General features: G+C 44.5%; 4 protein-coding genes across 10 annotated transcripts; 1 reads left to right on the top strand and 3 right to left on the bottom strand.

Annotated features, from left to right (window-relative positions):
- Positions 1 to 5791: 5791 nt before the first annotated feature.
- lhx2a (LIM homeobox 2a) lies at positions 5792 to 18441 on the bottom strand. 3 transcript variants are annotated; one of them, XM_029710255.1, is made up of 6 exons: positions 18177 to 18441; positions 15870 to 16032; positions 14683 to 14885; positions 13696 to 14081; positions 10304 to 10509; positions 5792 to 8112 (listed from the first exon to the last, which is right to left on the bottom strand). In XM_029710255.1, exons 1-6 carry the CDS (start codon positions 18257 to 18259, stop codon positions 7816 to 7818), a joined length of 1338 nt encoding a protein of 445 aa, XP_029566115.1. In that variant the 5' UTR covers positions 18260 to 18441; the 3' UTR covers positions 5792 to 7815. The 3 variants fall into 3 exon arrangements, with proteins under 3 accessions (XP_029566115.1, XP_029566116.1, XP_029566117.1); XM_029710256.1 differs by having other exon boundaries at positions 13696 to 14078; XM_029710257.1 differs by lacking the exon at positions 18177 to 18441 and adding an exon at positions 16368 to 16949.
- Positions 18442 to 27795: 9354 nt separating this feature from the next.
- Positions 27796 to 173513, top strand: dennd1a (DENN/MADD domain containing 1A). 5 transcript variants are annotated; one of them, XM_029710249.1, is made up of 24 exons: positions 27797 to 28056; positions 30333 to 30397; positions 59899 to 59942; positions 90113 to 90162; positions 93990 to 94109; positions 123290 to 123359; positions 124662 to 124742; positions 130530 to 130583; positions 135038 to 135148; positions 138423 to 138523; positions 142202 to 142247; positions 142393 to 142494; positions 150415 to 150540; positions 156157 to 156258; positions 156365 to 156452; positions 158222 to 158262; positions 158455 to 158526; positions 160529 to 160585; positions 161233 to 161397; positions 164422 to 164493; positions 166507 to 166577; positions 169492 to 169629; positions 170472 to 170706; positions 170924 to 173513. In XM_029710249.1, the coding sequence occupies exons 1-24, from the start codon at positions 28040 to 28042 to the stop codon at positions 172031 to 172033; spliced, it is 3138 nt and encodes a 1045-aa protein (XP_029566109.1). In that variant the 5' UTR covers positions 27797 to 28039; the 3' UTR covers positions 172034 to 173513. The 5 variants fall into 5 exon arrangements, with proteins under 5 accessions (XP_029566112.1, XP_029566109.1, XP_029566111.1 ...); XM_029710252.1 differs by lacking the exon at positions 135038 to 135148 and having other exon boundaries at positions 27796 to 28056; XM_029710251.1 differs by lacking the exon at positions 164422 to 164493.
- Positions 173514 to 177950: 4437 nt separating this feature from the next.
- On the bottom strand, positions 177951 to 205778 carry crb2a (crumbs cell polarity complex component 2a). The gene is made up of 13 exons (XM_029710248.1): positions 205558 to 205778; positions 189808 to 190503; positions 188438 to 188633; positions 187452 to 187591; positions 186683 to 186853; positions 186445 to 186558; positions 184804 to 185772; positions 183741 to 184330; positions 183181 to 183346; positions 182068 to 182938; positions 181604 to 181717; positions 178857 to 178983; positions 177951 to 178529 (listed from the first exon to the last, which is right to left on the bottom strand). The coding sequence occupies exons 1-13, from the start codon at positions 205622 to 205624 to the stop codon at positions 178308 to 178310; spliced, it is 4443 nt and encodes a 1480-aa protein (XP_029566108.1). The 5' UTR covers positions 205625 to 205778; the 3' UTR covers positions 177951 to 178307.
- A 20529-nt stretch (positions 205779 to 226307) lies between these two features.
- On the bottom strand, positions 226308 to 230281 carry cdk9 (cyclin-dependent kinase 9 (CDC2-related kinase)). Its single transcript, XM_029710247.1, has 8 exons — positions 230184 to 230281; positions 229915 to 230028; positions 229463 to 229544; positions 229185 to 229275; positions 228843 to 229009; positions 228406 to 228577; positions 227844 to 227992; positions 226308 to 227449 (listed from the first exon to the last, which is right to left on the bottom strand). Exons 1-8 carry the CDS (start codon positions 230222 to 230224, stop codon positions 227084 to 227086), a joined length of 1182 nt encoding a protein of 393 aa, XP_029566107.1. The 5' UTR covers positions 230225 to 230281; the 3' UTR covers positions 226308 to 227083.
- Positions 230282 to 240094: the final 9813 nt, after the last annotated feature.

Raw genomic sequence — 240094 nt, 5'->3', positions numbered from 1 at the left:
TCCCCCCCCACCCCCCCCACCACCACTCCGTCCATGCCCAAAGGAAACCTGCCTGGAGAGAAACGCAATAGGGGGGCCAGTGTTAAACTACATACTGAATTAAAACATCCTGCCTCGAGAAGACAAGTACGAATGACAATAAGCAGTAATTCAGTATAACGCAGGACATTGGGGTAGGGTAAAACATGAATTTACAGGTTGTATACGATGTGTGATGTCACATTTCACAGCGGGTCGAGGCACAGAAATGACTATTTCCATTCAATTTGGCTTTGCGCATATTTGAGTGCTGACAGCGAAAAGAGTAATGCCCAAACATTTTAGCCTGTTGAAGACTTCAATGGAAGAGAAGAGGTTATAATCTTGAGTATTAAAGTTTATAGGGCCCACTATTTCATCATTATCCTGTCGTGCACTTTTAGGATCGCATGCTCACTGTTAAAGCTCTCATCGCCTGTCTTTATTTGAACACAAGAAAAGGCTCTGCATGTGTGCAGCACATTTGGTCTCTCTCAAAGACTAGTTTTAGCACCAGACTTAACTGTGGCTGGTTTCTGTGAGGCTGGGGGGTGAACTCGATTCAGCTTGACCTGAGAGCCGGCCTATGATCCAGGTCATCCCCCCCCAACCCATGCCCTCAGCCCCCCCCCCAACCCATGCCCTCAGCACCACACCGCCTCCATCCTATTGCCCCAGATTAATCGTCCAGAAAATCAAGCATAGTTGTTGACCTGATATGTGAATTGCTTCAGGCTCTGTCTGCTATTGCCGAAGGCCAGTGGAAAGGGGGGGGATATTGGGGGTGGGGTATGAGGCTAGTAATTAACCTTTTCTCAGTTCTTATACAGTTTACAGTCAATACACTTTGTACATCTAGAGGTTAAGGACATCAACTCCCCAATTCATGGACTCTGTATGCCTCAAATGCAAGTGCCCTACTTAAGACACTGTCGATAACAATGGCATCTGAACAGGACAGGATTTTCTCAGAATGTCTAGAGGTGGTTTAGATTGTGGCTTAGATTGTTCAAATAGTTTAATAGCCAAATCTGTGCCTGTAAAGATATTGGTTTCTGTTGGTGTCCCCCAGGGCTTTATTCAGGCCCTCTTTCTATTGGGAATACGTTCTGATTTACTCTTCTGACATCATTCCACTGGGAGATACATGTTTGTCTGCCCTTTTAAGATCCATATGGAGGATTTCTCCCTTAAGACCGTACCATTCGTCTATTCATTTCTTTTTTAACAGACCATAGGCTTCCATTAACACACCATATAATGATCTGATTACTGAGTTGTTTTGTAAATTCAGAGAAGTCCCTCACTGCCAAATCTCATAGCGACTCGTCAGCCTCATATTTTCCCATGTAATTGTTTACACAGGATAAACCAAAGAAATGACTAGAAAGCCAGGCTGAAACAGACACATCTTCTTAATATCCACTGCCACCTCGTAAAACCAAGCAATGCGACCGCATTTATTTTGGTGTTGATTGGAGATAACTAGAACAAAATAAACAAAGTTTATCCCTCAATTATAAAGGCGGTATGGTGCTTGGTTTTTGGGCCAGCTGCTCTACACTGTGTTACTATGACACATATATTTAGTAATCAAAGTGACTCTAAAGTGTAGTGGCTTCAAACATCCCTGCATGGAAATCCATGATTGAGTGTCTGTTATTTGGTCTACACCCAGGAATTGACCAAAGTAATAGGTGTTGGGGACAATATCGACAGTGAAGTGCCCACAAACGAAACAAACCATTTGCCGGTTGGAATTACACCACAGTCTAAATAAGGAATGTCAACATGGGGTTGAGTGAACTAACATTTTGGTTGCTCCAAGAGGAAGGTAGCAAAAAGTTTCCTGCCATTTTATGAAACCTGGAAACTTCAAACATTTGAATATCCCCCATGTTTTTTCTAGACACACTGACTGCCATATTTCGTACAAAATGTTAGCTTACTGGGGAGGAGGATGAGGAGTTGATGAAGAGTAGGAGAGAGGGAAAGACGCCACCACCCTGCCAACCCCCCCCCAGACACACACACTATCACCCAACCCCCCCCTTCTCTCAAAGTAATTGCCGGTTGACGAGACATTGAGCCTCATCCAAGGTTCACGTCACTTGCCTCGGTCCCTGATTCTTAGTGAAAGGGCAATGGGGTGGAGGAGGCGCCCATCAAATCCCATGTGACAGATATTTTCATAATATGCCTGTCCCGGGCGGTGTGGGTGATGGGGGGAGGCGGGGGCGGTGTGGGTGATGGGGGGAGGCGGGGGCGGTGTGGGTGATGGAGGGAGGCGGGGGCGGTGTGGGTGATGGGGGGAGCATAGTGATAAGCACCACTCAGATCCCTGCGTCGCTCCCGGGCACCAGACAGTGATCCAACTTCAAGGCCCCGAGGGGACGATCGGAGCGACGGGGCCCATCGAGCAAATGTGCTGTGATCCCTGCTCCATACACACACACACACACACACACACACACACACACACACACACACGCACACAAACAATCTCAAAAACACGCACTTACACACACACACACGGTTGACTTTAAACTGTAATAAATAGGTGAATGTGAGGATCGGGATCTACAGGTTTATTTGAACCCTGAGGGCCACAGGGTCTGCAGGTTTATTTGAACCCTGAGGGCCACAGGGTCTGCAGGTTTATTTGAACCCTGAGGGCCACAGGGTCTGCAGGTTTATTTGTCAGCCACTGTCCTCCGTCAGCCTCATTTCAAAGTGATCATACAGACAGGAAGTTCTATCCAACCTGGATTTGGCTCATTAGAATGACATGTGTTTAGCCTCTTTCTATCCAGGGCAGGCTTCATATCTAGCTATTAGACAGTATCTTCTGATCCCTGGTCAGATTGTCTTCTATCCAGGGCAGGCTTCATATCTAGCTATTAGACAGTATCTTCTGATCCCTGGTCAGATTGTCTTCTATCCAGGGCAGGCTTCATATCTAGCTATTAGACAGTATCTTCTGATCCCTGGTCAGATTGTCTTCTATCCAGGGCAGGCTTCATATCTAGCTATTAGACAGTAACTTCTGATCCCTGGTCAGATTGTCTTCTTCCTCAGCAATTTTATAGAATTCCAGTCTTCATGCCCATATTTGAGCAAATGGGAATATAACATTTTAATTGGCCAGGGTACCATTAGTAGTAATTATGAAGCTCCACAGAAGAAGTGAAGCGAAATGCTGAACAAAACAACACTTTTTACATACTGCAGCTATTCAACTAATGTGTATAGTTACCTGATATGTCAAGGTCTAAGGTGTGGGATCTAGTCGTTTCAGCAGCGTTAAGATGGCTCCCTGCTTCTGTAGAATGTAGACAGGTGTTAGTCGGCTACTATTACCATTGTTTTGCACTCGACATTGCAATCCCCCAGCTGTGGCTAAGCCAATAGCTGACTCACCAGGGTTGTGTTCATTAGGTCAAATTGTGTGTTTCTTATTGGACAAGTCCAGGTAGTCCTTCTATGTTTTAATCAGTTTTCTTCCGTTTGGTGCCTAATGGACACGACCTGGGTCTATATACCGTACTACTTCCTTGATATCCATAACATGAGGTACATTTCTAATATTCGTGGACCCAAATTCTTGGTGAGGGCGTTCTTCAACACCCATCCTACCAAATACAGCATTGCTACAAAGCAGCCTCTAATTCTGCTGTACTTGGGTCTTGTAACTTGGTAACGTTGGGACTGGTGCAGTGTTGAAAGCTGGCCTTACACACTGTTGCCAGCGGTCCTTCATTTCTGAAACATACATGATAACAAACACCTTGCACAGCGCTCCTACTGACAGGCATAACCATGTGCTTACCAACTGAAAAAGGCATCAAAGTGGTAATTGTTTGATAAGTGCGGGTGCTATTTTCATGAATGGTATTGCTTTGGTAGCACTGTACTTTAGAACACTACATACCTGATGTTGATATTTCTCTCTCATACAGATGTAGGATCCTAATTTGATCACTTTTGTTGCTGAATATGTTCATGCTCACCAGGAAATGCAAACTAGTGGTGTATTTGAGTTTTAAAAAGGCTTCTGAAGTTTATAATTTCCACTTGGAACTTTCAGACTTGATTTGCCCTAATAAAAAATTGATCAACCCCTACAAAAATGTCTGTTAATTATATTCCACATAATAATTAGCGTTTCCTGTTGCTGCAGGATTATTTTCCTGCTGTAACAAACTGGCTAAATTAAGATTCTACCCCAGTAGTTTTTGCTTGGTGACAATTAAAATGTACCAGACCATGGTCAAATACTTTCAAATAGTTCAATCTGCTATTGCTACATCCATTTTTTTGACTTTTAAATGAATTAATTGTACCCAATTATTCTTGAAGAATATAACTTAGAAATGCCTCATGAGTTTAGTTCAATTGTAGGTTCCCATCAGAATAGAACCCAACATATAAGCTTGTTTTATCTTTTGTTTGTAAACAAAGTCATTATAAACAAACACTTTATAGCCTTTAAACATGGTTGAAACTATATTTCTGATCTCATGGATGGTCATTTCTTGCATTTATAGCTCTGTCTATGAATTTGAGATTGGTTACATTTCTTCAGCTCCATCCCTCAGCTATTTACCAAATCAGTGGCGGGGCGCCCGCTTTGTTATTGTTTGAACTGCAGATTGCCCCTTTAAAGTATTTAATGTGCATTTGATTTAGCTTGCCAGGTATAATGAAACCAATGGAATAGTCCCAAAAATGGGACTATTAGAAATGTAAGAGTACATTTCCTCTCGTGACATTGTAATGTCTTAGTAGATCCCAGGTACATGGTGAATAATATAGCCAACTTTTTTTTAAAGTCAAACCATTTTTATTATGATCAACTTGTGGACACATTAACAATTACCTGTACTATTGACCTTTTGCTGTTGACAATACCTTAAAACTTCAAAATTGCAGACTTCCTGTGTTCTCACTCTTCCTTTTCGATCAATACCCCTCTTTCTGTACAGGATCACTTAAGGCCAAAAACCGAGCAAGAGGGCCATTAAAGAGAAAAAAACATATGACCGTTAAAGCTTCAGTTTATATTTATTTTACCAAAGTTATTTGAATACGTTTTTAAGAGAACATTCTTCAGACCTCAGTAATTTGATTCAGCTGGTCTGGATGACGCTGGTGCCATGTGAAAATTGAACACATATTGCTCAAACTCATAAGAGAAAGGCTCCCTCTACGAAACGTCTATTTTATGGTGAGATTTTTCTGGCGAGCTGCCAGCCACAGCAAGCTGATTTCCTAGTGTGGGTGGAAGCACTGTATTTAAAAAACTCTATGGACAGAAAAGATAGATGCATTCAGTAATTGTACTGTCATTCAGCGTCCTTGTAATGTTCATGCCGAAGGTAGCTCTGGATAAGAGTTTCTGCTAAACGACACAAATTACATTATAATCCAAATGGGATGAATTCTTTTTAAATGTCATTGGAAAAAGGCATGCCACAATGTTGAGACAATGTGGTCTCTCACAGCAACAAAACAGCTGAGGCATTCAATAGTGTGCGGATATCAATCTCTCTTTCAAAACAAGGTGGCCCTCCAACCGGATTCCAACGAACCAAAAATAGAACCCTGTGGAACACCACAAGTAATCCTTACTTTTATCCACAGCAAATACAATAAAAACATATAGGTTCACATCTGTGCACATGCATCGTGTGTGTGAGTGCGTGTGCACGTGTGGGTGTGCATGTGATATCCTATAGGTAGTAACTTCAGAAAAACAACAGACTAGGTCAAGTTTTGTCCACCATTTTATGTTTTGAAAGAACTGAAGGCTTAAGTACATCAAAAGGGGGCAACTGTACAAGAATGGAAGGACAAACAAACAAACTAAAGACTGTGTGGTTAAAGGGATGTTGAATCCCAACAGCAGCTCTCCATGCATACAAGGATAAAGATAAGGTAAGAGCACCATCCTCATCCATAAGTAAAGGTAGTTACAGTCAAAAGGAAGGCAGCTTGATTCTCCATATCAGAAACACTCCTAGTCCTACCAGCTTCTAGTAGGCACCAAACAGGAAAACAACAGTCCAAAACGAGGAGGTACTACATGAATTTGTCCAATAAGAAACGCTCATTTCCGTTTTCCATTAAAAAACATTTTGCTACTGTGTGTCTGAATGAACACGACCCAGTTAAAGTTGGTTTATTTGCCAACTACACAAATCCCTGATTAGTTTCTCTGTACCAACACCAATATTCAGAAAGGTCCCCACAAGGAACAATTTTGTGGGGACAATTTCAATCATGTTTTGTGCGGACAATTCCAAATAAGTATATAGAAGTGGTCTTTAAGATTTTTTTAGATTAGGGGTGCCATTGTTGGATGTACCCATAAAGCATCTCAGTTCTAAGCACATTTCTTATATGTTATAATCCTACATTGTGGGGACTTTAAGAATCAAAATCAGAGTGCTGGGTTTCAGCAGTAAGAACATAGAAAGACCTTCAGACTGAGGTAAGTACGGTGTGTGTGTGTGTGTGTGTGTGTGTGTGTGTGTGTGTGTGTGTGTGTGTGTGTGTGTGTGTGTGTGTGTGTGTGGGTGTGTGTGTGTGTGTGTGTGTGCATGACTCCCCTCTTCGACGTGTAGAAGTGCATTTGGTACAATATACTGTAGAAGTGTATCTGGTACACTATAGTGATATAAACTGATATAAACTCTTATGTAGTGACGAATGAGCCAATATTCAAATATGAAAACTTCATCCATATGTTACAGCTATCAATTCATAATCCAAACAGTGTGATGCTGGAAAATCGTTAGATATGTTGTAGCTACTTGTGTTGTGTATTTAAATGGTGACTGTAAATGGTATCATTGCAATTCCATCAAGCAACGAGTCAGATAGCAATATACATTATATCTAATTTCCGCATACGACAGTTTATTGTTACAAAATATCGAAGTTGTAACCAACTATTACTGGTGTGTACTGCAAGCAATGACTGAGTCTAAAAGATAATGACCATGATATCTTTATATTAACTTTATCAATGTAATTCTAATTCTCATCAATGCTATTTCATCGATCAGTCCCCACTGTGTGCAGAGTGAATTGTAAAGTAGATCGGCTTTCATTGCCATGTTGTAAGCAAATGCGGTTTGTCAGTGGGTCACCCATCCTTCAACAAACTCTTTCAAGAAATATGCCACCTAGATCAGACATCTATCCGATCAGGGATTCCTCAGTGTGATAAAATATATAAGGCACGCTAGAGTCTTCCGGATAACCTTGCTACAGTACTTTGTATCTGCATTTTACACTCTCCAATGTTTTTTCTAAATACATTTTCAGTTTCACAGTCCTTTTCCATTGTCTTTTGAATTGTTTAATATTTGTTTATCTCTACCTAGAAACAGAGTGGTCGGGGTGGTGGAGTGAGAATCTACATCTCGGGTGAGGGTCAGTCAGCCAACATGGAAAGGAAACAAAGATGAAAACAGAAAAAGTATCTTCAGCTCTTGATGAAATCAAGCCGACTGCTCTGTAAGGCTTTAGTTGCTACTCATACAAAGACTAGAAATAGACGGGGCAGTAATCTAAGGTCCACGGGGAATATCATGTATTTAAGTGTCTCTCTCTTCAGTCTCTTAGTCTTTGAGTGACCTGGTGTGGTGTTGGATGGGTTTAGGGAGGGGTGGGGTGGTGTGGTGTGGGATCGGTGACCTCAGAAGAGGTTGGTAAGTGTGGCTGGGATGGGGTAGGTAATATCAGAAAAGGCTGGTAAGGGCGGTCTGTGATGGGGTGGTGTTGGTGACATCAGAAGAGGCTGGTAAGGGTGGTCTGGGAAGGACTCATACTCATGGAGTCGTGGGGGTCCATGCCCCCCGGCACGGCGGTCAGTAGAGGGTTAACCGACGGAATAGAGGGGCTTGTCAGGTCCGTGAGGGTGGTGTGGGTGCTGGAAGGACTCATTGAGGCATTGGAGAGCTCGGAGTGGGGGCCCGAAGGCGACCCCCCTGGTAGAGTGGACCCGTCCGACACCTTGTCCATCCCTGTGCTCTCCTGACGTAGTAGGTTCCGTCTAAACTTGGCCCTGGCGTTTTGGAACCAAACCTTCAAAGAACCAAAAACATATTTAAATGTTTGCTCATTAGAAAAGTGTTAGTGTGGTGAACAGAAGCTGCAGGGCTGCGGGGAGGGGGGGGGGGGGGTAGAGAGCAAGAGAGACAGAAAGAGAGAGGGGGGAGGGGGGAGAGTGTTTCAAATCAAAACGACAAACATGAAAAATGGAATTCATCAAAGCCAAACGCTGGCTTTGTTGTCCTCGTTTTGTTCATTAGATCTGTGTTTTGCAGCATGTCAGTTTTTTCTCATTTGCAGTTATTTATACTTGTGCAAACGGTCCGTTGTGTGTTTTTGAATTCCCCTATCGAATGCTAAACAGCTGGTATGATAACTCGCTGACACTTTTTTCTCACATAAAAAAAAATATTTAAAAAGCTTTGGGTCCTCTCTTGATAGGCTATGACTTATACCAAGAGATATCTCTACTGATTGTGTGAGGACTAAATGTTTTTACTCTTGTGTAATTGTACGGATTATGTTGAATGGGATGGAAATACCTTGGCCGGTATGTTTGGGATAATCGTATTACTTGAGCGATTACATAAATCAAAAACTTCCCTGATAGATTTGTCTTGCATTTTGCACCATTATTATTTTCATTATTACCACAGTACAGATTCAGGGAGCGCAATTTCTAATATTATGTTGTGTCAATGTTTACTACTACTACATGTAAAACAAGTACACATATAGTGGTGGAAAAAGTACTCAATGTACTCAATTGTCATACTTGAGTAAAAGTAAAGATACCTTAACAGAAATTGACAAGTAAAAGTAAAAGTAACCCGGTAAAATACAGCTTGAGTAAAAGTCTAAAAGTATTTGGTTTAAATGTGCTTAAGTACTATGGTGGAAAAAGTACTCAACTGTCATACTTGAGTAAAAGTAAAAAGTTAAGTAAATGCTTACATCAAATTCCTTATATTAAGCAAACCAGACGGCACAATTTAGTATTTTTTTAAAAATGTATTTACGGACAGCTAGGGGCACACCAACACTCAGACATCACTTACAAACACAGTATTTGTGTTTAGTGAGTCCGCCAGATCAGAGGCAGTAGGGATGACAACACGTTATATTGATAGGTGCATGAATTAGACCATGTTGGTGTCCTGCTAAGCATTCTAAATGTAACGAGCACTTTTGGGTGTCAGGGAAAATGTATGGAGTAAAAAGTACATATTTTCATTAGGAATGTAGTGGAGTAAAAGTAAAAGTTGCCCAAAATATAAACAGTAAAGTACAAATAAACCCACAAAACTACTTAAGTAGTACTTTAAAGTATTTTTTTACCATCCAATGTGGCCCAGGTTGTTATCAACATTTTCATGTGGTTCATTACCACATTATCACAGCACAGATAGTACATTATCTTACCACTGAACACCACTAAACAATAATTTTGCAGTAGCATAATAGCATTATCATGATGTAAGTCAACATCAGCCCATCTCACAGTTAATACATTATCATACTCCTAAATACTACATTTCCACAAAGGAAAGAGATACTGTATATACATGTTCAACTTAATTATGTGGGATTGGGACTGTGGTGCACTAAACCGAAGCATGCAGATATCCAGAACAAATTAGAATGATGTACATACAGTATTTGTGACTGGTTAAATGCAATGCAGCTCACACTTATCCAATGAGCATCAAGGCAGTTTGCACTTATCCAATGAGCATCAAGGCAGTTTGCACTTATCCAATGAGCATCAAGGCAGTTTGCACTTATCCAATGAGCATCAATGCAGTTTGCACTTATCCAATGAGCATCAAGGCAGTTTGCACTTATCCAATGAGCATCAAGGCAGTTTGCACTTATCCAATGAGCATCAAGGCAGTTTGCACTTATCCAATGAGCATCAAGGCAGTTTGCACTTATCCAATGAGCATCAAGGCAGTTTGCACTTATCCAATGAGCATCAAGGCAGTTTGCGCTTATCCAATGAGCATCAATGCCCGTATTCGTCTCATAGTAGAAGTGCTGCTCTAGGATCTGGACCCCCTGTCCTTATCATCTGTATTATTAATATTATCTCAAATGCAAAACTGATCCTAGATCAGCACTCATAGTCAGACTCTTTTTCAATATGGGCCTAGAAGTGGACTATATACAATAACATACATGTGTGTAAATAATGATCCTTTATAAAAGGAATCCTCTTTCTCACCTGCAGCACCCGTTTGGTGAGACCTGTCTTCTGGGCCAACTGTTTCAGGTCCTTGGCATCCGGATTGTGGTTGATGGCAAAGTAGGACTTCATGGTCCTCAGTTGGTGGTGTTTGAAGGAGGTGCGCATGCGCTTGGACTTGGAGCTGGAGGAGTAGTGGGAGTCTCGGTCCAGGTGGTCTCCATCGTTCTCGTTACAACTTAACGCTGAAGGGGGCGGGACAACACACACAGTTTAGTTTATGGTTATGATAGGATACAATATGATTCTATACGATACAATAAGATATGTACGATACTTTGTTGACCATTTTCATGGAATTACATTTATTGTAATCTCCCGTGGGCAGATTCTCGGGTCGAGATTCACCGGAACTCTAAATGTATCTCAAGTATAGATACAGTAATGTATCACGCAGCAGACCAAATTATTCGAGATTTTACTTCTGTGTTGACTGAGATGACATTTATTGTTAGGATCATTGGGATTACATAATCAGAGTTTTCTAATGTGTTGTTGTTGAGAATTCTACGGCAGACAGACAGTGTGTGTGTCTTGTTTGTTGACAGGAAAGATCATTACTCCTTAATACCCACAACTCTGAGAGAAAATGAAACAAATAATAAATAATATAAATAAATAATATGTTGCCATGAAAACGCACGAGATTGACTGGGTAGCAACACATATCTTTAGTGTTCTCATCACTGTGTAATTAGTACGGTGTAAAAAAAAGTATTGCAATTGATCATTATTAGACTGGGGTTACAGCATGTTCCCTTTTTGCTTCTGTAAGTAATAACACAATAATTGTTGTATTTACTGGAAAAATCACTGTAAAGTGTTACTAATCATTCCTTTTAAAACGGGGACAACAAATCCATTTGCCAAAGTAGTCAAGAGATAATACAACGAGAAATGCCTAGCGCATATTAATGACTTTTTCCAAAAGAACACCTTCAGGAGTAACACAGAGTTATGGCTGCTGCCATGTATTTTCACAGTGAAGGGACAGCGTGATGCAGTGCAGTCAGGGTTTGATAGAATCTGGACCTCTAGATGATTGTGAAAGGTATGTCAACAAACGCCCTCAGGTGGCAGCAAAACTCCAAAACAGAAAGAAAGAACGAAAGAATGAAAGAACGAAAGACAGAAAGAAAGTAAATAAGAAAGAAAAAGGGAAAGAAAGACAAATAAAGGCCTTATTCTATATTGTATAACACTGCAGGCTAGAATGTCATTAGATTTGAGATGTAGGGTCAGAGAAGTGGGACAGAGAAAAGGAAGATAGCCCTAGGCCTATGTTAGTTGATTTTAGGTTGAAAACCTGTATTTCATTCAAATGTAATTAGACTTTATTTTATATATCGTTTATTTATGTATTTATATATCAGATTTGGAGGAAATTCTGCAAATAATAGTACCCATTTATATATCAATTTTATATCACAATCCTGACTAAAAAATATATTTGTTTATGAAATAGGTCTTTAAAATGATGTATAAATATTATGTAATTACATTTTCATGCTCATGTTTAGTGAAGCACACTCAGAACTATACAAAATGTTATGCAAAGAAAATCCACAATCTCTTTCCCAAAACAGAATGCCAGAGAATGGATCCAATCTTTTAACTATTGGCGCTACCATTCATGTTTAACTCGAGTGCTTACTGCGGCTATCGACTTTTCGCCTTTCTTATTCAAATCACCTTATGCCGCCGCATTATAGAGCTACACAAATTTAGATTGTAGATCGTATCCTATTCTCGAAAAACAGATATACGTTCATTGGGGAGGACAGGCTCGTGATAATGGCTGGAGCGGAATTGGTGGAATGATGGTGTCATTCCTTTCCATTTGCTCCGTTCCAGCCATTATTCTGAGCCGTCCTCCCCCTCTGCAGCCTCCTGTGATATACATATCTAGGCCTATCCTTATTAGGCCAATCCTTATTGTCCGGATCCTACACATGTAACTAAATATATGAATGATAAGTAGACATACTGAATACCAAGTATCGCTTTTCAAAATGTCAGTCGTGTGTTTTTTTTCCCCAAAAGTATTCCAGAACAAGAGCTACGTGGTGGTGCGCAAGTCGGCTGTTTATTTATGAAGGGGTAACATATTACTGGATGTGGGAGACTTGCTCTCCAGCCTAACTGGGGTAGTTTAAATCAGGATTCTACACAGCTGCTCCCATGTTCTACAAGCAATCCGACATTGATTTACCGACCCAAAAACCCAACAAACAGCGAGACTCAACAAGTGAACGTGGGGCTGGGAATTTGGTCGTCTGTCTCTCTCTGTCTCTCTCTGTCTCTCTCTGTCTCTCTCTCTCTCTCTCATCTTTTTTGAAGTCCTACTCCCCATCTGAGCTATTTTCCACTTGTCTGCTTCTATTGTCGTCTAAAAATCTTTCACATCGAACCACTCTCTGTTTTTAACGAGGTTTGAGAGAGGTTCCAAGTTTTGAGAGGTTTTAGAAGACTAAATCGACTGTGTATGAGAAAATGTTCAATGGAAATTAGTGTAACATTTTTTATAATAATCTAATGGAGTGTTTCAAGACATGATTTCATTATTCACACGTCACTCTATAGCATATTGAAATGGAACATACAGAATATTTGGGTAGGACATTGAGTAGGCATTCAGAAGCAGTTTCTCTTTGAATGCATTAACGCCGTTTAGTTAGTGGGCTATGCGAGTTCATCTCGTATATTTTCTTTATTATAGATCGTTTATCTTAATCTGTTAGATTGGAAGTGGGCGTATCAGTGGGCCCAAGCGCGCTCCCATTCCACAAATCAACAGAGGCTTCCATTGAACTTCACATTTTTCCCTCACATCTTTGACCAAATAATACATCTTGTTAGAATAATGCTATCTAATAAAGGTGAGTTATTCAATAAATCAACATAGATATCCGCCAGATGAAAAATACGGCAGGCTTAGTCTCTGCGTAAAAACATCCAAAGCACAACATTGTGTAATATTTCGTACAATTTGATGGAAGCATTTAGTTCATGCATAAGCCTACTGATTAACTGCTCATTGTTTTCCAATGTTTCAAAGTTTGTATAGACATTTGTATTTCCCAAAACGGTTCAGACAAAATGTGATATTTCTCACTGAAAGTAGGTAACCCAGTCCATCGAAATAAGCGACAGATCTTTTTCAGAAGAGTGTATTTCCATCAAACTAAAATAGTTGAAATGAGTCCATCAGTAGTCTTTAGCTGTTAATACACTATGAAATAGAGTAGTCCTTTTTTCTTTCATTTCAGCATTACTCAACCACATTACAACTGTGTGTTACTGCTTCGTAGCACTTTGTAGATGACCATAATACCATTCATGGGTAACCGGTATATACAAACTCGTCCTACCTGCGTTGTAAGCAGCCAGATCTGCTCCAGGCCCGGGACTTTTCCTTTTCCTCGGCCTTCCTTTCTGCCCCGTACCGACGCCGTTGTAATACTGCATCCCCAGCGAGTTGCCCGTGCCACTCTCGCCAAGTCCTTTGCCCGAGGCTACATCTCCCGCGTGATTGAAATGCGCTTGATATTCCCCTTGTATGAGTGTCTCAAAGTGGAGCCGGCAGTACACAAGACTGTCCCGCATTCCGAAGTGATCTCCGGTCGTGAGCATTTTGTTGCAGCTAGTACAGGTGAAACAGTTCAAGTGGTAGACCAAATCCCTCGCCCGCATGACCATCTCCGACGCCGAGATCCCGAGATGGCACCGGGCGCACCTCTGGACGGAAAACCTCCTGCTTGGGAGAAGAGAGCGGATGACACAAACACGTACAGAATTTAGATTCACAACATGGTCAGCAAACTTTAGTTTGTGGACATTACGATGAAGAACATTGATGTAAAGTTGTTATTAAGCAATACAGGCATATTAATTATCATGCGTAAAAGCTGTCATGCCTTCAGGCCTTCATATTTGATTGTGTATTCTTGCTAACGTTTAAGTTCCCTGCTCAGAACATTTACATTTTAGTAATTTAGCAGACGCTCTTATCCAGAGCGACTTACAGTAGTGATGTGTATTCTTGCCATTTTGCCACTTCAAATATGACTAGCAAAGCATCCAAAGCAAGCACAGGCCTGCCAGAATCGTAATAGCATAGGCTATTTTGTTGTCATTTGTATATAATAAATGGATAACAAGCTACCATGCTTTGGGAACATTAGCCTATACCATCACTAACTCTCTGAAAGGGGTTACAGGCTTGTCATTGGAGTAGCAGCAGCTGGTGCCTAAGTATGCTAGTTGTAGGCGTAATTGGATATCGCTCTTGTTTTCATGCTTGGCCTGTTGTTGTTGTTGTTGTTGTTGTCATAGCCGTAGCCTTGTGTCTTGGTTACCTGTAGTAATCTTCTTTGCAATAGATGCTGCCGTCTTTACTGAAACAGGTAAGCTCGGACTCGAGGTTTAGTTTGCACTCGCAGCACTTGAGACAGCGCATGTGCCACTGTTTGTCCACCGCGAGCAAGTAGTAGCGGTCAGATATCTTTCCCCCGCAGCCCGCGCACAAGGCCACACGGTCGCTGTTGATGGACGTCATACTCTGAACAGGGAATGGGAAATCAGTTTTATGTTTACAATAAGATTACTACATTATTGATAGTATATCACCAATGGATGTCAAGGCCAATACCGTACAATAGTCAACATTTTACGCACACATATTTAATATGTGTTCATATACTTTTTAGGGATACAGCCATGAAAGCAATATATAAAATGGTAACACTAGATATACCCTAAATGTGGGATGATGTAACACGTAGGCCTAACACGTAGGCCTAAAAGGTAGGCCTAACACGTAATCCTAGCCCGGAATATTTGAATGCAGCAGAAACCTTATTTGTTTGTTGAGGCATGTACATCATATATTATGAAAGACAAATATATATGTAATTTCGCATCCTTATCAACATTTCTTTCACATGAAACACTCAATATTATCACAAATGAACGGATCGTGGTAACCTATTGCAAAAAATATTCGATTGGGCCAAATGTAAAAAAATAATAAAAGATCAAACATTATAATTGTGTTTAGAGCAATGAAGGTTTCTGGAAGATAACCTTATTTTACATATTTTGGACAATTCTTATAATATCCCACCTAAATAGGCTATCAAAGTGGTGAAGATTATTATCTGTTAGATGTAATTATTGGATTGTGAATGAACATGCATGGCCTTAATTAAAATGGGTAGAGATAGGACCATGGTTAGTGTAAATGTTTTTACCATCATTCTAACTGGGACTATTACATGCATCTGAAAAAAAACTCCGTGAATCAAATGATACCGTTATTGTAGGCTAACATGTTTTTCCAGAGTTATACGAAATACTAACCAATAAATCATCAATAATATACTTTACGCACATAGGGTTTGCAAATGTGAACGGCTAACGGCTAAGTGCTGCTTGCTATCTTATAAAGAATGATATTTTAATCGCAGTTCACTTTCTAAGCATATATTCCGTCGAAATGAAATCTTTACGTGTGCTTTCACATGCCTGAACAGCATTCACCCACCGTCTCAGTTTCCCCCATGTCTATAGCCGAACTGATGGCGGTAGATTCGCCCTTCACCCTCCGGTCCATCTCGTCGATGACCCCCTGCATCTCGCCTCCGGGTAGCCCGTGGAAGAGCATCGTGGAGACTGGAGGGCTACACTTGCAAGCGTCTCCCTCAGATCTGCAGGCCAAAACTTCCATGAGACGCACATTTAGCCCATGCATTTAAAGTGAATGGCTCCAATCTATTGTTTTAGAAAGTCAAAAAATCCAAGCCAAGAATGATGGTAGGCTACAAAAAAATAGAAGGATATTGAGAAAACATTTTCGTTTACAGCACTTTGTAATTGCTTTGTAATTGCTTTGTAATTGCTTTGTAATTGCAGGCATTATTATAGTAAATATTCAGTTTTCTATATAGGCTATAGTTTACACCATCTTTGAACACGTTATGAAAATCATACAAAATATCCTACTATTTACAAACAATAGGTCAGAAGTGTTATAGAAACATACCAGCAAACCACAATGTCAATTCTGGGTCCAGTAACAGCGCTCAACTTGCAGATTTCAAGATGCACAAAAATGCACCAATTTCAGTCTGTCATCGGATTAAAGTAATCAAGGACTACTGCAAACGTTCAACTTGCATTACGACCAAAATGGACAAGGCAAAAATTATTCCAAGAGACAATACAGAAAGAAAAAACAACTAAAAACACGGCAGAATTGTAGTGGTGAGTATCCTGGCCTCCACTCTTGAATTCACAACAGCGAATTTCAATACTGCTTGTGGATGCTGGCGCAAAACATTTCAAAACCGACGAATATCGATCGAATATAACAGAATAACAAACGCAAGGAAGGAATGCGTAAAAACGCACAATTGTTCGTGTCCAGCACTGGTTATTACAAAACAGACGTTTTCTTACAGGTATCCAGCTCTTCGGCAAAGCGATCACTGAGCTCTATGTGTGTGCAGTTTAGGAGGAGGAGTTGACTATTCGTTCGATGAGTACAAATCTCTTATCAAGACTCTCCGCACCGGCCTCACAGCCTCGTTTCGCTTCCCACCTTCTCCGTACCTATAGCTACACTCCGCGCCTTTTTTACTGGGACTCGTACGTCACGCAGCTATTTCACTCGTTCATTGGTTTGCAAACGTCACCAAAATGATCCTTATTACAATATTGCTCGAGTTTTAAATGTAAAAGCCTAAATGAAGACCGTTATGTCTATTGGTGTTGTTCAGCGTCATTGTTTCCTTGTGGTCTTCGAGTTTTAATCATTTCTATAAAAGACAAAAGGATTATTATTATATTTTCACTTTTCATGTAATTTAATCTCAGGACAGTTAGTGTTTACATAACAACGCATAAACATTAGCAAACACGAATAACCTATTAAAAAAACGTATTTGCACGTAAAAAGTTATGTTAAAGTCTCCAGTTTTTGGAAATTGTGTGATGTCAGAACCATGGTATCCACGTTACAGTAGAAACATTTCTTTATTTAATTATTTATTTAGGTATGGACTGTACACTGCAATTCAGCTCTTAGCTGCCAATTATGTGTACACCATTCAATAAACTAAACTAAAACTAAGCTAAAGTCTAAGAAATGTTAGTAACTTATAGATGCTGGAATTCAATCACTCTCCCATTTGTGTCAAGCTACACTAGGACTATGTGAGGGATCTACCTAGTCTGGAAATAGAAATGCTCATGCATTAACAATTATATTTCACTGAAACGAATAGCATACTGTTTACAATCCTATTGATTGAATTTGAAAACAGAATACTCGGATTTGGCCATATATAACTGAACCTTATTATGCTTTCTGAGTTTATCACATTGGACGGTGAATGGGGACGCACTATGGCATGGTTGGCACAGTGCCGCGCGCGTGTGTGTGTGTGTGTGTGTGTGTGTGTGTGTGTGTGTGTGTGTGTGTGTGTGTGTGTGTGTGTGTGTGTGTGTGTGTGTGTGTGTGTGTGTGTGTGTGTGTTAATATGCGTGCCCGCGGCGTCTTTAGTCCATCTCAGAAAAGTTACAGAAAATCATTGTTTGTTTTTCTCTTGTTTTGTTATATAACTGTAATCACTATTAACATAACAACACCATTGTTGTTTTTATTAATTGTAATAATTTGTAGTTTAGCCTTGCCAACTGATTGTGTAAAAGAAGAATGAGAAAATCCGAAAATGAACTATTGGGCAAACTACACCCCAGACAGACGGTCAATGTCTGACTCCGCGGTGGAGTGCCATCCATCTCAACAAAGGGAAAGTGACAGGTGAACAAATCACAGGTCCTTCTTTACCTTACTGCACCTCTTAGCGACGTCATCCTTTCGCTGCCGCCGCTGACTCCTGGACCATCTGTTCGCAACCCCAACAGGCACATTGGACAACACAATGCCCGGACCAGCTCTGTCGCAACAGCCGTGACTTAAACTCCAACAAAGAAGAACAACGCCTTCGGCCGCAGGGGACCGGGGCTCTCGGTCGCCCCGGACATCATACCACCAGCGCCGGGGCTGCAGCAGAATAGCTTGTGATTAATCCATGTAATTAACAGCCATTGAGCGTGTCCTTACACTGATTTTACCTCCATATTTCTTCATCTGGCTGTGGCTATATTGGCTAACTTTCTGGGACTCATTGATGGGTGGCCAAATGAGGCATCCGAAATGTACAAAAATTATTTCGTACATTTTATTGAAGGGATCATTGGTTATTTTAATTTAGCCACATAAAGCAATACGAATGCGCTTACTCTTGGGTTATGCCATACCCTTGACATAGATATTTACGCATTTTTATCCACTTTGAAAACATATTTTTCCTTTGCTATAAAAATAGCAAAATCTGACAAATAACAATAGGCTATACTAATAATAATTATGATTCATTCTGTGTTAATTGAATATCTATGTATTGTTATTTTTCTTAGGGTGGTAGGCTATTATTTACATAGGTAAATCAGTTGCTATGTACATTAACATGACCTATAGGCCGATTACACGTTTATGTCACCAACAATCCTCAATAAAGACAGCATGGATGTAAAGAGTGCTATCACTCAACCAAAAAGTGTTACTTTGCTTGTTATGTGAGGATTAGTTTCGTTTAGTCACGCGAAGCTGGGAGCCTATACTGTCGACACACAAATGCTCGCGTGCCAAATGAGACGTGTATTGCATCGTTTACGATTCGTAACGCACCCCGTCTGCCTTGGATAACTTGGGTCTTCTGAAACACACCGGGAGAAAACGTCGTATTCTCAGGGGTCTCGGTGCTGTATACATGGCCATAATTGATGACACAATAGTATTCTTCTGCCTAGAATGCTGCTGGACACAGCGTAGTGCCATTCAAACATATGCAGCGTCCCATAAAACAAATACATTAAATATTAGGCAACGTTTCACTTTATACAGTAGCGACCTAAGTCAACATACAATGAATGTGTCGTCAAGATAATCGTTTTACTAACTAATCAGAGATAATACACATAATTGTTCTACTAATCACAGATTTTGTTATGGAAATGTACTTAATGAAACATAGGCTTTCAAATAACCTATAGTTTTCCTATAGACGTATGTTATACATTAAATCAGTGAGTAAAGTTTATGCATTTCCATGTTGTATTTTTACATGGGGTTATGCTACAACCACAATGAACAACTCGTTTGCATTATTTTCTTACAGTTTTGTGGTAAAGAAATTCACAGTAACAAAAAGAAGTGCATATTTTGCTATAGGTCTACTTCATAATTCTCCAATGAATAATTTCTCTTGCCTTACATAATCTAGGTTCATTTAAAGGGAAATTTCATCTCCAGCACCACCCCAACATCAACATATGTGAAAATTGGCGTTTCTATGTTTTGTTGTAAAAAAAGTAGAGGAAGATAAGTGTTTCACATGACATAATCGGCGTGCATCATGTGATTTTAACCAATTATGAGTAGGCATTGCCGTACTAATTGTCTACTAATTGGTTGATGATGTCATTGGAAACACGTCTTTTTACTACATATTTGTTTTATACCATTTTCACATATGTTGATGTTGGGGTGGTGATGGAGATGAATATGAACTTGATAATTGTTGAAATTTCCCTTTAATGCCACATCAAATATAATGTTCTATCAAACAGCTGGGGAAAAACACGCAGGAGACATTTTTCCCTGTATCATCACTGCACAATGACTCCATTAGGCATTCAGGTATGTATCGTATCTATAGGCTATATCAGTTAAGTCCACCACATTGTTGATGTTTCGTCCACTCAGAGAAACTCACAAACATCACCTGGTTCTCTCATTGAATAAGAATGTCTCCCCAGTATATCCTTGAGTTTGAGCGAGCCTCGTTAGAATCTTTTTTTGGGCCGGGCGTGCTGCTTCGGTCCTTATTTCTCAGTGCGTGCGCTTCAAACAGCTCTTAATGAGATCTGTGATATCGTGGGGAAGTGGGGTATTAACTTCATGACTACTTACAGTGAACATCTACCTTGAGAAGATTTCCCGTGTCTAAAAAAGAAAGGGCAGGACAAGGCAAGACGAAGTTTTGCTAAATCACTGAGTAAAATTTAGCTGTACTATTTGTTTGTTTTTCAAAATTAATAAGACACATTTAATTGATAGGCCTATTCAAATAGGCGGGGTCTGTGTCAAACGAGAGAATGGGCCTGTGACGTGAATTCAGTGGTAGGTTGCATGTGTTTCTGATTCTGTGTTGGAGGCTTCAAGGATAACATTTAAGCATGTCCAACACTTTCACATTGACAGGCTTGGAGTCTTTGCGCTTGCCAAAGGCGCGAGCGCATGCTGCCAAGACTGGCGAAGCATATGGCACATTTTCGCTCATACATTCAAACGATATGTTATTGTGTATCACTTAGGCCTACTTAACCTCCCGAAGCGAAGAGCCTGAGCAAATAACGGATTGGAGAAGGATCGTGGAAAAGAAATAAAGTCCTTCGGATCTTTTGAGTGAGAAACAATGATGTTTGCAGCTTTTGTCCAAACATCCAACACCACACATTATTTGGGTTTTGATGTAGTTATTACGTTTTGGAGCTCATCCTGAAAACAAACACAAGAATATCCCAATGACTCGGCAAATAAGACATCTTTTTCCCTTTTAGGTGCTGTGTCTTGAGATTTCCCAATCGATGTGAACTGAGGTCTTTTGTAGCTTATCATTTCCCTCTTCATTGAATACTTCAACCACTCACTTCTGATTTATGTAATTAGTGCTTGTTTGTGCGCGCGCGCCCCTGAGCGTGTGTGTGTGTGTGGGTCTGTAGCGCCACCCGCTGAACATGCGCCAGCGGCTCTATTTCTCGCTCAGGAGTGATATGGCGTATTAGAAAAAGATGGTTTCTGCAGGTTGCCAAATGGCACAGCATGGATTATCTAACTTATTGGACATGTTTCAAAACACAATGCATGTTTGTTTACACGATTGAATGTTCATTTCATCCTACTCTACATGTTAATTTCAAAACATGAAACCTGTATATAGGCCTTTGGGTGTGAGAGATGTTAAAAGTGTCCTTTCAGGTATTAGTTAGTCTACTATAGCTCGAAAATGTAAAATAGGGGGAGATAATCGCATTTATGGGATAATGTCATTTCTTTGTTCTTATCATAGAAGTTCACTTTGGAAAGAAGTTGTAAAACAACAAACGAAAACGAACGAGTAAACTTAAATAACATTTCTAATCCTCTCCACTTGTTTGAGGTAAAAGGGATCCGAATATCACTTGCTGAGTAATAATTAACTCGATGTTGGGTCAACAATGTGTATTTTAGAATAGCCTATTACAACAGCTTATGCCGGTTTAACAAACAACATGATCAGAACACCAGTGAAATCCATTAAACTGCAACAATGAGATACCAACAGTTGAAAAGACCCCGTTACGAAAGGTCTAAATGATTTTACATTGAATACCTAAACTCAAATACCTCGGGATTTCGACGTGTATCAAGGTGTACCATGGTAGGATTTAGTTACACATACAGCCTATCTGTAATCTATTCAATTAAAACAACGTGGAGGCGCAGAAAAGCCCCCCTCGTAGCACAAACACGAAAGAGCCTTGGTACGTCCTAAATCCGTATGCAAATAAAAACTCATGTAATACCCTTAATTGAATAAATGCATATTTATCATTTACGTCCTCTGTCTGGAATAATGTTAGCTCATGCATTAAACATAAAGTTACCCACGTCTGCGCGCGTGGATAAAATGTGATATTGTGAGGATTTGTTGAACAGAGTTTAGTGGTATCTTGTATTCTCACTCTCTAACATTTGCTCTTATCTTCTTTAAAGGCCCAATGCAGTCAACACGTGCTTTCCTGTGTTTTATATATATTTCCACACTATGAGGTTGGAATAATACTGTGAAATTGTGAAAATTATGATAATGGCTTTTAGTGTGACGGCTGTTTGAAAAGACCACCTGAAAGGTCAGCCTGTTTTGGTGGGATGGAGTTTTCCCCTGCCTGGTGACACACCAGGCCGTCAATTAGTTAATAGACCAATAGAAAAAAAGAGTTCCAAACCTCTCTGCCAATAACAGGTCATTTTCAGTTTTCCCCTCCCCACTCAGACAACTCCCAGACAGTCATAGCAAATTTCTTGCTTGAGAAATTGCTCTTTGCTACGAAGCTATTTTTGTTTATTTCTGACCAGAAAACAATCACAGAAAAGTAATTAATTCTTACCCAGAAATGATTTGATATTGAGATCAAAATGGCTACATAGGAGCTTTAAATAAATTCACACCTCAAATCAAATCAAATCAAATCAAATCAAATTTATTTATATAGCCCTTCGTACATCAGCTGAAATCTCAAAGTGCTGTACAGAAACCCAGCCTAAAACCCCAAACAGCAAGCAATGCATGTGAAAGAAGCACGGTGGCTGGGAAAAACTCCCTAGGAAAAACTCCTGAGAAAGGCCAAAAACCTAGGAAGAAACCTAGAGAGGAACCAGGCTATGAGGGGTGGCCAGTCCTCTTCTGGCTGTGCCGGGTGGATATTATAACAGAACATGGTCAAGATGTTAAAATGTTCGTAAATGACCAGCATGGTCAAATAATAATAATCATAGTAATTGTCGAGGGTGCAACAAGCACGTCCGGTGAACAGGTCAGGGTTCCGTAGCTGCAGGCAGAACAGTTGAAACTGGAGCAGCAGCATGGCCAGGTGGACTGGGGACAGCAAGGAGTCATCATGCCAGGTAGTCCTAGGGCTCAGGTCCTCCGAGAGAAAGAAAGAAAGAGAGAATTAGAGAGAGCATATTTACATTCACACAGGACACCGGATAAGACAAGAGAATACTCCAGATGTAACAGACTGACCCTAGCCCCCCGACACATAAACTACTGCAGCATAAATACTGGAGGCTGAGACAGGAGGGATCAGAAGACACTGTGGCCCCATCCGATGATACCCCCGGACAGGGCCAAACAGGCAGGATATAACCCCACCCACTTTGCCAAAGCACAGCCCCCACACCACTAGAGGGATATCTACAACCACCAACTTACCGTCCGAAGACAAGGCCGAGTATAGCCCACAAAGATGTCCGCCACGGCACAACCCAAGGGGGGGGCGCCAACCCAGACAGGAAGACCACGTCAGTGGTTCAACCTACTCAAGTGACGCACCCCTCCCATGGACGGCATGGAAGAACACCAGTAAGTCAGTGACTCAGCCCCTGTAAAAGGGTTAGAGGCAGAGAATCCCAGTGGGAAGAGGGGAACCGACAAGGCAGAGACAGCAAGGGCGGTTCGTTGCTCCAGCCTTTCCGTTCACCTTCACACTCCTGGGCCAGACTATACTTAATCATAGGACCTACTGAAGAGATAAGTCTTCAGTAAAGACTTAAAGGTTGAGACTGAGTCTGCGTCTCTCACATGGGTAGGCAGACCATTCCATAAAAATGGAGCTCTATAGGAGAAAGCCCTACCTCCAGCCGTTTGCTTAGAAATTCTAGGGACAATTAGGAGGCCTGCGTCTTGTGACCGTAGCGTACGTGTAGGTATGTACGGCAGGACCAAATCGGAAAGATAGGTAGGAGCAAGCCCATGTAATGCTTTGTAGGTTAGCAGTAAAACCTTGAAATCAGCCCTTGCCTTAACAGGAAGCCAGTGTAGGGAAGCTAGCACTGGAGTAATATGATCAAATTTTTTGGTTCTAGTCAGGATTCTAGCAGCCGTATTTAGCACTAACTGAAGTTTGTTTAGTGCTTTATCCGGGTAGCCGGAAAGTAGAGCATTGCAGTAGTCGAGCCTAGAAGTAACAAAAGCATGGATTAATTTTTCTGCGTCATTTTTGGACAGAAAGTTTCTGATTTTTGCAATGTTACGTAGATGGAAAAAAGCTGTCCTTGAAGCAGTCTTGATATGTTCTTCAAAAGAGAGATCAGGGTCCAGAGTAACGCCGAGGTCCTTCACAGTTTTATTTGAGACGACTGTACAACCATCCAGATTAATTGTCAGATTCAACAGAAGATCTCTTTGTTTCTTGGGACCTAGGACAAGCATCTCTGTTTTGTCCGAGTTTGTGGATAAAGCAGATTACCTCGGTCTCCCTGTGCACAGGTCACCCCACTACCAGCACTAGCAGCAGCACCAGCAGCAGCACCACCGCCAACACCACCAGCACCACCACCACCACCAATAACACCAGCACCACCAATACCAACACCACCAGCACCACCAATACCAACACCACCGCCACCAGCAATACCAGCACCAACACACTAATACTTTTGTCTCCTGTCTGTCAGTTTATTTGTTTTTGGTAAAAGTATTAAGCTCTTTCAAAACCGTTATTTATGTATTCTATGTATTCATGTCGCTGGTAATCATTTGTTTAATCTCTCAATGTCTGCGTTCCTCTGGTCTCCTTTTGCGCTGGAAGTCTACATCCATTCTGATCCCCCTTCGCGCGTAATTTATGATGCACCTTGTCACCAAGATTCCTGCATTTTTGGGGCTCACTGGATTCAGGGACCATGATCAAACCGCGTGCGCGTTTCCACACTTGATATCGTGCGCATGGCACAGTGGCACAGCTCCCCATTGCTCGCTTTCACATGTCAGTTGTACATTTTCGATAATTATATATTATTTCTATTTCTTGATATGGAGAGTCTAATTAATAATAAGATACTCATAACATATGGAATAATCAACTAATTCAAATGGAGCAAAAATGCAGCAATCCAATGTATTATCAACTCAGAGGGCCACCATTTTTGCTATAAAGTAGCCTGGCTGGCATACAATTGGGAATCAACTCAACTGTTTTGGTTGTGGCTCTAGGCATTGGCTAGAAATCGTTATTCATATGTATGTTTTCTTTGATTGAATAGAAAACGTCAATATTGTATGCTCTCTAGTCTTTAAATTCCAGTGCATCTATAATTTAAAAAATGCGCTATGATTTTGATGTTTCAACACTGCGTCTTTACTCGCGCGCAAGGGGTTTACTTTGCGCGACTAGAATGAATTTAGTGATATATTATTATTTTTCTGTTTTTGGGCTGGAACCCTAACTTTACTCGCTAATAAGTTCAGGACTTTCCCTTTGCCTTCCCTTCCGATACACCGAACGAAGAAGCCCACTCCACATTTAAATCCCTCACCCTAATCCTCATTGTTCGTTTAAAATGAAGGGGAAATTGGATTTCTCTCTCTCTCTCTCTCTGTGTGTGTGTGTGTGTGAAAGAGAGAGAGAGGAAGCGAGAGAGAGCATTGCATTGAATTGAGAGCGAGAGAGTGGAGAGGGAAAGACGGTGTGAGAGAGAGGGAGGGATGGAAAGATGGAGAAGTAGAAAGAGAGCGGGAGGAATGGAGAGAGGGGGTCATCTTGGGGGTTTGGTGGGTGGTGGGTGGTGGGTGGTGGGTGGTGGATGGTTGTGAACGCATGCACAATGCATTAAATGTATACACATATGTTTAATTGTTTAATAACAAGCTAAAAGCCAATTAAGTATGATAAAATCATATTTCAAGATTTTCTCCTGAGTTGCACTGTATTATTATCTTTATTCATTATGTACATTAAAGAGTGGACCAATACACTGGCATTAGAAATAAGGTCCTCTATCTCATCATATGAAATATGCATCTTCAAGGCCTTTAACCAATTTATATTTCATTTCATATAGTCAGACAAGGACCACATACATTGTAAATAACAGAATATAAGGCCACTCAGGTGCTTTCGCAATAAGCCTTCATGTCACAAGAGTACCAAACCACAGCCGTGGATTATGGACTATGGACTAATGTGCATTTGAATGAGATGTTGACACCTAAAAACACCTGGAATTGAAAACATTGATGTGATCCACAGCTAAACACGTACAGTAAGAAAATAAGTCGTTCTGTTTGAATTCCTGTCCAACAGGAGAACATGACAGCTAAGAGAGTTAGAGAGACATCTCCAAAGTATTGTCGTCGTGACTCGTGGTAATGTCCTTATAAGGGTGAGAGTACACAACACGTAGCCTAATGGGGGTGTTTCTGAACACAGTGACCCAATTTCTCTTGACCGATGGGTTTTTGGACGTTTTTAATTGTGCATCTCAGGCCAACCGATATTTGGAACAATTTACTTACGAAAACACATTAAAGTTGTGTAAGAACATATCAATATTTTATGTTCTTCCGTTACTTTCAGATGCTTATCTCTTAGTAATATAATCATTCATCTTATGCTAATGTTGACAATACCAGGCTCATTTCTACATTAGAATACCGAGAGAGAGAGAGAGCTAATAAAAGTAATTGAATGTGAACAATGAAATCGTTAAATCATCATCATGGTAAGTGTAACTAATGTGTTTTGACTTGGAACACTTTAATGCAAATAATGACTTTGTCATTTTGATTAGGCTCATTAGTATCGCACAGCATCCTTAACGAAACGAGCAATTTGGGCATTCAAATTCGATGCAATCCATTGCATTAATTCAAGGGTCATCTCAAACGTCATGTTTTTTTTTGTATTACGAATTGACCTACTGTAGCCTATATCTTATTCATTTGTGCTTTGATTTCTTGTGATTTCTTAGTCAAATCACATTTGGTGTGTAGCCTATGCTATTTCTATCCTATCCTTTTCCAACCAAGGGCAACAACATCTCAATATCCTTGTCAACATGATCCACATTTTTTAAAACGCAACTATGATTTATTTTTCTTGCCAAAATGAAATAGCACTTTTATCCTAATAACTTGAGAAGCACACTTGAATTGAGCGCAATATGCGCAAAAGTTAGTTGTACATTACTTTTAATTATATTTTCTGAAACATAAGTTGCAAGGTCACTTACACGTGCAATTTCAAAATAATTTGCATCATTCTACAGTTCTAGCCTAACTGTAGAACAACTAGGCGGCTAATTAGGCTATCAAAATAAATAACTGCAAAAACAATTTTACTTTAGTATACATTGATATGAAAGAAGATACAGTATATATAAAGCAGCTATCAAATATCACATTGTGGACATTTGCAATTGTTTCCATCCCAGTCTCACTGTAGCAGGAGAAAGTGTCGAGACTCGAACTGTAGTTCCCCACCACTAGCCACCAGTGTAGTAGGAGTGAGTGGCAGCATAACGGAAACTCGAACTGCAGCATGTATGCTCTGGATTTGCTGGCAATGATAAAGGGATGACATTGCACAATGAACCAACCGGCACATTTTGTCCCGTGCGTCAATGGACAGAGAATTCCTAGAATGTAGAGTTCATCATACTGAGAAAAACAGTATGTGTGAACAGAACAAAATTGGATAGTGCATTGTCAAGCACATTTGTTAGGTTATCACTGTTTCATTCCACTGTGGCAATTTAAACGGTTCCTTTCGTCTGCATCATGCGACTCAAACGTAGCCGAAGATTGGCTTTGTGGTACATGTAGTTCATAGGAAGGCAGCGCGAGGTTGCAGATACATACATGTTTTGCTCCTACGGGACTACAAGTCCCACGGTTCAATGTGCGGTGGTAGCGTGATCCGCTCGAGGAGACCATGGCGATACCCAGGACGTTCTGACGGGCTATCAGAAAAATAGCCCTCGAAAAACGGGTCAACGCCCCATATAAACGACACTAGACTTGGACACTGTGAGAAATAAAAATGGGGTCCCGTATCAAGTAAGAGCTATTTCTTTTTTTCATTTCCCTTGCTTCCCAAATGCTAGTAGGCTACATTGTTTGCGCGAGTTAAGAGGGAGGGAGAGAGAGGCAGTGCAAGGCCCGGACTTGTTGCGACAGACTGAACGACTTGTTTACCGGACCATTGAGCATTTAGTGAAAAATAGTAATATTTGCTCATCAATGAGAGTATGTCACACATACTGTTTGCAGAGAACTCAACTATGGATATGCTTACATCTCTGTTTTTCTCAATATGTCCCGCTGTCTAGCCCTCGACAATGTATGGAAGAGAATGTAAACATTTGAGGCAGACAGGGTTGGTCTATTTATGTAACCGGTTTTACACCACATCCATGCCTACAGGGCATGTGTTCTGTGGATGGAATGAGTTCAACGTATTGGAACATGCCCATTGCGGAATGAATCGATGTGTTGGCGTATTGATACAATGTTATAAAGTCTAGCCTTTCCGCGCGTCATTAAAATGGTGCCAGCTACAATTGCTACATTGTATTGCTTGTCATGTATCACTGAAATGGACGAGGGTAACTTTACATTGTGCTTCCGGTACAATAGGCTACAGTAGCCTAGCCCTATGTGTGGCAACCATGCAGGTCACCTGTAAAGTTAATTATATGGACATTTCCGATGCAGTATGAATAGGCTACTCAATGACCTGTCCGTTGACTTACAGTAGCCTAGGTCTGCACCAAACTCAACCAATGGTAGTAAAACAATAACTGGTCATGTTACAACAGATGCCCTTATTTCTGTCAAAGATATCAGTGTCAAAACCCAAAAGGCATGATCTTTTTTTTAAATTTCAGATAACCAAAGTTACTTTGCCTCTTATTAGAACACCATGTTACAGTGGTAGTTTTATGGCCTTTGTGAAGTATTATGTTACTGAAAGTACACTTAATCTTAGGCTATTTTGCCCTATAGGCCTACTGTACTATATTTTCCATTAAAATGGCAAGTGTCCAACAAAACACTTCCCTTACCCTTCTTCCTTCACTGAGAAAGATAGTTCCCTGTAAAAGTGACACCATTGTGTCCTGTGTTAGTGTGTCCGCCCACTTTGCCCAGAGTGGGCGAAAATGCCCTTTGTTGATGACATTTCAATTCCTTATGTTATAAAATACATTTTAGCAGGACAAATCTGATTCTTTGTGTTCTGAATTGATCAGTAGGGTCTTTCTCTAACGTATCATTAACATTATATATAAAAAAGTTGATTTTGTAACCAAATACATCCGATAATAAGCACAAGGTCTTTTGACAGAGCGGTGCAGCTTTCTCACCAAAACATTTGAGGATTTTACATTTTTTGGTCATTGTCTTTCAAGTTGTTTCCCTGGGTTGCAAATAGCAAAAGCGGCATGACACGAGCTGAATTAAATGTAAAAAGCTTTGAAATTAAAAAGCTTGTGGTATGCTCAGTGCACCTTTGACATTTCACAGAGATATGCTTGTTTTTGTGAGAAGTCTTTGAAAAAGAACAGGAACTTTGCATACTAAAATATGTCATGTCTCAAAATCGATATCTATCTTACCTCTATATTGTTTTACTTCTTCCGGATTGGAGAAGAAAGATGACGAGTTCAATGGGGAGCCTGTCAGGTAGCTTTAATTCTCACTCAACAGCCTAGCTGACGCCATGCTATTTTCCACATCTGAGGTTTGGACCATTGATTTTCTTAGAGGACTATCTACACAATTAACATATTATATTACCCATTGGTCAAAATATGCATTTTTGGTTGGACCCTACCTATAGCCATATAATGTTACAATGTGAATGATGTAATGAATGAATGAAGTATGCCTAACCTGTTTTCTATTTACTTGGGTTATGGCTACTGTTAAAAGGTGGGGGAGAAGGAAATTAATAACCTGGGTTGCTGACGGTATTAGGCCTATAATGTCACTTCCTTACTGTTGTAGTATTTAGAGGAAGTAAAAAAAACAAAACAATGCTGACTGATCATACAATATATGCAACCAGGCTGTGTACTCAAATTGAGGTTGTGGTTGTTACATTATTAAGCAGACATTTGATAAGATTTGATAAGATTTCTATTTGATACTTTTCACCCACACAAAGACTGTACCTGTTTTGAAATGTTATAAAATCATATTGAAGGTCAGAGTTTTGTGTGGCGTCTGGACAAGCATTTGTCACTGAAGAGCATTTAGGTCTGGTTGCTGTGAAACACTTTTGACGTGCAGTTCTAGGGAGACTAGAGGCTGACCTTTGACCTCTATTTCAGGGACAACCCTGAGGCCACTTTCGAGGTGTACCTGGAGGTGACCCATCCTGGAACCACTGGCTCTGGTAAGTCCCCCCCCCCCCCCCCCCCCCCCAATGTGTCAGAGGAAACAGTTCAACTGACAACCAAAGTCAGCCTGCAGGCGCCCGGCCCTCCACAAGGAGTTGCTAGAGTGCGATGAGCCAAGTATAGCCCCCCCGGCCAAACCCTCCCCTAACCCGGGCGACGCTGGGCCAATAGGTGCCCCGCCCTATGGGACTCCCGGTCATGGCCGGGCTGTGACACAGCCTGGGATAGATCCCCAGGATGTCGTGATGCTGCAACTCTGCGATGCAGTGCCTTAGACCGCTGCGCCACTCGCGAGGCCCATAAACAATGACTTTTAACCCTTGCACATCCAACTGATGGTCGATGCCCCTGTTGGATATTATGAATGCAGCATCTTCCTCGGTGAGGTTGAATGGGGTTGGTGGGTGTTTTTGTTGTTATCACACCTTCTATGGCCGCTGTGTAACGATCACAGTCATATGCCATACATAACATGTTTATAAGGAATGCGTAAGCATATGTCAACAACTGCTAGTTTGTGTGTCACTGTGCTCATGGATGTTGACATTAAATTACATTTAGTTTATGAAGGTGTTATAGGAGTCCTTGTTGAATACTACATACGTGTCTTTATAACAAACACATACCCTAAACCTAACCCTATTACACAAACAAACAAACAAACAAACAAACAAACAATACAGTATGACATAGAAGTATATAACTCATAAAGGCCCTGCTGGTCAAAGGTCATCATAAACTGACCTGAAGTCAGATCTGAGGCCCATCCTTGGGAACCCTCTGTCAGGGGAGCCAGTTCACCCACTGACCACAGTAATATGATGGATGGTCTTACAGTCGATTCTCCCTTTGGAATAGGGCAGCCTTTTAAAAAAGTGCTGTCAAGACAACATTGTGGGTGTGGTCTGTCTTTGACCCCATAGATTACACGTCAGCAAAAATGTTGTGATTCAAAGACCAAAAGTATCCTTGAGGACAGATTTTTTTTCAGATGCTGCTCAAAGAGAAAGTGAACATGAGTTCAGAAGAATCTCTCTGCATAACTTCATCATGTATCAGACAGTGGCGGACACGCGGTGCATTTGACATGGCTGAATAAATGATTTGACACAGTTGTCAATTTCAGACTAGTCTATCAAATCAAATTTTATGTGTCACATGCTTTCTAAACAACAGATGTGGACTAACAGTGAAATGCTTACTCACGGGCCCTTCCCAACAATGCAGAGAGAAAGAAAATAGAGAAATAATAGCATAGTAAAACACTTAATTATAATAGTACATACACTGTGAGTAACGATAACTTGGCTATATACACAGGGTACCAGTACCGAGTCTATGTGCAAGGGTACGAGGTAATTGATGTAGATATGTATGTGTGTGTGTTTTTTGTGAGTGTATTGGATGTATAGTCTGTGTGTTTTGTGGGTTGGTGGATGTAGTGGGTGTTCAAGTGTGTGTGTGACTGAGAGGTAGGTGTGTGTGTCTGAGTGTCTGAGTGAGTGAGAGAGTGAGAGAGAGAGAGAGGGGTGTGTGTGTGTGTGTGACTTGAGAGGTAGGTGTGTGTGTGTGTGACTTGAGAGGTAGGTGTGTGTGTGTGTGTGTGACTTGAGAGGTAGGTGTGTGTGTGTGACTTGAGAGGCAGGTATATATGTGTGTGTGTGTGACTTGAGAGGTGTGTGTATGTGTGACTGAGAGATATATATGTGTGTGAGTGAGGGGTGTGTGACTGAGAGATATATGTGTGTGTGTGTGTGACTGAGAGATATGTGTGTGAGAGAGAGGTGTGTGAGTGAGAGAGAGAGGTGTGTGTGTGTGTGTGATTGAGATATGTGTGTGTGTGAGTGAGGTTTGTGTGACTGAGAGGTATGTGTGTGTGTGACTGAGAGGTATGTGTGTGTGTGACTGAGAGGTATGTGTATGTGTGACTGAGAGATATATGTGTGTGAGTGAGGGGTGTGTGTGTGTGACAGAGGTATGTGTGTGTGTGACAGAGGTATGTGTGACTGAAATATATATGTGTGTGTGTGTGTGTGTGTGTGTGAGTGAGGGGTGTGTGACTGAGAGATATGTGTGTGAGAGAGAGGTGTGTGAGTGAGTGAGTGAGAGAGAGAGGTGTGTGTGTGTGTGTGTGTGAGAGAGAGAGAGGTGTGTGTGACTGAGAGATATGTGTGTGTGTGTGTGTGTGTGTGTGTGACTGAGGTATGTGTATGTGTGACTGAGATATATATATATATATGTGTGTGTGTGTGTGTGTGTGTGAGTGAGGGGTGTGTGACTGAGAGATATGTGTGTGAGTGAGAGAGAGAGGTGTGTGTGTGTGTGACTGAGAGATAAATGTGTGTGTGAGTGAGATGTGTGTGACTGAGAGGTATGTGTGTGTGAGAGAGAGGTGAGTGAGTGAGTGAGTGAGTGAGTGAGTGAGTGAGTGAGAGAGAGAGAGAGAGAGAGAGAGGTGTGTGTGTGTGTGTGTGTGAGTGAGGGAGGGGTGTGTGACTGAGAGATATGTGTGTGAGAGAGAGAGAGGTGTGTGAGTGAGTGAGTGAGTGAGAGAGAGAGGTGTGTGTGTGTGTGTGTGACTGAGATATATGTGTGTGTGTGTGACTGAGAGATAAATGTGTGTGTGAGAGAGAGAGGTGAGTGAGTGAGTGAGTGAGAGGTGTGTGTGTGTGTGTGTGTGTGTGTGTGAGAGAGAGAGATTAGTGAGTGTTTGTATGTGTGTTTGCTTGTGGGAAATGGTGCAGGTGTGTGAGTGCATTGATTGTTTTTGCGACTGCATTTGTGTGCGTCAGTGTGAAAGAGAGAGGTGTAAATATTGAATTATGTAATCATATTGTAAGAATGTTCTGACTTGGGCTAGACCACCATGTCGTAATCAGGCCTCCTCAAGCCACAAGATCTGGAAGTAACTAATACTTCCTTCCCATCACACACACTTGAGCTAATTAGCATGCATTTTTGCATTGATTGCAATGATGCTAGCAAAGCAGCCTAATGTAGACTATGGTAGATGTTAGGGATTTACGCTAGTAACATAGACTTTCTTACTACCTTACTCTACTGTTGCTACAGTACAATGACAATTCCCCTATTCTTGTCAAACCTCAAACCACATACAAAACACTTCCTGTACCCTTTTGATTCTGCTATTTCTTTCTCTTTCTCTCTTGATTCTCTCTCTCTGTCACTTTCTTTCTACATTTTCTCTCTCTCTCTCTCTCTCTCTCTCTATCTATCTCAATTCAAGGGCTTTATTGGCATGTGAAACATGTTTACATTGCCAAAGCAAGTGAAATAGATTATAAACCCTTAGTGAAATAAACAAAACATTTGCAGTAAACATAACACTTACAAAAGTTCCAAAATAATAAAGACATTTCATGTCTCTCTCTGTCTCTCTGTCTCTCTGTCTCTCTGTCTCTCTCTCTCTCTCTCTCTCTCTCTCTGTGTGTGTCTGTCTCTCTGTCTTTCACTCTCTGTCTCTCTATCTCTCTCTCTCTCTCTCTCTCTCTCTCTCTCTCTCTCTCTCTCTCTCTGTGTGTCTGTCTCTCTCTCTCTCTCTCTCTCTCTGTGTGTGTCTGTCTCTCTGTCTTTCACTCTCTGTCTCTCTATCTCTCTCTGGCTCTGTCTCTCTCTCTCTCCCTGTCTCTGTTTCTCTCTATCTCTCTCTCTCTCTCGGTTGCTGTCTCTCTCAATTTAATTTAATTCAAGGGCTTTATTGGCATGGGAAACATGTTAACATTGCTAAAGCAAGTGAAGTAGATAATAAACAAAAGTTAAATAAACAATAACAATTAACAGTAAATATTACACTCACTGAAGTTCCAAAAGAATAAAGACATTTCAAATGTCATATTATGTGTATACACAGCGTTGTAACAATGTACAAAAGGGAAAATAAATAAACACATATGGGTTGTATTTACAATGGTGTTTGTTCTTCACTGGTTGACCTTTTCTTGTGGCAACAGGTCACAAATCTTGCTGCTGTGATGGTACACTGGTATTTCACCCAGTAGATATGGGAGTTTATCAAAATTCGTTTACTCTCTCTCTTTCTCTCCCTCCCTCTTTCTACATTCTCTGTCCCTCAAGAGGGGGAGTCCTCTTTGTTAACAGGGAAACTATTAACTGAGGGAGAGTTAATCAGAGTCATGGCGGAAGGAGGCAGCATTTACATGTCAATTGGCTGCTGCCGCCCGCTACATGGGCCTGCTTTATTCCCATTCACTTATAGGGGACGGGGGTCATGTTAGCTCAAGAGACTAATAAGGCTTGGTTCCAATATCTACACCAGCAAACCTCGTAAATTGCATGCCCAATGTATTGCCTGTTCTAATGCATTGGGCATGCTAGTATGTACACTACCATTCAAAAGTTTGGGGTCACTTAGACATTTCCTTGTTTTTGAAAGAAAAGCACACTTTTTTGTTCAATAAAATAACATCAAATTAATCAGAAATACAGTGTAGACATTGTTAATGTTGTAAATGACTATTGTAGCTGGAAACGGTAGATTTTTAATAGAATATCTACATAGGCGTACAGAGGCCCATTATCAGCAACCATCACTCCTGTGTTCCAATGGCACATTGTGTTAGCTAATCCAAGTTTATAATTTTAAAAGGCTATTTGATCATTAGAAAACCCTTTTGAAATTATGTTAGCACAGCTGAAAAGCGTTGTCCTGATTAAAGAAGCAATAAAACTGCCCTTCTTTAGACTAGTTGAGTATCTGGAGCATCAGCATTTGTGGGTTCGATTACAGGCTCAAAATGGCCAGAAACAAAGAACTTTCTTCTGAAACTCGTCAGTTTATTCTTGTTCTGAGAAATGAAGGCTATTCCATACGAGAAATTGCCAAGAAACTGAAGATCTTGTATAACGCTGTGCACTACTCCCTTCACAGAACAGCACAAACTGTTTCTAACCAGAATAGAAAGAGGAGTGGGAGGCCCTGGTGCACAACTGAGCAAGAGGACAAGTACATTAGTGTCTAGTGTCTAGTCTAGAAACAGACGCCTCACAAGTCCTCAACTGGCAGCCCGAAATACAATATTTTTGGTAATTTAACATATATTTCACAGTGGTTTAGATGGTACAGTGATTCTATACACCTGCTTGTTTTGTGACATGAACTGAAATTTTGGTGAACGATTCACATTTTTGCCACTAAGAAATGGCAGAGGGATTTCTGCATATTGCACCATTAGGATATTTTCTAGTTTCTCTACCTCATGAGGAGGGAGGATAATGACAGTTCACAGAAGTAACAAGTAAAGGTAGACCTACCAATTAATTATTGTGTTTTTACTGATATAAATTTGATTTATGATTTATTAAGTGATTAACCTCTCTAGGGTAGGGGGCAGTATTTGCACGGCCGGATAAAAAAACCTACCCGATTTAATCTGGTTATTACTACTGCCCAGAAACTAGAATATGCATATAATTATTGGCTTTGGATAGAAAACACCCTAAAGTTTCTAAAACTGTTTGAATGGTGTCTGTGAGTATAACAGAACTCATATGGCAGGCAAAAACCTGAGAAGATTCCTTACAGGAAGTGCCCTCTCTGACCATTTCTTGGGCTTCTACACTCTCTTTATTGAAAACAGAGGATCTCTGCTGTAACGTGACACTTCCTACGGCTCCCATAGGCTCTCAGAAGGCGGCAAAACGCTGAATGATGTCTTTGCAGGCCCTGGATGAAAAACAGTAGCGCATTTGGATAATGGTCGATCAGAGAACAATGAGACTGAGGCGCGTGCACGAGGCAACACCATGTTTTTATTTTTTCGTCTTTGAACGTAAACAGGGCTTCCCGGTCGGAATATTATCGCTTTTTTACGAGAAAAATCGCATAAAAATTGATTTTAAACAGCGGTTGACATGCTTCGAAGTACGGTAATGGAATATTTAGAATTCTTTTGTCACGAAACGCGTCGGGCGCGTCACCCTTCGGATAGTGTCTTGAACGCACGAACAAAACAGAGGATATTTGAACATAACTATGGATTATTTTGAACCAAACCAACATTTGTTATTGAAGTAGAAGTCTGCATTCTGACGAAGAACAGCAAAGGTAATACAATTTTTCTAATAGTAAATCGGAGTTTGGTGAGGGCCAAACTTGGTGGGTGTCAAATTAGCTAGCCCGTGATGGCTGGGCTATCTACTCAGAATATTGCAAAATGTGCTTTTGCCGAAAAGCTATTTTAAAATCGGACATAGCGATTGCATAAAGGCGTTCTCTATCTATAATTCTTAAAATAATTGTTATGTTTTTTGTGAACGTTTATCGTGAGTAGTTTAGTAAATTCACCGGAAGTTTGCGGTGGGTATGCTAGTTCTGAACGTCACATGCTAATGTAAAAAGCTGGTTTTTGATATAAATATGAACTTGATTGAACAAAACATGCATGTATTGTATAACATAATGTCCTAGAAGTGTCATCTGATGAAGATCATCAAAGGTTAGTGCTGCATTTAGCTGTGGTTTGGGTTTATGTGACATTATATGCTAGCTTGAAAAATGGGTGTCTGATTATTTCTGGCTGGGTACTCTGCTGACATAATCTAATGTTTTGCTTTCGTTGTAAAGCCTTTTTGAAATCGGACAGTGTGGTTAGATCAACGAGAGTCTTGTCTTTAAAATGGTGTAAAATAGTCATATGTTTGAGAAATTGAAGTAATAGCATTTCTAAGGTATTTGAATAACGCGCCATGGGATTCCACTGGCTGTTGAGTAGGTGGGACGATTTCGTCCCACATACCCTAGAGAGGTTAAAACATATTTAACGTAGTTCAATAACCAAAATAGTATCATAGCTGACACCCATTCTTTCTTTAATGTTAATTCAGAGTAGATATTTACGTTTTTGGAAGACATGTTCACATAAAAAAACGGAGGGAGATTTTACCGTCATTCTGTTACCAAACTTCACATCTGCCCTGTTCTTCCAGTAAATGTGTTTTCGTAAAATGTTCAGTGGAACTTGTTAAAAGTAGTCCTTGTGCGTACAGTTTTATGGTTTGTTTAACTTGGTAATCAGTGGTTTTTGTTTGGCATACTTTCAAAGTCTCAGCGTCATTCTGTTAAGGTGGAATTGCCCTCGGGTTATCTCTTCTTTCCAAGTATCTATTCCAGGTAGTTAATATTATCACTCCTATTCACTCATCTTCTATACTGTATCAGGTGTGCAGATATAGAACCTCTAGCCCTGTTCAGAACCAATCTTTATCCCTGTCCAGAACCAACCTCTAGCCCTGTCCAGAACCAACCTCTAGCCCTGTCCAGAACCAACCTCTAGCCCTGTCCAGAACCAACCTCTAGCCCTGTCAAGAACCAACCTCTAGCCCTGTCAAGAACCAACCTCTAGCCCTGTCAAGAACCAACCTCTAGCCCTGTCCAGAACCAACCTCTAGCCCTGTCCAGAACCAACCTCTAGCCCTGTCCAGAACCAACCTCTAGCCCTGTCCAGAACCAACCTCTAACCCCTAGTAGAGTATGTGAGCAGAGTTGAGCGGTCGGAAATCCACGTCCTTTACAACCGCTTCACCTAAATACGCTCCTCGCTCACAGGGACAAAAAACTACCGCTACAAATTCTCTCCATTCATTAAAATCACCATTTAATCAACACCAATCTATTTTTGTGACTACCTGGACCTACCATTTGGTTTGAAGTATTGAAACCATACCATATGATTTGAATGAAAAATATTTTTAGAAACAACATTGTAGGCCTTCCCTGTAGCTCAGTTGGTAAAGCATGGTGTTTGCAACGCCAGGGTTGTGGGTTCGATTCCCACGGGGGGCCAGCACAGAAAAAATAAAAATGTATGAAATGAAATGTATGCATTCACTACTGTAAGTCGCTCTGGATAAGAGCGTCTGCTAAATGACTAAAAAAATGTAATGTAAATGTAACATGAAAAGGTGACTGTAAGAAGCACTCATCATTTCAAATAGGCATATTAAACAGGATATAAACACTCTAAATAGGTCAGGAGCCAGACAGAAGGAACAAAAATGTATCATTTAGGCTATATTATTAGCAGTCATAGGATGACACCTTTCCAACAGGTCAGTCAAATTTCTGCCCTGCAAGAGCTGCCCCGGTGAACTATAAGTGCTGTTATTGTGAAGAGGAAACGTCTAGGAGCAACAACGGCTCAGCTGCAAAGTGGTAGGCCACGAAAGCTCACAGAACACGACCGCTGAGTGCTGAAGTGCATCACCACAAGAACTGGAAGCAACGTCCGCACAAGAAGTGTTCGTCGGGAGCTTCAGGAAATGGGTTTACATGGTCGTGCAGCCGCACGAAAGCCTAAGATCACCATGCGCAATGCCAAGCATCGGCTGGAGTGGTGTAAAGCTCACCGCCATTGGAGCACTGGAAAAGCGTTCTCTGGACTGATGAATCACGCTTCACCATCTGGCAGTCCGACGGACAAATCTGTCTTTGGTGGATGCCAGGAGAACGCTACCTGCGTCAATGCATAGGGCCAACTGTACAGCTTGGTGGAGGAGGAATAATGGTCTGGGGCTGTTTTTTATGGTTTGGGCTAGGCCCCTTAGTTCCAGTGAAGGGAAATCTTAACGCTACAGCATAAAATTATATTCTAGATGATTCTGTACTTCCAACTTTGTGGCAACAGTTTGGGGAAGGCCATTTCCTGTTTCAGCATGACAATGCCCCCATATACAAAGCAAGGTCCAAACAGAAATGGTTTGTCGAGATTGGTGTGGAAGAGATTGACTGGCCTGCACAGAGCCCCGACCTCAACCCCATCAAACACCTTTTGGATGAATTGAAACGCTAACTGCGAGTCAGGCCTAATCGCCCAACATCATTGCCCAAGCTCACTAATTCTCTTGTGGCTGTATGGAAGCAAGTCCCTGCAACAATGTTCCAACATGTAGTGTAAATCCTTTCCAGAAGAGTGGAGGCTGTTATAGCAGCAAAACGGGCCAACTCCATATTAATGCCCATGATTTTGGAATGAGATGTTTGACGAGCAGGTGTCCACATACCTTTGGTCATGTAGTGTATTTCAGGCCTATTGGGCCAAAATCAATGATAGCCTATTGTATAGATAATATAACAAAAATGAACTAAACTTTTAAGTTAAGATTTTTGGTTTATACATACTTGACACACTTAGCTAGCTAACCACCTCGTTCCTTTGTGTTAGCATGTGCATCTAGTACACCATCATGCTTTCGGGACCACACTCCCTCTGTTGCTTTTGGTCCTCCTCATCTTTGTAAGACACCTTGATTTTTGCACCTGTGTGTTTTATCAGTTCCTTTATGAAAAATATTTAGCAAACTCCATGACAGTAACTAAAGCAGGGGGCTATAGCAGCACACAAGTTGCCTACAAATGCATGCTGGGCCGGACATGCCCTGAACTCGTGAAGTGAGTGCTACTGGATCGGTACTGGAGCAAAATTGGAGCGGGCGAGAAGGACGATGCTCCAGCCTTTGGCAAACTTGCTCTGCGCTCCAGTGAAATTGGACACGCTCCGCTCCTCGCTCCGCTCCTCACTCCGCTCCTCGCTCCGCTCCTCACTCCGCTCCTCACTCCGCTCCAGCTCCGCTCCTCACTCTGCTCCTCACTCCGCTCCTCACTCCGCTCCAGCTCCGCTCCTCACTCCGCTCCAGCTCCACTCCTCACTCCGCTCCTCACTCCGCTCCTCACTCCGCTCCTCACTCCGCTCCAGCTCCGCTCCTCACATCGCTCCTCACTCCGCTCCTCACTCCGCTCCCTCACTCCGCTCCAGCTCCGCTCCTCACATCGCTCCTCACTCCGCTCCTCACTCCGCTCCAGCTCCGCTCCTCACTCCGCTCCAGCTCCGCTCCTCACTCCGCTCCCTCACTCCGCTCCAGCTCCGCTCCTCACATCGCTCCTCACTCCGCTCCTCACTCCGCTCCAGCTCCGCTCCTCACATCGCTCCTCACTCCGCTCCTCACTCCGCTCCCTCACTCCGCTCCAGCTCCACTCCTCACATCGCTCCTCACTCCGCTCCAGCTCCGCTCCTCACTCCGCTCCCTCACTCCGCTCCAGCTCCGCTCCTCACTCCGCTCCTCACTCCGCTCCAGCTCCGCTCCTCACTCTGCTCCTCACTCCGCTCCAGCTCCGCTCCTCACTCCGCTCCAGCTCCACTCCTCACTCCGCTCCTCACTCCGCTCCAGCTCCGCTCCTCACATCGCTCCTCACTCCGCTCCTCACTCCACTCCCTCACTCCGCTCCAGCTCCACTCCTCACATCGCTCCTCACTCCGCTCCTCACTCCGCTCCAGCTCCGCTCCTCACTCCGCTCCCTCACTCCGCTCCAGCTCCGCTCCTCACATCGCTCCTCACTCCGCTCCTCACTCCGCTCCAGCTCCGCTCCTCACATCGCTCCTCACTCCGCTCCTCACTCCGCTCCAGCTCCGCTCCTCACTCCGCTCCCTCACTCCGCTCCAGCTCCGCTCCTCACATCGCTCCTCACTCCGCTCCTCACTCCGCTCCCTCACTCCGCTCCACTCCTCACATCGCTCCTCACTCCGCTCCTCACTCCGCTCCTCACTCCGCTCCAGCTCCGCTCCTCACTCCGCTCCTCACTCCGCTCCAGCTCCGCTCCTCACTCCGCTCCCTCACTCCGCTCCAGCTCCGCTCCTCACATCGCTCCTCACTCCGCTCCTCACTCCACTCCAGCTCCGCTCCTCACATCGCTCCAGCTCCGCTCCCTCACTCCGCTCCCTCACTCCGCTCCAGCTCCGCTCCTCACTCCGCTCCACTCACATTCTCTGGCCCCTAGGCATTATGTGTAGATCAGAAAGGATTGGACCTGTGAAAGGCTTCTGAAGTGTTGGCCATATTGCAATACTTATACAATCTTGTAAGATCTGCACAAGTACCTAGGGGGTAAGGGCTAGGTATTGTGTCTGGACAAGCCCATGAGTCCTTATTGTAGTTTCACCTGCAATATCCAGATAGCTTTAGCTACATGACTCCACCGCAGTCCAAAAGAAACATGGGCAGAAACACTGGCAGGGAGGAAAAAAATAGGCTGTCGAAGTCTCGAAAGGTGAAAAAAAGTAGTCGTTTGAGATGTTTACCCACTAGCAGTTGTTAACGTGCTATTTTTCGGGGGCGGCGTGTCTTTGCTTCTTAAGCGCTATGATGTGTGACAGCGGCGTTCCAGAGCTCGCCTCAGAGAGTTCTCTCTCCGGCTGACCCCTGACCTCCTGCGGGAAATGGCTGAACCGCCGCTCGGAGACATGGTGCCCTGCGGACGAGGAGCCCACGCTAATTAAGTGTTTCTCTGGCGGCAGTACTCTTCAGAAGAAGCCGCGCACCACGGAGGCCGCGGTGAAACCCAGACGTGTGTTAGGGGGGAGTGGTGGTGCTTTTGTTTGTTTGTGTGTGTGTGTGTGTGTGTGTGTGTGTGTGTGTGCACATGCCAAGTGTGTGTTTGTCTGTGTTTGTGTAGGATATATTGATCTTTGTGGCTTTGTGTGTTAGCCAGCATGAAGGCTGTGTGTGTGCCGGTCTACGTCTATATATGGGTCACAAACAATAGGCTTGTCATTGTAGGCCTATTAGCCAATACGTCTGTTACATCTTGCTGCATTTGAATCTATCACAAGGCCTAGAAGCCCAAGTAGATACATCCGTTGTTCAGGCCTTGTTGCCCTGTTGTTTTTCCCAGAACTCTGTATGTATGTGTCTATATCTCTACTCTGCTAGGTCAACAGGCTGCCCCAATGCTGCGCCTACACTGCATCCCAATTTGTCCAATTTGCGCCGATACTATCAAACGGATCGTGAGCGGTAGTGACCTTGCGTGGCACATGGCCCCTACAGCTGACAATCAATGTGTTCTGCATGATTTAGGCCCATTTGCTTTCCTCTTGTCGCTCACGTTTAGCCCATGCCCTGACTGGCTATTTATGATACAAACGAACCCCTCCCCCCTAGAGCTCCCGGCTCCTTCAGCTGGAAGATTGTGTTTATTTGCTTTATTTGTTTATTTATTGAGCAGAAAAAGGAAGCCAAGAGAACGAGAGTAAAGCCATGCCAGGCAGGCTGGTGCGGAAGCGCCATAGACAGGAGTTGGATTTGCTCTACACACTTGAAAGCAAGAGTGGGGCGACCCTTCTCCTCTTGTTTTGATGGGTTCATCCCATGATGGGTTCACCTCCCACCCCCCTACACACACCCCCACTTCCTTGTCCCCCTTTTTAGCGAAAGCTTTTTGACATCTTCATACCCTCGCCGGTTTGTTAGTTCTCGTCTGAGACGTTGTCAAGGCTTGGACCCCTTGTACGGCTGCCTGGGGGAAGAACTTACCCCTAACCACAGATCTAGGATCAGATTATCCAACCCCCAAATCCTAACTTTCACTGTAAATTATCCATAACCACAGATCTAGGATCAGATTATCTAACCCCCAAATCCTAACTTTCACTGTAAATTATCCATAACCACAGATCTAGGATCAGATTACCCAACCCCCAAATCCTAACTTTCACTGTAAATTATCCATAACCACAGATCTAGGATCAGATTACCCAACCCCCAAATCCTAACTTTAAGTCTAAGTATGATACAAACATATTAATTTGAATATTGCAGAATTACAATAAATTCAATGGGGTTGCACATTTTTGTTAACTTTGAGAATCTGAGCTTATGATTGGCTTATTTGCTTCAGTGGCCATGTCGGAGCTATAATGTGGCATGTGAATCGCTGGGCAATGTCCCTGTGCCTCGATCCATTCCTAAGAGGTACAGTATGGACATTGTCCTCAGGGAAGGGAGGCTGATGGGAGCTGGCTAACCGTGTCCACTCTGGCGAGCAAGCCAGAGTCTGTATGGGGCTTTACAGCAAACCACCTCTTTTTTTCCCCTGTGAAAAGACCTTAATCCATGTAAATACAGGCCCACAACGACAGCTTTACAGCAGAGGGTAGCGAGTGAGAGTGAAAGAAGGGAGGGAGGAGGGCTTAGCAATTTAACCTTTAGCCCGGCAAATAAGAGGCATGAAAGTTTGTGAATGAGTTTACACAGAGGGGCAGGGAAGAGCACCAGGGTTCCCTTTTGTCTGGCCTTGTCAAAGCGTGAGTGACAGATGTCGTGCTATAAGTGACGAGGGCCTGACGAATCAGGTGGCTTACTGAAATCTGCCAAAACTTGAAATCCTTTCACTACATTTGTAGTTGAAATCTGGATTCAAATGAGACAGAAATTGTGTACGTTGACTACTTTCTGCAATTTCAACCAATTAACCACGTTGATATGCCTTGATTACGTTGATAAAGTAGAATAACCAAAATATTTCTAACAATCCAAAAATACCCAAAGCCATTTTTTGGCCAGATGGTCTCAATGCTGATTGGACTAGTGGAAATTAAACTTAATCATAATTGGATGTACAGTAAACCCACCAAGATATAACATAAACTCAGTTTTTCACAATTCCTGACATTTAATCCTAGTAAAAATGCCTTGTTTTAGGTCAGTTAGGATCACCACTTTATTTTAAGAATGTGAGATGTCATAATAATAGTAGAGAGAATGATTTATTTCAGCTTTTATTTCTTTCATCACATTCCCAGTGGGTCAGAAGTTTACATACACTCAATTAGCATTTGGTATCTTTGCCTTTAAATTGTTTAACTTGGGTTAAACGTTTCAGGTAGCCTTCCACAAGCTTCCCACAATAAGTTGGGTGAATTTTTCCCCATTCCTCCTAACAGAGCTGGTGTAACTGAGTCAGGTTTGTAGGCCTCCTTGGTCGCACATGCTTTTTCAGTTCTGCCCACAAATTTTCTATGGGATTGAGGTCAGGGCTTTGTGATGGCCACTCCAATACCTTGACTTTGTTGTTCTTAAGCCATTTTGCCACAACTTTGGAAGTATGCTTGGGTCATTGTCCATTTGGAAGACCCATTTGCGACCAAGCTTTAACTTCCTGACTGATGTCTTGAGATGTTGCTTCAATATATCCACATAAAATTCCTTCCTCATGATCTCATGATGCCATCTATTTTGTGAAGTGCACCAGTCCCTCCTGCAGCAAAGCACCCCCACAACATGATGTGCCACCCCCATGCTTTGAGCCTCCCCCTTTTTCCTCCAAACATAACGATGGTCATTATGGCCAAACAGTTCTATTTTTGTTTCATCAGACCAGAGAACATTTCTCCAAAAAGTATGATCTTTGTCCCCATGTGCAGTTGCAAACCGTAGTCTGGCTTTTTTTATGGCGGTTTTGGAGCAGTGGCTTCTTCCTTGCTGAGCGGCCTTCCAGGTTATATCGATATAAGACTCATTTTACTGTGGATATAGATACTTTTGTATCGGTTTCCTCCAGCATCTTCACAAGGTCCTTTGCTATTGTTCTGGGATTGATTTGCACTTTTCGCACCAAAGTACGTTCATCTCTAGGAGACAGAACGCGTCTCCTTCCTGAGTGGTATGACGGCTGCGTGGTCCCATGGGGCTTATGATTGCGTACTATTGTTTGTACAGATGAACGTGGTAACTTCAGGCGTTTGGATATTACTCCCAAGGATGAACCAGACTTGTGGAGGTCTACAATTTGTTTTCCTGAGGTTTTGGCTGATTTCATTTGATTTTCCCATGATGTCAAGCAAAGAGGCACTGAGTTTGAAGGTAGGCCCTGAAATACATCCACAGGTACACCTCCAATTGACTCATGATGTCAATTAGCCTATCAGAAGCATTTAAAGCCATGACATAATTTCCTGAAATTTCCAAGCTGTTTAAAGGCACAGTCAACTTAGTGTATGTAAACTTCTGACCCACTGGAATTGTGATACAGTGAATTATAAGTGAAATAATCTGTCTGTAAACAATTGTTGGAAAAATGACTTGTGTCATGCACAAAGTAGATGTCCTAACTGACTTGCCAAAACTATAGTTTGTAAACAAGAAATTTGTGGAGTGGTTGAAAAATGAGTTTTAATGACTCCAACCTAAGTGTTTTGTAAACTTCCGACGGTTTTGCTGTGGCCTTTGCCTGCTTCCCACTTCTCGTCAGCTTTTTCAAAGAAATAGTGTACACTGAGTGTACTAAACATTAGGCACCCTCTCCTAATATTGAGTTACACCCCCTTTTGCCTTCAGACCAGCCTCAATTTGTCAGGGCATGGACTCTAAAAGGTGTCGAAGCGTTCCACAGGGATGCTGTCCCAAGTTGACTCCAACGCTTCCCACAGTTATGGGAAGTTGGCTGGATGTCCTTTGGGTGGTGCGCCATTCTTGATACAATCAGGAAACTGTTGAGTGTGAAAAGCCCAGCAGCATTGCTGTTCTTGACACAAACCGGTGCGCCTGGCACCTACTACCATACCCCATTCAAAGGCAGTAAAATCTTTTGTCTTGCTCATTCACCCTCTGAATGGCACACATACACAATCCATGTCTCAATTGTCTCAAGGCTTAAAAATCCTCCTTTAACATGTCTCTTCCCCTTCATCTACACTGATTGAAGTGGATTTAACAAGTGACATCAATAAGGGATCATAGCTTTCACCTGGATTCACCTGGTCAGTTTATGTAATAGAAAGAGCAGGTGTTCTTAATGTTTTGTATACTCGGTGTATAGTTCCAGTCATCATGGGGAAAGCACCCCAAAAGCATCCCACACATCCACAGCCCAGCATCATATCAAGTGAGAATGTGGATGACGCTGCCAAGTAGCATGTGCTTTAGTGGGGTTCACAATGTATTTCTAGAAGCAGTGGAGCTCTGAACACCGTGTTGTGAGGTTCACTTAAAGGAATCACCAGCGTTGAAGGATTGCCAAGCAAATCTCCTGTCATGTTGAAATAGATATTAAATGAAAATGATGTCCCCTCTGAGCAGTTCTTATTCCCTCCCTCCACACTCTAATTAGGAGTGACCTATCTAGACCCCTAGTTGCGTGTAGTGCCCTTCCTAGACCCCTAGTCGTGTGTAGTGGCTTTCCTAGACCCCTAGTTTCCTGTAATGTCCTTCCTAGACCACTAGTTGTGTGTAGTACTCTTCCTAGACCACTAGTTGTGTGTAGTACTCTTCCTAGACCACCTGTTACACACACACACACCCTCTTATTTTGCTCCTTTGTTACCTGACAGCAGTTCATTATTCTTTCTGTCTTCACTGTCTTTCTCTCCTTTACTCTGTTCTTTTGTTTCGTCCGTCCTCCTGTTATTTCTTTATTCATTTCTTATTTTTTTCAACCCTTCCATCCATCTATCCATCATCCTCCTCCCTTCCCTGACCATCCTTCTCTCTGTGCTTTCTCTCCCACTGTCTGTCTAGGCTGTTGGTGTGATATTGTCTGGTGTATTTGAGCGTGATCCTACCTGCATGATAAATATTATGGAAATGTGTCCCTCGCCGCTGCCAAGGTCACCACCCATTGTGCGTCTCACAATAGCCAGTGAGCGGCACTGATGTCATCTTGTCGGAATTTTCAATGGAGGGATTTGTTTAGACAAAGATATCCCACTAGAAGTTGCCGAGCATTTCAACGGACAGTTTTCTCTGTGGCCCCTGTAAGAGAGAGCCATGCGCTACTGACTCGGGGACATGCTCTTTTAATGCCTCCGCTACTGTGAAGCGTCTCAGAGATCATACTGACTCAGGATTCATCTCTAATGACTGTTTGTGCAATGTAGATCAAATCAAATCAAATTGTATTAGTCACATGCGCCAAATACAACAGGTGTAGTAGACCTTACAGTGAAATGCTTACTTACGAGCCCCTAACAAACAATGCAGTAAAATAAACAAATAAAATATATAACAAATCAGAATAAGAAATAAAAGTAACAAGCAATTAAAGAGCAGCAGTAAAATAACAATAGCTTGTTACTATATTCAGGGTACCAGTACAGAGTCAATGTGTGGGGGCGCCGGTTAGTCGAGGTAATTGAGGTAATATGTATTAAAGTGACTATGCATAGATGATAACAAGAGAGTGGCAGCGGAATAAAAGGGGGGGGGCAATGCAAATATTCTGGGTAGCCATTTGATTAGATGTTCAGGAGCCTTATGGACCCAGACTTGGTGCTCCGGTACCGCTTGCCGCGCGGTAGCAGAGAGAACAGTCTATGACTAGGGTGGCTGGAGTCTTTGACAATTTTTAGGGCCTTCCTCTGACACCGCCTGGCATAGAGGTCCTGGTGCTTTGTCCCAGTGATATACTGGGCTGTACGCACTACCCTCTGTAGTGCCTTGCGACCATGTTAGTTTGTTGGTGATGTGGACACCAAGGAACTTGAAGCTCTCAACCTGCTCCACTACAGCCCCGTCGATGACAATGGGGGCGTGCTTGGTCCTCTTTTTCCTGTAGTCAACAATCATCTCCTTTGTCTTGATCACGTTGAGAGAGATGTTGTTGTCCTGGCACCACATGGCCAGGTCTCTACCCTCCTCCCTATAGGCTGTCTCGTCGTTGTCGGTGATCAGGCCTACCACAGTTGTGTCATCGGCAAATTGAATGATGGTGTTGGGGTCGTGCCTGGCCGTGCAGTCATAAGTGAACAGGAAGTACAGGAGGAGACTGAGCACGCACCCCTAAGGGGCCCATGTGTTGAGGATCAGCGTGGCGGATGTGTTGTTACCTACCCTTACCACCTGGGGGCGGCCCGTCAAGAAGTCCAGGATCCAGTTGCAGAGGGGGGTGTTTAGTTCCAGGGTCCTTAGCTTAGTGATGAGCTTTGAGGGCACTATGGTGTTGGAACGCTGAGCTGCAGTCAATAAATAGCATTCTCACATAGGTGTTCCTTTTGTCCAGGTGGGAAAGGGCAGTGTGGAGTGCAATAGAGGTTGCATCATCCTCTGTGGATCTGTTAGGGAGGTATGCAAATTGGAGTGGGTCTAGGGTTTCTGGGATAATGGTGTTGATGTGAGCCATGACCAGCTTTTCAAAACACTTCATGGCTACAGACGTGAGTGCTATGGGTCGGTAGCATTCCATCTGGCCCTGCGGCCTTGTGAATGTTGACCTGTTTAAAGGTCTTACTCACATCGGCTGCGGAGAGCGTGATCACACAGTCTTCCGGAACAGCTGGTGCTCTTATGCATGTTTCAGTGTTATTTGCCTCGAAGCGAGCATATAAGTAGTTTAGCTCGTCTGGTAGGCTTGTGTTACTGGGCAGCTCTCGGCTGTGCTTCCCTTTAGTCTGTAATGGTTTGCAATGGTTTAAGAAAATGATAATGGAAGGGTGCGTAACTTTACATTATAAATGGCAGCAGAGTATTTTTCTCTCTGTTTTTATGCTAGTGTGTTTTGCGGTCACGGCCAGCCGTTAGATCTCTTCCTCTCATATGCAGACGTGCACGATGATTTATGTTCACACTCTTTTGTCTGTGCACTTGTGTGTGACACGCATCTGCACACTGCATATTGCACACATCACGCACGGCCCCTTCGTTTGATTTTACACTTTCATGTGGATGTTTTCTCCCGTTTCTCAATCCCAAGCGCCGGCTTTCTCTCCTTAATTACCGCATTTGCAGTCCTTGGAGACCCCCGTCTGCAGTCGGCGGCAAAGACCCCCCCCCCCCCCCCCCCCGTTCCATTCCCTTCTACCTCTTCTCAGCCAGCAGAAGTCCTATTACAACACACAGACCAAGGCCGTGAGTTTGTTTCCCTTTACAAAGAGTACAATTAAACACAGGCAGATGAAAAAGGACCAGGGAGGTCTCGCTGCGCCCGGGATACCTTTTTAAAAATGCAGATGGTCTTATCGACGGCTGTCTGTGTTCTTCGCCACTTTCTTCATCCTTTATCCGCTATGATTGGTCTGGACAGGGCTAATGGCTGGAGCTGCCTCAGCAGTTTGTGTCCTTTCATCTTTTTTTCCCTTTTTTTCTCTTCTGGTCAGGTGTTTTTTTGAGGTGTGTGTGTGAATAGTGTCTGAAGGCATGTGTCTGAATTCACTTATCATCCTTAGTACATGGGTTTTAATATTCTCTGCTCCCACTACTCAGAAAAAGTTATCTCAGTCAGTAATGAAAACCATCTCTGGAGTTTGCTAAATGGAGGCTTCTTCGTTTGCCCACTAATGGGAGCACTCCAAGTATGGTTAATTGAACGATAATAGGTGCTTTTACATGACTACAAGGATGGCTCATGAAACCGATTGGAAAAAACCACAAACCCATTTGAAGGTTTAACGTTTAGCACCAGACTTCACTTTCACCAGAAAATGATTGCTGAAGGTTTCCCCTCAATGTGAACATATGCTGAGACAAAGAAGAACATGTCTGGTATCATGGTGAGGTGGGAAGAATCTGTATTTAGACCAATACACCAAAGAACAGACATCTAAGAATGTCAGAATGTCCATAGACTAGGGCCGAAGCCGTGCTCAGTAAACTACATAACATCCAGATTTAGTCCTGCGTATGTTTATAGGTCTATTGAATAGTCAATAGGCAACAAATAGGCAACATTGTCCAGGCCTCTGCAGGAGAAGGGGTTACTGTCTGCCAGTGTTGGTCACTACCCTTGTAGTTCTCATCTGTCATTGCTAAGAGCCAGCCTACTGACGTTGGGGAGGAGGGACGGCTCAAGGTAAAGCTGCCTTGTGAGTTAAAGCTGACCCTGAGGCTCAGTCCCTCAGGGAGGCCTTGTGCAATATCCTGTTAGAGCGCCATGCAAATCTGCTCTGCTCTCCCCCCTGAGCAGGCGGCTGGCACCGGTGGACTCTCTCACACTTTCTCTCTCTCTCTCTCACACACACACACACACACCACACACACACACACACACTCTGTAGAGCTGATAGACTAAGCTAATGCCCCCCCCTCTCCCCTACACTCATTGTGCACAGTCCAAACACAAGTCGCCATTCAAATTAAGCTAGAAAACTTTAACAATTTTCCTTGAAAGGCCTCAAAACTTTGTTCACATCCTTTTTGCTTTGATAGCTTGCTAAAGCCTCTTTGTAGGCTGGTTGCCCTGTTGGTAATCTCGTTCCCAGACACGAAGAGTCTGGTGGACCAACACGTCAAACTTGGCCTTCATTAGCCAATACAGAAAGATTGGGAGAAACTCCTGACACATAGACATCAGAGCCCTGCACTGGCATGAATGTTCAGGCCCTACCCATGATGTCCAGGCCCTACCCATGATGTCCAGGCCCTACCCATGATGTCCAGGCCCTACCCATGATGTCCAGGCCCTACCCATGATGTTCAGGCCCTACCCATGATGTCCAGGCCCTACCCATGATGTCCAGGTCCCTACCCATGATGTCCAGGCCCTACCCATGATGTCCAGGCCCTACCCATGATGTCCAGGCCCTACCCATGATGTTCAGCCCTACCCATGATGTCCAGGCCCTACCCATGATGTCCAGGCCCTACCCATGATGTCCAGGCCCTACCCATGATGTCCAGGCCCTACCCATGATGTCCAGGCCCTACCCATGATGTCCAGGCCCTACCCATGATGTTCAGGCCCTACCCATGATGTTCAGGCCCTACCCAGGCCCAATTGCTTCTGCAAAATTTAAGGCCCTGCCTGAACCCGAAATCAGAAATAACTTATTCTGTTAGTATCCATTAGCTGCTTGTCTGTCTGTCCTTCCCTGTGCTGCTCTCGCTCTGCTTGTCTGAGTATCCATAGTAACACCTCTGCTTGCTGTTCTGCTCAATGACGAGACAGAGAGCAGTTAGCTGTTAGCTAGTTTTCATCACTCTAAACTCCGACAAAACTCAAGGAACATGATTATTTTCTGTCATATAATCTCGCCTGTGGACTCAGACAATGTTCTGGTCTTCTATTTGACAAGGATTATTTACCTTTATTTCAACAGAGAAGTCATATTGAGACTAAAGTCTCTTTTACAAATGAGCCCTGCACAATACAAAATAAGCACATCAATAGACAAGCACAGACCAACATAAATATAAACAAATTGTACAAAAATAATACACATTAACATACAAAACACAGTCAACTTAAAAAAACACATTATTCATTATAAAAAATCCTCTGTCAGCTGTCTGAACCGCCCTAGGGACACCAAAGCATTATTTGAAAATCATTCCAAACATAGGGTGCAAGGAAACCAGAGGCTTATTCACCTAACTCTGTAGACAGCAAGAAGTCTCTAGAGTTAACCAACCCTGTTATTTACCTAACTCTGTAGACAGCAAGGAGTCTCTAGAGTTAACCAACCCTGTTATTTACCTAACTCTGTAGACAGCAAGGAGTCTCTAGAGTTAACCAACCCTGTTATTTACCTAACTCTGTAGACAGCAAGGAGTCTCTAGAGTTAACCAACCCTGTTATTTACCTAACTCTGTAGACAGCAAGGAGTCTCTAGAGTTAACCAACCCTGTTATTAACCTAACTCTGTAGACAGCAAGGAGTCTCTAGAGTTAACCAACCCTGTTATTTACCTAACTCTGTAGACAGCAAGGAGACTCTAGAGTTAACCAACACTGTGAACAGGTTTGATAACTTGACATTTTAAATCTTAACAGTAGATTTAGGTAAGTCGGAAGCTTGTGGATCAGGGCTTTGTATACAAAAATAGCGTAATTATGTGATCTACGTGAATTCAAGGAGGTCCAGCCAACCTTTTGTGAATAATGCAGTCATGGCAACATGACACCATGATATGTGCTGCACAGCAGAGCACGAGGAAATGGCTCAGCTTCAAAATGTTAATGATCAATTTAGTGATGCCCTACCCGTACCCTAGTTATTGAAGAAAAACAGTAGCCAACTGGAGGACCTGTTTTCCCCTGTTCTGCTCAAGTGCACATGAAGTAAAGAGATAAAGTAAGGAAGCAGCCAACTCCAATACATCACAAACCTATCAACCTACTTTGAGTGCTTTGTCCCAGGTCAAAGGCTCTTTATCAGTTGCTAAAGCTTCTGTCTGAAAGCTGTCACCCTTTACAACCATGTACTGCAACCATACCAGATACTGTACATATGTGCACACCAATGCACAACTCATCCACTGATGCTCATTGGCCAACTATCAACGTCTATGAAAGTTACTACCCCAAAGCCTTCTCAGTGTAAAGCCCTCCTTCACTCGAGTATCGAAACCCACAACTGGTTTTGCTCAGGGATTTCGTGCACCATTAAATCACTCTTGACTGGGCATCATCTGTTCTCGCTTGAAAGAAAAAAGGCGGTTTCATTAGAGGTGAGGGATCTTTAAATGTAATTCTCCTCTTTTCCAAATAATCCAAACAACCATGCCACCACCACTCGTGTTTTTCCAAAGGGCTTGGTGTTCTCAGCCGTGCCATTAAACATGATGCGTTATTAAACGTAGTCTCTGGGAGCGAACGCCCATGACATCAGTTTTAGGTAGAGGATCAGGATCAACTCAAGCGTGTCGGTGCTTCTCGCCTATTTCAGGCTCTCAGTTGTTGTTCCTTGGAAACTTTCCCAACGTGTGGATTTTTTTCTTTCTGTGTTTTTGGTCGTATTAAAGCCACAAGGTCTGTGTCATTGTTTTTAGAGGCTGGCCAAGTGTGGGGAAAACCACCGCGGGTGTCTGGTGTTCTCTGCAGAAGCAGACGTAGACACACACACACGCCCCGCTGTGATTTCTTGCACAGATGTATTTTGAGGAGTAATGACGGGGTGAGACGAGAGGGTATACCACCTCCTTCACTCCCAAGACCCCTCTTCTGGCTTCCCAGAGGCCCCCCTCACCCCTCCCCTCGTCAGGGGGCCAGACTGCCGTCCTCATGGCAGGGGAGAGAGAGCCAGGATGGACGTGGTCCTGCGTTTGTCTTCTCCCGCTGTGCCAGCCGAAAGATGAGCCTCACTCCCTCCCTCCATCCCTCCATCCCTCCCTCCCTCCAAGGGTGTGTTTGGGAGGTGGTAGGGGGTGTTATGTAGTACAGTCTCTACGGTCATTGAAACTATAGGGGAGTTCCTCTCCAACATCTCCCCCCACCTCACCCCCAACCCTACTCAAGGCTGCTCAGAGGCCATGCCAGCTGCTACCGCTCGCTGCTGCACCTCGTTGAGACCTGTCGCCTGGCAACAGTCGCCAGGGTTGGGCAGGCCACGGCGGAGCTAAGGAGCACTCTGGGGATCCGTCACCATTCACCCCCCCCCCCCCAACACCACCCTGCTGACCCCCCCTCCCCCCCAGAGGACCGCAAGAGGAAGCACTCAACGAGGGGCAGGAAGTTTTATGCCACTCGAAAAAATAAATGGGCCCATTATATGTTTTCGTTTAGTATTTTTTGGCCTCCTGTCGTTTGCGAGCCGCAGTGTGGAGAGAAAGATCATTCATTGAGTATTTGAAATACCTGCAAAAATGTGTTGAAGGAGAAATATTATTTGTTTCAAATGTTTGACTCAGTAAATAACATCAGTCTGTGATGTTTTGCACCTTAGCTTGTCCTCCAGTTAAATTTGTGTAAGCTTTGTTCTGGCATCCTTGGTCACTCTTGCCTGGTAAATTTCAGGCAAAGTCATGAAGACAGTTGGTGTCTCAGGTGAAGATGCATGCCTTGCTACCTGCAGTAATAGGAACTACCATTTAAACCCAGTTCAGTTCAAGTGGGTATTTTATATCTTGTTTAGTTTCTTTCAAAGAAGTACAAATGGTTTTAACTTCTACTAGTTAAGTGCAAGCGGTGTTAGCCTCGCTATTTTGTCTCTGGATTTATTTAGTATTTCGCCCTCCCCCATCTCATCCGACCTAACCTCCAAAAATACAGGTATAATACAGTAAAGTATAATATAGAAAAAAAGAGAATATAGAAAAGCCTATCTGTACTATACCTGCACTCTCCTCTATCCTCCTCTAGACAGACCTAGTGATTTAAGTGGAGCTGCAGCAGGAGGGTTTGGGGAATTGTTACCTGTGTGCGAGCAAGGTCAGCAGTTCTCTGTTGACTCAATTTGTGGAGTCAACACAGCCTGGCTGCCTCCGAGTGCCCCGCTCCCAGAGCCCTGTGGGACTAGGCCCGGATCATTGGACAGATCCTCCCCACCTACGCCCTCCCTCCTCCCAGCACAGGCTATAGCCCCAACCAACCCTAGACCTCTTTATTTTGAGTATTAGGAAAGGAGAGGTGGGAATGCACAGAAAGAGCCATAAATCATACTGAAAGAAAGAGAGGAGAGTTACATTTTTTGTGTGTTTTTGGGGGGAGGCCGTAGAGGTTTTGCCTTTCGCCAGATTCTGACGTTAGTATGGTGGTCCTCACAGCTTGTGGGACATAGGTAGAGAAGGTGCCCGTACAATGCTATTATGGAGTTGATTATGAGAAAAGTGCCTAAGCAAAGAAGATGCAGATTGAAACTTTAGATGTTTGTCAGTCCCTTGTCGCCTTTAGGCCAGAGTTTGTCGGTCCCTTGTCGCCTTTAGGCCAGAGTTTGTCGGTCCCTTGTAGCAAGCAAGGAAGGAAGGAATGGATGGATGGAAAAGGTAAGGATGCATTTGAAAGTATTAAAGTATTCAAATACGCCCACACTCTTGTTCTTGGCATTGCCTTAAGTCTCAGTCATAAATACAATAGGAGTCTTGCAGGAAAGCCTTTCTTGCCATTCATTGTAATTCGTCGCCGCTACATGTTCCCATCCTCTAAGCCGGAAAAAAGCTGAAAGGGGTCAGGGACTCGGATTAGTTCTTGAGACCCCTCCTCCCAAAAAAGAACTACTCTGATCAAACAGAACAGTTTGACTTTAAAATCCTGTGAAATCAGGTAATAAGATTATAGGCCTCTCATCCTAAAGAACAACTCTGTCTTTCATACACGCACACACGTTTTATCTACATCATTAAAGTCAGAATTATTGTGGTTGCACAACTGTTGTGTTATTGCCGTTTGCACCTGTTTCAGGTGGGAGACATGACAAAGCTAAACATATAAAGAAATATGTATAAACATTAAGTTAAACCCTTTAATGAGGCGTTGTAAAATCTTTGACCAGTAGTGTAGTTGCTGTCACAAACTCCAAACTACACACCGTTGTCACTGAATAGTTGGATATTCATTTCTCACTGAGCAAAACATTTCTATATAATAAAGAATTCTTATAAATTCATTTTTTATCTCTAACCTTCATTTGACTTATTTTTCCCACCACCTGTTCTTGGTTGATTTGACCTGTTGACCTCAAACTTTGTTTTCATGTGGTAAGTTGTTGCGTTCTAGTGTCACAGCAGGTATTGGTAAGAGACCTAACAGACTTTTGTGAAAGAGGAATTTAGTAAATCCTTACATCAATAAAGTGTGTGAGGAGGTCTGTGGCGTTCATTACATTTTGTCAGCCGGTTATTGCCATGCAAAAGACTGCCGGTCTCACGGTAATTGACCGTTAATTAACATAAACACGTTTAGCATCTCCAGGCCTCCAACATCTACATGTAAAAAAGTATAATGAATCAATTTAATGTACACCATCACAATAAATCCATTATTTATTTTAGGCAGGTCTAAAGAAAAATATATGAAGAAAATGTATTTCAGATGAACAGAATATGAGTTGGCCTACTGTATGTTATCTGGTTTTGCTCCATGCCATAGGCTGTAGGCTTGTTAATTTAGCAGACAACATATGCTCATAAGTCTCGTGCCATTATTTTATATTATATGATTTTATAGTAAGAAGAATATAATTAAACTTAGCGAGTGCGCATATGAAGTGGCTATGTTGAGTGCAAATGTGATCATTTGAAACAGGTCCTATATGCTAGATTTAGAGTTATTTGAAACTTTAGTAGTGAATGATACAAACCTTAGAATGTCTGCATGATAGGATATTGATGATTTGAGGAAGTTGCAAAAAAAGCTTGCGTTTCCTTGCCTCAGGTTGCACATGCAGTTCTCTCATCAAGGGATCATATTTTCACCCATCAGACTATTCTCAATTGAATGTTGTCTTTACTGATATGTAAATGAGTTTTGATTTAGAATGGCCCGTTATTAAATAGGCAGGAACAGGGGGAGGACCAGGGGCAGGAACGGGGGAGGGGAAGAAAGACATGTCATCAGTATGCACTCCAATAGCAAATGGAGGCTACTTTCCCACCGGTACATTTTTCAATCATGCCGGTTTTATAGCAGAGCATGTTCTTAATATGAACAGCTGAGAAATACATATAGTAGCAGCTGGGATCCTCCTCTTTTTAGTAGCTGGGCTTATAAAAATACTTATTTAACTTTCAATCCACGCATCAACCACTGTTAGAGGAGCATGCAGCCTCTCGCTGCCCGACGGGATATTCTGCCCAAACTCTGTATGCCCTGGGCCCTCCAGCCCTGTTCCTGCAGCCACCCACTGCTTCATTTTGGAGTTTAGGCTAGACCAATTATGTACCAAATACATCTTAAATCAGTTTTTTAAATGTTTTTCTGCCTTGCATAATATGCACTAGGCTATGTAATTATATAACGGCACAATCATTATTTTATGTCCATGATACTGTTTTGATAATAAGTATTTGATGTTGTTAGAGGGACAGTAGAGCCCTGAGTACCACACTATTAGCGACCTGATGGTCCTTGGTGAGTTGGGTACTACCAACGCATGACCAGAGTGCATGAAAGGAGATTACAGTGACTCAACAGTGGTGTAATTTTACTGCGGTCATGACTGCCGGTATGGCGGTAATACGGTCACCGCAACAGCCCTAAGTTTGAGTGTGTGTGTTGTAGATGAAGTCCACATGGAGTAGATTTGTGTGCAGAGCCCTTCAGGAGGTCCTCTCTCAGAAACTTTGGCCTCCATGGCCTGTGAAGTGACAGAGTGAGTCAATTTCTCTCTCCATCTCGCTCTTCTTTTTCTGTCTTTTTCTCTCACTTTTTCTTCTACTTCAGCTCAGCTCACCATGCCATCCCCTCCAGTTGATATCATCCATGGCCTTTTGTGTGTTGGTGTGTGTGTGCAAAAACCTGCCTTGCTAAGAAATTCAAAAATTACAACCAACTAAGCTGTCTTAGTTCAGCATCAGTGTTCACTGTTGTAGTGAATTCTATTCTACTGTATTAGGTTGTGCTTAATATTGTATAATCAAACAAATACAGTATCTCACGTTCATTGGCTTGGAGCTAACCTGGCTGGCAGCTTGTGGTGGACTAAAAGAAAACAACACATCTATTTTGGCACTGCAAAAGGTCAAAAGTTGTCATGGTCATTAGCCAAGCAAAAACTCCCACAGTCCTGTTTGATGCTCTGCCTCTGTCGGAGGTGAAGAGACGTGCTCAGTGAGCCGAGCAGAGAAACAGTACCTCAGTGTACTGTCTTATGAAGCCTTTTATTTCAATGGGGTTTTCACTGAATTGTTTGTCAAAGACCAAGTTTGTTGTATGTTTCACTTTGACAAGTATAACGCTATCTGGAGTAACTCTTGATTACAGGAAAGACAAATAATATTATACAGTGATGCTAATGTTGTGAGGATGAAAGCACCATTTGCTAGTGTTCAATTAATCATTTTGTATATTGAATTTGTCAACTGTCTGACAAACACTCACATTGGCCCTTACATTACCAGCGACATTATCTGCTCTTCACGACCTAAGACAATCCACCATTTAGAATTAGCATTAGCAACCACATCAGCCCTGTTGTTGGCCATCCCAGCTATAACCCTCTCATTAATCAACAACACAGTTAGCCTGGAGAGTGCCGCTCAGTCTTCATATCTGCCTGCTTATAAAGCTGCTACAGACAGTTAGCCTGGAGAGTGCCGCTCAGTCTTCCTATCTGCCTGCTTATAAAGCTGCTACAGACAGTTAGCCTGGAGAGTGCCGCTCAGTCTTCATATCTGCCTGCTTATAAAGCTGCTACAGACAGTTAGCCTGGAGAGTGCCGCTCAGTCTTCATATCTGCCTGCTTATAAAGCTGCTACAGACAGTTAGCCTGGAGAGTGCCGCTCAGTCTTCATATCTGCCTGCTTATAAAGCTGCTACAGACAGTTAGCCTGGAGAGTGCCGCTCAGTCTTCATATCTGCCTGCTTATAAAGCTGCTACAGACAGTTAGCCTGGAGAGTGCTGCTCAGTCTTCATATCTGCCTGCTTATAAAGCTGCTACAGACAGTTAGCCTGGAGAGTGCCGCTCAGTCTTCCTATCTGCCTGCTTATAAAGCTGCTACAGACCGGGGGGTGCCATGTCGTACCCATGCACAGGACTTACACCTGAGATGCAGCTATGCCCATGCAGCTGGCAGACTGACCGCCCCCCCCCCCCCCCCCCCCCCCCCCCCAGATGGGCAGACTGGCAGGCGGGTTAGACTGGTAGGGCGGGCAGGTAGCCAAGTGCACAGATGTACATCAGCATCCCGGCAGATATTGTAGACATCGGTCTGAGTTGGAATTACCTCTGACAGTCTGACTCTTCTGCTCTGTTGTAGCGACAGTCAAGCAGGGACACCATGGTAATGTCATTTAGAGCTGTGTCATAGGCTTGGGCCTTTCGTTGATGTGTCACCAAATACAAGGATAGTAGAGGCTTATTTTAGTTTGCCTACTGGTCTTTTCTTTAGAGGATGTCGTGACTGATTCTAGCGACATATTTTAGGATGACATACTTATCAAGTGTACCAAACAGTCAAACTCTCCATCTTTCAGAGAGTTTGGGAAGGCCGTTTCTTTGAATTAAGTGTCTCTGGATTGGAAGAATTAGTGGTGGTGTAAGGGATTTTTAGCTTTGGCAGATGCTGGGACCTCAATGTCCTAAGCAGATCCCTGATGTTTCCAGTAATGTAGCCTGGAAGTCTAGTGGCTGTGGTTAGTCCTGCAGACAGAGGTGGAACCCAGTCAGCCCCCTCAGGGGTGAGGGTTTTGGGTTGAGCCTTTAGGGAGACAGTTTTGCATTGTTGTCTTTGATTCAGTGAACTTGACAGATTTTCCGCTTGTGCAGCTGCCAAAACAAAACAAAAATCACAACCATCAATTGAAATACAAGAATTAGCAGTCATTTGATGGACAGCACCTTCCGCGGATCGGTAGAAAGCGGATGTTTACAGATTTCAGTGATACAGTATTTTCAACCTAACTTCCGTTTACCCTGAAAAACAAATATGGGACTCCGCTCAGGAGTCTTTTTACACCTGCTATGTTATTTTAGATGGACAAAATGACCCCCCCCATTCTCATCCCTTAGGCTAGACTTCAACATGCGCTCCAGTTGGAGGTTAAGCAAGACAGCTTAGTCCCCCCACACCCCCATCTCCCCCCAACTGAGAAAAGTGGATCATCAAATACACTCTTTTACTTCCTTTTTTTTTTCTTTTTCTCAGCTCTCCTTTTCCGGAGAAAGGGAGGAAAAGGGTGGATGGGTTGGTGGTGGTGGGGGGAAGGAGGGATAGGGGGTAGTAACACCTCCCTCTCTGGCCCCTAATCAGCCAGGCAGCCTCAGCTGCCCTCCTCCGATCCCCTGCCAGGGTCCCTATCATCCTCTGATCAAATATTAATGTGCTCTACTCGGCCTGCTCACTAATCCAAAGCCAATTAATATTATCTGTCAATTATTTACAGATCCGGAGGTGCGGAGGCGATTCCCCGAGGACTACATCGACCAGGTTTGGAATGCATAATTAACTTCCTCTTTTCTATCTCTCTCTCTCTCATTTTTCTCTCTTCTTCTCTCACCCTCCCCCCCTCTCTTTCTTCGCCACTATTTATTTATTCGTTTCTTTTGCTTTTTTCAGCCCCCTTTATCTTGATAGTTTTCTTTTTCCTGGTGTCGCCTATTTTGACTCTTGCTCTTTGATGTCGCCTGTCTCTCTCTTTTTGTGTGGGTGCGTATTGGCCCCTTTTATTTTAAACGCTTGCCATTTATGGGGTCTTTTTTTATGGGCGCAAGGGGGAGATGGGACCGGTTGGTGTGTTTGACCCCGTCTCGCTCGCTGTGTGTGTGTGCGTGCGTGCGTGTGTGCGTGCGACCAGAAGTCCCCACAGTAAAACAAGGAAAGTCGGACAAGTGTGGACATTTCGCCGATCCCAACAAGGAAAAAGGCAATTTTAGGTTTACAATTATGGTTGGGATTAAAAGATAGGGGTTAGTTTTATGATTAGGGGTTTGGGATTAGGGTTAAGGGAAATAGGAATTTGAATGGGAATAAATAGTTTGTTCCCCACAAGGATAGTAAAAGGTGTGTGTGTGTAAGTACAGTAGATGTGTCTGTCTTCGCTACTATAAAGGACACTACTATTGTCTGTGTACCGGGCAATGCAGACACATGCAGCTTCAGAAATTCATTGTAGCTCCCAAGATTTGAAAAAGGCTAAAGAAATAATATGAATGCAGAGTTGTTTATATATTTATTTTCCAGAAACTTGATACAAACTTGACAAACAAACTTTCTTTGTGTTTGAGAAATTGCAATTTCTTTTTGAAAGAGAAGAGAACTTTCTTGGTTTGTTGCTTTCTTGGTTTATTTGTTTGAGAGCAGTGAGAATCCCCCCGCTTTGTCTTTCTTCAGACAAAAAGACGTCTTTGTTGTTTGCGGCGTCTCTCCTGGCTCTGTGGATTCGTTTGCGACTTTGCAGAGCGACGAGAGAGTGGGTGTCGAGCTCTTCTCCGTTGACTAATTGCGCCGTCAGTCACCATAGCCATATGCTTCCTTGATATTGCTAGCATATCTCTGACACCTCTGCATACACAGTGTATATTCACACAAAAACACAAACCAAAACTATTCTGTAGACATTTTGTCGTTTGTTTATTACACAAAGGAGTACATGGCGTTGCCGTTGAAAAGGTACTTTTGATTAGAAGTAGGAGGGTGCATGTTTCCTCTAATTTTTCTTCCTCCTTTCATCTCTCGAGCATCCAGGGTCGTGTTAAATCAATGGCGTATTGACCTGGATCCTACGTGTGTTACCATAGAGCCGTGCCCATAGAATCCTCCGAGGTAGCAACTGGAACTCATTGTCCTGCATGCTCTTCAAAGAGACAGAATGCCAAACATGAATTCAGGTTGCCCCGTTAGTCGAAAAAACAACAACATTCTATTAACCATGCGGGACACACACACATGCACAAACGCACACTTGCACGCATGTACACTCACACACACACACACACACTAATCACGTAGCCTTGTTTATTCCAAGCGAAGCAACCTCCCCCCGCCCGTCTCTCTCTCTCTCTCGTTCTCTCGTTCTGTTTCCTTCTTGTGCAATTATTTGATGCAGAAGAAAAGCCACATCCTTTGTTGCTAATGGATGTTTCATCCCGGGCCACCTTTGTTCCATACAGTAAAGAATCTGTCTCGAATTACGGAGCCTACGTTGCTCTAGGAACGAGAATGGGAAAGAGAGACAGAGATGAAGAGAAAGAGCGAGGAAGAAAAATAGAACGAGAAGTAGAGTTTAAGAATATTGGATAGAGAGGAAAGATGATAGGTAGTGAAAAATTGATAATGATAGCCGACCCTTTGGCTTCCCTTGAGCCGCGATGCCACGCTCCTTCACCCATCCCCCTCTTTGTAGTTCACAGAATGATGGAGGAGCAAGGCCCAAGAGAGAAGAAGAGAGTGAAAAAGAGAGGGAGAAGATGAAAGATGGCTGGAAACAAAAGAGGGTAGCTGGTACCAGTCCCAGTCTCATTCTCATCTGTGGGTTCTTAATGATGTTCCCCCCCAAACACACCGCACCCTGCCCAATGGCCAACCCAGTAGCTCCCTTACATCTCTCTAGTCGGCAACAGTATGGCGTCAGTCAACTCTCAGCTGGAGCCTCTAGGACAACAGGGTAGATCTGAAACAGCACCCTATTCCCTTTATACTGTAGTGCAGCGTTTCCCAAACTCGGTTCCTTGGGTCCCCCTGGGTGCACGTTTAGTTTTTTGCTCTAGCACTACACATCTGATTCAAATAACCAACTCATCATCAAGCTTTGATGATTTGAATCAGCTGTGTAGTGCTAGGGCACCTCTTTTAGCCAGAACCCTATGTGGTATATCAGAGGCAGCCGTAGATAGTGGGTCGTGGGTTTTACTCATCAGGCATCATCTGAAGGCTTGTGTTTAATGTTAACCAAACGTTCATTTGATTTGATTTGTGTTCGGTTTGCGCACTTGGAAACTCCTATACAAGGTGTAGGAATAACTACCCTGGACTATTATTCAGACACACAAGCGTATTTGTTTCTGAAGAGGAGGAATAGTTGCTTGTCATTATCTTGTTCGTCCTTTCTCTCTGCCGCTGATAGATCTCGCCGTTTGCGCCGGGGAATGTAATCGGAAACGTAAATAAGCCGTTTGATAGAAAGTGACGGAATAACGAGCGGAATCTCCCTCGCTTCTATCTCCTCTCTCTCTCCAATCGCTCCCTCGCTCATAATTAAAACAAAGCTTTCGCCCCGAGTCTCTTCTCTCCTCTCTCTCACTCGTTTTCTCCATCTCCATCCTCTGACACAGCCACATCGCATTGACACATAAGCTTTGAATCCTTTAAATTAGGCAGCTGCTGCATGTTTTCCTTAACTTAATGCGACAAGGTACTTTTTTCCCCGTAATGGAGAGAAATCGTTTTTTGAAGTTGGGCTGGCTTTGATGTAGCGTGCCGCTAGAGCATTTTAACTTCTCCGGCATAGGGAGAAGAATCGAGGCGCTTTTAACAAGGGAATATTCAAATTTTGTGACCTTCTACCAAAAGAAGTAGAAAGGGAAACGGAGGGAGAGAAAGCGGGGGTGTTGAATATTCACATTTGCACACACACACTACATGTGTAGGATCTTCATTTGATCACTCTTTTGTTGCTGAAAATGTTCCTGCACAGCAGGAAATGCAAATGTGTAGTGCATTCAAGGCTTCTAAAGTTTGTAATTTCCACTTTAAAATGCCAGACTTAATTTGCCCTAAAGAAAAATGTTTCAACCCATACAAAAAATGCCCATTAATTATATTCCACATAATAATTCACATTTCCTGTTGCTGCAGGATTATTTTCCTGCTGTAGCAAACTGGCTCAAATTAAGATCCTACATCTGTAACACACAAACTGCGGGAAGTAACCAACCACCAATAATGACCTCTGATCTCCATGACAACCTCACCCGGAGACCTTGGTGACACTGGCACATAATCTATCAACAACCGGCGATAGTGATTAAAAGGTCTTATCTAGAGGCATTAGATGTCTACATTAGGCTAAGTCGTCTCTTTCAGAAGAAAAATGTGTGCGTAGATAAAATTAACTCACCACCATATCACCAACTCCGGCAAAGTGTCAAGCTCGTGAAATAGGCTAGATTTGTGGTGTAGGATTACATTTCCCAAAGACCTGACCTCAGGTCAGTGTTACATCTTATTCCCTACACATTAAGCCTTCAGGTAAGGTAACGTTAGCTGAACCTCTACCTGACGCCAGATTTGCAGAGTGCAGCTTAATCCCATCTACTAGTAAACCCATCATTACCCCGTGTGGGAAAAATATGGCTGCTTATTGTGTCTTCATCCTGAAGGGAGATAATTGTGATGTGGTTTTCCCAGTGCTTGTCTGACGGTCTGGGGTGTATCTCTTAATTGCGGCTCACCTTAGCGTGGCTTGGCGTCGGCTCCTGGGGACACCTGGCTGCACATATGGCATCAGTTACCGACGTAGGTGAAGGCAACCGTTAAGCATCTGGAGCAGGGGAGGGAGGTATTGGAGGGAGAGAGAGAGAGAGCGAGCGAGTAGATGAAAACATAGAAAACACGGCTGTCTGAGAAATGGAAGTGTTCCAAGAATTGGGTGGTGTTAAGGCAGGAGGTTCAAATGTGAAGATGTGCAAAGTGAGTTGGTGGACAAAATGCGAAACTCCCCTCAGTGGAAAGATGACACTGCATGCATAAAGAGAGAGACAGGGAGAGTGACAGGGAGGGAGACAGGGAGGGAGACAGGGAGGGAGACAGGGAGAGTGACAGGGAGAGCGACAGACGGAGACAGGGACAGCGACAGACGGAGACAGGGAGAGCGACAGACGGAGACAGGGAGAGCGACAGACGGAGACAGGGAGAGCGACAGACGGAGACAGGGAGAGCGACAGACGGAGACAGGGAGAGCGACAGACGGAGACAGGGAGAGCGACAGACGGAGACAGGGAGAGCGACAGACGGAGACGGAGAGCGACAGACGGAGACGGAGAGCGACAGACGGAGACAGGGAGAGCGACAGACGGAGACAGGGAGAGCGACAGACGGAGACAGGGAGAGCGACAGACGGAGACAGGGAGAGCGACAGACGGAGACAGGGAGAGCGACAGACGGAGACAGGGAGAGGGACAGACGGAGACAGGGAGAGGGACAGACGGAGACAGGGAGCGCGACAGACGGAGACAGGGAGCGCGACAGACGGAGACAGGGAGCGCGACAGACGGAGACAGGGAGCGCGACAGACGGAGACGGGGAGAGTGACGGAGAGCGACAGACGGAGACGGGGAGAGTGACAGGGAGAGCGACAGACGGAGACGGGGAGAGTGACAGGGAGAGCGACAGACGGAGACGGGGAGAGTGACAGGGAGAGCGACAGACGGAGACGGGGAGAGTGACAGGGAGAGCGACAGACGGAGACGGGGAGAGTGACAGGGAGAGCGACAGACGGAGACGGGGAGAGTGACAGGGAGAGCGACAGACGGAGACGGGGAGAGTGACAGGGAGAGCGACAGACGGAGACGGGGAGAGTGACAGGGAGAGCGACAGACGGAGACGGGGCGAGTGACAGGGAGAGCGACAGACGGAGACGGGGCGAGTGACAGGGAGAGCGACAGACGGAGACGGGGAGAGTGACAGGGAGAGCGACAGGCGGAGACGGGGAGAGTGACAGAGAGCGCGACAGACTGAGACGGGGAGAGCGACAGACGGAGACAGGGAGCGCGACAGACGGAGACAGGGAGCGCGACAGACGGAGACAGGGAGAGCGACAGACGGAGACAGGGAGAGCGACAGACGGAGACAGGGAGAGCGACAGACGGAGACAGGGAGAGCGACAGACGGAGAGATGGAGCGCGACAGACGGAGAGATGGAGCGCGACAGACGGAGACGGGGAGAACGACAGACGGAGACAGGGAGCGCGACAGACGGAGACAGGGAGAGTGACAGGGAGAGCGACAGACGGGGAGAGTGACAGGGAGAGCGACAGGCGGAGACAGGGAGAGTGACAGAGAGCGCGACAGACTGAGACAGGGAGAGCGACAGACGGAGACAGGGAGCGCGACAGACGGAGACAGGGAGCGCGACAGACGGAGACAGGGAGAGCAACAGACGGAGACAGGGAGAGCGACAGACGGAGACAGGGAGAGCGACAGACGGAGACAGGGAGAGCGACAGACGGAGAGATGGAGCGCGACAGACGGAGAGATGGAGCGCGACAGACGGAGACGGGGAGAACGACAGACGGAGACAGGGAGCGCGACAGACGGAGACAGGGAGAGTGACAGGGAGAGCGACAGACGGAGACGGGGAGAGTGACAGGGAGAGTGACAGACGGAGACGGGGAGAGTGACAGGAAGAGCGACAGACGGAGACAGGGAGAGTGACAGGGAGAGCGACAGACGGAGACGGGGAGAGTGACAGGGAGAGCGACAGACGGAGACGGGGAGAGTGACAGGGAGAGCGACAGACGGAGACGGGGAGAGTGACAGGGAGAGCGACAGGTGGAGACAGGGAGAGTGACAGAGAGCGCGACAGACTGAGACAGGGAGAGCGACAGACGGAGACAGGGAGCGCGACAGACGGAGACAGGGAGCGCGACAGACGGAGACAGGGAGAGCGACAGACGGAGACAGGGAGAGCGACAGACGGAGACAGGGAGAGCGACAGACGGAGACAGGGAGAGCGACAGACGGAGAGATGGAGCGCGACAGACGGAGAGATGGAGCGCGACAGACGGAGACGGGGAGAACGACAGACGGAGAAGGGGAGCGCGACAGACGGAGAAAGGGAGCGCGACAGACGGAGACAGGGAGAGTGACAGACGGAGACAGGGAGCGCGACAGACGGAGACAGGGAGCGCGACAGACGGAGACAGGGAGAGCGACAGACGGAGACAGGGAGCGCGACAGACGGAGACAGGGAGAGCGACAGACGGAGACAGGGAGCGCGACAGACGGAGACAGGGAGCGCGACAGACGGAGACAGGGAGCGCGACAGACGGAGACAGGGAGAGCGACAGACGGAGACAGGGAGCGCGACAGACGGAGACAGGGAGAGCGACAGACGGAGACAGGGAGCGCGACAGACGGAGACAGGGAGCGCGACAGACGGAGACAGGGAGCGCGACAGACGGAGACAGGGAGCGCGACAGACGGAGACAGGGAGCGCGACAGACGGAGACAGGGAGCGCGACAGACGGAGACAGGGAGCGCGACAGACGGAGACAGGGAGCGCGACAGACGGAGACAGGGAGCGCGACAGACGGAGACAGGGAGAGCGACAGACGGAGACAGGGAGCGCGACAGACGGAGACAGGGAGCGCGACAGACGGAGACAGGGAGCGCGACAGACGGAGACAGGGAGCGCGACAGACGGAGACAGGGAGCGCGACAGACGGAGACAAGGAGAGCGACAGACGGAGACAGGGAGAGCGACAGACGGAGAGATGGAACGCGACAGACGGGAGACAGGGAGCGCGACACGGAGAGCGACACCCAGTAACTGTTCTTCCTCATTTGACTTCCAACAGCAAACAAACAATGAAACAGAATGCTTCCTGCCCATTAACCCTCCGCCGCTACTTCTGAACCTGGCCTGTGAAAGTGGCTTTACTGGGGGACACTGACAACGATTTATCAACCTTCGCCCTGCCTCTGGAGGAAGGTGGGGCAAGTGGTTGTTTTCAGATACATTTGCCTAGCCTTCTGTGAGACTGAAATACAAATTAGGGCCTTAAAATGGAGTCTTACGAGATTTGCAAACTGGAGGCCAGTCACACTGCTATACCAGCATCTTTAAAATAGAGGCGCTGACATAGCTTCTTGAAGGCAAGAAAAGGCAATTTTATAAGAGTTCATCAAGTCTCAAGTGGTTTGGTTTGTTGACCCAGTGGATTTAACTCTGATAGACTCTTGGTAATTGACCGATCTAAAAGGCCATTGATTTTCACAGAAGTCAAGGGGAAGTTGAAATAGCGTATGTGAAACTTTACCCATGTATTAAATATGGCCTTGGCCTCAACCATGGGTCGACAGTGCAGATTGAATTATTGATACAAGCCTTATTTGTCTTTAACTATAGATTAAGCAGACACTAAGGAGCCGGTTTCTTGGATCCAGATGAAGTCTAGGCTAGGCATTCGGGAGATTCAGGAAACCAGCCCTTGAACATTGTAGTAGGGGTTAATGTTTCTCTGAAATAGATGATGACCTACTCATATGTTGGCTTGTTGTGTAGCTTGCTAAGGTGAGCTAACTATGGACGTGTTCAGTTCTAGTCTGCCACCCTTCCCATTCACCCTGCTGGGTTCTCCTCCGCTTGTGTCCCTAATCTCCACATGAGGACCAGGCATTTAGAGGTAGCCACACATGGCCCGATGCAAAATCCCCTCTTCTCTTCTTGAATCCTATCCTGTTGAATATGCATGCCCAAGGCCCATTGCCACCCCTCAGCTTCCCTTCTCTTCATCCCCTCCAGTCGTTCATCCCCCAACCCCTTTCTTCTTCCTCTCGCCTCTGTCAGGATGAATGGATTCAAAACAGACAATAAAAGAGAAAAAAAGAAACGCTCAATAATTGCTTGTTGTTTAACCCCTCTGGATTGGCTAAATGTGTACATATAGAGAGGTTGCAGTTGCGTCACATCACCTAGCAACCACACCAGGAGCCATGTTGGAAGACCAGAGTCAGTCTGTTGGACCTTTGTTGCCCTGTGTGTCCTCCTATTGTCCACATCGCTGGCTTCGTTTTGCTACCACCAAAAATGTTTTTTTTTCTTTTTCTAAGGACCTTAAAAATAGAGGCAGTAGGATAACCTATTCAAGTAAGTAAATATATTTAGAAAATTATATAAAAACGATGTATAATTAGCTAGCTAGCTTGCTACAGTAACATAGCATTAATGTGTAGGCTAACTCAAATGAGCTCCTAATGTATTGTTAGCTCGCTAGCTAACTTTACATACGGTATAGTATAGCTAAGTGAAATAGATATCTCCAGCTACAAACTTAATTTTAGCTTGCTAGCTCTTGATGTATGTATCATTATACATAAAAAAATACAAACTCTAAATGCATACAGTATGTAGCTAGCTAGCTAACAACCATGGCATGACATTTTCTATGAAATATATATATATATATATATATATATATATATATATATATTTATTTATTTATATATATTTTAAATGTAACTTTTATTTAACTAGGCAAGTCAGTTAATAACAAATTCTTATTTACAATGACGGCCTACCCCGGACAAACATGGATGACGCTGGGCCAGTTGTGCTCCGCCCTGTGGGACTCCCAATCATGGCCGGTTGTGATACAGCCTGGATTCGAACCAGGGTGTCTGTAATGACTTCTCAAGCACTGAGATGCAGTGCCTTAGACCGCTGCACCACTCAGGAGTCCGAGTGAAAGGATTAGCAGCTCCAGCTGTCAGAGAAGGGGAGAGAGTCGGCTACTCTGGATAAGACAGGTACCTTTGTGGGAGGCCATTATGAAAAGATTCTCCAGTCCCAAGCGAGGAAAACTATGAGGACAGAGAGATATAGCAACATGATATTCAGTGCTGTCTAATTTGAGTAGAATGCAGCCTGTTTCATTGTGATGTTTTCTGTCCTCAAATATAGAGAGCTGTGAAATACCCTGTCTGCAGATGAAGAGGTCCAAATTACTGTCCCAATAGAATAAGGGGTCATCCTTGTATACCATGGGTGTACCTATGTTAGCAAAATGTTGGGAACAAAATACAGTTTATAAGTCATACATAATGTATACACCTATTACAACTGGAGCAGGCCAACCCTGCTGGGTATGCAGGCTTCTGTTCCATCCCAGCACTAACACCTGATTCTAGTTTTTTTGTTTTGCTCATTCACCCTCTGACTGGCACACACAATCCATGTCTTACTTGTCTCAAGTCTTAAATACTTATTTAACCTGTCTCCTCCCCTTCATCTACACTGATTGAAGTTGATTTACCAAGTGACATCAATAATGTATCATAGCTTTCACCTGGATTCATCTGGTCAGTCAGTGTGTATGAGGCTAATCGTTTTACCAGATGTTGTACATGCCTTGCGCTGACATCAAATTGTTTAGTGCAAATCCAACCCTCATAATGTCTGGAAGCAGGAAATGATGGGGTCCTTAGCTTAAAACATACAACTACTACTGCCAAGTTCAATGCCAGATACTCTTCTCCCAAATGGTCTGAGTGGCACTTGGAGGTGCCACTGTGATAAGGAAGATGGTTTTCCAAAGACTACCGTAACAATTACATTTTCTATGCTAAATGTGTTTTAATTGTAAAATAAAATAAAAATAGTTAGATTATAAGAAATACATTTTATTCAATGGGGCAAGGGAAAGCAGAGATGAACACAAAATACTTTTAATTTTACCCATATAACAACAGCCTATTATTAAAGTATAATATGTTTACAATGTCATAAACAATAGTATTTTACATGTTGTTCCAAATTACATTTTATATATTCATACATTTGTAGATAAATATATTACTGTGAAACTTTCTTTCTGTTTAACCTCTACGGGATGGGTGTCCCTAAACCGGGACGGTTGTTGCTAATGTGACTAGTATGACATTGTATACAGCAGCCAATTTTCCAGGACATAGACATGTCTTATATGGGCAGAAAGCTTAAATTATTGTTAACCTAACTGCAGTGCCCAATTAACTCTAGCTATTACAGTGAATAAATACCATGCTATTGTTTGAGGAGAGTGCTCAACAACAACAAAAATGTTATCATGGCAACGGTTTGATACATTCACCTTTGAAGGTAAATAATGTACTTGCATTCAGTAATCTTGCTCTGATTTGTCATCCTGAGGGTCCGAGAGATAAAATGTAGCATAGATGTGTTTAATAAAATAAATGTATATGTTCAAATGTAGGAACTACAGTTTGACCTCTCTGCTATCTCTAGCCCCATACCCACCCAGCCCGGCCATCTAGATGTGTGAAAGTTAGTGTTTTAGCTAATGATCCATCATTTATGGGGTGGCAGGTAGCCTAGTGCTTAGAGCGTTGGACCAGTTACCAAAAGGTTGCTAGATCAAATCCCCGAGCTGACAAAGTGAGCATCTGTTATTCTGCCCCTGAACAAGGCCTTTAACCCACTGTTCCTAGGCCGTCATTGTAAATAAGAATTTGTTTCTAACTGACTTGCCTCGTTAAAAAAGCTATAAAAAAATGTATGACATTCCTGGGAGTGTGTAAACTTTCCTTTTTTATTACCATAGCATTTTTGTATGTTCTCTATAGTTATGTACTTGAAAATGTATCAATTGACCAATTCGGCATATTTGGGCAAACTCTTGGCAGACTTGATACAACATATTGTACAGTAATGTCATTCTTCACTGGATCAGTCTGAAACGTTACACACTGCTGCCATCCGGTGGCCAAAATCTAAATTACACCTAGACTCCTATCTGAATGTATGGCCTTTCTCTTGCATTTCAAAGATGGAACAAAAAAACACATGTATTTTGTTTGTATTATCTTTTACCAGATCTGTGTTATATTCTCCTACATTAATTTCAAATTTCCACAAACTTCAAAGTGTTTCCTTTCAAATGGTGTCAATAATATGCATATCCTTGCTTCAGGTCCTGAGCTACCGGCAGTTAGATTTGGGTGTGTCATTTAAGGCGAAAAAAAAAGGTTTTAATCAGAAGTTATTGCTACACGATTCAATTTAAGGGGGCACTTTCATGATGACGACAAGGTGGCGGGGCTCTCTACTCAAATGGCACAACAGAATCATTCAGATTGACCAAGGGAGAGTATATGACAACCATGTTGTCTAACTGAGCAATGTCTCCTTTTATATCTGGAAAAGGACAAAGTAGTAAAAGAGAAACTGATGATGCTGCAGCGTTGCTCATCTTCACAGTGTGAATCCAGTTGACATGGGTGTCTTGATAGAGGTCAACTGGTGGACCTACAGTAGAATAAAACTGAGGGGTATTTTACTGAAATTCTGTTACCAAACTTTGTATCTGCACAGTTTTTCCAGTAAATGTGTTTTTGTAGAATTATCAGTGGAAATTGTTAAAAGTAGTCCTTGTGCATGGATTTGCTTGCTAAACTTATATATCAATGGTCTTTGTATGGCACACATTTTAAAATAAAATAAAATCATGCATCGAATTGCCCCTATTCCATTGAAGCCTTTGTCCTATGCTGTAACGTCCATACATTTTCTCGACAAATTATCATTGGGTCAGTGCCAGTGGAAGGTGTTTTAGGGAAATAATATCCTCTTTTAAGCTATATGCGCATCATTTTGTGCAATTTGTTTCCCCTTTTCGTAAACCTAGATTATATGGTTGCATTCAAGACAAGGTCGTTTTTATTGATCTGTTTATAAAAGGCCACATTTTTCCCACGCAAAGAAAAGAGAAGAAGCGTGTCTGATATAGCATATCCACTATGCTATGTCCATATTTACTATGCCACTATGCAGTCAGCCATACACAGTGATTAAATCAAATCAAATCAAATTTATTTATATAGCCCTTCGTACATCAGCTGAAATCTCAAAGTGCTGTACAGAAACCCAGCCTAAAACCCCAAACAGCAAGCAATGCATGTGAAAGAAGCACGGTGGCTGGGAAAAACTCCCTAGGAAAAACTCCTGAGAAAGGCCAAAAACCTAGGAAGAAACCTAGAGAGGAACCAGGCTATGAGGGGTGGCCAGTCCTCTTCTGGCTGTGCCGGGTGGATATTATAACAGAACATGGTCAAGATGTTAAAATGTTCGTAAATGACCAGCATGGTCAAATAATAATAATCATAGTAATTGTCGAGGGTGCAACAAGCACGTCCGGTGAACAGGTCAGGGTTCCGTAGCCGCAGGCAGAACAGTTGAAACTGGAGCAGCAGCATGGCCAGGTGGACTGGGGACAGCAAGGAGTCATCATGCCAGGTAGTCCTAGGGCTCAGGTCCTCCGAGAGAGAGAAAGAAAGAAAGAAAGAAAGAAAGAAAGAAAGAGAGAGAGAATTAGAGAGAGCATATTTACATTCACACAGGACACCGGATAAGACAAGACTGATTAGACTGAGTTATATTTATAGCCTAAATTATCACTATCCAATCTACTCATCACATTAGAAATAAACGTCCTCTCACTGTCAACTGCGTTTATTTTCAGCAAACTTAACATGTGTAAATATTTGTGTGAACATAACAAGATTCAATAACTGAGACATATACTGAACAAGTTTCACAGACATGTGACTAACACAAATTGAATAATTTGTCCCTGAGCAAAGGGAGGGTCAAAATCAAAAATAACAGTCAGTATCTCGTGTGGCCACCAGCTGCATTAAGTACTGCAGTGTGTCTCCTCCTCAGGGACTGCACCAGATTTGCCAGTTCTTGCTATGAGATGTTACCCCACTCTTCCCCCAAGGCACCTGCAAGTTCCCAGACATTTCTGGGGGGAATGGCCCTAGCTCTCACCCTCCGATCCAACAGGTCCCAGACGTGCTCAATGGGATTGAGATCCGGGCTCTTCGCTGGCCATGGCAGAACACTGACATTCCTGTCTTGCAGGAAATCACGCACAGAACGAGGAGTATGGCATGGCTGGTGGCATTGTCATGCTGGAGGGTCATGTCAGGATGAGACTGCAGGAAGGGTACCACATGAGGGAGGAGGATGTTTTCCCTGTAACGCACAGCATTGAGATTGCCTTCAATGACAACAAGCTCAGTCCAATGATGCTGTGACACACCGCCCCAGACCATGATGTACCCTCCACCTACAAATCGATCCCGCTCCAGAGTACAGGCCTCGGTGTAACGCTCATTCCTTCGACGATAAACGCGAATCCGACCATCACCCCTGGTGAGACAAAACCGCGACTCATCAGTGAAGAGCACTTTTTGCCAGTCCTGTCTGGTCCAGCGACGGTGGGTTTGTGCCCATATTCGACGTTGTTGCCGGTGATGTCTGGTGAGGACCTGCCTTACAACAGGCCTACAAGCCCTCAGTCCAGCCTCTCTCAGCCTATTGGGGACAGTCTGAGCACTGATGGAAGGATTGTGCGTTCGGGTGTATCTCGGGTAGTTATTGTTGCCATCCTGTACCTGTCCCGCAGGTGTGATGTTCGGATGTACCGATCCTGTGCAGGTGTTGTTACAGTGGTCTGCCACTGAGAGGACGATCTCCCTGTAGTGCTGTCTTAGGCGTCTCACAGTATGGACATTGCAATATATTACCCTGGCACATCTGCAGTCCTCATGCCTCCTTGCAGCATGCCTAAGGCATGTTCACGCAGATGAGCAGGGACCCTGGGCATCTTTCTTTTGGTGTTTTTCAGAGTCAGTAGAAAGGCCTCTTTAGTGTCCTACGTTTTCATAACTGTGACCTTAATTGCCTACCGTCTGTAAGCTGTTAGTGTCTTAACTACCGTTCCACAGGTGCATGTTCATTAATTGTTTATGGTTCATTGAACAAGCATGGGAAACAGTGTTTAAACCCTTTACATTGAAGATCTGTGAAGTTATTTGGATTTTTACGAATGATCTTTGAAAGACAGGGTCCTGAAAAAGGGACGTTTCTTTTTTTGCTGAGTTTAATAGGCTTACATTAGTCTGCAAATGCGATAATAGATGTATGCATGTTTATTGTAAAGGTGCATTTTGATGGTGAAAAAAATACACTACATGACCAAAAGTATGTGGACACCTGCTCGTTGAATATCTCATTCCAAAATCATGGGCATTAATATGGAATTAGTTCCCCCTTTGCTGCTATAACATCCTCCACTCTTCTGGGAAGGCTTTCCACTCGATGTTGGAATATTGCTGTGGGGACTTGCTTCCATTCAGCCACGAGCATTAGTGAGGTCGGGCACTGATGTCGGGCGATTAGGCCTGGCTCGCAGTCTGCGTTTTAATTCATCCCAAAAGTGTTTGATGGGGTTGAGGTCAGGGCTCTGTGCAGACTAGTCATGTTCTTCCACACCGATCTCGACAATCAATTTCTGTATGGACCTTACTTTGCGCACAGGGCCATTGTCATGCTGAAACAGGAAAGGGCCTTCACCAAACTTTTGCCACAATGTTGGAAGCACAGAATCGTCTGGAATGTCATTGTATGCTGTAGCGTTAAGATTTCCCTTCACTACATCTAAGGGTCCTAGCCCGAACTATGAAAAACAGCCCCAGGCCATTATTCCTCCTCCACCAAACTTTGCAGTTGGTATTACGGATTCGGGCAGGTAGTGTTCTTTTGGCATCCGCCAAACCCAGATTAGTCCGTCAGACTGCCAGATAGTGAAGCGTGATTCATCACTCCAGAGAGCGTGTTTCCACTGCTCCAGAGTCCAATGGCGGCGAGCTCTACACCACTCCAGCCGACACTTGGCCTTGCGCATGGTGATCTTAGGCTTGTGTGCATCTGCTTGGCCATTCAATTGATTGTACATGATTTGGAAAGGCACACACCTGTCTATATAAGGTCCCACAGTTGACAGTGCTTGTCAGAGCAAAAACCAAGCCATGAGGTCGAAGGAATTGTCCGTAGAGCTCCGAGACAGGATTGTGTCGAGGCACAGATCTGGGGAAGGGTACCAAAACATTTCTGCAGCATTGATGGTCCCCAAGAACACAGTGGCCTCCATCATTCTTAAATGAATTAAGTTTGGAACCACCAAGACTTCCTAGAGCTGTCCTCCCGGCCAAACTGAGCAATCGGGGGAGAAGGGCCTTGATCCAAGAACCCGATGGTCACTCTGACAGAGCTCTAGAATTCTTCTGTGGAAATGGGAGAACCTTCCAGAAGGACTACCATCTCTGCAGCACTCTACCAATTAGGTCTTTATGGTAGCATGGCCAGATGGAAGCCACTCCTCAGTAAAAGGCACATGACAGCCCACTTGGAGTTTGCCAAAAGGCATCTAAAGGACTCTCAGACCATGAGAAACAGCATCATGCTGTGGGGATGTTTTTCAGCTGCAGGGACTGGGAGACTAGCTCAGACTGGGGCGAAGGTTCACCTTCCAACAGGATAACGACCCTAAGCACATAGCCAAGACCACACAGGAGTGGCTTTGGGACAAGTCTCTCAATGTCCTTGATTGGCCCAGCCAGAGCCTGGACGTGAACCTGATCGAACATCTCTGGAGGTTGATGAGAAAATAAAACAATTTAATACATTTTTTAATAAGGCTGTAACCTAAGAAAATGTGGAAAAAGTCTGAATACTGTCCGAAGGCACTGTATAGTGTAGCTTCCCCAAAACTTCAAACTCACTCGCCGCCTATGAGAGAGACGCATGTTGGCCAACTTAGACTTGTTAACATCTGGGTGGCATAACAGGTAACAGCTAAACTAAACTTGAAATTAGACTTACCATTGATGAAATGATTGGAGCAGACCCTGTACTGACAACTGTCTGGGTTCAGGTCTTGACGGGGAAAAAGGTTTATTTTTTGTCAGTTGTCTTTCCTGCCTTGTTGGAACATCCAAATACGGCACAGAAATTGACCATAGTAATTAATCAAGTAGTTTTAGGCATTGTTATCATGCAGCTTGGAGTAGCTGCTCGGCTGTTGTTGTCGGAAGAATTGATTTATTGGTCTTCCAACATGGCCGCTAGGAGGCATCGTAGGTCACCTGGCAACCCTCTATATTAAATCATATTTTAATCTAGTTATATCTAGTTGGGTATCTTCTAGTTAATATAACTGAATCTACTTTGAAGGCGACTGTGAAAGTGATGGGATAATTGGAGGAGTCAGGACTTCAGCTTCATGGCCGCCAAAAGCCTAGTTCACTTCAGGGCCCATTGCAATAAAACCTGAACAATTGCAATAGAAATTTTACTCAAGTCGATGTCTCCTTGTGACGTGCAATTCTCCAGAGTACACTGCTATTTTCCTATCTCTATCTTCTAAAGGCACTGACTTTTGGAGACATTTGGAGAACGCCAGAAAAATAACGACGAGGTTGCGCTTCATCCATCCGCGAACAGGGTGTCCCAGCTAATGACTTGTTGTTTTGTTTGTTGTCGTTGTTTGATTTCTGTCTTCCCTTTTCATCATTTTTTTCATTATTTTTCATGTCATCTGTCCACACTGGGGTGAAGTGCTGACAACGTGCCTTTTTGCAGAGTGGCTGCGCTGGTAGTAATTTAAAATCTATAACTGTATAAAAGGGGTCTCATTGAGACAAATGAGAGTGCTGCCTGTGCTATTACATCTAATGAGGGGCCTCGGCGCTCTGCTCTGTTTGCACAGCACCGTCCTCCTCCTAATGAAGTAGCAATATGGCTGCCTTTTATTAAAGCATTTCATGAGTCGACTGCGGATGTCTCATAGAAATGCTTTCTATCTCATTGAAATGTCCGCGCACGCACGCACGCACGCACTCACGCACTCACACACACTCTTTATAATTACTGGAATGGTCATAAATCCCCCCTTTTGTGATTATTTGTTTACTTTTACTACAGTGGCATGTTTTTTATCATTATTTGCTATTATATACACTCAGTGGCCAGTTTATTAGGAACACCACCCCGTTCACGAAATTGGTTCGCTCCTACAGACAGTGAGTCACTTGGCTGTGGCTTGCTATATAAAACAGGCAGACAGGCATCGAGGCATTCAGTTACCTAAGCGACTTTGAGCGTGGTATGATCGCCGGTTCCAGTATCTCAGAAATGTCCAGCCTCCTGGGCTTTTCACGCACGATAGTTGCGTCCTGCTGATGGTAGAGTCAGGATTTGGCGTAAGCAGCATGAGTCCATGGCCCCATCCTGCCTGGTGTCAATGGTACAGACTGGTGGCAGTGGTGCAATGGTGTAATGAATGTTTTCATGGCACACATTAGGTCCCTTGATCAAAATCAAATTGTATTGTTTGCATACACATATTTAGCAGATGTTATTGCGGGTGTAGCTAAATTATTGTGCTCCTAGCTCCAACAGGGCAGTAATATCTAGCAATACACAATACCAATTGAGCAACATTTACATCCCCTCGAAGAATTCAGTCTGTTCTGGAGGCAAAGCGGGGGTCCGACCCGGTACTAGATGGGTGTACTAAATAAACTGTGTGTGTACATTTGCTATTATCGCTTTTTAAAAAACAACAACAAGATCAACATTTCATACTGCAGCGTTTTCTCTTTTTGTGTGGTGGCCACGTTTTGTTGCTACTGAGGTTTTATTATTGTGGGAACTTGAATACGTGCATAAAGACCCTGTGAGGGCAGTGAGTGATTGGGAGGTGTGCAGTGGAAGGAGACCCTGTGAGGGCAGTGAGTGATTGGGAGGTGTGCAGTGGAAGGAGACCCTGTGAGGGCAGTGAGTGATTGGGAGGTGTGCAGTGGAAGGAGACCCTGTGAGGGCAGTGAGTGATTTGGAAGTGTGCAGTGGAAGGAGACCCTGTGAGGGCAGTGAGGGATTGGGAAGTGTGCAGTGGAAGGAGACCCTGTGAGGGCAGTGAGTGATTGGGAGGTGTGCAGTGGAAGGAGACCCTGTGAGGGCAGTGAGTGATTGGGAGGTGTGCAGTGGAAGGAGACCCTGTGAGGGCAGTGAGTGATTGGGAAGTGTGCCGTGGAAGGAGACCCTGTGAGGGCAGTGAGTGATTGGGAGGTGTGCAGTGGAAGGAGACCCTGTGAGGGCAGTGAGTGATTGGGAAGTGTGCAGTGGAAGGAGACCCTGTGAAGCGCTGAAGGGAATTGAGACTCGGAGACACAGGAGATTGTCCTGTTGATTGGCGTACTACACACACTGGTGTGTGTGTAGTGTCCGTCTTCCCTTCATCCATCCGGCCCCCTCCATCTCATTTAGTTTGGAGGAAGTGGAAATGTGTGGTCGAGTGTGTTTGTGAGTGTGTGCATGTGCGTGTGTGTGTGAACATTGTGGGTGTGTGTGTGCCCCTACATGCCTGTGTGAGAATGTGACCGTCTTGTCAGGGAACCGTTCCTAGGTCCAATTATCTGTGGCCAAACTGAGCCCATCGAGGCTGGAGGTAAGTCCACCAAGCCCCTGTGAGCTACCATCGCTTCACTCCCCACAACCCCTCTGGCCCCATTGATGTTAGCAGGCAGGGTCTGGAGAATAAGTGCTGCGAGGCAGTATGTCAGATGGGTTTGATGTACTGAGTGAAAAGGAGGGTTGGATGGTTAGAGCTCAGAGATGGAAGGGGGGTTGGGTTGCCAGGTTGGAGTTCAAAGATGGAGGGGGTTGGGTTGCCAGGTTGGAGTCTCTGGGAAGGGAAGGCCCCAGGTGTGGCGAGTCCCAGCCAGGGAGGCAGGAAGTGTCAGGGTAGCACAGAGCTCAGCTCCGACAACCAAACACACACACACACACACACACACACACACACACACACACACACACACACACACACACACACACACACACACACACACACACACACACACACACACGTATAGCTGTTATGAGGTTTGGCAAGAGAAGGAGAGGGCTGGGGGGTGGGGGAAGTTACAGCAATTAAAACTAAGGTGTAGTCCACAGGGGTTTAGTGGGGGGGGGGCAATAAGGCAAATCGCACGACAACTTGCACTCGGGGCAGGGCACACACACACACACACACACACTACATCCCTCCATCCACCTCCCCCCTTGGAAATCTGTTTCCTATTCCTGGGGCTGAATGGCTAAGCCGTCCCTGTGCCTAAATAATGATGGACGATTATTGCTCTCCGGACACATGACGACATATGTACTTGTTAAAACGAACAACCCCATCATTTCTGTGAAATAGCTTCTCTGCATCATTCTGAGTGACGAATTCTAATAGATGCTTTCCTATGCAAGTGCTTGGCTACTTCTGCTATTAATACTACTACTACATAATCTAGTGACTATTAGAATTGTGTATGATACCACTTAAAATTACAGAAGTTTTATGGTTTTAGAAGTTTCTCTCCTGTATGTTTTCATCTTTAGTTTGTTGTTTTGTCAGGGCTTAGATGTTTCATCTGCCTTTTTTAGTGTGCTGTTTGCAAGTGTTTTAAGTCCTTGTTGTTTTATTAGGAGGCCATGTAATGCACTACTTCATTTAATATACATACTGTATTTGCTTGTGTTTCTAGTTTTTACTGAATGTGTGTGTGTTTGTGTGTGTGTGTGTGTGTGTGTCTCAGTTTTATATGCATGTAACACACATTCAAAAAGTAAGTGGAGTGCTTAGCCTCACAGTGCCAACTCATCCTTCCATTCTGACTCCCCTCCCAGTCGCATCACTAATAAACACATCATTTATCCGTTTCAAATGTCGACAACAAAAACAACAACATTTCCTGCCACAGGCAGGTGTTTGTCATGTGCAGGGGAACTGCACTAAGACCAATCCTTAGACTTAGACTTAGTAAGATCAAGTCCATTTTGACATATTTCTTTAAATGCAATTAGTTTTATGGGAAAGGAAATAACTAAACCCCATTCTCTGGTGAGAACGAGTGATTGGCGCCTCCCCATCCCAGTAGATAGGAGGAGTGGAATGACAGACGATCTGAAGTAGAGGGGCGGTGATGGTGCATGTGAACACTCTTCCTTCTTCCCCCCCATAGCTCTCAGCTGTTGAATCATTACTACAATGATTCATTTGAAATGGTATTGACAGGGTAAAGCCCCTGGTGTTGAAAATGGTATTGACAGGGTAAAGCCCCTAGTGTTGGGAATGGTATTGACAGGGTAAAGCCCCTGGTGTTGGAAATGGTATTGACAGGGTAAAGCCCCTGGTGTTGGGAATGGTATTGACAGGGTAAAGCCCCTGGTGTTGGGAATGGTATTGACAGGGTAAAGCCCCTGGTGTTGGGAATGGTATTGACAGGGTAAAGCCCCTGGTGTTGGAAATGGTATTGACAGGGTAAAGCCCCTGGTGTTGGGAATGGTATTGACAGGGTAAAGCCCCTGGTGTTGGGAATGGTATTGACAGGGTAAAGCCCCTGGTGTTGGAAATGGTATTGACAGGGTAAAGCCCCTGGTGTTGGGAATGGTATTGACAGGGTAAAGCCCCTGGTGTTGGGAATGGTATTGACAGGGTAAAGCCCCAGGTGTTGGGAATGGTATTGACAAGGTAAAGCCCCTGGTGTTGGGAATGGTATTGACAGGGTAAAGCCCCTGGTGTTGGGAATGGTATTGACAGGGTAAAGCCCCTGGTGTTGGGAATGGTATTGACAGGGTAAAGCCCCTGGTGTTGGGAATGGTATTGACAGGGTAAAGCCCCTGGTGTTGGGAATGGTATTGACAGGGTAAAGCCCCGGGTGTTGGAAATGGTATTGACAGGGTAAAGCCCCTGGTGTTGGGAATGGTATTGACAGGGTAAAGCCCCTGGTGTTGGGAATGGTATTGACAGGGTAAAGCCCCAGGTGTTGGGAATGGTATTGACAGGGTAAAGCCCCTGGTGTTGGGAATGGTATTGACAGGGTAAAGCCCCTGGTGTTGGGAATGGTATTGACAGGGTAAAGCCCCTGTGTTGGGAATGGTATTGACAGGGTAAAGCCCCAGGTGTTGGGAATGGTATTGACAGGGTAAAGCCCCTGGTGTTGGGAATGGTATTGACAGGGTAAAGCCCCTGGTGTTGGGAATGGTATTGACAGGGTAAAGCCCCTGGTGTTGGGAATGGTATTGACAGGGTAAAGCCCCTGGTGTTGGAAATGGTATTGACAGGGTAAAGCCCCTGGTGTTGGGAATGGTATTGACAGGGTAAAGCCCCTGGTGTTGGGAATGGTATTGACAGGGTAAAGCCCCTGTGTTGGGAATGGTATTGACAGGGTAAAGCCCCAGGTGTTGGGAATGGTATTGACAGGGTAAAGCCCCTGGTGTTGGGAATGGTATTGACAAGGTAAAGCCCCTGGTGTTGGGAATGGTATTGACAGGGTAAAGCCCCTGGTGTTGGGAATGGTATTGACAGGGTAAAGCCCCTGTGTTGGGAATGGTATTGACAGGGTAAAGCCCCAGGTGTTGGGAATGGTATTGACAGGGTAAAGCCCCTGGTGTTGGGAATGGTATTGACAGGGTAAAGCCCCTGGTGTTGGGAATGGTATTGACAGGGTAAAGCCCCTGGTGTTGGGAATGGTATTGACAGGGTAAAGCCCCTGGTGTTGGGAATGGTATTGACAGGGTAAAGCCCCTGGTGTTGGGAATGGTATTGACAGGGTAAAGCCCCTGTGTTGGGAATGGTATTGACAGGGTAAAGCCCCTGGTGTTGGGAATGGTATTGACAGGGTAAAGCCCCTGGTGTTGGGAATGGTATTGACAGGGTAAAGCCCCTGGAGTTTTCAGTTTTCTGTATTGTGTTTCTGTTGGGAGTCTTGTATAAGCCAGGTTTGGGGAAATGAAAGGGAGTCAGAAGAGCCTAAATCAATTGAAATGAAGATGAGAATAGAACATGATGAACTTGTCGTTAGAAAGTCTTGAGGTCACAGAATTTGTGCACAATGTTACAGTAATTATAATTCAATTCCAGATTTGAAAGAATTATCTTAATATTTAGCCTACCACCACTTAGGCTAATAGACTATGTTGCCTTGCTATCCTGAAAGGCCCTGTGTGAATAGTTCATCATTCTGTGATTGTTTACAGCCAAACCTTCTAGGTTTGACCTGAACCATAATCTCCCAGAATTCGGCATTTTGAGAGATTTTTTTAATGATGGTAGGAGGAATTATACATGAAATCTTTGAGAATTTTTAGAATCTGGAAACCCTATGATTCGTGTTTCCTGAGGGGTGTGTGTGGATTCAGTCTCCTGTTTCCTGAGGGGTGTGTGTGGATTCAGTCTCCTGTTTCCTGAGAGGTGTGTGGGTTCAGTCTCCTGTTTCCTGAGAGGTGTGTGGTTTCAGTCTCCTGTTTCCTGAGGGGTGTGTGTGGATTCAGTCTCCTGTTTCCTGAGAGGTGTGTGGGTTCCGTCTCCTGTTTCCTGAGAGGTGTGTGGTTTCAGTTTCCTGAGGGGTGTGTGGGGATTCAGTCTCCTGTTTCCTGAGAGGTGTGTGGGTTCAGTCTCCTGTTTCCTGAGAGGTGTGTGGTTTCAGTCTCCTGTTTCCTGAGGGGTGTGTGGGGGTTCAGTCTCCTGTTTCCTGAGGGGTGTGTGGTTTCAGTCTCCTGTTTCCTGAGGGGTGTGTGTGGGTTCAGTCTCCTGTTTCCTGAGGGGTGTGTGGTTTCAGTGTCCTGTTTCCTGAGGGGTGTGTGTGGTTTCAGTCTCATGTTTCCTGAGGGGTGTGTGTGGATTCAGTCTCCTGTTTCCTGAGGGGTGTGTGGTTTCAGTCTCCTGTTTCCTGAGGGGTGTGTGTGGATTCAGTCTCCTGTTTCCTGAGGGGTGTGTGTGGATTCAGTCTCCTGTTTCCTGAGAGGTGTGTGGGTTCAGTCTCCTGTTTCCTGAGAGGTGTGTGGTTTCAGTCTCCTGTTTCCTGAGGGGTGTGTGTGGATTCAGTCTCCTGTTTCCTGAGAGGTGTGTGGGTTCAGTCTCCTGTTTCCTGAGAGGTGTGTGGTTTCAGTCTCCTGTTTCCTGAGGGGTGTGTGGGGATTCAGTCTCCTGTTTCCTGAGAGGTGTGTGGGTTCAGTCTCCTGTTTCCTGAGAGGTGTGTGGTTTCAGTCTCCTGTTTCCTGAGGGGTGTGTGGGGGTTCAGTCTCCTGTTTCCTGAGGGGTGTGTGGTTTCAGTCTCCTGTTTCCTGAGGGGTGTGTGTGGGTTCAGTCTCCTGTTTCCTGAGGGGTGTGTGGTTTCAGTGTCCTGTTTCCTGAGGGGTGTGTGTGGTTTCAGTCTCATGTTTCCTGAGGGGTGTGTGTGGATTCAGTCTCCTGTTTCCTGAGGGGTGTGTGGTTTCAGTCTCCTGTTTCCTGAGGGGTGTGTGTGGATTCAGTCTCCTGTTTCCTGAGGGGTGTGTGTGGATTCAGTCTCCTGTTTCCTGAGAGGTGTGTGATTTCAGTCTCATGTTTCCTGAGGGGTGTGTGTGGATTCAGTCTCCTGTTTCCTGAGGGGTGTGTGTGGATTCAGTCTCCTGTTTCCTGAGAGGTGTGTGGGTTCAGTCTCCTGTTTCCTGAGAGGTGTGTGGTTTCAGTCTCCTGTTTCCTGAGGGGTGTGTGTGGATTCAGTCTCCTGTTTCCTGAGAGGTGTGTGGGTTCAGTCTCCTGTTTCCTGAGAGGTGTGTGGTTTCAGTCTCCTGTTTCCTGAGGGGTGTGTGGGGATTCAGTCTCCTGTTTCCTGAGAGGTGTGTGGGTTCAGTCTCCTGTTTCCTGAGAGGTGTGTGGTTTCAGTCTCCTGTTTCCTGAGGGGTGTGTGGGGGTTCAGTCTCCTGTTTCCTGAGGGGTGTGTGGTTTCAGTCTCCTGTTTCCTGAGGGGTGTGTGTGGGTTCAGTCTCCTGTTTCCTGAGGGGTGTGTGGTTTCAGTGTCCTGTTTCCTGAGGGGTGTGTGTGGTTTCAGTCTCATGTTTCCCGAGGGGTGTGTGTGGATTCAGTCTCCTGTTTCCTGAGGGGTGTGTGGTTTCAGTCTCCTGTTTCCTGAGGGGTGTGTGTGGATTCAGTCTCCTGTTTCCTGAGGGGTGTGTGTGGATTCAGTCTCCTGTTTCCTGAGAGGTGTGTGGGTTCAGTCTCCTGTTTCCTGAGAGGTGTGTGGTTTCAGTCTCCTGTTTCCTGAGGGGTGTGTGTGGATTCAGTCTCCTGTTTCCTGAGAGGTGTGTGGGTTCAGTCTCCTGTTTCCTGAGAGGTGTGTGGTTTCAGTCTCCTGTTTCCTGAGGGGTGTGTGGGGATTCAGTCTCCTGTTTCCTGAGAGGTGTGTGGGTTCAGTCTCCTGTTTCCTGAGAGGTGTGTGGTTTCAGTCTCCTGTTTCCTGAGGGGTGTGTGGGGGTTCAGTCTCCTGTTTCCTGAGGGGTGTGTGGTTTCAGTCTCCTGTTTCCTGAGGGGTGTGTGTGGGTTCAGTCTCCTGTTTCCTGAGGGGTGTGTGGTTTCAGTGTCCTGTTTCCTGAGGGGTGTGTGTGGTTTCAGTGTCCTGTTTCCTGAGGGGTGTGTGTGGATTCAGTCTCCTGTTTCCTGAGGGGTGTGTGGTTTCAGTCTCCTGTTTCCTGAGGGGTGTGTGTGGATTCAGTCTCCTGTTTCCTGAGGGGTGTGTGTGGATTCAGTCTCCTGTTTCCTGAGAGGTGTGTGATTTCAGTCTCATGTTTCCTGAGGGGTGTGTGTGGATTCAGTCTCCTGTTTCCTGAGGGGTGTGTGTGGATTCAGTCTCCTGTTTCCTGAGAGGTGTGTGGGTTCAGTCTCCTGTTTAATGAGAGGTGTGTGGTTTCAGTCTCCTGTTTCCTGAGGGGTGTGTGTGGATTCAGTCTCCTGTTTCCTGAGAGGTGTGTGGGTTCAGTCTCCTGTTTCCTGAGAGGTGTGTGGTTTCAGTCTCCTGTTTCCTGAGGGGTGTGTGGGGGTTCGGTCTCCTGTTTCCTGAGGGGTGTGTGGGGGTTCAGTCTCCTGTTTCCTGAGGGGTGTGTGTGGGTTCAGTCTCATGTTTCCTGAGAGGTGTGTGTGTGGATTCAGTATCCTGTTTCCTGAGGGGTGTGTGGTTTCAGTCTCATGTTTCCTGAGGGGTGTGTGTGGGTTCAGTCTCCTGTTTCCTGAGGGGTGTGTGGTTTCAGTGTCCTGTTTCCTGAGGGGTGTGTGTGGTTTCAGTCTCATGTTTCCTGAGGGGTGTGTGTGGATTCAGTCTCCTGTTTCCTGAGGGGTGTGTGGTTTCAGTCTCCTTTTTCCTGAGGGATGTGTGTGGATTCAGTCTCCTGTTTCCTGAGGGGTGTGTGTGGATTCAGTCTCCTGTTTCCTGAGAGGTGTGTGATTTCAGTCTCATGTTTCCTGAGGGGTGTGTGTGGATTCAGTCTCCTGTTTCCTGAGGGGTGTGTGTGGATTCAGTCTCCTGTTTCCTGAGAGGTGTGTGGGTTCAGTCTCCTGTTTCCTGAGAGGTGTGTGGTTTCAGTCTCCTGTTTCCTGAGGGGTGTGTGTGGATTCAGTCTCCTGTTTCCTGAGAGGTGTGTGGGTTCAGTCTCCTGTTTCCTGAGAGGTGTGTGGTTTCAGTCTCCTGTTTCCTGAGGGGTGTGTGGGGGTTCGGTCTCCTGTTTCCTGAGGGGTGTGTGGGGGTTCAGTCTCCTGTTTCCTGAGGGGTGTGTGTGGGTTCAGTCTCATGTTTCCTGAGAGGTGTGTGTGTGGATTCAGTATCCTGTTTCCTGAGGGGTGTGTGGTTTCAGTCTCATGTTTCCTGAGGGGTGTGTGTGGGTTCAGTCTCCTGTTTCCTGAGGGGTGTGTGGTTTCAGTGTCCTGTTTCCTGAGGGGTGTGTGTGGATTCAGTCTCCTGTTTCCTGAGAGGTGTGTGGGTTCAGTCTCCTGTTTCCTGAGGGGTGTGTGGGGGTTCAGTCTCATGTTTCCTGAGGGGTGTGTGGTGGTTCAGTCTCCTGTTTCCTGAGGGGTGTGTGTGGGTTCAGTATCCTGTTTCCTGAGGGGTGTGTGTGGGTTCAGTATCCTGTTTCCTGAGGGGTGTGTGTGGTTTCAGTCTCATGTTTCCTGAGGGGTGTGTGTGGGTTCAGTCTCCTGTTTCCTGAGGGGTGTGTGTGGATTCAGTCTCCTGTTTCCTGAGAGGTGTGTGGGTTCAGTCTCCTGTTTCCTGAGGGGTGTGTGGGGGTTCAGTCTCATGTTTCCTGAGGGGTGTGTGGTGGTTCAGTCTCCTGTTTCCTGAGGGGTGTGTGTGGGTTCAGTATCCTGTTTCCTGAGGGGTGTGTGTGGGTTCAGTATCCTGTTTCCTGAGGGGTGTGTGTGGTTTCAGTCTCATGTTTCCTGAGGGGTGTGTGTGGGTTCAGTCTCCTGTTTCCTGAGGGGTGTGTGGTTTCAGTGTCCTGTTTCCTGAGGGGTGTGTGGTTTCAGTGTCCTGTTTCCTGAGGGGTGTGTGGTTTCAGTGTCCTGTTTCCTGAGGGGTGTGTGGTTTCAGTGTCCTTTTTCCTGAGTTGTGTGTGTGTGTGTGTGTGTGTGTGTGTGTGTGTGTGTTCAGTCTCATATTTCCTGAGTTGTGTGTGGGTTCAGTCTTGGGTGACTCAGGCCATGACTCAGGCCCTGACTGGAACTGTTTGTTGCTAAATGGAACCGGCCAGCTTCATAAGCCTATGTTAGTTATAGGAGTGAGTCAGTAACCATCAGACTAGCTTTGCCCTTTCAGACCGCAGGTTAGCGTTTCTTGTCACAAATCTTGTTTTGGAGGTAGCTCTGCAGTGGTCACTAGCTGGCAGTCACAAAGTCATGACATCTGATTTTAAACCTAACCTTAACCCTAACATTTAACCACACTGCTAACCCTAACCTTAAATTAAGACCAAAAAGCTATTTTTACAATGTAGCCAATTTTGACTTTGTAGCTGGCCTATCTAAGAGGAAAACGCTTAGTTCTGCCTACAGGACAAGACTCATGACAATAAACGTCAACCTGCTTTCAGAGCAGGGAATCCAAGCCAAGGGAAAACACTTGATTCAAACCCTTATAAACTGTCACAAAGCTGTCTCCTCAGCTAGCCTGTAGACTTGCGGTTTGTGTCAAGTCGTTTGGCCTAATCTTTTGAGAGGGATCGTGACAGTTTATGGCTTGGCTAATACCAGTAGAGAGGTCTAGTGAATAAGAGGTGGTCAGTTTTACTGACTAAAAAGGGTGTGCTATTATTTAACTTCCTCAGTTTCATAACAGATGTGTGTGTGTGTTTAATGCATGTGCGTGAATGTGCAAGCTATATGTGTGCTGTTGTCATGGTGACACAGTTACATCAGTGCCTGTGCCTCCCTCTCGTGAATTATTATTATTTTTTGTACTTTTTACCCCTTTTTCCTCCCCAATTTGGTGATATCCAATTGGTAGTTACAGTCTTGTCCCATCGCTGCAACTCCCCTACGGACTCGGGAGAGGCGAAGGTAGAGAGCCGTGCATCCTCCGAAACACGACCCTGCCAAGCTGCACTGCATCTTGACACACTGTTCGCTTAACCCGGAAGCCAGCCGCACCAATGTGAACTCCAGTCTTTTTTTTATTGTATCACACCTCGCTCCTCTCACCTTTCACTTGTTTTTCACCACACCTGAACCACCACCTGCCCACCGTGTCCCATGGTGGCCCCAAAGCATCATGGGAGCCAAGGCCTCACCCACCAGGTGCCACCGACTCAACCTCATCTGCTGCCATGGTGACCAGTGAGCTGAGTCAGTAATTGGTTGTCCACCCGGGGGTGGAGGTCTGGGGGGACTACAGGCTTGAAGCTCTCTGCTGCCTGGCACTCTTGTTTGTCCCTCCATCTGGTTCCGCCAGGGCCTCAACACGGCTGTGGGAGCGGTGTTAATTTTGTCAACAATAACTATGACGAGAAATACTCGTCAACAACCTATTTTTCCATGCTAAAACTATGACGATAACAAGATGACATGCCCCGGGAAAAAACGATCTTACAAATTACTTTAGATTTTAGTCGACGAAAATGTGACGAGACGAGAATTCCACATGAGACTAATGGACAGTTAATTTCACGTGAACCTTTTTATCCATGTTGTCCAATCAGAAGCATGCATGCAGAATATTTCATGCAATCCTCTCATTGGCAGAATGGACATCTTTCAGTTGCACGGTCTGATTGAGCTTTTCTGGGCAGCTCTCCCACACAGCTCCCAGGAGGTCACTTCAGTCACTCGTCAATCTTTTGTACTGATGCGAAGGCAGGACACTAGACCTCTAAATAACCTCAACTAGAAACAATGTTTACTCTCTCTCTTACTTTCATGTAGGCTATTTTTTATTTGATCACATCAGAAAGTCTATTTTCCAGTGCGCACTGTTATTCATTCGTCTGTTGCCGCTCTCGCTCCACAGTTGCTTTTTTCCTATGAGAAATTTTCACTATTATGAGTACAGTAATACTTCAGGCATTTTTGTAAAGCTCAAATTATCCCGTTTTCAAGGAAACCACTTATTTACCCCCTTGAGGGTTATGATGGGGAGAAAATCTGAGCTGTAAATTGTTTAATCTGTAGCCAATGCTTTATAGCCTATATGCTTATTTACGGCTGACATTGGTTACAATCTGCCACAATGTTGCCAGCTAAGGTATACCAGGAGATAGTAGGCCTAGTTGGACAACGCTATCTGAATGTGCACATGATGGAAGTTAGAGGTAGCCTAAATATTCATTATTTAATAGAAAAAATGCACTCAGTATTATGTGACTAAAATGGCTGTGACTAAATCTAGACAACAATTCTCCAAAGTTTTAGTTGACTGAATAACTAAAACTAAAGAAGGATGAAATGGCTAAAATGTAACTAAGACTAAAAGACATGTTAAAACTAAGACTTAAACTAAACCTAAAATAGCTGACAAAATGAGCACTGTCAGAGAGCACCATGGCTGGGTATGACTCTCCTCGGTCAACCAAAAACCCAGGCCCCAGCCTGCTCTGTTGTTGTCCGGCCTAGTTGCTAGTCTGAGCTCTCCTGGGCCCCGGTGTTACTCATTTTCTCTCTCTCTCTCGCTCTCTCTCGCTCTCTCTCGCTCTCTCTCGCTCTCTCTCTCTCTCCACTTTCTTGCTTTCTTCCCATCTCTCTCTCTCTCTGCACCTCTCTCTCTTGTTGTACCCCTCCACGTTTCATTTTCCCTCACTTCTTGCTCGATCACATAGCTCTCTCTCACTCCACCACTATTTATCTCTTTTTCCTTTTTTTGCTCTGTCCGCTCGCTATTCCTTCTTTCTCTTCCTCTCACTTCTCTCTCCCTCCCCCTCTGTCTGTCTTTGTTAGTTTCCCCTTAGTCCCAGGGCCCTAATCCAGGGGTCCCCGACTCCCCGTGTTGGAGGGACACAGCTGAGAGAGAGAGAGAGAGAGGTGGCCAGGCAAAGCCCCTGCCTGCCAGCCTTCTCTCCCCCTCACCTCTTGCCCCATGCTGATCTGTGATTCCCCTGGCCTCCCTAGTATCCCCCACCCAGCCCCCTCTACCCGTTCCCCGCTGGTCCCCTTGGATCCTGCCGCTCGCTCCCCTTTCACTGTTGCCCATATGTTGGGGCAGCTTCCCCCCCCCCCCTCCCCCCAGGGCCCTGTTAACACTGCTCAGACACACACACACACACACACACACCCCTCCCTACCCTACCCACCTCTTCAACCAAACTCCCACCACACCACCGCCGGCTTCATTTGTTGCCATTGTGTTCTTTTCTTTTTCCCACTCTTCCATTTTTTTTATCCTCGCCGGTACAATCGTCTTTGATTGACCCGCTCCCCCTGTCAATGTCTCTCTCTCCTCTACTTCCTCTATCTCTCCTTCTCTCTCTCCTCTACTTCCTCTATCTCTCCTTCCCCTATCTCTCCTTCTCTCCCTCCTTTCTTTGTCCCCCTTTACACCTTAATAGATATTTTCCTTCACCTCCTTCTCTGCCCTCTGCCCTCATCTGTCTCTGATTTCTCCAGGCCATGCACTGTTATATGGTGTGGCGCAGTTAATAATTAGATTTATAGGCTCCTTTAGATGTATAAATGTTCTCTCTCTCTCCCTTCTCTCTCTCTCTCTCTCTCTCTCTCTCTCTGTTCTCTTTCTCTCTCCCCCAACAGGAAACTCTTCAGACAGTCCCCAAGTTCTGCTTCCCCTTCAGTGTGGACAGGTACGTTTGTTATAACACACACACACACACACACACACACACTCCCTCCCCTCTCGTCGTTTGTAATGCCGCACAGCCGGCAGTCGTGTTCTCCGGAAGCTTTTTGGAGAGTTTAAGGTCCTAGACCCCCATAACACACACACACACCACCCCTCTAGGGAAGTAATGTGTCTCTTCAGAGTGTGATTTACCAAACCCAGCTGGTGGCTAGGCCCAAGCTCTCTCCTGTCCCCCACTTGGTTGAGAGGGAGCTACTTTTAACTATTTTATTATGGCCTATCAAATGCCCCCCTTCCCCCCCCCCGTACAAAAGTACATTTTAGAATTTGTCTCAGTAAACTAATACTAAATTATACTATAGTTAATTTGTATCTCAGACTGACAACACATACAGTATGTGACTTAAAGATGAACTATGCAGAAATCACTCAACCATTTCCTGGTTGCTAAAATTCTAATAGTTTGCCTCATTTCTGTTTATGTGCCAAAATATCAAGTATAGTGTAGAGAAACATTGTACTATCTGAACCGCTGTGAAATACATTTAGAATAACCACAAAATATTGTATTTTCAAGAGTTTGAAGCTGGTGTACAAAACCCAAAGTAAAAGATGCAAAAACAAAACTCAAGACCGGGAAGCATAGAAAAGCGCACATAGAACTTATCTACCACTTCTTAGACTTGCTTTCAATAAAAATGACATCTATAACTAGTTGAATTTGGTTGGGTCACCCAAAAAGTGACATATTGCAGCTTTAACTACACAGCTACACAGTAGCTTGCCTTATTCCCTAGCTTGACAGTTATCACACCTACAACAAGAGAGGTGGTTTGGTTACTTGGAAACTGAATGTTCTCAGCTCTTACACATGCACAGTCTCCACACAATATGCTACAACCTGCATCATTACAGAGAGAACACTACTCTGGTGCTAGTGTAGTCCCTGAGTGCTATCACCATCTACAGGAGAGATGAGGAATCACACGCATGGTGACTGCAGTCACTCCAGTCAATAGCAACAGGAGTGACACATACAATGGAGGAGAAGGCAGGGAGGCAGCGAGTGGGAGGAAAACTGTGTGTGTGTTTGTGTGTGAAGCTGTTTGACATTTCCTCCCGCGTCCGTCTCTTTCTCTTAACACTGGCTCTACTTGCTCATGTTGAGAAATCCATGGGTCAGAAGTAGCTTCGCTATCATCTACGCACGCACACACACACACACAGCCCATTATTCCGACCTCTTGTCACACGAGAGAGAGAGAGAGAGAGGCTGCCCACTAGGCTTCTATAGTTAGCCATGTGACACGCTGACTCAGGGCAGTGTCTACTGGCCATGCCACACACCCACCCACACATCCACACAGCCACCCACACATCCACACAGCCACCCACACATCCACACAGCCACCCACACATCCACACAGCCACCCATACATCCACACAGCCACCGACACATCCACACAGCCACCCACACAGCCAGCCACACAGCCACCCACACATCCACACAGCCACCCACACATCCACCCACCCACCCACCCACCCATCCACACAGCCACACAGCCATCCACACAGCCACCCACACAGCCACCCACACATCCACACACCCACCCACACATCCACACAGCCATCCACACAGCCATCCACACACCCACCCACCCACATATCCACCCACACATCCACACAGCCATTCACTACTATGGGGTGGAGCACACAGTCAAGCTTACCGTATGCTTCCCAGTGGAAAACAGTTTGCGCATATACAGTGGGGCCCGAAATTATTGACACCCTTGATAAAATGTGTAATAATGAATGTATGAAGTTAATAATTTAAATACTGAGCTATATGTATGCAAAAAACACATTTGGGAAATGTAATTATTTTATACTAATACAATTGCTCAGAGAAAGAGGTTTTGCAATGCGTTTTTTCTCAAAAAGTTAGGGGTCAAAATTATTGACACCCCTAAAGATACTTATAAATAAAGTAGTCGAAAGTGTAGTATTTGGTCCCATATTCCTAGCACATAATGACTACAGCAAATCAAGCATGTGACTACAAACGTGGATGCGTTTGGAGTTTGTTTAGGTTGTGTTTCAGATTATTTTGTGCCCAATAGGTGATCTGGATAATCCTGAATGAGTTGTGAATAATGATGAGTGAGAAAGTTAGAGGGTCAAAGATCATACCCCCAAGACATGCTAACCTTCACCATTACCAATAACAGGGGAGGTTAGCATGTCTTGTGGGGGTATGATCTTTGACCCTCTAACTTTCTCACTCATCATTATTCACAATGCATTCAGGATTATCCATAATCGTGGTAGAATCCACATTAATATAGAAGTGTTTACAATAAAAGTGACTCCAAAATGACATAATACATTATTTCATTATAATGTGAAACACAACCGAAATGAACTGCAAATGCATCCATAAGCTTGATGTAGTCATTGCGTGCTAGAAATTTGGGACCAAATACAACTTTTTACTACTTCATTTATAAGAATTTTTATGGTTGTCAATCATTTTGACACCCCTACCTTTCGAGATGTTTTATTTTTTTTTGTTAAACAAAATCTTTCTCTGAGCAATTGTATTAGTATAAAATAATATAATTTCCCAATTTTTTGAGCATATAATATAGCTCAGTATTTTAATAATTTACTTTATACAGTCAATAATGCTTCATTTTTTATGAATTAGTAAACATTTCTAAAAACCTCTTCGCTTTGCCATTATGGGGTATTGTGTGTAGATTGATGAGGGAAAAAAATATTAAATCCATCTTAGAATAAGACTGTAACGTAATAAAATGTGAAAAAAGTCAAGGGGTCTGAATACTTTCCGAATGCACTCTATGTTGGTGCATACGACGTCTCAAGGAAGACAAACATTAATATTGCCGCTTCTTTCTAGTTATTCAAGCAAATTTTGAAAATATTTTTAGTTATTTATTATTTTACCCCTTTTTCTCCTCAATTTCGTGGTATCCAATTGGTAGTAGTTACTGACTTGTCTCATCGCTGCAACTCCCGTAGGGACTCGGGAGAGGCGAAGGTCGAGAGTCATGCATCCTCCGAAACACAACCCAACCAAGCCGCACTGTTTTTTGACACAACGCACATCCAACCTGGAAGCCAGCCGCACCAATGTGTCGGAGGAAACACCATACATCTAGCGACCTGGTCAGCGTGCACTGCGCCCGGCCCTCCACAGGAGTCGCTAGTGCGCGATGAAACAAGGATATCCCTGCCGGCCAAACCCTCCCTAACCCGGACGACTCTGGGCAAATTATGCGTCGCCCCATGAGCCTACCGGTCGCGGCCGGCTGCGGCAGAGCCTGGGCTCAAACTCAGAGTCTCTGGTGGCACAGCTAGCACTGCAATGCAGTGCCTTAGACCACTGCGCCACCCGGGAGGCCCCATTCAAGCTAATTTTTAAGGGAGTATGCAAGGCACAGACATTCACTTCACCTAGGAGCAAACCTAACCTACTATGCGGACGCCTTCAGCCAGCAACCCTCCTAAATGGACTGTTGCCCCTAGGTACTTTTACCTACGATGCTAATACTGATAATGATGATAACACTAGCAATAATAATGACACCTTTATACAGAAAGCACTTTAAAGGGCACGACTTTGTGTTAAACGAGAAGCCATGTCTGAAAATGCTTATTTCTTTCTCTCCTGCTCGAATTCCTTCTCTCTCTCTACCTCCCCTTCTTTCTAGGCCAGATTAATGTTGAAAGGACTTTTGATGTAAAAACTGCTTTATGGATAAATTTCATTGACTGGTTGCTTCCCATCCTCTCTGTGTGATGCAGTCTGTCGGTGAGCCAAGTGGGCCAGAACTTCACCTTCGTTCTGACGGACATCGAGAGCAAGCAGCGCTTCGGCTTCTGCCGCCTCTCCTCGGGGGCCCACAGCTGCTACTGCATCCTCAGGTGAGACCCCTTTGTGTGTGTGTGTGTGTGTGTGTGTGTGTGTGTGTGTGTGTGTTTGAGAGAGAGAGAGTTTCCTATATGCCCGGCGTACCACAAGGTACAGTGTCGGCACCATTGAACTTGGATTTTTACATTTTAGTCATTTAGCAAACGCTCTTATCCAGCGACTTACAGGAGCAATTAATACAACAGAGAATTGTGTGTTCGGGAGGGGGGCATCATAATGCATTACACATGTTGTTTTTAAATCAGTTGTTACTATTCTATAGTTAGATATCATCATAGCAGAGAAAAAGCAAAGGGAGAGAGATAGCCAAGTAGCATTGGAAAAAGTGGAGCTACAGGACAGGACAGGTTAGAACAGAACAGGTTATGACAGGACAGAACATGTTAGAACAGGACAGATTAGGACAGGGCATGTTAGGATGGGACATGTTAAAACAGAACAGGACAGAACATGTTAGAACAAGACAGATTAAGACAGGACATGTTAGGACAGGAGATGTTAGGAAAGGACGGGTTAGGACAGGTTAGGAAAGGACAGAACAGGACAGGTTCAGTTAGGACAGGACAAGCATTACAGAGGGTCCTATGGACTCTTAAATCTGAGTAGTGACTGTACCTTCACCAGTGGCTTTTCCCATTCTCTGTGGGCAGAAGTCAGGCCGTGTTCTCTGTTCATACACATACACACACACACACACACACACACACACACACACACACTCACTCTCTATTGCAAACATTCTCTCAAACACATACTGAATGCAAGATCACCCTACGTTCTACCAAGTCATCCTCTGTTGACCACCAATGGGCTCCTGAGTGGCGCAGTGGTCTAAGGCACTGCATCTTAGTGCTAGAGGTGTCACTACAGACACCCTGGTTAGAATCCAGGCTGTATCACAACCGGCGTGATTGGGAGTCCCATAGGGCGGCACTCAATTGGCCCAGCGTTGTCCGGGTTTGGCCGGTGTAGGCCGTCATTGTAAATAAGAATTTGTTCTCAACTGACTTACCTAGTTAAGTACATAGCGCATGATTCGCGGATGGCCATTTGGCCTGTGTCTTGGTGGGGGGTGGTGAGTCTAGAGGGAAGTGACCCTGTGTCTTGGTGGGGGGTGGTGAGTCTAGAGGGAAGAGATCCTGGGTCTTGGTGGTGGGTGGTGAGTCTAGAGGGAAGAGTTGGTGGGGGGTGGTGAGTCTAGAGGGAAGTGACCCTGTGTCTTGGTGGGGGGTGGTGAGTCTAGAGGGAAGTGACCCTGGGTCTTGGTGGGGGGTGGTGAGTCTAGAGGGAAGTGACCCTGGGTCTTGGTGGGGGGTGGTGAGTCTAGAGGGAAGTGACCCTGGGTCTTGGTGGGGGGTGGTGAGTCTAGAGGGAAGTGATCCTGGGTCTTGGTGGGGGGTGGTGAGTCTAGAGGGAAGTGATCCTGGGTCTTGGTGGGGGGTGGTGAGTCTAGAGGGAAGTGACCCTGGGTCTTGGTGGGGGGTGGTGAGTCTAGAGGGAAGTGATCCTGGGTCTTGGTGGGGGGTGGTGAGTCTAGAGGGAAGTGACCCTGGGTCTTGGTGGGGGGTGGTGAGTCTAGAGGGAAGAGATCCTGGGTCTTGGTGGTGGGTGGTGAGTCTAGAGGGAAGAGTTGGTGGGGGGTGGTGAGTCTAGAGGGAAGTGACCCTGGGTCTTGGTGGGGGGTGGTGAGTCTAGAGGGAAGTGACCCTGGGTCTTGGTGGGGGGTGGTGAGTCTAGAGGGAAGTGATCCTGGGTCTTGGTGGGGGGTGGTGAGTCTAGAGGGAAGTGACCCTGGGTCTTGGTGGGGGGTGGTGAGTCTAGAGGGAAGTGATCCTGGGTCTTGGTGGGGGGTGGTGAGTCTAGAGGGAAGTGACCCTGGGTCTTGGTGGGGGGTGGTGAGTCTAGAGGGAAGTGATCCTGGGTCTTGGTGGGGGGTGGTGAGTCTAGAGGGAAGAGTTGGTGGGGGGTGGTGAGTCTAGAGGGAAGTGACCTAGGGTCTTGGTGGGGGGTGGTGAGTCTAGAGGGAAGAGATCCTGGGTCTTGGTGGGGGGTGGTGAGTCTAGAGGGAAGTGACCCTGGGTCTTGGTGGGGGGTGGTGAGTCTAGAGGGAAGTGATCCTGGGTCTTGGTGGGGGGTGGTGAGTCTAGAGGGAAGTGATCCTGGGTCTTGGTGGGGGGTGGTGAGTCTAGAGGGAAGTAACAACACTTCAAGACCTGAGGATGTGGCCTGATTGTGCTAGTTTTATCGGTGTGTGTGTTTTAGTTATTATTATAATTTTTGGGGGGCTCATCCACCACCCCCCTCCCACCACCCCCTCTCTTCAGAAGACAAAAATAAACTTTGTTTTTACATCCTTTTCTTTTGTTCTTACATGTCCATTCTACACACATTTTACAGTAGTTAAATAGCAACAATAAAGTAATTTGGTACATTTCATATATAGTCGTGGCCAAAAGTTTTGAGAATGACACAAATATTAATTTCCACAAAGTTTGCTGCTTCAGTGTCTGTAGATATTTTTGTCAGATGTTACTATGGGATACTGAAGTATAATTACAAGCATTTCATAAGTGTCAAAGGCTTTTATACACAATTACATGAAGTTGATGCATAGAGTCAATATTTGCAGTGTTGACCCTTCTTTTTCAAGACCTCTGCAATCCGCCCTGACATGCTGTCAATTAACTTCTGGGCCACATCCTGACTGATGGCAGCCCATTCTTGCATAATCAATGCTTGGAGTTTGTTAGAATTTGTGGGGTTTTGTTTGTCCACCCGCCTCTTGAGGATAGACCACATGTTCTCAATGGAATTAAGGTCTGGGGAGTTTCCTGGCAATGGACCCAAAATATCGATGTTTTAGTCCCCGAACCACTTAGTTATCACTTTTGCCTTATGGCAAGGTGCTCCATCATGCTGGAAAAGGCATTGTTCGGCACCAAACTGTTCCTGGATGATTGGGAGAAGTTGCTCTCGGAGGATGCGTTGGTACCATTCTTTATTCATGGCTGTGTTCTTAGGCAAAATTGTGAGTGAGCCCACTCCCTTGGCTGAGAAGCAACCCCACACATGAATGGTCTCAGGATGCTTTACTGTTGGCATGACACAGGACTGATGGTAGCCCTCACATTGTCTTCTCCGGACAAGCTTTTTTCCGGATGCCCCAAACATTTGGAAAGGGGATTCATCAGAGAAAATGACTTTACCCCAGTCCTCAGCAGTCCAATTCCTGTACCTTTTGCAGAATATCAGTCTGTCCCTGATGTTTTTCCTGGAGAGAAGTGGCTTCTTTGCTGCCCTTCTTGACACCAGGTCATCCTCCAAAAGTCTTTGCCTCACTGTGCGTGCAGATGCACTCACACCTGCCTGCTGCCATTCCTGAGCAAGCTTTGTACTGGTGGTGCCCCGATCCTGCAGCTGAATAAACTTTAGGAGACGGTCCTGGCGCTTGCTGAGCTTTCTTGGGCGCCCTGAAGCCTTCTTCACAACAATTGAACCGCTCTCCTTGAAGGTCTTGATGATCCGATAAATTGTTGATTTAGGTGCGATCTTACTGGCAGCAATATTCTTGCCTGTGAAGCCCTTTTTGTGCAAAGCAATGATGACGGCATTTGTTTCCTTCCAGGTAACCATGGTTGACAGAGGAAGAACAATAATTCCAAGCACCACCCTCCTTTTGAAGCTTCCAGTCTGTTATTCGAACTCAATCAGCATTACCAAGTGATCTCTAGCCTTGTCCTCGTCAACACTCACACCTGTGTTAACCTCTCTAGGACCGGCGGGACGAATTCGTCCCACCTACGTAACAGCCAGTTGAATCCTGTGGCGCGATTTTCAAATACCTTTGAAATGCTATTACTTCAATTTCTCAAACATATGACTATTTTACAGCTATTTAAAGACAAGACTCTCGTTAATCTAACCACACTGTCCGATTTCAAAAAGGCTTTACAACGAAAGCAAAACATTAGATTATGTCAGCAGAGTACCCAGCCAGAAATAATCAGACACCCATTTTTCAAGCTAGCATATAATGTCACAAAAACCCAGAAGACAGCTAAATGCAGCACTAACCTTTGATGATCTTCATCAGATGACACACCTAGGACATTATGTTATACAATACATGCATGTTTTGTTCAATCAAGTTCATATTTATATCAAAAACCAGCTTTTTACATTAGCATGTGACGTTCAGAACTAGCATACCCCCCGCAAACTTCAGGCGAATTTACTAACAATTTACTAAATTACTCACGATAAACGTTCACAAAAAGCATAACAATTATTTTAAGAATTATAGATACATTACTCCTCTATGCACTCGATATGTCCGGTTTTAAAATAGCTTTTCGGTGAAAGCACATTTTGCAATATTCTAAGTAGATAGCCCGGCATCACAGGGCTAGCTATTTAGACACCCACCAAGTTTCACCAAAGTCAGATTTACTATTAGAAAAGTTTGATTACCTTTCCTGTTATTCGTCAGAATGCACTCCCAGGACTTCTACTTCAATAACAAATGTAGGTTTGGTCCAAAATAATCCATAGTTATGTTCCAACAGCGACGTTTTGTTCGTGCGTTCTAGACACTATCCCAATGGTAAATAACGGACATGCGCACGGCACATTTCGTGACAAAAGATTTCTAAATATTTCATTACCGTACTTCGAAGCATGTCAACCGCTGTTTAAAATCAATTTTTATGCAATTTTTCTCGTAAAAAAGCGATAATATTCCGACCGGGAATCTGCAATTAGGTAAACAGCCGAAAGAAAATACAGCAGGGGTCGAATCGGGCACGCGCCTAATTCCATTGTCCTCTGATCGGCCACTTGGCAAAGGCGATAATGTGTTTCAGCCTGAGGCTGCCTCGACATCGTTCAGGTTTTTCCCGGGCTCTGAGAGCCTATTGGAGCCGTAGGAAGTGTCACGTTACAGCTAAGATCCTGACTCTTCAATAAACAGAAGCAAGAACAACAACACCTTGTCAGACAGGCCACTTCCTGCATGAAATCTTCTCAGGTTTTTGCCTGCCATAAGAGTTCTGTTATACTCACAGACACCATTCAAACAGTTTTAGAAACTTTAGGGTGTTTTCTATCCAAAGCCAATAATTATATGCATATTCTAGTTACTGGGCAGGAGTAGTAACCAGATTAAATCGGGTCCGTTTTTTATCCGGCCGTGCAAATACTGCCCCCTATCCCCAACAAGTTAATGAGAGAATCACTGACATAATGTCAGCTGGTCCTTTTGTGGCAGGGCTGAAATGGAGTGGAAATGTTTTTTGGGGATTCAGTTCATTTGCATGGCAAAGAGGAACATTCTGGAGTATATGCAAATTGCCATCATACAAACTGAGGCAGCAGACTTTGTGAAAATTAATATTTGTGTCTTTCTCAAAACTTTTGGCCATGACTGTACATTACATCTACAGTGGGGGGAAAAAGTATTTCATCTCCTGCTGATTTTGTACGTTTGCCCACTGACAAAGAAATGATCGGTCTATAATTTTAATGGTAGGTTTATTTGAACAGTGAGAGACAGAATAACAACAAAAATATCCAGAAAAACGCATGTCAAAAATTTTATTAATTGATTTGCATTTTAATGAGGGAAATAAGTATTTGACCCCCTTTCAATCAGAAAGTTTTCTGGCTCCTAGGTGTCTTTTATACAGGTAACGAGCTGAGATTAGGAGCACACTCTTAAAGGGAGTGCTCCTAACCGCAGCTTGTTACTTGTATAAAAGACACCTGTCCACAGAAGCAATCAATCAATCAGATTCCAAACTCTCCACCATGGCCAAGACCAAAGAGCTCTCCAAGGATGTCAGGGACAAGATTGGAATGGGCTACACAAGGCTGGAATGGGCTACAAGACCATCGCCAAGCAGCTTGGTGAGAAGGTGACAACATTTGGTGCGATTATTCGCAAATGGAAGAAACACAAAAGAACTGTCAATATCCCTCGGCCTGGGGCTCCATGCAAGATCTCACCTCGTGGAGTTGCAATGATCATGACAACGGTGAGGAATCAGCCCAGTACTACACGGGAGGATCTTGTCAATGATCTCAAGGTAGCTGGGACCATAGTCACCAAGAAAACAATTGGTAACACACTACGCCGTGAAGGACTGAAATCCTGCAGTGCCCGCAAGGTCCCCCTGCTCAAGAATACATAAACATGCCTGTCTGAAGTTTGCCAATGAACATCTGAATGATTCAGAGGACAACTGGGTGAAAGTGTTGTGGTCAGATGAGACCAAAATGGAGCTCTTTGGCATCAACTCAATTTGCCGTGTTTGGAGGAGGAGGAATGCTGCCTATGACCCCAAGAACACCATCTCCACCGTCAAACATGGATGTGGAAACATTATGCTTTGGGGGTGTTTTTCTGCTAAGGGGACAGGACAACTTCACCACATCAAAGGGACGATGGACGGGGCCATGTACCGTCAAATCTTGGGTGAGAACCTCAGCCAGGGCATTGAAAATGGGTCGTGGATGGGTATTCCAGCATGACAATTACCCAAAACACACGGCCAAGGCAACAAAGGAGTGGCTCAAGAAGAAGCACATTAAGGTCCTGGAGTGGCCTAGCCAGTCTCCAGACCTTAATCCCATAGAACGTCTGTGGAGGGAGCTGAAGGTTCGAGTTGCCAAACGTCAGCATCGAAACCTTAATGACTTGGAAAAGATCTGCAAAGAGGAGTGGGACAAAATCCCTCCTGAGATGTGTGCAAACCTGGTGGCCAACTACAAGAAACGTCTGACCTCTGTGATTGCCAACAAGGGTTTTGCCACCAAGTACTAAGGCATGTTTTGCAGAGGGGTCAAATACTTATTTCCCTCATTAAAATGCAAATCATTTTATAACATTTCTGACATGTGTTTTTCAGGATTTTTTTGTTGTTATTCTGTCTCACTGTTCAAATAAACCTACTATTAAAATTATAGACTGATCATTTCTTTGTCAGTGGGCAAACGTACAAAATCAGATGGGGATCAAATACTCCCCCCCACTGTAGATGGATAGTACTGATACATTATTCAGTCATAACTATTATAGAAGATGAGCTTTGTGTGTGTGTGTGTGTGACCTGAGAATAGGGCCTGATTGTGTGTGTGTGTGTGTGTGTGCGTGTGCATGTTTGCACATGCCCCTGTGTGTGTTAGAAAGAGTAAGGGAGTGTGTATTTATGTGTATCTAGTTTTATCTGTGTGGGTGTGTGTATGCACGCATGTCACTCTGATGGAGCAGCAGCTGTAGTATCTCCACTGGTTAGAGAGCCAAGCCACCACCGCTTTGGGCAAAGGCCGGAAAACGTTCCCGGATATCCCATCACTCGGGTGCTTTGAAATCCGACCACTCCAACCTCAATGTTTTGTCTCTGACTAGTAATTCCTTGGTGGTCCAGAGGCCACCCCTTCCCTTCTCTACTGATTTCTGTCTCTGTGTATGCTGGAAGAAGTACCTGGATCAGTAAGGGGTATATGTGTTGTTCAAAAACTAGGGACTATTTTGACTCCATTATTTATATTTTTGAAGGTGGATAAAATATTAATGTTGACAAAAATCATTACAGTAATGTGAGAATCCGTTGCTGTCTTTCAGTTTCGGGGCTATTTCTCTCTTTCTTTTTCACTTGATTGATATCTGCTGTTCTATTTTTATCTTCAACTCTTTTCATCCCCCCTTCTTATCTCTTTCTCTCTCCTCCCTTCTCTCTCTGTCTCGCCCCCTCTCCCTCTCCTCTGTCTCTCCCTCTCTGTCTCTCTCTCTCTCTCTTTCTGTCTCTCTGTCTCTCTTCCTCATGTCAATGTCCACAACTAATCTAACCAGTCTCAAACGCAGGATGCACATACAGTAGTCAGACTAGAGGCATGTACACATAACAAAAATACAAACGCAACATGCAACAATTTCAAAGATTTTACTGAGTTACAGTTCTTATAAGGACCACTCAATTAGGCCCTAATCTATGGATTTGACATGACTGGGAATACAGATATGCATATGTTAGTCATATATACCTTAAATAAAAGGTAGGGGCATGGATCAGAAAACCAGTCAGTATCTCGTCTGACCACCATTTGCCTCATGCTGCGCGACACATCTACTTCGCATAGAGTTGATCAGGCTGTTGATTGTGGCCTGTGGAATGTTGTGCCACTCCTTTTTAATGGCTGTGCGAAGTTGCTGGATATTGGCGGGAACTGGAACACCCTGTCTTACACGTCGATTCAGAGCATCCCAAACATGCTCAATGGGTAACATGTCTGGTGAGTATGCAGGCCATGGAAGAAGTACATTTTCAGCTTCCAGGAATTGTGTTCAGATCCTTGCGACATAGGGCCGTGCATTATCATGCTGAAACATGAGGTGATGGCGGCGGTAGAATGGCACAACAATGGGCCTTAGGATTTTGTCACGGTATCTCTGTGCATTTAAATTGCCATCGATAAAATTAAATTGGGTTCATTGTCCATAGCTGATGCCTGCCCATACCATAAACCCACCGCCACCATGGGGCACTCTGTTCACAACTTTGACATCAGCAAACAGCTCGCCCACACGACGCCTTACACGTGGTCTGTGGTTGTGATGCCGGTTGGACGTACTGCTAAATTCTCTAAACGACGTTTAGTAGAGAAATTAACATTAAATTCTTTGGCAACAGCTCTGGTGGACATTCCTGCGGTCAGCATGCCAATTGCACGCTCCCTTCAAAACTTGAAACATCTGTGACATTGTGTTCTATGACAAAACTGCACATTTTAGTGTTGCCTTTTATTGTCCCCAGCACAAGGTGCACCTGTGTAATGATCATGCTGTTTAGTCAGCTTCTTGATATGCCACACCTGTCAGGTGGATGGATTATCTTGGCAAAGGAGAAATGCTTACTTACAGGGATTTAAACGAATTAGTGCACAACATTTTAGAGAAATAAGCATTTTGTGCATATGGAACATTTATCTGATCTTTTATTTCAGCTCATGAATCATAGGACTAACACTTTACATGCGTTTATATTTTTGTTCAGTTTATTTCGAGAGTAGGGAAATTTAAATTTCTGCTTTATGATGTATTTACATGACACTTCAACATTCTATGGCAGCCATGTTAGCTCCCCATTAACATGAGGAATATTCTAACAATGCTATGTAACTGAATGTCTGGAATTAGAACAATATTCAACATTCTAACAGTTGGTCCAATATATGGCTCTTAGTCAGACTGTCCGTTCATATCCAATGTGGTACGGATCTGCTATTTTTATACTTTAGAACCGGAACCCCCATCAGAAGCTAGCCAGGTAACTAGCTAGTAGTCAGTTAGCCACTGCTAGCGGTCTTCACCGTTAACTCGGACAACAGCAAGCCTTAGCTCGGTCAATACCTGCCAGTCTGCACAGCATGATATCAACCCAGAGCATATCGGACTGCTTTTTCTCTACCACATCTCCGGATTCCTACCGCAAGCTCTGAACCTTTACACCGGATCATCGCAGTTAGCTAGCTGCTATCCAAGTGGCTACTCCTGGCTAACGTCTCTGTCCCGAAGCAAGCACCAGTTAGCGTTGAGCTAGCCTCGAGCTAGGCCCATCTCCTGGCTAGCCGAAGAGGTCCACCAGCCAATTCTTGGGCTACAATACCTTTTTTGCCAATTGGCCTGGACCCTTTACTGCCGACACGTAGCCCCGCCAATCCATCACGACTGGTCTGCCGACGTAATTGTCCGAGGTGGTTTCAACAGGTTCTACCGTTGCGACTTCGCCGGAGGCCCATTTGCTAGCCCCAGCCCGCTAGCTGTCTGAATCGCCGTGTCTCCAGCTCGCCTAGCGTAGTAGCGACTATTGAATCGGCTCCCTGACTCACCTATTGCTACTCACTGGACCCTATGATCACTCGGCTACACATGCCTCTCCCTAATGTCAATATGCCTTGTCTATTGCTGTTTTGGTTAGTGATTATTATCTTATTTCACTGTAGAGCCCCCAGCCCTGCCCAATATGCCTTAGATAGCCCTTTTGTTCAACCCCCCCACACATGCGGTGACCTCACCTGGCTTAACTGGTGCCTCTAGAGACAAAACCTCTCTCATCATCACTCAATGTCTAGGTTTACCTCCACTGTACTCACATCCTACCATACCCTTATCTGTACATTATGCCTTGAATCTATTCTTCCACGCCCAGAAATCTGCTCCTTTTACTCTCTGTTCCGAACGCACTAGACGACCAGTTCTTATAGCCTTTAGCCGTACCCTTATCCTACTCCTCCTCTGTTCCTCTGGTGATGTAGAGGTTAACCCAGGCCCTGCAGCCCCCAGCACCACTCCCATTCCCCAGGCGCTCTCATTTGTTGACTTCTGTAACCATAAAAGCCTTGGTTTCATGCATGTTAACATTAGAAGCCTCCTCCCTAAGTTTGTTTTATTCACTGCTTTAGCACACTCCGCCAACCCGGATGTCCTAGCCGTGTCTGAATCCTGGCTTAGGAAGGCCACCAAAAATCCTGAAATTTCCTTCCCCAACTACAACTTTTTCCGACAAGATAGAACTGTCAAAGGGTGCGGAGTTGCAATTTACTGGAGAGAGAGCCTGCAGAGTTCTGTCATACTATCCAGGTCTGTGCCCAAACAATTCGAGCTACAATTCCACCTTTCCAGAAACAAGTCTCTCACCGTTGCTGCTTTTTATAGACTCCCCTCAGCCCCCAGCTGTGCCCTGGACACCATATGTGAGTTTATTGCCCCCCATCTATCTTCAGAGTTCGTACTGTTAGGTGACCTAAACTGGGATATGCTTAACACCCCGGCCGTCCTACAATCTAAGCTAGATGCCCTCAATCTCACACACATTATCAAGGACCCTACCAGGTACCACCCTAAATCCGTAACCATGGGCACCCTCTTAGATATCATCCTGACCAACTTGCCCTCTAAATACACCTCTGCTGTCTTCAACCAGGATCTCAGCGATCACTGCCTCATTGCCTACGTCCGTAATGGGTCCGCGGTCAAACGACCACCCCTCATCACTGTTAAACGCTCCCTAAAACACTTCAGCGAGCAGGCCTTTCTAATCGACCTAGTACGGGTATCCTGGAAGGATATTGACCTCATCCCGTCAGTAGAGGATGCCTGGTTGCTCTTTACAAGTGCTTTCCTCACCATCTTAAATAAGCATGCCCCATTCCAAAAATGTATAACTAAGAACAGATATATAGCATTTGGTTCACCCCAGACTTGACTGCCCTTGACCAGCACAAAAACATCCTGTGGCGTTCTGCATTAGCATCGAATAGCCCCTGCGATATGCAGCTTTTCAGGGAAGTTAGGAACCAATATACACAGTCAGTTAGGAAAGCAAAGGCTAGATTTTTCAAACAGAAATGTACATCCTGTAGCACAAATTCCCAAAAGTTTTGGGACAATGTAAAGTCCATGGAGAAAAAGAGCACCTCCTCCCAGCTGCCCACTGCACTGAGGTTAGGAAACACTGTCACCACCGATAAATCTACAATAATCGATCATTTCAATAATTTTTCTACGGCTGGCCATGCTTTCCACCTGGCTACCCATACCCCGGCCAACAGCTTTGCACCCCCTGCAGCAACTTTCCCAAGCCCCCCTTCTTATCCTTCACCCAAATCCAGACAGCTGATGTTCTGAAATAGCTGCAAAATCTGGATCCCTACAAATCAGCTGGGCTAGACAATCTGGACCCTCTCTTTCTAAAATGATCCTCCAAAATTGTTGCAACCCCTATTACTCGCCTGTTCAACCTCTCTTTCGTATCATCTGAGATCCCCAAATATTGGAAAGCTGCCACGGTCATTCCTCTGTTTAAAGGGGGAGACACTCTAGACCCAAACTGTTATAGACATATAGCCATCCTGCCCTGCCTTTCTAAAATCTTCGAAAGCCAAGTTAACCAACAGATCACCGATCATTTCGAACCCCACCGTACCTTCTCCACTATGCAATCTGGTTTCCGTGCTGGTCATGGGTGCACCTCAGCCACGCTCAAAGTCCTAAACGATATCATAACCGCCATCGATAAAAGACAGTACTGTGCAGCTGTCTTCATCGACCTGGCCAAGGTCTCATCGACCTGGTCTCTGTATATATCAATGATGTCACTCTTGCTGCTGGTGATTCTCTGATCCACCTCTACGCAGACGACACCATTCTGTATACATCTGTCCCTTCTTTGGACGCTGTGTTAACAAACCTCCAAACGAGCTTCAATGCAATTAAACACTTCTTCCATGGCCTCCAACTGCTTTTAAATTAGAGGTCAACCGATTAATCAGCATGGCCGATTAATTAGGGCCGATTTCAAGTTTTTATAACATTTTTGGATTACATTGCACTCCACGAGGAGACTGCGTGGCAGGCTGACCACCTGATATGCGAGTGCAGCAAGGAGCCAAGGTAAGTTGCTAGCTAGAATTAAACTTATCTTGTAAAAAAACAATCAGTCTTAATATAATCACTAGTTGATGATATTACTAGTTTAACTAGCTTGTTCTGCGTTGCAAATAATCAATGCGGTGCCTGTTAATTTATCATCGTATCACAGCCTACTTTGCCAAACGGGTGATGATTTAACAAGCGCATTCGCAAAAAAAGCACTGTCGTTGCACCAATGTACCTAACCATAAACATCAATGCCTTTATTAAAATCAATACACAAGTAGATTTTTTAAAACCTGCATATTTTGTTAAAATAAATGAATGTTAGCTGGCAATATTAACTAGGGAAATTGTGCCACTTCTCTTGCGTTCTGTGCAAGCAGAGTCAGGTTATATGCAGAAGTTTGGGCCGTCTGGCTCATTGCGAACTGTGTGAAGACCATTTCTTCCTATCAATGACAGTAATTAATTTGCCAGAATTTTACATAATTATGACATAACATTGAAGGTTGTGCAATGTAACAGCAATATTTTGACTTATGGATGCCACCCGTTCGATAAAATACGGAACGGTTCCGTATTTCACTGAAAGAATAAAAGTTTTGTTTTCATAATGATTTGACCATATACGTTTTTATTTTACTAGGCAAGTCAATTATGAACAAATTCTTATTTTCAATGATGGCCTAGGAACAGTGGGTTAACTGCCTTGTTCAGGGGCAGGACAGCAGATTTTTACCTTGTCAGCTCAGGGATTCGATCTTGCAATCTTTCGGTTATTAGTCCAACGCTCTAACCACTAGGCTACCTGCCGCCCCGACCAAAGGCTTGTGTTTCTGTGTGTTTATTATATTATAATTAAGTCTATGATTTGATATTTGATAGAGCATTCTGACTGAGCGGTGGTAGTCAGCAGCAGGCTTGAAAGCATTCATTCAAACAGCACTTTCCTGCATTTGCCAGCAGCTCTTCGCAATGCTTGAAGAACAGCACTGTTTATAACTTCAAGCCTATCAACTCCCGAGATTTGGCTGGCAATACTATAGTGCCTATAAGAAGTCAATGGTATATGAAATACAAACGGTATAGAGAGAAATAGTCCTATAATTCCTATAATATCTACAACCTAAAACTTCTTAACTGGGAATATTGAAGACTCATGTTAAAAGGAACCACCAGCTTTCATATGTTCTTATGTTCTGAGCAAGGAACTTAAACGTTAGCTTTTTTTACATGGCACATATTGCACTTTTACTTTCTTCACCAACACTCTGTTTTTTGCATTATTTAAACCAAATTGAACATGTTTCATTATTTATTTGAGACTAGATAGATGTTTATTTATGTATTATATTAAGATAAAATAAAAGTGTTCATTCAGTATTGTTGTAATTGTCATTATTACAAATATATATATATAAATCGGCCGATTAATCGGCATCGGCTTTTTGTGGTCCTCCAATAATCGGTATCGGCGTTGAAAAATCATTATCGGTTGACCTCTATTTTAAATGCTAGTAAAACTAAATGCATGCTCTTCAACCGATTGCTGCCCACACCCGCCCGCCCGACTAGCATCACTACTCTGGACGGTTCTGACTTAGAATACGTGGACAACTACAAATACCTAGGTGTCTGGTTAGACTGTAAACTCTCCTTCCAGACTCATATTAAGCATCTCCAATCCAAAATTAAATCTAGAATCGGCTTCCTATTTCGCAACAAAGCCTCCTTCACTCATGCTGCCAAACATACCCTCGTAAAACTGACTATCCTACCGATCCTTGACTTCGACGATGTCATTTACAAAATAGCCTCCAACACGCTACTCAGCAAACTGGATGCAGTCTATCACAGTGCCATCTGTTTTGTCACCAAAGCCCCATATACTACCCATCACTGCGACCTGTATGTTCTCGTTGGCTGGCCCTCGCTATATATTCGTCGCCAAACCCACTGGCTCCAGGTCATCTATAAGTCTTTGCTAGGTAAAGCTCTGCCTTATCTCAGCTCACTGGTCACCATAGCAGCACCCACCCGTAGCACGCGCTCCAGCAGGTATATCTCACTGGTCACCCCCAAAGCCAACACTTCCTTTGGCCGCCTTCCTTCCAGTTCTCTGCTGCCAATGACTGGAGCGAATTGCAAAAATCACTGAAGCTGGAGACTTATATCTCCCTCTCTAACTTTAAGCATCAGCTGTCAGAGCACCTTACCGATCACTGTACCTGTACACAGCCAATCTGTAAATAGCACACACAATTACCTCATCCCCATATTGTTATTTATCTTCTTGCTTTTTTGCACCACATTATCTCGACTTGCACATCATCATCTGCACATCTATCACTCCAGTATTAATGCTAAATTGTAATTACTTTGCCTCTATGGCCTATTGCCTTACCTCCCTACTCTTCTACATTTGCACACAGTGTTTCTAGATTTTTTCTATTGAGTTATTGACTGTACGTTTGTTTGTGTAACTCTGTGTTGTTGTTTTTGTCGCACTGCTTTGTTTTATCTTGGCCAGGTCGCAGTTGTAAATGAGAACTTGTTCTCAGCTGGCCTACCTGGTTAAATAAAGGTGTAAAAATAGGTGTAAAAAATATCCTCTTCATGTTGATTCTTGGTGGCCCAGTCACACAATGTACTCTAGAAACAGCAATAATTGAAACTCATGCATATGTTTTGAGTTTTATGTCAGAGTCAGATGGATACTGCTTTGTAGCTTTCTAACCAGCACCCTAATCCAAAATCTGAACCTTGTTTCTGGGCTTCATGGGGGTGAAACTTAGCAAAGCCATCTTTTTGTCCATAAACATGGACTACTAGCTGTTTGCTAATAGTATTAGCCCAATATGGAATTTGCAGATCACCTATATGACCGGGTCCTCTTTCTATTCTCTCTAATTGGAAGTTCACAGTAGTTATTTACCTGTTTGTTTGGCTAGCTCTGGTGAGTAGGTGAGTAGGCTAGCTCTGGTGAGTAGACTAGCTCTGGTGAGTAGCCTAGCTCTGGTGAGTAGCCTAGCTCTGGTGAGTAGCCTAGCTCTGGTGAGTAGGCTAGCTCTGGTGAGTAGACTAGCTCTGGTGAGTAGCCTAGCTCTGGTGAGTAGCCTAGCTCTGGTGAGTAGGCTAGCTCTGGTGAGTAGGCTAGCTCTGGTGAGTAGGCTAGCTCTGGTGAGTAGGTGAGTAGGCTAGCTCTGGTGAGTAGGCTAGCTCTGGTGAGTAGGCTAGCTCTGGGTAGTAGGCTGTCTCTGGTTAGTAGCCTAGCTCTGGTGAGTGGGCTAGCTCTGGTGAGTAGGCTAGCTCTGGTGAGTAGGCTAGCTCTGGTGAGTAGGCTAGCTCTGGTGAGTAGCCTAGCTCTGGTGAGTAGCCTAGCTCTGGTGAGTAGGCTAGCTCTGGTGAGTAGGCTAGCTCTGGTGAGTAGACTAGCTCTGGTGAGTAGGCTAGCTCTGGTGAGTAGGCTAGCTCTGGTGAGTAGGCTTGCTCTGGTGAGTAGGCTAGCTCTGGTGAGTAGGCTAGCTCTGGTGAGTAGGCTAGCTCGCATCACCTCAGGGAGGGCCCTATCACTTTTTCCTCTTGCTGTTTCTCTGGCTCTCTCTCTCTGTCCGTCTGTCCCACTCCCCAGAGAGAGTGCAGGGTCGTCCATTTTGTTTTAATTGAGCAGAAACATGTGAAGGGATCAGAAATATCTTGAAGGATTAGGGGGTTTGGGGGGAGAGTGCGAGGGAGGGATGAAAACTCTGAAGTCGGGGCCCACCCCCGCGGCTCACTTCATGGAGCAAAACAAGGGTGCTGCTGGGTATGAATGTAGTTAACGTGACCTCTGAACCCGCCGAACTGTTGACATGGAAAGCAGCCAGGGCCGCGTCCACAGAACGCCTTTTGTTCATCTCATTTACCCTCCCTCGTCCTCTCCTGTTTCTCCACTTTGAGGGAGGGATAGAGGGAGGGGGGTAGAGAGAGAGAGTTGGCAGCTCGGATGGGAGGAATGCGAACAGGGAGCCCCCTTTTCTTTTCCCAGGCTTTCGAAACAAGTGGTGGGCCCTCTCAGAGCAGGAACAGCACGTCCTCTCTAGCAGGTCCGCTCAGGCTCAACTCAATCGACACTGACAGGTTTCTGGCCTGGCCAGGCCAATTGGCAGAGCATGGGGGAGGGGGGCAACATGGGGCTGGCCGCATTTAGTGTTGTTGTTTGGGGGAAGGGGGGCAGTGGGGTGACTACAGGATAACAGGGGTAGTGGAGGGCACACCTGTGAGGCAACAAGGTTGGTTGGATTGTGGATGTGACAGGCATGTTCATTCATTACTTTATAGGTGCATTCTCTAGGTTCTTTGTTTAAATTTGATTTGGTTTGATTGTTAGTTTGATTGATTATATTATTATGTGTTTATTGACCGTACTGTGTTAAATTTGAGCAAAGAATTGAGGTTAACAATTATCATCTGAACTTTTAGCATTGAATGTTAACATTAGTTCCTTGACTCCAGTGTCACTGGTTCATAAACAGAACTTGTTTGGACACTGCTACATTTTCATTAATTTTGTGCTCAGTATGTAGACTAGTTCTTCTGTGCACTAGTTGTCAAACAATACTCTAAATCGACTAGGGCTGACCACATTTATTTGACTGGTCGATTGTTTGGTCGATAGATTTTTTTAGTCAAGCAGTGGCAAAAGAATATTTAAAAAAATGATGGCATAGGAGACACCTGTCTGATTCACATCTGTCTCGGTGGACCAATCCATTGCGGAAGCTGCGGGGATGGCACACCAGTAGACATTTACTGTTCATTTTCATCATTTTTAATCTACACTGTTTGTTTGGTTACAGTCATTTCTGTTAATGCATTAAATATGTTATTATTACAGTTTTACCATTGTCATTGTTGGAGTGGACACATTGTTTGCAGAGCGCACAACCTAGGCTACACTTGTGAGAAAAAAAAGTTTGGCTTTATTTCATTCCATTTACGAGTTGTCAATTTATTAATTGTCTTTTGTTTGGGACGCTCCTGTCAATCTTGAGTAAGGACACACTACTGATTACGCATAGAAGTAGCCCTAGGCTACCTGGCCTGCGCGCAAATGTAGGCCTATAAGTAGCCCTAGGCTACCTGGCCTGCGCGCAAATGTAGGCCTATAAATGTGCCCGTCTGGGGATCTGATACTATTTCTGATTGTCTTAACTCTCTATCACTGTGGAGCTTCTCAAAGTCATTTTTTCTTCACCTCATACAGAAAGTAAACGAAGTCTGCTTTTACATCCATTGAGAATGACAGTAGTTCCTCAATGTAGCCTATTTGAAAAATCTTTCCAGCTCTTTCGATAACCACTCAGCATGAAAGGGGAAAGAAATGTCATGCTCTGATCCAGTGGAAACATCATAAAATAGGCCTACCTGATTACTTCTTATCCCTTGCGCAAAATAGCCTACAGCTGTGTCTGTCTGTCTGGAGCTTACAGGTGCAGAAAACTCGTGAGGGCCCAGAATATTTTATAGGATTTTGCAAGTTTGCTAGCACGAGCTTCTTACAGCCGGATCAAGTTAATAGTTGATACAATGTTTCAAGTTCCTTGCAGACAGGCCATGGGTAGCCAGTGTGACTTAAAGTATAATTATTTTTATCAGGATATTTTGTACCTGGGGGTTGCAATGTTTTTTTTTTGGCTTTATGTCGGCTATTTTTACATATTGGCAATAGAAGTTACTTTTAGATTTCTATAATTTTCATTTAGATAGAATTTTGATTAACCACATGACTTTGCTTTTTAGATATGAAGACTTTTATTATAAATTAAATGAAAAAGTTCCATGAAAATGTGCTTATGAAAATCATAACTGGCACGCAGATCAGTAGAAATGGTACGACAACTTGGTACTCCAAATGGAGAAGGTTTTCGACCTCTGTTATAGCCTATTACCGGCAACTTTAGAAGTGTAATGGTAGAATCTGCGAAGGCCAGCAGCAACGGGAGGAGGAGGATCCAGAACAGGGTTTTTTCTTCTGGTTAGGCTTTATTGGTATCTGGCTTCTGCTTTAGTAACTTTGAAGAATCTCGAATATAAAATATATTTGGATTTGTTTAACACCTTTTTTTGTTACTACATGATTCCATATGTGTTATTTCATAGTTTTGATGTCTTCATTATTATTCTACAATGTAGAAAATAGTCAAAATAAAGAAAAAGCCAGAAATTTGTTTGTGTGTCCAAACTTGAAATGTAAAAATGTGTACTTTTTCATATGTGACTGGTTTCAGGAAACTAGGCATATGTTGCACGTCACTACTTCACAGGTGAGGCATTTCAACATTTTTTTTGCAGAAATGCCTTCTGGAACATGTGAACTTTCATGTGCCTTAATAACAAACTTGTATGCCATCTGTGAATATGAATAAAATTGTTAAATTACAAGCCTAGTTGGTTTAGCCACAGAAAAAGCCAGGAACCTTCCAGCTAGCCATGATTGGCTGAGATAATGGATGGGCTGAACATGCCGAAAGATGAGTTCAGATTGGTCTGCCATGTAGCATGCTTCTGTCTATAATATGAGCTGCTTAGTATGTATAGGTAATACTTTCTAACGCAGCATTTTTTAAAGGTATCGCAAAGAACTGCAAAAGTGTTGCTAATCCTCTCCACTTCTGGAGACGATGAGGAAATCCCTGATTTAGGTAAAATAATCTTCATTGAACAAGGCATTGTAGAGTATTCTGAAACTGCGATCACGGAAGAAGTTGACCAAGTTTTGAAATCAGTGGAATGCCGGTGGAAGCAGAGTATGATAGCTAAGGAGATGGAGAAAATTCTGGCCTTTGATTGCAAATATGCAGACGGAGTCGAAAAGAGAACACACAGAAGGCTGTTGTATAAAACGCCTGTCTCCGGATTACATATTCAAACCAAGGGCAACCATGGCATCTGTGACAGAGAGGGATAAGCGTTCATCCATGTATACGGGTAAGAATCTAGAGGGATACATTTTCAGATATTATACGTTTCAAATTTGGTCAGAAAGTCGTTTCCATTGCAAGTTAAAGCTTGCTAGCTAACATTACGTGTATGATCTGTGTAGTAATATTATTCGTATCTCAATAATCCATTTATATTGCTAGCTAGCTAGCCAACATTAGCTACCTGCAGCTTCATGCATGGGAGTAACGTTATGAGTTGGGTTTATGGTTCTTTGTTTAGCTAGCTACATGTCTAAACAAAAGACTCCATTATGCAAATAACCATTTCACTGTACCATTTACACCTTCTGTATCCTATGCATGTGAAAAATAAACATAAATTATATTTGATATAGTGTATGTTTACCAGAGACGGTAATGTGAAGAACAACATGACCTGTACCAAACTAAAATTAGGATATAACATTAAGCCAACAAGACAGTTTCCAAGTTCTAAAGTTCTTCGGTAGAATGCCCTGCTTTTATTTCGTCACACTAACAACCGTAAGCTGTTTTCTGTAATTAGCTCAACATTAACTTGGAGATAATTAGAGAGTTCAAAAGTTTGGGGTCATTTAGAAATGTCCTTGTTCTAAAGAAGGCCAGTTTTATTGCTACTTTAATCAGACAACAGTTTTCAGCTGTGCTAACATAATCGCAAAATGTTTTTTTTTATGATCAATTAGCCTTTTAAATTGATAAACTTGGATTATCTAACACGACGTGCCATTGGAACACAGGAGTGATTGTTGCTGATAACGGGCCTCTGTTCGCCTATGAAGATATTCCATAAAATATCAGACGTTTCCAGCTACAATAGTCATTTGCAACATTAATAATGTTCTTGAAAGAAAGCACTTTTTTTGTCCATTAAAATAACATCAAATTGATCAGAAATACAGTGTAGACATTATTAATGTGTGCTTATTATGCTAAATGACATAAATGTAAATCCAATCGACCAAAAGAACAGACGACTCTCGGTCGACCAATATTTTTTGTTGTTGGGGTCAGCCCTTAAAATCAATACAACCTTTTTGACGTTTCATCTCATTTATCGTATTTCCAACACCTAGCACCAAGAGGTCACGCACAATTAAGACCCCAATACTAGACCCCAACAAAAAAGAAACAAAGAACAAGAAAAAAATGAAGAAAGGAAAAAGCCAATCCAATTCTCCAGACTGTTGACTAGAGACAATCTCTTAGGGAGGGGAACTCTGGACTATAGAGTGGCCCAGCGTGTGGCACTTTCTCCGGGGCTCCTCTTCACTTCAGCTGGGGGGATTAAAGCCGCGCTAGGCCTCTGACCTTGCTTTGTTTACATCCGACACAAAAAACGCAATCATTGCAAACCCCTCTGTCTTCTTCGACACAGTAAAGGCTGTGACCTGCACATACAGCGGCACCATACACACAGCGGCACCATACGTGTGCGCCGATCGGAAAATAAATCAATTGGGGGATTCGATTAGTTTACCTCAATGGGCGGCAATGGGCCCAACCGGCAGGCGGCTAAGTGGAAAGCGGTACGGTTGAGAGGGTTAGAAGAGACTGAAGGAGATCGTAGAATGGTGTTTGGAGATTAAGGTGTTAATGGGGGCTGATTAAATGTGAAATGGACTTATTTGGTGAGCTATGTCCTTGGCTGAACACACAGTGTTTGTAAATGTCCACTTGAGAGCACCCAGTGTTGTGGCTGGTTATACCGGCCGGCTGGTCCCGCTGTTTAACCTCCCATTGATGGTGTTGTGGTTGGTAAAACTGTATGTGGATGCAGCAGCAGCAATACACTACCAGGGCTTACCCTAAGGTCTGCTCTTTACTGTACAAGGGATGAATGGATGAGGCACTCTTGCCACAATGCAAAGCCGAGCACACACTCATGCGAACACACACACACACACACACACACACACACACACACACACACACACACACACACACTGTTGAATGCTATATGTCTTGGGTAGAACACGAATGTCTAGAGGCCTGGTGTATTGATGATTATGTATTGATGAAGGACCACTTCTGTCGCCATATCAATGATCCCCGTGTGATTGTGTTTGTGTGTCTGTCTGTCTGTCTGACTGTCTCTGTGTGTGTGTGACAGCAGCAGCAGACCTGGCTTAATAACTTCCCTTGCCCTTTACAGGCTGGGAGGAGGGACCATAAAGGCAGAGTGGAAGGGCCATCCAGGGAAATACACAGGAGTCATTCACTCCCAGCCAATTAAAACGCTTGTTGACGTATTTATGTCCTGCCTGCCTGCCCCCCCCCCACCCCTCCCCCTCACCTACTTCCCCTGCTTCCAACCTCACCCCCACATCTCGACTCTGAAGCTAAACCTTACGATTTGTGTCTGAGATTGGAGAAGGGGATGTTAGATTGCCGGATGATTACCAAGGCAGTGTGTCAGTAATTCAAAGTATATCTGAAACTATCAAGTAGGGTGTTATCCCGGGACCTTAGGCTAACTGTAAATGCTACTTATCTTTGCTTTACTTGACAAATATTTATTTACTTGACAAATATGTCATAGCAATAGGTGGTAGGCTTTTGAGAGTGCCAAGGCTGCCATTTCATTATCTCCCTTGTACTGGGATTGAGATTGAACCACATGGACTAGTTCGACCACATGGTTTAGACAGTAAATTCCTGGCAAGCCTAAAATCTCATGACTGGTCATGTACAGATTGCCTTACTTGCAGTTGTGGTTAGCTAATGAGTAATAAATATATTTAACAGTCACCCAAATGTCAAACAAGGCCCAATGCCAGGGAAACCTCCTGTTTTAAATTCACTTCCTGTTAAAACGGTCCATGGTATGGAAGGATTGTATGATATAGGAATTGAATATGGCTAGCTACTATAATATGTCAGGTCCCATCACTGTGCAAGATGAAAACGCTACAACTGACGGTCCACTTAACTCTGAGGATTGGGTTTCATGAAAGCACTCGTCATGTCGGAAACATGTCGCGTTCCAGGTAGCCAGGCACTTGACACTAAATAAAACCATCAACATTTAGCCAAGTCAGCTTGTGCGTGATAGAAGTAGCTGAGCAAGCGGAGCCCGGCTGACGGGCATCCTGCCACGAAGATACAGCCAAATGAAATTTAGTGGGTGGTTTCACACTCCTTTCTTTTTACTGGCCCTGTAATCGGCCCCAGTTTCCGCTGCTCCCCGACACCTTCTTTAAAAAGCTCTCCTGGTATAAAGGGCCCTACGCAAACAGAGCGACGGAGCGTCGTATATGGTTCGTTCCAAAATCTGAGTCACACAAAATGAAATAGAACTACTTAGAAAACGATGGTCCGTCGCTGCGTTTTACGTAAAGTGTGTAGCGGCCTTAGGTCCCCTGGGGGCCCAATACTCCTTCCGGCTGTTTTACACAAGCCTTTCGAGTCACTCATCCGCCTTTGTTTAACCCCTGACCCTGCGAAACAAGGCTCCGTCAAAAGTTCTGAGGGGCTGGCGGCGAGGAAATGGAATAAGTGTTTGGTTACAAACGAAACAGGCACTGGCAGTACGTCATAAATCGTTGATGCAGCAAGAGTGCCGCCACGGCCGGCCTATTGCACGAGGGCGTCGGGCTCGTAAAGTTTTAACGTGGCCTGGTCTCTCTGCCGACTGTTTTGTTTTTAAGGGGCTCAGGAGTGGTGTCTGCCGCGGAGGGGGGACAGTAGATGGCTGTTATATCGCATGTGTGAGTGTGTTTACAGGAGAGTGGGGTGTGTGTCGGGGAAGAGTGTATCTGTGTGTGCACTGCAGAGAATATTTCTGAGCATGCAGGTGTGTGTGAGAATATGCACAAGACAAGCCATCTATACACCTGGCATACCACATTGTACCGTGTTGGCGCAAATCCACTTTCAGTTTTATTCAGACAACAGGGAAATTGTAAAAATGTGCTCTACAGTTTGACTTCCCGCTGGCCAATGTCCCTAGGACATTGTGTGGTTATTATAAGAACGCCCTGGGACATTGTGTGGTTACTGTCTTAAAGCCCTGGGACATTGTGCGGTTATTATAAGAACGCCCTGGGACATTGTGTGGTTACTGTCTGAAAGCCCTGGGACATTGTGTGGTTATTATAAGAACGCCCTGGGACATTGTGTGGTTACTGTCTGAAAGCCCTGGGACATTGTGCGGTTATTATAAGAACGCCCTGGGACATTGTGTGGTTACTGTCTGAAAGCCCTGGGACATTGTGCGGTTATTATAAGAAAGCCCTGGGACATTGTGTGGTTATTATAAGAAAGCCCTGGGACTTTGTGTGGTTATTATAAGATAGCCCTGGGACATTGTGTGGTTATTATAAGAAAGTCCTGGGACTTTGTGTGGTTATTATAAGAAAGCCCTCGGACATTGTGTGGTTATTATAAGAAAGCCCTGGGACATTGTGTGGTGGTTATAAGAACGCCCTGGGACATTGTGTGGTTATTATAAGAAAGCCCTGGGACTTTGTGTGGTTATTATAAGATAGCCCTGGGACATTGTGTGGTTATTATAAGAAAGCCCTGGGACTTTGTGTGGTTATTATAAGAAAGCCCTGGGACATTGTGTGGTGGTTATAAGAACACCCTGGGACATTGTGTGGTTATTATAAGAAAGCCCTGGGACTTTGTGTGGTTATTATAAGAAAGCCCTGGGACTTTGTGTGGTTATTATAAGAAAGCCCTGGGACATTGTGTGGTTATTATAAGAACGCCCTGGGACATTGTGTGGTTATTATAAGAAAGCCCTGGGATTTTGTGTGGTTATTATAAGAACGCCCTGGGACATTGTGTGGTTATTATAAGAACGCCCTGGGACATTGTGTGGTTATTAAAAGAAAGCCCTGGGACATTGTGTGGTTATTATAAGAATGCACTGGGACATTGTGTGGTTATTATAAGAAAGCCCTGGGACATTGTGTGGTTATTATAAGAAAGCCCTGGGACATTGTGTGGTTATTATAAGAAAGCCCTGGGACTTTGTGTGGTTATTATAAGAAAGCCCTGGGACATTGTGTGGTTATTATAAGAAAGCCCTGGGACTTTGTGTGGTTATTATAAGAACGCCCTGTCCAGAATGTAGATGCAGAGGACTCTGAGAGCATGATAGAGATGTCACCATGCAGGCAAACCGCTGTCACAACTGCTCCCTCTCTTGGACCTTTACTCTTGACTTCATTTCTTCCTCCATGTCTTCTTCCACCTCTTCCTTGACCTCTCAAGTCATTGGAGTTCAATTCAATATTATTTAATATCCCCTGATGTAAAATATCACAGAAGTAATGCTTAACATTCTTCTCCATCTTACCATTGACTACGAGCTGTCAATACAAGTCTTCACCCAGCACCACAATCCCAAGACAACTACTCAGCGATCTTATGAAGGGGTGTATGCTTTCTGGGTACGTGTGATACTTTTCCCCCTTTAATCCTTCGTCAGGCATGTGTCGTTATTCCTAGAGAACACAAAAGCGTCTGCGGCTAACAAACGACGAGCAGATGTCCCAGTTCAAATGAGTCAATTAACTTCCAGCAGCACTTTAGCTTCCCTCGTATGGCATTCTTTAACACAGTCACCCATTAAGCTTAGCGAAACAGATGTTTCTCCAAATCTGGCTAGGCAAATGAAAAATTGACCTTTGGAGAAAAAGGAAGCTAATAGCAGCTAATCAAATTATATAAAAAATAAATCTTAATGGATTTTTGCAGGTTTTTTTGGAGCCCGGTGGGTTATGTTATTATTTAATCAAGAGGTCATTCAGGTCTGGGGTTGAAAATGTTAAGTGTCTCTGCCGTCTTTATCCTGTAGACTATCAACAAAAGCACTGAATTGAAACACAGGGAGTGTTTTGTCTGTGGTGTATGTCGTTTGGTCTACTGTGGCATAGTGCTGTTGACCTTCACTATCTACAAAGCAGTCTCTACAAAGCAAGCAAGCGGTTTTATTAAATCTACTCTCGCTGTGTTTTCATCAGCCGTGGTTGTAATTATTGAAATATAAACAAATATTTCTATGCAATAAATTGGCTCTGTTAAAAGCAGTTAAAATGGCTTCAGAACCATGTTACACATACACCTCCGCAGTGTCATCGGGAGGAGAAAAACATTACTTTATTCTATTTACCGACTATTGACATGCTAATTAGACACAAATCTGCCGACATGGCTGTTTCTTTAATAAGAGGAAAGCTTCATCCTCGAGTCATTCGACCCCTTAGGATTCAAATCTAGCATCCATCCATCCACTTTTTTCCTTATGTAGCTAACTAGCCTCCCACATAAAAGTAATACAAATGTATGCTCCCAAAAGGACAACAAACAACGTCAAAATCACAACGAAGATTACTTTAATTAATACAGTTTTATTTTATGTTTGCGCCTCGAACAGACTCGAACTAACAGCCTAGCAGCGGTTGGCTGCAAAGCTCATTGACCCTCATTGTCATACGTATCTTTTTGCAAATGCGTCACAATGTGACACCTAGAAACTGATACCCGGCTGCACATTAGGATTTGATTCCTTATATCATGCTACTCCACCACCGCTGCTTTTTGCATTCCAGTGATCATTGGCCAAACCTATCATAACCCCTCTGCATTTCTATCATGGGCCATTGTTGATGCTCTCTGCTACATTAATGAGTAATGGATTCATGGCCAGGCCTCATTAAGAGGCAGTAGCTGAGGTTGGGAGGGGTGGAGGGGAGGAAAGGGAGAGATGGAGCGGAGGAGGGTGTAGAGCTTGGAATAATCCTAGCTCCCAACACTGATCCCGCTCGCAGAGTCAAGGATGTTGAGCGCTCATCTGGGCTAATGAAATGCAGAATACTAAAGAACCCGCGAGCGGCCCCCGGTACATAAACTCTGCACCCATAACAGAATCGGTTGCTGCTGTGCATGCAGGTCACATACTTACCTCGTATCCTCCATACTAAAATCCTCCCCCTTTTTTCACTCAATTAAAAAATGCATGGCATATTTTAGAGTATTTTTTTATTACAAATAGACTCGACCAGAGCACCTTGCAGCTTTGTATAAAAAACACCTCTCCCACACTTCTATAAACAGATTCAAAAGCTGGTCGGGAACCAGGGTTAAAGCCACTGGGGAGAAAAGTATGTGTATTGCGTGTGGCTTTGGCTTGCCGTGAGAAGATCGAACCAGGCCTTTTCCCCAGACAGACACATGCACACAGACGGGGGGTTGGGAGGGGAGTGAGACACGTAGACTTGGGTAACATATCGCATCACGCCTTGGCTGCGCCAGCTAGATACTGCTCACAGCTCTGCATGGGACTGAGGGAGGGAGGGAGGGAGAAAAGGAAGGCAACAGGAAAGGCTACTGTAGCCGTAGAAACTTTAAGACTTCCAACTTTTTTGTTGTTGAAAGCCTCTGTGTAGCGGAGGTGGTTTGCCGTGATGAGTAATCTCTCTTGGGATCTGCTTGAGATCTTATCCTCCCCAGAGCTAATGTTGAGTCACACAGACTTGATTATAACTACATAGAATGCAACTGACACCTGCTAGGTCATTTAGGAATTTTTTGCCGTTTAATTCCGAAGTGGGTTTTCCAGTAAAGCCGCCCTGTTTTTGTTTATGATAATGATGTATCTGATAAGGCCTTAATGGTATTAAAAACAAAAAAGGATGTTTTAAGTGAAAAGTAAGAAGTCGAAAAAGAAAGGAAATGCCTATTCCACCCATGCTCTACCAAGGTTTTCCAGCACACAGCTTTGACCTACTACAGTAGCTCTGTTGATATTGTACTTCAAACTATGTGTAGGCAGGATGCTTAGGATTCAAACCTTCTCAAACAGCCCCCACAATAATCTCAGATTTAGTATTTGTTTTTAAATTGTGGGTAAACCAACAATTTGGTTTGTCAAATTAGTTTAGAGGCTTTTCTGCTTGGTTGCTTTTATGCAATAAACTCTGATACACTTAATGTCGCCCAGGTCTTCTCCAGCTTTTAGCGGTCAACTCTACTGGTAATCGATACCAAGACAGGTACCACAGTATATCCATACTGGCAGAGCATGAAAAGGTTGTTGTACTTTTAAAGCCATCTCAAACTTAAGATGAGCGGATCTGCACTGCTAGATGGGCAAAACTAATTTATTCTCTGCTGTTTTCTGTATTGATAAAAACCAAAGTTGCACTCTTCATATAATTTAAATACAGAAATATAATCTTTGAATACGACCTGGATGAAGGCCAAAGGGGGATTAAGCACAAAGTCGTCAGGGAGACAGTTGGTGTAGGCGGTGGGATCTGGAGCGAGGGGAGGGGAACGGGGGGTGGTGGAAGAGGGGAGGGTTGTGAAGCTTGTGGCAATGTCCGCTACGGTAATGAGCAAGTCCGCCGCTGGAGAGAGCCCTTCTTGGCGGGCACATTCACGGCCGACTGCCGGTCGCAATTAAAGGCGAGGAGGAGGTGTAGCCTCGCAATCAGCCACCTCGCCAGTCGCTCCGAATGTAAATAAAAACGAGCCCAGTCAAATTACCGTTGCCGGCAGCTCGCCCGTTAAACCTGTCTCCGTAATGAGGGAACTGTGACATTTCAGCGTGCCGCCAAGCCCGTCCCGGTCTCACTCGGCGAAGCAACAAGCCTCAGCCGGTGGTGTCTCTCTTGTCGAGACATTCTAATTAGGGCTGAGGACTTTTCTATGACGTCGCTCGGAGGACCGGAACGTGTGGCAGAGAGAAAGAGAGACAAATAGAGGGTGAGAGATGGTTGCTGCCTTCTGTCAGACATCTTTCGTTTACCTTTGGCTACCTCCTTCCCCTTTTTCCCTCTTCCCCTCCTCTCTTCCTCTTCTTCTTCCCTCTTCGTTCTTCTCCTCTCTTCCCCTCCTCTCTTCCTCTTCTCTGTTTCTTCTTCACCTACACACTCCTCTCTCTAACCCCTATACCTCTCTTCTTTCACTCGGTCACCCTCAGGGCCACAGGAGGAGATGGAGAGTACGGCTTCTGTTCTGTATTCTGGACGAGCCTGTCTCCTAAAGGATACTCACTGAATGCTTATTGCTGGGCACGCGCACACACACACACACACACACACACACACACACATCATCATCATCAATGATCACTCGAGTAAGAGTATGATTATCCTCCATGGGGTCTTCTGTTTGTGGGTCTTCAGATGGCTGTAGAGGCCAATCCGGGAGCCACATATTTTGGTGCAGTTTGGGCAGGGGTGAGTGGTGGTTGGACCTTCCAGGTATTGAGTCTCTCCTTGCGTAGCTGCTGCTTGTCCTCTGGTGGAGGTCTATATCCTGTAGTGCAGCTCCTTCTTGGATGTTGTTTCTCCACACACACACACACACACACACACACACACACACACACACACACACACACACACACACACACACACACACACACACACACACACACACACACACAGCTGCTGTCAGATGAATGACTCAGTGAGTGAGAACCAGACAGTGAAGAAGAACCACTGGAGAGGAGAGAACACACCACTGTTCGGTCCTCCCTCCTCTTTCACGCTTAGATATAACTGTCTTGATGACAGCTATTTCCCCTATTGTTCACATTCCTTTCCATGGTGTGGGATGGGACCAGGGAGATGTACAAGGGATGACAATAAGTGAAATATAATCAAACAATGATGATAGGAAACATTTGATTTACCAATGACAAAAGATAAGCGCTATAATGATGTGTGAGGAAGTTGTTATAAATTCATTTCTAATGCATTAGACACATCAGTTCATAGAGATTGTTACCCTGAAATTCTCTGTATTTATTTTATTCCAGCTATCTGCCCTGGTTTGAGGTATTCTACAAGCTGCTCAATATCCTCGCTGACTTCACAATCAAAGGCCAGGTCAGTATTCTCAATGAAATCAAAAATAATAGTGGTCATTGTAGTTAGGGTGAAGCTTGATGATGTAAAAAGGGCTTTCTAGAATAAAATACATTTGATGGAGGTAGGTATAGAGGAGATTTAGCAACTCCTGATACAAAAGCTTGTTTATTGTTAAAAGTAAAAACCAATGTGTTTCGGCTCTTGGTCTTCATTAGAGTAGTTAGAGGCAGACAGAGAATTCCGCTGCAGTAGAAAGACTGTCACCTTTCTTTATCTTTTTCTTTCCCTGTGTCTTGGGTGACAGCCATCCCATCTAATATTAAAGTGGTGTCCCCTCTGTCAGAGCTGCCACCCTACTGACAAACATCACTCACTCACTCACTCACTCACTCACTCACTCACTCACTCACTCACTCACTCACTCACTGTCTCCCCGTCTCCCCCTCCCTCTCTTTCCTCTCTCTCTTTCTGTCTGGGGACAGCTTTTTTCTCACCTTTTCTCTCAATAGAAAATAGATGTCAGGAGTGACATTCAACTCCTCTCATTTTGTCTTCAACTCTTTCTGCTGACTGTGTAATACAATATTAACAAACACATCACTCTCTCTGCACACGTAGGTGATACTGAAAACCAAACAACTTAAAAGCACAAAGAGACTTAAATAATCATTATAGGATTCAAATCAAATTGAGCTTAATCGACAGGCATTCAGACATTTTAAGTAATGTATTCAGAGCACTTTGGAAAACATCTGTTCAAGCCTCAGCTTTACATGTTTGCTGCTTATGGTTGTCAGACAAAGCCCTATACCTGGGAGATAGCAGACAAAGCCCTATACCTGGGAGATAGCAGACCCAGCCCTATACCTGGGAGATAGCAGACCCAGCCCTATACCTGGGAGATAGCAGACCCAGCCCTATACCTGGGAGATAGCAGACCCAGCCCTATACCTGGGAGATAGCAGACCCAGCCCTATACCTGGGAGATAGCAGACCCAGCCCTATACCTGGGAGATAGCAGACCCAGCCCTATACCTGGGAGATGGCAGACACAGCCCCATACCTGGGAGATAGTGAACAGAGATTATACTGTAGCATCGGCAGCCATTAACAGGATAAAGATATGTTTTGTTGTCAAAGTACAATGTACTGGTCTGTAGGCTATTGGTTATTTCCTCCGAGATGCCATAATATTATAAGGAGGGGATATTGTCAGCAATTTTTTTTTGCATAAACATTTTGTTCCTGTTGCTATTTATAATAGGGTTCCTGTGAGGCATCGTGTGAGATCGTACGTGCCTGTTTGTGTGTGTATTTCAGGAGAGTCAGTGGCGAGAGCTCCTGGAGTCACTCCATACACTCCCCATCCCTGATCCTGGAGTGCCAGTCCATCTTAGCGTGGTAAGACTTTGACCAACTCCCCGTAGACTTCATGGCTGGCCACCTTATCAGAGGAGCAACACATTCAAATGTTCGATCACTAGTTGTCCATTATGCTTAAAATTCACGGCTCATTAGCAAGGTTGCAGAATTAGCAAACATCATCACACTTCAGGGCCCTTCACTTGATACAAGCAAGGTGCCAAGAGCTGTAGGGTCAGGCGCGGCAGTGGTTGAAAGTTCAGTTTTTTTTTTACTTTGAGTGCTGTGGCAATGTCCCAAAAGCACTGCTTAACTTGTCGCAATGCCAAAAAACAATGTCTATCTTGAGGCAATACCATTCTTGCACCTGTCACTTGAAACCCCCTTTAGATATCTACATTTATCACACAGTATATACGCCTATAGTATGTTTTTTGTTGTTGTTGCAGAATACATCAATATATCCCATCTCATGGCCATAGCACTTGGGTCAGTGAGGTACAGCCTTATCCTTTTTAGTGGGTGCTTTGAGATACAGTTGAAGTCGGAAGTTTACATACACCTTAGCCAAATACATTTAAACTCAATTTTGTCACAGTTCCTGACATTTAATCCAAGTAAAAATGTCCTCTTTTAGGTCAGTTATGATCACCACTTTATTTTAAGAATGTGAAATGTCAGAATAATAGTAGAGAGAATGATTTATTTCAGCTTTTATGTCTTTCATCACATTCCCAGTGGGTCAGAAGTTTACATACACTCAATTTGTATTTGGTAGCATTACCTTTAAATTGTTTAACTTGGGTCAAACGTTTCGGGTAGCCTTCCACAAGCTTCCCACAATAAGTTGGGTGAATTTTGTCCCATTCCTCCTAACAGAGCTGGTGTAACTGAATCAGGTTTGTAGGCCTCGTTGCTCGCATACGGCTTTTCAGTTTTGCCCACAAATTTTCTATGGGATTGAGATCAGGGCTTCGTAATGGCCACTCCAATACCTTGACTTTGTTGTCATTAAGCCATTTTGCCACAACTTTGGAAGTATGTTTGGGGTCATTGTCCATTTGGAAGACCCATTTGCGACCAAGCTTTAACTTCCTGACTGATGTCTTGAGATGTTGCTTCAATATATTCACATAATTTTCCTCCCTCATGATGCCATCTATTTTGTGAAGTGCACCAGTCCCTCCTGCAGCAAAGCACCCCCACAACATGATGCTGCCACCCCCGTGCTTCACGGTTGGGATGGTGTTCTTCGGCTTGCAAGCCTCCCCCTTTTTCCTCCAAACATAACGATGGTCATTAAGGCCCCAACAGTTCTATTTTTGCTTCATCAGACCAGAGGACATTTCTTCAAAAAGTATGATCTTTGTCCCCATGTGCAGTTGCGAACCGTAGTCTGGCTTTTTTATGGTGGTTTTGGAGCAGTGGCTTCTTCCTTGCTGAGCGGCCTTTCAGGTTATGTTGATATAGGACTCGTTTTACTGTGGATATAGATACTTTTGTACCTGTTTCCTCCAGCATCTTCACAAGGTCCTTTGCTATTGTTCTGGGATTGATTTGCACTTTTTGCACCAAAATACGTTAATCTCTAGGAAACAGAACACATCTCCTTCCTGAGCAGTATGAAGGCTGCTTGGTCCCATGGTGATTATACTTGCGTACTATTGTTTGTAGAGATGAACGTGGTACCTTCAGGCATTTGGAAATTGCTCCCAAGGATGAATCAGACTTGTGGAGGTTTACAATTTTTTTCTGAGGTCTTGGCTGATTTCTTTTGATTTTCCCATGATGTCAAGCAAAGAGGCACTGAGTTTGAAGGTAGGCCTTGAAATACATCCACAGGTCCACCTCCAATTGACTCAAATGACGTCAATTAGTCTATCAGAAGTATCTAAAGCCATGACATCATTTTCTGGAATTTTCCAAGCTGTTTAAAGGCACAGTCATCTTAGTGTATGTACATTTCTCACCCACTGGAATTGTGATACAGTGAATTATAAGTGAAATAATCTGTCTGTAAACAATTGTTGGAAAAATTACTTGTGTCATTTCCAAAACTATTGTTAGTTAACAAGAAATTTGTGGAGTGGTTGAAAAACGAGTTTTAATGACTCCAATCTAGTGTATGTAAACTTCCGACTTCAACTGTACGTTGCGGTTCTTATCCTTCATAGAGGATGCTTTGATTCTTGCCGACTGTTTTCGGGTCAGTTGTGGGTTCAATGGGGGGAGCACCAAGGCTGCCACCCCTGCCGAGTGGGGAACCATTTCCCCGACCCTCAGAGGCTTATCCCTCAGCTGTCCTGCATGATGGGTTACAACACAGGCCGTTCCATTTGAAGGATTTTTAGGAATCACTCAGAGCTCCATGTTAGGGCGCCTACTCAAAGCGTTTCACGGGCAATGGAGTGAGTCAGAGTTACACACCAAAAAATAGGGAGCCTCCGAGGAGACAGTTCTGTCAGACTGATCTTGGCATCAGACGCAGGGATATAGAGGAAGTAGTGAGTCCATCACTTTGTTCGCTAGTCTTTCCCCACTCTCAGCAAAGGACCTGGGTTTATTATCATACCGTCAGTCTTCAGACACCGTCTCCTTGAGATATCTGTCAGACCCACCTCACTATCCTTACCCTGCAAAGCGACAATACATGATTAAGATTGAATCCTACTACACCGACTCTGACGCTCGTCGGCTGTGTCAGTGCTTGCAAACTATCACGGATTACAAAGGCAAACACAACAGTGAGCTGCTCAGTGACGCATGCCTACCAGATGAGCTAAATCCCTTCTATGCTCGCTTCGAGGCAAGCAACATTGAACCGTAAGTGAGCGCACCAGCTGTTCCGGACGACTGTGTCATCATGCACTCCATAACTGATGTGAGTAAGACCTTTTAACAGGTTAATATAAATGTTAATATTCACAAGGCCGGAGGGCCAGACAGATTACGAGGAAGCATACGCAGAGTATGCGCTGACCAGCTGGCAAGTGTCTTCACTTTTTCAACCTCTCCCTGACCCAGTCTGTAATACCTACATGTTTCAAACAGACCACCATAGTCCCTGTGCCCTAGAACGCCAAGGGAACCTGTCTAAATTACCATCATACCAGACACCCTGGACCCACTCCAATTCGCATAGCGCTCCAACAGATCCACAGATGACGCAGTCTCTTGCACTTCACACTGCCCTTTCCCACCTAGACAAAAGGAACACCTACGTGAGAATGCTATTCATTGACTACAGCTTAGCGTTCAACATCATAGTGCCCTCCAAGCTCATCACATAGCTAAGGACCCTGGGACCGAACACCTCCCTCTGCAACTGGATCCTGGACTTCCTGAAGGGCCGCCCCCAGGTGGTGAGGGTAGGCAACAATTGCGTGGCAATTGCATGGTAGGCCTGATCACTGACGACGATGAGACAGAGACCTGGTCAGAGACCTGGCAATGTGGTACCAGGACAACAACCTGTGCCTCAATGTCAGCAAGACAAAGGAGCTGGTCCTGGACATTAGGAAACGGATGGCCAAACATACCCCCATTCACATTAACAGAGCTGAAGTGAAGCTGGTCCAGAGCTTCAAGAAACCACAGTGTCTACATCACTAAGTATCTATCGTGGTCCAAACATACCAACACAGTTGTGAAGAGGGCACGAGAACACCTCTTCCCCTCAGGAGGCTGAAAAGATTTGGCATGGGCCTCGGATCCTCAAAAGGTCTACAGCTGCACCATTGAGAGCATCTTGACTGGCTGCATCACTGCTTGGTATGGCAACTGTTAGCGTCTGACCCAAAGGCACTACAGAGGGTAGTGCGTGCGGCCCTGTACATCACTGAGGCCGAGCTTCCTGCCATCCAGGACCTCTATACCAGGCAGTGTCAGAGGAAGGCCCTAAAATTGTCAAAGACTCTAGCCGCCCAAGTCATAGACTGTTCTCTCTGCTACCACACGGCAAGCGGTACCGGTGCATCATGTCTGGAACCAACAGTACCCTGAACAGCTTCTAACCCCAAACCATAAGACTGCTAAATAGTTAGTTGTATAGTTAACCAAATAGTTACCCGTACTAACTTCATTGACCCTTTTTTGCACTCACTTTTTTGACTAATCTCATACGCTGCTGCTACTGTTTACTATCGGTCACTTTATTCCCTAGTTATATGTACATACACTACATAACCAAAAGTATGTGTACACCTGCTCGTCGATCATCTCATTGCAAAATCATGGGCATTAATATGGAGTTGGTCATGCCTTTGCTGCTATAACAGCCTCCACTCTTCTGGGAAGGCTTTCCACTAGATGTTGGAACATTGCTGCGGGGTCTTGCTTCCACAAGAGCATTAGTGAGGTCTGGTACTGATGTTGGGCGATTAGGCCTGGCTCGCAGCTGGCGTTCCAATACATCCCACAAGTGTTGGATGGGGTTCAGGTCAGGGCTCTGTGCAGGCCAGTCAAGTTCTTCCAATCCAATCTCTACAAACCATTTCTGTATGGACCTCGCTTTGTGCACGGGGGCATTGTCATGCTGAAACAGGAAAGGGCCTTCCCCAAACTGTTGCCACAAAGATGTAAGCACAGAATCGTCTAAAATGTCATTGCATGCTGTAGCGTTAAGATTCCCCTTCACTGGAACCAAGGGCCTAGCCCGAACGATGAAAAACAGCCCCAGACCATTATTCCTCCTCCACCAAACTTTACAGTTGGCACTATGCATTCGGGCAGGTAGCGTTCTCCTGGCATCCGCCAAACCCAGATTCATCTGTCGGACTGCCAGATGATGAAGCGTGATTCTTCACTCCAGAGAATGTGTTTCCACTGCTCCAGAGTCAAATGGCGGCGAGCTTTACACCACTCCAGCCGATGCTTGGCATTGAGCATGGTGATCTTAGGCTGGTGTGTGGCTGCTTGGCCAATGAAACCCATTTCATGAAGCTCCCAACGAACAGTTCTTGTGCTGACGTTGCTTCAAGAGGCAGTTTGGAACTCGGTAGTGAGTGTTGCAACTAGGACACACGCACTTCAACACTCGACTGTCCCGTTCTGTTAGCTTGTGTGGGCTACCGCTTTGTGGCTGAGCCGTTGTTGCTCCTAGATGTTTCCACTTCACAATAACAGCACATACATTTGACAGGGGCAGCTCTAGCAGTGCAGAAATTTGATGAACTGACTTGTTGGAAAGGTGGCATCCAATAACAGGGCCACCATTGAAAGCCACTGAACTCTTCAGTAAGGCCATTCTACTGCCAATGTTTGTTTATGGAGATTGCATGGCTGTGTGTTGCTGAATAGCCGAATCCACTCATTTGAAAGGGTGTCCACATATGTTTGTGTATTTAGTGTATCTAACTCAATTATCTTGTACCCCTGCACATCGACTTGGTACTGGGACCCCTTGTATGTATATAGTCAAGTTATTGTTACTCATTTGTACCTATTATTACTTGTTTTACTTTTCTTTCATTTCTCTATTTTCTTTCTCTCTGCATTGTTGGGAAGGGGCCGTAAGTAAGCATTTCACTGTTAGTCCTCACCTGTTGTTTACAAAGCATGTGACGAATAAAATAGTATTTTATTTCATCTTTCCCCTGGGCTGTTACCGTTATTGAGAACAGGGAGGTGTTCATAAGACATCAAATGTAATAAAATAGATTGAAACAGGAAGTTGAAAAGGCTGTTTTTCCAGTGTATGGAATGTCTTTACACTATTGAGCGTTAACTCTTAATCCTATTACCGTTTGTCTTTTCTCATGAACTGCGATGGCTTAAAAAGCCTTAATCTCTCAAATTTGACCCCCCGTGTTTCTTTGTCCCCGTTAGCATTCCTACTTTACTGTGCCTGACAGAAGGGAACTACCCAGCATACCTGAAAACGTGAGTATCTTTGGCCTTCACCCTTCATTTTGAATTTGCTGTTCTTTATTGTTCATTGTTTAGGAAGACATGTGCAGCACACCAATAACAATATCCATTTGGAATAATTGACGATATGCCAAAATACATCACTCAATCTCATCTGATATCACTCAATCTCAACACATTAATGTTACTCCACTCTACCCACGTCCCCACAGCACTCTGTTCATATAGGTCTGTGTGTTAGGGTTAGGTTTACTGTAGGTCTGTGTGTTAGGGTTAGGTTTACTGTAGGTCTGTGTGTTAGGGTTAGGTTTACTGTAGGTCTGTGTGTTAGGGTTAGGTTTACTGTAGGTCTGTGTGTTAGGGTTAGGTTTACTGTAGGCCTGTGTGTTAGGGTTAGGTTTACTGTAGGTCTGTGTGTTAGGGTTAGGTTTACTGTAGGCCTGTGTGTTAGGGTTAGGTTTACTGTAGGCCTGTGTGTTAGGGTTAGGTTTACTGTAGGCCTGTGTGTTAGGGTTAGGTTTACTGTAGGCCTGTGTGTTAGGGTTAGGTTTACTATAGGCCTGTGTGTTAGGGTTAGGTTTACTGTAGGCCTGTGTGTTAGGGTTAGGTTTACTGTAGGTCTGTGTGTTAGGGTTAGGTTTACTATAGGTCTGTGTGTTAGGGTTAGGTTTACTGTAGGTTTGTGTGTTAGGGTTAGGTTTACTATAGGTCTGTGTGTTAGGGTTAAGTTTACTGTAGGCCTGTGTGTTAGGGTTAGGTTTACTGTAGGTCTGTGTGTTAGGGTTAAGTTTACTGTAGGTCTGTGTGTTAGGGTTAGGTTTACTGTAGGTTTGTGTGTTAGGGTTAGGTTTACTGTAGGCCTGTGTGTTAGGGTTAGGTTTACTGTAGGTTTGTGTGTTAGGGTTAGGTTTACTATAGGTCTGTGTGTTAGGGTTAAGTTTACTGTAGGTCTGTGTGTTAGGGTTAGGTTTACTGTAGGCCTGTGTGTTAGGGTTAGGTTTACTGTAGGTTTGTGTGTTAGGGTTAGGTTTACTATAGGTCTGTGTGTTAGGGTTAAGTTTACTGTAGGTCTGTGTGTTAGGGTTAGGTTTACTGTAGGCCTGTGTGTTAGGGTTAGGTTTACTGTAGGCCTGTGTGTTAGGGTTAGGTTTACTGTAGGTTTGTGTGTTAGGGTTAGGTTTACTGTAGGCCTGTGTGTTAGGGTTAGGTTTACTGTAGGTCTGTGTGTTAGGGTTAAGTTTACTGTAGGTCTGTGTGTTAGGGTTAGGTTTACTGTAGGCCTGTGTGTTAGGGTTAGGTTTACTGTAGGTCTGTGTGTTAGGTTTAGGTTTACTGTAGGCCTGTGTGTTAGGGTTAGGTTTACTATAGGTCTGTGTGTTAGGGTTAAGTTTACTGTAGGTCTGTGTGTTAGGGTTAGGTTTACTGTAGGTCTGTGTGTTAGGTTTAGGTTTACTGTAGGCCTGTGTGTTAGGGTTAGGTTTACTATAGGTCTGTGTGTTAGGGTTAAGTTTACTGTAGGTCTGTGTGTTAGGGTTAGGTTTACTGTAGGCCTGTGTGTTAGGGTTAGGTTTACTGTAGGCCTGTGTGTTAGGGTTAGGTTTACTGTAGGTCTGTGTGTTAGGGTTAGGTTTACTGTAGGTCTGTGTGTTAGGGTTAGGTTTACTGTAGGCCTGTGTGTTAGGGTTAGGTTTACTGTAGGTCTGTGTGTTAGGGTTAGGTTTACTGTAGGTCTGTGTGTTAGGGTTAGGTTTACTGTAGGTCTGTGTGTTAGGTTTAGGTTTACTGTAGGTCTGTGTGTTAGGGTTAGGTTTACTGTAGGTCTGTGTGTTAGGGTTAGGTTTACTGTAGGTCTGTGTGTTAGGGTTTGGTTTACTATAGGCCTGTGTGTTAGGGTTAGGTTTACTGTAGGTCTGTGTGTTAGGGTTAGGTTTACTGTAGGTCTGTGTGTTAGGGTTAGGTTTACTGTAGGCCTGTGTGTTAGGGTTAGGTTTACTGTAGGCCTGTGTGTTAGGGTTAGGTTTACTGTAGGCCTGTGTGTTAGGGTTAGGTTTACTGTAGGCCTGTGTGTTAGGGTTAGGTTTACTGTAGGTCTGTGTGTTAGGGTTAGGTTTACTGTAGGCCTGTGTGTTAGGGTTAGGTTTACTGTAGGTCTGTGTGTTAGGGTTAGGTTTACTGTAGGTCTGTGTGTTAGGGTTAGGTTTACTGTAGTCCTTTGGGTAGCATGAATAAACCGCTAGTCCCACAAATGTTAGACATTCGTTCAATTGCTTCAGCTCACGGCGGTACATATCGAAGGAGTCGGAAGAATCAATATCTTGTTTGATTTCCCCGTTTTTCCAATTCCTGCCGGTAGCCTCACGTAGTTAGTTAGCCGTCAGACAGCCCTCGCTAGTCCTCTAAGGCTGTGAGCCCTCCCCAGATCCCCCTCTCTGGGGGGCCTTTAGACAGACAGAGAGAACGCAGAAAAGTGAGAGCTTGACAGAGACATGACGGAGGTGTGAAGGGAGACGTGACAGAGGTGTGAAGGGAGACGTGACGGAGGTGTGAAGGGAGACGTGACGGAGGTGTGAAGGGAGACGTGACGGAGGCGTGACGGAGACGTGACGGAGGTGTGAAGGGAGACGTGACGGAGGTGTGAAGGGAGACGTGACGGAGGTGTGAAGGGAGACGTGACGGAGGTGTGATGGAGACGTGACAGAGGTGTGAAGGGAGACGTGACGGAGGTGTGAAGGGAGATGTGACGGAGGTGTGATGGAGACGTGACAGAGGTGTGAAGGGAGACGTGACAGAGGTGTGAAGGGAGATGTGACGGAGGTGTGATGGAGACGTGACAGAGGTGTGAAGGGAGACGTGACGGAGGTGTGAAGGGAGACGTGACGGAGGTGTGATGGAGACGTGACGGAGGTGTGAAGGGAGACGTGACGGAGGTGTGAAGGGAGACGTGACGGAGGTGTGAAGGGAGACGTGACAGAGGTGTGATGGAGACGTGACGGAGGTGTGAAGGGAGACGTGACGGAGGTGTGAAGGGAGACGTGACGGAGGTGTGAAGGGAGACGTGACGGAGGTGTGAAGGGAGACGTGACGGAGGTGTGAAGGGAGACGTGACGGAGGTGTGAAGAGAGACGTGACGGAGGTGGGAAGGGAGACGTGACGGAGGTGTGAAGGGAGACGTGACGGAGGTGTGAAGGGAGACGTGACAGAGGTGTGAAGGGAGACGTGACAGAGGTGAACCCCAGTCAGAAGGGAGAGGTGTCGAAAGAGGAGTTTGTAGTCTTCAGAACTAATGCTTCTGGAGGTTTGGAGAATGACAGATGTAAAAAAATATATATGTTTTTTAAATGTAACCTTTTATTGAACTAGGCAAGTCAGTTAAGAACAAATTGTTATGTACAATGACGGCCTACCGGGGAACAGTGGGTTAACTGCCTTGTTCAGGAACAGAACAACAGATTTTTTACCTTGTCAGCTCAGGGATTTGATCCAGCAACCTGTCGGTTACTGGCCCAACGCTCTAACCACCTGCCGCCCCCACATGCACACAAACATCCCTTCTACTACAGCTTATTTCACCTAAATCACTTGTGGAATGACTATTTCAAACATATTTTTTCTCTTTCTATGACATAGACTGACCAGGTGAAAGCTATGATCCCTTATCGATGTCACTTGTTAAATCCACTTCAATCAGTGTGAATGAATTGGAGGAGACAGGTTGAAGACATGGACAATTGAGACATGGATTGTGTATGTGTGCCATTTAGAGGTTCAATGGACAAGACAAAAGATTGAAGTGCCTTTGAACGGGGTATGGTAGTAGGTGCCAGGCTCACCGGTTTGAGTGTGTCAAGAACTGCACCGCTGCTTGGTTGTTCAAGCTCAACTGTTTCCCGTGTATCAAGAATGGTCCACCACACAAAGGACATCCAGCCAACTTGACACAACTGTGGGAAGCATTGGAGTCGACATGGGCCAGCATCCCTGTAAAATACTTTCGACACCTTGTAGGGTCCGTGCCCTGACTAATTGAGGCTGTTTTGAGGGCTAAAGGGGCTGGAACGCAGTATTAGGAAGGTGTTCCTAATGGTTTGTACACTCAATGTATATTCAGATTCAGAAAACTTCAATGTCCTCAATGAGTCAGTTTATTTTGCAGCAATAAGAGTACACATACAGACGAAATCACATATTTAAATACATTACATATTTCATGTGTTCTGTCTAAAGTATTGTATTTAATTGTCTTACATGCCAACGATCACAGAGAGAAGTTTTAATTGAAACAATAATGTGTCTTCCTGTTACATTCTTCACCTGTTATATCTATACTATACCTTTGTTAAAGCTATGTAAATCATGTTGAGTCCTTGTACTATTCGTACAGTCATTGGTCTGCCCTTGCTATCACAACTAACCTCTACCCCTTCTTTCTTTTTCTTTTTACTCTTTGCCTTTGTTTTTTCTTGCAGAGAAACCTAACAGAGTATTTTGTAGCCGTAGATGTCAATAACATGCTCCATCTGTACGCTAGTATGCTTTATGAGCGTCGAATCCTCATCTGCTGTAGCAAACTAAGCACCGTAAGTACTGTAGATCCTTCACTCCCTCCTTCACTCCCTCCTTCACTCCCTTCCTCCTCCATTCTCACTCTCTCCATGCATATCAACTAATTAATGAGTGTCTATTTTACAGGATTGGCTTGGTACTGTTGCACCACCACACAATAAGACACAGCATGAAATGGTTGCTCACCCAGATTTTATTATTTATTTACTTTTATCCAACAGAAATATTTGAAGATATTGTGGATGAGAATCTGGCAGTTTTTTTCCCACTGTAACCACATACTATTTTTAAGCCCTTTACATTTTCTGTTACATTTTTCGTTGTACCCTCCACCGTTAAAGCTATAACCCTCTTCACACCTTTTTGTATAGAGAGGACTGTCTGAAGAGCTTGTGACCTGCTAAAAACATCTCCTTGCACATACAGTGCCTTCAAAAAGTATTCACATCTCTTGACTTTTTCCACATTTTGTTGTGTTACAGCCTGAATTTTAAATGGGTTTAATTGAGATTTCTGTCACTGGCCTACACACAATACCCATAATGTGAAAGTGTAATTATGTTTTTAGAAACTTTTACAAATTAATTTAAAATGAAAAGCTGAAATGTCTTGAGTCAATAAGTATTCAACCCCTTTGTTACGGCAAGCCTTAATAAGTTTAGGAGTAAACATTTGCTTAACAACTTACACAATAAGTTGCATGGACTCACACTCTGTGCAATAATTGTGTTTAACATGATTTTTGAATGACTACCTCATCTCTGTACCCCACACATACAATTATCTGTAAGGTCCCTCAGTCGAGCAGTGAATTTCAAACACAGATTCAACCACAATGACCAGGGAGGGTTTCCAATGCCTTGCAAAGAAGGGCACCTATTGGTCGATGGGTAAAAGAAAATACAAAATGTTCACATTTTTCTTCCAATTTGACATTATTTGAGTATTTGGTATAGATCGTTGACAAAAAAAGACAATTCAATCAATTCAATTCAATCCATTTTACTCCCACTTTGTGGGAATGTAGAAAAAGTCAAGGTGTAAATACTTCCTGAATAACAGTTTACAGTTACAGTTTAGTCATTTAGCAGACGCTCTTATCCAGAGCGACTTACAGTAGTGAATGCATACATTTCATTTTCATTTCATGCATTTTCTTGTACTGTACCATACAAAGCATTGTCTTCAATGAAGCTTTTATGAGGCATTCCTAAGTCTTCCATTATGTGATATGGCCACTATATAATTAATCCCCTCCTGCCCTCTCGGCCTGTTACTAATGTGTGTATGGGTTTTTGATTACCGAAGCCCAGTTTATGTGCTGTTTTTAACACACACTGTAAAAGGGAAGTTGTTCACAAGCCCAATGGGAAAATACTCTTGTCAGGGTGGATGCTTGTTTAGAAGCTACACCTGAACATGTAGTAGCAAAGAGGACTTATGCTAGAATGGTGAGGTATAACAATTATTTTACATTCCATCAAAACATGACCACGTTCTTTGAAGAATATGGGGAGACGTCTATTCCTTTAACATATCAGTGAATATGGGGAGACCTCTATTCCTTTAACATATCAGTGAATATGGGGAGACCTCTATTCCTTTAACATATCAGTGAATATGGGGAGACGTCTATTCCTTTAACATATCAGTGAATATGGGGACACCTCTATTCCTTTAACATATCAGTGAATATGGGGAGACGTCTATTCCTTTAACATATCAGTGAATATGGGGAGACCTCTATTCCTTTAACATATCAGTGAATATGGGGAGACCTCTATTCCTTTAACATATCAGTGAATATGGGGAGACCTCTATTCCTTTAACATATCAGTGAATATGGGGAGACCTCTATTCCTTTAACATATCAGTGAATATGGGGAGACCTCTATTCCTTTAACATATCAGTGAATATGGGGAGACGTCTATTCCTTTAACATATCAGTGAATATGGGGACACCTCTATTCCTTTAACATATCAGTGAATATGGGGACACCTCTATTCCTTTAACATACCAGTGAATATGGGGACACCTCTATTCCTTTAACATACCAGTGAATATGGGGAGACCTCTATTCCTTTAACATACCAGTGAATATGGGGAGACGTCTATTCCTTTAACATATCAGTGAATATGGGGAGACGTCTATTCCTTTAACATATCAGTGAATATGGGGAGACCTCTATTCCTTTAACATATCAGTGATTATTGAGGAATAGAAACGAGGGACACATCTCAAATGTTACCATATTCCCTATATGGTGCACTACTGTTGACCAGAGCCGTGGGAGAAAAGCTGAATGTTCCTCATATTTTTTTTTACCAAAACAGAGGAACCACATGTCCTCCTCCTCCCAGTTAAAAAGGGATATGATTCATCCAAGGAATCCCAGTCTTCCTGTTTGACGTGAAAAATATTTTACCTGACATGGCTGTGGACGAGCGTTCCCCAGGGGCTCTTTCTCCCCACACCCCATTCCCTATAACGAGTCCCTTAGACAAACGCTGCCACAACGTCTCCCTCCCCCCATCTTAAATCAAAGTAAAATTGTCAGAATCTCCGAGTTGGCCAGTTTGATTGACTGTGGGGGGGGTGAGCACGTTTTATGATCAATCATCTGCTCTGAATATAGAAACCCACACACTTAAACAGCGTCTCAGACAAACGCTGTTATTCTGGGGAATGTCTGTTGTGGTTGGGCAACATCGCTATTATTGACACATCTGCCAGCGTTCAACGGTGCCATCTTAGTTTGATCAACGGCTGCGTTTGTTTGCCCGGCACTACATTCCTCCTACCTTAACACACAAAGGAGCGGAATGTGTCACGTGAGATATTAACCGTCAGTGATGGGAACTGTTGCTGGTCTAATTTCCGGTGGTGTAATTTGTATCATTTATGGGGTGGCTTTGATGCCATGAGTAATGGCCAATTTTCTCTTGGAGTGTGTCCCCCTGTGTGTGTCCCCCTGTGTGTGTGTCCCTGTGTGTGTGTCCCTGTGTGTGTGTGTGTCCCTGTGTGTGTGTGTCCCTGTGTGTGTGTCCACAGAACTCCAAACATTGACATAGTGCAGTTGGAACTTTCTCTGCACAATCATCTGTCAATGTATTTTCTACAATATGACAATGCAAGGAATAGTTATATACCTCAAATATTCCATTGTGGATCTGTCAATATAATGTATATTTCCAAATGAACCTGTGAGAAATAGTTATATGCTGTATTATGCTCTATGTTGTTTTGTGTGATTGTGGTGTTATGTACTCTCTCCCTCCACCACAGTTAACGGCTTGTGTTCACGGGTCGGCGGCCATGATGTACCCAATGTATTGGCAACACGTTTACATTCCTGTCCTGCCTCAGCACCTCATAGACTACTGCTGGTGAGTAACCACAATGATCATCTGTAGCTCAGTTGGTAGAGCATGGCGCTTGCAACACCAGGATAGTGGGTTCAATTCCCAGCACCTCCCATATGTATGCATGCATGACTGTAAGTCACTTTGGATAAAAGCATCTGTTAAATGGCATATTCATTTTTTAAAGCGCTTGTCTCCAACTCCAAGCGCGTCACATTGTAACACCAAGGTGTGGGACAGGACTTGGAAGAGTTTTCCCCCTATCCGTTGGTTCAGGGGCAGGTAGTTATTTATCCTTCTATGGTTAAGATTAGGAGTTGGGCCGCGTAATCCAATGCTAAATGTGTGGTTAGATGCAGATTCTGTCTCTAGTTTGTAGCACTCACCATTTTCTACCAGAACACTCACATTCAGCATGTTGATGGACCCAACACACTTGACCCCACTGTTGACAGTATCCAAAATGTACCCCTTTTCCACCCGCACCCCTTTTCCACCCGCAGTAAGGACCGTACCTCCCAACTTTGCGCCTCTCATGAGTCTCGGGACGGAGTGCCATTTTGTCTGTGCAAATTTGAAAAGAAATGTCTACAATATTTAACCCTTGTCTGGACAGCCCACACACATGACACTGGCTGTATTTGTGTGGCATGCAGGGAGGCGGTATGACCTTCCCCATGTCTTTATGAATATGGTAAACAAAGCCTTTAATAATGCTTGGTCACCATCCATTTATCGCGTTATCAAGATGTGCTTCGCACATAGAATTACAATAGGAATGTCATGATGCAGTGTGTCTAAAGTAAAGGCTGACGAGTACGATGATGTGCTTGTCCAAAATCTGAACCTATTTCCTGTTTCTGAATAACATACAGTTGAAGTCGAAAGTTTACATACACCTTAGCCAAATACATTTCCGGGCCAAGGGCACAACGCGGCACTCCGGTCCAAGGGCACAACGCGGCACTCCGGGAGAAGGGCACAACGCGGCACTCCGGGCGAAGGGCACAACGGCCACTGGCCGCAAAAAGCATGAGATTGTTTTTAGGTTGCATTACAGCCACACAAAAGGGATGCAGCTGTGAAATTTGAGACATTATCAAGTGCTTGTCAAATTGTGAATGAGCGACTGATGAAGTGTGTACAGCCTGCGCAAAAAACTAAATAAACAGAGCTCATGCCTTTCAAGCTACTTTTTTCAAATCACATTGAAAAGTCACATCATGCAACCTTACAATGTATTAAAAATCAAAACATATAGCCCACGTTTGTAGAACAACTAAAGTTACATTAATAACTCTAAATTAAGCATATAGTAGTACCTATTTATTTTTAACTGCTCAACACAGAATAACCGCATGTGCGCACTCCCTCAAATCATTTGGAGAGATTATCCTTTATATTTTATTCAGCTTTGTTCAATTGTATTCTTCATACTATAAAACAATATAAAATAATGCCATGGAATTTTAAGCCAATCTTGTCTGCTAAGTGAACTAGTGTAGCCACAGCTATATGGCATAGCCAGATCAGGACCTATCATAAGGACAAGTCAAAGTATGCTATTCTGTTCTTCTGAAACAGACTACATTTTATTCATATCATGTTTCTTTAGACCTGTCTAAAATAAATAATGGATTTATTGTGAAGGTGTAGGCTATATTACATGGTTTTATTAGACTTTTTAAAATGTAGATGTTCCAAAGGTCTGCAAGTGTGCAAGCCAGGAGATGCTAAATGTCTTTATGTTAATTAACGGTCAATTACCGTGAGACCAACAGCTATTTGCTTGACAATTACTGGCTGACGTAATTTCGTGACTGCCGCAGCCCTAGTTGCAATTGAGGACTGACGATTTTTACGCACTACACGCTTCAGCACTTGGTAGTCCCGTTCTGTGGGCTTGTATGGCCTACCACTTTGCGACTGAGCCATTTTTTCTCCTTGATGTTTCCGGGTCCGCTCTAGCAGGGCAGAAATTTTGCAAACTGACTTGTTAGAAAGGTGGCATCCTATGACGGTGCCACGTTGAAAGTCACTGAGTTCATCAGTGAGGCCATTCTACTGCCAATGTTTGTCTGGAGATTGCATGGCTGTGTGTTCGATTTTATACACCTGTCAGCAACGGGTGTGGCTGAAATAGCCGAATCAACTAATTTGAAGAGTTGTCCACATACTTTTGTATATATTTTGTACACACTCATTAAGTATTGAAAAGGATGGAGAGAGAGCTGAGGAATAATATAATTGAGTCTAGGAATGTCTTTAATTGAGGGTCACAGACCCACAGACATTTTATGAATGACTGACCCCAGTTAATACCATTGTCTTCATTAAAATCATACACCAATGACGAGCTGCCATTTTAAGTGGCATTTACGTAAACAAAGACTGCATGTTTGGGAAAGGGAAATAAGGAACAACAGCTGATTCTCTCTCTCGTGGTAACCTGACAGTGTTAATTAATGGGGTTGTTCACGACAGGGTGGTGGGGGGGAAGAGGTGCAGTAAGCAAATTATTGCTCTATTTTTTTCTTTCTCTTCATATCTGTTCCTTCTCTCAAATACTGTTAATCGTTTCTATATACTCCCCCATCAACCGAGGGTAAACCAAGAGAAAGGCTCTTTGTAATGAGGACCTAAAAAAGATGGTTGCCGAGAGCTAATTCGACATCAGCTTTTGAGAAGATGGCAATGGCGCTTCCAGCTTAGGAAGCTAACCCCTCGGCTTAACTTGGCCTTAGCGGCTCAAACTTGACGCAAGGGCTACATTTCACTTCCCCCGTTTTTCACAGCTCACAATAAATAATTGGCTGTGTGGACGATTACCGTCATCCAAAAACATCCAATCGGATATTTATTTAATTTTTTATTTATATTCTGGTTTTGTTATGCTTTCCACTACTTTTTGATCCCTTGAGTTGTTGTGGCTTTTTCTCCGCTTGCCGCTGTATTTTAATTGAATGTCACGCTAGGCTGAGGAGATGGAGACATGGAGAAGAGCACAGTTAATTAAGTGTTTTCGGGTCCGTCTTCATCACCCCCCCTCTCAGGCTGACAGGTTTCTCACATCCCTCCTTCTCCCTCCCTCCCTTTCTCCCTCCCTTTCTCTCTCCCTCCCTTTCTCGTTTTATCCTTCAGACCATTACCCAATCAGCCATATCTTTTCTATGGTGGTGTCTTAGTGTCTGAGGGTCCCTTGTCTAGCCCCACAGGTCCAACCCTCTGGTGTACACACCACAAACATACGCACACACACACATAAAGACACATACAAACACTCCAGGATGCTGGGAAAGTAAAACGTTTTTAATTCCCACTACTTCTTGTCTCACTGTGGTAACATTTCAATGGACTCTATTTCGTAGCCATGAACTGTGAAAAAAACAACAAAAAAAACAGAGTAGAACCGTATGGAAGGTTGACGATGAAGGAATACGACAACAATAAAATGTTTTGGTTTTCTTGCAATGTCAAAGTGTTGCCCTGAATGTGCATGTGTACAAAGTGTACAAAATCGGTTCGATGTGCGTCACAATGATCATGATAAAAGAACAAAGTACTCAAGTCTCTGTTTGTTTCCCATTACTATGCTAATGTGGTTGATATATGACTCTTTGGTGGTTTTGGCTGAGATCATGCAGTGTTTAAACACTTTTGTCTCAGAATCATGGTTATTTATTATGTGTTTGTGTTTTGCAGTGCGCCCATGCCCTACCTCATTGGAGTACATTCCAGCCTAATGGAGGTAAGTTCCTTACCACAGACTGTTTATAAACCCAACTCATAAGAGAGAGAGTGTGTGTCTACCTGACTGCCTGTGTGTGTGTGTACATGTGTCTCATGTTTGTGTGGAAGTGTAAAGTCCTCTCTCTGTGTCTCTCTCCCTGCAGAAGGTGAGGGGGATGGCCCTGGATGACGTAGTAGTCCTCAACGTAGACACCAACACCCTAGAAACACCCTTTGACGACCTCCAAAGCCTGCCCAACGACGTGGTGAGACACACACACAGACATTTATAGACACCACATATCCCAATTCTCACGAGTGGTGAGATCTACTGCAGGGATGGACAACATTGATGGGGGTGGGGCCCACAACCAAATTTCGAAATTGCACCTTGTGTATTCTACTATTTTTAAGTTGAGACCCTGACTTCCCACCCCCAAAATAATAATAATATAAATATATTTGTAAACAATTTACAAAACATTCTTTAGCCTCCCCTGTGCTTACTACCAGTTGAGTAAAGGACCACAAAACATTGACTCAAAGGGAAGCTCCAAATGGTAAATATTGTCATATCACTCAAAAATAAATAAATATGGATTATTATAGGATTATTATACAGTACCGGTCAAAAGTTTGGACACACTTATTCATTCCAGGGTTTTTCTTTATTTTTACTATTTTCTACATTGTAGAATAATAGTGAAGACATCAAAACTATGAAATAACACATATGGAATCATGTAGTAACCAAAAAAGTGTTAACCAAATCAAAATATATTTTATATTTGAGATTCTTAAAAGTAGCCACCCTTTGCCTTGATGACAGCTTTGCACACTATTGGCATTCTCTCAACCAGCTTCACCTGGAATGCTTTTCCAACAGTCTTGAAGGAGTTCCCACATATGCTGAGCGCTTGTTTGCTGCTTTTCCACTCTGCGGTCCAACTCATCCCAAACCATCTCAATTGGGTTGAGGTCGGGTGATTGTGGAGGCCAGGTCATCTGATGCAGCACTCCATCACTCTCCTTCTTGGTCAAATTGCCCTTACACAGCCTTGAGGTGTGTTGGGACATTGTCCTGTTGAAAACAAGTGATAGTCCCACTAAGCGCAAACCAGATGGGTTGGTCTATCGCTGCAGAATGCTGTGATAGCCAGGCTGTTTAAGTATGCCTTGAATTCTAAACAAATCTCTGACAGTGTCACCAACAAAGCACCATCACACCTCCTCCTCCATGCTTCATGAAGGGAACCACACATGCGGAGATCATCCGTTCACCTACACTGCGTCTCACAAAGACACGGCGGTTTCAACCAAAAATCTCAAATTGGGACTCATCAGACCAAAGGACAGATTTTCACCGGTTTAATGTCCATTTCTTTGTGTTTCTTGGCCCAAGCAAGTCTCTTCTTCTTATTGGTGTCCTTTAGTAGTGGTTTCTTTGCCGCAATTCAACCATGAAGGCCTGATTCATGCAGTCTCCTCTGAACAATTGATGTTGAGATGTGTCTGTTACTTGAACTCTGTGAAGCATTTATTTGGGCTGCAATTTTTGAGGCTGGTAATTCTAATGAACTTATCCTCTGCAGCAGAGGTAACTGTGGATCTGTCTTTCCTGTGGCGGTCCTCATGAGAGCCAGTTTCATCATAGCGCTTGATGGTTTTTGCGACTGCACTTGAAGAAACTTTAAAAAGTTCTTGAAATTTTCCGGATTGACTGACCTTCATGTCTTAAAGTAATGATGGACTTTCATTTCTCTTTGATTATTTGAGCCTTTCTTGCCAAATAGTGCTATCTTCTGTATACCATCCCTACCTTGTCACAACACAACTGATTGGCTCAAACGCATTAAGAACGCAAGAAATTCCACAAGTTAACTTTTAACAAGGCACACCTGTTAATTTAAATGAATTCCAGGTGACTACCTCATTTACAAAATATATATATAATATTTAACCTTTAACTAGGCTAGTCAGTTAAGAAAAAAATATTATGTACAATGACGGCTTACCCCGGCCAAACCCAAACCCGGGCGACGCTGGACCAATTGTGCGCCGCCCTATGGGACTCCCAATCAAACCAGTGTCTGTAGGGACGCCTCTAGCACTGAGATGCAGTGCCTTAGACCGCTGCGTACTCAGGGGTCCAAAAGCTGGTTGAGAGAATGCCAAGAGTGTTCAAAGCTGTGGCTACTGTGAAGAATCTCAAATATAACATTTATTTGTATTTGTTTAACACTGTTTTGGTTACTACATGATTCCATATGTGTTATTTCATAGTTTTGATGTTTTCACTATTATGCTACAATGTAGAACATTTTAAAAAATTAAGATAAACCCTGGAATGAGTAGGTGTGTCCAAACTTTTGACCGGTACTGTATATGTATACTGTGTGTATACTGAACAATTGAAATAAATTCGTTAGGCTCTAATCTATGGATTTTACATGACAGGGAATGGAGAGATGCATCTGTTGGTCACAGATACCTTTATAAAATATCGGCCTCACAATCGGCCTCAGGATTTCATCACGGTTTCTCTGTGCATTCAAATTGCCATCGATAAAGGTTTTTTTTGGGTGGGGGAATTTATTTACTTGGCCTACTGTATATCAAAGTATTGCTTTTAGTAGCCATAGCACACCTTGCACAACTCTATGGTCCACTAAACCTTCACATTTCCTGATACATCTATGGCAGGGATCATCAACTAGATTCAGCCGCGGGTCGATTTTTTTCTTGAGCAGATGGTCAGGGGGCCGGAACATAATTACAAATAATTTGTACACTGCAAATTGACCACAAGAAGCCCAAACATATGTAATGTTTGACTAAAACATAATCATTTCAAACCTTGCTTACATTTGTATAGGATCACGTGTCTCTATTATGCGTGGGAATACTTGGGAACAGATTTCTTAAATTAATATAACTTCGAGCTGATTTCCTGGTGTTTTTAGTCTTTTATGTCCAACAATGAAAATTCCGCAAATTAAAAAAATATATACAGCGCATTTGGAAAGTATTCAAATGCCTTGACTTTTCCCACATTTTATAAATGGATGAAGTATTTTTTTCCCCTCATCAATCTACACTCAATACCCCATAATGACAAAGCAAAAACAGGTTTTAAGAAATGTTTGCAAATTTATTTAAAAAAAACGGAAATATTACATTTATATAAGTATTCAGGCCAAATTCGGCACACGGGCCGCCGGTTGGGGAACCCTGATCTATGGTATATTGAAACAGCCATGCATTTGATAATTAACAGTACAAGATCAAAGCAAATCCCAGCGTCTTTCATGGTTGACTACTGAATGCTACACGTTTCCACCACAACTGAACTGAGCACAACAATAGTAGTCTCATCCTCTCAAGAGGGCTAGCCACGGTCTTTGAAATATCCATTTAGACTTCCAATGCAGACCAAAACGTAAACACGCCCAATTATACAGACTTGTTGGTATTCATGCTTTTACTATAAATATTAATATTTGTATCTTTCTTACATTTTTGTCCTCTCAAAAGCTGTCATATTTTCATCTAATTTAAGCTGTTCGTTGTTTGCTGTTGTTGTTGGCCTTAATTACAACATGAGTCATGCTGTTGGGTCATAGATGCTGTGTGTTTACACTGATGATCTGGGGTCCTCGCATCCACGCCACCTGCCTATGAAGTGCCCTCCTAATTGCCTGATCAAAAGGCTTGTAGCGCGGTGCTAAGTGACCAGGGGAGAAAGAGCAACCTGCCTTTCTCCTTTTGATCGCAGCCAAATACCAGCCCTGGCTCATGTTGGGCAGCCATTATATTTGTTGTCTGTCTACCTGTGTGTGTTTGTTTTTCATTAGCATTCAGCATTTTAGTGTGTGCTCATTTTAGCGTCATAAGTGGGTGAAATATATTCATTAACTGACATTAGAAAGAAGAGTGACACAGAGCAGCTGGTTGCTTTGAAGTCTGCAGCCAAAATGTCTGTGTGTGCTTCGTGTTGTGTGTGTGATTCATGCACAGTCACGCTTACATGTATGTATCTAAGCGGGTGTCTGCATGCTTACATTAATGCATGGAGGTGTGTACATCAAGGCTCTCCAACCCTGTTCCTGGAGAGATACCGTCCTGTCGGTTTTAACTCCAACCATGTTCCTGGAGAGAAACTATCCTGTAGGTTTGAACTCTAACCCTGTTCCTGGAAAGATACCGTCCTGTAGGTTTTCGTTCCAACCGTTATATAGCACACCTTATTCTAATAATTAGCTGGTTGATAAACTCTCCAGGAACAGGGTTGGAGTTAAAACCTACAGGAGGGTAGCTCTCCAGGATCAGGGTTGGAGTTAAAATTTACAGGAGGGTAACTCTCCAGGAACAGGGTTGGAGTTAAAACTTACAGGAGGGTAGCTCTCCAGGAACAGGGTTGGACAGCCCTGCTGTACAGTATGTGTGTGACTCCTTGACTAAGCCAGATGGTGACATACAGTGCCCTCATCAATCTACTCACAGTACCCCATAATGACGAAGCAAAACAGGTTTTTAGAATAAAAAAAAAATTAAACAATTAAATATCACATTTACATAAGTATTCAGACCCTTTATTCAGTACTTTGTTGAAGCACCTTTGGCAGCGATTACAACCTTGAGTCTTCTTGGGTATGACGCTACAAGCTTGGCACACCTGTATTTGAGAGTTTCTCACATTCTTCTCTGCAGATCCTCTCAAGCTCTGTCAGATTGGATGGGGAGAGTTGCTGCACTGCTATTTTCAGGTCTCTCCAGAGATGTTCGATCGGGTTCAAGTCAATCGGGTTCAAGTCCGGGCTCTGGCTGGGCCACTCAAGGACATTTAGAGACCGTCCCGAAGCTACTCCTGCGTTGTCTTGGCTGTGTGCTTAGGGTCATTGTCCTGTTGGAAGATGAACCTTCACCCCAGTCAGGTCCTGAGCGCTCTGGAGAAGGTTTTAATCAAGGATCTCTCCATCCATCTTTTCCTCTATCCTGACTAGTGTCCCAGTCCCTGGGAAAAACATCCCCACTGAAAAACATCCCCACAGCATGATGCTGCCACCACCATGCTTCACCGTAGGGATGGTACCAGGTTTCCTCCAGATGTGACGCTTGGCATTCAGGCCAAAGAGTTCATTCTTGGTTTCATCACACCAGAGAATCTTGTTTCTTATGGTCTGAGAGTCTTTAGGTGCCTTTTGGCAAACTCCAAGCGGGCTGTCATGTGCCTTTTACTGAGGAGTGGCTTCCATCTGGCCACTCTACCAAAAAGGTCTGATTGGTGGAGTGCTGTAGAGATGGATGTCCTTCCAGAAGATTCTCCCATCTCCACAGATGAATTCTACAGCTCCGTCAGAGTGACCATCGGGTTCTTGGTCACCTCCCTGACCAAGGCCCTTCTCCCCCGCTTGTTCAGTTTGGCCGGGTGGCCAGCTCTAGGAAGAGTCTGGGTGGTTCCAAACTTCTTCCATTTAAGAATGATGGAGGCCACTGTGTTCTTGAGGACCTTGGTACCCTTCCCCAGATCTGTGCCTGGACACAATCCTGTTTCCGAGCACAATGGACAATTCCTTCGACCTCATGGCTTGGTGTATGCTCTGACATGCAATGTTAACTGTGGAACCTTATATAGACAGGTGTGTTCCTTTCCAAATCATGTCCAATCCATTGAATTTACTACAGGTGGACTCCAGTCAAGTTTTAGAAACATCTTAAGGATGATCAAAGGAAACAGGATGCATTTGAGCTCAATTTCGAGTCTCATGGCAAAGGGTCCGAATACTTATGTAAATAAGGTATTTCTGTTTTTCATTTTTAGTAAATTTGCTGAAATTTCTAAAAAAACTTTTTTTGCCTTGCTATTGTGTAGATTGATGAGGGAAAAAAACAATTTAATCAATTTTAGAATAAGACTGTAATGTAACAAAATGTGGAAAAGTCTGAATAGTTTCCGAATGCACTGTATGTGTGATGCTAGCCACTGATCTCTCTTTGTCTCCTGTCAGATGTCCAGTTCTTATAACATTTAAATGGGACAGATCCTAATTGAATTACTCATTTTAAGGTTGACTCAGCACATATTAAAGTGTGTCTCTGGCAGTATCACTGGGGAACATCATAGGGCACCCATAAAGCCCCCCGCTCCCAGGAACGGCGTAAAGCTTTAAGAGACTTCCGTCCTGTCATTACACACTTATTCACATCTCTTTTTTATTTATATCACAAGGCTGTAATTCTTGATTTTTATTGGGTTTTGATGTATTTTCATTTGTTTCTGTAAATGTGTTTTGAGAGGGGGAGATTATCAGGAGAGTGTGTGTGAGAGGGTGTTTGTATGTGTGTCAGTTCTGGTCAGGTAATGGAAGTATTAAGGAGGCATTAGGAGGAAGTGGAGCTTCTGGTGTTACTGAGTTGGAGGAAGCAAGCAAAGCTCTCATGTCATTATACCATCAGATCAAAGACATGTGCAATGACTCAGTACAGTAGGATCAAGGTCCTGATATGTAGCTGATTAGTTACAGCCTACCACACCAGCCCAACTCACCTGACCAAGTGTGTTGAGCTGGAACAAAAGCACACCCACTAGCTGTCCAGGAAGAGAGTTGGCCACCTTTGGTGTTGATGAGGTGACGTAGGAAGTGTAGTTGGTGACATAGGACGTGTAGTTGGTGAAAAGGGGACCACATTACGAGAATGTAGCATGGTGTTTTCCAGGGCTCTTTGTCTTTGTCCCATTACTCTTTCCTTAAACATGGAGTATGTGTAACGGCTGTCTGAAGAAGTAGACCAAGGCGCAGCGTGTTGAGTGCTCATATTTAATGGTAATCGAGACACTTTGAACAAAACAAGAAAATGACATCCAAACAGTTCTGTCAGGTATAACTAAACACTAAACAGAAATTAACTACCCACAAACCCCAAAGGAAAACAGGCTGCCTAAGTATGACTCCCAATCAGCGACAATGATGTACAGCTGTCCCTGATTGAGAGCCATACCAGGCCAAAACAAAGAAATACAAAGCTTAGAAAAAAGGACATAGAATGCCCACCCAAATCACACCCTGACCAAACCTAAATAGAGACATAAAAAAGGCTCTCTCAGGTCAGGGCGTGACAGTATGACAGTTTATTGTGCATGATGTTCTACCTGAATGAAAAAATCCAAAGTCCCTCCTGGACACACTGATTAACGTGAGCTTTACAATCGGCATTTCAAAACCACTATTTTCAATTTCCTCCAAACAAATGAGACAGGAAAATACAGCAACATTTCATTTGCGTGTCTCATCTGCCTCCGCTGTTGAAGAAAACAAACCCAGGTTAGGTCATGACAAATCAAACCCAGGTCATGGCAAATCAAACCCAGGTCATGGCAAATCAAACCCAGGTCATGGCAAATCAAACTCAGGTCATGGCAAATCAAACCCAGGTCATGGCAAATCAAACCCAGGTCATGGCAAATCAAACCCAGGTCATGGCAAATGCCACAAAAAATCTGTGTTCTTTACTATGATTATTTTTCTGGTTGAGTTTTCTGCTTTGGGGGGAGGCAAAACTTTTTCTAACAATGTAACCGAGCATCTTTAATAACCGGGGGAGCTCACCGTGGGAGAGAAGCGGCGGGGTAAGAGAGAGAGAAGACAGAAGGAGAAAGGATTACTTCAGCCCCGTGCGCTCGCTCCCGGCTAGCGCATTAGCCTAAACGGCCGTCTCATGGAGTGTATTCATGTAGAATAACGCTGTTGTTGACTCGCGGGCCGCTTTTCCAGCGGTGTGGTGCATATCGATGCAAGCAAGGGAGAGAGGACGGCTGTAGCCTGGGGAAGGGCGGATTAGAGGGCCTGGATCAGACACTACCTGAGGGATAGGAGGCCTGGGGGGAGAGAGAGTCTTTCAGTCCATTTCTGGGGGAAGAAGAGGAATGAAGGGAGGGACGAGGGATGAGATGCTTGGAGGAAAGGAGAAAGGAATGGAGGAATGGATGGGTGGATGGAGAGAGCGATAAATAAAGACACTGTTAAGGTGAAAGAGATGGACAATGGCAGAGAGTGGGGGAAAATATTTTGGGGTATGGATGGATGGAAAAATGACCTATGAATGCACCTATGACTATCGATGATGCAGTCCTTATGTAGACTCCATAAACAATAATAAGGTAACTGTTAGTTGTTGTTTTCCCCCAGGTGTCATCTTTAAAGAATCGCCTGAAGAAGGTTTCCACGACGACGGGAGATGGCGTGGCCCGAGCTTTCCTCAAGACACAGGCCGCTCTCTTCGGCTGCTACAGGAACGCGCTGCAGATCCAACCGGTGAGCCAGACTGAGGGAGAACGAGAGAGGGGAAGGAGGAAGGGAAGGTTTACAGTTAGTAGTGAGTGAGAGAAAGAGAGAGAGTGACACACACAGACACGGAGCGAGCTGTCTTTCTTTCCTGGCAGCTCCTCTCTATCACCATGGTAATGGGATATGATGACAGGGTTGTATCTGACTGTGTATTTGAATGGGAACAGCCAGCCAGCGCTCGGTCTACTCTGTACCTGCATCAACACTAGGCATGGTTGTGCCGGACCACTAATTATTCTACTATTCAACCATATGTCGTCAAAAAAGTCTGATCCTCGCGTCGCCCAGCCCAATGCGTCTATTTTAAAATCATCTCTCCCAGACATTTACATATTTTAGACGGGGGCAATATGAATAAAACAAATAGAGGTGTCAATCAAGGACTTCCGCGTGCTAGGACGGCAGGGTGTGTGTGTGTGTGTGTGTCTGCGTGCGTGCGCGCATGTCTGTGTGTGTGTGTGTGTGTGTGTGTGTCTGCCCACTGTGTGAATAATAGCATTAGCGATGCAGATCCCCGTATCCCCCCCAGTGTATAGAGGGGTGTCTGGAGGACAGAATAGCCCCCCTACGTGGGGTACCGGTCCACCCACCAGGGGAGACAGAAAGGGGACACACGTCCTAACAATGGCCCAGCTGGTGCCCCTGCACTACATATGGGGGAGCCAGTGCCTTCCTTCCACCTCCAAGCTGTCACTACCCTGTGGCTAACCCTAAACTCTAACCCCTAAACCCCTAACCTGTACTCTGGCTGAACCAAGGCCTCTTCTGCCTAGGAGACACTAGGGAGTTTTTATTGTGTGTTCTGTGGCCCATTCGGTGTCTGACATTTCTTGTGACCCACCATGTAAATGGTGTATTTCTAGTCAGGACCCAAAATGAATCCAATAAATGACCCGGGCCACCCACTGTCACCCAATGTCAGGGATGTAGCCCTGATATTGCTGAAGCTTTTTTGATTTTATTTTTATATTCTAGACCCAATCTTGGGAACTTTCTTCCTTTCTTAAAGTTTTGAAACAATGTGAAAATAGTTAAAGTACAAAAGGGAAAATAAATAAACATAAATATGGGTTGTATTTACAGTGGTGTTTGTTCTTCACTGGTTGTCCTTTTCTTGTGGCAACAGGTCACAAATCTTGCTGCTGTGATTGCACACTCTCTCTCTCTCTCTCTCTCTCTCTCTCTCTCTCTCTCCCTGCACCTCTTCTCTCTCCCTCTATCTATCTCTCTCTACCTCCCTCTCTCTCTCTCTCTCTCTCTCTCTCTCTCTCTCTCTCTCTCTCCCTGCACCTCTTCTCTCTCTCCCTCTATCTATCTCTCTCTACCTCCCTCCCTCTCTCTCTCTCTCTCTCTCTCTCTCTCTCTCTCCCTGCACCTCTTCTCTCTCTCCCTCTATCTATCTCTCTCTACCTCCCTCCCTCTCTCTCTCTCTCTCTGTCTCGTGCTCGGCGCTAGTTGTCATTAAGTCTGAATTGCAGAACCAATTAGTTTGATCCAGAGGGGATGTGATGTGCAGCAGCAGTATGGACAGTGGGGATAGGAAGGGACATGTGTGTGTAAGCATGCGTGTGTGTGTATGCGTGCGTGCGTGCGTGCGTGTGCGCTCTCTTATTTGGCAATGGACCTCTTAGCTATGCTTGGATACACATCATCAAGACAGGACACAAAAACACCCCAGACAGACACTCAACCATACAGAGACAAACACACACACACACACACACACACACACCACACCACACACACACCACACACACACCAAGCAGAACGGCCCAGAGAAACAAACACATTGTCACTAAGAGCAGATTGGGACACTATGTCTTGTATGAGTTGTTGTGTGGTGTGTGTTGACCCACTTATTGCTTTCCCTGTGAGTTTACTCTTAGTTTGCAAAACATTATGAACACCTTGCCCATAGAACAGCCTCAATTCGTCAGAGCATAGACTCTACAAGGTGTCGAAGCGTTCCACAGGGATGCTGGCCCATGTTGACTCCAATGCTTCCCACAGTTGTGCCAAGTTGGCTGGATGTCCTTTGGGTGGTGGACCATTCTTGATACACAGGAAACTGTTGAGTGTGAAAAACCCAGTAGCGTTGCACTCAAACCGGTGCGCCTGGCACCTACTACCATACCCCATTCAAACGCACTTCAATCTTTTGTCTTGTTCATTCACCCTCTGAATGGCACACGTACACAATCCATGTCTCAGTTGTCTCAAGGCTTAAAAATTATTCTTTAACCTGTCTCCTTCCCTTCATCTACAATGATTGAAGTGGATTTAACAAGTGACATCAATTAGGGATCATAGCTTTCACCTGGTCAGTCTATGTCATGGAAAGAGCATGTGTTCATAATGTTTTGTACAGTCAGTGTATTTGTGAGCTTTACAACATGTTCCAAACTGACGTTTCATACTGCTGGTTGATAAATCACTGTTAATACATGTTTAAGTGGCCTCTAACAGCGACACACACACACACACGCACGCACGTACGAATCTGAGGGTGTGTGCGTGTGCGTGTGCGTGTGCGTGTGTGTGTGTGTTTATCTGTGTGTCACCTAATGCTCAGTAACAGTGGCAGGTGTCATCATGTTTGGGGAATATGCTCCTCTCAGGCCCTGGTAAACGCTCCCCTCACAGGAGACAAGTCATGCTCTCCTTTGGCTCTAGTTTACAGTTCAGCCTCCTTGACATGAGACGTAGTTGAGGATGACTGAATGTCTGTGTGTGTGTGTGAGCAGGCAGGTCACTCATGATACAAGTCAGTATTCGACGTCCATCCATATCTGAGGATGTTCTGGAGATGATGTGGAAACTGGTCACTAGGGGCACTGTTACCTTCAGGTAGTTTTGGGTTTTGCTAGGGCATTGTGGACGGGGATGGCGGATAAACGTAAGCATCTGCCTCTGATTCCAAAGGTTGCCAGTTCAAATACAGTGATAGAATTATTATTTTTTAAGCCTCTCCCAGTCCTTAACCCTTACTTTACCATAAAAACTAACCCTTACTTTACTATGCTGAGTTAATGCCTAAACTAACCCTTACTTTACCATGCTGAGTTAATGCCTAAACTAACCCTTACTTTACCATGCTGAGTTAATGTCTAAACTAACCCTTACTTTACCATGCTGAGTTAATGTCTAAACTAACCCTTACTTTACCATGCTGAGTTAATGCCTAAACTAACCCTTACCTTACCATGCTGAGTTAATGCCTAAACTAACCCTTACCATACCATGCTGAGTTAATGTCTAAACTAACCCTTACCATGCTGAGTTAATGTCTAAACTAACCCTTACTTTACCATGCTGAGTTAATGCCTAAACTTAACCTTAAATGTTACGTTTGAGAATCATGGATGAACGTCTAATTCTGACGTGAGACTGTGAGAACTGGTAGGTATGAGAGCAGTGCTAGGTGTGTGTGTGTGTGTGTGTGTGTGTGTGTGTGGATAGCGTGATGCGATCGGACAGTGCTAAGCTGCTATCAGCCCCCCACACTGACAGCTAATTAACAGGATGAGCCTCGGACTGCTGATGGAGAGAGAGAGAGACATAGGTAAGTAGAGAGAGAGAAAAACAATGGTAGAAGGAGAAAGAGGGGTAGAGATGGCTTATTAACATGTACAGTATACTGTACTCCTTGCAACATACGTATACAGCACAGTTCTACTTAAGCAATAAGGCATGAGAACCCAGGGATTATAGTGTGAAAAACACCTGACTAAGTAAGGGTTATTCTTAGGCCCGACCTAGAGCGAAGGGAAACAGCCCTTAGGAGGGAGTTGTATACAATAATTATTCGGTTTGAGTGCCTTGTGCTTTTATAAAACTGTTGCCAACATATTTAAAAAAAGATTAACAACATTTGTTTCATTAAAAATATTATTTTGATGAGTAAATATGTTTTATTTCATCCTTCCACCAGATGATATAGTCCGGGGAAAAGCCAGTTATTAGTTCTGAGATTCTGAAGTTGCTAGCCAGACAGGCTGGTCGCTCATTCTATTCATTCTATTGGAAATGGTTGGTATGCTAAGCAAATCATTGGCATGTAGCTATGCAGGCTAGCTACTTCTCTGCTAGCCAACTAAGGCTAACACACAATCACTTCAAGCAGCTGAAATGACAGAACACGATGTCCATTTTTGTTTGTTTTACATTTGTTTCTATTGCCAATTATTTGTGTGTATCCATTATAATGATCCTGATAAATGATTTTGCCTGGCTTAGAGAAGCGGTCAGTCTCTTCTGGACATGTTCATATGGCACAATGGAGATCGCAAAAAAAAATACTGCAACGTTGCACAGGTCAGAGGGTCAGGCAGCGAGTTTTAGACAAATCCCCAATGTTGGAAACCTAATTCTAAGCTAGGCTACATGCATGGGGAGATAATGTCTTGACACTTTTTTCCAGGGGAGATTAAGTTTATGAATGGCCTGGCTGGACTTTGACAATTTCAATGGAACTGTTAACAGGCGTTGCACAGGGATTGTGATGAATAACTCCTTGCTATCAACCAATCAGCATCCAGGATCCAAACAAATCATTTTAGAAACATGTAAAGGAGCTACATGTAATATTTTCACATTGTATTTTACCAAATAAAAAAGTCAGAATTGGATGTTGGAAATTGGTTGTAAAGATGGGCTTGGGTTAGTGGTGATGTTCAGTATCTGGCGGTGGTGGATTAAGTGGCATCTCCCTTGGTGTCTTTCTCCTATTTCGCTCTTTCCTCCACCATTCTCTCTGTATGTTATCTTATTCTCACTGCTCTCAATTTCTACTCTTCTCTACCTCCTTCTCTTACGTACACATTCCAGATGAGAGCAGCATTTGTCGAGGAAAGTTGGAGGAAAAATGTCATCCGTGCAAACAAACTGTAATATACACCTAAGACACACACACACACACACACACACACACACACACACACACACACACACACACACACACACACACACACACACACACACACACACCAACACACAATGTTGGACACAGGGAAGTTACACTAATATAGTATGTCTAGTTCCACTCCTGCTGTCTAGTGTCTTACACAGCAGTGCCATCTAGTGGTCAAAATAGGTTTTCATACTCTACCTCCAAATAAAGGAAACTATTTTCTATTTTTTTATTTCATCTTTATTTAACTAGGCAAGTCAGTTAAGAACTAATTCTTATTTACAATGAAGGCCTACCCCGGCCAAACCCGGACGACGCTGGGCCAATTGTGCGCCACCCTATGGGACTCCCAATCATGGCCGGATGTGATACAGCCTGGATTAGACCGCTGCGCCACTCGGGAGGCTATCTTTATTTAATTTACTGTAGTTTTGTTTTCTATTCAGCCTATTTGATTAAATGTTGTTCTTTAAACTTATAAAAAATATAAAAACGTATATAAAAAAAACAAAGATCACTTCATCGTCGTGGATTGGAAGAGGAACTCAATGTTGATATGTCAAACACGCACTTTAGTAACGGCCATTGTAAAAACACAGTGAATGCCAAACCAGATCTAAGATGTCACTGGATATACTTCCTGCTGATTGGTCCATGTTTTTGTGTCCCTTCAGGGAGAGCCAATAACGTTCAGCGAGGAGGTCTTTGTGACCCACCGCTCCAGTGCCATGAGACAGTTCCTGCAGAACGCCATCCAGCTGCAGCTCTTCAAACAGGTACACACACACAATAATAGGCAAACACACACACACACACACACACACACAATAATAGGCCCACACCCCATTTATCATTGGAATAAACCTTTCTCCGTCTCTGTAGTTCATCGATGGCCGCTTGGACCTGCTGAACGCTGGTGAGGGCTTCAGTGATGTTTTCGAGGATGAGATCAACACGGGAGAGTATGCAGGTGTGAATACAAAACAAATTGACAAATCACTGTTAATACATGTTTAAGTGGCCTCTAACAGCGACACGTACGCACGCACGCACGTACGTACGCTCAGAAATTACTAGGTTGTTTAACTCGGTCTCAAAGCACTTGACTTGATCTTTGGTTGGGGACCGGCAGACATTTTATGCGCCTCCAAGGTCACCAAAAACCAGTAGGCACGAAACAGAAGTCAACGTTTTGAAACTGAAGTAGGCAACTCTCTGTCCAATAAGAATGCTCATTGATGTTCTCGGTTTAAAAATTAATTAAAAAAGTTCAAGAATACTGCTATACAGGTTAATAATGGGACATGGGTTAGGGACATTGACTCCTCCACTGCTATAGACGTTAGTAATGGGACATGGGTTAGGGACATTGACTCCTCCACTGCTATAGACGTTAGTAATGGGACATGGGTTAGGGACATTGACTCCTCCACTGCTATAGACGTTAGTAATGGGACATGGGTTAGGGACATTGACTCCTCCACTGCTATAGACGTTAGTAATGGGACATGGGTTAGGGACATTGACTCCTCCACTGCTACAGACGTTAGTAATGGGACATGGGTTAGGGACATTGACTCCTCCACTGCTGTAGACGTTAGTAATGGGACATGGGTTAGGGACATTGACTCCTCCACTGCTATAGATGTTAGTAATGGGACATGGGTTAGGGACATTGACTCCTCCACTGCTATAGACGTTAGTAATGGGACATGGGTTAGGGACATTGACTCCTCCACTGCTATAGACGTTAATAATGGGACATGGGTTAGGGACATTGACTCCTCCACTGCTATAGACGTTAGTAATGGGACATGGGTTGGGGACATTGACTCCTCCACTGCTATAGACGTTAGTAATGGGACATGGGTTAGGGACATTGACTCCTCCACTGCTATAGACGTTAATAATGGGACATGGGTTAGGGACATTGACTCCTCCACTGCTATAGACGTTAGTAATGGGACATGGGTTAGGGACATTGACTCCTCCACTGCTATAGACGTTAGTAATGGATCATGGGTTAGGGACATTGACTCCTCCACTGCTATAGACGTTAGTAATGGGACATGGGTTAGGGACATTGAGACGTCCACTGCTATAGACGTTAGTAATGGGACATGGGTTAGGGACATTGAGACGTCCACTGCTATAGACGTTAGTAATGGGACATGGGTTAGGGACATTGACTCCTCCACTGCTATAGACGTTAGTAATGGGACATGTGTTAGGGACATTGACTCCTCCACTGCTATAGACGTTAGTAATGGGACATGGGTTAGGGATATTGACTTCTCCACTGCTATAGACATTAGTAATGGGACATGGGTTAGGGACATTGACTCCTCCACTGCTATAGACGTTAGTAATGGGACATGGGTTGGGGACATTGACTCCTCCACTGCTATAGACGTTAGTAATGGGACATGGGTTAGGGACATTGACTCCTCCACTGCTATAGACGTTAGTAATGGGACATGGGTTAGGGCAGTGGAGGAGTCAGTGGTCCTAACTCATGTCCCATTACTAATCTGTATAGCAGGGATTCCCAAATGTTTTGCTTTGCGACCCACCAATTAAGGTGTCTGTTGAGTCGTAACCCACCTTAAGGATTGAGCAGTGAAAAAGCAGTCCCGACCCACAGTTTGGGAACCACTGCTCTGTAGAATATAGAATGTCCACTGTGTTAAGACATTGACCTTTCACCCCTGTGACCTCTCCTCTGTGTTAACTCCAAAGGCAGCGACAAAAACTACCACCAGTGGCTATTCACAGTAAAGGTAGGTCCTACATTTCAACCCATAAATGTGCCCATATTTAACACAGTCACATGAGTAAATAAACTGTTGATTTCTCACATGCTGAGAAAGTTTAGGGACATTTTTTTATGACAGAAAACAATGGCAACGTTTCTATGACTGTTGCCATGTAATTGTTAGCTGTGCCGCTAACAATGGCTTTGTCTCCAACAGAAAGGGGGTGGTGCCATCTTTAACACAGTGAGGACCAAGGCTAATCCGGCCATGAAAACAGTCTATAAGTTTGTAAGTGTCCCTCTATCATGACAATTACACCATGACACTCCCAAAATGTTTCACTGTTAACTGTCGCCATATTGCTGCCACTTTAAAGGGGCAATCTGCAGTTCAAACAATAACAAATTGGTATTGGTAAACAGCTTAGGGATGTGGCTGGAGAAATGTAACCACTCTCAAATTCATAGACAGCTCTGGATGCAAGGACTGACCATCCATGATATTCAAATTATAGCTTTAACCATGTTTTGAAGTTATATAGTGTTCGTTTACAATTACATTGTTTACAAACAATGGCGTAAAACAAGCTTATATTTTGGGATCTGATGGAGTACAAGCGTTGAACAAGGTCATGAGGCATCTGTAAGTTATTTTCTTCAAGAATCAATGGCTATATACACTCACCGGCTGGTTTATTAGGTACACCCATCTAGTACTGGGTCGTATCCCCCTTTGCCTCCAGAACAGCCTGAATTCTTCGGGGCATGCATTCTCCAAGGTGTCGGAAACGTTCGTTGCTCAATTGGTATCAAGGGACCTAACTTGTGCCAGGAAAACATTCCCCACACCAGTACACCACCTCCACCCGCCTGTACCATTGACACCAGGCAGGAGGGGTCCATGGAGTAATGCTGCTTATGCCAAATCCTGACTTTGACATCAGCGTGACGCAACTGTATTCGTCGGACCAGGCAATGTTTTTCCACTCCTCAATTGTCTACTGTTGGTGATTGTGTGCCCACTAGAGTTGCTTCTTGTTTTTAGCTGATCAGAGTGGAACCCGGTCTGGTCGTCTGCCACAAAAGCCCTTCCGTGACAAGGACCAACAAGTTGTGTGTTCTGAGATGCCGTTCTGCACACCACTGTTGTACTGCGCCGTTATTTATTTGTTTGTGGCCCGCCTGTTAGCTTGCACAATTCTTTCCATTTTCCTTCAATATCTCTCATCAACGAGCTGTTTTCGCCCACAGGACTGCTGCTGACTGGATGTTTTTGTTTTTCGCACCATTGTAGGTAAACCATAGACACTGTCGTGCGTGAAAAGCCTAGCAGGGCGGCCATTTCTGAGATACTGGGTCCGGCGCGCCTGGCAGCGACAATCATACCACACTCAAAGTCGCTTAGGTCACTCGTTTTGCCCATTCTAACGTTCAAACGAACAGTAACTGAACGCCTCTGCCTGTCTGCCTGCTTTATAAAGCAAGCCAAGGCCACATGACTCACTGTCTGTAGGAGGGGTGTACGGACAGCGTATTCAGACACCTTCCCTTTTTCCACGTTTTCTTACGTTACAGCCTTATTCTAAAATTGATTCAATTATTTTTTGTCCTCATCAATCAACACACAATAGCCTATAATGACAAAGCAAAGCAGGTTTTTAGAATTTTTTGCAAATGTATCAAACATAAAAAACAAATACCTTATTTACGTAAGTATTCAGACCCTTTGCTTTGAGACTCGAAATTGAGCTCAGGTGCTTCCTGTTTCTATTAATCATCCTTGAGATGTTTCAACAACTTGATTGGAGTCCACCTGTGGTAAATTCAACTGATTGGACATGATTTGGAAAGGTACACCTGTCTATATAAGGTCCCACGGTTGACAGTACATGTTATAGCAAAAACCAAGCCATGAGGTCGACGGAACTCTCCGTAGAGCTCCGAGGCAGGATTGTGTCGAGGCACAGATCTGGGGAAGGGTACCAAAACAATTCTGCAGCTTTGAATGTCCCCAAGAACACAGTGGCCTCAATCATTCTTTAATGGAAGAAGTTTGGAACCACCCAGATTCTTCCTAGTTCTGGCATCCCAGCCAAACTGAGCAATCGGGGGAGAAGGGCCTTGTTCAGGGAGGTGACCAAGAACTTGATGGTCACTCTGACAGAGTCCAAAAATGGATGTAGCTACTGCTGATTGCCCCTTTAAAGGTAGAATGCAAGATGACTCCTGACTTACAGACATCAACAGAAACAAAATCTGCTAAATAACCCCTTGTGTGTTTTCCCTCCAAGGCTAAAGATCATGCCAGAATGGGGATAAAGGAAGTCAAGAGCCGACTAAAGCAAAAGGTACCTAGTTCTCTGTGTTCAGCGTTTGGGTTTTGTTAACCTTTATCAACGTATAAATTGGCATTTGTCTTTGGTCCAAATCACCGCCTGAAGAACAACTTCACAGAACACAACTGGCACACACACACACACACGCACACACAAATGCGCTGCCACTCAATGGACGACAGAATTCACTCTGATGGTTTTTCCTCTCCCTCACACCTGACTGTCACTTATCCTTCCGCTGTTTGTTCATCTCTCCAACCTGATCCCCTTAACTTGACCCTCTCAACTTGACCTTCTGTTGACCTCTCACCTTTCAACTTGACCCTCCAACTTGACCATCTTTACTTCTGCTGCAATTCTGCTCCTTCATCTTGGTCCTCTCCCTCCCTCTCTCACACCCTTTCTCCAAATATGGCCCTATTCTGTTCCTTAAATCCTCTAACATCTATCTGCCTCTCTAACCCCTATTTGGCCCTCCTTTTATCCTGCTTTGGCCGTCCCCTACCCTCATACCCCTCATCTATGCCCCCCCTCCACTATAGCCCTGTAGGGCCTCCTCCCTCGACCTCCCACTCCCCCTCTCCCTGCATGGAGACCATCACCACCACTACCCCCTCCAGCCTCGCCAACCTCCTCCGTATTCTTGTGCCCCTTTCCAGGAGCTGGCAGAGAACGGCTACTCCTCGACAGTGGGCGCTGGTGGCACAGGAACGGGCACCGGGGAGGAGGGCACCACGGCCGGGTCGCCCACCTCCACAGACGGAAAGGACGGCAGCGCCCGCACCTGGGACGAACGGCGGCCTATCACTGTGCACTTTGGACAGGTGGGTGAGAGGAAGAGTAGGGATAGAAAGGGGGGGTGAGTTTTAGAGGTCAATGAGGGTGTGTGTGTGTGTGTGTGTGTGTGTTAATGCCTCCTATACTGTAAGTTTGAAAAACCATAAGCAGCATATAAAACCTCTCATATCTTCAACTGTCTGATCTCTCCTCACTGACTGTCAATCTGTTGGACTGACTGTTTTAATGCTGCTATATTTAGGAATGACATATATGCTCCTAAAAAAACACTCTACTATCCTATAGTCACAGTTGTCTATAACAGTTGTTTAAAGAAAAGTCTCCCCCAGTCTGTACTATTTACAGTCATCATTATAACTATAGAAATATAGAAATATCTATCTGATTAACACAGTGTGACTGTCCTCCATATTCTACTGTGCTGTCAGTTCTATCATTTTATCACAATCGTTGTTAATGGTTCTCTATTGTTCCATCTCTTTTGTTGCATTCATTCCTTGTCATTTCTCATGTTTCACACGCTCAATCATGCATGTCTCTGAGTCTCCACTCGCTCTGATCCATCCTGTCATCCATGTCTCTGTCTCCACTCGTTCTGATCCATCCTGTCATCCATGTCTCTGAGTCTCCACTCGCTCTGATCCATCCTGTCATCCATGTCTCTGTCTCCACTCGTTCTGATCCATCCTGTCATCCATGTCTCTGAGTCTCCACTCGCTCTGATCCATCCTGTCATCCATGTCTCTGAGTCTCCACTCGCTCTGATCCATCCTGTCATCCATGTCTCTGTCTCCACTCGTTCTGATCCATCCTGTCATCCATGTCTCTGAGTCTCCACTCGCTCTGATCCATCCTGTCATCCATGTCTCTGTGTCTCCACTCCCTCTCATCCATCCTGTCATCCATGTCTGAGTCTCCACTCCCTCTGATCCATCCTGTCATCCATGTCTCTGAGTCTCCACTCGCTCTGATCCATCCTGTCATCCATGTCTCTGAGTCTCCACTCGCTCTGATCCATCCTGTCATCCATGTCTCTGAGTCTCCACTCCCTCTGATCCATCCTGTCATCCATGTCTCTGAGTCTCCACTCGCTCTGATCCATCCTGTCATCCATGTCTCTGAGTCTCCACTCGCTCTGATCCATCCTGTCATCCATGTCTCTGAGTCTCCACTCGCTTTGATCCATCCTGTCATCCATGTCTCTGAGTCTCCACTCGCTTTGATCCATCCTGTGTTCCTCTTCTTCATTTGTTCCTCCTTTTCTTTGCTTTGCACGTGTGTGTTCAGTTTATCTAGTATAAAATCAAATGGACATTTATAAATGTAATAATACTATTGGATCTCATTTCTAAACATAATAATACTATTGGATCTCGTTTCTAAACAATAATAGCATTGGATCTCAGTTAAACCATTCCACTAGTTAGTGTCTAGCAACCCTAACTAAGTTGGAGTGAAATCAAGCGTAATACTTTACAGTCAACATAAAATAAATAAAAATGTAATCAATACTTAGTCGACATACTCCAAGACATAGTGTTATTAAAGCTGTAAACAAGAAGGTTAAAAGACCCTCTGGTCTGAAAAGCATCTCAACCACAGTCACCCACGTTGTCACCATGACCACAGGGGACTCCAAGACACATCACCGTGACGACGGTGACACCGTGCTGACAGAGGACCCCGTTCATTATGTCGCTATGGTAACCCCCCCAGTAGCCCTCATGCCTCTGCCTCCTCCGCTGCTATGAAGAGAGGGGGGGTGAGAAGAGAGATGGGAGGGAGATACCGAGAGAGAGAGAGAGAACATCTTTGAGGTGTTGCTCCCAGCACCATCCATCCATCTCTCTTCCTCTCATTAGAGCGCTGAATAATTAGGACACACACGTCCTCTCTCTTTCTAATATACACACACACCTGTCAGGACAACATTCGTAAAAAGCATTGTCATCCGCAACGAGGATACAGTGTCAGTTAGCTGAGACTTTGTTCAAGGAGGGCCTAGCAACATCTGTTTTTGTGTTGGTGTGGGTACGTGGTATTGAGTGAAGGGGATGTTGTTGTGGTTGTCTAATGTGGTGGGGGATGTGTGGTGGGGGTTGTGTGGGGGTGGTTGTGTGGTGGGGGTTGTCTAATGTGGTTGTGTGGTGGGGGTTGTGTGGGGGTGGTTGTGTGGTGGGGGTTGTCTAATGTGGTTGTGTGGTGGGGGTGTGTGGTGGGGGTGGTTGTGTGGTGGGGGTTGTCTGGTGTGGTTGTGTGGTGGGGGTTGTCTGGTGTGGTTGTGTGGTGGGGGTTGTGTGGTGGGGGTTGTCTAATGTGGTTGTGTGGCGGGGGTGTGTGGTGGGGGTTGTCTGATGTGGTTGTGTGGTGGGGGTTGTGTGGTGAGGGTTGTCTGATGTGGTTGTGTGGTGGGGGTTGTGTGGTGGTGGTTGTCTGATGTGGTTGTGTGGTGGGGGTGTGTGGTGGGGGTTGTCTGATGTGGTTGTGTGGTGGGGGTTATGTGGTGGGGGTTGTCTGATGTGGTTGTGTGGTGGGGGTGGTTGTGTGGTGGGGGTTGTCTGATGTGGTTGTGTGGTGGGGGTTGTCTGTGGTTGTGTGGTGGGGGTTGTGTGGTGGGGGTTGTCTGATGTGGTGTGGTTGTGTGGTGGGGATGTGTGGTGGGGGTTGTGTGGTGGGGGTTGTCTGATGGTTGTGCGGTGGGTGTTGTGTGGTGGGGGTTGTCTGATGTGGTTGTGTGGTGGGGGTTGTCTGATGTGGTTGTGTGGTGGGGATGTGTGGTGGGGGTTGTGTGGTGGGGCTGTCTGATGTGGTTGTGTGGTGGGGGTTGTGTGGTGGGGGTTGTGTATTGGTAGGCAGGGATGCAGACTAATTAAGGAATATGTGAGACTGTGAGTCACTCCATCTGAAAATTAAACAAATATGTACATGTAATGTAGTGTGTGTGTGTGTGTGTGTGTAAGTGCATGCATATACAGAATGTTTGTGTGTGTACATTATCATGTCCCTCCATTGTTATTTATGTGTGTGACCCCTGGGTGTCTCTGGTGCAGCCCCTCCGAGAGCCTCCCCCTCGGCCCACTCGGCCCCCTCCTCCCAGGCTCCAATGCGGCAACTCGCGGCCCGTGAGTACCTGCCCACTCTACCCCTCTACCTCTCGTCTCTGGCCTTGGCACCTGCGTTTGTGGTTTGGAGTTTGTGTGTGCGTGCGTGTTTATCGACTGGTATACTGTCAGAGTATGAGTCACGGGCAGGTAGCCTAGCGGTTAGAGTGGCTGGTTCAAATCCCCGAGCCGGCAAGGTGGAAAAATCTGCCGTTCTGCCCTTGAGCAAGGCAGTTAACCCACAACAATAACTGCTACCCAGGTGCCGATGACGTGGATGTTGATTAAGAGGGGTTGTGTTAAATGTGGAAGACACATTTCACTTGAATGCATTCAGTTGGAAAGCTGACTAGGTATCCCCCTTTCCTTTCCTTACCCTAACGTTGACTGGAGAGACTAATCCACTCCCATTCATTCACCTGATCTTTCTGCTCTGGTTCAGTGTGTATACCTGAGTTACCGCGTGCGTGCGTGTGTGTGTGTGACCGCTGGTGCACAGCTCTTTAACAGTTACCTAAACTATGGCTGCTCTGTCGTATGTTACACTGGCCTGAGCTATTTCTCTGGAGCTTCTGTAATGCTTCTCTTCACACACATTTCCCTTCAATCCTAGGCCTGGTCCCGAGGACCCACAGGCTTTGGTTCCATCCCAGCGATAACAGATTTAATATAAGGGCTTAATGACGATTTGAAGAATAGGTTTATTAGTGCCAGGCGGGAAGAAAAGCCTGCACCCCCTCTAGATATCCCAGGGTTGATGAACACTGCTCTATCTACTACAGAATGTACCACCTATATCACTGCATGAGTCTTTAATATCTATCTATCGTCGTTGCAACGTCTTTTAAACCAAAAATACATATTTTCAGCGTTTTTTCATAATATCTATATTTCTGTCCCGAGATGAATTAGCATGTTTACTATCATTACATATTCCTATAAAGGAGTGATGTGAGCTTTACACCAAGTCTTTTTGTAATGGGTTTTGAATAGAAAGACACATTTAAAGGTATGTTTTAGAGCATCCACAGTGAAGTACGTGACCATATTTATCCCTACAGTTGTGGCACAACAGATGGCAAGAGTAGTGAGTATTCAATACACAATTGAGTTTATTCCTCGTTCTAAGATCCTTAAGAAAAGGTGTCGTCATTCATGGTGCAATGATGAAGAATCTCCCCCTATCGCTCGCTCGCGCAAGCGCACACACCACCCCCCCATATGACCTCCCTCCCTGCTCAGGATTCACCTTTTACACCCATCCCTCCCTTTCCTCTCTTCTTTCTCCTCTCACTCTCTACCTCGCTATTGTTTCCCAGTTTCTATTGTTTCCCAGTTTCTATTGTTTCCCAGTTTCTATTGTTTCCCAGACTCTATTGTTTCCCAGACTCTATTGTTTCCCAGACTCTATTGTTTCCCAGTTTCTATTGTTTCCCAGACTCTATCTATTGTTTCCCAGACTCTTTTTCCCAGGCTCTATTGTTTCCCAGTCTATGTTGTTTCCCAGACTCTATTGTTTCCCAGACTCTTAATGAAGAGAGTCTCCTCTATAGGCCAGCTGATGCCCCCCCCCCCCCCCCCCCCACACACACACACACACACTAATTTGTCTTGTAGTTCTTCCCTTACCTACCTCCCCCCACTGAGTTTGACCCTCTGGGTTTGGGGCAGCTGGAAATACCAGATTACATTTGACCTCTAACCCCTCACTCAACCCCATGACACCTGGTCTCAGGTGGTAGCTGTAGGGTTGATCTGTTATGACACATCCTCCCCCATCCAAGGTTTAGGGTTCACCACATTTTTTTTGCAGAATGTCTTTGGTGTCAGACAGGAGAAGGTCACTATATTCTGTGACATTTTACCTATCAATTGATATTCACATACGGGCTAATATCTAAGCATGTGTATTGACATATCAACATGCATATGGGCTAACATATGTGCACAATATTTTCTGTGTCTGTGTCCGTTAGTGTAACTTGCCTCGATTGGAATAGTTTGTTTTTGATTTGATTTTTTACATTTCCACAGGCCCGTCCACCCAGGCCTCAGGTGGCCAAGAGACCTCGCAGCAACGTGGGCCTGGAGAGTAGCCCTGAACAGTAAGACCACCAAGCTACACTATACCCATCCTCATCATCACCATCATCGTCATCATCTAGTTCCTCATAAGCTACACTATACACATCCTCAAATCACCCATCTTCATCATCACCATCATCGTCATCACCTAGTTCCTCAAAATCTACACTATACACATCCTCAAATCACCCATCTTCATCATCATCACCTAGTTCCTCATAATCTACACTATACACATCCTCAAATCACCCATCTTCATCATCTTCATCACCTAGTTCCTTATAGACTACACTATAAACATCCTCATCACCCATTTTCATCATCGCCATCATCTTCATCACCTAGTTCCTTATAAGTTACACTATACACATCCTCAAATCACCCATCTTCATCATCATCTTCATCACCTAGTTCCTTATAATCTACACTATACACATCCTCATCACCCATATTCATCACCTAGTTCCTTATAATCTACACTATACACATCCTCATCACCCATCTTCATCATCTTCATCACCTAGTTCCTTATAAGGTACACTATACACATCCTCATCATCACCTAGTTCCTCATAATCTACAACATACACATCCTCAAATCACCCACCTTCATCATCATCTTCATCACCTAGTTCCTTATAATTTTACATTTTTTTTACATTTACATTTTAGTCATTTAGCAGACGCTCTTATCCAGAGCGACTTACAGTAGTGAATGCATACATTTCATTTCATACATTTTATTTTTTTTCCATACTGGCCCCCCGTGGGAATCGAACCCACAACCCTGGCGTTACAAACACCATGCGTTGCAAACACCATGCTCTACCAACTGAGCTACACTATACACACCCTCATCACCCATCTTCATCGCCATCATCTTCATCACCTAGTTCCTCATAATCTACAACATACACATCCTCAAATCACCCATCTTCATCATCACCTAGTTCCTTATAAGCTACACTATACACATCCTCAAATCACCCATCTTCATCATCACCATCATCTTCATCAGCTAGTTCCTTATAATCTACACTATACACATCCTCATCACTTATCTTCATCACCTAGTTCCTCATAATCTACACTATACACATCCTCATCACCCATCTTCATCACCTAGTTCCTCATAATCTACACTATACACATCCTCAAATCACCCATCTTCATCATCACCATCGTCTTCATCACCTAGTTCCTTATAAGCTACACTATACACATCCTCATCACCCATTTTCATCATCGCCATCATCTTCATCACCTAGTTCCTTATAAGCTACACTATACACATCCTCAAATCACCCATCTTCATCATCATCTTCATCACCTAGTTCCTTATAAGCTACACTATACACATCCTCATCACCCATCTTCATCCCCTAGTTCCTCATAATCTACACTATACACATCCTCATCACCCATCTTCATCACCTAGTTCCTCATAATCTACACTATACACATCCTCATCACCCATCTTCATCACCTAGTTCCTCATAATCTACACACTTACTGAGGTCTGCAACTACAACAAATTGTTTTAGTTTTCATTTGGACAGGGTCCTCCAGCTCCAGTCCTGGATAGATACTGGATGTGCAGGCTTTTGCTCAAGCCCTGCTGTAATCCAAAAATGAAGAACACAATTAGTTGATTATTTTGGACTGGAGTTGGAGAACCCTGTCCTATACTAATAATGAAGAACTTGCAACTATACCCACTACCATGTTATTGACACATACACAAACACTTCATCTACATACTCACTACCAGAAACACACATATTATCCACAGTATAATGTATGCAGATACACACCATGATATCCCTGGAAATCCTCTATTTATGTTGGTACTCAGCCCCACAGTCCCAGAAGCATAATCCTCTATTTATGTTGGTACTCAGCCCCACAGTCCCAGAAGCGTAATCCTCTATTTATGTTGGTACTCAGCCCCACAGTCCCAGAAGCATAATCCTCTATTTATGTTGGTACTCAGCCCCACAGTCCCAGAAGCATAATCCTCTATTTATGTTGGTACTCAGCCCCACAGTCCCAGAAGCATAATCCTCTATTTATGTTGGTACTCAGCCCCACCGTCCCAGAAGCATGTATGAGAGCTTCTGAGGGCTAGTGTAGCATGAAGCTAACCATTGGGAGTTAGCCAATTTCACAGTCTCCTGAGGTGTAGAGTAGCATGAAGCTAATCATTCGGCGTTAGCCAACTATTCCCAATAAATTACACCTCTGGGTTTTCAGTTCATCTAGTGTGTGTTTGTGATGCAACTGTGAGAAAGGTTCAATCAAATATTCATGGAGTTTTTAGGCTGGTCTTGGCCACTAGATTAACAAAGCTGTAACAATCTAAGTGTGTTATTCAAAGGTTGTAGGAATACTTATTAGTTTTTTTTTATACAATGCGTGGGTCTAATCCTGAATGCTGATTGGTTAAAACCACTTGATTGAAGACCCACAGACTACACTCAGACTCATGTTTGGTGAAGTCGACAGATGTTTGCTGCCCTCTTGTGGCCTATGAAAAGAAGTTGTTGGATTGGTCTGATTTTACCAATGAAGAAAAATATGTCACAGGCCAAGACTGAGATTTCTCTCTTTCTGTCTTTTTCAATCATCTCTCCATTTCTCACACCCTTACTGAAAAACAAAGAAATCATTCAATCAAATGAGAGTGTTCTGTTCTGTATCTATCAGTCATACATAAATGATTTTTTAAAGATAACATTTCACACAAAATCATCTGATATACAAAAAATGATTCAATTTTCTTTCTCTTTGTCTGTCTCTCTTTTCTTCTCTCCCTCCTCTCGCTCTCTCTCTGCTCTGTGTGGGATATGGGATATCTCTTTATCTCTCCTTCCTTTTCTATCTCTGTCATTCCCTTTCACTTTCTTTCTCTCTCTGCCTATCTACCTCCCCCAGTGGTGGCCGTCCCACACGTCACTACACAGTCTTTCTGTCCGAGGACTCATCAGGCGACGAGCTGCAGCACGAAGACGACTCCATTGCCAGCTTCCCCGAGAACTTTCTCTTCTCTGCCCCCTTCGAATGGTCACCCCTGTACGCTCCACTCCTACCTATGATAATGCACTCACTTCATTGTGTAGTGCTTCTTTGATTGGCTTATCTCCGTCCGGCTCGATGCGTGATTGGGCGTGCACTCTTCCAATGTTTTTTCTTTGATTGTTTTCCGATTGGCTGAACACGATCTCTTTCTGCTGTCTGAGTTAAGTTTTGTGGTCCATCTCTCAAATGGTTTTTGGCTCCATTGCCAGCAAACATTATAATCTGCTGCAACAGTAGCTTATCATGTAGCAAAAAAAAGCAGGCCTCAGTCAGGCAAGTGTAGCGACAGCAAGTGTAGCGACAGCAAGTGTAGAGACAGATTGCCGTTCAAGCTGGCATAAATACAGCATCATTCGTTTGCATCATATGATGTAGGATGTATTTCTGCCTGCTTGAACGGCAGTAAGCTCAGGTACACATGAAAACATGACATGACCCTGAGAATTGATAGAACATCGCTCAGATATGCACAGAAATGATATAACATTCAAAATGGTTGAATCTTTCCTTTAATAATCGTATATATGTGCCGGGACTATAACAGTGTAACTGCACACAGGGGTGGTCAACTCCAGTCCTCGGGGGTCTGATTGGTGTCACACTTTTTCTCCATCCCTAGTAAACACAGCTGATTAATTAAATTGTATTCTAAACAGAAGATCATGATTGGTGTCACAGTTTTGCCTCCAATAATCAACTAATCAGGCCCCCGAGGACTGGAATTGCCCACCCCTGTCAACAGTTTACTGTACTGCATGTGACAATATTAATTATGTGCAACTGTGCGTGCAGCCGTGCACACATGCATGTAACTAATTAAATAATTTGTCCGACAGGCCGCCTCCTTACCGCTCCCTGAAAGAGGCGGAGGAGGGGGAGGAACCCATCAGCGGCCCCTCCTACACAGCCCCGCCCAGCCCAGTGATGGAGAAGTTTGCTGATATCAACCTGCTGGGGAACATGTTCAGCTGCTTGGATGAGCCTGAGGGACAGCAACTCAGCCTGGCCAAGAGCCTGGAGGACCTCCGCACACCCAAAGACCCCCAGGAGCAGCAGAAATTAATCTACCAGGTACCAGAGGACACATGGGACGTGGTGGCTACAGACCTGGATCAAAAATGGATTTCAGGGGTCTGAAACTCCCGGTTTGCTTGCCAAAAACAGCCCACGAGCCAGTTAAAAAAATTGTTAGACTTCTGTGGTCCATTATCTATACTCATGTTACGTTATATAGCATTTGATGTACAGGTTATCATCTGTTTTGTTCTCTTGTTTCTTCCCTCTGTAGCGGATGGACCTGAGTGGCACCCTTCCAGGCCTCAAGCACTCCAACCCCTACAACAAGATGTGGAGCATGCATGGGCAGGATGATATGGCCATGTCCGGCCGGGTGTCTCCGAATTGGGACCGACCCCTGTCCGTGCCCCCCCCTGACCTGGAAGAGCTGCGGCCCCCTAGCCGAGAGAGCTTCGGTCCCGGGGTCCTCGAGCGGCCGGATCTCTTCACCACCCCCAGCCAAGGGGAGTGCATCACCATCCCCCGCCCCCAGGGGAGGAAAACCCCAGAGCCAGGTAAGGTCTTGGGTCCGCCACCAGTGCCCCAGCCCCGGACCAAGCCGGGGGTGGTGGGGGATGGTGGGACCACTACAGCAGGGGGGCAGGAGTTCCGGCAGGCCCTTGGGATGGGGGGTGACCTGATGCTGCAGCCCACCAAGATGGACTTCAATGATGGGGAGGATGTGGACCTGCTCAGCCTCCTGGACCCCCTGAACAACCCGGCCCAGACCACCACCACCCCAGCCTTGGCAGGGGAAGGAGCAGACTCCCGGTCCAGTGCCGAACCTCCGTCCTCCAGGCCTGTTCTCCCACCACGTCCCTACCCTCAGAGCCTGCCCCCCTTCCACCAACACATGCCCCTGAACCCCTTTACCCCGCCCCTCGGCTACTCCACCCACAGACACTACTCGCCCACCGTAGCGGGGAATCCCTTCGGCAGTGGTGCCTACGGGCCTCCCGCCTCCGCCTATTTCCACGCCTCCCCCCATGGTCACCCTCCTCACCCTCTTTCTACAATGCCGGGGCTCTACAGACTGTCCTCCCCCGTGGGGTCTAACCTCCCTCCTGGTATGGGATCCATGCGGTCTGCCTTCCCCAATCATGGCGGTCCTCCCCCCACCTCTTCAGGCAGCCACCATGCTCTCTCTAACCTGTTGGACTCCCCCTCGGCCCCCACCCCTAGCCTCGCCCCTAGGGTACTGCCAAAGCCTCCCAACACTGCAGAGGACTCCAACGAGACTCAGGATCCCTTTGGGGACCTACTGGCCATGGCTAAGCCGGCCGCTGCACCACCTAAAAAGAAGGTAGAGGGCCTTCGGGGGAAGTGGGAGACTTTTGACTAACTCCCCTTTCCTTACTTTCCACGTGTGGGCGTTGTCTTATTCACCTCTTCCCTGCACCAGCTTATGCTGCTGACCAATGAGTAACAAAGTCTGTGTGTCAGGCGACCAATCAAGAGGCTGGGTTCCAAGCTGTCCCCTCTCCCCCGTCTCCCCCTCTGCTAAATGTCGGAGTTCAGACCTCACTCTTTCTCTCTCTCTCTCCCTCTCTCTCCCCCTCTCTCTGTCTCTCTCTATGTCTATGTTTCTCTCTCTCTCTCCTCTCTCTCGTCCTTCAGTCTGGAATGGGACTCTCAACCCGGCCTTGCTTCTTTCAGTACGCTGTATATGCCAACCATGCACAGCCCATGCTAGCGCGCTCTTGCACAGTATCCCTTGGTGTTAGCTGTGTGTGTTCAATGCCTTCACTTAGACGTTAGCTTAGCTCAAACTGGAAGGCGTGTGGCCTCTAAAACACATCTTGACTCTATCCTGGGACCCGGCACCAAAAGGCCATCATGTCTCAGAAACTGTCAGAGCCGTGTCTGTTGCTACGATGGTAATGCTAATCATTAGAGTAGCTAGTAGTTTGTGGATTTCCCAGCTTAGCGGTGTTATAGTCCGATCTGTGGCACATCACTAACATGCAGTCCGTCCACCCTCAATGTGTTCAGCGGCGTCATGTTTTTAGAGGAAACTCTCGAATGATACATGATTTTGTTTGCCTGGACTAACTAATGGACCGTTGTCATTGACTGAAGCAAATCCACCAGAACATTTTGGCTGAACGGGGTTGGTTGTGGACCTTGGTTTACATTATGCCGGTTACAGCAATCTTTCAGGTGAAACTTTTGCTAATTCATTTGTCAAACTTTAAGAAGCCATGATTGTAAATTCCTATGTAGTGGGAGAGGAATATAGAACAATCATGTTTGCTATTTAAACTCATCCCATGTATTCCCTTTTCCCCTTGTTGATTTTGGCCTTATTCTAAGTGTTATCATGTTTTCTGTGTCTGAGGACAGTGATTATCTACTACTGAGTCACTGGCTGCTTGCTCAGTGTGCTGCTACTATGTGTGCAAGAGTGTAAAGTATGTACCGACAAAATGGATACCGTTGTCGGTTGCGATTGCAATCGATTGCCAGTGCGCTTCCATTTGGATCCGAAATGACTCAAATCAGGACCTAGACCAAGAACTAAGACGACACTAGTCTGTGACACTATAGGACGTTTGTCCCGACAACTGCTACAAATAAACCCCCACCGCCTTGTGGGTAATCACATTCATGGAGTCATAGGGGCTAACATTTGGGAGAACGCCTACATGCTAATGCTAAAGGCTAACGGTGTTGTGGAAGATACAGTAAGGCTGTGGAGCAAAATCATGTCAAATGATGTCTGTGGAAAATGTAATTGGAACACATCTTGGTCCTTGCTTTGTGTGTAGAGGGAACAAAATAGAATGTACAGTGTATGATTGATTAAAGAGAGATATCAAGTACTGTGTCGGCTAATACTAGAAACATTAAGTAAAGTTTCATCTTTTGGAACTCCTTCTCAGTTAGACAACGCTTTTCTCCTCTCTGGTCACAACAGCTTATGGAGAAAAGATTCCATTGAATCTGTGGGATACTTCACAAAACATGACTCATGAGTTAGCAAGAACTTCAGTGACATTTAAGTCTTTCTTAGTCCATCCTGAAATGGTTTGCAAAATATTTCCCCCAGTTTTAGACGATGATTCACCTATACTGCAATATGCATTTATAATATGGACATTTTAATTGATTTCGTCAAAAAGGTTTGCAAAATAAAGCCAAAATACAGACTTTTCTCTGAAGCACGGTGTTAGTGACGTTGATTAGCTAGTCATACATTACTCAAGTTAGCGATAATTAATTCACAAGTGATTAGTAATAATTTGCTGTCAATATTTACCTGGCTATATCTAGGCATCCCTAAGTATTCATTGTGTTTATAAGAAACCTTGATTTTACCAGAGCCTACAATCATTAGTACTGCACTCACCCCTAGTATTCATTGAATAATGCTAATAATAATACATGGGATTTATATATCGCTTTTCAAGGAACCCTATGGTTTGTATGCACCTTTCTTAGGGGCTGTGGTAACTTTTGATCGACAATACATTTGAAGTGTGGTTTAAGAATCCGAGCAATGCATTAAGTTAAATCTCACTCTCACACTTGGTCAAGACAGTAGCACAGTATTAATTGAATGAGTGAACATTCAGTGACAACAGTCTTTGCCTTACAGTCAAGGATATTCCATTATTTTTTAATCCATATCTACGTTGGGCAAAAGTCCTTGGTGTGTCTATTTATTGCTGATGTAGATGGTGTCCATACCTCCACATCCCCTTCACCTCCACATCCCCCTCCACATCCCCTGTACCTCCCCTCCACATCCCCTGTACCTCCCCTCCACATCCCCTCTGCATCCCCTCCACCTCCCCTCCCCTCCACATCCCCTTCCCTCCTCCTCCTTCACATCCCTTCCACATCCCCTTCCCCTCCTCCTCCTCCTTCTTCACATCCCTTCCACACCCCCTTCACACCCCTACCACCTCCCCCTCCACACCCCTACCACCTCCCCCTCCACACCCCTTCCACCTCCCCCTCCACACCCTCTCCACATTCCTTCCACCTCCCCCTCCACATCCCCTCCACAACCCCTCCACACCCCTACCACCTCCCCCTCCACTTCCCTTCCACCTCCCCCTCCCCCTCCACAACCCCTCCCCCCTCCCCTCCACAACCCCTCCACCTCCCCTTCCCTCCACATCCCCTCTACCTTCACAACCCCTCCCCATCCACCTCCCCTTCCCTCCACATCCCCTCCGTATCCCCTCCACATTCCCTCCCCCTCCTCTTCACATCCCCTCCACATCCCCTTCCCGCCACCTCCACATCCCCCTTCACATCCCCTCCACATCCCCTTCCCGCCACCTCCACATCCCCTCCACATCCCCTTCCCTCCACCTCCACATCCCCTTCCCTCGTCCTCCTTCACATCCCCTCCACATCCCCTTCCCTCCATCTCCCAATCCCCTCCACCTCCCCCTTCACATCCTCTCCACATCCCCTTCCCTCCATCTCCCCATCCCCCTTCACACCCCCTCCACATCCCCTTCCCTCCACCTCCACATCCCCTCAACCTCCATCTCCAAATCACCTCCCCATCCAGTTTCCTGTACAAATGTGATGATATTTTTTATACAATTGACCCTTTTTTTAAAGTTGAGATACATTTTTTGTTGTTGTTTCTTTTCCTCGTTTGTATATCTCTCCCGATTATAAAGAACACAGTCACACAATCACTGCCTGGCTTCTTTTCATTCCCTTCTTTAGCTGGTAGTTGTACTGATTCTCTTATTTTCTAGCCATGTTTCTGTCTGTCACTCATTGGATCTGCAGTGTGATCTGCTTATTGACCACCCTATTCCCTGAAGTCAAAGACTGTAACTATTGCCTCTTCTGAAGACCCTTAGTAGTGTCTCTTGGACCTTGTGTGTTAATAAATTGGGTTTTAAGAAAGAACAATTGCTTTCTCATGATGTTTGTTTACAGTGTTTTTGGGGGGCAGATTCTGTTGGCATGTTGACCATTTAGATTCATATCTTATGAGCGGCAACACCCAGATATAAAGGTAAGGTATTTCCCTCACAAATCGGAACCAACCTTTGTTCTGCAAAGCTAGGCTCAGCTGAACTAGGCTAATGCTAACTAACTCCAAAGCTAGGCTCAGCTGAACTAGGCTAATGCTAACTAACTCCAAAGCTCCTGTAAATTGAAGGGACACTCGAGCAACAGGAGATACAGTATCCATCGCCTTATAATTGAAAGGTGCTGACTCAGTTTTCAGTGTTTTTATTCTAACAATCTCCCGCTAGTTGTATTTTAACACATATTTACAGTTCAATAACAACAAGGTTGTGTTTGTGTAGAATCCTCTATACAGTGCGGTCTTTATTGCATATTTTGAACTCTTGCTTTTTTATGCAAAACCTTGTATGAACAGTATCAACATAAGAAATGTCCAGCGTCACTGAAAGTAGAATGTGAAAACAGTGCAAACTAATCCAGATATCGAACAACCCAGCAAAGAACTACATTCAAATCATTTCTGACATAATTTACAACAATAAGAGACAAACGTTTAGATTTTCCTCAGTATATAAAAGAACTAGGATAAAAGTACCGCAGTGTTTTCTCAGTATATAGTTCATATTTGTATCACATGACTTTTCGCTAAAGATTTGATGGAACCCATTCCTCTTATTCATCAGTTGGGTCTTGCTGTGACTTGATGTTTGCATTAAGAAACAGTGAAGCACTTCACTTTTAAGGAAAAAAATTTTGTACAATACAGTCAATGTCCAGGTATGACAAAATGTTTGAGAATGTGACAAGAAGATAAAGGCTTAGTGACATTTTGCCTTACTTTCGTTGTTTCCAGTCACATACTTACAGTACCCAAGCTTTTGGTGAGAGTGACATCTTCAAATAAGGACAGGTGAATATACTGTACAGCGTCTCAGGCTTTAACACAGATATCTGCATCGTCAGTTTGTTTAAACGTCATAAAAAAATATTCTAAATCAGAAACTTCTATCCTGTTGTTTCATCACTAATCTCGCTGCTCAGAAACCCGATTGTTTTATCCTCCGTTTGGAAACGGAAGTGAGCATGCCGCGTTAAATCTAACACAAAATGAGTGGAAGAACATCCTTTGTGCACGTGAACGTGCTTAATTTCAACTTAAAATCAAACACAAAATCAAACACGTTTGAACGACCAAAAATATACAAACTATAGCCTCTTCACACAAAAAGAAAATCAGTCATTCTAATTTGGGAAGGGGTAGGGATTGTGGAGTCCGACAGAGAGCGAGGTCTCACAAGGATGAATTTATTCTCCAAAATGCGTGCTCTACCAGTTCTAGAACTGTGTAACCTTGAGTGTGTAGTGGTGCCACAATTCAACATATTGTGACCATGGAGGATAAATTTGTCTTATGAGTAGAGTTCCTGGGGGGGAAGAGACAGACATTATGTCTTCAACAGGCAGTACATTGGCGGGTAGATTTTTTGCTAGTGGTGACTAAAGTGGCTTTGTAAAGAAAACCAACCTGTTGATTACAGTTGCTTTTGGCCCATAGACTGTTTAAACGGTGCAGAACCATTGAACTTTTAGTTGTAAAAGTTGTAAAATACTGAATCTCCCTTTTAAGATTGTTGCCCTACCTTTAACCAATAATTGCAAGGCTCTAGTAAGGGTGTGGGTAGGTAGTGCCCCCTGTTTATGTATTTCTTAAAAAAGAAAAGTCCATCCAGTCCATCTTCCCAATGCTCACTCCTAGAGCATATGCCTTCTCTTCGTCTGTGGGAGACAAGCGGTTGTCCTTTGGTCCTTGGGCTCCCCCAACCAGGATGCTCCAACTGTCAGTTCTCTACCAACCAACCCCCACTGCCCACCCCCAGTTCTCTACCAACCAACCCCCACTGCCCACCCCCACTCCCCCAAATAGGATGCTCCAACTGCCAGTTCTCTACCAACCAACCCCCACTGCACACCCCCACTCCCCCAACCAGGATGCTCCAACTGTCAGTTCTCTACCAACCAACCCCCACTGCCCACCCCCAGTTCTCTACCAACCAACACCCACTGCTCACCCCCATTCCCCCAACCAGGATGCTCCAACTGTCAGTTCTCTACCAACCAACCCCCACTGCTCACCCCCACTCCCCCAACCAGGATGCTCCAACTGTCAGTTCTCTACCAACCAACCCCCACTGCCCACCCCCACTCCCCCAACTGTCAGTTCTCTACCAACCAACCCCCACTGCTCACCCCCACTCCCCCAACTGTCAGTTCTCTACCAACCAACCCCCACTGCTCACCCCCACTCCCCCAACTGTCAGTTCTCTACCAACCAGCCCCGACTGCCAACCCTCACTCCGTTAACCTCCACTCCCTCCCCAAGATCCTCAAAACCACTCACACATTAGATCAGTCAAACAAAACACAATTACACGGCACCACTGGGTCAGTAACAAGTCCATCCGTCCAGCAGGGGGCAGCAGATCATCTCTTCTCCTCCTGTATCTTCTTCCAGCCAGCTAGACTGACTATACAGAATCTTATTGTCTCAAGTGAGTCTCGCGCACCTGCCAGCAGTGCGGTGCTCTCAGATCTGCTTTTGCAGCTTTTTGTGTTACGCTGCCTAGCAACATGTTCCGAGCACAGTTCTCGGATCAGCTTTTATGACCCGATCAGATGAGCCGCTCCTCGGGGGGAACCTTAAGCATGCTGTCCATCTCCAGACGCGCCCCGGCCACCTCCTGAGTGCTGGGGCTGTAGGCGCCCTCTGACTGGCGTTTCTTGCGGGCAGTGAGCACCATGAAGGTGATGCCGATGACAGCCAGCAGGACACAGAGGCACACCAGGGGGATGGCTATCACGAGCCACGGCACCCTCTCTTTCTGGGGCTGTTTCTGCAAGGCGGGAAAACAATCAAGGAACCAAGGGAGAAACGTCAGTGATGAGTAAATGACTATGGCTAATTCTAAAATGACCTAATGCAAAACATTTTTATTACACGTCATATTCATTTTAAAGAATAAACCATTATAAATAATTAAATCTTTATAAATACCATTAAAACATTTATAAATGTTATTAAGGCTCATGCATTGTAAAGATTAAATACTTATAAATGCTTATTAATGTTTACTAATCATGAAATAATTTATTATAGATGATGAATGCAAAATTACTTCGAAGAGAAGGAGCAGGAGAATGAAGAAGTCAAGAGTTCTTACACTTGTATCGCAGAACAGACCGCTGTAGCCAGGCAGGCAAACACACCAGAACCTGTTGACTCGATCGATACACGAGCCACCATTCTGACAGGGGTTCGACTCACACTCATCTATCTCTGTTTCACACCTGAGGAGAATAACACAATAAGGATATTTAAAGTCTAGACCACAGCAAGCATCATGTGAGATTTACAGTACCAGTCAAAAGTTTAGACACACCTACTCATTCAAGGTTTTTTTAAATTTATTTTTTTACTATTTTATACATTGTAGAATACTAGTGAAGACATCAAAACTATGAAATAACACATATGGAATCACGTAGTAACTAAAAATGTGTTAAACAAATCAAAATATATTTTATATTTGAGATTCTTCAAAGTAGCCACCCTTTGCCTTGACAGCTTTGCACACTCTTGGCATTCTCTCAACCAGCTTCACGTGTAATGCTTTTTCAACAGTCTTGAAGGAGTTCCCACATACGTTGAGCACTTGTTGGCTACTTTTCCTTCACTCTGCGGTCCAACTCATCCCAAACCATCTCAATTGGGTTGAGGTCAGTTGATTGTGGAGGCCAGGTCATCTGATGCAGCACTCCATCACTCTCATTCTTGGTCAAATAGGCCTTACACCACCTGGAGGTGTGTTGGGTCATTGTCCTGTTGAAAACAAGTGATAGTCCCACTAAGCGCAAACTTGATGGGATGGCATATTGCTGCAGAATGCTGCGGTAGCCATGCTGGTTAAGTGTGCTTTGAATTCTAAATAAATCAGTGACAGTGTCACCAGCAAAGCACCCCCACACCATCACACCTCCTCCTCCATGCTTCACGGTGGGAACCACACATGCGGAGATCATCTGTTCACCTACTCTGTGTCCCACAAAGACATGGTGGTTGGAACCAAAAATCTCACATTTGGACTCATCAGACCAAAGGACAGATTTCCACCGGTCTAATGTCCATTGCTCGTGTTTCTTGGCCCAAGCAAGTCTCTTCTTCTTACTGGTGTCCTTTAGTAGTGGTTTCTTTTGCAGCAATTTGACCATGAAGGCCTGATTCATGCAGTCTCCTCTGAACAGTTAATGTTGAGATGTGTCTGTTACTTGAACTCTGTGAAGCATTTATTTGGGGTGCAATCTGAGTTGCAGTTAACTCTAATGAACCTATTCTCTGCAGCAGAGGTAACTGTGGATCTGTCTTTCATGTGGCGGTCATGAGAGCCAGTTTCATCATAGCGCTTGATGGGTTTTGCGACTGCACTTGAAGAAACTTGAAAAGTTCTTGAAATGTTCCGGATCAAAATACTGATGGACTGTCATTTCTCTTTGCTTATTTGAGCTGTCCTTGCCATAATATGGACTTGGTCTTTTACCAAATAGGGTTATATTCTGTATACCACACCTACCTTGTCACAACACAACTGATTGGCTCAAACGCATGAAGAAGGAAAGAAATTCCACAAATTAACTTTTAACAAGGCACACCTGTTAATTGAAATGCATTCCAGGTGACTACCTCATGAAGCTGGTTGAAAGAATGCCAAGAGTGTACAAAGCTGTCATTAAGGGAAAGAGTGGCTACTTTGAAGAATCTTAAATGTAAAATATATTTTGATTTGACAGGCTCAAAATGTCCAGAAACAAAGAACTTTGTTCTGTAACTCGTCAGTCTATTCAAGTTCTGAGAAATGAAGGCTATTCCATGCGAGAAATTGCCAAGAAACTGAAGATCTTGTACAACGCTGTGTACTACTCCCTTCACAGAACAGCGCAAACTGGCTCTAACCAGAATAGACAGAGGAGTGGGAGGCCCCGGTGCACAACTGAGCAAGAGGACAAAGCCATATCTCAGCCTGGCCAATAAAAAGAGAAGATTAAGATGGGCAAAAGAACACAGACACTGGACAGAGGAACTCTGCCTAGAAGGCCAGCATCCCGGAGTCGCCTCTTCACTGTTGACGTTGAGACTGATATTTTGCGGGTACTATTTAATGAAGCTGTTTCTCAAATTAGACAGCCTAATGTACTTGTCCTCTTGCTCAGTTGTGCACCGGGGCCTCCCACTCCTCTTTCTTTTCTGGTTAGAGCCAGTTTGCGCTGTTCTGTGAAGGGAGTAGTACACAGCGTTGTATGAGATCTTCAGTTTCTTGGCAATTTCTCGCATTAAATAGCCTTAATTTCTCAGAACAAGAACAAACTGATGAGTTTCAGTTTCTGGCCATTTTGAACCTGTAATTGAACCCACAAATGCTGATGCTCCAGATACTCAACTAGTCTAAAGAAGGCCAGTTTTATTGCTTCTTTAATCTCTACAACAGTTTTCAGCTGCGCTAACATAATTGCAAAAGGGTTTCTAATGATCAATTAGCCTTTTAAAATGATGAACTTGGATTAGCTAACACAACGTGCCATTGGAACACAGGAGTGATGGTTGCTGATAATGGGCCTCTGTACGCCTATTTAGATATTCCATAAAAAATCTGCCATTTCCAGCTACAATAGTAATTTACAACATTAACAATGTCTACACTGTATTTCTGATCAGTTTGATGTTATTTGAATGGACAAAAATGTGCTTTTCTTTCAAAAACAAGGACATTTCTAAGTGACCCCAAACTTTTGAACGGTAGTGTATATATTCTGGTATCCATCCCTATCATCCCAAGCAGTTTTGTTAACAGCTGTATTATTTTGTGCATGTCAACCATTTTAGTCCCACACTATTGAAAGGAGTTTGGGAACTTACCTCTCCCCTGCAAAACCGGGCACACAGGTACAGTTGGCCCCCCACAGTCCATCATGGCAGATCCCGTTTTCACACTGAACATCCTCTTCGCATGTCAGTGGAGGATAAATCCACCTGTGGGTGATGTACAGAATTACACCTTCACAATGGAGACTCAAAGCCTGTTTTATCTTGAAAACTATCCAATGTCCATAAATAGGTGTAAGAGTGTAGGGTTCCTGTTCATCAAAAGTATATAATCATGCAACTTATATTTAGAATATCCCTTTGTCACTTTAATATATTTCCATAAGGTATTCTGTATTTGATCTGATAGGTTGAGAAACTCAATATAAAACTTGTGTAAAACACAAATATGTGCTAGCTAGATAAAAATAATCTGAGAATCTGTTGTTCCACATGACAATGATCCCTGTCACTTACTGTGACACTAATTGGTTGGTGTAAACAGAAAGTCTACTCACTGGCAGAGTGGGCCGGTGAAGTCGTCTGTGCACTCGCAGGTGTAGCTGTTCACCCGGTCCATGCAGGAGCCCCCGTTCTCACAGCCATGTTCCTCACACTCATTCAGGTCCTCATCGCAAGAAACGCCCCCATACCCCGGGTTGCACACGCACTCGAAACCTGCCAACTCATCCATGCAGGTGCCGTGGACGCAGGGCCCAGACGCACACTCGTCCGTGTCCACCTCGCAATTTTCTCCCTCCCAACCTGGCTTGCAAATACAGTCAAACTTGTTAAAGAGATCCTTGCACATGGCGCCGTTCTGACAGGGGTCAGAATGGCATACGTCCGCACTCGTACAGCCCATATGAATCTCCTCGTCGCTCGTTCTGTGGAAGTGGGCAGGCTGTGGCGGGTGTAGGTCATCCACAAATGGTAGATAGACCCCGCTGACCCTTACGGCGCCCAGACAGCCTGTGAAGCTCTCAGCGATAGAAACCTCCGCCCCTTCCTCGTTGAGGAAGTGCAGGGCACCTGCCTCCTCTGGGGTGCTGCTGGCGTCAGTGATGCCATCCACGGTGATGACCCAGTGTGACGCCTCGCTATCCGGGTCAGCCATGGAAATGCTCACCCGGTGCCAACCGCCGTCGGCCACGTGTCGCACACCGGAGAAGGTCAGCACCTCCACACTGTTGCCACCGTGGATCTCGACACGGATAGAGGAGTCCAGCAGTCCCACCAGTAGGAGCTCGGCCCCGTGGGAGGCACGGAGCAGCACGGCTTTCTCTGAACGGGTACGGAGCTCCAGGTACACGTGGGTCAGAGGCGAGCCCAAGGAACCCTCTGCACTGTACTGCACCGGGTTGTTCTCGAAGGTAGCGTTGGTCACACCTGAGGGTCAAGAAGTGCGTAAGACTTCAGATGAAAACACCACCTTTTTGTTTTATTAAAGCTATCTAGTATGCATTTTGTGTGTGGGGGATTTTTGTCATTCATGCAATGACAGCTATACACTAAAGTAAATTAAAATAGCAATGTTTTTGAAAGAAAGCAATGGTGAAGAAACTCTTAAGTAGTTTTGCAAGACTTGAGTGATTTTCTTCAAGCTGAGAATTAGTTTAATATTTCCTCACACTCATATCCATCAGTCAGGTCCACACAATGTCCACCATTGACACACGGGTCGCTGACACACCACACACGCGTCTCGCAGGTCTTCCCAGTGAAAGCCACAGGACAAGAACATGCAAAGCCGTTCCAGGTGATGGTGCAGTCTCCTCCGTTCTGGCATGGCTCCGGCTTCAGAACAAAAGAACATTCAGTGAACATTTAACAACATTTAGTCAATTTTAGTCCAGTCACAAGTCACTGAGTTGTCCTCATTCATTACTGACAATGTCCTTCTATTTCAAGTTAATCTGAATTTTGATACAGTTGACATGTCACATTTACATCCTACCCCTCATGTCTGTAGTACTTCCCTCTGTTGATCAAATTGTATTTGTCACATGTGCAGAATACAACAGGTATACCTTACTGTGAAATGCTTACTTACAAGCCCTTAACCAATAGTGCAGTTCAATAAATAATAGTAATGTGTCAGTTGTCTTATACCATGGCACGCTTCCGGTTAATACAATATTATTACATGTTATTACAATAGGGGTCCTGGTATGAGTGTAATCAGTCCTACCTGGCAGGTGTTGTCGCTAATACAGCCCGGCTCTACATTCTCAGCATCGGCGGGGAAGTAGACCTCTCCCTCTGAGTTATTTAGCGTGCTGTTCCATGCATCCACGTCCAGATGCGCTCCGTCCAGGCGCAGGTCCTGCAGGCAGCCCTTGAAGTGTCCCCCCCAGGCCTCAGAGTTTTCCCCCTCCCTGGGGAGACCCCCTACGTAGGCCAGGTCCCCACTGTGCACCTCCACCTCGGGAACCTCACCTATTCCGTAGCGCAGCCCGGCATGCTGGAAGAACACCCGTCCATACTGGACCTCGACGTGTACAAGTTGCTTTTTGCCGGTGGTCACGACGACGGGTGCCGTCAGTGGGTGGCTTTCGGGGACGGAGCTGACGAAGACTCTCCCCATGCCCAGGTAAACATTAAAGTAGGCCTCGCCCTCTTCTCCGTCCTCTCCGGGTCTCCTCAGCTGGAAGAGCAGGCCGTCGGGCTTCAGAGACCGCAGGAAGAAGGAGACGCTGAAGTTGGCGCCGTGATCAGTGCCAATGTCATAGGCACTGTAGCTCACAGTTTCCTCATGGCTGTATGTCCAGGAGGGGAACTCTGTCAGAACAGATAAAAGGAAATAAATACAAACTTGAACCAGAGGAATAAACCATGTGTACCTGGCCTGGCCATAGAAAGACATTAGGTAACACTTTATTTGGATAGTCAGTAACATTTGAACTAACTATCTACTAACCCTAGCCCAAAATCCTTATCCTAACCCTAACCTTAACCTTAGCAAGCAGTTGGTTGTCAACAGATAGTTTGTTGATAGTATGACCATCTGTAAAGCATCTACCGTTGGACTATCCGGGCAATACAAATAAATTGTAACCAAACCTTAGGGCAAATTACTAATCAAAAAGTGAAAACAAATATCTTAGAAAAATTACTTTAATGAAGTGAGCTAGAGCTCTTGGAATTGCGAATGAGATTAATTAGAAAACAGTCTGGGTGGAATTTTCTAAATGAATGTCTTTCTCAGAAGACTGTATTAGCAGATACATTGTTGGAAGGTAAATGTTGCTTACCTTCGGAGCAGCTGTGACCGTGGTAGGGCCGGTAGCAGTCGCAGCGGTGGCTGATCCACAGGTCCACACAGTGGCCTTGATCGGAGCAGGGGTCAGGTTCGCACCACTCTGTCTTGCTACAGCCTAGCTCCATCTCATTGGCCTGCTCCTCTGGAAGGTTCTGGGGCAGGATGTCCTTGAAGTCGATCAGCAGGTCCTCCACACACCCCACAAACCCGTGGCCACTCTTCGTGTGCTCCAGCAACTCTCCGGGGGCACCGCCCACGTAGACGTAACCAAACGCCTCAGAGGGAACGAAGTGTGGCCCGTTGGGACCACCATCCTTCACCGTGCACCCTTCGCTGTCGCATCCTGGACCTTTCAGGTTAAAAACCAGCCCTTCCTCTTCGTTCACGTACACGTCAGCGTCGTGCCAGTCTCCGTCGCTGACCAGCCCAGAGAATGTAACCTCCAGCTCGGCGTCCTCTGAGAAGGCCTTGGCGCGAAGACCTCCACCCACAATCTCCAGCAGGAGGTGGCTGTCGGCATCGCCACGGTAGAAGAGCACCATGTCGGGCAAGGTGGTGCGAAAGCGTAGCCGGACTCCCTTCCCGTGGTGGTGGTGCTCGGCATGCCTCCGTCTCCTCCTCTCTTCCACTTCCAGGTTGACCATGATGAGGACAAAGCCCGGACTGGAGAATGAGAAGGTGGTGGGGGTGGAGCAGAGCTCGCCGTAGAAGCCGTGGGGGCAGAGGCAGGTGTGGCCATGCTCTTCCTCTTCCAGCCACGGGTGGCAGGTGGCGCCATTCTGGCATTCTTGATCCATGCAGCCCAGGAGCTGGATGTCGCAGTGGTGGCCACCCCAGGGCAGCTTGTCAGGCTCAGCCTCAGGACAGTGGCAGGTGTAGCTGGCCACGCCGTCCTCGCACCATGCCCCGTTCAGACACGGCTGGCTCTCGCACTCATCAATATTGATTTCGCAAATTTCCCCTGCAATGCACTATTTCAGTCAGACTTTTGAAGATTGATCTACCTAGAATTGAATCTACAGATCAGTCCATTCTTCTGATATGATAAAAACAGCACAAGGATATACACTGAGTGTACAAAACATTAAGAACATCTTCCTAATATTGAGTCCCCCTCTTTTGCCCTCAAAACAGCCTCAATTCGTTGGGCATGGATGGTGTCGAAAGAATTTCACAGGGATGTTGGCCCATGTTGACTCCAATGCTTCCCACAGTTGTGTCCTTTGGGTGGTGGACAATTGGAAACTGTTGAGCGTGAAAAACCCAGTAGCGTTACAGTTCTTCACAAAAAAAATGGTGCGCCTGGCACCTACTACCATACCCCGTTCAAAGGCAGTTCAATCTTTTGTCTTGCTCATTCACCCTCTGAATGGCACACATACACAATCCATGTCTCAATTGTCTCAAGGCTTTACAATCCTTCTTTAACCTGTCTCCTCCCCTTCATCTACACTGATTGAAGTGGATTTAACAAGTGACATCAAATAAGGGATCATAGACTGACCAGGTGAGTCCAGGAGAAAGCTATGTCATGGAAAGTGCAGGTGTTCATAGTGTTTTGTACAGTCAGTGTAGATAATACTGTCCTGCTGTAATGATGTACAGAAGTATACAGAGTTTTTGAAAACCTTACCCATAAATCCATCCGGACATAAACAGGTGTAGCCATTCACCTGATCCTCACAAGAGCCTCTATTCTGGCAGGGTTCAGACTCACACTCATCAATGTTCACAGAACAGTTCTCTCCTGGAAAGGGACAAAGAAACAACACCAACAGCCTTATTTTTTGTCTGTGTGAAATGGCCAAAACAATTCAAAAAGGTAACCAACGTTAATAAAAACCCTCTCCTTTCATTGGACTGCGTCTCACCTGCGAAGCCGGGTTGACATTGGCACAGGTATCCGGCAGCGTCGGCGAACCTGAACTCCCAGTCCATCTCCCAGTGGGATGTGTCGGAACGCTCAAAACACTCGCCGTCGTTTTCACATGGCTGCTCAGCACACTCATCGATGTCCATCTCACAGTTCTCCCCCTCATAACCTAGGATAACCAATGACATGGAAATACACTGTATGAAGTACTGTTCACTCAAAGCCTAAACAAAGTGCACTACTATTAGACCATTATGACACCACCCTCTTTCACTCTCCAGTCGTCTGACAGCATGAACAACTGTACCTACTCCAGACATGAACAACTGAACCTACTCCAGACATGAACAACTGAACCTACTCCAGACATGGACAACTGAACCTACTCCAGACATGGACAACTGAACCTACTCCAGACATGGACAACTGAACCTACTCCAGACATGGACAACTGTACCTACTCCAGACATGGACAACTGAACCTACTCCAGACATGGACAACTGAACCTACTCCAGACATGGACAACTGAACCTACTCCAGACATGGACAACTGAACCTACTCCAGACATGGACAACTGTACCTACTCCAGACATGGACAACTGAACCTACCCCAGACATGGACAACTGTACCTACTCCAGACATGAACAACTGTACCTACTCCAGACATGGACAACCGCAGCACCATATAATTTCAGTGTTTGTCTTTTTAACCCTTTTTGACAACATTTCTGCAAATGTGGTGGGTAATGATAAGGTGCACATACCAGGCCAGCAGAGACAGGTATACTCTTTGACTCCCTCCAGGCAGGTGGCGCCGTGCTGACACGGGTCAGATGCACACTCAGGGATGTCCTCCTCACAGTGGTCACCGAGGAAGCCTGTGTCCTCACAGTCACACTCGTAGCTGTAGGAAAGGAAGTCTGGGTCAGTTGCAATCGCTACATAGACATTCAACAAAGCATATAGGCCGATAACAAATGAATGCAAAAATGTAACAGATGGATGATCGAGATAAAGCTTACACATACGCATGATAAGACACACTACACACACATACACATGATAAGACACACTACACACACATACACATGATAAGACACACTACACACACATACACATGATAAGACACACTACACACACGTACACATGATAAGACACACTACACACACGTACACATGATAAGACACTTTACACACACATACACATGATAAGACACACTACACACACATACACATGATAAGACACTCTACACACACGTACACATGATAAGACACTCTACACACACGTACACATGATAAGACACTACACACACGTACACATGGATTTTGTATTGTAGATAATATGTGGTAGTAGAGTAGTGGCCTGAGGGCAGACAATTAATGTGTTGTGAAAAGTGTTATGGAATGTGATGTCATGTAATATTTTTAATTGTATATAACTGCCTTAATGTTGATGGACCCCAGGAAGAGTAGCTGCTGCCTTGGCAGGAACAAATGGGGATCCATAATAAACCCCAGGAAGAGTAGCTGCTGCCTTGGCAGGAACTAATGGGGATCCATAATAAACCCCAGGAAGAGTAGCTGCTGCCTTGGCAGGAACTAATGGGGATCCTTAATAAATACCAATAATGCCCTGTCTCAATGTGAAGGGCTTAAGCTCACCAAACGGCAGTCAGGCCCCAAAGTAATTTAAGGACAGGATTTGTGTCTGTCTGGTGGGGCAATCCTAAAAGCCTTGGGCAGTTAGTTACCTGTCCACCTTGTCCTGACAGATGGCCCCATTTAGGCAGGGATTGCTGGCACACTCGTCAATGTCCACCTCGCAGTCTGTGCCCTCGAACCCAGGCAGACACTCACAGGAGTACAGACCAAGGAGGTCATGGCAGGTGGCTCCGTTCCGGCACGGGTTGGACTCGCACTCATCTATCTCCACCTCACAATTCACTCCTGTGAGAGGTAGAGGAAAAAGGAGCGAAAGAATCCGAGAATGTGATGAATGAGAAACAAACCATCTCCGAGTGGGAGTCAGTAAGGAACTGTACATCATGTACTAGGAGGGGGACATATCTTCCACAGACTGCACCATTGTATCTACATCAAGTCAACTTGTCCATAGATCCTCTCTGCTCTTATGACAATACTGAAAGAAAGAAACATAAGCTAAATAAATAGTGATTTGTACTATGGTGTTTGCTTCTCTAGCTATAAATAGTAAGTAGCATGGAATCTGCTTGTTGATGCCGCTAGATAGCTCAAGTGATAATGTAAAAATGCCTCAGTTGCCCGTCTCAACCCTTTCCTTAAATCTCCATCGTCACTGATATGCTGACAAAGGAATGCATTAGTGCTGACTCTTCCCACCCCATTAGAGATAAGCATGAAGCCCTTAGACACAGACCAGACCTGCTGAGAAAAGAAAGGAGTGTAAGAAATGAAGTGTACAAGTTGTGGAGTGTTTTCTCTCACTCAGCGGGAGACCTATCCACAGGGGCCAATATCCACAGGGGCCAATATCCACAGGGGCCAATATCCACAGGGGCCAATATCCACAGGGGCCAATATCCACAGGGGCCAATATCCACAGGGGCCAAGCTGAAGATAAGACTAGAGACCTGAATCCAACATCTTACTCTCTGTACTTAAAATGCGTATAGTTCTCTGTTTATCAAGAACCAAACGTACACTTAAAGGTGCAGTTAGTAAGATGACAACAGCAAGACAAGATTAGCATAATTATTCATCTCTGCCAAGCCTCATAATTGGCTCTGCACAGTTTGCACTGTTCTTTGTGGCACGCACGCACGCCCTCATTGGTTAATAGGAAATCGTCCTGTTGTTAATGATGATGTCAGCTTTAATGTGAAAACATTCTGGCATGGTGAATGAAGTACTAATATGAGATACCTAAATCTTGAAGATACATTATGTCCAGAAACATTAAAAAGCAGAGCATCAGATATCCCTCCACACTGGAGGAAATGTTAGGTGAGAGACAGTGAGTTGTGGCTGATACAGGGGTACGAAAATGGTTGGAAAATTACACTTAAGTCGAGACTGACTGAGTGCAAACACAACATTCCTGTGGGCAGAGGAGTGAGCGGTGAAAAGGCAGAACAACTACCTGTAAACCCGACGAGGCACTGGCATTTGTATCGGTCCTTCTCATTGATACAGGTCCCATTATTCTCGCAGGGCCGCGAGGCGCACTCATTGATGTCAATCTCGCAGTTGTAGCCCTGGAAGCCTGGCACACAGAAACAGTGAAACTCGGCCACGCCGTCCATGCAGATAGCGCCGTTCTGGCAAGGATGGGACGCACACTCGTCCACGTCCTCTTCACAGTGCTCCCCGTCAAACCCCAGTGCACAGTGACAATCAAACCCCTCCTGTAACAGTATACAAGTCCCATTGTTCAGACACGGCTCGTCGATGCAGTCGGTCACCCGCTCTTCACAGTCCTCTCCTCCGTAGCCGGGTGGACATCGGCAGAAGTAACTGTTGACCTGGTCGATGCACTCTGTGTGGGGCTCAGAGCAAGGGTTGCTATGGCACTCGTCCACTTCCTCAGTGCAGTTGTCCCCAGTAAATCCTTCGGGGCAGACACAGTGGTACTCGGACGTGCCAGGGGTGCTGGTGCAGTCTGAGCAGGGGGCAAAGGAGCAGGCGTCGTAGAGTTCGTCGCAGTCTTTGCCCATGTAGCGGACCTCATTGCGAGGGGGGCAGAGGCACGCATAGTCGTCCATGGTGTCCACGCAGGTTGCTCCATTCTGGCAGGGCTCGGACAAGCACTTGTCACTGGTCGCCGTGCAGAATATCCCTGAGGAGAAGAAAAGGAGAGGCTTATTGTTGTGCAAAATGGACAGTTTACCCTAATACAGTCAAGATGCCCTGACAGGTCATCACAACTTTGTGTATTTATCACGTCACATTTGGTGTGTTCACACAAGAGAGTCCTTTACATTTTTTGGAGGGAAAAGTGGGTTGTTGTTTAGTGTGATTTTAATGGACTTATGCCGTATTTCTATTACAGCATCCTATGTGGGTGACGCCGGTACACCTCTGAATGTCTCCCAGATATCTACACCGTGTGAGCCCTGTGCTTGCACAATGTTGTTTTGTTGAGTGCCACTCTAAGCCGATTCACAACCAGCTTTGGTCCAGATTTGTAGGCTATTGGTTCTGACACAAAAACATTGGCAAAAAATGTTATGAAGTTGTAAACATTGATAGTCTACTGCACTACTCTGCTAGAAGTTCATAGTTGGAGGTATTTTGGTTGTGTTTCTTTGGGGCTGTTCAGCAACTGTAAAACGTCTCACCCCAGTGCTGCTATGAACAAGAGCACAATCAAACTTAGTGAACCATGGCCAAAGTTAGTAGGTCCCTCTGTGCTAATCCTGATATGTGTATTCACCCTGACATTTCCTTTCATCTTCTCCTCCCTTAATTCGAAAGGACAAATCGTGTAGGAGAGTCCTGGAGCAACTGTAGAGTTCATGGCCTCTTTCGCAGTAGACGCCCACTGCTAAATCCCCATCTAAAGCTAAGAAACCCTCCGTGCACTACAAAGTATTTTTCCGTTGGCTTTGTTTTGCGTAGCTAGTTTAGTGCTCATTGACAGATTGTTAACAATGGGCATCTGGGGTGTCTCAAGTCCTAATCTTTCCTGTCACTCCCAAAGGGAGCGATGACCACCCCTAGACCACAACACATTTTTAAAAAACACAACAAAGTCTTAAAATATTTTCCCTCGAAGCTTGTAGGCCTAGAATCCAGAGGACTCTCAACTGAGCAAGGAAAAAAAGAGAGAGTGCCATCTAGCTAACATTTGCCTTGTTTGTTTAGTAGTTGTTATGGTTAAGCTAAAACAAAAGTTTCCCCAAGGAACTTTTTAGTAGAGACCAATGCTCTGGGCAAAGGCATAGATGGGATTCCAGGGAGCGGAGAAGTGTCTTGACGGAATTCCAGACACGAACCCTTGAAGGTAGAGCAGATAAGATGCAGATCAGATGCATGGTCTGCAGACTATCAAGTGTCCACTCGACAGGTGGGGTTTATGGGGTGGATAACTATGAGTTAGCACGCTAGGTTAACTTCTCCAGGTCGTTAGCTTGGCACAACCTGATCCCATAGCACCTCTCTCTCATTTAACACTTCAGCGCTCACATTTCCTCTCAGGAAGTGTGTCAGGGAGCTCTGACTCAATTGATTCTAATCCAAGTTTACTACAAAGTAAATTATGTTAATTTGCACATGCAGTTTGTTACAAAGCACATGTCATTGACCGTTGATGTTTTTTCACGGATCATGTAATTACCACATGGATACAAACAGTTTAAATATACTTTTATGATCACAATCACTATCAAAACTCAACTATGGCAGTGAGTAACTTAACCGACTCAAACTTTATGACTGTCATGTTTTTCATAGAAAATGGGGTAAAAAAAATTCTGCAACACTGAATGTATTGTGCTCGAGCCCTCTCTAGCCAGACCCGGTGCCCTCTGTAGAGCTGAACCACAGGAGGGGAAGACGGATCATAATAATGGCTGGTGTTTGATATATTTGATAACATTCCACTAATTCCGCTCCAGCCATTACAACTACCCGTCCTCCCCAATTAAGGTGCCACCAACCTCCTGTGAACTGAATAGAGCAGGACGCTTTTGGGAGGAGGAGGGGGGATTTTCTGTGCATCCGCTATCTCCCTGCACCGGCCAATTGTGTGAGCCCAGTGTGGAATCAGTCCACATTCCACAGATTGAACAGACCCCCATCCCCCACCTCTAATGTCCACCCCACCATCCCAAACTAACTCCCACCACCGTCCACCCCACCATCCCAAATCCACCCTCACATCCATCCCCCACACTTTGATCAGTGTTCTGTTCCCAAATTCTCATTGGAGCGGAAGATATTAACGATGAAGGGAGTAGAGAGAGAGAGGGAGAGAAGGAGGGATGGGGGTAGGGTGAGGGAGGGAGGAATGTTGCAGACACTGGTGGTGTGGCACATGGTCCAAGAGATTGACCTCGTCTCTCACACACAGCATTAGTGATGTTGGCCAGGTTTTCCTTTGGGACAGAGACATGTAGGGACATAGGTAGACAAATCCGACAACGTTTGGCTAGGAGTACGGTTGGAAACGCTTTCCACCGTCGGTCGTCTTATAGCTGTGTCTGACAGATGGCCTTGGACATAAGCTCTTAACACCCCTGGACCTGTCACTGTCACCGGTACAGACTGACGGACAGCATCAGACACAGAGAGAGCCCTGGGCATCTTAGTGTAGGAGCACTGATCTAGGATCAGTTTTGCCCATCTTTTTGATCATATGGGACAGGGAGGACCTGATCATCATTCCTACTCTGGGACACTTTATGAATACAGGCCCTGTTCCCTGCCATGACCACATTGCCCCTCATTTGGAGTTGACATCATCTCCCTGACCACGTGTGTGAAAACGGCGACCGTCTGCGACGACCACTGACCCCTTCATCACACCCCTCTGAGCCAAACTTAGGCGCTCAGGGAACACCCACAGCGTAAGGGCGACACTCGTGATTAACCAAAGAAAAGAGAAATGGGAATAAGTTCTTCCAGTTTTTTCTGAAATCAAGTAAAGGCAGTTAGTTAGGTAGTGCCCGTCAGTTGTTATTCAGTTATTCCATTTCTTCCACCGTATTGAAAACAAGGTATTAGAGGCAGCTATTCAGAAACACATGGAGCTGAAAGAGTCACTTTGGAATATGATCACCATGCCTTAGACTCACCCTACTGAAACTAAGTCACCATGATGGCTTTGCCAAAATGTCCATCAGTCTAGGTATATCTAGGTGCACCCTGTGTATCAGTTAGGGTGGCCCCACCCTCAGCAGGTTCGGTAACAACCAGATGCATCCGGTTTTCAGGGGAAATGGAAAGAGAGCCTGTGACGCAAATTCCACTTTTGGACGTTAACAAGGTGACACGTCATCTTAAGTCCTCCTCCACATTTACTGGATTGGTTGAACAGTGCAGAAAATAACCTCCACCGACAGGACCAGAAAGAGAGAAACGCTTGCTATGTTAGGTTGGGGTGGATCTGATACTAACAGAGATTGTTTGGCAAGGACTGACAACTAAGGATACGCTTACACAGGCAGGCCAATTCTGATGAATTGCCCGATTATTGGCAAAGATCTGATCTGATTGGTCAAAAGACCAATTAGTGGCAAAAAATATCAGAATTAGGCTGACTGTGTAAACACAGCTAGAGGCTGTTTGCAAAAACATCAGAGTGGTGATGTAATCACTTTGGAAAGAGTTTTTGTCTGTGATTGGAGCAAGTTCTGTTCCTGAAGTTCTGTCTGTGATTATTGAAAGTTCTGTTCCCCGACCTAGCAGTATGGGAATCCATAACTTAGACACCATAACATAGGGGAACAGGTTATCCATAGTATGTTTTCTGAAATACAAACCTCATTTGACAATGGAACCTCAATGTGATGAGTCCATGATAAAGTCTTACATTGTGAGGTCATCTAATCAAAGTCAGAGTGTTACTTTCAGGGCAAGAGAAATCCCTTGATCAGCTTGTCAGCTAGTTGAACACTCTGTCACAACAGCCAGAGCTTATGGCTTGATCTGAAGCAGAGAGACATCTACAAAAGAAGATAGCTCAATAGCAAGCAAGCTCAGTGTGTGCAGGCAGTATGCTGAACAGTGTCTAAAAGGTTCTAACGAGACTCAAAGAGAAGCCTCAGGGTGCTTCCTGGGGTCTCTGCAGGCTATTGTGTTTTTCATTCATTCAACTGTCTCGAACAGCCACACACACTCATTCATACACACTCACACACCTGCCACTTGCGACCCTTGGATACCGGAAAGCAGCCAGGAATTCCTTTATTGCGCGTGCATGTGTGTGTGCCCAACCCCGAATCCGGGAAAGGGACTGGCAAACACATGACTCCCCCCAAAACTCGGAGTAGGGTTGCCATGGCAGCCCTAAAAGTTATGCAGGGGGCTTAGGGAGGGCCAGCGACCTCCTCCAACTCTCCTGTCAGTGAGGGATGCTGGGATAGGGTGGTAGCAGTGATGGGGTAAGAAAGATGGAGGGTAATGGTGGGGGTGGTAAGAAAGATGGAGGGTAATGGGGTAAGAAAGATGGAGGGTAAAGCCAAGCTGTTTAACCTCACTCTCCCCTCACCTCACGCTGTGGCCCACTCATGGAGGAACACTTTGCTGGCTTGCCAGAAGGCAGGTTGTCACATCTCATTTCAGTTTTAAAGGTGCATGGAGCTTGCTGTGTGTTTGTAGGAACTCAGAGGATTACAGTGGGGCTTCTGGCGGGTTTTAGCTGCATGGCAAATCCCTTTAGAGAGCAGGCGGAGTATAAAAACTTGTAGACTTAGTCCGTAGTCTCCCGTTGAGGTGAAAAGTACCATGGTAAAGAAAAAAAAGGTCCCGAAGTTGGACTTTGTTGCACAGAAAAGATCACATCTCTCTATGCCCATGAGAAGGAATTTAGGTCATTTGTTTTTTATTTCAGAAGTTTGGAACCAAAACAATTAAGATTCTGTGGTACACAATTAAGACATTTTTTCATGCATTATGCTCAAAGCACTAATTGCGATAATGATGATAGTCACACTGACTGGGTAATTACAGCTGTATAATGGAGGATTGTGATAAGATTGAACACTGTTCTCTTCGGGACCTGGGAGAGCCACACCGTGTGTTCTGTTTCCTCCCAGCCCAGTGCTATAACACCTGGTTCAAAATGATCAGTTCAATCAGGGCTCTCCAGAACCGGGAAGGAAGACCCTGAGATTGATGATGAATGTTACCCTGGGCATCCATGCCCCATGCACCTTTTCCTCAAATGCACATGATATCAACATCTTACATCTCATGTACCTGTTATTTAATGTTAAATCTTATCTCGAACAATAAGAATATGGCCCTCTACATGGGTAGGAACATATCATTTGTTTAGAGTATGCTCTGTGAATCAGTATCAATATTGTACGTATTGTAATATTGTCAGCCCCCTCAATTTAGCCTGGAGTGAACCAGAAATGGACTTAGCCTCCCAGTGAGCAGTGAAGCTGTACCGGGCATAAAATAAATGACTGAAATGTGGAAATAAATTATCCAGAAATGAGAACGGGCTGGGTAGACAACCCTGACATACACCCTTTTTAAAGTGTTACCCTTTTTCCACTCCACCCTCTTCAACTCTCCTTAGAGGCAGGTCAGATAGCCTTTCTGACCTTGAGAGCGTTTCTCTGGTCTTAATCTCTCCCGACTGATTTCGGCCAATCCCCTTGCTCCTCTAAGCTCCTGATAGCAGGATACCTGAGCAGATTACCACTGAGAGGCTCTCTGCATGTTCTCACTTCTCACTTCTCACTTCACACACACATGTTCTACATACACATTACATAACAATGCCCACATATACCCACACTTACGCATGTACACAGGTATATACTGTATGTGTACTCACAACTTCAAGTACTATGCATGTACACAGGTTGCGTATTCTCACAACTTTAAGTACTATGCATGTACACAGGTATATACGTATTCTCAAAACTTAAACTACTGTGCATGCACACAGGTATATACTTATTCTCACAACTTCAAATACTATGCATGTACGCAGGTATAAACTTGTACTCACAACTTCAAGTACTATGCATGTACACACACTCTACCTCTACGTAAGTATGTAGACAAATAAATATCCTCAAAACGCACACACTCATACACCAGTCATGCTTGCGCTGTATGCACACATAAACACACATACAGTATTTGAGCCCCGGACTTTGACTTTTCACCGAACTTCCTAAAATAGAATCCACTGGTCCATGAAGGCAAACAAAGGAAGTAATCCACAGATTCAAATAAAACCAGGCATGAAAGGCACAGTCTGTAGTTTCATTTCTGGTTAAAATTTGTAGCAAGTGTAGTGCACTGATTGGCTTAAATATACTTAATTTAGTTTTTGTGTGTGTCTGTGTTCTTGTACTGACTCAATATAGATGACTGGTCCTGACTCACTATAGATGACTGGTCCTGACTCACTATTTTTTATTTTATTTTACCTTTATTTAACTAGGCAAGTCAGTAATGAACAAATTCTTACTTTCAATGACAGCCTAGGAACAGTGGGTTAACTGCCTTGTTCAGGGGCAGAACGACAGGTTTTTACTTTGTCAGCTCGGGGATTCGATCTTGCAACCTTTCAGTTACTTGTCCAACGCTCTAACAACTAGGCTACCTGCCGCCCCAACTATAGATGACTGGTTCTGACTCACTGTATATGACTGGTTCTGACTCACTATAGATGACTGGTCCTGACTCACTATAGATGACTGGTCCTGACTCACTATAGATGACTGGTCCTGACTCACTATAGATGGCTGGTCCTGACTCACGATAGATAACAGGTCCTGACTCACTATAGATGACAGATTCTGACTCACTGTAGATGACTGGTACAGACTCACTATAGAATACAGGTCCTGACTTACTATAGATGACTGGTCCTGACTCACATTCTGACTCACTATAGATGACTGGTACTGACTCACTATAAATGACTGGTCCTGACTCACTATAGACGGCTGGTACTGGCTCATTATAGACAACTGGTTCTGACTCACTTTAGATGACTCGTCCTGACTCACTATAGATGGCTGGTACTGACTCACTATAGATGGCTGGTACTGACTCACTATAGATGGCTGGTACTGACTCACTATAGATGGCTGGTACTGACTCACTATAGACGGCTGGTACTGACTCATTATAGATGACTGGTTCTGACTCACTATAGATCAGGGCTGCCCAACCCTCTTCCTAGAGATCTACTGTCCAACCCTAATTTAGCATATCTGATTCAGCTAGTTAAGGTCTTGTTGAGCAGCTAATTAGTAGAATCAGGTGTGTTAAATTTGGGTTGGACTGAAAACCCACAGGACGGTAGATCTCCAGGAAGAGGGTTGGGCAGCCCTGCTTTAGATGACTGGTACAGACTCACTATAGATGACTGGTCCGAACTTACTATAAATGAATGGTCCTGACTCACTGACCCGCTCCTCCGCTCTCTCCACTGGCTTCCAGTTGAAGCTCGCATCCGCTACAAGACCATGGTGCTTGCCTACGGAGCTGTGAGGGGAACGGCACCTCCGTACCTTCAAGCTCTGATCAGGCCCTACACCCAAACAAGGGTACTGCGTTCATCCACCTCTGGCCTGCTGGCCTCCCTACCTCTGAGGAAGTACAGTTCCCGCTCAGCCCAGTCAAAACTGTTCGCTGCTCTGGCACCCCAATGGTGGAACAAGCTCCCTCACGACGCCAGGACAGCGGAGTCAATCACCACCTTCCGGAGACACCTGAAACCCCACCTCTTTAAGGAATACCTAGGATAGGATAAAGTAATCCTTCTAACCCCCCCCCCCCCCCAAAAAAAAAGATTTAGATGCACTATTGAAAGTGGTTGTTCCGCTGGATATTAAAAGGTGAATGCACCAATTTGTAAGTCGCTCTGGATAAGAGCGTCTGCTAAATGACTTAAATGTAAATGTAAATGTCACTATAAATGACTGGTCCTGACTCACTATAGATGACTGGTTCTGACTCACTGTATGTGACTGGTACAAACACACTATAGATGACTGGTCCTGACTCACTATAGATGACTGGTCCTGACTCACTATAGATGACTGGTCCTGACTCACTATAGATGACTGGTCCTGACTCACTATAGATGACAGGTCCTGACTCACTATAGATGACTGGTACTGACTCACTATAGATGACTGGTACTGACTCACTACAGATGACTGGTCCTGACTCACTACAGATGACTGGTTCTGCCTCACTACAGATGGCTGGTTCTGCCTCACTATAGATGACTGGTACTGCCTCACTATAGATGACTGGTACTGCCTCACTATAGATGACTGGTCCTGACTCACTATAGATGACTGGTACTGACTCACTATAGATGACTGGTCCTGACTTACTATAGATGGCTGGTACTGACTCACTATAGATGACTGGTACTGACTCACTATAGATGACTGGTCCTGACTCACTATAGATGACTAGTACTGACTCACTATAGATGACTGGTCCTGACTTACTACAGATGGCTGGTTCTGCCTCACTATAGATGACTGGTCCTGACTCACTATAGATGACTGGTCCTGACTCACTATAGATGACTGGTACTGACTCACTATAGATGACTGGTCCTGACTTACTACAGATGGCTGGTTCTGCCTCACTATAGATGACTGGTCCTGACTCACTATAGATGACTTGTTTTGCCTCACTATAGATGACTGGGCCTGACTCACTATAGATTACTGGTACAGACTCATGTTTAGCTGCACCTGATACTGCACACACACACTCAAAGGGAGGCTCCTCTTGGGGTGGCCAGACTTGACAGCCGTCTCCCACACCTGTCTCCACTCTCCACTCAGCAGCTCTGATGGACTGCAGGGTCCCAACCTTTCTGCTCAACACCACCCTCCATCTCCATCTCACCCACACACACGGTTCTCCCTCCCCATTCCAGCTTTTTTACCCAAAACCCCCTACCGCACGCATGCATGCACTCTCTAGCTCGCTCGCTCGCTCGCTCGCACGCACGCACGCACACACACACACACACACACACACACACACACACACACACACACACACACACACACACACACACACACACACACACACACACACACACACACACACACACACACACACAGCACCTCCTCAGTCAAATCCCCTTACCAAACTCACACTCGATATCCTTCCCACAGCCCCTTCTCTCCCTAAAAGAGGGCAAGTCATAGCTATGACAGTCCACTCTTGTGATGTCACCACCTTCCCTCTTCTCTGGTGCCTATCTAACGTAGCTATGCCTTTTATGTCTGTGGAACCTGGCCATGGGCGTGGGATGCCAGTCACTCTGGACTTGGGGACAGGACTTGAGGGTCAGCAGAGTGTGTGGTGATGATCCAGGCTCGGCTGTCAGTCAAGGCCGACCAGACAGTCCAGACCAGGATTGTGTTCATTTGGCAGGAAACAGAAGAAAATAACTGAAACAGTGAGGCACTATTTGGACTTGTCCATGTAGAAATAAGATATTTTGTTTTCAATTGCAAAATGTTTTGAAACGTTTTCTATTATATGCTCTAATGAATAAAACCCAGAGATAGTTGCTGAGTCTGAGAAATTTGCTGTTTAATTTGTCACAATCCTGCATCGAATGTGAATCCTCCTGGAGATCATCCTGATTGTAATCTTAACCTATTCTAGTTGTGTCTAATCCCAACCCCATTTCAATTGGTAATTTAATCCGTCTGGGTAGTCAATGAGCACTTTCTGCAGACTTTCTAGGACTGCTCTATGGTACTGAGATGTCTGGAAAGTCATTGACTAAGTATGCTGGAACTGACCCTGTATATAGCTTACTTATTGTGCATTCGGAAAGTATTCAGACCTCTTTACTTTTTTCATATTTTGTTACGTTACAGCCTTATTCTAAAATGGATTAAATAGTTTTTTTCTCCTGATAAATCTACACACAATACCCCATAATGACAAAGCCAAATGTATTACAAATAAAAAACTGAAATATCACATGTTGTGTAGGCAAATGTGTACTGTCGCTACCTTTCTTACCAAACAAGGTGCATGAATAAAAGAGCCAATTGGGAACAGGGAAAACTGGGTTCCTCCTTTGGGGTTCCTGGCAGCTTGAAAAAGCATTGTTCTTTTTGGGAGCCATCTTCAGTGGAATGCCACTTCAATCCTTTCTTCTCCTTAACTCCTCTCCCCTCTTTGCAACCCTTCTCTTTCCCCCCTTCTTTTCACCCTCTTCCCTCCCTCTCCTACCACCTTCTTTTCTCCTCAACTATCTTTTCTTCTCCTCAACTATCTTCTCCTTTCAATTTATCTACTGGTCACCTTTCCCGAAAGACAGCACAGTCATCGACTTCCCTTCCTCCTGTTCCATCTCCTCTCCTGATGCCCCTAGGGTAAATAAACAGTACATCTTTCATCTTCTGACCATGCTTCACCCATCTCCTATCCTCTACCTACACCTACCTTTCCTCTACCTCTCCTCTACTCTCTCCTCTTCCCTCCTCTACTCTGTCCTCTTCCCTCTCCTCTACCTCTCCTCTACCTCTCCTCTACTCTGTCCTCTTCCCTCTCCTCTACCTCTCCTCTACCTCTCCTCTACCTCTCCTCTACTCTCTCCTCTACTCTCTCCTCTATTCTCTCCTCTTCCCTCTCCTCTACTCTCTCCTCTCCTCTACTCTCTACCTCTCCTCTACTCTCTCCTCTTCCCTCTCCTCTATTCTCTCCTCTTCCCTCTCCTCTATTCTCTCCTCTCCTCTACTCTCTCCTCTCCTCTACTCTCTCCTCTCCTCTTCCCTCTCCTCTACCTCTCCTCTACCTCTCCTCTACCTCTCCTCTACCTCTCCTCTATTCTCTCCTCTTCCCTCTCCTCTACTCTCTCCTCTTCCCTCTCCTCTACTCTCTCCTCTCCTCTACTCTCTCCTCTCCTCTACTCTGTCCTCTCCTCTACTCTCTCCTCTCCTCTACTCTGTCCTCTTACCTCTCCTCTTCCCTCTCCTCTACTCTCTCCTCTTCCCTCTCTTCTACTCTCTCCTCTCCTCTACTCTCTCCTCTCCTCTACTCTGTCCTCTTACCTCTCCTCTTCCCTCTCCTCTTCCCTCTCCTCTTACCTCTCCTCTACTCTCTCCTCTATTCTCTCCTCTTCCCTCTCCTCTACTCTGTCCTCTTACCTCTCCTCTACTCTCTCCTCTACTCTCTCCTCTTCCCTCTCCTCTACTCTCTCCTCTTCCCTCTCCTCTACTCTCTCCTCTCCTCTTCCCTCTCCTCTACCTCTCCTCTACCTCTCCTCTTCCCTCTCCTCTACTCTGTCCTCTTCCCTCTCCTCTACTCTCTCCTCTCCTCTACTCTCTCCTCTTCCCTCTCCTCTACTCTCTCCTCTACTCTCTCCTCTACTCTCTCCTCTACTCTCTCCTCTACTCTCTCCTCTTCCCTCTCCTCTACTCTCTCCTCTTCCCTCTCCTCTACTCTCTCCTCTACTCTCTCCTCTACTCTCTCCTCTTCCCTCTCCTCTACTCTCTCCTCTTCCCTCTCCTCTACTCTCTCCTCTACTCTCTCCTCTACTCTCTCCTCTTCCCTCTCCTCTACTCTCTCCTCTTCCCTCTCCTCTACTCTCTCCTCTACTCTCTCCTCTACTCTCTCCTCTTCCCTCTCCTCTACTCTCTCCTCTTCCCTCTCCTCTACTCTCTCCTCTACTCTCTCCTCTACTCTCTCCTCTTCCCTCTCCTCTACTCTCTCCTCTTCCCTTTCCTCTACTCTCTCCTCTACTCTCTCCTCTACTCTATCCTCTTCCCTCCTCTACTCTCTTCTCCTGTCCATTTCTCCCAACTCTTCTACCCACTGGGCACAGATGTCAGTTCAACATCTATTTTTTATTTTCATTTGGTTGAGTTGTCAACTAACGTGAATTCAATGTGAAATCAACAAACAATTTCACCATGACATTGGATTTAGTTTACAAGTTCTGTGAAAAAAATGAAATTCCCTTAAGTTAGGGGATCCAATCAGTTTTCCACATTGATTCAATGGCATGACATATAATTATTTTGTTTAAATGACGTAGAAACCACATTGATTCAACCATCTTTTGTCCAGTGGGTCCTCTCACTTCAAACAGTTCAAACAGACAGTGGAGAAAGTCAACAGTGTCCAGAACAGCAGCCAGCTCTACCATGGACCTGAACCTGGCCCAAGGAGAGAGAGGGGGGGGAGAGAGAGAGGGGGAAAGAAAGACAGGCTGTCACTGACATCTGACAGAACCCTTCCCCCTCTCTCTCTCTCCCCCTCCTCTCTCTCTCTCCCCCTCTCTCTCTCCCCCCCCTCCTCTCTCTCTCCCCCCCCTCCTCTCTCTCTCTCCCCCTCTCTCTCTCTCCCCCTCCTCTCTCTCTCTCCCCCTCTCTCTCTCTCCCCCTCCTCTCTCTCTCTCCCCCTCCTCTCTCTCTCCCCCGCTCTCTCCCTCTCCCCCTCTCTCTCCCTCTCCCCCCCACTCTCTCTCTCCCTCTCTCCCCCTCTCTCTCCCTCTCCTTCCATCTCCCCCTCCCTATCTCTCTCTCCCTCTCGCTCTCTCTCTTTGTGCTGGATTCAATCCGTATCGTGGAAGTACCACAGAAGATCCGTGTCAAAATGTAAAGATAATTTCTGATTGAGCCGACATATGCAGCGTTTACTGTGAATGTGGTCTCTGCAAATGCAAGAACATTTCAATTTGCCTTTAAATTTCAAACGAGCTATAACATGGATCTTCCGCAATACTTCTGCGATACGGATTGAATTCAGCCCTTTCTCTCTCTCGCTGACTCTCTCTGTCTATGTTGTCACGAGCTAGGGGTCCGTGTGGGGGAGGAGCTAGGGGTCCTTTTGGGGGAAGAGCTAGGGATCAGCATGGTTGAGTGATTTTTAAAAGGGCCTGTGAGGTGATTTCTGACCACTGCCTTCTTTGTCTGGAACTGGGAATTAGAAACATCTCCTTCCACCCTCCAAAAAAAACTATCCCCCTTGGTACTGTTTACGTGAAGGTGGATTTTGAGATGTGAGGTTGTTTGTTTTTGTAACACCTTGACCCCTTTCCCTAGTTCCCTCTTCCCCATGAAACAAACCTATCTGAGGAGGAACCTCTGGGGCATGGAGAGATAGCCATCTGCCTGTGGACAAGTGGCCGTGGCTAATTCGCAAGCAAAACCCAAGGGGGTCCCACACTGAGTGGGTGGAACCGAGCTATGAGAGTTAGCACACTACGTAGCAACATGTTAAGCGCTAACTACAATACTTTGGCGTTTAATTCAGAGATTCAATCAAACGCATGATTTTGGGCTTTTCTTGAGATTGTTTGCGACCTCATATTGTGGCCATTCATTTGCTCGCCTCTCAATGGAATTTTTCATCAGTGAGCTCACTCTTGGTTAGCCTATCTCTGCATGCATGATTTGACATGGACCCTGCCTTCGTTTCTGAATTATAAACTGGTGAACTGTGAAACAGTGGACTAAACTCCCGTGCAGGTTTCAGTTTTCCTCAATGAAACTTATTTTCCTCAATGAAACTTGCAGTGCAATTCAGCATTTGTTTCAATGATACACCTTGATTTCATGGAAAGTCTTCACTCTAATCACTAATATCTTGAGCTTTCATCAAGCGCCTGATTTTAACGAGCCCCAGATAAGATATTCATTCAACTGGGTCCCACGTCATCAAAGCAAACAATGTTGCTCAAAGTGATTATCCTCAAATTCTAATCTTTTTTTGAGGCCCTCCGATAATACCCTGGAAATTAGTCTGAGGCCCCGTTGTCATGGTTATGAGCAACAATGAACGCGTAGTTGCCTACCCACCCCGTTCTTTCTGTTTCAGATTCCCCTTTCAGATGGGGGTGTGTGGGGCAAAATTAGCATAAAGCAGCCAAGCCCCACCCTGAGAACCACTCCTGGGGTGAAATCATAAGTCCAAACAGTTGCAAAATCGAACGTTTTGTAAACTAAAATTAGTGTCTATTGGACAAATGCAGGTAGATCCCTCCCCGTTTCATTACGCTTAAGAAACATTTTGGAACAGAATCGTCGTAATGAATAGACCCTGCCCCTGTACCATCGAGCACCATCTATCAAAACAGGGAGACGAGGGGGAATTCTTCAGGCCACTTGTTGTAAAGAGTTGGAGGTACTAGCGTCAGTTGAAACCAAGGGAAAAAAGGGGAATTCTTTAGAACAATTATTTTGAAGAGTTAGCACTAGGGTCCCATGCAAACCAATGCCAAGGAGAGTCAAAAACCAAAGGCACAGTGGATTTGCGACAACAGGGGAACACAAAGCTCAGGCGACAAGTTTAAAGACAAATCACCTTGCATCCTAAATAACTACTCAGCCACAATTTAGTTTTGATGCTCTCAAACACGGACAATGTTTGGAAACTGTAGGAAATATAATTTTTGTGTTTCTTGTGATGTAGAATATCATTCATATTTGGGAAGAAATGTATTTAAAGTAGAATAGTAAAGCAACTGCATATGTCGAAACATATGAGAAAATATATATATATATTTAATTACTTTGCCATTTAGAAAATAATTAGTTAACTTTTTCTGTTGGTGCTTCTGATTTAAATTACTTCAGAAATGTGTTGTGGGGCATTAAGATATTTACTCGTTTCCTTCAATAATCTTTTCACACAACCTGTTGCTTTCAGGAAAGGAGATTACAAGCCGCCCACAACAACTGGCGCACTTGTTCCTCTGTATGGGCTTACACCCCTGCCATACCTTCCCTTCACATTCAAAATCTTCTCCAATTTAGAGGCAATCTGTGATTGCTACCTCCATTTAAGTACTTTTAAATGAATAATATAGAACCATTGATTCTTAAAGAATATAACTTATAAATGCCTCATGAGCTTAGTTCAACGGTTGTACCCCTTTAGAACCCAAAATATAAGCTTGTTTTACTCCAATGCTTTTAAACAATGTAAATGTAAACAAACCCTGTCTAGCCTCAAAACATGGTTAAGATGATCATTTTTATATCGTGGATGTTCAGTCCCTGGGACCAGACAGTTTTGTCTATGAATTTGAGAGTGGTTACATTTCTTCAGTCTCATTCCTCACGTCTTTGTCGTTGTTTGAAGTGCATATTGTCACTTTAAAGAAAGCTCTACAGGATGTCATTTTTGCACTATGATACATTCACACCCCGTCCCGTAGCGTCATGTCCATCACTTGCAATGAGAGACTTACCCCATTTGAACATCATCATGGTCAACAGCACTGTTTTGAGATTCAAACAAATGTTCCCAAATTCCATGGTGAAACAAATGACCTGGGAGTTAAAGAAGCAAAAAATAATATTTTTTTTTTCACTTTAATAGCACCCGTCTAGGTATTCTGGAGTTAGAAGAGTTAGTGAGTCTCTTGGTGTTGCCCTGCTCTGCTGTTGGCATGCTACTGACTACCCATGCTTTGTTGGTAATGAGAGCAACATTAGCCTGAAGAGACAGCCTGGTCAGAGTGAGAGAGTGTATTCAAGCGGTAGGGGAGGGAGGGGGCAGGAAAACAAGGCACAGATCAGTAAACTTGAGGTGGATTCTTCTCGCACACCCATCTTACCTCACCTTACCCTATCCCTCCTCATTATGAATAGTTACTGCGGTTAACCCTATTCTTGGAAGGAGATATCAATTGCAACTGGTCATGATTACCAACGTTAAAGCTTATTCTTTAATGTGTAAAGTGATGGCACAGTTAATGCAATTTCAGTCCCTGACAGTTTTCGGGCATTGGGCATTACGTTTGGAATTTAAAAAAAAGACCTAACATCCCTTTCATACATTCAATTCAAATTCCTAATTAACTGGAGAAAAAAATACCACATACCAAATCGTTTAACTCCAACCTAGTCCTCGTCAGTGGTCACTCCAAATATATGAGTCTGCAAGGCTAATACCAGGCCATATTTCTTAATGGCCGCATACAATGGTACATCCATCCAATCCAGGGGGATAAATTTAGCATTTTTAGCCTGACTTGACCCTCTGGAGTTGTATTAGTAGGAGTGAATCCAGTCCAGGTTTTAGCCACTAGGTCATTCGCGGCCTCAGCAGCTTGATGGCTCCTTTGTGAACATTGGGCTTATCGCTCAGCCGTACAACACCTAGCGGGGACTACAGAGAGGAATGTTATGTGTGTAAGATTGTGACTAAATGTGTAAATGTACATTAATATAGGTGCAATATGCAGAAATGGCAGATCCTGGTTGTTAAAATTCTAATAGTTTTCCTAATTTCAGTTTATGATGGTACAACGTAGAGAGTCATTGTACCGTCTGTGAAATATCCTTTCAATAACCCAAAATATGTTTTTTCCCGCTGTTTAAATCTGGTGTAAAAAAACAAAATATTTTTGTACAGCAACTGTTTCTGTGTGGTACAGCAAACTGTTTCTGTGTGGTAGAGCAAACTGTTTCTGTGTGGTACAGCAAACTGTTTCTGTGTGGTACAGCAAACTGTTTCTGTGTGGTACAGCAAACTGTTTCTGTGTGGTACAGCAAACTGTTTCTGTGTGGTACAGCAAACAGTTTCTGTGTGGTACAGCAAACTGTTTCTGTGTGGTACAGCAAACTGTTTCTGTGTGGTAGAGCAAACTGTTTCTGTGTGGTACAGCAAACTGTTTCTGTGTGGTACAGCAAACTGTTTCTGTGTGGTACAGCAACTGTTTCTGTGTGGTACAGCAAACTGTTTCTGTGTGGTACAGCAAACTGTTTCTGTGTGGTACAGCAAACTGTTTCTGTGTGGTACAGCAAACAGTTTCTGTGTGGTACAGCAAACTGTTTCTGTGTGGTACAGCAACTGTTTCTGTGTGGTACAGCAAACTGTTTCTGTGTGGTACAGCAACTGTTTCTGTGTGGTACAGCAAACTGTTTCTGTGTGGTACAGCAACTGTTTCTGTGTGGTACAGCAAACTGTTTCTGTGTGGTACAGCAAACAGTTTCTGTGTGGTACAGCAAACTGTTTCTGTGTGGTACAGCAAACTGTTGCTGTGTGTGAGTGCAGGTACTGTATGTGAGTGTGTTTCTGTATATACTGTATGTACAGTACGTGTGCATATGGGTGTGCATGCCTTCATGTGTGCATACATGTTTGCGTGTCTGAGTGTGTGTTTGCATGTCATAGCACAGGGCACAAGACAGACAGCAGCCAATCTTATCCAGAAAGCCTAAAGACACGGAAAAGGTCAGACTGCCCCCCTTCCTGACAGACAGACAGACATCCCTACTGTAGGCTATATAAGGGGCTCTTCAAATTTTTATATTTTATTTTACTTCTTTTTTTTCACCTTTATTTCACCATGTAGGCCAGTTGAGAACAAGTTCTCATTTACTGTGACCTGGCCAAGATAAAGCAAAGCAGTGTGACACAAACAACAACACAGAGTTACACATGGAATAAACAAACGTACAGTCAATAACATAATAGGAAAATAAATCTATATACAGTGTGTGCAAATGAGGTAAGATTAGGGAGGTAAGGCAATAAATAGGCCGTAGTGGCAAAGTAATTACAATTTAGCAATTAAACACTGGAGTGATAGATGTGCAGAAGATGAATGTGCAAGTAGAGATACTGGGTTACAAAGGAGCAAAAAATATATAAATAAATAACAATATGGGGATGAGGTAGTTGGATGGGCTATTTACAGATGGGTTATGTACAGATGCATTGATCTGTGAGCTGCTCTGACAGCTGATGCTTAAAGTTAGTGAGGGATATATCAGTCTCAAGCTTCAGTGATTTTGCAATTCGTTCCAGTTATTGGCAGCAGAGAACTGGAAGGAAAGGCGGCCAAAGGAGGAATAGGCTTTGGGGGTGACCAGTGAAATATACCTGCTGGAGCGCGTGCTACAGGTAGGTGCTGCTATGGTGACCAGTGAGCTGAGATAAGGCGGAGCTATACCTAGCAAAGACTTATAGATGACCTGGAGCCAGTGGGTTTGGCGACGAATATGAAGCGAGGGCCAGCCAACAAGAGCATACAGGTCGCAGTGGTGGGTAGTATATGGGGCTTTGGTGAAATCACTTAACAGATGCTGAGGAATAGGGGGTACAGATATTGAGGAAGAGAGGGTATAGATATTGACTGAGCATACAACAGTAGTAACTTTGCTTTGGCTTGGACTTGTATCTTCTTTTAATGGTTTTGGGTCAATTCCATCTCAACTCAGTTGAAATCAGGAATTGAAAATTAATGGGAAAATGTCCTATTGTTGCAAGGGAGAGGCCTGTCTGTCTATTGTTCATCTCTTCAATCACGTACTTTATGTTATTTGATTGTTTACAATATAATCTTTTCAGGATCTCTTTTTCGGCAGATTTCACAGGACATCGTGGTGTTTTTCTGGATCTTGGAATGCAGAGTGTGCCGAAACATGATATGACACATGCCTGCAGCTCATCAGGGAGGAGGTTGTTGTTGGTTGTTTTCTTGAGGCATCCTTGAGAAGACAGTCTTTTATCGCAAACGGATAGCCAGGATGAATGTCTGACGGCTAAATCACAGGACCTTCGGTTACTTACTCACTCCTCCTGACCGAGATTGAAACCAAAGTGTGGTATCATTTAGCAAACTTCACCAACAACACGTGTGGACACACGCACAAACTGCGATACAAAATAAGTGTCACCCTTATCACAAGAGGAATTTTCTCTTGGTCTAATGGTCAAGACGTTGGTTTGTCCCGTAGGAGACCTGGGTTTAGATCACACCCATGACACACACAGGCCCACACACACACTAGAGCTGAGCGATTACCTGAAATGTCTATTATTTTTCGGGGGGTTTGTGAGCTCCGTGGGTTTTCTGTGAGCTCAATACACACATTGTGCAGTTTCTCTAGAGATAAATCAGATCAAGCCTGAACTGTGCGATGTAGTATTTTATTTTATTTAACCTTTATTTAACTAGGCAAGTCAGTTATGAAAACATTCTTATTTACAATGACGGCCTACCAAAAGGCAAAAGACCTCCTGCGGGGACGGGGTCTGGGATTTTTTTTTAAAACATATAAATATAGGACAAAACACACATCACGACAAGAGAGACAACACAACACTACATAAAGATTTACTGTCAAGACAAGAACATAGCAAGGCAGCAACACATGACAACACAACATGGTAGCAGCACACAACATGGTACAATCATTATTGAGCACAGACAACAGCACAAAGGGCAAGAAGGTAGTGACAACAATACATCACGCAAAGCAGCCACAACTGTCAGTAAGACTGTCCATGATTGAGTCGTAAGGAGATGTAGTTTCCAACAGGCGAATATTCTACATAGTTAAGCGCCGAAAACTAGGTCATTAACTACAATGACCATAATCCATTGCATGCCTACTTGTCCAGTCTGTGTTTCTTTCACACCTGCTACATAAAAGAGACAGAAGAACACGCAATCGAGAGAGATAGAGAGCAGTTGCTTTGTGAGGTACTGAAAATACATGATCTAAGTCAGGGTTCCCCAAACTCTGTCCTGGCCCCCCGGTGTGTGTTTCATTTTTTCACTAGTACTACACAGCTGATTCAAATGATCAACTCATCATCAAGCTTTGATTATTTGATTCAGCTGTGTAGCGCTAGAGCAAAAAACATAACGTCACCCGGGGGGGGGGGGGGGACAGAGTTTGGGAAACCATGATCTAAGTGATAGTTGATATTCAGAAGTCATAAAAATATGCCTTATTTACTTTGAAGAACTACTAAAATAGGGATGTTGTCAGACAGCATAGGCAGGAGCTCTATAGAGATGAGATGATGACTGAATGAAATAATAAAGTCATTACATTAAACCAATGTAATATACACAACTGAAACATCTTATTAAAGTAATGTGAATGAATGATGGTTAATATGGAATTAGCAGTAATGGACAGTCACTACCATCATTTTATTAATTGCTTTATTCTGTGTTACAGCATTCAACCCACAAAATGCATAGTGCCTTTAATGTAAAAAAATTATATTTGAAACCAACATTTTGATAACTGATAAAAAAAATTCGAACCGACCTCAAAAAAGACAAATCGCTCACTTAGACACACACACACACACACACACACACACACACACACACACACTACATTCCTGTGTAGTTGAGCTGGGCGATATTGACAAAAAGTCCATATTGTGATAAATTGCCTGAATTGATGTGATAACGATAAATAGAACGATACGTTTATGACAATGTGAACCACAGTTATTTTTTATTACCCTTTAAAAAAGTACTACTAGTTTGATTGTTGTAGCCACCAATTGTCGCTTTAATAATCACCCTTCACATTTCCCTAGATCATTTTGGGGTTCATCCTGGCTCTACTGTGGAGTATTTACACCACTTCATTCATAGATAACACTCTAGGTTAAAACTGTTCATTCCATTTTTTATGAAACCTGAGACTATAAGAAGATGATACCATGTGGCAATTTCAATCATACTGTCAAGCGCTCCCCTTTAAACTAATTTGTCTTAAGTATTTCATCAGATATGCCAAGTCAACAAGATAACAAATGGAAGAGCTGTACAGAGAAGTCAAAGGGGGGTCCCTCCCTCACTGTCCGGGAGTGATAACCTCATGTCCCTCAGTCCCTCCCACTCTGTCCGGGAGTGATAACCTCATGTCCCTCAGTCCCTCCCTCTCTGTCCGGGAGTGATAACCTCATGTCCCTCAGTCCCTCCCTCACTGTCCGGGAGTGATAACCTCATGTCCCTCAGTCCCTCCCACTCTGTCCGGGAGTGATAACCTCATGTCCCTCAGTCCCTCCCTCTCTGTCCGGGAGTGATAACCTCATGTCCCTCAGTCCCTCCCTCACTGTCCGGGAGTGATAACCTCATGTCCCTCAGTCCCTCCCACTCTGTCCGGGAGTGATAACCTCATGTCCCTCAGTCCCTCCCTCACTGTCCGGGAGTGATAACCTCATGTCCCTCAGTCCCTCCCACTCTGTCCGGGAGTGATAACCTCATGTCCCTCAGTCCCTCCCTCACTGTCCGGGAGTGATAACCTCATGTCCCTCAGTCCCTCCCTCACTGTCCGGGAGTGATAACCTCATGTCCCTCAGTCCCTCCCACTCTGTCCGGGAGTGATAACCTCATGTCCCTCAGTCCCTCCCACTCTGTCCGGGAGTGATAACCTCATGTCCCTCAGTCCCTCCCACTCTGTCCGGGAGTGATAACCTCATGTCCCTCAGTCCCTCCCTCACTATCCGGGAGTGATAACCTCATGTCCCTCAGTCCCTCCCACTCTGTCCGGGAGTGATAACCTCATGTCCCTCAGTCCCTCCCTCACTGTCCGGGAGTGATAACCTCATGTCCCTCAGTCCCTCCCTCACTGTCCGGGAGTGATAACCTCATGTCCCTCAGTCCCTCCCACTCTGTCCGGGAGTGATAACCTCATGTCCCTCAGTCCCTCCCACTCTGTCCGGGAGTGATAACCTCATGTCCCTCAGTCCCTCCCACTCTGTCCGGGAGTGATAACCTCATGTCCCTCAGTCCCTCCCTCTCTGTCCGGGAGTGATAACCTCATGTCCCTCAGTCCCTCCCACTCTGTCCGGGAGTGATAACCTCATGTCCCTCAGTCCCTCCCACTCTGTCCGGGAGTGATAACCTCATGTCCCTCAGTCCCTCCCTCACTGTCCGGGAGTGATAACCTCATGTCCCTCAGTCCCTCCCACTCTGTCCGGGAGTGATAACCTCATGTCCCTCAGTCCCTCCCTCACTGTCCGGGAGTGATAACCTCATGTCCCTCAGTCCCTCCCACTCTGTCCGGGAGTGATAACCTCATGTCCCTCAGTCCCTCCCTCACTGTCCGGGAGTGATAACCTCATGTCCCTCAGTCCCTCCCTCACTGTCCGGGAGTGATAACCTCATGTCCCTCAGTCCCTCCCTCACTGTCCGGGAGTGATAACCTCATGTCCCTCAGTCCCTCCCACTCTGTCCGGGAGTGATAACCTCATGTCCCTCAGTCCCTCCCACTCTGTCCGGGAGTGATAACCTCATGTCCCTCAGTCCCTCCCACTCTGTCCGGGAGTGATAACCTCATGTCCCTCAGTCCCTCCCACTCTGTCCGGGAGTGATAACCTCATGTCCCTCAGTCCCTCCCACTCTGTCCGGGAGTGATAACCTCATGTCCCTCAGTCCCTCCCACTCTGTCCGGGAGTGATAACCTCATGTCCCTCAGTCCCTCCCACTCTGTCCGGGAGTGATAACCTCATGTCCCTCAGTCCCTCCCTCACTGTCCGGGAGTGATAACCTCATGTCCCTCAGTCCCTCCCTCACTGTCCGGGAGTGATAACCTCATGTCCCTCAGTCCCTCCCACTCTGTCTGGGAGTGATAACCTGAATGGTCAAAAATGGGAGGTGCCGGTGTTTTATTTATTTTTATTTAACCTTAATTTAACTAGGCAAGTCAGATAAAGACAAATTCTTATTTACAATGACGGCCAACCCCGGCCAAACCCGGACGACGCTGTAACAAGAGTCAATCAGGCCACAACAACGTCAATACAGCTTAGGAACAGCTAAAATCTGTTAGCCCTTTACGAAGCTTAAAGTCAAAGCCAAAAACGTCTAAAGACAATGAGTCAGAGAGACTCTTCCCCCAACAATCCCCGCATTTTTAAATAGTATGAGGGCAGATACACAAACAATGTCCTCGTCTGGATGTGACTGACTGGGTTCGAACCTGTGTCGTCTCCAGAATGTGTTTGCCTGCTGAGTTAAAGTCTAGGGGTGACATATTCGTATTGCAAAAGCAATCTGAAAAGTGAAAAATGCCGTAAACCTCATTATAATCTCACAGTATGATTTATGATTTACTTTGAACATTTTCTTCAAAAATGTCAATAGGAGGCGATTACAGCTTACTGAGCGATACATAGTCGCCTCTTCATATCACACATTGTTGAACAATTTAGCATTTTGAAAATGTCGACCAATGCATTAGCTAGCTCAGGGAGCCAACAAAAGCCTTCAGGTTGCAAGTATTTTGGTTCAGCGAGCCGCCCCTGCTACAAAGACTCTGCAAAGGCACTTCTGAGTTCCTCTACTAATCTTGGGAGAGTAAATTAGACACTTCAAAAAATACATATTCAAACTCTTCACCTTGTTGGCTTGTGACCTTTTTGCCAGAAGAGTTTGGGGGAGAGCACTCAGGGCCTGGTAATTGACCCGTCTTGCCAGAACGGCGAGGGGACATCTTTTATAGAGGGGAAGAGGTGGGGGTGAATTCTAGTTCAACAATTGATGAGCATTATATGATGATATATATGACCTCAATGACTTGATACTCCTATTGTCTAGGAGCATTCCTAAAAAATAAACACATTTCATTCCCATTAATTAATAGTTCCTAAAAATGCAAATGGAATTGACCCAGTGATGTGTATATATAAATAATTGAATTGACTTCAACTCCGATTATCCCAACATGGTTGCCGTTCTTCCAGTGAGTTAACAGAACCATCCAGCCATTGTCTCAGTGACTGAAGTCCGTACAATATGTCACCTCAGGCGTTGTGTAATCATAAAACAGCACTTCCCTTACAGTACAGTAGAGCAGCGAGAGCTCCAAACGTTTTGGCCCAGATCTCACCCCCTGGGAGCTGCCAGAACTGGGCTTTGCCTGTCTGATCACAAGGCCGTTTACGGGCTATTGACCGGCTTATGCTGATTTAATCAGAGGTGCAATAAAGCCATTCAACTGGCGTCCATTTAGACGCTTTACTGGGGCCGTTAAAGGAACCGCTTCAATGAGAGCCCTCAGAGCCGTCATGGAGGAGTTGACAGACTGACGCACAGCAGTGAACATTGCGACTGTGGTATGGCTTGGTCCTGGGTGGTAACGGCAGGTTGCTATTGAATAATGACTGTCAGAGCTCTGAAAAGGGGTTGTTTCGTCTGTTTTATGGCATAACAGCAGTCACAAGTACGGTGGCCCTAAGGGGCTAAGTAGCTTTTCAAATTTAAAGACTGAACTTGCCCCACACGCAGAGAAATGCCTGATGTTTCTCTAAGCTTAATAATTCGCTTCTTCAAACTTTCTCCGAGCTTTATTGTCAGTGCTGGCCATCATTGTTTCTCTGAAATTGGATTACTTTTTGACAGTGAAAATCGTGTCTATGGCCGGGATTCAATCCGATCACGTGTGGTAGCATGCTTGACACTACAAGGTAATTTCCGGTTGAGCCGACATTTGCAGAGTTTACTGTGAATGCGATCTCTGCGAACACGGGAACATTGCCTTTTTAAAAGGGGCACTGTTGAAAAACGCGTGAGTGGATTGAATCCAGGCATACATCTTTCTGTTCAGAGATGAAGGCGTCACATTTTCCGATAGGATTGCTATCACAGTGTTACTCATTGCTAAGATACAAATGGAAAACCCAGAGATGCAACAGGACAAACAGTTGTGGGAACAGTTGTGGGAACAACTAGAATGTCTAGAATGTCTGCAAAGACATGCTGGAACATTTGAGAGCCCAGGCTGGCACAGACAACTCCAGTCAACTCCAGGAACATTCTCAGAAAGATTAGCCTGGCTCCAATCTGTTTGTGCTTTGGCCAACTCCTCACTGCCTGTCGTGTTCCCATTGTCATGACATTAATAGTTAGTTGAAGGAGTTGGATGAAGGCAAGCACATCCACATCTGTGACCAAGCTACTGAAGGATATCTTTAGATGGCCCTTAATGTGCATCAAATCATGACACCAATGAAGTTGTAATGGAATGATTGAGTTGGGCCAGGACAAACGTAGTTATATTGAGTCCGCCAGATCAGAGGCAGTAGGGATGACAACGCGTTATATTGATAGGTGCGTAAATTGGACCATATTGGTGTCCTGAGCATTCTAAATGTAACGAGTACTTTTGGGTGTCAGGGGAAATGTACAGGACTAAAATGCATTAGGAATGTAGTGAAGTAAAAGTTGTAAAAATATATAAATTATAAAGTAATGTACAGATTTCTATATACACTGCTCAAAAAAATAAAGGGAACACTTAAACAACACATCCTAGATCTGAATGAAAGAAATAATCTTATTAAATACTTTTTTCTTTACATAGTTGAATGTGCTGACAACAAAATCACACAAAAATAATCAATGAAAATCCAATTTATCAACCCATGGAGGTCTGGATTTGGAGTCACACTCAAAATTAAAGTGGAAAACCACTCTACAGGCTGATCCAACTTTGATGTAATGTCCTTAAAACAAGTCAAAATGAGGCTCAGTAGTGTGTGTGGCCTCCACGTGCCTGTATAACCTCCCTAGGGATCTCCTCCCAGACCTGGACTAAAGCATCCGCCAAATCCTGGACAGTCTGTGGTGCAACGTGGCGTTGCTGGATGGAGCGAGAAATTATGTCCCAGATGTGCTCAATTAGATTCAGGTCTGGGGAACGGGCGGGCCAGTCCATAGCATCAATGCCTTCCTCTTGCAGGAACTCCTGACACACTCCAGCCACTATGTTATCCATACCTATGTATTTCAGTGTCTATGACTGCAATGTGGGTATTAAAAGGCTTGAACTTGAAACTTCACACTTCCTGTCTTCTCTTCCTCTCTTCTCTTCCTATCTTCACTTCCGCTCTTGTCTTTCTTGCAGGCTGATTTACAGCATGCTTTATTCACTCCACTTTATAAGTGGTAAAGATGGGCCAGGTCAAGGCCATGGCACGGCCAGGTCTCAGGGCCGCGGCACGGCCAGGTCAGGGCCACGGCACGGCCAGGTCTCAGGGCCACGGCACGGCCAGGTCAGGGCCACGGCACGGCCAGGTTTCAGGGCCACGGCACGGCCAGGTCAGGGCCACGGCATGGCCAGGTCTCAGAGCCACGGCACGGCCAGGTCAGGGCCACGGCCAGGTCAGGGCCACGGCATGGCCAGGTCAGGGCCACGGCCAGGTCAGGGCCACGGCACGGCCAGGTCAGGGCCACAGCACGGCCAGGTCAGGGCCACGGCATGGCCAGGTCTCAGAGCCACGGCACGGCCAGGTCAGGGCCACGGCCAGGTCAGGGCCACGGCATGGCCAGGTCAGGGCCACGGCCAGGTCAGGGCCACGGCACGGCCAGGTCAGGGCCACGGCACGGCCAGGTCTCAGAGCCACGGCACGGCCAGGTCAGGGCCACGGCACGGCCAGGTCTCAGAGCCGCGGCACGGCCAGGTCTCAGAGCCGCGGCACGGCCAGGTCAGGGCCACGGCACGGCCAGGTCAGGGCCAGGCACGGCCAGGTCTCAGGGCCACGGCACGGCCAGGTCAGGGCCACGGCACGGCCAGGTCTCAGAGCCGCGGCACGGCCAGGTCTCAGAGCCACGGCACGGCCAGGTCAGGGCCACGGCACGGCCAGGTCTCAGGGCCGCGGCACGGCCAGGTCAGGGCCACGGCACGGCCAGGTCTCAGAGCCGCGGCACGGCCAGGTCAGGGCCACGGCACGGCCAGGTCAGGGCCAGGCACGGCCAGGTCTCAGGGCCACGGCACGGCCAGGTCAGGGCCACGGCACGGCCAGGTCAGGGCCACGGCACGGCCAGGTCTCAGAGCCACGGCACGGCCAGGTCAGAGCCACGGCACGGCCAGGTCAGGGCCACGGCATGGCCAGGTCTCAGAGCCACGGCACGGCCAGGTCAGGGCCACGGCATGGCCAGGTCTCAGAGCCACGGCACGGCCAGGTCAGGGCCAGGGTAGAGAGCACAGGGTATTAATAATATAAGACTAAGGCCTTACAAAGATCCTTCACGGTCAAAACGTTGCTAATAAAACTACAGGATAATTTAAATAGGTATTTTGGTAGCTATTCATTTCACACTTACCAGGTATTTGCTTAGGAAATTGTACCAAAGTCTTGTATTTTCCGGCGGTATTTGTTGTACCCTGCAGCTGTGGACATTTATTGGATAAACCTTCAAAACCTTAGAACAGCCATCATCTTAATGCGACTTGACAATATGGCTACGTCTAAACCAATGTAGCCCTGTTATTATGCAATAATAGGTACGTTTTATTCCAATGTTTGTCATTGCCAAATGTCGAGACAGTGACGTCAGTTGTCATATGTATGGTTAGCTGCCATTGCATTACATGTTGTTCTTTCTGTGGACTTCATGTCAGTCTTAGTAGAGAGACTTACCTCTTCTGAGAGACAATGCATTCCAAGAACACAGTATCTCTCTTTATTTGTGTGATCTCTCGGCTTGTGTCAGGCCTTCCTGACATATCAGCATTGCTCACACTCATTGGTAGGACAAAGGCAGTTGAACTTTCTCACATCTGCCTCACCAACTCATACCAATAGGTCAAGGACAGGTCACCGGTAGGTGAAGGACAGCAAACCACAATATCCAGAATGAATAGCAATGTCAGGACGTAGTACCACCCCTGTTGAGGTGGATCCAGTTGAGAATGGATGTCAACAGGTAGCTAACGTTACTCACTGGACGAGACACTCATTCATAGAACATAAGCTTGCGAATAACTATTTATTTGTATTTTTGTGCAGACAACAAATGTAAAGTTTAGTCATGGTGTGGTGTGGTGCTCAGTACCTGGGTATGCAAACTACAAGCAAGGGTAACATTTCGTTGGTTGCCTTACTAAGAAGTTGAGCATAGGTAATGTAGCTAACTTAACTAGCTAGCAAACTACATTTGTTTATCTAAACCAAAATCTACCTAGCTTTCATAATATGCTGGCTAGACATTCCAAGGCAAATAATTGTAATTAGCCAGCTGCTATCTGGTGAAGTGATTTGTAACTTTGCAAGCTAACGTTATGTTAGCTACAGCCTACAGGACTGTACCTAACTGTTAGCTAGCTAACTAACTACCACAGAGGCTAACGTTACTGGCCTATGTGTTCTATTTACAGAGTCTGATCCCATAAAGATCTACAGTGGCATCAAGCTCAGCACCAGGAACTAGTAGTGATGGAGGGAAAAATCGATAGTTACATATGGGGATATTATTTTTGATGATTTATCATATCGTTTTGAAAATATCGTAATATTAGTTTTGCGCTAGTTGGCTGCACCTGCATCAAAACGTTTTCCATCATAGCTTGTTCTCCATCTTCTTTTTAAATAGGGAGCCAATTTGTTTTCAGCTTTTTAATTTCCATGACTGATCAAAACTTGTTTTCTCTGGCTCTCTGTTGTCCCTCTGCAGCAGACATATGGTGAGCAATATGTTTGGAACATCAAATCTCAATACACAATCGTCAGAATCGCAATAAATATCGTATTGACACCTAAGTATTGTGATAATATCATATTGTGATGTCCCTGGCTATTTCCACTCCTATGAGCTAGTGTGTCACCTTTTCTAAATCTTTCCATGATTCCATAATGAGCAAATAAATATACTGGAGCTAGGCATAAACATGGTCTGTGTCTTGTTGTCATAGCTGGTGTGTTTACAAGTAGTCAAGCTACAACTTCGACTTTAGTTGTGTAACGGCCGTCGTTCAAATGAGACCAAGGTGCAGCAGAGGATGTGTTCATCTTCAGGAATTTATTAAAGAAAGAACACGTTAGACAAAAACAAGAACCTGACAGCCAAACAGTCCTGTCAGGTGCAAACACTAAACAGAAACTAGGTGTAGGCACAGGAATCATCGGGCTGGTGGGCGGCTCTGACTGCTCTGGACAGGCGGGCGGCTCTGGCGGCTCCGGACAGGCGGGCGGCTCTGGCGGCTCCTGACTGGTGGCTCCGGACAGGCGGGCGGCTCTGGCGGCTTCGGACAGGCGGGCGGCTCTGGCGGCTCCTGACTGGCGGCTCCTGACTGGCGGGCGGCTCTGGCGGCTCCGGACTGGCGGGCGGCTCTGGCGGCTCCGGACTGGCGGGCGGCTCTGGCGGCTCCGGACTGGCGGGCAGCTCTTGCGGCTCCGGACTGGCGAGACCCACTGGAGGCCTAGTCCTGGGAGGTGGCACAGGACGGACCAGGCTGGAGAGCGGGCGGCGATACTCCCCAGCTTGAGCCCATGGTCCTTTCCCATCCAGGATTTCTTCCCAAGTCCACGACTCCAGATAAGTCTTCTCCTGGTTCTTAACCTTGCTCTGCTCCTTACTCCGCTGCTTGGTCTTCTTGTGATGGGTAATTCTGTAACGGCCGTCGTTCAAATGAGACCAAGGTGCAGCGGAGGATGTGATCATCTTCAGGAATTTATTAAAGAAAGAACACGTTAGACAAAAACAAGAACCCGACAGCCAAACAGTCCTATCAGGTGCAAACACTAAACAGAAACAATTACCCACAAAACCCAAAGGAAAAACATGCTCCTTATGTGTGACTCCCAATCAGCAACAACGAGCTTCAGCTGTGCCTGATTGGGAGCCACACACGGCCCAAAACAAAGAAATACAAAAACATAGAGAAAGGAACATAGAACGCCCACCCAATGTAACACCCTGGCCTAACCAAAATAAAGAACAAAAAACCCCTCTCTATGGCCAGGGCGTTACAAGTTGTCTCTGTATTATGGAAGCCAAGTTGATCCTGTCTCAGCCTCCAATAATTATGCTGCAATAGTTTATGTGTCGGGGGGCTAGGGTCACTCTGTTATATCTGGAGTATTTATCCTGTCTTATCCGGTGTCCTGCGTGAATTGTGTGCTCCGTCTAATTCTCTCTCTTTCTCTTCTCTCGGAGGACTTGAGCCCTAGGACCATGCCTCAGGACTACCTGGCCTGATGACTCCTTGTTGTCCACAGTCCACCTGGTCATGCTGCTGCTCCAGTTTCAACTGTTCTGCCTGCAGCTATGGAACCCTGACATGTTCACCGGACGTGCTACCTTGTCCCGGACCTGCTGTTTTTGACTCTCTCTCTCTCTACCGCACCTGCTGTCACTAACTCTGAATGATCGGCTATGAAAAGCCAACTGACATTTACTCCTGAAGTGCTGACCTGTTGCACCCTCTACAACCACTGTGATTATTATTATTTGACCCTGCTGGTCATCTATGAAAGTTTGAACATCTTGGCCATGTACTGTTATAATCTCCACCTGGCAGAAAAGGACTGATCACCCCTCAGAGCCTGGTTCCTCTCTAGGTTTCTTTCTAAGTTCCTGCCTTTCCAGGGAGTTTTTCCTAGCCACCGTGCTTCTACATCTGCATTGCTTGCTGTTTGGGGTTTTAGGCTGGGTTTCTGTACAGCACTTTGTGACATCGGCTGATGTAAAAAGGGCTTTATAAATACATTTGATTGATTGATTGATTATGCAAAGATTAAGGTCTAAATTGGTGTGTTTTGGGGGTGGGTATTGTGTGTTAAGGTTAGTATGCATGATCGATTGACATGAGGGGAACGGGTGGATATAGTACTTTGTTTGAGTGTGTATTGATAGGGACAAAGTAGTAAAATGGTGGCTAATCACTGACTACTGTGTGTCCTACTGAGTAATCCTACTGCTGATGACGTTGACACCAGCTTTAATAGTACAAATCCTGTTGACCCATTGGATGAAAGCTTCCAGCCAGGAACAAGCTCAACATCATCTGACTCGGAAGAGGAAAAGACTACACAGGGCTGGCAGGAGCCAAAGTGTATTATATTATTTTGTTTCATTTTCATTTATTTGCTAACTTCTCGATAGCTATATATGCATTGTTTTATAAATGTACAGGGCAACTAGGTATATAATATTTAATGTGCTATCTCTAAATATTCTTATTAACAGAAGATGTAACAAGTCTGTCCATGACACCCCTCCCTCTCCCCAATGTTCCTCCAACTGAAAATTATTTGCCCTCTTGTTCTAGCAAACTATCCCACCCCCCAAAACCCAAATGAATATAAATCATCTCTGTGGCCCTAGTGCTCTCATAGCACCGTAAGAGACCACAGGGTCCAGAGTAATCTCATGAAATGAGAAGGGCCAAAGCTCCTTAAAAGCATGCAAGCCACAGATACTTAACCAGCGGTACCCAACATTTTTCTCTGCCGTGAACCGCCAATGCTGCATTTACACAGGCAGACCAATCAGAAAAATATATAATGTGAAAAGATCTGATGTGATTGGTCAAAAGATCAATTAGTGGAAAAAATATCAGAATTGGCCTGCCTGTTTAGATGTAGCCTAATTAGCCCAAACCATCTTATTTTACCGTTTTGACAACATCTTCTAAGCTGACCTCATAGCGCTTTAGTTAATGGCAGAGAAGCACAACTTTGATTGGGTTGGGGTGCCACAAAAAATCGGAACTCTTCATGAGGAGCCACAGTGGCTTGCGGGTCTGCGTACCTACAGCCATACCCACACATGCAGCCAGAACGGGCCTTAGCCTTTGGGGGGCCCTAAGCAACATTTAGAAATGTGAGTAAGAGTAACTAACAAAATCAATAGGGGGACCACTGGTCAGTCATTCTACCATGACTACAAGTTAGATAGCTGGACTAAGGCTTAGATTCAATCCGATCAAGCGCTAACCGGCGATAGCCGACAACCACATAACTGGTGTTTTGACGGTATAAAAGGTGTAACTGCGAGCTGTGAAATCGGTGAGCGTCTGTTCGAGTGGTCATTGTCACCAAGCTACACCTGTCCCACTCACGTAAGAAGTTCAGAACGAGAAATTGTCTGCTATATAGAAATAATGACACTCACACTCACGGTAATACACCTCTGAGATTGCCTAAATAAAAACAATGAAACTGCTATGCAGTTGTCGGATATCGCGGGTTAACACAGAACTGATTGAATCTAGTTCTAATTTATCAATCTATACTGAACAGAAATATAAACGCAACATGCAACAATTTCAAAGATGATGCCGCCCTTTGATAAGCAGTGGCAACTTTGTCAAAGGCAGGGGCGCAAAATATTTAGCTTGTCCATTCCCAGCGTGCCTCTCCAGGGTACTGTTGGAGAGATGCATCTCCGTAGTGCTCCACCAATGTTCCGTCCAAAAAATTATCTAACATAAATCATGTAGCAGATACAGGATATGGTAGAAAGAGTATGTGTCCTTTTCTGTAGCCTACATGCTGGACATTAAATGTATGACAATGTAATGAGACTGACACTTTTTACATCATACAGGTTTCTCTGATCAAATAGTCCGGACCAAATCTGAACCAATCATAAACGTCTATGTTTGGTTCAGATTTTGTCCGGTCTGGACCAGCCTTGATTTGGCCCAAACATAGATGTCTATAAATGACTTTTTTTTCAACCAAAAATTAGGCTGATTTCAAAATCCGGAAAATACATATTTTCAACTTTCATTCAGAACTGAAAATATATCTGATTTCAACATCCGGAAAATACCTATTTTTCAAGGTCTGGAAAATAAGCTTTTTCAACGTCCTGGAAAAGATCTTCAAACATACCTTTTCACCTTTAATTCAGAACCTAAATTGAACATAACTTCGTCTGGATTTTCTTTAATTTAAGATGGCGGCAGAGCGGCAACGACCGGCCCTGCAAATCAGAATGAGTTTTTTCCCACAAAAGGGCTTTATTACAGACAGAAATACTCATCCGTTCCGTACCCCCTCCTCTCCCCCCTCTGCGGTTGTGAGTATTGCCAAATTTTCTAAAAAGAAGTTGGAAATGGCTTATGGTAGAGAAATTAATATTAAATTCTCTGGCAACAGCTCTGGTGGACTTTCCTGCAGTCATTGTGACAATTGCACACTCTCTCAAAACTTGAGACATCTGTGGCATTGTGTTGTGTGACAAAACGGCACATTTTAGAATGGCCTTTTGTCCCCAGCACAAGGTGCACCTGTGGATCATGCTGTTTAATCAACTTCTTGATATGCCACACCTGTCAGGTGGATGGATTAAGAATAAAAACCTCACTAATAGGGATGTGAATACATTTGTGCACAAAATAAGCTATTTGTGCTTGTGGAATATTTCTGGGATCTTTTATTTCAACTCATGAAACCAGTACTTAACATGTTGGGTTTATATTTTTGTTCAATATAAAACTTTTAGCTGACATGGGCTAATTGAGTGAATGTCAGTGACTGACATAACAGAACTGCTGATGCATGACCAAATTTCACCTTGTCAATTCTACTAATTTAACTCTTAAGAAGTTGAGACCCGAATGGATCCGCAGGCCTACAGTTCAGTTGCCCATCCCTGGACAGTTGTTCTCAGAAAAAGATGGGTAATAATTCTTTCCACAACTGTAAACAGTACTGTAATGGTATATTTGCTTCGTGCAACTCCAACTCTAAAAAGTTCTGGGACATTGTAAAGTCCATGGAGAATAAGAACACCTCCTCCCAACTGCCCACTGCACTGAGGATAGGAAACTCTGTCACCACCGATAAGCCCACTATAATTGAGAATTTCAATAAGCATTTTTCTACGGCTGGCCATGCTTTCCACCTAACTACCCCTACTGCATTCAACAGCACTGCACCCCCCACAGCTACTCGCCCAAGCCTCCCCCATTTCTCCTTCTCCCAAATCCATTCAGCTGATGTTCTGAAAGAGCTGCAAAATCTGGACCCCTACAAATCAGCTGGGCTTGACAATCTGGACCCTTTCTTTCTAAAATTATCTGCCGAAATTATTGCAACCCCTATTACTAGCCTGTTCAACCTCTCTTTCGTGTCGTCTGAGATTCCCATAGATTGGAAAGCAGCTGCTGTCATCCCCCTCTTCAAAGGAGGTGACACTCTTGACCCAAATTGCTACAGACCTATATCCATCCTACCCTGCCTTTCTAAGGTCTTCGAAAGCCAAGTCAACAAACAGATTACCGACTATTTCGAATCCCACCGCACCCTCTCCGCTATGCAATCTGGTTTCAGAGCTGGTCATGGGTGCACCTCAGCCACGCTCAAGGTCCTAAACGACATCGTAACCGCCATCGATAAGAAACAATACTGTGCTGCCGTATTCATCGACCTGGCCAAAGCTTTTGACTCTGTTAATCACCACATCCTCATCGGCAGACTTAGTAGCCTTGGTTTCTCAAACGATTGCGTCGCCTGGTTCACCAACTACTTCTCTGACAGAGTTCAGTGTGTCAAATCGGAGGGCCTACTGTCTGGACCTCTGGCAGTCTCTATGGGGGTACCACAGGGTTCAATTCTTGGGCCAACTCTTTTCTCTGTATACATAAATGATGTCGCTCTTGCTGCTGGTGAATCTCTGATCCACCTCTACGCAGACGACACCATTCTGTATACTTCTGGCCCTTCTTTGGACACTGTGTTAACAACCCTCCAGACGAGCTTCAATGCCATTCAACTCTCCTTCCGTGGTCTCCAACTGCTCCTAAACACAAGTAAAACTAAATGCATGCTCTTCAACCGATCGCTGCCTGCACCTGCCCGCCCATCCAGCATAACTTCTCTGGACGGTTCTAACTTAGAATTTGTGGACAACTACAAATACCTAGGTGTCTGGTTAGACTGTAAACTCTCCTTCCAGACTCACATCAATCATCTCCAATCCAAAGTGAAATCTAGAATTGGCTTCCTATTTCGCAACAAAGCATCCTTCACTCATGCTGCCAAACATACCCTCGTAAAACTGACCATCCTACCAATCCTCGACTTCGGCGATGTCATTTACAAAAAAGCCTCCAATACCCTACTCAACAAGCTGGATGCAGTCTATCACAGTGCCATCCGTTTTGTCACCAAAGCCCCATATACAACCCACCACTGCGACCTGTATGCTCTCGTTGGCTGGCCTTCACTTCATAATCGTCGCCAAACACATTGGCTCCAGGTCATCTACAAGACCCTGCTAGGTAAAGTCCCCCCTTATCTCCGCTCACTGGTCACCATAGCAGCACCCACCTGTAGCACGCGCTCCAGCAGGTATATCTCTCTGGTCACCCCTAAAGCCAACTCCTCCTTTGGTCGTCTCTCCTTCCAGTTCTCAGCTGCCAATGACTGGAACGAACTACAAAAATCTCTAAAACTGGAAACACTTATCTCCCTCACTAGCTTTAAGCACCAGCTGTCAGAGCAGCTCACAGATCTCTGCACCTGTACATAGCCCATCTATAATTTAGCCCAAACTACTACCTCTTCCCCTACTGTATTTATTTGTATTTATTTTGCTCCTTTGCACCATATTATTTATATTTTAACTTTTAACTTTCTTCAAACTACAAATCTACCATTCCAGTGTTTTTCTTGCCATACTTTATTTACTTTGCCACCATGGCATTTTTTTGCCTTTACCTCCCTTATCTCACATCATTTGCTCACATTGTATATAGTCTTATTTTTTTTCTACTGCATCATTGATTGTATGTTGTTTTACTCCATGTGTAACTCTGTTTTTGTATGTTGTCGAACTGCTTTGCTTTATCTTGGCCAGGTCGCAATTGTAAATGAGAACTTGTTCTCAACTTGCCTACCTGGTTAAATAAAGGTGAAATAAAATAAATAAAAATACCGTATAGTTACAGGGAATCTGCCAATGTCAATTTTTTTTTATCCCAAGCACATCTAGATTCTACTACATCCATCTGAGCAAGTAGGTGACAGCAATAGTAAAGCTCCACTTCAACTATTCTGAGGCCTGGAACCGTTGCTTACCTGAACCCTAAGGCCGGGATTCAATCCGATCACGCTTTGTTGGCTATGGAATGTTCCCGTGTTAGCGGACTGCATTCACGGTGAATGCTGCATGTCGGCTCACTCTAAAATTACCTTTAAAAATGGTACATAGAGAACAAAGAGTGATCGGATTGAATCCTGGCCTAACTCTCTCTAGCTATACCGAAATAAGTGCCAAATGGTTGTTTGGGAACAATAACTTATTTTGGTGAAATTTTCTATAAACCACCATTATCAATGCACATATAGGGTGGCTTTATAGTCAAATGGCTCACTTGTCTCAATTCTTAGATTTAAAAAAATAAAGTGGAAATATGCTTTATAAACCTGCTATAAGATTCCATGTTGCCATTCTCCATAGGGTGATGTCAGACAGGACAATAATTCCAGGACAATAAATGGCAGTGTATCAGTGAGGTTTATTAGTGTAACTATACTGACAACGTATCGCATACACCACAAAGATACCTGGCAAAACTCATGATGGTACAATATAAAAAAGAAATGTTTTAAAATGAACAAAACAGTGGAGAAAAAAAAAAGAGGGGAAACTATTGGTTCTAGCGATAAGAATCGCTGTCTTGATGGCTTGTGTCAATCCTTTGTATGTGGTTCTTTGTGTGTGTGTGTGTGGTTCTTGGACGTGTTCCAACACTAGAGGAATTGTCCTCGGAGCAACCCACTGAACGCATGTCTATGCCCATGGAGGGCTGGATACCAATCAATAATTTGCTTCCTGTCTTTGACTCAAAGGACCGGGCAGGTTTTGTGAAAGAGCAACAGCTCCATCTAGCCGTCACGTAGCTGAAGCGTAGGCCTAGTTCCTCACAAATCCTTTACACCCTATAAAACCTTTCACATCTTCCAAGACAAGGTCAAGTAAGCATAAGAAGAAGCAAATGAGTTATTGAATTGAAATCCCACCCAATAACACAGTACCATCTCAACGCTTTATCAAATGTGCGAGGCAGAGGACAGACTAATGTGATAGAACATTAACAGGAGAACAATACTGCTTGAAGAAACGTCCACATTTTCCTCATGCTGCCCCCACAATAGCCTCCACTTGGAAAGAACGCTACAGTTCCCTAAAATCAGTCTTACGCCAACTGGGGCTGGCCACTTTCTGCCTTGCAACAGTCTGCCACTTGCCCTCCTCCAACTCTATCGTCCAATCAAAACACCCGGTCAAACTCCGTCTGACTCGTCGTGGCCGGGTTCCTGTTCTGATTGGCCGGCTGCTGGGGCATGTGACCTCTCCTGCGGGGCGGGGCCAGGTACTCAAACATGGACGTGTTGTGTGTGGAGAGCATGTTCTTCAGGTCTGAGGGCATGGGGTCCGACCAGAAAAAGTCGTGGTTCAGAGCGTCGTCGCTGTCCGTCCTCTGTGCAGGGTCTAAGACTAGGAGCTTGTCAATCAGGTCCAGGGCGTACGGGTCCTTGACGTAGGCCTTGAGGCGGTCCTTCACTTTCCTCTTCTGGCCCTTAGGGAGCTCCATCTTCTGGTAAAGCTCGTACTTCTTGTCCACGCCTGGCCATACCTGATGGGGGAAGAGTTCAGGTTAGGAATTGAATGATAATTTGTTTGTGTTAAACTGGTGGTTACACTGAGGTGTTTATTATTTTCCTTGGACATAAGAAAGTAAAAACAAAGAAATCAGCTCAGTGTCAGAAATCAATTTTATTTTATGTAATCTGTTCAAGTAGTCCCATGCATAAATAGAGGAACATGTCATCGTATCCCATTGTAATAAAGGTTGAAAACGATTCTGTTTTTGTCAAATACTCTTGTTTGGGATTCTTGAGCTCAATTTTCAGTGTACAAGTTATTTATAACAATGACCCCCCACACCCCTACCATCAGCTCAAGGAAAACTCAGCCCACGGCTGAATGTTATTGACTGTAATTGACCCTGATATGGTTTGTGTGCATACCTCTGCTGTGATAGAGCCACACAGCTGACTGATGAGTGTGAGCTGGTGCTGCTCTGTGTTGCCTTGCATGATGGGACTGCGTGTCCACATCTCCGCCATGATGCAGCCTGCACCCCACAGGTCAATGGGAGGCCCGTAGTCTCTCTCGCCTGACAAAACAATGTAGCTCTCGGTTTACATGCCATTAAAGTACACATATTGGTACAAGCAAGCTCGGCATCTCAATGTCTTGTAGCTGTATAAATAGCCTGGGATTGTGTAAAAAAAAAATCTTATTTATAGAGAGTTACATATAGCGTTTATAGAAATACCACATTCTGAAAAAATGTCCTTTGCCCAACCTCTCCTTGACTACCCCCACTTACTTGATGTTTTCCAGAAGCTGATTCAAAATTGTCACCTAATTATCAAGTCCTTCATTAGTTAAATCAGCTGTGTTAGTTCTCGAATACGGCACAAAAGTGGACTGGCTGGGGGTACTGGAGGAGAGGTTTGGGAAACGCTGCACTAGGGGATTTGGGCATGTACCCTACACTATGCTCCAGACAGATGGGTTCCTTACCTAGCAGCAACTCTGGGGGCCTGTACCAGAGTGTGACCACACGGTTGGTGTAGCGGTTGCCCTGGCTGTTTTTGGCCAGGCTGAAGGCTCGCGCCAGCCCAAAGTCTGCCAGCTTCAGCACGCCGTCTCGGGTAATGAGCACGTTGGCCGCCTTCATGTCTCTGTGTAAGATCTGAGAGGAGGAAGGTGTCCACCGAGAAGCACTGTGTTACATGGCTGAATTCAACATGCAGTGCATTTGGTGAAAAGACCAGCAATGATGATACAGGTTTGTTGTATTGTACAATAGGAATCAAATTAAGTCTAAAACCGTTTTACCCTTTTCAAACTACGGCTTTGATCCAAACCCTACTGTGCTGGCTATGATCATTCATTTTTCCCTTTCTAGGGTATTGACTATGGATGGGAGTCTTGTCATAAATGGACCGTAGCCTCACCTTGTTTCTGTGGATATAGTAGAGTCCGTTCAGCAGCATCTGCATCACCTTCTTGATCTCAGCCAGGGTGAATTTCACATTGGCGTTGCTTAGCAACCCCGCCAGGTCGTGCTCACAGAAGTCAAACACCAAGTAGATGCTTCCTTTGTAGCGGTTGAACTGGGTGGCTGTGTGTTGATGAGAAGATTGAGTAATTATACACACACATTTCATATTCACACGCGCAACCACTCCACACACTAGTCTGGATTGGTAATCCAATACTGCTTTTTGACCACGAACAATATGGACTGCCCCATGCAAGCTGTAGGTTGCTACTGGGAATGCATGACTGACACTCACCTTTAGTTCGACAGATCTCTATGAGGTTGACAACATTCTCGTGTTTCAAGAGCTGCAGAATCTTGATCTCTCTTAAAGCAGTGATGGGAAACTGTGACAAAGATTACTATTAGCATCCATGTATGTTTATAGTGTGCCATTGTTTACCACTAGCCTATCCAATAAAAAGTATACAGCCTCTGACACCATACATCTCCTGTGTGTATAAAGTTGGAATGTTTATATTAATCTCATGCAGGGCAGATAGCTAGAGACGTGGCTTTGTTGTCCCTCTTTACCCCTTCTTTCTCATTCTCCATCAACACTTTCTTCAGTGCTACCTTCTTCCCAGTCTGTCTGTGTTTGGCTTTGAACACCTCCCTGGAAAGGTAAAGCATGGTAAGATGAAAATATTGAACGTATGCCAATGACAAGAATATCAAATATGTTAAGTGTTCTTCTGAAACTAGCTAACGTTAGTTACCTTAGCTATGTTTATATTCCGGTTATGAACTCAGAACCTAACGTCACTATCAACACAGGTGTGGATAAAACAGCACATGCAGGTGTCGACAAATGCATTTTAGATTGCTAAACTAGCTGGATATATTAACGTTAGTTGTCTTTCAAGAAAACAAGCTACTGTTGCTAGCTTGCCGTCAGGCTAAAGCGAACTTAACAACATACGTTATCCTTAACGTTAGTGATGTTATCGGAAACCTTTTCACCAAATAACTACTAGAAATCGTACCCAAAGGTCCCTTGGCCGATCTTGGCAAGTTTTTCATATTTAGAAAACTCATCACAGAAAGGGAATTCGACTCCGTCGTAGTATTTGGACATAATGGCGGCCTCCCGGTCAGGCCTGAGAAAAGTAAAGGGCCACGTTAGAGAAAGGTTTCGCCAGAATTTCATAATTTTACTCTAATATAAGTACACCAAATCAAGCAGAATTAGATAATATATGTTCTAAACAACGTTAAATCACACAATGGACATTAGATATGAATATATTCATACTTTTCAGCCCCGGCGGCGTTTCCTGTTTTGTCTCGCTGCATCCTTGTTTGTTTCGTCGGATCCGTGCGTGCCCAGTGCGAGATGGGTAATGTAGTCGTTGTGCTTTCACAAACTTTACCAAAGAGGAAGCGAGGTGGGTAATGTAGTCTTTGTGCTTTCAAACTTTACAAAATGGAAGCGAGAGGCCCAACTCGGCAGAAAACCTGTCTCCCTCCAGCAGGTGCGTTTTTAGTTGTTTTTGTATGGAGGCCAACGAGTGTCTAATAGTATAGCATCTCTCTCCGTTGAATACATACAGGAAGTTGACGTTAACAACCCTTATCTGATATTTTTTAAATGATAATGAGACCACCAATCCGAAATAAATGATAGACAAGAGCTAGACAGCCCGTTTGCCGCTTTGTGGACAACAACTCCTATAGAGCCCCACAGTGGAGGTGTCATAATACCCATAAAACCTAGCGGTCAAACAAAGAAATGGATCCAATTGTATTTCCACCATTCATTTGAACCCATAGGAGATTTTAGAAACACTTAAAATAAGGGCAGTGTTTCGTGTAGGCTAACCCTGGTGTGACGCTTTGAGGTGACTTTTATCAATATATTCGGCTCTATTTACTCTCAGATTCGAAAATGCTAATTAGCATTAAAGTAGACATCATGCAAAACTACAAATCCCTGCAAGCTTCTGCATGTCGCTAGCAGACGTCTTTGCTAACAGGTATTGTGTCATTTTAAAACTTGCACAAGACAGTTCACAAATGTACATTTAAAATAATGTAGACAATTTATTAATTACTACATTTAGCTAACAGATCATTAATCCAGAGATTCTTACCTCAATTCTGCAGTTTCATGGCATTTGTAGTGATAGCTACATTAGCAGCTAACTAGTGTTTCATTTTTGGGGGGTGAATACAGGCAAATATATTGATAAGTCACCTTGTCCTAGAGAGATTTACATGGTTATCAAAATGTCACGCCACGGTAAGCCTACATGAAACACAGCCCTTATTTTGTGTTTCTAAAATCCCCTATAGGAAAAATGTATGGTGGAAAAACAATTGGAACCATTTTATCTGTTTGACCACTAGGTTTTATGGGTATTATGACTCATTCCGTGGTACTCTATTGTTAGGGTGGAGAGACATGCATCTTGTCAGTATTTCCATAATCTTTGCTATGGTGCTGTAGTAGCTACAGTCAATGACCGTGTTGGAGGGCATCAAAACGACTGCTGACTGACTGATCTACAAATCACCTTGCATCATAAATAATAATTATTATTTGTAGATCAGTCAGCTAGTGTGTAGTAGTGTAGCCAGGTTGTATTCATTACGCAGAATCTGTTGAAAACATTTACTCCATTGTTTACTATGTTGCAAGACATAATGAATACACTCCATGGGTGTCTTGCAATGGAAACAGTTTACCGTTTAAGAACCCAAAAAAACGGGGACAGACCTACCTGGATTTGTCCAATAGAAACTCTCATTTTCGTTGCAAAATGTTTTCTGTTTGGAGTAAACGGTCTCTGTGGTAAAAACATTTTGCATTAGACTAAATGTTTTGAAACAGAATCGGCGTCATGAATACATCTTGTGCTTCCAAGACTACTTGTTGCACTACAGTGCACAGTCGTGTATTGTAGGCTACTATCAAAACTGTCTAACTGATTTCTGACAAAACCAAAATACAATCTTTCAAATAGGTCACGGTTCATACAAGATAACACAGTAGGCTACGCAAGAGAGACAAACTTTTAAAAAGTGCTGGTCGGTGTCTGATCCTTGCTTGATTTGAGTATGACTATTAAACAAACTTCCAATAACTCAGATGGCCTGATGGGACTATCACTGTTTACTCTCAATTTATTGACATGCAATGCTGTAATGTTGCAGTGTGGAGTGTGACTGGAATCACTCATCAGTGACCCCAAACTGTTGATGTATGTATAGACTACTATTATGTCATTTTATTGGATGCTTGTTTGTTTTGCTTTTCAAGCACATTTGTTATTTTTGTAATGAACACTAAGTTAAATTAAAAAAATTTATGAAGCAATAAGCCTACTATTACTTTCGATGAAAAACAGAAACATTCTGTACTGTTTCAAACAGGCATCACCACCCACAAAGTTGAATTAGAGTTCAGACATAGAATTATTGGACTAGTGCTGTTAATGCTTAGCAAATTATGTAACAAATGGCCACATTTCATGTCATGGGTCTAATGATGGGAATGACGACATGGCGGAAGTAGAAGGTAAGCCTAAACCTTAGCCACCTTTTAAAATAAATTGTGTAACTGTTCCAGACAAATCCATAGCTCTGGTCTAGGTCAGAGCTAAGGATATGGGCCCAGATTCACAAAACTTTAAGAGTTTTCTTAACTGCTGTTTTTTCCTTAGCTATAGACCTGTGAAGAAAGTTAAGCAAACTTGATATTCTTCAAGAAGACTCTTGGAAATATTCTTACGTTATTCCTTGTGTTTCTCCTTAAGCAAAAAAGTTAAGAAGAAATGTGATTCTTGAAAATAAAGTTATTGGATTACTACTTGGAAATGGCCACTGGGCCCAGTTTCACAAAACACTTCTTATGTAAAAACGTATGGTGGTTCGTAAGGGCAATTCAGCAAACATTTCTTTCAGGATTCATTATTTTCTTACAAACTTCTCAAATAACTTAACTGTCTTAAGATGATTTTCCATAGGCAACTGAGCTAGATGGCTATCTAGCACGCAAGGTCAATCATGTTAGTATATTTCTTACTGAGATTACTTGTGAAAAAAAACATTGAACATATTTAAATCCACAATTGCTTTCATTATCTTATTGTCTCACTTCCCTGAGTTTAAGACAAGGGTTTAGGAAGAAACTTACAGCGGCTTGCAAAAGTATTCACTCTCTTGGCATTTTTCCTATTTTGTCGTCTTACAACCTGGAATTAAAATAGATTTTTAGGGGGTTTGTATCATTTGATTTGCCCAACATGTCTACCACCTTGAAGATGCAAAATATTTTTTCTTGTGAAACAAACAAGAAATAAGACAAAAAAAACAGAACTTGAGTGTGCATAACTATTCACCCCCCCAAAGTCAATACTTTGTAGAGCCACCTGTTGTAGCAATTACAGCTGCAAGTCTCTTGGGGTATGTCTCTATAAGCTTGGCACATCTAGCCACTGGGATTTTTGTCCATTCTTCAAGGCAAAACTGCTCCAGCTCCTTCAAGTTGGATGGGTTCCGCTGGTGTATAGCAATCTTTAAGTCATACCACAGATTCTCAATTGGATTGAGGCCTGGGCTTTGACTAGGCCATTCCAAGACATGCAAATGTTTCCCCTAAACCACTCGAGTGTTGCTTTAGCAGTATGCTTAGGGTCGTTGTCCTGCTGGAAGGTGAACCTCTGTCCCAGTCTCAAATCCCTTGAAGACTGAACCAGGTTTCCCTCAAGAATTTCCCTGTATTTTGCGCCATCCATCATTCCTTCAATTCTGACCAGTTTCCCAGTCCCTGTCGATGAAAAACACACCCACAGCATGATGCTGCCACCACCATGCTTCACTGTGGGGATGATGTTCTCGGTGATGAGAGGTGTTAGGTTTGCGCCAGACATAGCGTTTTCCTTGATGGCCAAAAAGCTACATTTTAGTCTCATCTGACCAGAGTACCTTCTTCCATATGTTTGGGGAGTCTCCCACATGCCTTTTGGCAAACACCAAATGTGTTTGCTTAATTTTTTTCTTTAAGCAATGGCTTTTTTCTGTACACTCTTCAGTAAAGTCCAGCTCTGTGGAGTGTACGGCTAAAAGTGGTCCTATGGACAGATACTCCAATCTCTGCTGTGGAGCTTTGCAGCTCCTTCAGGGTTATCATTGGTCTCTTGTTGCCTCTCTGATTAATGCCCTCCTTGCCTGGTCCGTGAGTTTTGGTGGGTGTTGTGGTGCCATATTCTTTCCATTTTTAATAATGGATTTAATGGTGCCCTGTGGGATGTTCAAAGTTTCAGATATTTTTTTATAACCCAACCCTGATCTGTACTTCTCAATAACTTTGTCCCTGACCTGTTTGGAGAGCTCCTTGGTCTTCATAGTGTCGCTTGCTTGGTGGTGCCCCTTGCTTAGTGGTGTTGCAGACTCTGGGGCCTTTCAGAACCAGTGTATATATACTGAGATCATGTGACACTTAGTTGCTCACAGGTGGGCTTTATTTAACTAATTATGTGACTTCTGAAGGTAATTGGTTGCACCAGATCTTATTTAGAGGCTTCATTGCAAAGGGGGTGAATACATATGCACGCATCACTTTTTCCTGAATTGTTTGTTACATTTTTGAAACAAGTAATTATTTTCATTTCACTTCACCAATTTGGACTATTTTGTGTATGTCCATTACATGAAATCCAAATAAAAATCAATTTAAATTACAGGTTGTAATGCAACAAAATAGGAAAAATGCCAAGAGGGGTGAATATTTTTGCAAGGCACTGTAAGAACATTTTCAAGAACTTTATTGAATAGCAACTTTTCATAAGTTTATTTTTAAGTATAAAGTTTGGGGAAAATGGCACTTCAGAATACGTTTCTTCTTAAGAGGATTTTGTGAATCCGAGCCCAGGGAAAAAGTACGAAAAGTTATTATTCCTCAATAAAGTTATTGAAAATATTTTCAGTTTCTTCCTAAGAAATAAGATTCTTGAGAATAAAGTTATTGGATTTCTTTGTGGAAATGTTCTTAACTCCAAGATAGCTAAACCCTTGTCTTAAACTCATGGAAGTGAGAGAATTAGCTAATGAAAGCAATTGAACATGTTTAATTCACTCAATACTGAAACTTTCAGATAAAGTTTGATTGTTTTAAATCCTCCCCCCAAAATTTGACCAGTAATCTCAGTAAGAAATATGCTAACATGATTACCCTTGCTAGCTAGGAGTATTTTTGTTTGTAATAAAGCTATTTTGTGGGGGAAAATTCATTTTGATTGGCTGGGCCTGGCTCCCCAATGGGTGGGCCTATGCCCTCCCAGGCACACCCATGGATGCGCCCTTGCCCAGTTGAGTGAAATCCATCGATTAGGGCCTAAGGAATTTATTTAAATTGACTGATTTCCTTATGTGACCTGTAGGCTCAGTAAACTCTTAGAAATTGTTGCGTTTTATATTTTTGTTACTATATGTCTCCAAAGAACACGTATGCCTCCTGCTGGGTTAGAATGGTAAAATATTTATACTAATCAGGGATAAGGATCTATACATAGGAGAATCCAGGGTTCCACTGAAGCAGACCCAGGTTTCAAAGCAGGGTCTGATAACCTGGGACGACCCAAATACACAGACCGATATAGGTAGAACCAGGGTATGAGGTCCAGGGTATTATTGACTTTAGATTGTGCCTTTGGGGTTAGGCTATTCGTTTGTTTTGAAACTAGATTTTGGGGAGTTTGTCTTCTTTCTCTGTAAAAACAAATTTCATTGTTAACCAAAATGAAACTCCATATTTGCTAATTAGTCAATGTGCTTTCCTGCACCTGCGCAAGAAGAATGTTAGGTTTAATCCTTCCCAGAAACCCAGTAACTGATTTTGATTAAATAGGGACCTAACTCTTTTCATTGTTGTGTACTTTCAGTATTTGTTATTTGTTGGTCTGATGTGTGTAATGAGAAACAACCTGAGGCCGCATTTGAAGCATTTATGAAAATTGCTTCTCCCAGTTACTGATAGGCATACGCCCATCAAGAAACTGACGGTTAGAACTGCCAAATCCCCAATGGATAGATTACTTTAAAAACTGTATGGCTGAGAGGGATGAAGTCGCTCTGTATAAGAGCGTCTGCTAAATTACGTAAATGTAAATGTAAATGGATGAGGCAAAGGGAAGAGCAAATAAGTCTGACAACACAGCAGATTGGCAAACATACAGTAGATTGAGAAATCGCGTAACAAAACAAAAAGATGAAGGAACTACAGTGACAAGAAAAAGTATGTGAATACTTTAGAATTACCTGGATTTCTGCATAAATTGGTCATAAAATTGGATCAGATCTTCATCTAAGTCACAACAATAGACAAACACAGTCTGCTTAAACTAATAACACACAAACAATTATACGTTTTCATGTCTTTATTGAACACACTGTGTAAACATTCACAGTGCAGGTTGTAAAAAGTATGTGAACCCTTGGATTTAATAACTGGTTGACCCTCCTTTGGCATCAATAACCTCAACCAAATGTTTTCTGTAGTTGCGGATCAGACATGCACAACTGTTAGGAGGAATTTTGGACCATTCCTCTTTACAAATAGGCAAAAAAGCGAACTCAGCTCCGTCCTTCATTTAGGCAGATGGCTTGTTCTTAACAAAACCCTTTATTGCCAACCCTTTTAATATTATTTTGTTGACTAGATTAGCAAACTTAGGCATGACATGCAAACAACAAATGCTGAGCCTTCATATTCATGCATAATGGACCAAATAATGAAAGACAAGCACTGTAGTTTTTCCACTTGGTGTGGAAAAGGTGAACAAATTGTTGCTATCTATAAAACTTGTGTTTGACCAAATACAATGCTATTTCACAGAAAACAAATTAATAGAATTCAGCATGCTTATATGGAAGGGCACTCAACATGTATTCAAGGTCAGTGGAAGGACTCAACACTAACACAAATGACTGATGATTGGCTGAAATAAATACTATTGATCATAACCTATTGCTGAAAAACATAGGTGTTATGGATTTATATCCTCTGCCTTATCACGGATTGTGAGTTATCTACTGTATCTAAGAGAACACAGAGGGTTTCTAACGGAACTCTCTGTAATGCAAATTCGGTTGAGTGTGGTGTACCGCAGGGCAGCCGGCTTGGGCCATTATTGTTTTCTGTTTTTACTAATGTCCTTCCACTGACCTTGAATAAAGCCTGTGTGTCTATGTACGCTGACGACTCAACCGTATACACATCAGCTACGACAGTAAAATAAATAACTGACACCCTTAACATAGAGCTCCAGTCAGTTTTAGAATGGGAAACTAGCAATAGGCTGGTGCTAAATATCAATTTTTTAAACTAAATGTATCAATTTTGGGACAAATCACTCACTCAACCCTAAACTTCATCTAATTCTATTACTGAATAATGTGGCGATTGAGAAAGTTTGAGGAGACTAAACTTCTGGGTGTAACCCTAGATAGCAAGCTGTCATGGTCAAAACATATAGACTCAATGCTTGCTAAAATGGGAAGAGGTCTGTCCATGATAAGGTGTTGCTCTGCTTTCTTGACATCTAAATCAACCAGGCAGGTCCTACAGGCCCTAGTTTTGTCTCACCTGGACTACTGCCCAGTTGTGTGGTCATGTGCGGCAAAGAAGGACATAGGAAAATGTAAGTTGGTTCAGAACAGAGCAGCATGTATTGCACTTAGATGTACACAGAGGGGGAATATCAGTGGAATTCATGTCAATCTCTCCTGGCTTAAAGTTGAGGAGCGATTGACTGCATCACTATTGGTCTTTATGGGTTAAAGGTGTTTTTGGGTTAAAGGTACCAAACTGTCTGTTCAAGCAGTTGGCACACAGTTCGGACACTCGTCAGTACCACACAAGACATGCAGCCAGAGGTCTCTTCACAGTCCCCACGTCCAGAACAGAGGCTGGGAAACGGACAGTATTAAATAGTGCCATGACTACATGGAACTCTTTGCTACCCCAGGTAACTCAAGCTAGCAATTAAACCAGATTAAAAAAACACCTTATGGTACGACGGGGACCGTGAAGAGACAGATTTTTAAAATATATTTTATATTGTATTTTGCATTGTATTATGTATTGTTATGTATATTATTTGTTGTGTTGTTTCCTGTTTGGACCACAGGAAGAGTAAATTCGAGCTAATTGGGGGTCCTAATAAAATACTAAACACCCAAACACCACTCTGTAGACTGATCCCTATTTTTCTTGGCGCACTATGTGGGCTCTGCTTGGACTCGCAGGCTTGGGTGCCAGCCATAAGCACTTTAAAAATATTTAAATTACATACGAATACATTCAAACATGTTTCTGAAGCAGTCTGTCTCAGTTGTTTGTTTTTCATAGTGGTGCTTGGTGGCCCGTCGAACAACCTACAGATGAATTTCACCGACCTGATCAATGAACAGAACCAATCGGATGAGCAAAAGACACAGTCAAAACATTGTTGACTGAGGCAAAAAACACTCTTCAGGCTCACCTTGAGTTCTTGACCAAAGGACCGAGTTGAGCAGTGTGAATGCCAAACTCGAGCAAGACCTGGCTAATTCAACGGTCCAAACACGCTATTGACCAATGAGAGAGACCAGCTTCAGGATGACCTTGAGACGTTGACAGAGGAGAGAGATCTATTGGTGAAGGTCATGGACAAGCTGAAGAGTCTTATAACTTTGTGGTTAAGTAATTATCAGACATGTAACGACCAAGAGCCGCTAAGCCAGGACATAACCACTCTAGCACAACAAAACTTAGAATTGGAAACAGAGCGATCAGCTACAAGTGAATCTCACCATATCAACTGTCGAAAAGAGCTGTTAGTAAATGTGACAGGGACTTTTCAGAAATACCTGTATTCCACAACAACACAAAGGGATAAGCTTGAGGTGGATATTCGCAACTTATCTGTTCATAACGCTGAGTTAACAAAATAAATTGTCCTTCTCCAGCCTTTACTCTGGAGCATCTTCCAAACTTGACTAAAGTGCTAGAAGAAGAGAAGATGGAGATGCAAGCCTTTCAGAAACCAGTTACAAATGTCTTCATCTCGCTGTCCACGAGATTCCCCTTCATAACACTATATTATGACATGAACACTAAGGATAAGTTATGGGGCTGTTGTATTCTGTTTGGAGGGCAGACTTAGCCTGGTTCCAGATCCGTTTCTGATAGCCAATTGGCAGTGTATAGACACTGTACTCTATATTTATAAAGAAAATGTCACATTTATTTTAGATACTCTCTACTTTGTGTACAGCGTGTCCATAACACATTCTGTACTTCTTGTATAGTTCGTCCACAATACCCATCTTCCCACACAGACACAAAGCTAGGAGCGGTACAGCATCAGCCCTGGTACATAGGACCTGGTGTCAGAGCAATTGTAGGGGTTTTTGGGGACAACACTTTTTTCCCCCACTTTGAACCAGCAGGAATTCTGCTATTGGTTGATGCAATGCACGCCTGCACATCAAGGTTGTGTACCCCTACTTAGATGTTGCATGCATCAATCAATTGTTGCGGTCCACGTTATTGACTGTGCCCTCAGGCACCAGATTGCTATAATGCTGCGTTCAAAACAACTGGGAACTCTTGGGAATAAACAAGATCCGACTGGGAAGAATGGTCATCCAACTCGGAATTCCAAGTCGAAAATGCAGGCATCTTTTCTAGTGCTCTGACTTTCCGACGTGAAAATCACTAACGTCATGATTTGACCTAGTTTTTTCCCCAGTCGTCTTCAACGCATAACATGTGGTTATAGTTGATACGTAAAATACATATCTTGGCATGTGTCAGCAACGTCTGAGTAGGGGAACAAGACCTTAGACACAGGGGAACTTGACACTTATGAAGTGGTGGGGAGCTGTCCATGGTTCTAATCTAAACTGTCAGCATAGCTCAGTGAAGAAGGTTGGGGGAACTCACTCACTTTCTATTTAAACCAGCTTTTCATAGTACTTTTAAAATGGTATTCTTTTGATATAAATGTATACAAAAAACTTGGAAGTCAATCAATCCGCCATCATTGACAATGGAAAATCAAATGACTTATTTAAATATTGAAATAGCATGGGCCATGCTATTTCAATAACTCATTTGATTTTCCATTGTGAGGAAAAACAAATTTGTACAATTTAAGGCCAAGTGGCAAACAATAATGC

This window comes from Salmo trutta, chromosome 23, assembly GCF_901001165.1.
Source record: "Salmo trutta chromosome 23, fSalTru1.1, whole genome shotgun sequence".
In the NCBI taxonomy this organism is placed as follows: domain Eukaryota; kingdom Metazoa; phylum Chordata; class Actinopteri; order Salmoniformes; family Salmonidae; genus Salmo; species Salmo trutta.
Note: the sequence above shows the minus strand (reverse complement) of the source record. Positions and strands in the feature narration are given on the sequence as shown.

Bases quoted from the DNA above. Each gene is read 5' to 3' on its own strand.
- dennd1a (XM_029710249.1), top strand. The intron at 59,943-90,112 runs GTTTGGAATGCA...CTCCCCCAACAG, and splicing joins CCGAGGACTACATCGACCAG to GAAACTCTTCAGACAGTCCC. The intron at 166,578-169,491 runs GTAAGACCACCA...TACCTCCCCCAG, and splicing joins CTGGAGAGTAGCCCTGAACA to TGGTGGCCGTCCCACACGTC.
- cdk9 (XM_029710247.1), bottom strand. From the start codon at position 230,224: ATGCAGCGAGACAAAACAGGAAACGCCGCCGGGGCTGAAAA. The intron at 229,545-229,914 runs GTACGATTTCTA...TTACCTTTCCAG, and splicing joins ATCGGCCAAGGGACCTTTGG to GGAGGTGTTCAAAGCCAAAC. The intron at 228,578-228,842 runs GTGAGGCTACGG...TCCTCCTCTCAG, and splicing joins ACTATATCCACAGAAACAAG to ATCTTACACAGAGACATGAA.
- lhx2a (XM_029710255.1), bottom strand. From the start codon at position 18,259: ATGTGCCTGTTGGGGTTGCGAACAGATGGTCCAGGAGTCAGCGGCGGC. The intron at 14,886-15,869 runs GTGGGTGAATGC...TTCCCTGTTCAG, and splicing joins ACATGGGGGAAACTGAGACG to AGTATGACGTCCATCAACAG. The intron at 8,113-10,303 runs GTGAGAAAGAGG...GGTTCTTTGAAG, and splicing joins TCACCAAACGGGTGCTGCAG to GTTTGGTTCCAAAACGCCAG.
- crb2a (XM_029710248.1), bottom strand. From the start codon at position 205,624: ATGGAATTTGGGAACATTTGTTTGAATCTCAAAACAGTGCTGTTGACC. The intron at 186,854-187,451 runs GTATGTGCACCT...TGGTTATCCTAG, and splicing joins TACCTGTCTCTGCTGGCCTG to GTTATGAGGGGGAGAACTGT. The intron at 184,331-184,803 runs GTAAGCAACATT...CTGTTCTGACAG, and splicing joins CGGTCACAGCTGCTCCGAAG to AGTTCCCCTCCTGGACATAC.